The sequence below is a fragment of the Sus scrofa genome, chromosome 14 (assembly GCF_000003025.6).
Source record: "Sus scrofa isolate TJ Tabasco breed Duroc chromosome 14, Sscrofa11.1, whole genome shotgun sequence".
In the NCBI taxonomy this organism is placed as follows: Eukaryota; Metazoa; Chordata; class Mammalia; order Artiodactyla; family Suidae; genus Sus; species Sus scrofa.
The window spans coordinates 31662631-31903849 of NC_010456.5; the positions used below are offsets into that span (position 1 = coordinate 31662631).

General features: G+C 41.7%; 7 protein-coding genes and 1 long non-coding RNA gene across 18 annotated transcripts; 4 read left to right on the forward strand and 4 right to left on the reverse strand.

Moving 5' to 3' along the window:
- On the forward strand, nt 256-8883 carry LOC110256668. The gene is made up of 2 exons (XR_002338532.1): nt 256-3089; nt 8731-8883. It is a non-coding gene; the product is annotated as an uncharacterized LOC110256668 (long non-coding RNA).
- ATP2A2 (ATPase sarcoplasmic/endoplasmic reticulum Ca2+ transporting 2) lies at nt 12029-82351 on the forward strand. 4 transcript variants are annotated; one of them, XR_002338285.1, is made up of 21 exons: nt 12029-12773; nt 13474-13491; nt 13582-13664; nt 22395-22499; nt 30255-30393; nt 53366-53446; nt 55675-55760; nt 57043-57507; nt 64967-65055; nt 65337-65439; nt 66680-66811; nt 72070-72192; nt 72287-72505; nt 73198-73533; nt 74672-74892; nt 75301-75503; nt 76748-76833; nt 77096-77229; nt 77835-77952; nt 78035-79628; nt 81544-82351. XR_002338285.1 is itself a non-coding variant. In XM_021072075.1 (21 exons), the coding sequence occupies exons 1-21, from the start codon at nt 12656-12658 to the stop codon at nt 81555-81557; spliced, it is 2994 nt and encodes a 997-aa protein (XP_020927734.1). In that variant the 5' UTR covers nt 12029-12655; the 3' UTR covers nt 81558-82351.
- ANAPC7 (anaphase promoting complex subunit 7) lies at nt 82099-127120 on the reverse strand. 5 transcript variants are annotated; one of them, XM_021072834.1, is made up of 14 exons: nt 126914-127120; nt 121173-121359; nt 118068-118187; nt 113345-113456; nt 112915-113068; nt 111232-111374; nt 109401-109518; nt 107883-108079; nt 105119-105343; nt 103741-103891; nt 98244-101803; nt 88753-88863; nt 86076-86312; nt 82099-82635 (listed from the first exon to the last, which is right to left on the reverse strand). In XM_021072834.1, the coding sequence occupies exons 1-11, from the start codon at nt 127012-127014 to the stop codon at nt 101614-101616; spliced, it is 1698 nt and encodes a 565-aa protein (XP_020928493.1). In that variant the 5' UTR covers nt 127015-127120; the 3' UTR covers nt 82099-82635; nt 86076-86312; nt 88753-88863; nt 98244-101613. The 5 variants fall into 5 exon arrangements, with proteins under 5 accessions (XP_020928493.1, XP_013838314.1, XP_013838315.1 ...); XM_013982860.2 differs by lacking the exons at nt 82099-82635; nt 86076-86312; nt 88753-88863 and adding an exon at nt 126386-126523 and having other exon boundaries at nt 100943-101803; nt 126914-127113; XM_013982862.2 differs by lacking the exons at nt 82099-82635; nt 86076-86312; nt 88753-88863 and adding an exon at nt 121703-121754 and having other exon boundaries at nt 100944-101803; nt 126914-127101.
- Nucleotides 151752-160822, reverse strand: ARPC3 (actin related protein 2/3 complex subunit 3; the record flags this gene model as incomplete). Its single annotated transcript, NM_001185135.1, is given in 6 exon segments — nt 151752-151814; nt 152279-152373; nt 152872-152998; nt 154511-154579; nt 157142-157218; nt 160723-160822. Coding segments are annotated over 6 exon segments (531 nt in total), but the record flags the coding sequence as incomplete, so codon positions are not given.
- GPN3 (GPN-loop GTPase 3) lies at nt 174103-186929 on the reverse strand. Its single transcript, NM_001243708.1, has 8 exons — nt 186819-186929; nt 184410-184518; nt 179377-179544; nt 177587-177711; nt 176423-176538; nt 176175-176271; nt 175274-175402; nt 174103-174716 (listed from the first exon to the last, which is right to left on the reverse strand). The coding sequence occupies exons 1-8, from the start codon at nt 186864-186866 to the stop codon at nt 174654-174656; spliced, it is 855 nt and encodes a 284-aa protein (NP_001230637.1). The 5' UTR covers nt 186867-186929; the 3' UTR covers nt 174103-174653.
- FAM216A (family with sequence similarity 216 member A) lies at nt 187405-196957 on the forward strand. Its single transcript, NM_001244441.1, has 7 exons — nt 187405-187702; nt 189303-189343; nt 191108-191229; nt 192839-192968; nt 193048-193231; nt 193957-194039; nt 196583-196957. Exons 1-7 carry the CDS (start codon nt 187611-187613, stop codon nt 196699-196701), a joined length of 771 nt encoding a protein of 256 aa, NP_001231370.1. The 5' UTR covers nt 187405-187610; the 3' UTR covers nt 196702-196957.
- VPS29 (VPS29, retromer complex component) lies at nt 198031-206984 on the reverse strand. Of its 2 annotated transcripts, XM_003483427.3 has the most exons (5): nt 206882-206970; nt 204847-204858; nt 202005-202196; nt 199039-199274; nt 198031-198534 (listed from the first exon to the last, which is right to left on the reverse strand). In XM_003483427.3, exons 1-5 carry the CDS (start codon nt 206882-206884, stop codon nt 198417-198419), a joined length of 561 nt encoding a protein of 186 aa, XP_003483475.1. In that variant the 5' UTR covers nt 206885-206970; the 3' UTR covers nt 198031-198416. The 2 variants fall into 2 exon arrangements, with proteins under 2 accessions (XP_003483475.1, XP_003483474.1); XM_003483426.4 differs by lacking the exon at nt 204847-204858 and having other exon boundaries at nt 206882-206984.
- On the forward strand, nt 206940-240855 carry RAD9B (RAD9 checkpoint clamp component B). Of its 3 annotated transcripts, none has more exons than XM_013982863.2 (11): nt 206940-207055; nt 209593-209663; nt 211174-211323; nt 211519-211633; nt 219372-219471; nt 223158-223264; nt 230333-230439; nt 230522-230586; nt 231887-232009; nt 233325-233544; nt 240091-240855. In XM_013982863.2, exons 3-11 carry the CDS (start codon nt 211273-211275, stop codon nt 240190-240192), a joined length of 990 nt encoding a protein of 329 aa, XP_013838317.1. In that variant the 5' UTR covers nt 206940-207055; nt 209593-209663; nt 211174-211272; the 3' UTR covers nt 240193-240855. The 3 variants fall into 3 exon arrangements, with proteins under 3 accessions (XP_013838317.1, XP_005670698.1, XP_013838318.1); XM_005670641.3 differs by lacking the exon at nt 206940-207055 and adding an exon at nt 207062-207212 and having other exon boundaries at nt 240091-240854; XM_013982864.2 differs by lacking the exon at nt 206940-207055 and adding an exon at nt 207161-207205 and having other exon boundaries at nt 240091-240854.

Below are 241219 nucleotides of genomic sequence, written 5' to 3' on the forward strand. Positions count from 1 at the left end.
TCAAGAGCCTAAAATCTGGGCCTAATGCACTAAGCCCTTTCCTTTCTCTCCCCACCCCCTGCTCTCTCTCTCTCTTTTTTTTTTTTTTTTTTTTTTTTTGTCTTTTGTCTACTGTCTTTTTAGGGCCGCCCCCGCCCCCCCACCCCCATATGGAGCTTTCCCAGGTTAGGGGTTGAATCTGAGCTGTAGCCAGTGGGCTACACCACAGCCACAGCAGCATGGTATCTGAGCCATGTCTGCGACCTACACCACAGCTCACAGCAACACCAGATCCCTAACCCACTGAGAGAGGCCAGGGATAGAACCCTTATCCTTATGGTTCTTAGTCAGATTCGTTTCTGCTGAGCCACGACAGGAACTCCCCCTGCTCTTTTCTAATTGGCATTCAGATCTCTTTCAGTCCCAGTGCTTATGAGCCCCTGTTCTTAGGGGGTTGAGAGAGCTAGACCTAACTTTTCTGAGATTCCCACAGACTTCTGAAGTTTTTACTCTCAGTTTCAGTGGGCTCTGTGGGCACATCTTGCTTTATTTACTTTTTTGTATGCACACTGCTTTAGTTGGGCTATCATAATGCCTTTCCCCCATTATCTCTGGTGGGGAAGTGAGTAATCAAATTCTAGATTCTAAACTTCGGTGAGATAAAGTCAACAGCATGTGTGGCATTGAGATGGCACCCTGCAAAGGAAAATGACTCCTGGTGGCCCATATTGTTTTGGGGCTTGTTTGCGTTGCTGTGCAGTTGTAATGGAAAACGAATAAAAATAAAAATCCCGGGGCCCATTTTGGCCAGCGCTTGGGAATCTAATCCCACTGTCCTGGCGGAATTCCAACTCAGGTCACTGCATTCTGCTGGCAGAAGCCTCCTTGTGCAGTTTTCAGAGGATGTAACTTTCGGCTTTGCCTCTTTTTCTCAGCTCGCTGTGCAGTGAATTAATCAGCTGTCCCCTCCCCACCCTTCCCTGTATAGTTCCGCAAGGCTCAAAATGATCCCCTCCCTTTACCATAGTGACAGTGGGGCCTGATCTTAGACCAAGTAATTAACTTGATCTGGGGACCGGCCACAGAGATATTTGCTGCAGTTGAGATCTGTGTGCATGTGTCTTAGTCTTTGAGTGTAGTTATTCAGTCATTGGATCACAGACTCCTAGCAAGAAAAGGTTTTTCAGGAAGCATCTAGTTTCTTTCCAAAACTCTCTCTATTTATATTCCCTCTCATTGTTTTGTAACATTTTGTTATGCAAATTTAAAATGTGTCTTTATCTGAAGTACTTAGAGGTTTATCTTCCTTCCACACAGTTTATGCTTATGTTGCTTCTAATTGTTTTACAGATTTTTTTTTTTTACTGTGTTACTGTCTTTCTGATAAGAAATTGCTTTGCATGGTGTGAGGAATAGCTCCAATCTAATTCTTCTCCATACAAACAATCTTGTATTCCCAACACTGTTTATTGAACAGTGATTTCTAACTGTATGACTTCACTAAATGACTTAACCTCCCTGAGAATCAGCTTTCAGTGTCTGGAAAAATAGGGATGGATGATAATGATACCTACCAGACAGTCTTGCCCTAAGGCCGGAGTGAGAGAACACCTCGAATGCTTGGCAAGTATGTGTCTAATAAATGATGTCTTCTTTTTCGTCTCCTTTCCTTCCTTTTTATCTGCATCCCCCTATTTTTTCCTAGAATCTTTTTAATGTACCCCCCGTTGCTGAAATCAAGCCAGGCTGGACTGACCCAAAGTTTGTCAATCCTACACTTTCTGTTGGGAAGCTACTAAATAGAAAGGTTGGGGGATGTGAGGAGAGGTCGAAGGCACTTTTCTGGAAAAGACCCATCCTAACCACACGTGCACTTTGCTGTCAAGTCACCAGGCTGTTGGGGCAGCCCCTCTCTCCCTGGTCCCTCTTAAAGGCTGTTCTTCTGAGGCCTCAAAATGCCCCCCTCTCGCTGCTGCCATGTCAGATCTTTGGGAGAAATCTGGTTTTTGAAGACAAAGCTCTATGTGTGGGTTGTTTTATTTTGGGGGTGGGGTGAGGGTAGGAGTTGGCCATGGGTTTGCTGCATTCCAGGAAGAGGGAGGACTCTCCTCTCCTCTGATGAGTCATGGAAGAGAAACGTCTAATGTTTGCAAACATCTCCAGCCAAGCCTCTGCTTCCTTGTGCTCCACCCATCCCCCATCTAGGCAGATTGGACCCACCTGAGAAGTTTCAGGTTTGAAGCCTCAAGAAGAGGCCAGGGGTTGGGCCGCCTCTGAGGTGGAGAGCGCTAAGAGAAGGGGAGGCTGTTGCCTTGTACCTCTGGACTCCAGCGAGTGAGCCAGCGAGACGGGACCTTACAATGTGCGTATCTGCCTCCAAATCAGGGCATGATCTGGGTGGTGCAGGAGGACTAAGTGAACCAACAGGGCTGTCCCCAAGGCCTGCATGAGAGCACTCCCAATCAACCCCACGCCGCAGAAGGGTGGGAGATGGAGAGGAGCCGAGAGTGGGGGACGGGAGCAAAGGGGACCGCGGAGAAGAGACAAGGGCTGAGAATGGAAGGGAAGCCCTGCTCCTGAGAGCAGCCGGGAGCTCCTGCTTTCCGGGAAAGATGAAGGCTGAGCGTGCAGGAGCAGGGAGTGGTGGGGGTGAGCTGGGAGAGGACCGTTGCCTCAGCTTCGGCAGGCTGCTGGAGCCAGATGGGGCTCAGGATGCAGCCTCCCAGATGGAGCAATTGGCTCGTCAGACATGCTTCCCTCAGGAGACACAGTGTCCCCCTCCCTCCCCCTCTCCCCAATCAGGAGAGAATCACAAGGTGACGTGGGAGGGCAGCCAACCTCCTGGGATCTTTTGTCAACTATCAGGTAACTACAGCGGGATCACAATAGGAGACCCAAACATGCCTCTGCCACCAACACCCCCTTTTTTTTTCTATTGTGTGACATCAAGGGAGTGAGCTGGTCAGCTTGGGAACAAAGATCCAATTCTAGGAATTTGTCCACCGCAACCCTATCCGCTGCATTCACAGTCCCTGGATTTCTGCCCTACAGAAACTCTACCTGCTCACTGTGCTACCGCTACCGCTGGCACCCGGCAGGGAAGGGAGAATGTGAGTAGCTCCTCGTTTAAAATTAAAATCGCATTTAATCACCATTCCTTTTTCTACCAGGCTCAAGAGGCCGTGTCATCTCTGCATTTTGCTGTTTATGTTCTGAGCACCTTGGGGGTTAAGGAAGGAGGGCAGTGGAGGAGAACATTTGAAATCTTTCCACAAAAATCAAAGAACAAACCAACTGGAGGGAAAAATAGCTGCTATATTTAAACTACATTATCCCATCAGGGAGCTATGGTTTTGAAAACCATTCCACAGTACTTTGTTTGGCACTGCTGTATGGGTTACTTTTCTTTAATTTTTTTTTTTTAATGGTAACTTTTTCCCCCCAGAGCAGTAATAGCAGAGGAAGTGAAGGGCCTCCTTAATTAATTGGTAGATGTGTACTGAGCACCTGCCACATGGCCCACCCTGTGCTAAACACTGAGGACAGAAAGCAAGTAAGGAACACTTAAAGTCTTTCAAGCAAATGATTGTCACGCATTCATTCATTATTGTGCATGTATCCTAATTGCACATGATCTCTGTTCTCCTGGAGTTTATATTCAATGAACAAGTGCTAGTGACAGGTGCAATAAAAGAGCACCAATCATATCTGTGTTTGTGTCATTTGCTTTTCTTCCTGACCTAAATGCTGTTCTTCTCAGCTCTGATTATGCAAATGGATGGATATTATTCATGGCTCACTTCTCAGTGGGAGGGTAGCCCCACCCCAACCCCACCCCCCACCTGTCATTCTCACATGTGAGTCCAAGTCCCAGTCAAATGGCAAAGTCAGGTAGAGAGCTGGGTATAGGAGTCTGGACGCACAAATGTGTGTGTCATGGATATTTTGGTGGGGTTTAAACTAGCGTGCTTAATGCAAGATTGTAGATAAGGAAGAATGTTGAGTCTAAGTGCTAGGACACTCCACATTTCAAGTTGAGTGGCAGAGGGTGAGATATATGAAAAGAAGGCTGAAAAGGATCAGCCAGAGAAAAAGTAGGAGTTCCCTTGTGGTGCACCAGGTAAAGAATCCAGCATTGTCACTGCAGTGGCTTGGGTCACTGCTGTGGCTTGGGTTCGATCCCTGGGAACTTTTACATCCCATAGGCACAGCCAAAAAAGAAAAAAGGACGTAAACCTGAGTTACTGTAATAGAGTTGAATGATATATGAAGTGCTGTGTGGGACACAGAAGCATGGTGAGGATCCAAAATGGGGTGGGATTTAAGCCATCATCCTGAAGGATGATTAAGTGTTCACCAGCCATATCCAAGCAGCAGGAACAGCCTGAGCAAAGGTGCAGAGGAACAGATGATGGCTCACTGTGGCAGGAGCTTAGGATCTGAGGGGAGTTTGCCATGGATGAAACTGAAAACTGCAATGGAAGAGTCTAGGGCATCTCCAAACAAGGTTTCCAAAGCTCCAAGCTAGTTATTTTTGCTTTCTGCCAGTCTGTTAGATGTTTGATGTTTGTCTTTTCTTTTTTCTTTTTTTTTCTTTTTTTTTTTTTTTTTTTTGTCTTTTTGTCTTTTCTAGGGCTGCTCCTGCAGCATATGGAGGTTCCCAGGCTAGGGGTCCAATCGGAGCTGTAGCCACCGGCCTACGCCACAGCCACAGCAACACAGGATCCGAGCCACATCTGCAGCCTACACCACAGCTCATGGCAACACCAGATCCTTAACCCACTGAGCAAGGCCAGGGACCAAACCCGCAACCTCCTGGTTCCTAGTTGGATTCGTTAACCACTGCACCACGATGGGAACTCCAGATGTTTGTCTTTTCTAAGTGAAGTGGACATCTTTTATTTGGCTAACCAACATCCTTCTCTCTCCTTCTGATAACAGCAGCATGACTTTCATCGAGGGTATTGTTTTCCAGGGTATGGATTCTGGACTAGCAGCATCAACATCAGTCACCTGGGGACTTGTTAGAAATGCAAATCTTGGGCTCTATCCCAGACCTACTGAATGAGAATTATGGAGAAAGGGCCCAGAAGTTTGTGTTTTCACAATCCCTCCAGATGATGTTGATGCTCGCCTAAGTTTGAAAACCATTTGGTTTTGGGACCCACTTCTCCCCCACTCTTAGGCCATGTAGTTCAGGTAGAGCTGAAGACAGTTCCTGCTGTGAGGGCTGGACACGTGACCCAGAGAAAATATTAGCCCTCTCTTTCCACTGCAACTAAACTTGCTGGACTGTAAACTGAGATGCTGGGGGTCATGTCTGCTACCACCTGGAGAGATCCCACAGGCCAGTAAGAAAAAGCAAAGGAAAGCAGCAGAGTCAAGAGATGGAGAGAGAATCTCAGTTACTTTGTTTGAGTAACTGGATCAAGCTGTTCTGAATTTGAAGTCTAGTCCTCAACAAGCCCTTTTTTTCTAAGCATAAGCTTATCAGTTGTTTTTTTGATGCTTAGCCATCACAAGAATGCTTATGAATGGGAGAGAGGCACATTCTGGAAAAGACATTCTGTTAAGATTGGCAAATTCTCAAATGTTAAAGTTAGTTTGTGGGCATGTAGAAAAAGTGGTGGTCACTAGGCACTGACATGTGATCTGTAACACAAGCCATGCCAAACTGGACACATTTCTGTGAAAAGATCACTAGAATGTGGACTGTTATAGGCAATTTTCCTAGATCTTAGCAACACATTCCACAGAGCCCACTCATTAAGTTCTTATGGATCTGTAGAGAAATGTGGGTTGGATAACACTACAGTAGACTAACATCCCATAATCACCTGAAGAGATTTTTACTTTACATAACAAAGAATGTAAATAGTGCAGACAATTCTGCCCATCTTTCCACTCAATAAGCCTGTATTCCAGAGTCAGTAAGAGACAGCAGAAATGACTAAATTGGATGGCCTGAGTGCCCACTCAGTGTAAACACCTTACTGTGCCAGTTCTCAGTCTAGTACATAAAGACATTTTTTTAATATATCATGATCCTTAAGTCAAGCTGACTACATTAGATGTTCAACCAAAGGATCAATCTGTATAATACAGTGTTATGGGAGATAAGGAAACAGGAGAGTGCAATATAAGATTTTCCCTTGAAAAAATAAAAATCATTAAAACTGAAAAAAATTAAAAAAAAAAAAAAAGGATTTTCGCTTGCCTGACTTTGGAACCTGTAGTGAAGTTAATTTATAGCAGTTGAACAATAAAATCCACTTAATTGGTTTTTTGGTTTTTTGTTTTTGGTTTTTTGTTTTGTTTTGTTTTGTTTGTTTGTTTTTTGGTCTTTTTGCCTTTTCTAGGGCCGCTTCCCATGGCATATGGAGGTTCCCAGGCTAGGGGTCCAATTGGAGCTGCAGCCGCTGACCTACACCAGAGCCACAGCAACTCGGGATCCGAGCCGCGTCTGCAACCTACACCACAGCTCACAGCAACGCCAGATCCTTAACCCACTGAGCAAGGCCAGGGATTGAACCCGAAACCTCATGGTTCCTAGTCAGATTCGTTAACCACTGCGCCACGACGGGAACTCCTCAATTGGTTATTTCCTAATCTGGAATGAATGTCTAGAAATTCTGTGGGATAAAGACATAGAAGTCAGAAGTCATGCTCATCAAATTTGTGTGTAACCCAAGTTTGGACATATGGCTAAAACATCATTGAAGGTGAAGACTCCAGAAGACCCCAGGGGTCTTCTGCAAAGACAGCCCAAAGTGAACACGAGAACATCCCATTACAGTCAGACAGAGTTCAGTGCTTGGGTTAACAAGAATCAACAGTGCAAGCAGATGATGGGAAGAAAGTTCCCAGGCCAGGGGCTGAACCTGCACCACAGCAGTCACCCAAGCCACAGCAGTGACAATGCCAGATCTTTAACCCACTGTGCCACATGGGAACTCCAAAAATAGATGCTTATAGAGAGTTCCTGTCATGGCTCAGTGGTTAACGAATCCGACTAGGAACCATGATGTTGTGGGTTCAATCCCTGGCCTCCCTCAGTGGATTAAAGATCTGGCATTGCCGTGAGCTGTGGTGTAGGTCACAGACATGTCTCAGATCCCACACTGCTGTGGCTGTGGCATAGGCCGGTGGCTACAGCTCTGATTAGACCCCTAGCCTGGGAACCTCTATATGCCGTGGGGGTGTGGCCCTAGAAAAGACAAAAAAAAAAAAAAAAAAAAAAAAGCAAAAAACAAGAGATGCTTATAAAGCACAATAGATATCTTGACATACTGGAAGGAATCTCACACAGAGGAGGGGTTAAACGTAGAGTTCTTCCAGAAGGCTAAGCAAGAGCCAATGTATAGGAGGATTGTTAGTGGGAAGTGGATTCAGCCCAGAATGAGACTGCATTAATGACTGGAGCTGTCCAAATATGGAACAGACTGCCTTTCACAATCTCCACCACTTTACAGTAGGATTGTAGAGCGCTGGGAAGCTGGCATGCCATTCTTTTCTATGGGGCCTTTCCTAGCTACCTAGCTTTTTAAAACAGCCTGCCTACTACCAGATAATATCCTCCTTTATTCATTCCTTTGAGGTTCTTTGATCAAATCATCCATCTTTCTGAATCACAATTTCTCTTCTTTTTCCTCTCCCTGTGCTCAGTTGATTGAATATAGCTATAATCCTGGAGTTCCCCCCAGCTCAGAGGGTTAAGGATCCTGTGTTGTCACTGTTGTGGCTCCAGTTATAGCTGTGGCACAGGTGTGACCCCTGGCTTGGGAACTCCCACATGCTATGCTGTGGCCAAAAAATTTAAGAAGTTAAGAATTTTTTAAAATTGAAAAATGAATATAGCTACAATCCTTGGTGAGAAATACAGTTAGCCCTTAAACAACACAGGTGTTAGGATCACTTACCCTCCATGCAGTTGAAAATCTAAGTTGGCCCACACACATATTTCCTTCATATGTATGGTTCTAAATCTGAGGTTTCAACCAACCACAGATGAAGTAGTCCTCTGGTATGCACTGTAGGAAAAAAAAAGTCTGTGTATAAATGGGCAATTCAAACCTGTGTTGTTCAAGAATCAACTGTATTTCCAAAATCCATTCTTTATTTAACCTTGTTAACAAGAAGTATGCATAGTTCATAAAATAAGTTAAACATAAGTTTTTTTCTTTCTTTTTTCTTTTTAGGGCTGCACCTGTGGCATATGGAAGTTCCCAGGCTAGGGGTTGAAGCGGAGCCGTAGCCAACGGCCTACGCCACAGCCAGAGCAACACCAGATCTGAGCTGCATCTGCAACCTACACCACAGTTCACGGCAACACCAGATCCTTAACCCACTGAGCAAGGCCAGGGATCGAACCCGAGTCCTCATGGATACTAGGCAGATTCATTTCCACTGCACCACAACAGGACCCCTTGAGCATAAGTTTATTTCTATGTAAGAGTAACTAGATCTTTCTAACTTTGGTGCTGGGGGGTTGGGGGGGCAGTGCTGTGTTTGCTAAATCTTGGTGACCTATAAACAACAGGTTTCAGAGACACCAACAGGTTCAGAAACTGCGAGCATAATTGGTGTGTGTTATAGAAGGCGCCAATCCAGGCTGAAAAGTACACTGTTTCAATAGGGAGTAGGCAGTCTTCCACTTAAGATGATTTGACCAGAAATTTTTCGACTTTATGGTGGTGCAAAAAGCAATGACACATTCAGTAGAAACAATTATGAATTTTGATCTTTTCCCAGGCTATCAAGATGCAGTACCATCCACTCTTATGAGGCTGGGCAGTGGCAGCAGGCTGCAGTTCCCAATCAGCCTCGCTGATCACAAGGGTAAACATTGAAACACTTAAAACCATTTTGCTTTTCACTTTAAATAAATTACATGAGATAGTCAGTACTTTGTTATAAAAAAGGTTTGGTATAGATGATTTTTCCCAACTGTAAGCCAGTGTGCACCGAGCACATTTAAGGTAGGCTAGGCTAAGCTATGAAGCTCAGAGGGTTAAATGTATTAAATGTATTTTCAACTTATCAAGATGTAATCCCAGGAATTCCTGCTGTGTGCAGTGAATTGGCTGCATCTTGGGAATCACAGGTTTGATTTTCAGCCCAGCACAGTGGGTTAAGGATCCAGAGTTGTCACACCTGCGGCTTAGATGGAGATTGTGGCTTGGATCTGATCCCTGACCTGGGAACTCCATATGTGGTGGGGCAGCCAAAAAAGAAAAAAAAAAAAAAGATGTAACCCCATCTTGAGTTGAAGACCTCCAGTAAATAGAAGAATTACAAAGGACTGTCTGAGAGCGTGATGACAATGTGGTAATGCTACCAGTGTGAACTTACATATTGCTCATCTCTGAGAAGCCTAAAATCCTGCCTCATTCTGGTTTTGTTTTATTCATTCATTCATTCATTCATTTATTCATTTATTGCTTTTTAGGGCCATATCCACAGCATATGGCATATAAAAGTTCCCAGGCTAGGGGTCAAATGGGAGCTGCAGTTGCCGGCCTATACCACAGCTCACAGCAACGGTGGCTCCTTAGCCCACCAAGCAAGGCCAGGGATCGAACCCATGTCCTCATAGATGCTAGCTGTATTCATTTCCACTGTGCCACAACGGGAACTCCCTGGTTTGTTTTAAACCTAACTGTCACAGCATTCCCAGGAGGCAAGTAATGCAGAGGCCCTCCTGTTTATTTTACCAAATGGAAATCAATAAACTTGGAGTTCAGCAAAAATTTGCTGAGGCCCTTGCATGACCAGGCCCTTTTAAAGTCCCTTATAAATCAGGGATGGTAAGATTCTTTCATTCACTGAAACAGGAGGTGGAGTTCACACTGTGGTGCAGTGGGTTGAGAATCTGATTGCAATAGCTCAGGTCACTGTGGAGGTGTGACTGCAATGGGTTAAAGGGTTTTGTGTTGCTATAGCAGTGGTGTAGGTCGAAGCTTCAGCTAGAATTCAATCCCTGGCCCAGGAACTTCCATATGCCAAGGATGGCCATAAAACAAACAAACAACTGTAGGCATTCAGTAAATGATGAATGAATACCAGGAGCTTTCTGCATCCTGAAGATGGACAAGCTAGACAAGCTTCTGTTCTCATGGAGCTGACATCCTGGTATGGTGAGCCAAGCAGTAAACAGCTAAGCAAAAAATACAACCTCAGAGATCAATGCTTTGAAGAAAAAAATAATATGACAGCAAGGTTTGTTGGGGAGGATAACCCTTTAAGTAGTCAGTCAAGACATCTCTGAGGAGGTAACATATAAGCTGAGATCTGAATAAGATGGAAGTAGGAGCATGAAGATCTAGGGAAGAGCATTGAGTACAAGAGCCCAGATCAGAAAACTCTCAAGAAGATTATAATCATAGAAGTGCTTACAACCCCAGGCAGAGACGGAGCCATGGAACAGAGGTCCAAAGTAAAATGCTCAAGGTAATTTCTAGGCTGAGTAAGGTAACAATCCTTGCTGGGGTGAGGCATAAGAATTGGTCAGAATCAGAAGTGGTGAAGCGGTCTGAGTGGGAAAAGAACCACCAGCCCTCCATTACCACACCCCCACCATCCAGTCACATGTCCCTCCTGGAAGAGGCTCCTATTCTGTGACCTAACCAGTTTCCACCTTGCTTCTCTTTAGCGCATTGCCATACACTAGAATTTCTGTTTAGTGTAGGGTTTTGTTGGTCCTTTTCCAAGTATCAAAACTACATGCTAGCCTCCGCTCCTTGGAAATAATTAAATGAAATGAGGTGCCTGATTTTTCTTTCAGTGGGGTAATGCAAAGTGATTTGCATCTGTTAAAGGACTTTATCTTAAGTACTGAGACTGAGCCATCTGGGACAACTATGGTGATTTTTGCTCTGCTTTGGCTCCTGTGTATGGTACACCATGGCCAAACACAAAAGTGGACTAAATGCTTCATTCTGCGACACAGTCCCTTAAGAAAACTGCTCTTTGTGATGCGAATGTGTTCACCTTTTGTTCATGAAATCAAAGCAAAGGTCCCTTTCTATTAAGTAGTCTAACTTATTTATATTGGCAAAATTCCCTTTATTGTGCAGTTAGGTAGGTTTTCTATAGTCCTCAGGAGCAAATTATCTGTGGTTTAAGAACAGATTCTGGATTCAAGTGCCTTTTTCTCCTATCGGGAAAAGTGAAAGTCTAGAAGATAGCCTTCATCTTAAAAACCAAGCGAAGTGTCTTCTTGCACAACTCTCGCTATTTGTTACAGTAGCGTAATCTGTGACTTCTATGCGGACGTGTATCAAAGGCTGCGTGGGATATTAAAAATAAAACCCCCTTTTTTTCCTCCCCCCGCCCCCGCCAGTGTGGGATTCCCTCAGTCAGAGCACAGAACTCGCTGGGGAAGGGCTGGTATCTGCACGCGGTGAAGCTCTCGGTGGAGGTGGGGAGGTCGGGGTGGGTGGGGTGCGGTGTTCCTGAAGCAACAGATGAGGGATTTTGGCCGCGTGGGAAGTTAAATGCGGAATTCCTTCCCTTGGATCCTGAAAGGTGCTCTTGAGAGACAGATTAGGATGCAGAGTGCGGCCCAGGAGGCGGAGGGCAAGGGGGCGAGCCAAGGACACCTAACCTCAGCGCGCTTAGGGGAGCTCTGCGGAGATCGAGTTCCCAATTTCCTCCGTCTCGCCTTCGAATCACCCACCCTAACCCGAGGCCGACCCAGATGGGCAGGCAGTTTCTTCCGGTCAATGAGTGCAGGCAGCCCGCCGTGAGCCCTCCACCCTCCCGGGTTCTACGCCTGCCGATGGTTGAGTGGGGCGAGAATCGAGAACAGCCCCGCCAAAGAAGCGTTCCAGCCTCGGGCCTCCGCGGACCAGCGGGCCACAACGCGCCCTGCACAGGAGCTGCGCGCGCCGGCCCGGATCCGGGTTCCTGAGGGCGGTACGAAGGAGGGGGCGGGGCTTGAACGGCCGCGTGGGCGCCAGTCGCGCGGGAGGGAGGGAGCCGGAGGGAGGGGGCGGGGCCGCGCCGCCCGCGCCGCGCTGGGCCCTCTCGGCCAATGAGCGGCGTCCACATGCCGCGGCGGCGGCGAGAGGGGAGGCAGCGGCGGATAAATGCTATTAGAGCAGCCGCCGCGGAGCCGTCCCCGACGCCACCTCCTTCTCCTCCGCCGCAGTTTCCTCCGTTGCTGTCGGGGGTGCGGAGCTGAGTGGACAGGGCGAGCGCGCCGCGCACCACCCCGCAGGCTCGCCTCCCTCGCTCGGTTCGGCTCTCAGGAGTCAGCCGAGCGTCCCCTCCTCCGGCCCGGCCCGGGCGGGGCGGAGAACCACCTCAGGAGAACGGGGAGGGGGCTCGGGGGCTGCGGCCTGCGCTCCCGGCGGGCGGTTGAGGGTGAAGGAGGCCCTCCCTTCTGACGAGGGGAGGGAGGGTCGGAAGCCCCCCCTCGCCCCCCCCTACGGTCCAGCTGAGCCCGGGGCGGGCGCCGGCGAGGGCAGGGCTGCGAGAGGGGCGGTTGTCTGGGGGAGGGGGCGCGGGGTGATTCAGCGCCCGGCGAGGCGGAAGCGGCCGGAGGAGGAGAAGGAGAGGGACAGGCCAGTCCGCGCCTGGGCGCCCAGGGTGGCACGAGCCCGCGGCCCGAGTGCGAGGCGGAGGCGAGGAGGCCGCGGGGACTGGAGGCGAGGCCGGCCGGGCCCCCGCAGCCATGGAGAACGCGCACACAAAGACGGTGGAGGAGGTGCTGGGCCACTTCGGCGTCAACGAGAGCACGGGGCTGAGCCTGGAGCAGGTCAAGAAGCTCAAGGAGAGATGGGGCTCCAACGGTAGGTGCTTGGTGCACGGGCTGCAGGGTCCCCGCGCCGCTCGGCGCGGGCCCGAGAGCCAGGAAAGATGGCTGACCGGGCTCCACCTCGTGGGTCTCGGCTCCGCGCCCGCCGAGGGCTGCAGACGGCGGGTTGAGCCCGCGCCCCGGCCCCCTGGGAGAGAGGGGTTGCAGGCGGGGGACCGGGGTCGGGTCTGCGCCGCCTCGTGGCTCCAGCCCTTGACCTTCCCCGCACGCAGCTAGCTCGGCGGTTTCTCACCCGCAGCAGCTGGCCCCGGTGGAGAGAGGGATGAGTCTCCTGCAGCTGGGTTGAGCCCTGCGAGACATTTTCTTGTCCCCAGTCGGATTTATGAGGCGTTGTTATAGTTGGGAATGCCTCTGACTGTTCTTGTACTATCCAGAGTTACACATCTGGCAGAAGTGATGACAGAGCTGAAATGACTCCTTGTATCAGGAGCGCTGTTAGGTTGCAATATAATTTCACATTTTGGAGTAGATCAGTGCAACAAATATTGTACATTTTCTTAGGATACCGTTTTGGTACGGTTTCTATTAAAAGTGATTGAGTTCATATATGTAGTCATGTCTTTAAAAGGCAGTGATACTTTAGTAATTCTTTTTGTAATGTCAGAGTGCTAAAATGCTTTTTTTCCCCCCTCCCGTTCTTGACACGTTGCCTGGTGGATTTCTACATCCTGCAGAGTTACCGGCTGAAGAAGGTAAGTAATCTCAACGTGTTTCTCTCCCGCTGCCCTTCATGTGCTGATGTCAAAGATGACATTTATAACTAATATGATTGTTTCTAACAGGGAAAACCTTGCTGGAACTTGTGATTGAGCAGTTTGAAGACTTACTCGTTAGAATTTTATTGTTGGCAGCATGTATATCTTTTGTAAGTATAAAACATTTTCTTTCCAAAAAGTCAACAATAAACCATAGGTAAAAAAACCAAGAAGCAAATGTCTATTGAGTGAGAACATTATGTTTGGAAATTTAAGTTGTGTCTTCATGTTTTGTGTGGGGGGTTTGGGGTTTTTTTGTATGTTTGTTTCTTTTTAACATCAAGAAGTTCTTTATTGGGAGGTCTTTTCTGTTTTGGGTTCTTCCATTGTGTAAGATCATACTAAGATGATGCTGGCTCTTTGTAGTCTGTAAATAGAACTTACAAAAGGAATATTCCAGTTGCTCTCCCTTCCTGGTAATGGCAAGGTGACAGTTGTTTCTGACAGTGACAAGAATGATGACGGCAGTGATGGCACCACTGTTGACCAAATTTGGTCACTGACCTTTAGGGTAGTATATTTATCTAAATTGGACCCCTGTCTTGAATGAGTCCTAGGTTGAGAGAACAAGGTTCAGTACAGTTGGTTCTAGATCCTAAAAGAAAAAAAATCATTGTTTTTTCTTGTTCTGTATGTGCTTACCCGTTTGAGTCCTGTATGGTTGCTTAGAAACTGGTGAAATGCAAAGAACTGCAGCAGAAGAAAGGTGATGAGGGTTGGCAAGGATATTTCTAGGTTATTAACATTTTTTCATGTTGAATACTAATTTTCTATCTCACTTTTTTTCTTGGGCAGTGGATTTCAAAGTTTTCCTAAAAATGGTCATGAATAGGACACATACGTTCCTAATCCTCACAGCATGAGATGCCTTTTGTTCTTAAAGCACAGGGTTTCATTCTTGTAAAAACCAAGATAGGAAGTGAAATTCCCTCAGTGCAGTAATTTTTTTCAGGCTTTGCAAAATTGACACCGTTTTAAGATTCCTTTTTTGTATGTTTGTACACATATAAGCCTCAGGGATCTACCTCAGTCTTTGACTGCCATATATCCAACAGGGCTATTTTGAGAACTAAATATACAAAGCAGTGGGCAGGTGGAGGGAAAAAATTGGCAAGAGGTGAACGTTTTTGGAGTTGCTGTACTCAAATACTGCTGTGAGACTCTATAACATATCATGCCATGTTAGCCAAGTGATGTGTAGCCATTAATAATAATTAATTCCTCATATTTTCACTGGATAAAATTAAGAGACCATCATAGCAAACCATTTGGCATCCTGAATTAATCACTCTGTACCTTTTAAATGTGTTTTTTTCTGGATTAATTTTTTAAAAAACCCTGCAGTAAGTAGCTGCTGGCTTACCAATTAAGATAAAGGAGTAGAACTGTTTGGTCAGTTAGTTCTAATACATAGTATAAATATTTATGTTTAAACTGGCTAAATAATTCTCAAATAGTCTCAAGTTTGGTAGTTTTAATATTGGGGTACAGTAAGGTCATCAAGGACCTCTTAGAAGTTAATCACCTGCTGTATACAAGCCAGAGATAAAATAAATTTTTATGGAGTTATTCTGTGTGTGTAATTTAAGGCAGTGTTACAACATCAGTGGCATTATTTCCAGCAGACAAGCTATTGACTCTTTGGGTTGTATAGAAGCTCTTGAGTCAAGGCCAGTTTGAGTGATTTTATATTAATATTTTGAGATAATTACGTGATTTTTTTTTAAATTTTAAAGTAAGGAGCTTATAGTTTCTAGGCATTTTCAAGTGGGTTTTTAAATAAATGCTTTAATTTTGTTTTAAGGTAGGATGTTGGCTTTTTTAGCTTTATAGAGCTATATTTTGGAGTTGAAATTTGAGTTACCGTTTTGGTCACTATGCGGAGTTAACTGCTTAGGAAATGAAATATGTTACATTTTTATTTTGTGGGTTGCTAAATAGAAAAGTTTTAACTTTTATTGTTTAGGAAGTACACTTAATTTGCTTTGATTTATTTGATCAGGAAATTGTAGATATAAAACTTGTTTCTTTGATTTTCTTCATGTGGGGTTGGCACTATGGCTACATTGGACTTGACCTTTTCATTCCTCATTTCTTTATCTTTTAACAGAGCGCCAAGTCTTTTTTTATGGTAGTCGGTTTATTCCTATTCACTTAATAGGAAAAACGTGATAAAATAGGCATGTCCTTTTGGAGAATCAAATAGGCAGTTTTTATAATCTGTACACGAGGCACAAGAGGTTCTGCTCAAGTTAAGAAATACTAGGCTTTAGTGATTTATTTCAAATTCAAACAAGGTAGTAAACTGTTAACCATAGTTAATATTTTGCTGTGGCAGAAAGTAGGAAACAGCTTTAATGTTTTACACCTGTGACCTGTTGGGATGACGTTTAATTAACTTGTAATATTCACTGAAATAGGGTTGGGTTTTTTGTTCTTTTAAGGTCACTTGGATTGGAAGAAGTGAGCTAGATATTGCCATAGTTATTAAGTAATAGTAGAAATTCCTTAATTTGGTTTTCAGGACCTTCCTATCCTTTCACTTTGTCTTTCCTTGTTGGTCACCTTTGCCCTTCGTATAACACATCATGTGGTTGCTTAATTGGAATGCCTGTTCTTTTTTTTCTCTCTTCACTGCTTTGTTGGGTATTGAGCACCTCAGGTGCATGGCATGCATGCCCACTGGGAATACAGCATCAGTCAAAACAGACAACATCTCTTAACCTGGAGCTGATATTCTAGTGGAGACAAAAAAGTAAAATGTATAATAATCTGTTGGATTGGAGATAGTGCTCTGAGAAAAGTTAAGTGGAGAAGGAGGGTGGTGGTGGAATAGGGACAAATGGTGAAGGAGTACAGTTGTCAAATGGGACAGCCAGGAAAGGCATCTGAGGTGACATTTACTTGAAGAAAGTGAGCTCAAGGACCATATTTGTCTTATTTGTCTGAATCATGATCCTCTGTGGCAATGCAACTTGTGCGAGTTTCGCTACCCTCCACCCCCATTTCCCTACCTCAGCTATTCAGATTAACCCTAAAATACTAATAAAACTTTCCTAGACCAAGACACTTCTGAACTTTCGCTTACATTTGAATAATTTGTCTTTTCTTTCCACTGTACTCTTTGAACGGATTCTTAATTCCTTTTAGAGCCTAGGTTAGTGCTTTTGATATAACAAACATCTGGATGAGTTTGCGTCTGGCATTTTCGAAATACTGACAATCGTTTACTTTGGTTTTCTCAGATATTTTTGAGTATTTAATAATGTAGTGATTTTAAATTTTTCCTGTGTTTACTTTTAATTTATTTTAAAGGATAAAATGGGCAGTTAACTGGTTTATATAGAGCCTTTCTTTAAAATGTAATTTGGGGAGTTCCCATAGTGGCTCAGCAGAAATGAATCTGACTAGCAACCATGGAGGATGCGGGTTCAATCCCTGGACTTGCTCAGTGAGTAAAACGATCCGGCGTTGCTGCGAGCTCTGGTGTAGGTCACAGACGTGGCTTGGATCCTGCATTGCTGTGGTGTAGGCCAGCAGCTGTAGTGCCAGTTCAGCCCCCTAGCCCGGGAACTTCCATATGCCTTGGTTGCAGCCCTACAGAGCAAAAATATAATAATAATAAAATATAGTTTCGATGGTGAATGTGTATGGGGTTTTTTGGTTTGTTTTAAATTAAATTATATTCTCAAATCTGAAACACAAGCTTAGACATATGCTTTGTTTCTGGATCAGAAGAGAACGTATAGTCTAATTCATACTTTTCTTTTTTTAATAGCTGAAAGAATTTTTGTTTCTCAACCCAGAAAATTGCCATAACACTTACTGGTGGTATTTTTCTTGTGAAGTGTAATTTCTGCTTCCTCTTTTGAAAAAAATTTTTGATGTAAATTTTTTGTGTGTGTGTTTGAGTGCAAAGGCATTGCAAATTTTCTAAGGATACAAGGGGGGAATGCATACCTTATACATGTTTTAAGATCCTCGATCTTAAGAATGTACTTATGACCTCTCATATTCTTCTTATGGTCTTAAGAGCTCAGGACATTATCCTGACATGGAGATAACTGAGTCACGGTACCATGACTCTCTCCTAGTTTACACCAGAATAGGCCTTTTTACCTTGGATAAATTTTTTTTAATTCATTAAACTCAACTCCCTAGCATTTTTTGGCTGTACTGTCAGACGTTATCCTGATGTACAGAGATCAGTGTTAGGATAGGGTATCCTCTAATTATCATCTCTATCTGAAATAACCTAGCAAGTGGTTACTTTGAATAGGATTGACAAATTTGAAGTTTTGAACTTGCTGGATAATGTAAGCCCCAGAAGTACTGTTACTTTCTGTATTAACTATAAAGCAAAGAAAGAAAGAAACAATGTTTATGCCTAAAATTATACTGTAGTAGCCTTTCCTTCTACTTCTTTTTGAAATTGTTGAAGTTGGTTACCTTTTTGCTCTCTTAATGCTTAAGTTCGCATACTCCAGGTAGGGACTTAAACCTTAGACATTGTATGAGATTTTGTTTCATGCATTCATGCTTCAATTCAGTAAATGTATAGTGAGCATTAGTTAGGTACCAGATACTCTTCTAGGCCCCTGGGGATAGATTAGTAAACAAAAGGAAATACAAACAGATAATCCTTTATATTCAGCCTGCCCCCAATTTTTTTTAGAAACGTTCTTCCCTTCTTGTGTATTTTTTATAACTTCTAGTAAACCATAATTATGAACTGACTATAAATAAATGTTAATAAGACATAAAAAAAAAGAAGTTCCCCTCGTGGCGCAGTGGTTAACGAATATGACTAGGAACCATGAGGCTGTGGGTTCGATCCTTGGCCTTGCTCAGTGGGTTAACGATCCGGCGTTGCCATGAGCTGTGGTGTAGGTTGCAGATGCGGCTTGGATCTGGCGTTGCTTTGGCTGTGGTATAGGCCAGCAGCTACAGCTCCGATTTAGACCCCTAGCCTGGGAACCTCCATTATGCTGTGGGAGCAGTCCTAGAAAAAGGCCAAAAAAAAAAAACAAAAAAAAAAAAACCCAACATGTCACTCATCCAGTTTCCCTCATTTCTATTTACCCTTTCCCCATCTCATGGAGTCCTTTGAGGGGGGGTGCACCCACAGCATATGGAAGTTCCCAGGTTAGGGGTCAGATCAGTGCTGTAACTGCTGGCCACAGCCACAGCAACACCAGATATAAGCCATGTCTTCCACCTACACCACCACAACGCAGCTCATGGCAACAGCACCAGATCCTTAACCCACTGAGCGAGGCCAGGGATTGAACCTGCATCCTCATGGTTACTAGTCCGGTTCATTACCATTGTGCCACAACGGGAACTCGTGGAGTCTTTTGTTTGTCAGCATCATCTTCCCATTTACCCAAGAGAGGTTTTCTTTTCAGTAGGACAAAACCATGAAGGATTGTACAATGTGGTTTGAACATAATTCACTGGATTCGTTCTTAGCAGTAAGTGAAGTACAGTTGATCTTCAATTTGAGTTGTAGCATTTAATTCTTAAGGTTATTTGTGAGGTTTTGGGTTTTTTGTTTGTTTTTTATGGATGCACACACAGCACATGGACGTTCTCAGGCCAGGGACTGAATCCAAGCCACAGCTACAGCAGCGCTGGATCCTTTAACCCCCTGTGCCTTGCTGGGGATCAAACCTGAACCTCCACAGGGACCCGACCCACTGCAGTTGGATTCTTAACCAACTGCACCACAGCGGGAACTTGCATTTGTGGGTTTAAATATAGATAATTTTTGGAGTTCCCTAATGATCTCATGGTTAAGGATTTGGCCTTGTCACTGCTGTGGCTGGAGTTCTGTCCCAGGTCTGAGAACTTTTGTATGCTATGGGTGTGGCAAAAAAAAAAATTTGTTTTTATTTGTTTGTTTGTTTACTTTTTAGGGCTGCACCTGTGGCATGTGGAAGTTCCCAGGCTAGGGGTTGAGTTGGAGCTGCAGCTGCCAGCCTGCACCACAGCCACAGCAACATTGGATCTGAACTTTGCCCCCTACACCACAGCTTACAGCAATGTTGGGTCCTTAACCCACTGAGCGAGACCGGGAAGTGAACCCTCATCCTCATGGATACTAGTTGGGTTCATAATCCGATGATCCACAATGGGAATTCCAAGAAAAGGATTCTTCTTCTTTTTTTTTTTTTCCTGTCTTTTGTCTTTTGAGGGCCGCACCTGCAGCATATGGAGGTTCCCAGGCTAGGGGTCTAATCAGAGCTGTAGCTGCCCACCTACACCACAGCCATGCTAGATCCGAGCCATGTCTGCGACCTACGCCACAGCTCATGGAGGTGCTGGATCCTTAACCCACTGAGCGAGGCCAGGGATCGAACCCTCAACCTCATGGTTCCTAGTCAGATTTATTTCCATTGCACCATGATGGAAACTCCAGAAAAGGATTTTTTTTTTTTTTTTTTTTTTTTTTTTTTTTGGTCTTTCCTGGGGCCGCACTCGCAGCATATGTAGGTTCCCAGGCTAGGGGTTTAAGCAGAGGTGTAGCCGCCGACCTACACCACAGCCACAGCAACACCCAACCCTAGCCGCATCTTCCACCTACACCTCACAGCAACGCTGGATCCTTAACCTAATGAGCAAGGCCAGGGATCAAACCCACAACCTCATGGTTCCTAGTTGGATTCATTAACCCCTGTGCCACGATGGGAACTCCAGAAAAGGATGTTTTTTAAAGTAGTTAGAAAATTACTAGTTGTCAGTGTTTAATAGGTTCAGTTCTATCCTTCCAGGCTGAGAGATTTGTCCTCTAGTATCTCATCAAGCAGTAACTATACATTCAGTAATTCTACAGAACCTTCAAATAACTATGCATTCCTGTGTTTCTTACACATACACATTTTAAAATTCATATTGGAGGAGTTTTCCATTGTGACGAAGTGAGTTAAGAATCTGGTGTTGTGTGGTATAGGTCCCAGCTTTGGCTGAGATTTGATCCCTGTCCCTGAGAATTTGCTGCAAATGCAGCCAAAATAACAATAATGATAATAATGCAGTGGAAGAAAAGTCTACTACATTGTGCAGGTGAGGGTTATTGCATTATTGATGAATACCACTTGTGCAGATGAACCACACATTTCATGAAAAGTAGAGGTTTGCTTTGGTAATCCTGTCATGCTTGCCTTAGTCTTTTCCTTTGCTCTAGCTGGTAGGGGATATTGCTTTAAGTTTGTTCCTCAGGCTCAGCTGCCAAGAGGGAAATTCATACCCACTTTAACAAGGTGTGAAGCTTATCTTACAGTTGCTAATGCCTCACTGACCTTTTGAAAAGGTCTTAGTTATTCTTCAAGTTGAGCAATTTTTCTCCCCCAAGAGCTAATTAAGTTTCTTATTTCTGATATGCTCTCCTTGGCAAATATTTGGAAGGCTAGTGTCAAAGCAGCTGTGATCTTGCATCTATCAGTATTTATAACTTCCTAGAGAAGTTTTTATTCTGGCATTAGGCCTAGCCTTAACACCAGGAATGCCCTGTTGAAAGCTTTGAGCAACATTTATATTCATTCTGGTTTTCTGCCTGCCCTGGTTCATTAGCTGTTAGCAGTGATTGGCATCTATCAGGACCTAGTTCTTGTGTTTCCTGGTTTTTCTCCTGCTTAAATTGATCTTTCTTGTGTTGGTGGTATAGTCGTGAGCATACCTGCCCTCCAAGTTGATATTTCTTGTTAATTTATCATTATTCTCTTTTACTTCCAAAATTCAGGTTGGGCCTTGCCTTAATCATCTTTCTGGTTTGCTGTTTGTGTCAAAGCTCACTTTATAGTATTCTACTAAGTATAAAAGTAGTCAGATGGCTTCATTATTATTATAAATCATATCTGACAATATTAAAGAGTATCAAAAATGGTGCTTCCATTGTTTACTGAATAGATCTTTTAAAATATTTTATTGTGAAATATGCAAACATCCAAAGCAATGTTAAAAGGCAGAGGCACACACATCTTACCTCTCAGGTTGAATCCATTAGATATGTTTAACGTCTTTTCTGGATTGGCAGTTTCCCACAAAAATTGGTTGTTGAAATTTTAACCATTTATATGCCTCTTTTAACATGTTTTTTATTATTTTCAGATACACCGTGTTAAATTCTTTCTCACAATCTTAGGCTTGCTCAGTTATGAAGTACAGTGTGACTCTCAACTTGTAGCTTTTAAATCTGAAAGTTACAGTTGTGTGAGTTAGAAGTTAATTCTTTGTTCATTTTTCTTGGGACAGTGTTCTGGGCCCAGTTGTAACATTTTGGGGCTTTTATATCCTGAACTGTTGTATTGATACACTAGATGTCATAACCTTCAAGAGAGATTCCTGATCACAGAACAACCTTGCAGTAACACCACTGAAAATAAGTGGGACATTAACAGTTTATATATCTAATTTTGAGTCAATGGTCAAATTGTTTTTGCTATGAATTTATGCCATGTGAGCATTTATTTGATAGGAATGTTAATCAAATTAACAAAATTTGATTGCTTTTTACTTTAACAAAATCAGGAATGTTTTCTTTATACACATATAAAATGAATGGGGTTTAGTTCCCCAAAAGTACTTGTTTAGGATTTTAAAACAATTATTACATTAAAAAAGGCTCTTAAGGATATTATTAAGAAGTTTATAGTTTTGAGTCTTAAGAATTATTAGGAAAAAGATATGTGTTGTTTATGTCATTACATTTTGCTACCATTTGTTTCTAAGGATGGTAAGAAAAGAGATTTTTTTATCTTGTAATTGTTTCATGCCGGCCACTTTTGTTGTAAAAGCCTAAGAACATACCACAATTCTAATGTGTGCCATTTCTCTTACAGGTTTTGGCTTGGTTTGAAGAAGGCGAAGAAACAATTACAGCCTTTGTAGAACCCTTTGTAATTTTACTTATATTAGTAGCCAATGCAATTGTGGGTGTATGGCAGGTAAGAAAAGTTCCTTCAATGCTAAATTTTGATAATATGTAAGTATTTAAACTTTGTTAGTCTTTCTGTTATCTGTTTTTCCTGCTATGTTGACTAAAAATATCTGTGGAACTAGATGTGGTTTTTTTGCCTATTAGTTTATGTAGTGTCAGTTTTATCCCTCTCATGCATACATACTTTGCTGTTAAAATTGCTTATCCTTCATGGCAGCATGAAGTGGATGAGAGAAGCTACCTGGGTAAAATCAGAAAATTTGAGAACCAGTAGCTCCCATTGTGGCACAGCGGAAACGAATCCCACTAGGAAACATGAGGTTGTGAGTTCGATCCCTGGCCTCGCTCAAAGGGTTAAGGATTTGGTGTTGCTGTGGTGTAGGCCGGCGGCTGTAGCTCTGATTAGACCCCTAGCCTGGGAACTTCTTCCGTATGCCACAGGTGTGGCCCCAAAAAGACCAAAAAAAAAGAAAAAAGAAAATTTGAGAAGCATCATTTCTCTTTATGTTTCCTATGGAAGAACTTCACAAAGTCAGTATCGTTTTTATTGTCCATGAATTGTGTGGATGTGTGTGGATTTAGTTAAAAAATTAAGTCTTAAATTGTTTTACCTTCAAAGAATACTCTTGGTTGTTTTCCCTAAATTGCCCAGTGCCCAGACCTTTATTACTCACAGAATGGAAGCTAATTTTACTGCAGAAATACAACAGGATCATACCCCTGCCTCACATTCACATGATTGGTCTTCTGCAGATAGCTAGTTTGAGAATTTAGCTTTGCTAGGATTGTTCTATTGATTTGTTTGATGTTTGTTTTTGATATATTTTAACAGATTCAGTAATATGTCACATTCATTTTAAGTATTCATCTTTTAGGGTTTGATGGATATGTTCACTTCTTCTGGGACTAAAATCTCGTGCATCTGTCAGTCTTAGGGAAAACATCAACATACTTAGTCCTATTGGAATTGGAAACTTCTGATGTTATTAGTGAATGCGAAGGCCTTTATGTGGTGGGCTCATTTATGAGGATACCTACTTAGAAGAAAACTTTAATTGAACTGTATTCCTTACTTTGATTTTTTTAATTGCTTTTATTTAAGTAGAAATGATCTTTTTCTGAATAATTTAGGCAAAAGAAACAATACACAGCATTAGATTGTCCTTCTCAGTGTCCTATGCAGTTTTTAATTCGTTTATGTTAGTTACATGGTGCATGCTTTGTATACATTCCTATTTCATGTTTACAGTAATTTTCTTTTTTTTTTTTTAATTTTTTGTTCTCTTTATTTATTTATTTATTGTCTTTTTGCCTTTTCTAGGGCCACTCCCGTGGCATATGGAGATTCCCAGGCTCGGGGGTCTAATTGGAGCCATAGCCACCGGCCTACAACAGAGCCACAGCAACACGGGATCCGAGCCGTGTCTGCAACCTACACCACAGCTCACGGCAACGCCGGATCCTTAACCCACTGAACAAGGCCAGGGATCGAACCCACAGCCTCATGGTTCCTAGTCTAATTTGCTAACCACTGAGCCATGACGGGAACTCCTACAGTGATTTTCTAAAGCAGATGATATTACCATTTGACAGATGTGACATTGAGGTTCAGAGTGATGAATGTATCAAAGGACGTACAGGGAGTACATACATACACAGAGTATCTGGGATTTGCATCCAGGGCAGGCTGATCTGAATTCAGAAGTGAAATTTTAAAGCAGTTTTCACAAGACTTTTATGTTTGTCTTAGCTTGAAGAAAAGAATAACATTCTTATATCTTAATCCTGTTTACATAATATACAGAATGATATGATCAATACCAGAGGGTTCTTGCTTTCTGGAGGTAAGGAAACTTAAAAGTGTAAAGTGAGGAGTTAACGGGTCCGACTGGGAACCATGAGGTTTCAGGTTTGATCCCTGGCCTTGCTCAGTGGGTTGTGGTGTGGGTTGCAGACGCGGCTCGAATCTGGCGTTGTTGTGGCTCTGGTGTAGGCTAGTGGCTGCGGCTCAGATTGGACCCCTAGCCTGGGAACCTCCATGTGCCACGGGGGCAGCTCAAGAAAAGGCAAAAAGACACACACACAAAAAAGTGTAAAGTGATATTGGCGGCAGGGGGAAAGCTGACAAGCGATTGGGAGAACTATAGAGAAATGGTAGTTTTGTGGGTGGAGGCTGGGGAGGATATTCTAGAGAGGGGGTGGCATGAGCAGAAAGGTACAAAGTGTGTTTGAGGAATGACATTTTAGACCTATTTGGGTTTGAGTGAAGGAGGTAGGAGTTATAGCTTTTAGAACAAAGGAAACCTTAGAAGGTCTTCTAAGTAAGATGTACTTGTTTGTAGTAAGATACTTGTTTTTCCCCAAGCAGACTTTTTTGATGTAATCTATTTGAATCTATGATTATTTATCCCTTTTCACCCCTATACTGTAAATATTCCTTTTGATAGTTGGGGGGGTGCTTATTTTTGTTTCTCTCCTCTCTCGGCTGCACTCATGGCATCTGGAAGTATCTGGGCCACGAATTGAATCTGAGCTGCATCCTTGACTTATACCACAGCCTCGGCAATGCCAGATCCTTAACCCACTGCGCTGGGTTGGGGAACTTGAGGGGTGGGGTGGGGAGGGGCTTTTTAAAACTGATTTTAGTTGGCATCTTTGTCCTTGAGGTCTGAGATAATTTATCTTAATTTTATGCTTTTAATTTAAATGTACATTTGCCAATTTTTAGTAGAAGCAAAATGCAGTGCTCCGGGACATCATTTTTTTTTTTTTTTTTTTTTTGAAGTGTAGTTGATTTACAGTGTCGTGTTAATTTCTGCTGTATAGAAAAGTGATTCAGTTATACATATATATACTTCTTCATATTCTTTTCCATTATGGTTTATCGCAGGGTATTGAATATTGTTCTCTGTGCTATACAATAGGACCTTATTTGTATCCAGCCTATGTTTAATAGTTTACATCTGTTAATCCCAAACTCTCAATCCATCTCTCTCCCACCCCTCCCTCTTGGCAACCTCAAGTCTGTTCTCTGTGTCTAGGAGTCTGTTTCTGTTTTGTGGATAAATTCATTTGTACCATATTCTAAATCCCACATATAAGTGGTATCACATGGTATTTGTCTTTCTCTTTCTGACTTTATCTAGTATGATAATCTCTAGGTCCATCCATGTTGCTGCAAATGGCATTATTTTGTTCTTTATGGCTGAATGGTAGTCCACTGTATATATGTACTACATCTTTATCTGTTCATCTGTTATTGGACACTTAAGTTGCTTCCGTGTCTTGGCTGTTATAAATAGTGCTGCTATGAACATAGGGGTACATGTATATTTTTCTTTTTCGACAGTGATAAAATACATTTTTATTTACTTTGTGGAGTCAGGGAATTTTGGGGAAAAAAAAATTATTGCTAAAGTAGGTATCAGGCAGACAGGTGCTTTAGGGGTCGTTACCTTGGAGTTTATTTAAGAGAAAAGAGTCTTAATGTTTTCATGCCGTACATACTTGGTTCTTTAACAGTCGAGATGAATAGCAGAATTAAGGAATGCTGTACTTGTAATCCATACAAAACATCAACATTTTTGTTGTTGTTTTGGCTGAGCCCCTGGCATGCAGAAGTTCCCAGGCCAGGGATAACCTGCACCACATCAGTGACAATGCCAAGTCCTGAACTGCTGAGCCATCAGGGAACTCCAAAACACCAACAGTTTGGGTTGTACATAATTTAAAGAAAAGTCTTTAATTAGAACAGTTTTTGAAATACCCTAGTACCAGTACACAGAGGCATGCCTTAAGTGGTGCTAAGAATGCATTTTAGAAAAGAAAGGGAAAGGAGTTCCTGTCGTGGCGCAGTGGTTAACGAATCCGACTAGGAACCTTGAGGTTGCCGGTTCAATCCCTGCCCTTGCTCAGTGGGTTAACGTTCCGGCGTTGCCGTGAGCTATGGTGTAGGTTGCAGACCTGGCTCGGATCCAGCGTTGCTGTGGCTCTGGCGTAGGCTGGCAGCTACAGCTCCAATTGGACCCCTAGCCTGGGAACCTCCATATGCCGTGGGAGCGGCCCTAGAAAAGGCAAAAAGACAAAAAATAAATAAATAAGTAAATAAAGGGGAAAAAAATCACACTGCAACCGCTCAATTTCTTCAAAACCATTGAGCAAGAAAAGCAACGTTGAACCACATACAGATGTTACATAACTTCTATACAGTACCTTGACTTAAGTCAAAGAACAAAAGACTCTCCTTCTCTATTTTTGGTAAACTTAGATGACATTTCCCCCCCCGTGGACTTTTTTTTCTTTTTTTTGTCTTTTGTCCTTTTTAGGGCTGCACCAGCGGCATATGGAGGTTCCCAGGCTATGGGTCCAGAGCTGTTGCTGACAGCCTATGCCAGAACCACAGCAACACCAGATCCGAACCAAGTCTGCGACCTACACCACAGCTCACAGCAACGCCTGATCCCTAACTCACTGAGAGAGGCCAGGGATCGAACCTGCAACCTCATGGTTCCTCGTTGGATTCATTTCCGCTGCGCCACAATGGGAACTCCTTTTTTTTGTTGTGGTTTTTTGTTTTGTTTTTTGGGTTTAGGTTTGTTTTTGTTTTTGGAGTTGACTTTTAAAGAAGGCAAGTTTGGCACTTTTATACTCATGTCACCATTGTTAATATTTCTTGGAGTCTCAGCTGATCCAGCACAGGCTAGAGCGCCTGCTAAGCCAGTCTTAGATTTCTCCTGTTTAAAACACTTATCTGTGCTATTTCCGTAAATACTTGAATTAGATCTAAAATGCCAAGTTCACTTTCTGAAGAATCCACACAAAAGACAAAATATAATGTTGCGTATTGTGTATAAATCAGTTTGTTGTCAGATCCTCCTATTAATAGTCTTCCTTCGAGGAAATTACACCATATTCATCTCTCATTCCAAATGGAATGTCTCCCTGATGATTTCCTGTGTATCTTCACTGTAGGGCTGCTAGAACTTGGAGAGCCATGGCCTCCATCGTTGTTAAAGATGAGGATCACCGTGATTGTGGCTGAGCTAGGCCCACCGTGTGGGAGCTGAGGGCCTGGGCCGGGGCAGGCACACAAGCCTTCCTGCTATCTCCCTAGTGATCCCGCCCCGTACTGCCCACCCCCTTCCGCACACTGCATTTATTTTTTTTTTCCGAATTACAGTTTTGTCCAGATATATGCCCAGGAGTGGGATTGCTGGATCATATGGTAGCTCTAATTTTAGTTTTTTGAGGTTCTCCATGAGGGCTGCACCAATCTACATTCTCACCAAGAGTGTAGGAGGGTTCCCTTTTCTCCACACCCTCTCCAGCATTTGTTATTTGTAGACCTTTTTTCCTTTTTTTTTTTTGGCTCTGCAGCGTATGGAGTTTCTGGGCCAGGAGTCAGATCCAAGCCACAGTTGCCATCTATGCTGCAGCTGCAGAAACACTGGATCCTTAACCTGCTGTGACAGGCTGGGGATCAATCCCGCATCCTTGTGCTCCAGAGACACCACTGATCCCATTGCTCCATAACAGGAATGCCTGTACACTTTTTAATGATGACCATTCTGACTGGTGTAAGGTGGTACCTCATTGTAGTTTGGATTTGCATTTCTCTAATAATTAGCGATATTGAGCATCTTTTCATGTGCCTGTTGGCCGTCTGTAATAGGACATCTTCCTAACCTTGATCAGGCTAGGTAAACTAAATTGAAAGAAGGAGAAAAAGAATGGCCACAAGTCATAGATTTAGGGAGAAGAAATTCTTAGAAGAAAGTAGTTTCAAATTTGACTGAGTAGCAGCAATACTCAGAATTTGTACAATATCAGTAACATTTGAATTTAATCTGAAGGACATTTTTAGCAGTGACATTAATAGAGGTAGATATGCTGGTATTCCTGTTATTACAAGGCAATGAAGATATACTCATCCCCTTTTTTTTAGGGCTGCACCAGCAGCATATGGAAGTTCCCAGGCTAGGAGTCAAATTGGAGCTACAGTTGCCAGCCTTTGCCACAGCAATGACAGATCCGAGCCAAGTTTACAACCTATGCCGCACCTACGGCAACACTGCGTCGTTAACCCACTGGGTGACGCCAGGGATCAAATCCGCACCCTTGTGGATACTAGTCGGGTTTGTAAGTGCTGAGCCACAATGGGAACTCCGATATACTCCTTTTTTTTTTTTTTTTTTTTGTCTTTTTACCATTTCTTGGGCCGCTCCCATGGCATATGGAGGTTCCCAGACTAGGGGTCGAATCAGAGCTGTAGCCACCGGCCTACGCCAGAGCCACAGCAACACCAGATCCGAGCCAAGTCTGCAACCTACACCACAGCTCACAGCAACGCCAGATTCTTAACCCACTGAGCAAGGCCAGGGATCCAACCCGCAACCTCATGGTTCCTAGTCGGATTCATTAACCACTAAGCCACGACGGGAACTCCCCGATATACTCATTTTTGAAGCAGATCTGATGTGGAATTAAAATTATCTTTGTCGTGAATTTGTCATTTTTAAGGTTTCCTATTCTTTTTCTGGGATGCATACATAAAAAAGTGACACACATGCCATTAGTTTTCAGTTTTGTGTCATCTAAATGCTCTTTTAAGCAAGTTTAGGGACTTTTCACAACAGATCATACTATTTACAACAAGGGGAGAAATGAGATCACATAACATTAAGCAGAAATTTCATCCAAGATTAAATTAAATTTTTCCCTTATATTGAAGGAAAAAAGTATGAGAGAAATAATTATTTTCCTTGTTCATTAAGTAACCTCATCTGGGCATGTGCTTTGTAGACTTGCTTCTGACTCCTAATTGCTTATTTTTTAAAAGGAGAGAAGATGGGAGGGAGTACTGCTGTGGAACAGCATGTTAGGGATCGGGCGTTACTGTAGCTATAGCTCAGATTGATGCCTGGCTCAGGAATTTCTATATGTGGCAGCTGCGGCCAAAAAAAAGAGAGGAGATAAATTGAACACAAGCTTTTCCTTTTTTTCCCCTCCCCTCTAGAGGAACTTTCCCTCAGCTTTTTTTTCCTCCTCTAATATGACTCATTTAGATTCTACATCTTATTTTGAAATTAGGAAAGAAATTCTGTGTGACTAAGTCTTGACACATTCATATATGATATTATGGTAAAATGATATGTGGCTGGCAGTGTTTCCAGCTATTCCAGTCTTTTCCACTGGAGAGAGATTTAGAATTTTTTGAGACGTAACTTGATTTTCTTAATTCGTCACTCAAAGCATTTGCTATTTGCCAAAACAGACTAAGCAGTTACGTATAGCTTGTGACTTACAACCCTCGAGGGTAGGTACTGTTAGTGTCCTGGTTCTGTGTATAAACCTGTGTGTTGTGTAAGTTATTCATAGTCACATAGCTGTTGAGTGGAAAAGCCTGGGGGGAGACAGGATTGATTTAATGCTGTGAATGTATTTGGCTAAAGGTGAGGGCCATGTTGTATAGTGTGCTTAGGGACAGCAGGTTCTGTAACTACTTCTCTACACTGATTTTATCTCCTTACCCTTCTTAGGGTGCTTATTTTTTTCATTTTTAATACAGAATCATAAAGGTCTCTTGTTTACTGCCTTAAGATGTGAATCATTTACTACAAATGTCATTAATAAGAATCTCTTGTATCTTTTTTTTCCCTTAAAGTTTAGGTTAAGACTCTAAAAATTTGATTCCTAGGGCTGGAAATACTTGGCAGTGGCAGGCTGTGTTTACTACTTTTATCTTTTGTTTTCTTCTTTACAGGAAAGGAATGCAGAAAATGCCATCGAAGCCCTTAAGGAGTATGAGCCTGAAATGGGCAAAGTGTATCGACAGGACAGGAAGAGTGTACAACGAATTAAAGCTAAAGACATAGTTCCTGGTGATATTGTAGAAATTGCTGGTGAGTTGAGTTTGTCATTTTTGTTTTATTTTAGGTTGTATATCTGAATGTAGTCCTTTTCTCGAGGCTCATAATTGTTTTAAAAGTTAAGCTCTTATGAATCAATTGTATTAACAGATTAGTGCCATCCAAACAAATCAGGTTTTCTGTAAAATTATTTTTAAATATTTTGGCACCTCTCTTCATGTGGTTATGGTGTTTTTTTCTTTTTTTTAAACAAGGTGTTTTGAATTATTGTACTTACTGCTTTTACTATAGTAGTTGTAGAATATTAGTGCTAGTGAAATAATGAACTTAATCTGACAGTTGTAGTGAGCAGTTTGTTAGAATACTAATTAGTGGCTACTTCGTTTTTCCTGTTTTGACTGTTGGCACAAGTACTAAGTCTAACTTGCAACTGTGAAAGTAAGTTGATGGTTAAGGGTAATTTCATGACTAAAAGCTCTATTTAAAAATACTTATATGGCCTAGGGTTTCTACTTGGGCTTTACAAGTTAGGGAATCCACTGCAAGGCCAGAGCTCTACACAAACCTCGCAGAAGTCCATACCCTCCCTGCCAGTGTTTTCAGGCAGTCTAGAATGCCCCTGGAGCCAGTCAGAAAAGTCTAATCTTGTTGCTGGGGAATCATTACTTTGGGTTATTCAAATCATGGTTTTTCATACCCTCCTGAACTCAGAATACTTGTTTTCTTTTGAATTGTCTCATAGTAATACTTACCCTGACTTGTGGGGAAGGTGTGCTTTGTCTTTATTGTCTTACTCATTTTAATGAAGAGAACTCAGCTGCATCTCTTGACCTGTGCTGTGCAGTTTTGGCCTCCGAAAGTAAATTACCGTGTGATAGGTATTCTTTTATTCTTAATTTTTGTCATTGTTCTTCCAGAAGAGTAGTGTTGCCTGTATACCAACATACTGACTACTTAGGACTACAAAGTTTGTGCAAGTGACCTAAGAGCTTGCTTAGTAGTGTGAACAAAAGTAACAGAGACCAAAAGTAATAATAATAATAATGGGGGGAGGGGAAGAATAATGAGGGAAAGATTGTGAATTTATGAATAGGGGGGGGGGTCTTTTTAGGGCTGCCCCCGCGGCATGTGGAGGTTCCCAGGCTAGGGGTCCAATTGGAGCTGTAGTTGCCAGCCTACACCACGGAAACAGCAACACCAGATCCGAGCCACTTCTGCAACCTACACCATAGTTCAGGGCAATGCCAGATCCTTAACCCACTGAGCGAGGGCCCAGGGATTGAGCCCGAGTCCTCAGGGATGCTAGTCAGATTCATTTCCACTGAGCCATGACAGGAACTCCTTGAATGGTGGTTTTTAAGCAGGGTGCACATCAAAATCATCTGGGGGCACTTATGAGAAGTTTTTACCAGATTTCAAACCAAAATATTAACTCTGAATCTCCTTTAGCCATGGAATTATGGCCATGTATAATCTGAAAAGTGAACCTCAGATTTAGGTGTTAAACAACATGTTTTGGTAACTAAATGGATATGGGGGTGGGTAAGTAGGGTGTAGAATCAAAGATACTGACAGGATTTCTAGTTTAGCTGACTGGGTGGTGATGGATAGTTTGTCTTTGCACAAGTATTATGTGGTACATGCGGTTGCAGATCACCTAAATATTGCACTAGATTCTGTTTGTATGCTTCCATTTCTCCAGCTTGGAGTGGTAATATACATTCAGCCTCTCAAAGATGTTATAAGAATTGGTATGCTAGTTGGGCTATTTCAGTGTATTATATCTGTTTGAAAACTTAGAGAAATTACCCCCAAAGCATTTATCCTTGGTTTGCATCAGTAGATGGCAGTGGTTTACAGCATCAGAGGAAAAAATGTAAGCTTGACCCTCAAGGAATCCTCTTCCTCTTCCCTTTTGAAGAAGTGAAGCAAGACCAGCTTTTCTTCAGTGGAAGTGGTTTTGGTTTCTCTTTTCCTCTGGATTCTGTTTCTCTCTGGCCTTTCCCATCTCAGTAAATTTCTTTCCTTTTTTTTTTTTTTTTTTTAGGGTTTTGTTTTGTGTTGTTCTTAGTTTTTTAAAAAAAAATTTTTTCTTTTTAGGGCCACACCTTCAGCATATGGAGGTTCCCAAGCTGGGGTTGAACTGGAACTGTAGCTGCCAGCCTCCACCACAGCTCACAGCAACGTTGGATCCTTAACCCACTGAGCAAGGCCAGGGATCGAACCTTCATCCTCTTGGATACTAGTCACATTCGTTTCTACTGAGCCATGAGGGGAACTCCCCATCTCAGTAAATTTCTAACCCACCTAGTTAACAAGAGAATGCACACTTCTAACAGTGGCAAAGCTTTGGTTATAATCTGGACCTACCTGACTACTCTGGCCCAGTGTGAAATTCCGTTCCCTATATGTAGTGTTTTATATGTTTCATTTAAGAGTTGAGCAAAGACAGATATTGATTGATTCATAGCGTGTGTGACATAGAAGTAGTATCCCTTTCTTATTTTATTTGTGGATGTTACGGTAAAATATACGTAACATAAAGCTTACCATTTTAACCTTTGTGTGTGAAAGTCCCTAGGCCCTGCACCACAAGGGAACTCCCACTTTAGCCATGTTTAAGGTATAGTTCTGTGGCATTAAGTGCATTCACACCATTGTGCCGCTGTGTCTACAGAACTTTTTCATCTTCCCAAACTGAAACTTTTTCCACTGAACAGTAATTTTCCTTTACCTCCTACCTCTAGGTCCTGGCAACCACTGCCTTTCTTTTAATATTCAAAAAAACACATTAAAAGATGAGTTTAGGAGTTTCTACTGTGATTCAGTGAGTTAATGATCTGGCTTATCTCTGGCATTGCCAGTTGGATCCCTGGCCCAGCGCAGTGGGTTAAGGATCCAGCGTTACTACAGCTGTGGTGAAGGTCACAGATGTGTCTCGGATTTGATCCCTGGCTAAGGAACCGCCAAGTGCGGGTAAAAAGGAAAAAAAAAAATAAAAGAGAAGTTTAAATCCCTCACCTTAGATGAATATACTTAATACTCATAGTAAGTATTCTAAGCAGTACAAATAATATAAACCCATTCCACTGTCACCTATTTCTTTTCTTTCTTTCTTTCTTTTTTCTTCCTTTTTTAGGGCCACACCCACGGCACATGGAAGTTCCCAGGCTAGGGGTCGAATTCGGGCTACAGCTGCCAGCCTACACCACAGCCACAGGAATGCCAGATCCAAGCTATGTCTGTGACCTACACCATAGCTCATGGCAGCACCGGATCCCCTACGCACTGAGTGAGGCCAGGGATCAAACCCTCATCCTCATGGATGCTACTCAGATTGTTTCCGCTCCACCACAACGGGAACTCCCCACTTTCACCTATTTCTTCACCTTTGTGAGGTGTCTGACAGGTCCTGATAATTAACCGTTTTTTCCTCTGTTGCTTTCCCCACTGTATACTAGTTGCTAACATCATATGCAGTGCTTGGATGTTGGGTTCTTGAATACTACTCTTTCTTGAATATTCTGAGGGATGCTGAACAGAAGTGATATCTAGTTTTAGATAGATATGAAAATTTTTATTAAACGTTGTTGTCAATGAGCACCCTAAGGGTACAGCTGTGTCACATTGACTGCTGTAATCTTGCTGAGCATGTAGCAAGCTCTCAGTAATAAATGAAACTTACAGCTTCACAGAAGTGTGGAATAGGTTAGCAAATGTGAACCTGCTTATTGTGCAACTTGTGTGCAGAACAGATAATTTGAAATCTCTTTGTGAGTTCAGTAATAGCTAAGCTTTAAGCGTGTGCTAGATCCAGTGATAAGCTTGATAGTGCTTGGTTTTTAACCATCAGCCACTTTTTTTTTTTTCTTGCTTTTTAGGGCTACACCTGCAACATATGAAGGTTGCCAGGCTGGGGTCTCATCGGAGCTACAGCTGCCGGCCTACACCATAGCCACAGCAATGCAGGATCCGAGCCGCGTCTGCAGCCTACACCACAGCTCAGGGCAACGCTGGATCCTTAACCCACTGAGCGAGGCCAGGGATCAAACCCACAACCTCATGGTTCCTAATCAGATTCGTTTCTGCTGAGCCACCGCGGGAACTCCCCATCAGCCACTCTTTAGTTGTGTACTGTTACTCAAATTTTACAATTGAAACTCTCACATACTTCTTGTGGTTTGTTGCTTCTGTCTTCATCTGCAGTTAATTTGGTAGAGAATATACAGTATACTTAGTAAATGTACACATAAGTGTATTTGTCATATTTCAATTTGTTGGTGGCTCAGTTCACAATTTTTTAAAAGCAGCTACAATGAGATGTAATTCACATGCCATAACATTCTCTCCTTTAAAGTGTGTGATTAAGTGGTTTTTAATATAGTCAGAGTTGTGCAATGATTATCAACTAATTTCAGAACATCTTTATCCTCTAAAAAAAGAAACCATGTACCCATTAGTAATTACTTCCCCTGCCCTCCTTTTCCCAGTCCTTGGCAACCACAATTTATTTTTTTTTTTAGGGATTTGTCTGTTCTGGACATGGCATATAAACGGAATCAGTCATACAATATAAGAATAGCTGGCCTTTTGAGACTGGCTTCTTTCACTTAATGTATTGTTTTCAGTACTTATCTATGTTGTAGCATATGTCATACTTCATTCATGTGTATACTGTATTCTTCTTTATGGTACAATAATTCTCCATTGTTTAGATGTGCTACATTTTATTCATTCATCAGCTTGTGGATATTTGGGTTGTTTTCCTCTTGTACAATTTTCCTGTGAACGTAGGCTTTCACTCTCTTAGGTATATATACCTAGGCATGGAATTGTGGGACTTGTTATGACTCTATGTTTAACATTTTGAGTGACTTCCTGACTGTTTCCCAAAGTGATTGCAGCACTTTACATTTCCACTAGCAACGTATGTAGATTGTGCTTTCTTCACATCCTCATCATTTGTCTTTTTTAATTTTAGCCATGGGAGTTCCCACTGTTGTGCAGTGAGTTAATGATCCAGCTTGTCTGTGGTATTGCCAGCCTGCCGCAGTGGGTTGAGGATCTGGCGTTGCCGAGGCTGTGGCTCAGACTCGATCCTGGCCTGGGAACTTCCATATGCCTTGGTGCAGCTGAAAAAGGCGGGGGAGTCTTTTTCGCCATGAAGTAGTACCTCATTCAGACTTTAATTTATACTTACCTGATTTCCTGATGATGTTGAACATCTTTCCATGTGCGTATTTTCCACTAGTATGTCATCTTTGAGAAGTTCCTTTTTAAATCGGCTGATCATTTTAATTGGGTTGTAAGAGTTCTTTATGTGTCGTGGCTTTTCAGATAGGGTTTGCAAACATTTTTCCCCATTCTGTAGGTTTCTTTTTTACTTGATGGTGTCCTCTGTTGCATAAAAGTTTTAAATTTTGATTGTCCCATTTTTTTCTTTCTTTCATTGCTTATGCTTTTGGTGTCACATCTAAGAAGTTGTTACATAATTTAGTGTCACCAAAATTTTGTACATGGTGTGTGGGAGGGATCCAACTTCTTTTACATTTGGATATCAAGTTGTATCGACACCACTTAAGACTTCTTTATTGTCCTGGCACCTTTCTCAAAAATCGGGTGACTCCATTTTCTGCTACAGATTGACTGTTACTCCATTGATATGTATGTCTATCCATATGTCAGTACCACACAGTCTTGATTATGGTATCTTTGTAATAAGCGATTTTTTTGGTTTTGTTTTATTGTATATGGCCACACTTGCCATGGAAGTTCCCAGGCTAGTGGACGAATAAGTCTTGTACTACTTCTGTTAAGTTTATTCCTATGCATTTTATTTGTTTTTTGTTTGCTTTTGGGGCGAGTGGGAAGCTATTTGTAATTGAAATTGTCTTAATTTGATTTTCAGATTGTCTTATACCTTGCAATCTTATTAGACTCTTTTATCCTAATAGGTTTTCAGAGGTTCCTTAAGATTTTTCTCTACGTAAGACCATGTTGTTTGAAAACAAATATTTTTTATGTCTTTCCAGCCAGGGTGTTTTTTTTGTTTTGTTTTGTTTTTTCCTCCCTTGTCTAATTGCCCTGACTAGACTGTCCAGTAGAATGTAGAAAAGAAGTAACAGACATCCTTGTCTTATTGCTGATTGAAAGGGAAAGCCTTTAGTCTTTCACCATGAAATAGATGTTAGTTGTGGGTTTCATTGATTTCCTTTATCATGTTGAGGAAGCTTGGTCATAATTTTAATTTTTAGGGTTGTCAGTATACTCTTGTTTGGTTTGTTCTGATGTGGTTGTATATTTAGATCCAAATTAGAAATGGTAGTTTTGCTAGATTACTAGAACATTGCACTGGGAGGGCATTAAAAGTGAATTATATGGAACATTTGGGGAAAACATTGTCATTGCTTTACCTGGGCCAATTAAATAGGTATTTGTTTTATTAAGACTTTATTTTTATTTTATTTTATTTTTTTTATGGCCACCCCCAAGACATATGGAAGTTCCTGGACCAGGGATTGAATCTGAGCCACAGCTTTGACCTACCCTGCATTGCAGCAATGCCAGATCTTTTAACCCACTGTACCAGGCCAGGGATCAAACTCACGCCTCCGCAGCAACCTGAGCTGCTGCAGTTAGGTTCTTTTTTTTTTTTTTAATGATTTTTATTTTTTTCCGTTATAGCTGGTTTACAGTGTTCTGTCAATTTTCTACTGTTCAGCAAAGTGACCCAGTCACACATACACATATACATTGTTTTTCTCACATTTTCTTCCATCATGCATCATCATAAGTGACTAGATACAGTTCCCAGTGCTATACAGCAGGATCTCATTGCTTATCCATTACAAAGGCAATAGTTTGCATCTATTAACCCCAGATCCCACTCCCTTCCCCTCCCCCTTGGCAACCACAAGTTTGTTTTCCAAGTCCATGAGTTTCTTTTCTGTAGAAAAGTTTATTTGTACTGTATATTAGATTCCAGATATGAGTGATATCATATGGTATTTGTCTTTCTCTTTCTGACTTACTTTATTTAGTACAAGATCTAGTTCCATCCATGTTGCTGCAAATGGCATTATTTTTGTTCTTTTTTATGGCTGAGTAGTATTTCATTGTGTATATATACCACATCTTCTTAACCTAAGTGTCCACTGACAGATTATTGGATTATTTCCATCTCTTGACTATTGTGAATAGTGCTGCAGTGAACATATGGGTGCATGTGTCTTTTTCAGGGAAAGTTTTGTCTAGATATACACCCAAGAGTGGGATTGCTGGGTCATATGGTAGTTCTATATTTAGTTTTCCGAGGTACCTCCATACTGTTTTCCATAGTGGTGGTACCAATTTACATTTCCACCAATGGTGTAGGAGGGTTTCCCTTTCTCCACACCCTCTCCAGCATTTGTTATTTGTGGGCTTATTAATGGTGGCCATTCTGACTGGTGTGGGGTGGTATCTCATAGTAGTTTTGATTTGCATTTCTTTAGAAATCAGTGATGTTGGGTATTTTTTCATGTGCTTGTTGGCCATCTGTATATCTTCTTTAGAGAAATGTCTGTTCAGGTCTTTTGCCCATTTTTCGATTGGGTTGTTGGGTTTTTTTGCTGTTGAGTTGTGAAAGTTGTTTGTATATTTTAGAGATTAATCCCTTGTTGCATCGTTTGATGCAGTTTAGAGTCTTAACCCACTGTGCCGTGGCAGAGAACTTCTTTATTAAGATTTTTTTTTTTTTTTTCAATGAGAGTTGCAACATTTATTTCAGGTTCTCTCTCTTTTTTTTTTTTTTGTATTTTTTTTTCTTTTTTGCCACACAGGCAGTATGTGGGAATTCCTGGGCCAGGGATTGAACCTATGCCGCACAGCAGCAACGAGAGCCACAGTGGTGAGAACGCAGGAGCCTCAACCTGCTAGGCCATCAGAGAGAACTCCCTATTAAGACTTTTAAGACTATATATGTTGAAGCTTTTTTCCCCCCAGCTTTCTGAAACTTTTCATTAATATATTGGTTTTTTTATATGTTGAAGCTTTTTAACTGCTGCTTTTATTTAGATTAGTTATCTAGATAATGTAAATGCAATTTAGCATTTAGTTTAGCCCAGTAGTTCAGTTCCATGAAACTATAGAAATGAACTTCAGTTCTAAGTGTGGATCTAAATTATTTCTTGTCAAAGTCTATTCTCTACATGGCCTAAAGGGATAAATGGCATGAATTGTGCTCTTCGACATGGTAGCTTTTATACTGTTGTTTCAATTATGAAATTGAATATGAGAGGTTCTGATGAATTGAAAAACTGGAAATATTGTGAACAATTTTGAAGATGAAAGTAAGTATGCTGTTGATTTATTTGCAGAAAGAAAGAGAACCTTTTGTAGTCATTATTTGGATGTAAGAATTATCTTCTAATTTCAGATAATAAACTTTTTGCTAGTTTCTGGAAGACATCTGATAGGATAATTCTGCTGAACTTGCCAAAGACTGGACTGGGTGGCTTTTTGAGGGGAAGATATAGGGAATTATATTTTAGATGTTGCTATACTGGCTAATAACCTTTCCAAGGAGACATTGCATAAGCATGCATAGAAAATGACTTACAAGTATCTACAATATAGGCGATAAATTGATTTGGCAAGTGAAAGTATAGAGACAGTTACTCATATGTTCATCTTCTGAAGCCACAGTAATTTTATATTAATGCCAGGAAAATGTTTCTCTCGATGGTTGAAAACCAAAAGTAATATCAAGTATAATTTTGTAAGAAATGAACATCAGTGTTTTAAGCATTCTGAATGCTAAGGTGAATCAAGCTATAAAGTTCATAAAAGTCTTTAGAATTTGGGAGGTTTCATTCATTGTATACATGGAAGGGTATTATTGATTTCTCAAGGCCACTGTTTTCTGGATTGTTGAAAACAAACTTCATGTATCTTGGTAACGTAGAGTTGATGAATAGCACAAGGCCATAAATATCCTCAGATGACTTCTGTCTTGTAGTACACTCTGGGGTAAATCATTTTTTAAGATTATGTAAGTGATAGAAATGACACAGTCTCAACATAAAATGGAATTTGCTTTGTTTAAATTCTAAAGAAATTGATTTTATATTTCCTAAAGTGAAGAATAAATGTTCAGGAGTTCTTACTGTGACTCAGCGATAGTGAACCCAGCTAGTGCCCATGAGTATGTGGGTTCCATCCCTGGCCTCGCTCAGTGGGTTAAGGATCTGGTGTTGCCATGAGCTGTGGTGTAGGTCGAAGACTTGGCTCAGATCTGGCATTGCTATGGCTATGGTGTAGGCCAGCAGCTACAGCTCTGATTCGACCCCTAGCCTGGAAACTTCATATGCCTTAGGTGTGGCCCTAAAAAGACAAAATAAATAAATGTTCAGCAGTAGTGCCAGCAGTTTCAAGATTTATTTAATAAAAGATAATTCTTAAACTTGATTAACTACCTTTGGGAAGAAAAGTTTTACTTTTGATGATCATCTTGCAGTAATGAAATTTAGTAACATATGAAGTAGCGTTTCAAAGCTGTTGAAGAAAAGACAAAGTTGTAAAATAGAAAGATGACTAAGTCATGTAAGAAACTGTATTATCCTAATTCTGTATAACACTGGACAAAGTAAATTAACCTACAGAATCAAGTAATTGGAGTAGACTCTTAAGGCACTTTCTGGCTCTAAAAGATACGTGATTCAGATAACGTCATATCATGTGTATACCTGGGACCAGGTCGACTTCTTTTGCTCTCTTTTTTTTTCAAGATTGGAGCCGCCTCACTGCTCCAATCTTAAAAAAAACCGAATCCATACTTGTTGACATTCCTAACAAAAATATCAGAAAAGTCAGTTCTGTGCTGTAGAGCAGAGGGGTTGGCAAATTTTTGATCCAGAGCCACCTCGTAAATATTTTGGGTTTTGAGGGCCCAAAACAGTCTCTATAGGGGGAAAAAACTTTTTTTAATTTTTTTGTTGTTGGTTGGGAGTTTTTATTTTTTAATTTAATTAATCAATTATTTCTGTCCTTTGGCCACACCTGTGGCATGTGGAGTTCCCAGGCCAAGGATTGAACTGGAGCCACCAGGGGACCCTCCCCCCTTAATTTTTTTTTTTTTTTAATTAAACCTTTCAAAATGTAAAAATCATCCTTGACTCAAAGGCTGTTTTTAAATCAAACAAAAGTTTCCACCATGGCTCAGTGAAAATGAGTCTTGACTAAGATCCATGAGGATGCAGGTTTGATCCCTGTGAGCTGTGTGTAGGTCAAAGACAAGGCTCGATCTGGCATTGCTGTGACTGTGGTGTAGGCCAGCAGCTGCAGCCTTATTTCCCCTAGCCTGGAAAAAACCTCCATATGCCTTGGGTGTGGACCTAAAAAGATAAATAAATAAATAAAAATAAATAAAACAAAAACAGGGTTTCAGATTTGGCCAGCTATTTAGAGCTATTTCTCTAACTTCATGTGCCAGGGAATTTTGTTAAAGTATAGATTGTGAATCTTTAGATCTGGAGAGGGACCTCATTATTTTGTATTTCTACCAAGCTCCTAGGTGGACCACATTTTGTAAAGCAAAGCTCTGTTGCAGTAGTTAATTATTTCTAGATCATGGTCCCTTTAAGAACTAATGAACTCTATGGACTCTTTCCCCCAAAGACACATTCAGAATCCTGTGTGAAATTTCAGGGGGTTCTTTTGCCCTTCTTCCCAGAAATCCATGTCAAGATTTAAAGTTAGAGGCATACCTAGTTTTATTGTGCTTTGCAGATGCTGCATTTTCTACAAATTTAAGATTTGTGGCATTGAGCAAATCTCAATGATGACATTTTTCCAGCAGCATTTGCTCACTTTGTGTCACTGTGTCACGTTTTGGTAATTCTTGAAATATTTCCAACTTTTTATTGTTATTATTATTTGGCTGCACCCATGGCTTTTAGAGGTTCCCCAGCCAGCTACTGAACCTGTACCTCTGCAATGAAAACAGTGGATCCTTAGCCCCCATACCACAGGAACTCCTCATTGTTATTTTTATTATGGTAGTCTGTGATCAGTGGTCTTTGATATCACTGTTGCAGAAAGATTGACTCACTGAAGGCTCAGTTGATTGGCTTTTTTTTAAGCAATAAAGTCTTTTTAAATAAAGGTACATACTTTTTTTAGACAGTGCTATTGTACACTTAATAGATTACAGTGTAGTGTAAACATATCTTCTGTGTGACTTGCTTTTGTGGATTGTCTGGAAATGAGCCCACAATCTCTCTGAGGTGTAGCTGTATACCATATAATCCAGCACCTCCACTTCGGGGTGTATATTCATAGAAATGAAATCACTCTCCTGAAGAGATAACTACACTCTTGTGTTCATTAAGGCATTATTTACAATAGGCAAAACATGGTAAGAACCTAAGTATCCATCGGTGGATAAAGACAGACACAGTAATATTATTCATCCATAAAAATGAAGGAAATTCTGGAGTTATCCTAGAAGCTGTGCCCCAACAGGATCGGCAGCATCTCTGTAGCACCAGGATGCAGGTTCAGTTCCTGGCCCGGCACAGTGGGTTGCAGGATCTGGTGTTGCTGCAGCTTAGACATAGGTTGCAACTTAGGCTTGGATCCCTGGCTGGGGAACTCCATATGCCATGAGGTAGCCAAAATAGAAGAAAAAGAAGAAGGAAATTCTGCCATTGGCGATGACTGGATAGAACCTTCAGTGAAATAAGTCAGAGGAAGGCGAATACTGTAATCTCACATGTAAATCTTTACAAAAAGCAGACTTCTAGAAATAGCAGGTTGGTGGTTGCCAGGGGCAGGGAGTCGGGCAATTGGGTGAAGGTGGTCAGAAGGTACAAATTCCAGCTATGAGAAAAACGTGTTATGGGAATGTAAGATAAAACTGTGTTGTATATTCGAAAGTTGGTAAGAGGTGGTAGGTATTAACTATAGCAATTGTAGTTAACTGTAGGAAATTATAATAATTTCGCTATGTGTGTATCAGATGTTGTGAACCTTAAATTTATAGTGTTACAAGTTGGCTTATATCTCAAAATGTGAAAAACCAATTACAGTTAAACAGTATAATTAGTAAAATGTTATCTGGCTAAGCAATTTGCATAGTGTTGGGACATTGTAAGAGTAAGCAGTTTTCACCATTCTTAAAATGATAAAACATAGTTCAGAGAAGTAGAAGCAAAGATATGTAAATAAGGTGATAAGGTCTGTCTGCTTTTGCCTTTTCCCCCATGTAGAGAAGAATGGGAAAACAGGGCTGGTGAGAGGTGTAGATCTGAGCCATCCGTAACCAGATAGTAAAATCACTGTTTTACTTGTTCCTGTAAGTTAGATCTCTGTTTTGTAGAGACCTACGTTCTTAGTCCTAAGAACTTACATATATGCAGAATATCAAATAGTGTAAAACAGAAGTCATTGTGGATGTTTTAGAAGCAGAGAGACCTAGGGCCCTTTATTCAGCACTGAGAGTAACTAAGACATGAAGAACCCTGAGAAATGAAAACTCAGAAAGGTTTCCCCAATCAGATCATGATGGACCAGTTGATTTTGAAGCCTGACCTGAATTTCATGGGCTGGCATTTCCTAATTCCTGTAATCACCTCCACCTCCTCCCTTCTTCATGTGACCCAGTGGTAAGTCACAGTACCAGTAAGTGCCAACCTTTCTATCCTTATTGCTCTAAGATTTTGGGGAAATTTGGTAGAAGAAACCGCATGGTATAGGGAGCACATTTCCTAGGTGCGACACAAAACCACCAAGATCACCACGTTTAACTGATAAAAAATAAAACAACTTTTATTTTGAAGATAATAAAAGAATTTTGAAAAATAAAGTATTTGGTGTTAACAGTGCTCAGAAAAATATAAGTTTGAGTCTGTGGGGAATTGGCAAGGAGATAAATTTGATGGAAGTATAATATATTTGTAGGAAAATTCTTTCTATGAATCTTTACCGTAGAAGTAATCAAGTGCACAAAGGTGTTTACCGTGTGACATCATAATAGGAAAATTAGAAACAGCTAGATAGCCTTGAAAATGGTGACTGATTTAATTCGGTCTGTCTGCAGTATGGCTGTGAAACACCTGTGACCTTGAGCAAGTTAGCCTTCTGTGCTTCATTTTCCTCATGAATGAAGACAATCAATACCCTCCCTAGAATTGTGAAGATTAAGAATTAGTAATCAGGGGAGTTCCCATTGTGGCTCAGCAGGTTAAGGACCCAGCGTAGCATCCATAGAATATGGGTCCCTGACCTCAACTCAGTGGGTCAAGGATCTGGCGCTGCAAGCTGTGGTATAGGTTGTAGATACAGCTCGGATCTGGCATTGCTGTGGCTGTGGCATAGGCCAGCAGCTGCAACTCCAGTTCAACCCCTAGAGTGGCAATTTTCAGAGCCGCGGGTGCGGCCCTAAAAAGAAAAGAAAAGGTAATCAGGACTTCCTTGGTGGTTCAGTGGGTTAAGGATCCGGCGTTGTCATTGCAGCGGCTGCTGTGGTGCGGGTTCGATCCCTGTCCTGAGAACTTCTGCATACTGCAGGTACAGCCAAAAAACAAAAAAGAATGCAACAGATAAGTATATATTAATGCAAAAAGAGGTTTGTGGGTTTTTTGGTTTTTTTTTTCCTATTTCAATGAAGTTTTAGTAAGTGTGATTCATAGAGGTATAGATGATAAATACTGTTAACAACTCTGTTTGGATGAGGGGAGTGAGGGAAGGGTTTTCATCTTAAAAGCATGCTTTTCAAGAGTTCCCACCATGGCGCAGTGGTTAACGAATCTGACTATGAGGTTGCAGTCAATCCCTGCCCTTGCTCAGTGGGTTAACAATCCGGCGTTGCCATGAGCTGTGGTGTAGGTCGCAGACGCAGCTCGGATCCCACGTTGCTGTGACTCTGGCGTAGGCTGGCAGCTACGGCTCTGATTCGACCCCTACCTAGTCTTGGAACCTCCATATGCCGTGGGAGCGGCCCAAGAAATGGCAAAAAAAAAAAAAAAAAAAAAGAAGAACCAAAAAAAAAGCATGCTTTTCAGAAGTTCCCATCGTGGCACAGTGGTAACGAATCTGACTAGGAACCATGAGGTTGCAGGTTTGATCCCTGGCCTCGCTTAGTCGGTTAAGGATCTGTCGTTGCCGTGAGCTGTGGTTATAGATCGCAGACGCGGCTCGATCTGGCGTGGCTGTGGCGTAGGCCGGCAGCTATAGCTCTGATTAGACCCCTAGCCTGAGTATTTCCATATGCCATGGGTGGGGCCCTAAAAAGACAAAAAAAAATTTAAAGTATACTTTTCTTTTGTAATAAAGAGGAATTTATATCCGTGGGTATTCAAGCTGTTGTATACTCTAACCTTGCCTAGTGAGTAATGGGCTGCCTCTACAGCATCTAATGAGCTGGTTATCTTCCACCTCTAGTAACTGGAAACTTGCCTGCCTAGGAATAGCTATGCCAATTTTTTTTAGCTATTATATATTATGTCAGTTTTATTACAAAATTTTCCTTAGAAGGAGCTAAAATATAGTTGTTCTATATGTTAGGTTTTTTGCTTTGGAGGCACATAAATGTCTGATTCTTTTTTCCTATGATGGCCTGTTAGGTAGTTGAGAATAAATTCGTCTGCCTTTTAGAGCTGGGGGAGGAAGGTAACCAAAACTCCAGAAGCGTGTAACTTGTCCAGAAGTGTGTGGCAGTTCTTATTGGAACTAGGAGTCTGATGTTGTAAGTGTGTGGTGTATTCTAACATTTTTATTTCCAAGTTAGTCTTAGCTATTTCAGTTGCTCATGTAATTACTTCTGAACTCTTTACTATCTTGATGGCCTTCTTTGGTGCCCAGACTTGAATGCAGTTAATATAAATGGAGTCTGGCTGATATTCTAGACCTTTTCCGTCACCCTTTGGGGATCTTAATTGCCCTACCAGCTAAAATCTCTGAGTCTTTGTCACGCATTCTCTTTCCCCGCTGTATCTCTAATACTCTACTAGCATGCATGTGTTTCTGTTTTTAGTCTAAATGTAGAATTTAATCAGCAATCACTGTTAGACCTCATTAAGCTCAATCAGGTCTAAGATCTCTTTGCAGTTTTTTGTTTGTCTTTTGTCTTTTTAGGGCCGCACCTGCGCCATATGGAAGTTCTCAGGCTAGGAGTTGAATTGGAGCATATCTGTCGGCCACAGCAACACCAGATCTGAGCTGCATCCATGACCTACACTGCAGCTTTTGGCAGCGTCGGTTCTTTAACCTACTGAGAGAGGCCATGGATCAAACCCCCATCTTCATAGATACTAATCAGGTTCTTAACCCACTGAGCCACAACAGAAACTCCCAAGTCTACGATCCCTTTGGATCCTGCTTTTTTTCGTTGTTCCTAGCTTCGTGACATTCTAAAAACTTGATAATTATCTTTTCTGGTGATATTATAAGTTTCTGGTACTTGTTGGTTAAAGAAAATAATGTGAGGAGGTACTTCTTTCCTTTATTTGACACCACTCTGTACCTTTACAATACTAGGGCCTAGGAAATCAGTGGTGAGCTAAATGACTCTGCCTTTGTGGAGCTTTTGAGTCTAGTGAGGAGAACACATCAAATATGTAGCGTGATGTATGTTAGGAAAGGAAAGGACAGCTTCTGTTGGCACATTGTAAGGGATACCACCCTAATCTTGGAAGTTCAATGAAAACCTTGCTCTTTGTGTTAGAGGGTGTGAGGAATCAGAAAGGACTTTGAGAAACTGTGTTTGTGGTTGAAGCTTAGAGGGAGGGGAAAGTGATTAAAAAAAATAATAATAAAGCATCAGTTGGGTCATGGAGAGTGTTATAAACCATTGTTAGGATACTAAAATTTAAAGACTAGTAGGAAAGGAGTTCCCACTGGGGCTCAGCAGGTTAAGAATCTGACTAGTATCCATGAGGATGCAGGATGCAGGTTTGATCCCTAGCCTTGATCAATGGGTTAAGGATCTGGTGTTGCCATGAGCTGCTGTGTAAGTTGAAGACATGGCTCAGATCTGGTGTTGCCGTGGCTGGGTATAGGCAGGCAGCTGCAACTCCAATTTGACCCCTAGCCTGGGAACTTCCATATGCTGGGTGTGTGGCCCTAAAAAGACAAAAATAAGGAGTTCCCATCGCTCAGCGATTAACAAGTCTATTATCCATGAGGATGTAGGTTCGATTAAAAAAAAAAGACAAAAATAAATAAAGTCTAGTAGAAAGAAGCTGTTGAAAGATTTTAAAGAACATGACATTTGCATTTTTAAAAGATGAGCCTCAGTCATAGTTCATATTTTCAAAAAACCAGATTGGGGGAATTCCCTTGTGGTTCAGTGGGTTAAGGATCAGGCATTATAACTGCTGTGGCATGGGTTCGACCCCTGGCCCAGGAACTTCTGCATACCAGGGGCAGGACCAAAAAGAAAGAAAGGGAAAAAGATCAGACTGGGAACAAATGTAGTATATACTATGGCAATATGTAATGTTCCTTCCATGCTCACCCTGAGGCCTGGAAATAGTTTTAAGTAGGCAAGTAGGGCTTCTCAAGTGAAGAATTTCATTTCTTCATCCTGACTACAAAATTTATGACTCAAATTGGAAACAGTGAAAATGTTTGAGTCATAGTTAAATATTTAAATAATTTAGGTTAATTAATTCTATTACGGCCTGCTTTTCCTCAGAGACAGTAGTGGTATTTAGGAGGTAATTTTCTGCTCTTTTATGTAGTTTTCTCTTTTTGCTTTTTAGGGCCACACCTGTGGCCCTACATGTAACCAACTTTAAAAAGGCTTTTTTGGGGAGTTCCCATTGTGGCACAGCAGAAGCAAATCCAACAAGTAGTATCCATGAGAGTGCAGGTTTGATCCCTGACCTCACTCAGTGGGTTGGGGATCTCGTGTTGCTGTGAGCTGTGGGTAGGTCGCAGACACGGCTCGGATGCTGCATTGCTGTGGCTGTGGCATAGGCTGGCAGCTGCAGTTCCAATTTGACCCCTAGCCTGGGAATTTCCATATGCCTTGGGTGTGGCCCTAAAAAGCAAAAGTGTGGGGGGTAGGGGGTGCTTTTTTTGAGTAGTGCACATTTTAACATCAGTATTTTTGATGTAATGTTGTATAAAGAATATTAAAGTATCCTGCTTTATAAACACTCCTTTCTATGTTTTATGGTTTAAAAAAAAAAAAAGTTTGCCTTTGTTTGGTTTTAAAATGTGGCTAAGTAATAATTTCCTTTAAGTGACTTACTTGCATTCTTGGTAACCTGGCATAAAGTGTACATTGAGGAATTTGTTCGGAGTGGAAATTTGTATTGCAATAGCAGGTTTTAAAGAGCTACAGACTTGAGAAAAGAGCTGAATTTGAAAAAAGCGTCAAGTGTTAAATAAATAGTAGGTCACTTATAAAGTTTTTTCTTTTATTACACCACCTGAACTCAAGAAAATTTATGGAGGAAGAAATTGCAGAGCATCCCCTTGGCAAGAGTAAGATTTTTCCACTACCACTTGCCCTACGGGCATTTACATGCCCCATCAGGGAAATATCACTGAATGTGATTAGCAGAACGGGCTGCCTGTTCCTCAGGCCCAAAACCCTCTGTCTGAAATTCACGGAAGCCTACAGACAAAGGAAAATTATATCCTAGTTGAAAAGTATTCATTGAATCTTTGCTTTCATGGATCTTTTACTTCCTTGGAGAATCTGCTTCCAAATAGACTTAATCCTAAATTGACTCTTACAAACAAAATGCACAAAGCAGGGTCACAGAGTAAGTTAGAGGAAGTCTTTCTTTAACTGAAGTTCCTTAGACAAGACTCCTTTTACTTCTAGCTGTCTGAAATGAGGACATGAGTTGGATATTAGACGGTGTGAGCTTAAATAATGCTAAAATTGGGCAAGTTTTTAAGAGCAGTTTGTATTTATGCTATTTAGGTACTTTTCCATAAAGAGATCAGTTTTGGGTTTTTTGTTTTTTGTTTTCCTTTTTACAACTGCACCTGCCGCATATGGAAGTTCCTGAACTAGGGATGAAGTCAGAGCTGCAGCTGAGGCCTACACCACAGCCAGAGCAACACAGGATCCGAGTTTCATCTGTGACCTATGCTGCAGCTTGCAGCAACACTGGATCCTTAACCCACTGAGTGAGGCCAGGGATCAAGCTTGCATCTTCATAAACACTACGTCCTGTTTTAACCTGCTGAGCCACAGTGGGAACCCCAAGAGTTCAGTTTATAGTGTAAGTAAATGTAAAACTTTAAGGTAGTGTATTTCCCAAGTGTTGGGAGATACAGGATCTTCCCGGCCTAGAGATATGGCACACTTAGCAAATGAGAAACAACCCATATTCTAAACAGGCCCTTCATGGGATCTGTGCTTTTTGAAAAGAAAAATCTGTATTAAGTTTTTAGTGTGTTTGAAGAACTTTAAAATATGAATTCTGGAGTTCCTGTCGTGGCGCAGTGGTTAACGAATCCGACTAGGAACCATGAGGTTTCAGGTTTGGTCCCTGCCCTTGCTCAGTGGGTTAAGGATCCAGCGTTGCTGTGAGCTGTGGTGTAGGTTGCAGACGCGGCTCGGATCCCTCGTTGCTGTGGCTCTGGTGTAGGCCCGTGGCTACAGCTCCGATTCAACCCCTAGCCTGGGAACCTCCATATGCCGCAGGAGCGGCCCAAAGAAATAGCAAAAAGACAAAAAATTTTAAAAAAATAAAAAAATAAAATAAAATATGAATTCTTAGAGTTCCCTGATGGTGTAGTATTTAAGGATCTGGCATTGTCACTGCTGTGGCAAAGGTTTGATCCCTGGCCTAGGAACTTCTGCATGCTGTGGGCGTGCCCGCACCCCCCACCCCCTGCCCCCTGCCAAAAAAAAAGGATTCTTGGGGACTCCACCCCAGATGCACTGAACCAGACTCTTAAAAAGCGGGTCCTGAGATTCTGTAGTTTGAAAAAGGCCCTCAGTTCACCTTTTAATTCCTAAATATTTAATTGCCTCCCAATTAGAATGACTGTTACAGGATGGAAGAAAAGTTGAGAAAAACTTGTGGTTAACTTTTAAGAATTTTCCAGTCACTTGTTCCATGAGGATTTTACATTTGATTCATTCCTAAATATTTAACCACTAATTAAATGTATATAATACAATATTTGTACAGCAAAAAGACAGCCTTTATTATTTAAAATAAACTTTTAGGAGAAAAAATAGCTGGTTTCTTTGTAATGCCAGTATAAATATTACTTTTTGTTTTTTGGGTTTTTTTTTTTTTTTTGTCTTTTTAGGGCCACATCCACAGCAAATGGAGGTTCCCAGGCTAGGGGTCTAATCAGAGCCGTAGCTGCCAGCCTATGCTACAGCCACAGCGACTGCAGAATCCGAGCCAAGTCTGCAACCTGCACCACAGCTCACGGCAATGTCAGGTCCTTAACCCACTGAGTGAGGCCAGGGATCAAACCTGCGTCCTTTTTCTTTTCTTTTTAATTTTTGGCCAAAGCATGCAGAAGTTCCTAGGCCAGGGATGGAATCTGAACCGTAACAGTGACAATGCTGGATCCTTAATCCACTAAGCCACCAGGGAACTCCTATAAATATAGTTTTAAATGCTGTATATATAGTATCAATCCCATCTTAAACTAGTAGCTTATATGTTTACTGTGTACCAGGAAAGAATTTTTAATCTCAATATTTACTGCCTAAAAAAAAAAAAAAACCACATTTTTCATTCATTTCCAATCCTCTGAGCTTCACTGAAACACAGCAACGTATATAGCAGGATACTACTGTTGGATCCTTAGTTTTTTGGTTTTTCTATTTGTTTATTTTCAGGTCTTTCTGGGTTTTTTTTGGTTGGCGGGTGGGGGCGCATTGTGGCATGCAGTAGTTCCTTAGCCAGGGATATGACCCAGGCTCTAGCAGGAACACCACCAGATCCTCAGCTCAGCCACCAGAGAACTCCTGGATTCTAAATTTGAATATCAGACTTGCTAGCCTTAATTAAATTGTGGCCAGGTATATGAGAGTATGAGTCTAGGCTTATATATGAAATTGTTTAAAAAGAAGAAAGAGGAGTTCCCATCATGGCACAGGGGAAACGAATCTGATTAGGAGCCATGAGGTTGCAGATTCGATCCCTGGCCTTGCTTAGTGGGTTAAGGATCTGGCGTTGCTGTGAGCTGTTGTGTAGGTCACAGACGCAACTTGGATCCTGCATTGTTGTAGCTGTGGCATTTGACCCCTAGCCTGGGAACCTCTATATGCCATGGGTATGGTCCTAAAAAGCAAAATAAAAAAAGAAAGAGATTCAGTATAAAACGAAACGTTCTCCTTGTAGATTGCTGGTACGTATTGTTAAAGTGATGTGCATAGAGACTGTGGGGACCTCTGTACCATGTTACAAGTTTTCTGTTCCTTTAGTATCATGATAGAAATTGCCTCAGACATCAAAGGAACATTTTTAGATAATTTTTCCATTTAGGGTTCATATGCTCCTCATTGAACTTGTTTTTTTTTTTTTAATTTAATTTAATTTTTTTTTCTTTTTTTTTTTTTTTTTTTGTCTTTTTGTCTTTTCTAGGGCCGCTCCTGTGGCATATGGAGGTTCCCAGGCTGGGGTCTACACCAGAGCCACAGCAACGCCAGATCCGAGCCGCGTCTGCAACCTACACCACAGCTCACAGCAACGCCAGATCCTTAACCCACTGAGCAAGGCCAGGGACCGAACCCGCAGCCTCATGGTTCCTAGTCGGATTCGTTAACCACTGTGCCACGACGGGAACTCTGAACTTGTATTCTTTTCATGTTCAAGGTCATTTGGGATCAAGTTAATTATGAGAGCCAGAACTAATGTAGTAAAAGTTGTTTTTTTTTTGTTTTTTTTTTTGTTTTTTTAAGTTTTAAAATTTCATCTTGCTGCAGTATTTTATCTGTGAAGATCACTGAAGTTTAGGATATGGTTACTTTATTGCAGTGTGAACAGAATTATATTAAAATGAAAGGTTCTTTTTTCTTCACTCATGAATATTGCTGTTTGTTGCATAAGCATTTCCAGCAGGAATTTCACCTTAACTTAATGTGTCCCTGCAGTCAAATGCAAGGATGATCTTTGCCTCTTGAGATTATATATTGACAGTCTCTTTCTCTGCCACCTTGTGACCACATTTCCTGTGTAGATCATTAGTTTGTTGCATGAATTAGAGCTCAAATATCTGACCATTCCCTCCCTGAATTTAAAAGCTCTGAAATACAGAAAAATCAGAACCAAATTGAAGATTGAATTAATGAAATAAAGCTACTTCTTGAACAGTATGGCTGTTTTGCCAGTTTGTATATTACTAGTGATAGCGTTCCACTTCAGTATGGTAGGGTAAGTCTGGTAAATTATTTAAAATATCATATACAGTTCTAGGGGGCACCATGCTTATTTGTCCTAACTTTTAGCTGTCCCTTCATAAGACTTCTAAAGTCAGGGAAAGCTATTGTACACACTTATTTTTACTGTCCAGTTGCTTTGGTGCTGAAGTATACACAGTCAACAAACAGTATTTGAATACCTACAATATGCTGGGCATTTTTCTTAAGATGCATGTGAAACATTGGATTATCTGTTCCTGTGTCTGCATTGTGGCATTTACTTCAGACATATCAAGGAAAGGGGCTGAGATGTGGTCCCTTTAAGAGTTTTTAAAGGAACTCTTCGCCAGAAAAGAAGACTCACTTGTCCTAAAGATCTTCTAGAGGTTATGCAAGAAGTTTATTCATTTATCTGATCATTCACATTTCAAAGTACCAAAGGGTACAGGGTGAAAAGTCTCCTTCCACTCATGCCCTGCTCCCCAGCGTTACCAGTCACACCATCCCAGAGGATTTCCTCTTAGCAGTGGAATTCCATATCCATGATGCTTCACACTCATGTTTTTCCCACTTAATGGACAGTATATCTTAGAGAAAATTTTCACTTTAGTTGGAATAGAGTTGTCTCTTTTCTACTGCTAATAAAAAAACTAACCACATACTGTGAGCCTGTCTATAGTGGAATTTATACGGTGAAAAAATTGTGCTTTGCAATTTTGGTATGTATTGCCAGTTTTTCCTCTAGAGATTTTTTAAGTTTTTTTCTTCATACTCAGCAACATATATAGGGTGGTCAGAAAGTCTGGACACCTAGTTGAATACTAAGTGGTCCATTTCTGTTATATGATATGTTTAGTGACATGTTCAGTTTGCTCTTGTTAGCAGTGTACTAACAGAATTTTCATTAATGTTTGCTCATGCACTTGCCTCTAAGTGATTTGTGCCTCTGGTTTTTGTTGTGTTTTGTTTATTAAATACTAAAATACCCATATCTTATAGTCACCCTGTATAAGATGCCCTGGTTCTATACATGCTTTCAAACTTGATGCATTTTTCTTAATTCCTTTGTCAATTTGATAGTTTAAAAGTGATAATCTCCAGAGTTCTCCTATGACTCAGCAGGTTAAGGATCTGACGTTGTCACTGCTGTGACTTGAGTCACTGCTGTGGTGTAGGTTTGATCCCTGGTTTGACAATTTCTGTGTGCCATGGGTGTGGCTAAAAAAGTGATTTCTCTGTCTGGTTTTATCTTGCCTTTTCCACTATGAGATTAATTGAGCATCGTTTTAAAGAGGCATGTGTTTCCTATTGATAATTTAGCTTTCCCAGTGGAATAAATCATGGCTTGTACAATTCAGTCCCCCTCATCATGCTGTGTGTGTCTGTGTGTGTATGTGTAAATAGAATGTAAATAAAATATGTACTTAGAGCTGTTTGCCCAAGCATCATTATTCTCTTCCTTCTTTTGTAATTCAAGTCTCGTATCTATCCAGCAAAAGACTTTCTATGACCCTGAGGATAAGTTGATTATATTGCTTATTGTATATACTTATGCTGTATATAGGCTGTTTATTTTCTTTAGAAATTGTGTTTGATTTTGAGACAGGTTGATCCTTATGTATGCGGTTGCAAAAGTTGCTTATTTTGGCTGCCTTTTTTCTCCCCAATTAGTTGGTGACAAAGTTCCTGCTGATATAAGATTAACGTCCATCAAATCTACTACTCTAAGAGTTGACCAGTCAATTCTCACAGGTAAATTACTCTGTATTGGAAGGCTATTGTGTGAAGGCTTCTTCAGATTGCACCTAACAATTCAGTGGACTCCTGCCCCACTATCCCGTTACGGTATCCCATCTTCATCCTCTCTGAGATAGTATTTCTTAATGCTTTATTGGCATTTTGCTGATATATGGGGTAAAGCTATGATTTAAAAACAAAATAAAAACAAAATAGGAGTTCCCGTCATGGCGCAGTGGAAACGAATCCGACTAGGAACCATGAGGTTGTGGGTTCAATCCCTGACCTCGCTCAGTGGGTTAAGGATCTGGCGTGGCCATAAGCCTTGTAGGTCGCAGACCCAGCTCGGATCTGGCGCTGCTGTGACTCTGGTGTAGGCCGGCGGCTATAGCTCCGATTAGACCCCTCCCTCGCCTGGGAACCTCCACATGCTGCAGGGGCGGCCCCCAAAAGACAAAAGACAAAAAAATAAGTAAATAAATTTAAAAAAACAGAATTGGTGCTCATTTCAAAAGGCCTATTTGTCTTTTAATTTTATTAAAAGTTAGTTTTGATCTTAAAACACATTTTAAATTTTTTTTAAAAAGTTTACAAATTGCTTCATTAGCAGAGTTTATATTCTTAGGTTGAAGTAATGTTGTTGTCCATTTTGTGGAAAGTGAACTACCTACTTAGTGTTCTTTTTCTAGGCAGGAAAAATAGACTCCTGGAATGCTAATCTCACATCTGATACACTTTTCAATAATCAGATGTGCGATTAACAAAAGTTAGCACCCTCAAATGGTGCATGTTTACACCTAGAGTTTGCACACTCAGATTTGGGATTGTTTGGAATGTTTTCCCGTTTTTGTTTGATAAAGGCACGGTCTAGGGTGGAGGGTTCATATTAACTGGAAGTAAGGTGGTCAGAAGATTAATTTAAACAATGCTAACCTGAATTAAATAGAGAGTAAATGGAAAATTAAGATTATCAAGATTTATCTGATGATTAATTTTGAAAAGCAAATAATGCCACAGCGGTAGGCATGTGAGTAGCTTGAGCTCTGCAGTTTTTATTGTTTCTTTATGAATAGCTTACCTATTGAAATTCCTGTTAGCAGCAACGACCTGGAAGCTGATTAAGCCATGAGATGGCAGGGAAGGAATTGATCAGGTTGTGTGTACGAAATTTTCATATCATGTTAACAGAAATAATTACTGTTTTAAAACTTTCCATAGAGTTTCTTAAATGTTTTTTTTTTTTTTTTTTTTTTTTTTTGTTTAAAAATCACAGATTGAAGAACCAGATTCTTTAGTCAAATATTGAGAGTGAAATTTGCTGCTTGAAATTTAAGCTAACAGTTGGGACTATATATATTTCACATCACTCAACCTGATGTTAACCCTTGAACATCATGGGTGTGAACTGCACAGGTCCACTTATATGTGGATTTTTTTTTTTTTTTTCTTCAGTAGTAGATACTATAGTGCTGCCTATACCAGATGCAGAACTTCAAATACAGGGAAGTTGTGTATATGGAGGGCCAGCTAGCTATAAGTTCTATGCAAGTTTTTGACTATGTAGAAGGCTGGCTTCCCTAACTCCTGCAGTTGTTCAAGGATCAGCTGCATTTCTTAAGTGATGTTAAGTTGCAACCAAATTCATCAAGTCATTGTGAAAGTTCTAAGAAGTAGTCTTTTATACCATGTGATCTTTTTAGTGCAACTCCTTATTGCCGGTGTTTTTGTTTTGTTTTGTTGAAATAAGAATGATCTTATTAGTGTATGCAGATATTTTTAGACCAGTGTTTTCATTTCTCATCTTCAGCATTATTGAACAAAAAGAGGCTTTCCGATGGATGATTCTCAGTATTCATGTGGTGTATCTTGTTTGTTCATTAAAAGTAAATATACTTTCACCTTTTAAAGTATTGGAGTGTGTGTATATGTAAGTATACAACAGATCTACATTCACAATATTAGAGTATAAAATGATACCTGCAAATGAACTAAATTTGAACAGTTACTCAAGAAAATAAAGGTTACTTGACTAGGATTTTACTTCAAAATTAAATACCTTTATTTTGCCTTTTTCCCTCTGAAATTAGTTTTCTATTACTGAATTTTACTAGTTTCTGCCCTTTTGAATGAATTGGGCCTTTTTGTCCTTTTCGGTGAGTGGTGGTATGAGTGGATGAGGGTACTAAGGTTCTAGGTATAGACTGCACACATCTGAACAAACCTTCTCTATCCCAACTGCTTAGGTGAGTCTGTCTCTGTCATCAAGCACACCGACCCTGTCCCTGACCCACGGGCTGTCAACCAAGATAAGAAGAACATGCTCTTTTCTGTAAGTACTTGTCTCCAAATAAAAATACATTTGATAGTCTTCAGAGTTTTAAGTTCTACAGGTTTTTTTTTGTTTGTTTTTTTTCTTTTTCCACTTCATGGTCACCCTCAGCTGTCAGAAAAATTCAGTGATGTGTAATGGCGAAATGTGTGACCTAGATGTCTTTTTTTTTTTTTTGACCACATTCATGACATGCGGAAATTCCCATGTGGCAGTTGCAACCTGCACCACAACTGTGGCAACGCTGGATCCTTTAACCCACTGCCCCGATGGGAGATCAAACCCACATCTCCACAGTGACCCAAACTACTACAGTTGGATTCTTAACCCACTGTGCCACAGAGGGAACTCCCAAACATCTTTAAACTCTTGATCTATAAACACAGAATAGTAGATGTGTTTGGGAAAGGTTTGCTTCAAAAGGGATGTTTATAAAACGATGTGGATGATAGCTGTGTATAGTTCACAATGAAAAGGTATGTGTTTAGAGAGAAAGCAGATGTGGCAAATCATTAATAATTGGTGAGTCTGGGTGAAAAGTAAAACTCGTACCACTAAAGTTTTTCTGTTAAATTTTTTTGAAATAGAAGTTGGGAGATTTATGGTTTTGTTTGTTTAGAATTTAAAATGATATTTCAAGTAGTGGACTTTTGTGGGTTAGCATGGGAACCTAACCCCACCCACAGTAAGTAAAAAAGTACCATAGAGCTACAGTGAAAATAAGCCATATTCTTGCAACACTAGGAATTAATAAAATGGGGCAAGGAGGGAACCCTTACACTTGGTTATGTTGATCTTTGAATACAATGCTTGAGTGGAGGTTCTGAAAGGTAGCCCATGGTCTTGCTTGCCCTTCTTATGCGTGATAAAAGTAGGGGAGGTTAAGTTGTTGGATCCAGAGGCGGAGAATGCTTAGGGTTGAATGCTGTATGAAGTTTGGCAGGTTGGGTACACAGGGATTAGAGTACTACTCCAGCCCAAAGCTAGTCTGTAAGCCAAGCTCAGTGTTATGAATGGAAATTCCAGTGGGCCAGTGCAGACTGCTTTGAAATGAGTAGGTACCATTCTCATTTCACGCGGAGGCAGGGAGAGGTGTACCACACTTTGCTTGTCATCAAAGTTGGATGGCTGGTTGCCTGAATAGTAGCCACTGAAAGGCCTTTTGGAATGTGGTGAGAGAACCTGCACGTCTTCCTCAAAATCCACACAAATCTGAGTTTACCAGTCAATATTAAGTTGGGTATGTGTTAATCTTGTAACCAGTTCTCTGCTTCTGTCCTAGGGTACAAACATAGCAGCTGGCAAAGCCATGGGAGTGGTGGTGGCAACTGGAGTTAACACTGAAATTGGCAAGATCCGGGATGAAATGGTAGCAACGGAACAGGAGAGAACACCCCTCCAGCAGAAACTAGATGAGTTTGGGGAACAGCTTTCCAAAGTCATCTCCCTTATTTGCATTGCAGTCTGGATCATAAACATTGGGCACTTCAATGACCCGGTTCATGGAGGCTCCTGGATCAGAGGTGCTATTTATTACTTTAAAATTGCAGTGGCCCTGGCTGTAGCAGCCATTCCTGAAGGCCTGCCTGCTGTCATTACCACCTGCCTGGCTCTTGGAACTCGTAGAATGGCAAAGAAAAATGCCATTGTTCGAAGTCTCCCTTCTGTGGAAACCCTTGGTTGCACTTCCGTTATCTGCTCAGACAAGACTGGTACACTTACAACAAACCAGATGTCAGTCTGCAGGGTAAGTGGGAGTATGAGAATGTTTCCTGGTTATAGTTGTTAATTCATCCTTAAGAATATGCCCTCATGCCATCAAGACCTTTGACTTATTATTTTATTAAGGTTGGTGTACAATGTTGTGTTAGTTTTAGGTATACAGTTATACATAAATACACATTTTTTTCAGATTCTTTTCCATTATAGGTTTTACAAGATACTGAATATAGTTTCCTGTGCTATACAGTAGGTTCTTGTTATCTGTTTTTTATCTAGTATTGTGTATCTGTTAATCCCAAACTCCTGATTTATCCCTCTCCCCCCGGCTTGTTAACCATAAGTTTGTTTTTAAAATCTGTGAATCTATTTCTGTTCTGTAAATAACTTCACATGTATCATTTTAATAAGATTCCACATGTAAGTGATACCATATGATATTTGTCTTTCTCTGACTTATCTTACTTAGTGTTACAATCTCTGGGTCTATCCATGTTGTGGCACATGGCATTATTTCATTCTTTTTATGGCTGAGTAATATTCCATTGTGTATATTTACCACATCTCCTTTATCCATTCATCTGTCAAGGGATACTTAGGTTCCTTCCATGTCTTGACTACTATAAATAGTGCTGCTGTGAACACTGGGGTGCATGTATCTTTTTTTTTTTTTTATCATTAAATATTTTATATAGCATAATAAAAGGAATAAATTAACTGGTAAGAATAACAAAAATAATACACCCTCTGAAAATAAGTAAAATATAAAATGCATAAATTGGTTAAAAAACAGTGTAACTATATAAATATGTCCTCACAATTTGTTACATCTTATTGATTCTTCATTATAGGCATTATACCATTCTAGGTGATGTGATAAACAAGACATTATAGACCTTACATTGTTGGGGTGCATGTATCTTTACAAATTATAGTTTTCATCTTTTCTGGATATATGCCCAGGAGTGGGAGGGCTAGATCATAAAGCCTTTTATTTATAATTTAATACCTTTTATTTGCTTTAAATAAATTGTATGTTGTGTGTGTAGCCTGAGTCCAAGATAATTTCTTTTTTTTCTTTTTTTGCCACTTGGCAGCATATGGAGTTCCCAGGCCAGGGATCAAATCTCAGCCGCAGCTTTGACCTAAGCCGTGGCTGCAATGCCAGATCCTACTGTGCCGGGCTAGGGGTCGAATCTGCAACCCAGCTCTCCCAAGATGCCGCCAGTCCCCTTGCCCCACAGTGGTACTCCCCAAGATCATTTCTTATACTTCAGAGGAATTAATCATTTAATTTCTAAAACTATTTCATGAAATAAAAGTTATCTACATGGCCGACATAGAGAGTTTCTGTGTGATTCAGCAGGTTAAGGACCTGGCGTTGTCACAGCTGTGGTGTGGGTTAGATCCCTGTCCTATGCTGCGGGCACAGCCAAAAAATAAAATACATGGCTGATACATTTGTATTGAGGAAATGTCTAAGTAGTCTGTAAATGTGTTAGGTGACTGTGATTTCCTTTATTTCCTTGTTTCTGTATCTCTGAATGTATGTATGTTAACACAAACTTCAGAGGAGGAGTTTTATAAACCAGATAGTTAACCTGCCTACCTAAAATTCTAATTGATAATGAGAGCGCTGAATTAAGTTCTTTCTGTAATTCAAATTCCCTAAGTTTTATTTAAACAACTTTGGGGCGGGTGGTTGAGAAATACATGAGGCAAATTGAGGTGCAAACTTGCAGTTAAAAAACAGGTGTGGCACGGCTATGAAATGTACAGTGTGAGGAACATAGTTGGTAATAATGTGCTATGTTTGTATGCTGACAGATGACAACTACAGACTTAGGATCATTTTGAGATGTATAGAAATGTCGAATCACTAGCCGGTGCACTGGAAACCATTCTTCAAAAACAAACATTAGGATGAAGGAGTTCTCATCTCAAGGGAAAAAAAGTTTTTTATTTTGTATCTGTGTGAGATACCAGATGTTTATTGAACTTATTGTGTTAATCATTTCATGATGTTTGTCAGATCATTATATGCTGTACATTTTAAACGCAAACATTGCTGTATGTCAATTAGATCAATAAAATTGGAAGGGAAAAATTAAAAAGTGATACATACACATTAAAAAACTACTGCTACTAATTTGCGCAAATCAGAGTAATTCCCCAGAAGGTACTCAACTCATACAAATACTGAGTGGACACATACTAAAGATACTATTTGCCTCATTAACTCAATGGGAGATAATCAGTAATTTGGTAAAACTTGTTATAAGAGCATGTAAGGAAGTGCTTAATATTAGAATATAATTGATGTTAGATTACAAAAACTGGTTAATATCCTATAGGGCAATAAAATTAAGGTTACCTTTTCTAGAGGACAAAATCCACAACTGCATAAAACATGAGCCCTTAATAATAGCACAGTGAAACAATGTTAATTCTTTTTTGGAGTTCCGTTGTGGCTTAGCAGTAACGAACACAGCCAGTATCCATGAGGATACAGGTTTGATCCCTAGCCCTGCTCAGTGGGTTAAGGATTTGTGGCCGCCGTGAGCTGTGGTGTAGGTTGAAGACGTGGCTTGGATCCTGATTTGCTGTGGCTGTGGAAGTTCCCAGGCTAGACTGGCAGCTGTAACTCCAATTTGACCCCAGCCTGGGAACTTCCATATGCTGCAGGTGCAGCCCTAAAAAGACCAAAAAAAAAAAAATTTTTTTTTTTAATCTTATTTTCACTGTTAAATTTTTCTAGGCATTCTCGTTGTGGCTCAATGGGAAAAAAACCTTAGAGAGTGTCCATGAGGATGCAGGTTCAATCCCTGGCCTTGCTCAGTGGGTTAAGAATCCAGCGTTGCCACAAGTTATGGTGTAGGTTGCAGGTTCAGCTCAGATCTGGTATTTCTGTGGCTGTGACCTAGGCCAGCACTGCAGCTCCAATTCAACGCCTAGCACAGGAACTTCCATATGCTGCTGGTGCAGCTATGGAAGAAAAAGTTAAATGAAAAAATTTTTTAAGTTTTAAAAATAAATTTTACTAGGAGTTCCTGTCGTGGCGCAATAGTTAATGAATCCGACTAGGAACCATGAGGTTTCAGGTTCGATCCCTGGCCTTGCTTAGTGGGTTAAGGATCCAGCGTTGCCGTGAGCTGTGGTGTAGTTTGCAGATTCCGCTCGGATCCTGCGTTGCTGTGGCTCTGGCTACAGCTCAGATTCGACCCCTAGTCTGGGAATCTCCACATGCCGTGGGAGCGGCCCTAGAAAAGGCGAAAAGACAAAAAATAAATAAATTTTTCTAGAACACTCAGTCTTTGAATAGGCCTTTAAGTAACGCTTCTGAATGACATTGAAAGGGCATGCCATCATCTTCTTGGCTTTATCTCCAGGTTTTAGATAATGGTGTTGTGTTTTTGTTTTTAGCATTGGAAATTGTTTCTGTTTTAATACAGTTGAACCCTCTGAATCTTTATCGTGCCAAATTCAAATTCATATTAATTTTCAGATACACACACATCCCGTAACTCTTTGTGTAGTTGAAACCCAAATTTAGGATGAACAGACGGGTTTAAAGCAGATGGGGGTGTTCTCTCAAGCAGAGAGCATCTATCTTGTCTTGAGTTTCTTAAGTAGATGCAGGATGTAACTGAGCTATCCAAGTTCTCCTTACCTGGAACCAAAAAAGGTTGGATGAATCTGCTAAAAATTAGTTGTCAGCTAAAAGCTGATTGGAGAAGAGAAAGGGAATTTCCTGTTACCTGTTTGGTTTTCAAATTATGTAAACTTAGCCTGTAAGCTTCACTCTTCAGAAGACTCTTTATATCCATGAAAGTAAAGCAGTCTGTGAAATCGTAATCTTTAAGAAAAAAAAAAAAAAAAGTTACTTTCAAAGTTGTGGCAGCAAATCAAACTTCAGACTAAAACAGAGTCCATAACTAAATTTTTTTGTTCTTATATTTTCCCTTAAATGATTTGATTTAAAATGTTCTATTGAAGAAACAGCTTGCCTCTTTGTTCCGTTCTACTGTGGCAAGAGAAAGCTGATGCTAATCAGTATTCTACAGGAGGTTTCTTGCAGTGGATTGCATAACTGCCCTTGAATTAGGGATACTTTCATCATGCAGTGTCTAAATGGTTCACTTGCTCACAGTCTAAAATGCCCATGTGCATTCAGATTTAATTGGTGTGAGTTAGAATTCTGAATTTCTTAGAATACTTTGGAGTCTGATATAGACCCAAAGGGTTTCTGTTTTATAAACAGTATCATTAAAGCATGGTAAATAATAATAATAGTACCAACTTGCTTTGATAAGGCTTAGCGCAGTTAATTTGTTTCATGTATGACTATTTGAATCATGGTAATCCTGCTCAAACTTAGGCTTTGAGAAGTTGTGATAATGCCTGAGAGTCATATAACTTTTCATAGAAAGGTAAAGTTGAATAATCTAATAGGAAAGATTGGTCGATCTGGTTCTCTCTCTTCCGCTTAATAATTGTTTAACCTCAACACATCCGTTAACCTCTCCAGTTCTTTTGTTTCTCCTTCTGTAAAATGTCAAACGTCTTTGGAAAGGGCTCACTGCCAAGCGTCCTTTATTAGGTGTTGTATCTGTTAGAAAAAAAGATTGTAGGGGTTGTTGATTTTGCTGCATGTGACCTTGGACATGAATCTTTTCCTCATTTGACATACTGGTTATGTGTTTAAACTAGAACCTTTTTTCAGGAGTCATTGCAATTTTAAATCCCATTATATATTTTTATTTTAAAAAGAAACGTATTGTCTTAATACTTAGGTTCAGTTCCAAAGTTGATTTAGTTTTGAGTATACTTTTGAAATGAAGCTTTGGGACTTTAAAAGTATATGCTATATGATAAGCAAATCTTGTGAGTCAAAATACTGACTCCAATTTGACCCCCCTAGCCTGGGAGCTTCCATATGCTTCAGGTGTGGCCCTAAAAAGCGAAACAAAATAAAGATGAACAAATTTTCAAAAAAAAAAAGGAGTTCCCATTGTGGCGCAGTGGAAACAATCCAACTAGTATCCATGAGGTTTCGGGTTCGGTCCCTGGCCTTGGTCAGTGGGTTAAGGATCTGGCATTGCCATGAACTGTGGTATAGGTTGCAGATACAACTTGGATCTGGCAGCTGTAGCTACAATTGAACCCCTAGCCTGGGAACTTCCATATGCCGCACCAGTGGCCCTAAAAAAAAAGGATGAACGGATTTTCTTACCATGAGTCAGAGTGGTTTTAGTTTCTTTTTTCTTTAAGGGAAGGTTTACAGTTTAAATTTGTGAAGAAAACACAAACCTAAGTCTTGGTCTTCCAAGCTGGACTTCTGAATTATAATTGGAAAGCAGACCAAGGGGGAAAACACAGAAGCCTCATCTTTAAGAAACTAACTCCTGTCGCTTTATTATTCTGTAAAATTAAGAGTTCTTTCCCAAGCATGCTTCCATCTGTATTGTCTTGGTAACATCAGCTCATTCAGCTCTCTGCAAGCTCCTTACTGTATATGTGTAGTTGCACAGCTCCCTAGAAAGTAAGCTGTTCAACCATAATGAAAATAAATGAGAAAGGAGTAGAGAAGCAATGTGTCTTATTTTACTTTAGAAATGTTTATGCAGCTCTGAAATGTGAGTTTATTCTTCCCAGGCTTTTACTCTTAGCTTTAAGGCGGGAATACCTGTATCATGTTTTCAGCCAGACATTTGAAATTTGGAATACTGAGCATTCTAAAGAGTTGCTGCTGAGTCTTTGGAATTGGCTGACCCAGAGTCCTTGTAACTGGGGTTTCACGTGGGTTCTCTCTGTCTGGTGTCATTGCTCCTGCTTATTTGTTCAGCACCTCAGTGATACTGTTTCTCAGACTTGAGGTGGATGGGCAGGTGATCTTAATGGCGTCTAGTTGGACCAAGGGACAGTATTAGTCATGCTGAGCTTCAGTTAATAAGTTTTATTAAAATTGGGAGTTCCCTATTATATGATCCAGCAGTCCCACTCCTGGACATCTATCCGGAGAAAACCGTAAAGCTGCATGTGCCCCAAGGTTGATAACAGCACTGTTTACAATAGCCAGGATGTAGAAGCAGCCTAAATGTCCATCAGCAGAGGAATGAATAAAGATGTGGTACATATATACAGTGGAATGTTACTCAGCCATAAAAAAAGAATGAAGTAATGCCATTTGCAGCAACATGAATGGACCTAGAGATTATAATTCTAAGTCACATAGTGAAAGACAAATCATGTAATATCACTTATAAGTGGAATCTTTTTTTAAAAAGGATACAAATGAACTTATTTGCAGAATAAAAACAGACTCACAGACTTTGAAAACAAACTTATGGTTACCAAAGGATGGTTGGGGAGGGATGGACTGGGGGTTTGGGATTGGCATAGACACACTGTGGCATACATGGCTAATGGAGACCTGCTCTATAGCACAGGGAGTTCTGTCCAATAGTCTGTGGTCTATGTGGGAAAAGAATCTGAAAAAGAATGGATATGTGTACATTTATAACTAAATTACTTTCTCATACAGCAGAAATTATTACAACATTGTAAATCAACTACAATAAAACTTTAAATGGAAAAAGAAAATTGAAAGTTCCCTTGTGGCACAGCGTGTTAAGGATCTGGTGTTGTCACAGCTGTGGCACAGCTTTGATCCCTGGCCCAAGATGCTGCATGTGCAGCCAAAAGAAAGTTTGATTAAAATTGATATCTTGGGGGGGGGGTTAATAGATGCATACTTGCATGTGGAGTGGATAAGCAATGAGATCCTACTGTATAGCACAGGGAACTATTTCTAGTCACTTGTGATGGAACATGATGGAGGATAATGTGAGAAAAAGAATATATACACATACACACATATGACTGGGTCACTTTGCTGTACAGTAGAAATTGACAGAACATGGTAAATCAACTATAATGGAAAAAATAAAAATAATTTTTTAAAAGGGGGGGGAATGAGTTACCATTGTGGCTCAGCAGTAACCCAACTAGTATCTGTGAGGATCTGGGTTCGATCCCTGGCCTTACTCAGTGGGCTAGGGATCCAGCATTGCTGTGAGCTATGGCGTAGGTCACAGATGTGGCTTGGATCTGGTGTGGCTGTGGCTGTGGCGTAGGCTGGTAGCTGTAGCTCCGATTCAACCCCTAGCCTGGGAACTTCCATATGCTGGTGTGGGTGCAGCCCCAAAAAGACTAAACAAAAAAAGATATCTTGGGAGTTTCCTGGTGGCTCAGCAGATTAAGGATTTGGTGTTGTCACTGCTGTGTCTCTGGATACAGCTGTGGCATGGGTTTGATCCCTGGCCCAGGAACTTCCACATGCCATGGGCACAGCTGAAAAAAAAACAGATAATGATTTGCTATCTTAAATAAGAAAGGGTTTTTATCTTAGCAAAGGTTGTATTTTTTCCTAGCACTTTTTTAAAATACTTTTTAAACACTTAGGCCTTTTTTTTTTCTTCCTGTAGATGTTCATTCTGGACAAAGTTGAAGGTGATACTTGTTCCCTGAATGAGTTTACCATAACTGGATCAACATATGCTCCTATTGGAGAAGTGTGAGTAAACCCTTGTCTTTTCAAGTAGGATTTCTTCTTGTTCTTTATTGATACCCGTGGTGGAAGAATTTCACTAAGTCTTTCTGGTCTTTACTGATTGACACCTAATATAGATACATTCTGCTAGGCTACCATCTCCAGAATCAGATTTCTAAGAGCCATCACTCTTCTTTTGAATACTTGTCAGTATATTGTCCACAGTAGCCTATTAATATTGAATAATTAAATAAAAATCAATAGCAGTGACCACAGTGTGCTCTAAGAGTTTTTTCTGTTGACAGCCATAAAGATGATAAACCAGTAAAGTGTCATCAATATGATGGTCTTGTGGAATTGGCAACAATTTGTGCTCTCTGTAATGACTCTGCTTTGGATTACAATGAGGTAAGGCTCCTCATAAATGAGAAACTAGACCTGGCTGTTCCTGGTTCAAGGGTGTGGTGGGTGGAAGGAAAATCTAGCCTTCCTTCCTCCCTTTCTGAAAGTACAGGTTCCTGATTTTATTTCCCCTTCCCATTCAAGAGCCTATCTCTGTCAGCCAGGGTGACCTACCCAAAGAGAGCTGTGGGAGCCTTTCTTATATTCTCTGACTGAGTATTGCAGTTACTTAACTCAGAGTTGTGGTATATGTGATGTTCTCTTCTGTGTGTAGCCTGGTTGCTATAAACAAATAAAACCCAGGATACTTTTTCCTTACAGTATAGAGTATTGATCTTGCTTTTTAAGATGAGTAACATTATATCCTTGAGGACAGGCTGAGACTTAAAAGAGGGTTGTTATGATTATGATATAACAATAAAAAATTTAACCAATAGAAAACCTTTTTTCTCGCTTTTTTAATTATAAATGGATAAATCCTTTGGTTTTTATCAAAAAGCGAGTCAGTCTCCAAAAGAAGCAGCATGTAAATTTTAGAATGATAAATAATGACATGGAATTACAAATATGATTTGAGGAGTTCCCATCATGGCTCTGTGGTAATGAACCCAACTCGTATCCATGAGGACGCAGGTTCGATCCCTGGCCTCGCTCAGTGGGTTAAGGATCCAGCATTGCCATGAGCTGTGGTGTAGGTCACAGATGAGGCTGGGATGTGGTGTTGCTGTGCCTCTGGTGTAGGCCGGCAGCTACAGCTCTGATTCAACCCCTAGTCTGGGAACCTCCATATGCCTTGGGTGTGGTTCTTAAAAAAAAAAAAAATACTATTTGAAAGCTCTCTACATTTGAATTAACGCTGTGATTAATGGCTTCTTAATAGTTAAGGGAAATGAAAGACCTAATTATTAGAAAAAGATAAAATGTCCACCTGTGCTTTGAGGGGTTTGTTAGTTTGGCCACACCATGCAGCGGCTTGACATGGGATCTCAGTTTCTAGACCAGCGATTGAACCCTGGGCTGCAGCAGTGAAAGCGCTGAGTCCTGGCTGCTAGACCACCAGGGGACTCCCTTGAGTTTATTTAATTATTTGTTCCAAATAAGATCATGTGCTCCAGGAGTGGGATAAAAATGGCCCATAGAATAATGATGAAGGATGGATTGTCCCCTTGTAGAAAAAGTCTATTAAAGAAAATTTACTTGCTTTTATTTTCCTTCTTTTGTAATTCCTGTGCTTTAACTAATACAGGCAAAGGGTGTGTATGAAAAAGTTGGAGAAGCTACAGAGACTGCTCTCACTTGCCTGGTAGAGAAGATGAATGTCTTTGATACTGAGTTAAAGGGTCTTTCTAAAATAGAACGAGCAAATGCCTGCAACTCGGTCAGTATTTGAGCTTGGTGTTTTATTCCTGCTGGCCATCACTCATACCATTTATCCTTAGTCCATTCATTCTCTCACTGTCTTAGACAACTTACTACGTTACCTTAGCTCTTCAAACTTGCAGTGTCTCCTTTCCCATACTCTCAGATTAAATGACTGGCTGTTTGACCAAAAAAATAAAAGCAGTCAATCAACAGATAATTTCTATATGTAACCTTCCCCCCTGGTGCTGTGAAATGGACTTTTGCTCCTAGCAAAACCCAGCTGCCCCTTGTCTAGTGAGCCCCAACCCTCTCCTGCACTTATCAGTCTCCCTTCTGCTAGACCTTCATTAGAGATGTAATCGTATGTTTTTTATCTGAAACCTTTCTTTTGACTTTAGCCCCTGCTTCTTTTCCTTTGCAGTAGTAGAATTTCTCAGAAGAGCTATGTTTATATATTGTATTGTTTCACTCTTCCCATTTCCTTGAATCTACTCCAGTCAGGGTTTTGCCTTCTCTAGTCTATCAAGACCTCTTGTCAAAGTTGCCCATGACCTTGTGCTAAATGGTCCATTTGCTTATGCCTGTGGACCTACTAGTACATTTAAAGTATACAACGCAAAAGTTGATGGAAATAAAAGGAAAAATAGATGAATTCACAGTGTTGGAGAGTTTAATCTTAATTGATAGAACAAGCAGATGAAAAGATTAGAATATGGAAGAACACTATAAATATACTCAATCTGATCCTTATTTCTGTTATGCTACTTCTAATATGCTTTTCAAAAGCATATGTGACATTCCCTAGAATAGACCATATTTCTTGTCCATGAAGCAGGGCTCAACTAATTACAAAGGATTAAAATCATTCAGACTGTTGCCAACCACAATTGAATTAAACTAGAAATTGGTAACCGATCAATAAGCTTCTATCTGAAGAAAGTAGAAAACCAGCAAATTAAGTATAAGGGAAACAGTAAAGATCAGAAAGCTATTATTAATAATTTTATACCAATAAATTTGACAGCATTGGAAGAAATCAAATCCTTTCAGTATCATAGCTTTTTAAGCTGACACAAAAAATGGAATGATCCTGTGTCCATTAAATTAACTGAATCTATAATTAAAAATCTACACCCCCCCAAAAAAAAATTCTCCAGGTCCAATTCTGCCAACGCTTAAGAAACACCAGTTTTACACAGACGATGAGAAAGTAGAAAATGAAACCATTTGATGAAGCCAGCATAACCATGATAGCAAAACCTGACATGGATGTGGCAAGAAAAAGAAGTTACAAACTAACATTCTTCATAATATCGAACTAGGAATTCTCTGCACAACATTTAGCAGATTGAGTCAACAACATGAAAACTTTGATATGTTGCTTTGGAGCGGAATTACCACAGCTACAAGGCCGACTTACTCAGAAGTCAGTCACTGAGCTGACAGTAGTGGAGGGTGCAGGTGTGCTGTCAGTTGAGAGAACGCTCCACAGATGTGTGGCCCCTTAGCCAGTTTTCTCCCTCCTGTCAGAGCCCTGAAACCTGGCTTTTTCTTGGGGAGGCAGGTGGACTAGTCTGCTAAGGAGACCCAGGCCTGGAGGTTGACCAGATGACCAGAGTCTGCCAGCAGATGTTGCAGATTATTGTACTTAAGTCTAGTTGCACCAGGTGTGTGAGGCCACAGACTCTAGTGACAAGCTATTGCAGGACAGATCCAGCACGGCCCCAAGGAGGGTAGCAGCGCCTTGATAGCGACCTCATTCTGGCCGCTGAGGCTCAGGCCTAGTGTTTTGCTGACCAGATTGTCCTTTACTGTCATGGTGAGGCCAGCCAAATGGATCTAAGTGATAGCCTCCTAACCAGAATGGTGAGTGATTGCTTAGATGAGAAGCAGCATAAGGGAGTTCCGTCATGGAGAAGTAATGAACCAGACTGGTATCCTTGAGAATGCAGGTTCCATCCCTGGCCTTGGTCAGTGGGTTAAGGACCCAGCATTGCTGTGTTCTGTGGTGCAGGTCGAAGACATGGCTTGGGTCTGGCGTGGCTGTGGCTGTGGCATAGGACAGCAGCTACAGCGGATTCGACCCTTAGCCTGGAACCTCCATATGCCGTGGGAGCAGCCCTAAAAAGAAAGAAAAAAAAGAAGCAGCAACCTAAGCAGCCTGCAAACATTGTGTTTATAGTACGTGAAGCTCAGAGTGACAGGTGGTGACACATGGAAGGAAAGTAAAGAAGAGAAGAAGCATGAGGCTGAGAATCAAGCTAAGCAAACTCAGCAGTGGGAATTGCAAAAGCAGAGAAAATGAGTGAAGGGACTGCTCCTCCAAGCAGGGGCAGAGGAGGAAAGTCAGGCCCCTAAGGAGAAGGAAAGTCAGGCCCCAAAGTCTGTGCATTCCCGCCCCCGCACACTACCACCCTGGAAACTTGCCAGCCCCTCTGCACTGGGATGAATGCCATCTTCATTCAGAGTCATGGGATCCTACAGTGGATCTCAGACCTATTCCCACTACCTGCTGCCTCTCAGGCTTGGAGCTTAGATTTCTGCAGAGTTGGGTTCTGCTACACATAGTCTTTTAGTGTCAAACCTGTATGCCCCCTTCTCCAAATGGCTACCAGTACTTGAGGCTTCTCTCTGTAGCACTTCTTTGTTCCTTAAACAAGGTTTCCTGATAGAAAAGGAGAAATGGGAGGCAAAATCATAGCCTCTCCTAGTTAAACAAAAGCAAGGCTCATTTCTGCTGAATGGTCAGCTATCAATCATATGTTTACTTTTCATCCTTCCGGGGTATGGAGGGCAGATTAGGAGGCTGTGTGCTTTGTACCGCATGGTACAGGATCTTTCACCGCAGCCCAATTCATTTCCACAACTAGCCATCTCCTGGCCACGAGGGTCTTGGGCAGGCCCTGTGGCATCCTGCTCTGACTTGCATGGTTCCCATGAAACAGGTCCAGGCTTTTTGTTTCACTATAGTTGTTACTAAGCAGAGGGCCAGTCCTCACAAAGCCACATTGTCTGACAGCTCTATTATTAGTGTGACTAAATCCTCCAGAGTCAACCTGAAGATTCGTCTTCACAGAGACTGAGGTTAGAATTGTTTGGTTCTAGCCCCGTAACTGCTCAGTGAAGGGAAACGAGTAGTAACATAGAGCTTAAAAGTGGTACATTAATTATAATGCCCACTGCAAGTAAGGGCAAGACTACCCCCCCACCCCTTTTCAGAGTCTGCAGTCTAAGCATTCTCTTGCTTCATGGCTTCCTTTGTCATGTTTCTTTGCCACAACAGCTGAGCAAGGGAATCAGAAATGACTGTCCTTGTGCTCACTTACTGAAAATTCCCAATTGTGAACTTGTATCAACTCCCACCCCACCCCCACCCCCACCCCCACCCCCACCCCCCAAAGCAAGAACCTCTCATAGTTCAGAGAGGAATAGGGCAGGACCCACTTTTAAGGCCTGGTGGTTGTTTAGATAGGACTGTCGATCCTCACAGTCCTGATACCAGAAGAATTGGCTTTGTTCTTCTCTCCCCTTGGGGGTATCTGGTGCCAAGATCCACACCTTACTCAGAATTTTTAAGCATTCTTTCAGTCTCTCTAGAGCCATTGGTACAAATGCTTAATGGAAACTAAGTACTTAACTAATACGTCCTAAGTAAGACAGTCTAACAATGTAGAATTCATAGTGATTGTCCTTTTGCTGGCTGGGACAGTTCTGCCTTAGAGGATGGCTTCAATCCACCTGTAACTGCCTATGTTGGATGCTGACGTTCTTGGGGATTTCTGCAATTATTAAATATGTGTCTGAGTCGGGGGGTGGGCAGTGGATCAGTGTCAAATGCCATGTGATTTCATAAAGGCAGAAAACCGTAGGATCATTTTTATCAGTGCAGAAAAGGCATCTGATAAAATTTAAACTCAGTTCATGATAAAAACTAGCAAACTTATCTTCAAGTTGATGGTGTGTATACTTGCATACCTACTGGCAACAAAAGAATTTCTCCTCTCTGAGTTCCCATCATGGCTCAGTTGTTAATGAATCCGACTAGGCTGCGGGTTTGATCCCTTGCCTTGCTCAGTGGGTTAAGGATCTGGCATTGCCGTGAGCAGTGGTGTAGGTTGCAGACTCAGCTCGGATCTGGCATTGCTGTGGCTGTGGTGTAGGCCGGCGGCTACAGCTCCAATTAGACCCCTAGCCTGGAAACCTCTATATGCCGCAGGAGCGGCCCTAGAAAAGGCAAAAAGACAAACAAAAAATTTCTACTCAGCATTTCTTTCTGTTTATTGTTGTATTGGCAGCCCTAGTTCATGCAGTAAGGCCAGAAAAAGAAGTCAAAGATATAAAAATTGAAAAGGATAAAATATCTTTATTTTGTAGGTAACATGACTATATACATAGACAGTCCAATAGAATCTGAATCTAAAGGTTAATTCTCAGTCTTTCGTTTTCCCTGAGCTGTTAATTTATCCTTTCAATCTCCCTTCTTGAAAGAGTCCTTCACTTCACTGTCTCCCCCACCCCCACCCTGGGTCACCTCCCTGGCTGGGTCTTCCATATCCCACCAGAGGAGAGGAGGCGCCAGGGCTCAGTCCTCAGCCTCTTCTGTCTGCAGGTACTCCCTTGAACTCTTCTGGTCTCATGGCTTTAAATACTGTCAGTGTGCTAACATCTAATACAGTAGCCACTAGATGTCTAAAACGACTTAGGATATTTCAGTGGTGTTCCTTGCCCCCTTAAGCTAATTCTTAACACAACTGCCAGACCTTGAAACTCTCCATTGTCTTCCTGTTTCACTTGTTAAGGCCAGATGCCTAACAGTGATTTTCAAAATCCTACAACCTTCCCACCCCTTGCCTGCCATTACACCTCTCACCTCTTTCTGGCAAACTCTGTTCCAGCCTTGTTGGCCTGGAGGCTTCCTTGATCACGTCAGGTCACGTCAGCCTGCACTTGTCTTCCCTTTGCTTACGCTCACACATTCCTTCATGTTTTTGCTCAGATACTGCCTTTTTGTCAGTACTTTTGTGTAAAATTATAATCTTGACATAATTTTCTCTTCCCAGCCTTATTTAAAATTTTTTTCTGTCCATGGCATTTGTGATCTTTCATATTTTAGTGTCTTTCCCAAACTAGAGCATGAGAATTTGTCTGTTTTTGTTTGTAGTCCATTGCTCTATCCCCAGTGCCTGTCACATAGTAGGTACTTAAAGAATATTTAACAAGTCAGAAATTTACAGAAATTGTCCTTCGATAATGTTCCATATATGTTCTTTATAGGTCATTAAACAATTGATGAAAAAGGAATTTACTCTAGAGTTTTCACGTGATAGAAAATCAATGTCAGTTTATTGTACACCAAACAAACCAAGCCGGACATCGATGAGCAAAATGTTTGTGAAGGCAAGTACAGCAGATTGACGTTGAGGTGTTTTTAGCATGATTAGAATCCTTGGTGGGCCAATAAAATCGTTGCTCTAAATCTCTCCATTTCTAGGGTGCTCCCGAAGGTGTCATTGACAGGTGTACCCACATTCGAGTTGGAAGTACTAAAGTCCCCATGACTCCTGGCGTCAAACAGAAGATCATGTCTGTCATTCGGGAATGGGGCAGTGGCAGCGACACACTGCGATGCCTGGCTCTGGCCACTCATGACAACCCGATGAGAAGAGAAGAAATGAACCTTGAGGATTCTGCCAACTTTATTAAATACGAGGTTAGCTAATGAAAAGTTTCTTGACCCAGAGCCTGCCTGTTCATTGTGTTTAAACCGCACTCTTTCAGTGAAAGGTCAGATGAGTTGCTTTTGCCAAGAAGGGGGTGTGGTTATTTGTTTTTCTGCAGGCCAAATGCATCACCTTTATAGTTTAGGCTGCTGCTTCAAACATAGATAGGAATACAGACCTTTTACTTTCAAAGTAGAATCATCAAGGCTAAAAACCTGTTTTGCAACTCTCTTGTAAATTAAGGTGTTTTTAAAGTTGAGGTACTTTTAAAACGCTCATTAGTTACTAAAAGTCATATTATCCAAGTGGAGAGAGTCCATCTACTTTTCTGCTCATGGAATTCTTTTATATTAGGTTGTGACTTCTGAAGCCTTGAACAAGGAACAGACTTGAGTACAATGGGCCACTAAGTATGTTCTTTGTTCAGAAGTGTTCTCCTCAGTATATTTTTTTCCCCTCATTTCAGAATAATTAGCATTATGAAAGCTGAAGAATGATTTGGTAACAAGAATAGTGATTTTTTTTTTTTTATTTCTGATTTGTTGGAATTAACACTGTTCTGCATTGGATTTGTATCAGTAGTGTGAATTCTGTTGTAAGAAAATGCAGAACCTTTGCTCTCCACTCTAGGGAGAAAACCCGAAATTTCCTGTTTTGACATAAGGTGATTCTTTTGCTGTAGACCAATCTGACTTTCGTTGGCTGTGTGGGCATGCTGGACCCTCCAAGAATCGAAGTGGCCTCCTCTGTGAAGCTGTGCCGGCAGGCAGGCATCCGGGTCATTATGATCACAGGCGACAACAAGGGTACCGCTGTGGCCATCTGCCGTCGCATTGGCATCTTTGGGCAGGACGAGGATGTGACGTCAAAGGCTTTTACAGGTCGGGAGTTTGATGAGCTCAATCCTTCAGCCCAGAGAGAAGCCTGCCTGAATGCCCGCTGTTTCGCTCGAGTTGAACCTTCCCACAAGTCTAAAATTGTAGAATTTCTTCAGTCTTTTGATGAGATTACAGCTATGGTGAGTGAATTTAGTCATGTACAGGTAACAAACTGCACAGACAGCAGATTCTAATTCTGACCATGAAATATTTAATAATAGCTCCCACAAATAGGAAATTTAAAAAAAAAAAATTATTTTATGATTTCTATTTTTTCCATTATAGTTGATTTGGGGGTTTTGTTTTGTTTTTTTTCTCTCTTTTTTGGCCACACCAGTGGCTGCATAAGTTACCAGGCCAAGGATTGAACCCCCACCACAGCAGCGACCCAAGCTGCAGTGACAACATGAGATCCTTAACCCATAAGCCACAAGGGAACTCTGAAACTTAATTTTTGTCATGATCTGTGCTGTTTCTCTAGGATTCTGTTGATCAGTAGTTGGCATGCTTTATGTTGCATGCATGGAAGACTCTGGAGTGGTTTAAGATCTAGAAGTCATATGTTTCTGTTTCACTTTTCTAAAAACTGATTGAGGATGTAAGTAGTCTGCATTCTTTACCAATGTTGGGTGAATGAATTCAGATGCACTGGTGACACGTGTCTATCTTTAAGAGCTGCCTGTTGATGAAGTATTTACTGTATTCTTCCCCGCATGTACGATTTTCCACCTGGACCTGTTAACATTGTGTTATATTTGCTTTCTGATACTTATCTAGGAAACTCTATGCTATTTAAAACAAGGGGGTTTTTTTTTGTTTGTTTTCTGCTTTTTAGGGCCACACCCACATCATATGGATGTTCCCAGGCTAGGGGTCTAATCAGGGCTACAGCTGCCAGCCTGCACCACAGACAGAGCAGTGAGGGATCGAAGCCGCATCTGCGACCTACACCACAGCTCACAGCAGCACCATATCCTTGACCCACTGAGTCCAAGGATCAAACCCACATCCTCATGGATACTAGTTGGGTTTGTTACTGCTGAGCCACAACAGAAACTCCTTGTTCCACCTCCATTAAAGTGTCACCTGTGAGTTCATTTCACAGTTTTACATTACCCAGGTAAAATGTGTTTTGTGACAGCAAGTTATAAAAATGCAAACTCCCAGAGAATTTTGTCGCCCAGAGGCCCAGTAGCTCTGTTCGTTTTCCTGCTTCAGGATGGCCAAGCACGTCTCTGCAATGTGTGTGTGTAAACCAACAGTGGGTTTCCCTTTCAGACTGGGGACGGTGTGAATGATGCTCCTGCTCTGAAGAAGTCTGAGATCGGCATTGCCATGGGCTCTGGCACCGCGGTGGCTAAAACTGCCTCCGAGATGGTCCTGGCTGATGACAACTTCTCCACCATTGTGGCTGCTGTGGAGGAGGGACGGGCAATATACAACAACATGAAGCAGTTCATTCGCTACCTCATCTCGTCCAACGTGGGAGAAGTTGTCTGGTGGGTCCCTTTGACAGATCACTCTGTTCCTCGGCTTGTGATGACCAGTTTTCCAGTTTTGCTTTTAGTGCAGTGGGAGAGAGGGAGGGCCAGGCAAGACAAAGGCAGCCCTGGTGAAGGTAGAGGTGCTGCCGACATCAGCAGGACTGTTTGCACCAGCCCCGTGTGCAAAGGATGCCCTTTAACATAGAAACGAGTTTAAACTAACTATATAAGGAGACATACAGTTCTTGGTCTTCTGAAATTAACTTAATTCAGAATTGGGATAATAAATGTTTTATAATTGCCTAGAAAAAAGTTATTGCTGTCCATTGATTATTTTATGGGAGGAGGGGGTGGTGATGTTACTTAAATAGTGGCCAAAAATAATGTGAGGTTTTTTCCTTTTTTTTCCTTGGGTGGAAACAGTATTTTCCTGACAGCAGCCCTTGGATTTCCTGAGGCTTTAATTCCTGTCCAGCTGCTCTGGGTCAATCTGGTGACAGATGGCCTGCCTGCCACTGCACTGGGGTTCAATCCTCCTGATCTGGACATTATGAACAAACCACCCCGGAACCCAAAGGAACCACTGATCAGTGGGTGGCTCTTTTTCCGCTACCTGGCTATTGGCTGTGAGTACAGTTTTTATATTGCTAATTTTTATCAACAAAATTAAGTCCAAATTTGGTAAAGTCAACCCTTTAAGAGCTCATTTTCCGTCTAATCCCCATATTTGGGTAGCAGAATATGGAGGCTGCCCCCTTGCAGTTTAATGAGGTGTGTAGACCCAGTTGACAATATACATTATTATTTTAGCATCCTTGCTCTTCTTTGGGCCTCTAGGCAAAAGAAATACAGGCATGACTCAGGCCTTATATGACCAAGATGCTAAACGAAGGCCTCCTTTGCCTAAGTGAGAGAAGGGATCTGTGCACTCGTCAGCATGGCTGGGAAACACACAGAAGGAGCCCTGGCCACGGCTCAGTTCTCCTAGGTGTCATCCCACAGCCTCCTGGCCCAGGTGCTGCTTCTCTCCTCCTCCTCCTTGCATAGGTTAGGAAAGTGAGGCCCAGAGAGGTTGAATGACTCCCCTAGGGTCCCACAGGAAGCCTTTTTTTTTTTTTGGTCTTTTGTCTTTTCAGGGCTGCACCCATGACATATGGAGGTTCCCAGGCTAGGGGTCAAATCGGAACTACAGCTGCCGGCCTACACCACAGTCACAGCAACATGGGATCCTTAACCTACTGAGTAAGGCCAGGGATCGAACCCACAACCTCATGGTTGCTAGTCAGTTTCGTTAACCACTGACCCATGGTGGGAACTGTTTTGTTGTAATACAGTCACATGATTTAACATTCAAAGAGCACATTGTGGCATAAAGCAGGCAGGCTCTCAGCCAGTCATTTCCCCTCCCATGTTGTTTCTTATGTGCCCTTCCTGGGATACTCCAGCAAATAGATGTATCTCCTGTATTTATTTTCACAAGTGATGGCATGCTACACACGCCTGTATGCTGAGCCTTGTCTTTTTGTATTTCTCTTTGTTGGGTGATTTCACATACCTACAGCCTTAATGCATTGGCATGGCTAGTGTAACAGTCTCACCAATTTTAGTAGGTACTTTCTTTCCCTCACAAATTCTGGAAGAAAAGCCGCCTAGACCTTCTGTTCTACAGACACCCTCTCATTGTGGAAACCCTCAGTCTAGCAGCTTTGGCTGATTGATTGCAAGTGAGCAGGTGCCAGTGGCAGCAAGGCTGTTACTGTCAACAGACATGTTTTTGATCTCTGGCCTGGGGGTTGGCCCCAAGGCAGCTCCTGCAGGGATGCTGCAGGCTATAAACCCCAAGTGTGTCAATGTCATGATTTGTTTCCAGGTTACGTTGGTGCTGCTACTGTGGGTGCTGCTGCGTGGTGGTTCATTGCTGCCGATGGTGGTCCAAGAGTGACCTTCTACCAGCTGGTATGTGGCCACCTTTCTTTCTGTACTTGAGATGCAAAGCACTGTAGGCCTTCACAAACAGGGTTGTCCCTGAGCTTTCTGTAGTTTGGATGTTTATCAAATAATCTTAAGACTTGAATAATAAGCAGTTGCATCTAAGGTTATTCTGAAAGAGCAGGGCTTCTCTGGGTGAGATCTGGTGTGGGTCTGGTGTGGAATTGGTATGTGGACTTTGAAAATGGACTTGGCTGATAAAGAACTTGTGATTGGGCTTTTGTTGCAGAGTCATTTCCTACAGTGTAAAGAGGACAACCCAGACTTTGAGGGAGTGGATTGTGCAGTCTTTGAATCCCCTTACCCAATGACAATGGCGCTGTCTGTTCTAGTCACCATAGAGATGTGTAACGCCCTCAACAGGTCAGTGAATCTTCTCAGCCTACTGGGCAAGAGCCTGACAGCTGGAGCGCTAAGGGATTGTGTGTGGGTCATGGTGGATTGAGCATCACAGGAAAGCTCTGCCCTCCCCAGAGGAAGAACATGCAGCACCGGTTTTAAGAGCTTAAGTCATCATCACCTCCAGGAAGTAGTGGGAGTGCTTAGCCACGTGCCCGTGAGAGATAGCGAGGGCCAAGAATAGGGAGTTCAGCACCCGGTGAGCCAGTGCCCACAGGGAAGGAGCACATGCCCTTTAGCATCGAGACAAACAGTATCATCTAATTAAGCCAGAGACAAAAATGGAAGTTTCAAAATAGCCTAAGTGTCAAGGGCAATTGAGAGCAGCTTTGAGCCCACTGAAATGAGATCGCTGTGCTGAATGAAGCCTAGATTTAAAATTGGAAGTCTGTCCTATATCTGAGCATTCTTCCTCAACTTTCCCACTCAGAAACTCAAGTCAGTAGAATTAGGTCAGTGGGCAATGCCAAGTGAGCTGCACCTTATTGAAGTGTAGTTTCAGATGGTCTGTCAGTGATGCCGTGTGCCCTTTGGTGGACATGTTTCACCTTCCTCTGCTTGTTCTGCAGTTTGTCGGAAAACCAGTCCCTGCTAAGGATGCCACCTTGGGAGAACATTTGGCTCGTGGGCTCCATCTGCCTGTCCATGTCACTCCACTTCCTAATCCTCTATGTGGAACCCCTGCCAGTAAGTGGGGGGGACCCAGGCCTGGGGCGTGGCCGCCTGGCCGGCAAGTCTAGGGGCTTGACGAGGCTTCTTTGTGTTTCAGCTTATCTTCCAGATCACACCGCTGAATTTGACCCAGTGGCTGATGGTGCTGAAAATCTCCTTGCCTGTGATTCTAATGGATGAGACCCTCAAGTTTGTGGCCCGCAACTACCTGGAACCTGGTAAAGAGTGTGTGCAGCCTGCCACCAAATCCTGCTCGTTCTCGGCATGTACCGATGGGATTTCCTGGCCCTTTGTGCTGCTCATAATGCCGCTGGTGATCTGGGTCTATAGCACAGACACTAACTTTAGTGATATGTTCTGGTCTTGACTGACAGTTTTACATAAAGATGTTTAACTTAATCAATTAATTTTTTTATTGTTTAAAGCAACTGTCTATTTCTGCTGAATTTTCACATGAACATATTGGCTGGTAAAGGAGGTTTCATACTCTAGATTTTGTTTTGCTTTTTCTGACTCCAGTGGGGCAAGATTTTCCTTTTTTATACACATAATTAAAGTGTCCATTGACATGTACAGAGAACTAACACTATTTTATGCAAATATTTTTTTGTAGATGAAAAAGCATGTACAGTGTTCTGTTTAATACTCATCCTTGTATAAAAAAAAAAAGAGTTGAGCCAGCAGACATTGTCAGCAAATTAATTGGCAGCAGATTTTAGGAAATGAATGTGTGTGGTTTTTTCTAAGACTAAATAGCATGTATTGTGTCTTCTGCATGATCATCTGGATTTAATCTGAGATCACAGTCTAATTTTTATTCATAAGCCAATTTTTCTGCACTGAGCAGAGTACTGCTACCTCAGTCAGTATTTTTTGGTTTGCCACCCCCCCGTCACCCTTCTCAGCCCTTGTCACCTCCACCCCATCCTCCACCCCCGCCCTGCTCGGCTGCTTCTCCTGTAGGGTTTTGATGGTTCTGTTTACATCAGTCTTAACAAGAGGTATGCCTGTTCTCGCTTGTGCAGAAAACATTGTTCCAGATTCAATCAACTGGGTTCGTGTCCCCTCATGTAGTTTTTAAGGTTATTTATTTAAATGTCTAATGTATTTTATTGTAACAGACATTGTTTTGCCAACATTGCCTATTTCAGTGGCACTTCACAATCTAGTTTAAAAAGGAAAATAAACATTTTAAATGGACAGAGAAAAATAACTGTCTTGTTTTTAACTCTTATGTGGCTTAGTTTGAACTAATATGTCCAACTTTCTCTTAAGTTCTTAGCTCAGAAATTTTAGTTTTATTGTGCTTGAGGGGAAGAAGGATCCTGTTCTGCTGCATAGGGAGCTGTAGGGATTTTATTTTTAATGTATAGGCACCAGTTGTCATCTGTGATACATTTTATGCAAGTTTCTGCTGGCCTGTTTTTAAAGCCTATGTAGAGGACATAAGGGCAAGTGTGTGTGCGTGTGTGTGTGTGTGTGTGTGTTTTGTAAAATCTGTAAATAGCACATGACCAAATGAACATATTGTATAGAACTATTTTTATTTGAATGTGGCACTAACCACCACCATCATTACTATGATAAATGTTTGTGCATGTTCGAGATCAGTCTTACCAACAGTGTATAAGTCATTAACAGTCCTAACTGTGGTGTTTTCCTCCAATGCCTTCCAACATCCATCAACTAACGTGAGTATCCCCTGGAATTTGGATGCTTTAGCCTAAAGGTGACTGCCACTAAGTGACCTGGCTATACGAACACTAACGAATAAGCCCCTTGTGTCGGGCACCCTGAGAGCAGCAAGGGCACAACCTTGCTGGGTGAGCCACTATAGACACCACACACTGCATAGGACAGTGGCACAGCCAGGTGTCAGGCAAGGGCCTGGGGGAAGAGAAACTCCTGCTTTGGTCAGACGACAAGTGCCTTCACAAGTGCTGAGGTATGGAGTCACAAAAACTTGTCATGGTTCCCTTTAACTTTGTTAGCTTAAAGGACTCATTCCAGAATCTTGTTAGCTGGTTCATTAAAAAGCAAAAGGCAAGTGAAAGCAATTAACTGAACCAGGAAACTCAGGCCTCCATTCATTCCTCTTAAATAGGCTGCCTCTTTTCACCTTCTAGGTCATATCCTTTGTGGCTGAGACTTGTTTTTTCTCTCCAGGGTACATTTAAAGCACAGTTACTGGGCCATTGTTCTGCTCAGCCAGCAAACAACCAGCCTAGTAGTTAGGGAGCAAGAGGGCCCAGGCAGCTGCTTGTATTCAGGCTGGCAGCTCCTCCGTGAATGAAGCCCCGAGTGTTCACATGAAGGTTCTCGGGTTACCGGGCCAGCCAGAAATGCTGGGAGTCTGGGGCAAGGTTCCTGTTTAAGAGGATAGAAGAGGCACATGGAAACGGATTCTTAATGCAGAGTCCGGGCTTGGCTCACTGAGGCCTCTCAGAGGATGGGGGAGGCTGTTTTGCTTGGCAGAAAAATGTAGGGGTAGGTTTTGCCAGTGTTAGTTAGCATTATGAGGTATAGACAGAAACAGGTTGGGTAGATCAAATGCAAGGAGTGTCTGGGCTGCAAACCAAAACAGGACGTCTGAGCTTGTTGGGTGGAGTGCAGTTCAATCCCAGACTAACCAAATGTTCGACTTTTTCCTGACTCAGTTCTTTGATTTATTGGCTTTTACAAAGTTGAGTGGGACGGGCTGCTCGAGGAGCCATGCACAGCCCCAGGTGGCCCCGGGAGGTTGTTGCCTTGTGGTTTTTCAGCCTGTCCAGCCCACAGAGGCAGTTTGGATGCCCACTTCCCTCAACCCAGACAGCTGGGAGTGGGGAAGACGCAGTGCCGCCCTGAGCAGGATCCCTTTGTTCTGCTCCAGGCTTTGCCACAGAAAAACATGTCTGCACTGGCATCTCCTTAGCAGTTATGCTGCTCTGTCTTATCGGGAGTGGCGGGTGCCTGCAGGAAGGCACTGTCAGCCTCTCGACTTTTGTCTCCATCAGTAACTGGATGGAGTGGTGCCATGCTCAGACCTACCGGGGCAGACCTCAGGGATAGCCGAGACCACGAGCATTAGCTCAGTGTCTGCCGAGCCCACTGTGTCCGCACCACATTCAGTCAGAACCACCAGCCTGCGGTGAACAGTGAGGGTAATCTGCAGCCTTCTTTCCTGAAAGAGAATGGTGACAAACAGCTCCTCTTCTAGGATTGAGCAGGGCTGGGCCCCAGGGAAGGAACGGGAGGGCGCTGGAGGCTTGGCGCTGATTACTACGCTGCTCACTGCTTTGCCTTCCTTATCCTCTGCACTGCTCACCCAAAACTCTTCCTGCTCAGCTTCTGTTACACCTGAAAATGATTAAATTCCTGTGAGCCAGGGGTGACCTTTGCTCTGTGAGCTAGTCAGTATGGGGGTCTGTGTGGCCGAGCCAGTGCTTCAAGATGCTACCCTGCGTGGGCAGCAGCTCAGGGACAGTTAATCAGAAATGCTGGTCTTACTCTTAAAAAATCAAACTGAATATTCCTTTTCATCTGTCACTATTAATCTTAAATAGTTATTCTAACATTTCCTTCTTGTATTTCATAAAGGTGATTTCCTCTCTCTTTCCTTTTCAGCAATACTGGAGTAACCGCTTCCTAAACCATTTTGCAGAAATATAAGGGTGTTCGGTTGCGTGCATGTGCGTTTTTAGCAACACATCTACCAGCCCTCTGCATGATTGATGTTGGGGGTAAAAGAAAATTAGAAAAAAGTCCCCAATTCATTGTGTGTTACGTGGAGGAAACGTGTATTACCAGTGGGGTTTTTTAGCTTTTAAATCAAAATAATAATTACAAATGTACAATTTAGCTTAATGGATCAGAAATCCTCTCCAGAGAAGTTTGGTTTCTTTGCTGCAAGAAGAATGAGGTTCTGAAACCTTACCCAAGAACTTAGAAGCCATCAGCCAAGTATCCATGTTTCTCTGTGCAAAATGTCATAGCTTAAATAAATGTACAATATTCAATTGTAATGCATGCCTTCAAGTTGTAAGTAGCCAGATTTCTCTATGATGTCATTGAAACATGCTACTTTTTAATTGGCCCTGTACAGTTTGCTTATTTATAAATTTATTGAAAACACTACAGGTGTTGGTTAAAATGTAGGCTTCTAGCTCATAACTTCAGTTATTTTTTGAGTGTGCAAACAGCTATTTTGCACTGTATTAAATGTAACTTATTTAATGAAATCAAAAGCAGTAGACAGATGTTGGTGCAATACGAATATTGTGATGCATTTATATTAATAAAATGCTAAACGTCAATTTATCACAACGCATGTTTGACTTTAGACTGTAAATAGAGATCAGTTTATTTCTGTGCTGGTAAAAAGTATTGCACAGACATGGTTTCAGGTAAATAAATCTATTCTATGATAAGTTCACAGTGTGGTGTTGACTGTTCTCATGCGCAAGGGGCAGGTGATGTGCACTGAGGACCGCCAGCCCTGTACCTGAGGTTTCCCTTTGGTGGATAAAAGAAACAGGAAATTCCTGTTGACTTTCTGAGTAGGAGAGCAGCGAAGTAGGTTGCTTGTGTGATGTAAAATCTGTAAAATACTCCTGCCCTGGTTCCACTGTCTTCTCCTCCAGTATGAGAAAAGCTGAGTGTGTCATCAGAGATAATTAACACAAGAGTCACCACATCAGACAGGAGACGGGAAAGTGCCTAGGAGTGAACAAGAGGGAACAATGGTCAGACTGGGTCGATGGGAACACCTCGTTTTTAGGAAGGCTTAATAATTCAGGGGATGGAGTTCCCATTGTGGTGCAGTGGAAAAGAAACCGACTAGGAACCATGAGGTTGAAGGTTTGATCCCTGGCCTTACTCAGCAGATTAAGGATCCGGAATTGCCTTGAGCTGTGATGGAGGTCACAAATGTGGTTTGGATCCCACGTTACTGTGATTGGTGTAGGCCAGCAGCTGTAGCTTCCATTCAGCCCCGAGTCTGGGTGTCTCCATATGCTGCAGGTGTGGCCCTAAAAAGAAAAAAGAAAAAAAAAAAAAATTGGGAAATTGACATTTTATAAATGAGTGCTACATGAGTCGTACATTACTAAATCTAACAAAAATGAAGAAAACACAGGTAGCAAGGAAAGTATACCAAACTTCTCAGATATTAAGCTGTACTCATCAAATGCATTATCTGGGAAAGGTAGCATTTTAGCTTAGTAGGTAAAAGTTGGGTTATCCATTATGTCATTGATTATTCTGAAAAAAAGGGTTGTATCTCTCTACCCTTATGCCCAAATAAAAACGGATCAAGAGATTTAAAAAACCAAGCTGCAACCTCAAAAGAAAAATGGCTAAATCATATAAACGAACGAACGAGTGGCTTACAAACATGAGATGTTCAGCCCCACTAGCAAATTAAACTCAACAATGAGATGCCATTTCATACCTGTCTAGTGACCCAAAAATAGATTACCTAATACCAAGGATATGGAGAATGGGCCATCCTTATTACACTGCAGAGCAATCAGCATAATCTGGAAATTTATAGATCCTCTTAACATACAACCCAGCAAGCAAGTCCACTCTTAAATTTACTTTAGAGAATTCCTCACAAGTGCCGGAAGGGCCATACCAGGATGTTTATAAAAGAAAAGCATTGGAAACAACCCAAATGACCAACAGCAGCAGGAAAATGGATAAGTATTTTTGAGGCATGTTGAAATCACTGCAGCATTGAAAATGAATAAACCACAGGTATCAACAGATAAATCTCCATGAATAGTGCAACAAAGTGCAGTGTATATATCAAGCTTAAAATATGCAAAACAAATCCAAACTAGTATGTCTAGAGAGTGGATAAACAAGGTCCTACCTACTACACAGCACAGGGAACTATATTCAATATCCTATAATAAACCATAATGGAAAAGAATATCAAAGTATATAGGTGTGTGTAACTGAATCTTTGTTATACACCAGAACCTAACATTAAAAACCAACTATACATCAACAAAATCAAGTAACATAAGATGCTATGCATGTGACAAAATAGCATAACAAGACTATGTCATAGTTTTTAACCTGGCCCTTGGATCAGTGACTGTGCTAAGCCATGTGCACCAGCTTCCTTGAGAGATTCTAGCTCACAAAGTCAGTTAAACAGCCCCGTGGTGGTTTTATTCTCACTGCGAGCTCCTCACCTCTGTGGACTAGGTGCAAACAGATCAGTAATAAGTTCACGGACACCAGCCACAGGGATAGGAAGTGGTAAATTGGATAGTGGTTGGTTCCAAGAAGGAGGGGAGGCAGAGTTTCACTTCTGGAAGTAATGCCTGGGTGCCATGAATATAGGGGTTGATTATGCCTGTTTGCAAGTCTGAGATTTCTTTTAAAAAATATTGTTCCCATGGTAGCTCAGTGGTAACAAATCCAACTAGTAGCCAAGAGGATACTAGATTCAATCCCTGGCCTCGCTCAGTGGGTTAGGAATCTGGTGTTGCCATCAGCTGTGGTGTAGGTTGCAGGTGTGGCTTGGGTCCTACATCTCTGTGGCTGTGGTGTAGGCTACAATTCGACCCTAGATTAGGACCTTACGTATGCCGCAGGTGCAGCCCTAAAATAAATAAGCAAGCAAGCATAGGGAGTTCCCGTCATGGCTCAGTGGAAACAAATCTAGTATCCATGAGGATGCAGGTTCGATCCCTGGCCTCGCTCAGTGGGCTAAGGATCCAATGTTGCTGTGAGCTGTGGTGTAGATTGTAGATGCGGCTTGGATCTAGTGTAGCTGTGGCTGTGGCATACATAGGCTGGCAGCTGCAGCTCTGATTGGACCCCTAGCCTGGGAACCTCCATATGCTGTGGGCGTGGCCCTAAAAAGACAATTAATTAATTAAAGCATAGAAGTATCAGAAGAAAACATGAATGCTGAAAAGTCTTTCTAAGCATGACACAAAATCTCAGAAGAGGGATAAACTGACTACATAAAAATGTAAAATTGGATGGAGAGAATACACCTCTTTAGAAAAATAGATATGTTATGCATATGAAAAAGAGCAAATTCTCTTCATACATGATTAGCAAAGATCAAAGGTTGATGCTGATCTCCCCTTTGCAGCTGGCATTAGGAAACAGCTCATACTGATGGTGAAAATATAAATTGGCCTGATCACTGGAGGACAGTTTCACAATAAATATCTGAAATTTTTAAATATCCATACCCTCTGATCAAGAACTTTGGTGAAATCCTCTCACACTTTCACCAAAAAAAAAAATCTTTGTCTTTTGTCCTTTGAGGGTTGCACCACGGCATATGGAGGTTCCCAAGCTAGGGGGTCCAATCAGAGCTACAGCTGCCAGCCTATGCCAGAGCCACAGCAACGCCAGATCCTTACCCCACTGAGCGAGTCCAGAGATCAAACCTGCAATCTCATGGTTCCTAGTCAGATTTGTTTCCGCTGCACCACGACAGGAACTCCACGAAAAAAATCTTGCTGCACTGTTGTGAGCAAGATTGGATATAACCTGGATGCCCATCAATAAAACGAAGAACTTTCAGATGATGCAGCCTTCAGAAAATACAAGGTAGGTCTATGAACTGGCAAGGAATGAGGTCCAATATATATCGTCTGCCCTGTGAAATATTCTAGTGCAGGTCCATCCACGTTGTTGTAAATGGCAAGACATCATTCTTTTTTTTTTTTTTTTTTGGTCTTTTTGGTCTTTTTGCTATTTGTTTGGGCCGCTCCTACGGCATATGGAGGTTCCCAGGCTAAGGGTAGCATCGGAGCTGTAGCCCCCGGCCTACGCCAGAGCCACAGCAACACGGGATACGAGCCGCATCTGCGACCTACACCACAGCTCACGGCAACACCAGATCATTAACCCACAGAGCAAGGCCATGGACCCAACCCACGACCTTATGGTTCCTAGTCGGATTCGTTAACCACTGCGCCATGACGGGAACTCCAAGACATCATTCTTTTTGATGGCTGAGATGTATATATAGAGAGTGGGCTAGGGAGCCTGATGTGAGGCTTAGACTTAGACCCCTTTACCCCTTGGGGAGAACTTCTCCATTGAAATTATCTTCCCATTTGTAAATCACTGACCTGATGGTGTGGATCTGGACTATACTGTGTTTCCACACTACCTACCTGTATCACGGTTCCTGCTTGGTTATATCTTTAGTTGTAGAAGATCTTTCCTGCTGGTCTTCAGGTCATCCTCATCAATAGCTGCCGAGTAAATAGTGGTAATTTTGGTGTGCCCATGGGAGGAGATGAGCTCAGAGTCTTCCTATTCTACTATCTTAGTCATTCTCCAAATATATTTAAAAATCTTCGTAGAAGCACAAAGAACTACAAGACAATCCCAAATTTCCAGGCCGAAATCTAAGAGAAAGCAAGGGAGGTAATCAGAACACCCAAGGTCAACTTTTCTCCTAGTGGCACCTACTGTCCTATGAAAGCAGGAAGGGGTTTTGAGGGCTCTCAGTGAAAAAGACAAAGTCAAATCCAGGGCCCACCAAAAGTGGGAAGTTTCATAGGACATTAGCCTGTAACCCCTGAAGGACTTACAGCTCAGGGTACAAGCAAACTAGAAGTAAATCTGCCTTCCTTCCCCAAAACTCCAAGGACTGTAGGCAGCATTGTCTTGGTGCTGAGCAGAACCAGGAAAACATGGAGTTCCTATTATGGATCAGCAGAAATGAACCCAACTAGGAACCAGGAGGTTGCAGGTTCGATCCCTGGCCTTGCTCAGTGGGTTAAGGATCTGGCATTGCCATGAGCTGTGGTGTAGGTCACAGACATGGCTCAGATCTGGCGTTGGCTGGCAACTACAGCTCTGATTGGACCCCCACCTAGAAACCTCCATATGCTGTGGGTACGGCCCTAAAAAGACCAAAAAAAAAAAAAACCAAACACAAAAACAAACCAGGAAAACATGCTCACGCTAGAGAGCATGTAGACACTGACTCTACTGCTCTTGAGGCCCTGCAGCTCAAACTATATCCCCATGATGGCCTATGAAACCTCAAAGCATATGAATTTTAAAGTCACCAGCAGTATTCTTAAGCATGAAGAAGAAACAGATGTAAATCCTGTCTGGGAAAGTTACCTTCATGTTATGTCTTAGGAGAATCACGTAATTGTTTTTCAAAGCAGCACATAGTAGAAGATAACCAAGTATATAGGAAAACAAGATACCATGAGTGAGAGCCCACAGAAATAAACACCACAGACCCATTCAGACCTCACATATTGGAAGTATTAGATATAAAATACCCATGCTTACTTTGTTTAAAGAAAAATAGATGAAAATCTGCAGAAAACAGGAAATTATCAAAAGTGAACACAGCAAGAGTTCCTGCTGTGGCACAGTGGGTTAAGAATCCAACTACAGGAGTTCCCATTTGTGGCACAGTGGAAAAGAATCCAACTAGGAACCATGAGGTTGCAGGTTCAATCCCTGGCCTTGCTCAGTGGGTTAAGGATCTGGCATTGTCATGAGCTGTGATGTAGGTTGCAGATGCAGCTCAGATCCCATGTTGCTGTAGCTGTGGTGTAGGTTGGCAGCTATAGCTCTGATTTGACCCCTAGCCTGGGAACCTCCATATGCTGCAGGTATGGCTGTTTTTAAAAAGCAAAAAAAATAAAAGAATCTGACTGCAGCAGCTCGGATTGCTGTGGAGGCATGGGTTCAATTCCTGGCCTGGCATGCAGTGGGTTAAAGGATCCAGCACTGCGGCAGCTGCAGCATAAGTGGAGCTATGGTTCAGATTCGATCCCTGGCTTAAGAACTTCTGTATGCCGCAGGCGTGGCCATAAAAAAACAATAATAAAAGTAACACAGCAGAGGGAGTTTCCACTGAGGTTCAGCGGTAACTAACCCAACTAGTATCCATGAGGATGCAGGCTCAATTCCTGGCCTCGCTCAGTGGGTTAAGGACCTGGCATTGCCTCAAGTTACAGCACAGGTCAAAGATGTGGCTCAGATCCCACGCTGCTGTGGCTGTGAACTTCCACATGCCACAGGTGCAACTCTCAAAGGCAAAAAAAAAAAAAAGAACACGGCAGAGGAAAATTAAAGATAATCCTAGAAATGAAAAGTACAATCACCGGAGTTTCTGCTGTGGTACATTGGGCTAAGGATCCAGTGTTGTCTCTGCAGTGGCTTGGATTTGATCCCCGGCCCAGGAACTTCCATATGTCATGGGCGAAGCCAAAAAAAAATTTTTTTCAAGTACAATCAATCACCAAAATTGAAAACTTAATTGGAGTTCCCTTGTGGCTCAGTGGGTTAAGGATCCAGCATTGTCACTGTAGTGGCTCAGGTCACAGCTCTGGCGCAGGTTTGATCCCTGGCCCAGGAACTTCCACATGCCATGGACATAGCCAAAAACCCAAATCAAAACAAAAAACACTTCAATGGATGAATGGATGTGGCATCAGAGTGGACCTTGCAAAATAACAGCTGAAGTAGAAGCAGATGACAAGAAAACACCCAAAACGCAGAGAGGAAAAAAACTAGAAAACACAGAATAACGGTTAAAATACCTGGAAGATATACTGAGAAAGTTATCAAAGTAAAGTATACATTTTATCATAGTTTCATAAAACAACAGTATGAGAAGGATATTACTTGAAGAGGGAATGACTGAGAATTTTCTAGAATGGGTAAAGACAGTAGTCCACAGATGCAAGAATCCCAACAAATTCTACAGAGTGTAAATAAAATTAAGCCCAGCCCTAGACATAGTGAACTGCTGAAAACTAAAGACAGAGATAATCTTACAAGCATCAGAGGAAAAAACAAAAAAGCATTAATTACCTTTTTAGGTGTGACAGCCCACTGCTGACTTCACAACAGTCAGTAAAGGCCAGAAAATAGTGAGATGACAGCTTCATGGGCTAAAATTACCAGCAACCTAGAATTCTAAACCTGGAGAAAAGATACAGTAATTAAAGAATCAAAGTAAAATGAAGATATTTTCAAACAAAAACAGAGCTCTTCATCAGCAGACTCACACTGAGGGAAATTCTGGTGGGGGCAGGGGTAAGCAGTCTAAGTGACCTGCAGGCCTCTGTTGCTCAGGAGCAATATAATGTCACAGACTCCCTCCAGGTATAGATACACTGCTAAGTATGTTGTTGTTTCCTAGGACAACCACGAAATGACAGAAAAAGAGGCAAGACTAACAAATCAACATAAGGGGAAAAAATGAGAAACTAAAAAATTGTTTAAAAAATACAAAGGAGGAGTTCCCATTGTGGCTCTATGGTAACAAACCCAACTTATATCCACAAGGACGTGGGTTCGCTCCCTGGCCTCACTCAGTGGGCTGGGGGATCTGGCGTTGCCTTGAGCTGTGGTATAGGACACAGACATGGCTTTAATCCAGCATTGCTGTGGGTGTGGTGTAGGCCAGCAGTTGCAGCTCAGATTTGACCCCTAGCCTGGGAACTACCATATGTTGCAGGTACAGCCCTGAAAAGACAAAAAATACATATATTAATATATACACACCCACAAAGGATAACAGAAGATGATAGAGCCAACTCCAAATATAATCAATGATAGCATTATAAGAAAATATACTACCTATGTTATTCCTTTTGCTCTGATTCTAAAAGTGATTTCAGCATGACCCAGATTCCTATTTTGAAAAGCAATCTATGCATCTAATGTGATTCCTGCAGCAGGAAAAGACACAAACATGTCTAGCAGTCAGCTAGGAAGTGTTGGAAAAGCTAAAAGTGGCTGCTTCTTCATCAAAACTGGTAGAAATTATAAAATATATGTCTGGAAACTATTCAAAATCCTTTTACATCAGGACTATAAGTGTACAAAATAACATATCTCTTTGATATTTATACATATGCATAGTACATCTTGATATTTGTACATCTTATATATTAAGAAATATATTTCTTTGAAAATGGAAAGCTTACTTTTTAAATAAATACTGGAGTTCCCATTGTGGCTACAAGGGGTAAGAACCTGACTGGCATCCATGAGGATGTGGGTTCGATCCCTGGCCTCACTCATTGGGTTAGTATCCAGTGTTGCTGCCAAGTTTTTGCATAGGTCACAGAGGCAGCTTGGATCGGCGTTGCTGTGGCTGTGGTACAGGCCAGCAGCTGCAGCTCCTATTCCACCCCTAGCCTGGGAACTTCCATATGTCACAGATGCGGCCCTAAAAAGAAAAAATAAATAAATAAATAAATTCTGCTGATGAACCATGCAAGTACAAAAAGCAGGGTGGTCGTATATATACAAACTTACGCAATTTCAAATTATTTCTGAAAAAATACACAAGAAGCTACTAGCTATGGTTGCTTCTGAGGAGGGAATTAGAAGAAAGAGGATGAGGAAGCTCTCATCTTATGCCCTTTTGAAAATTGTGCATCTAACTTAAGAAAATATTTTAGATCATCAGATACTAACACTTTAATGGAAGTACAAAGAGCTAAGAAGAGCCAGAACACCGCTAAGAGTAAGATCAGGAGGGCCTTGCCCTTCCAAATATCAATGATTTTTATAAAGCTATAGTAATTAAAACCATGAGGTATAGGTGCTGGGATAGAAAAACTGACCCATGGTATGGAAAAGAGAGCTCAGAAACAGAGGTGCTCACCTATGAACACCTGATATACAACACAACTGGCATTATAGATCAGTGGAAAGGCAAGTAATTTTTCAATAACTGGTGGTTATGTATGTTTTAACATAAATTTTTAAAAAATCAGTAAAATTTGGATCCCTATCTAACACTGTACATATAGAAGATATTTTTGACCATGATAAGGAAAGACTTTATAAGAATTAGAAAGTATGACCATAAAGAAAAAGACTGGTAAATTCAAGTACACTGAAATTAATTAAATTTAATTAACTTAACCCTCTGATAATCAAAAAAGATACTATAAAGAGAATGAAAAGGCAAGCCACAAAGTGGAAGATATTTGCAACTCGTATTCTGAGTTATACCTACAATATATAAAGAACTTCTGTGAATTAGTAAGAAAAAATATTTAAAAAAGGAGCAAAGGAGTTCCCGTCGTGGTGCAGTGGTTAACGAATCCGACTAGGAACCATGAGGTTGCGGGTTTGGTCCCTGGCCTCGCTCAGTGGGTTAAGGATCCGGCGTTGCCGTGAGCTGTGGTGTAGGTTGCAGACACGGCTCGGATCCCGTGTTGCTGTGGCTCTGGCATAGGCCGGTGGCTCCAGCTCCGATTCGACCCCTAGCCTGGGAACCTCCATATGCCGTGGGAGCAGCCCAAGAAATAGCTAAAAAGACAAAAAAAAAAAAAAAAAAAAAAAAGAGCAAAAAAAGAGTTCACTGGTGGCTCAGCAGATTAAGGACCTGGCATTGTGGCTCAGGTCACTGCTGGAGTGCAGGTTTGATCCCTGACCCAGGAACTTCTCCATGCTGTGGGTGGCAAAAAAAAAGGAAAAAGAAAAATGAGCAGGAGTTCCTACTGTGGCACAACAGGATCAGCAGTGTCTCTGAAATGTTGGGAAGCAGGTTCAATACCTGTCCGGTGCAGTGGTTAAGGATCCAGTGTTGCTGCAGCATAGGTCGCAACTTTGGCTCAGATCTGATCCCTGGCCACACCCACGGCATTGATGTTCCCCACCCAGGGATGGAACCCACCACAGCAGTGACATGAGCAACTGCAGTGACAACGCTGGACCCTGAACCTGCTGCACCACAAAAGAACTCCAGTAATTCCTAAATACATGAAATAATGTTCTAACTTGCTATAAAACTAGAAACATGTGAATTAAAATCACCATCATCCAACATCCAGGAGAATATTAAGGTTTGATAATATCAAATGCCAGGAAGAATTAGGACAAAGGATTGTAGGTGTGCATGTAAATTTGTACAACTTCTTTGAAAAGTTTGACATCTGGTAAAACTGAACATGCACATATCCTACACTCATCAATCACGCCTCTGGGTACATATAACACTACACAAGTTTGTGCTTATGCACAGTAGAGGACGTACAAAAACATGTATAGCAGCATTGTCTTAAAAAAAACTAGAAACAACTGAAATGTCCATCAGTGGAAGAATTAATAAGATGGGAGTGTTAGATGTACACAGTGGAAATACAGCAGTGTGAAACGAATGCAGTATCCCACAAAATGTTTGACTGGTCCTCATCAAAATTGTCAAGGAAAGTCATCCAAAAAAAGGGGGGGTGGGGAGGAGTTCCTATTGTGGTTCAGTAGGTTAACCTGACTAGTATCCCTGAGGATACAGGTTTGTAGGATTCCTGGCCTCACTAAGTGGGTTAAGGATCCGGCGTTGCCATGAGCTGTGGTGTAGGTTGCAGAAGTGCCTCAGATCCTGTGTTGCTGTGGCTGTGGTGAAGGCCAACAGCTATAGCTCTGATTCAACTCCTAGCCTGGAAACTTCCATATTCCATGGGTGTGGCCCTAAAAAAAAATAATAATAATAAATAGGAATACTCTGAGAAACTTTCACAGCCAAGAGGAATCCAAGGAGACATGATGACTAAGTGAACATGTTATCTTGGATGGAATCCTGAAACCAAAAAAGAACATTAGGTAAAAACTAAAGGAAACTTGAATAAACCTTGGACTTTTGTTAATAATGTCAGTTTAATTAATTTTAATAAATGTACCACAATAATTTAAGATGTTAACATGGAAACTGTGTGCAGGGTATGAAGGAATTCTATATTGTTATCTACTCACTTTTTCTCTTTTTTACAGCTCTAGCTGAAGTATGTGGAAATTCTCGAGCTAGGGGTTGAATTGGAGCTGCAGCTGCAGGCCTACACTACAGCCACACCACAGCCACAACCAACACCAGATCCAAGACACATCTGTGATGTACGCAACAGCCTGTAGCAACACTGAATCCTTAACCCACTGAGCAAGGCCAGGGATTGAACCTGCATCCTCATGGACACTATGTTGGGTTCTTAACTGCTGAGCCACAATGGGAACTCCTACTCAATTTTTCTATAATCTAAAACAGTTTTAAGAATAATGTCAAAAATAAAGTTATGGCAATTTTAATACGGATCAATTTTTTTAAATTAATTTATTTGCTTTTTAGGGCTGCACCTGTGGCATATGGAGATTCCCAGACTAGGGGTCAAATCAGTGCTACACCTGCCGGCCTACACTATAGCCACAGCAACATCAGATCCTGGCTGTGTCTGCAACCTACACCACAGCTCATGGCAAGGCCAGATCCTTAACCCACTGAGTGACACTAGGGATGGAACCCACAACCTCATGGTTCCTAGTTGGATTCCTTTCCACTACATCACGACGGGAACTCCTGGATCAATTTTTTAAAACATTGTTAGGGGAGTTCCCGCTGTGGACCCCTAGCCTGGGAACCTCCATATGCCACAGGTGTGGCCCTAAAAAAGACAAAATAATAATAATGTTAGGTAAAGGTAACTTGGAAGAATATAGACTTGATTCTATTTACATAAGTTCAAGAACGGCAAATAAATGTGTTGTTTAGGATAAAAGCATTGTAAAAGTGAAAATAAAACAATGGAAAAACATTACAGGTGAGAAAAATGAGCTATTTACTCAAGGTTCACAGACCTTCCAGGGTCAGAAAATAAAGGAAGTAGGAAGTTTCCTTGTGGTGCCGCGGGGTAAGGATCCAATATTGACACAGCTGTGGCTCAGGTCACAACTGTAGTGCAGGTTCAAACCCTGGCCCAGGAACTTCCACATGCTGCAAGTATAGCCAACAAACAAAAAGGAAGAAAGGAAGTATAAAAACAAAATTCACAAGTGTTTACCTCTGGCAGTGGTAGTGGGAAAAGGCAGGCAGAAGGAAGGAGGGAATGGGATCACAGGGATCTTGTGGGATTGTGGAAATAAACATTTTATTTCTTGTCCTGGATATAGTGTACATACGTATTTCTACATGTTTCCATATACTTCCATATGCATGCTGTATTTTAAAAATTTGACATATTTTTTAATTTTTCTTTTTAGGGCCACACCCGTGGCATATGGAAGTTCCCAGGACAGGGGTTCAATCAGAGCTATAGCTGCTGGCCTATGCCACATCCACAGCAATGAGGGATCTGAGCCACGTGTGTGACCTACACCCACAGCTCACGGCAACTCCAGTTCCTTAACCCACTGAACAAGGCCAGGGGTTGAACGTGAATACTCATGGATACTAGTCAGATTCGTCTCCGCTGAGGACGGCAACTTCCTGACATTTTTATTAATTAATTATTGTCTTTTTGCCATTTCTTGGGCCACTCTCGCAGCATATGGAGGTTCCCAGGCTAGGGGTCGAATCGGAGCTGTAGCTGCCGGCCTATGCCAGAGCCACAGCAACACGGGATCCGAGCTGCATCTTCGACCTACACCACAGCTCACAGCAATGCTGGATACTTGACCCACTGAGCAAGGCCAGGGATGGAACCCGCAACCTCATGGTTTCTAGTCGGATTCATTAACCACTGTGCCATGACAGAAACTCCCTGATGTTATTATTTTTAGAAATAGAAGTAAAACATCTCTGGCCCTTGAGCAGGCTCTGGTCCTAATACAGTGGCACCACCATTCTCTGTGGGAGGTGGCTCCCTGGATCTAGTTAGGGTCTCCACACGGCCTTGTCTTCTGTTCCCCTGGCCTCCCCTAGGCTGACAGAAAGAAGCTGCCTTTCTGGTCAACGCATGGCTAGCTCAAGCAGATCCAGATGAGGACTGTGCACAGGTCATCTCTGTTGTCCCTTCCTTTCAAACACCGTCAAGCATCAGCAAAGCAGCAGTATGGGACTGGAGAGCAGCCAGGGCCTGTGGGGATCAGTTTGTTTTGGCCCATCAAGGATGGGGCTTCAGTCTGGGCACCACCCAGGCTTAAAGGCAAAGTTCTCTCATAGAACAGATCCCTGCTTGTTATCATTCCCACTCAAGTCCCAGACAAAATTCCCATTGCCCCAGGGGACTGACAAAGGGAGATGGGCCAGGGGGTCGAGTGGACTGAGGCCCTAAGTAGAATATGGTCCAAAAACTTTAAAATAATTTCCCTGAGTCACAAGTCCATGGAGAACTAGACTTGGCATTGAGAGGGGCTCAGAGCAAATCTGTTGATCCAGCACCAAAGAGAACACAGCCTATGGACCAGGGGGCAAGGCTGATGTCCACAGGAACACTGACCCCCCAAAAAACCAAGGTTCAGCTTTGGAGCCACTCCTCCCAACATGGCCCATCCCAAGGCTTGAATGCTGACAGCCCAGCCAAAGAGCCCCACACAAAGGATGACCCAGAGAGGGGTCCTGACTCCCTGAGTTATTTTCCAAAAGAACATGGAGTCACAGAGAGGCTAAGGGAGTTGGCAAGGGCCACACAGCCAGTCACAGGCCATTGACCTGAGGCTTCAACCTGGAGCCATCCTTTGAAAAGCTCAGCCCTTCTAGTGGGGAGGGCAGAACTCTGAGGAGACACTGCAAGAAGGATGGGGACTCAGGACGAAAGTAGACAAATAAACCGCATCAAGCACAGTCTCCCTCAGCCCTAGAGTAAAGATGCCACTACAGTCAAGGAAATACTCCAGCCCAGAGCCAGCAAGGGCTGTCCTATAAGGGGAAAGGGCCCCCAAATCCAAAGGCTTGAAAAGCACAGGTAGAGGCCTCAGCAGATCTCATGCAAGTCTACCACAAGCTCCCAAATCCACCAAAAGGAAGTGAGGTGGGTGTTCCAGAGATTGGGAAGCTCCTGGTTCATCCCTAACCTGAAGCCAGTGGCTGGATTCCCTGTGTGGACTAGGGCAGCTGGGGTACATTCAGAGGAAGGCTGTAGGGCTGGCCTGGGCTTAAAGACTTACTTCACAGAAAGAGGACGAGCTAGTCTGCCCCCTTAAAGGTCCAAAAAAGATCATTATAATTTACTCTGAAATCCCCCTCCTGAGAATTTACCCAAAGAAGGAAAAGGCTGTAAGCAAAAAGGAGGTCACCATAGGGTTGTTTATAAAGAAACAGACACTGGAAGATTTAAGTGGCCAGCAAGAATGCTGCCCTTGCCAGGCAGTCTGGCAGCCCTTAAATCCAGCAAGGCTGAGCACTGAGATGGAAAGCCAGGGGTGCTTAGAGTCCATTTTCTCCTTAACAGACTGCAGAGATCCTGGTTAAGAACATACAAAAGCTCTAGGGTGAGAAATCCTGGACAGATGGAAGACTGTTCGTCTATGAAATGGGGCTAGTTTCACTCATGCCTCCTGAATGTGAGGGTAGGATGTGATGACTTAGGCACACACCTTGTGGCCCAGTCCAGATGAGTGCTCAAGAAATAGCAGCTCAAGCAAATAAAAATGGAGTTTTTAATCACACCCAGGACCCACTAAAAAACAAAACTGACTGTTTTTGTGGTTGGCGAGGGTTCAGGAAACAAGCAAGATGGAAGTCTATTGTTGGAAAGCAATTTGACAGCATCCACCAAAGCCTTAAATGCACATTCTCCAAAAACAGAAATTTTACTACAAAGAACTTGACCTCTGCATGTCTTTGGAATATTATGCCAAAACATGGTTGTGACAGCACAGACTGTAATAATCATATACAAAGCTGGTCTACCAATAGCAGGTTACAGAAACTGTGCCATCCACAGAATGGGATTCTGTGGAACTGTTAAAAGGAGGAAAAGCACAATGACACCTCTGGCAGGAATTCCTGCATGAACAGCACAACTTAGTATAGCTTTCATTAGGTAAAAGCTCAAACTTTTTTTTAAATGATTTTTATTTTTTCCTTTATAGTTGGTTTACGCCAACTGTTTTCCTAAATGCAGTACAAGAAAACTTATTTGGAGGAATTCCTGATGCGGCATAACAGGATTAGCAGTGTCTTGGGAGCCCTGGGACACAGGTTTGATCCCCAGCCCAGCACAGTGGGTTAAGGATCCAGTGTTGTTGCAGCTGTGGCCTCGATGGCAATTGGCAGCTCAGATCTGATCCCTGACCCAGGAACTGCACATGCTTCAGGGCAGCCAAAAAGAAATTTATTTGGAGAGAAAAACTGGGGGTACAGTAGAGACTGGGGAGTAGAGATATCTTTTACTTTTCTCTCTGAATTTTTTTAACCATGTGTACGTTTATGTAACACAGACATATCAAACACATGTGTTAATGGCAGAATTACAAGCCACAAATTTTTGGGGATATATAGATATATTTTTAAATACATATTAAAAATATTTTCATAATATATATTCATATAATACATTGAAATATATTACATATATTCTATATTTAAATATATATTTTAAAATGTTGTATTTTCAATATATTTTTTCTTTTTTTTTTTTTTTTTTGCCATCCCAGTGGAGTTCTCGGCCAAGGATCAGATCTGAGCCACAGTTGTAACCTATGTCACAGATGCAGCAATGCCAGATCCTTTAACCCACTGCGGCAGACCAAGGGTCAAACATGTGTCCTGGTGCTACAGACTCCAGTGATCCCACTGTGCAACTCCTTAACTATTTTTAAGTACAGTTTGGTGGCATTAAGTATATTCACATTGTTGTAGAACCATCACCACCACCTATTTCAAGTTTTTTCAACATTCCAAATGTGTATTCATTAAACACAACCTCTTCACCCCCTCTCCCTCTGGGCCCTGGTAACCACCATTCTGCTTTGTCTCCATGAATTTGACTTTTCTAGTTATCTCATGTAAGTAGAATCATACAATATTTGTCCTTTAGTGATGGGCTTATTTTCACTTAGCTTAAGTATCATGTGGCAGGATTCCCTTCCTTTTTAAGGTTGAGTATTTTTCTGTGTATATGCGCATTGTTTATCCATCCACCCAACAATGAATAGATACTTGGGTTGTTTCTATGTGAATGGTGTTGCTCTGAACATGGCTGAGCAAATATGAGGTGGTGCTTCAAATCTTGGTAAATACCCACAAGTAGAACTGCTAGATCATACAGTAAATGTTTAAATTTTTGAAGAACTGCCAAAGTGTTTTCCACAGCAACTCTACCACCTTACATTCCCAACAGCAATGCATGAGGGTATTTTTAAACTCTTTTCTTCTAAAGGCTGCTAAGGAGACTGACTTGAGGGCTTCCAGCTTTTCTTGGTGTCACTGGTAACTTGTTTGTGAAACAAGTAACATGGTCTGTGAGTTCAATAACAGACATCTTGCACACACCCTGGCCCCAACTGGCAGAGGTCAGGGTGTAGCCAGGGCATGTCAGAGCATCTAGAGGATAGAAGCCTGTCCTCTGAGGCCCATGAGTAGGGAAGTGGGGGCTCCAGAGGGAAGTGGGAAACCTTAATAAGGCACTTACCTCAATGGGCCCTCCCAGTGCCAAGGATTCCTGTTGGGCCAGGTTGTGGTTGCTGTCCCCCGAGGCCAAGGTAAGATGCTTATTCAGTCAGGCCTCATCGCCTGTCATCAGCAGAGAATGCAGTTGCTGTTCAGCAGGTACTATGTGCAGTTTCAGGATCAGCAAGCTGCGGGCATGGGCTCCAGAGACCTGGTCGTGGGAGTTGCTCCCAAAACACAGGCAACTGCAGAGCAGGGACCCGAGACTCTCTAAAGTTAAGCCTGCAACTTCTGGGACTTTCAAACCCTTCTCCAAGGTTTCTCAACATGTAGCACAGGGAAAACCTGCATCAGAAGAGTAAACTGGGGTGGCATTAAAAATGTAGACTCCTGTGTCTAGGATCCAGACCTGGATTAAGGTTTGGGGTCCAGCCTAAAAATCTGTATCTTTGAGAAGCATATTCAAGCTACGGTTACAGATTTGGGCAAAAGTTGGCCTCATTCTCTGAGGAAGAATTCAGAGGCAGGATTGTGGCCTCCAAACCAAGATTGGCAAGGAAAACTCCTGACATCAGCCCCATAGGGACCACATCTACCAAGTCCCTGGCACAAAACAGTCCTTAGGACCCTGCCTCCCTGCTCAGCAGAGGGACTTCCACGAGAGAAGAACAAGGAAGTTTCAGAGTGATACCACCAGCCCCCAATTCCCCAGGTAAGGACTGGCGATGCAGCATCTCCATTAGCCTGATGATGGTGATGATGTTCACATTGGAACCATCTGAACTCCAGAGGATTTTTTCAGTCTTCAGTCCAGAGGTGGATGAAGGAGCCCAGAGAGTGGAGGTTACCTACACTGATCCAGAACTCTGATAGATTTAGCTGAGAATCCAACTCAGTCTGATTCCAAACCTATACTTCAAACAATCTGGAAGGAGGTGGGAGGATTGATAGGAATGAGTTAAAGCATCCCCATTTTTGTTGTGTGCAACTCCAGACAGCAAAGGCTATCTACGGTGACTGCAAGCATCTGGAAGGCCATCCCATATCAAGCTGCTTGGTCTCCTGGCAGGTGGCTCAGTGGGACAACCACAGAACTGGGTAGTCAGATTCTGTCCCTGCTTCCTAGAGCTTTTCACCCTGTTTTTGTCTTTTTGCCTTTTCTAGGGCCGCTTCCCACAGCATATGGAGGTTCCCAGGCTAGGGGTCTAATCAAGGAGCTGTAGCGACCAGCCTATGCCACAGCCACAGCAACGCGGGGTCCGAGCTGCGTCTTTGACCTACACCACAGCCCACAGCAATGCCGGATCCTTAACTCACTGAACGAGGCCAGGGATCGAACCCACAACCACATGGTTCCTAGTCGGGACTTGTTAACCACGAGGGGAACTCCCCCTCTCAGGTTTTTTGTTCATGAGAGCGGCAGGATAGTCTCAGCACCCTCCAAGTCAAACTCATCCAGTTCTCTGATGTGAACCACAAGTGTTTTCAATCCTGTTAGGTGCTCTAAAAAGTTTCAGTTGCCCTTCCAACCCAGTTGTCACACCAAGACTGTCAAGGTGGAAATGATGGAGCAGCAGGTGTGAGAGGCCTGAGGAATCCAGCACTGGGTGTTGCTGGGATGGACAGGACAGACTGACAGAAGGGATCCCAGCAGAGATGAAAGGAGAGGAATATGAGGATGCTGAACAAAGTTGATGCACAGGCCAGGGCTCCAAGGCACAGCCTGACCCTGGGAGAATCTCAGGTGATGAGCCTGACATGCAGAAACGAGGTCAGGAGGGTGGGGCAGGGCTTTCTTCCCAGAGAGATTTCAGCTTTTCTTTCAAAGCACTGATAATGGCTGTTCAGAGGCCAGCTGAGGAAGGACATGAGGCTGCATTCTGCAGTGAACACTAAAGACAACTGTGTCTTGGCTGGGGCATGACTCCAACTGCCTGCTGGGCTCTTTTAAAAAACTGCTCCATCAAACAATGCTGCCCAGACTTTAGTTCTCATACTGAAAGATACTTTAACTTTTTGCCCATTTTAAATTACAGTTACAAGATGTTTTAAACTCAACTACTGTACATTTCTAGGCTTTTACACTTTAAGACAGAACTTTTCATTTATATCAAATTCACATTTTTATCACCTTTGACTAATTTTGTTTTAATGAGAATTTGAGATCAGCTGTGCCACCGCCTCCGACCTTCACCTCCAGATTAGTCAAAAGCATCACATATTAAACAAGGTGGAGAGGATGGGTAAAGTCTCCCCACACCTGAGGCCAGATGATCCCCCCCATTGACCAGCACAACAGAATGCTGAAACCAAGACACCGACCTCAGCACCCCTGACAAAGACAAGGTGCAATGGTCTTAAATCTGGCCAAAGACTAGGGAATTTACCAATTAAAAATACAAATGGATGGAGCAGTTCCTTGGCTGTCTAGTGGTTAGGATTCATCATTTTCTCCGCTGCTGCACAGGTTCAATCCCTGGTCTGGGAACTAAATTCCCACATCAAACTACTGCATGCTGTGGCCAAAAAAAAAAAAAAAAAAAAAAGCAAAATAGATGAATCAACTCTGTATTACCTGAGGTTCCCATTCCTCCTGGCTCCCAACACTCTGGGAAAAAGGGAATCTATGGCAAATCATTCTAGGGTTGAATCGATACATTGTAAGTAAGAGATCAAAAAAAAAAATCTATAAAGGGCTTCCAATCTGATCAACCCAACACCATTACTGTACAAAAAAGTTTTATTAGTTAATCACCCCAGCTGCACCTCTGTTCATGCTCCAGGTCACACCTGTCTCTCATATCCAGCCCAGGTTCATAGGCAAGTTACCAGATTAGCAAATAGGAAAACTGTTCTGCAAAATAGCAATTGTCAGCTTAAGGCATTACTAACATTGCAGAAGGAAGCAAGGTTACTAGGGAAGTTTGGAAAACCCAGATTGGTGATTTCTGGGATAGCAAACCCTTTCTAAAAGGGCCAGCCCCTGCTGCTGTTGGGAGATGACACTCTTGCTCTGGGTGACCCATCCATAATGTCACAAAAAAAAAAAAACAAAAAAAAAAACACTGTCTATTCCTTGAGCTTCAGATTTAGAAATTAGTTCTATAAAAAGCACTCTGTCCAGAAGCTGACACGTCCATGGGCCTCTAAAGAGTGCTCACTCGTCCTCCCTGGCTGGAGCAGGGGAGGGTTGAGATATACGGAAGGTTGGTCAGGCTCGGTTTTTAAAAATAAAGTCACTACTAGAAATAGAGAGCAAAGGGCAGAGACCCCTGCTGCAATCACATGCTGAATCATTGTCCTCCCAGAGAGCAGGCTCCTACGGGTTCCTTCAGTCCATGGAAGTGCTCAGAGCAGGGCAGGCCAGTGTGGCCACGGAGCTGCTGCCTGCCTCACTGCATGCCGAACCACTGCTCCTGGTCAGCCCACTGGGCCGCCTCACTGTCGCTGCCCTCCAGGTCCCCTTCTTCCCCACTCCCTTCCATGTCGTCCACATCCTCCTCCTGAGTGGCATCCGTGGGACTCTCCTCCTTCTCCATCTTCTGCATCCCCTCTAGAGACTTCTGGTCATTGGGGTCCAAACTAGGGGACAACAAAACAAAGGAGAGGCCTGAATCTCTGCCTTGCTTCTGGCTGGCTGATGTGTCATCTCCCTGGCACGGCAGTGAAATGACCACTAACTCTAGCAGTTAGAGAAACTGCTAATGCCTGGCCTCTCCAAACAACTCTGGTTCCATTTGCAGGATTGAGGGAGTCCACCACTAGAAGTGAAAAAAGGTGTCTTGTCCCAAGTTTCAGAATTCTCAATTTGAGTTCTCTCCATGTATTTCTTAAACCTTTTCATACACTTATTACCCCTAGCACTCTGCCAGAGGAAGATACTAGATTAACACAAATGAAAAAGTAGCAAACAACCATTAACAGAAAAAGTTAAGTGTAATTTCTTAAGAGTATTGGGTTTTTAAGATACAAGGTTACAAAAAATACTTATTTTTTTCTGTGCATAAAATTGTTCCATGTTCTTATGATATAATTAAACGTATCAGCATCCCAGTAGTCAACCGACATCCTCGTGCTTACCACGGGACAGATTTGTCAACTCCTAGGTTAGACCCCAGGACCCAAAGTTACCCCGACCTGGGCACTTGACTTCAGCAGCCAAGAGTCTTTGTGCATGCCAAAGCCCCAAAAGTCCAGAGGTTCCAGCATATTTATTTACTTGGCTCCTAAGAAATCTGTTTTTTTTTTTTTTTTTTTTTTTTTAAGGGCCACACCTGTGGCATGCGGAGGTTCCCAGGCTAGGGGTCGTATCAGAGCTGCGGCTGCTGGCCTCTATATACCACAGCCACAGCAACTTAGGATCCTAGCCATGTCTGCAATATACACCGAATCCTTAACCCACTGAGTGAACCCGCATCCTCATGGATACTAGTCAGGTTCTTAACCCATGAGCCACAATGGGAACTCCTGTCCTCTTGGCCTTTGTGACCATCCACCAAGGCCACATGGTGTCCAATCTCTAGCAAATTCCACCTCTAATTAAAGTCTGGTATTTTATTTTCACATGTGCTTCTGGGCTTCCAAAAGGCAGGTGAAACCCATGCGGGAATCCTGCTCCTACTTAGTGTAGCTTGATTTGTAATATCCCTCTTCTCTGAAACCTTCTATACAGCTCTCACCCACACCCAGGGCTCCCCATCCTCTGCACTCCCACCTTGCCTTCTAAAGACTGCTATGAAAGCACTTTTAGCACATGGCATCAATCAGTCTGTGGAGACTGAAAGGTCCCGGAATCACAGCATCCCCAGTGGTTACTGAGATGCCAGTCTCATGAGTGGTGCTCAACTGCTGAACACGTAAATGAATGTGATTACAGTCGATTAAAGACAGGCCTCCACCATAACTTTATAGACACACAGACAACCCTCAAAGAAATCACTTCTGTATTAAGCAGTAAGAATACCACTATTTATTTAGTATTTACTATGTACCAGGCACAGTGCTTGCTAAGAGCTTTACATGGAATAATCATTTAATCCTTATTTAATACCTAATAAGGTAGATATAGACAAGGAAATTTGTTAGTAACTTGTCCAAGATAACAGATAGTAAAGGTAGTATTCTTCAGAGCTTAAGTTCTTAACTACTACAGTAGGTAGAAACATGGGAAAGTACTCACAATACTTTGATTTGAAAAAGCAGAATATAAAATATATACTACATATAACCCTATAAAAATATGTATATGCGTTGGCAAGGCCAGGAAGATGATCTACACAAATGAAAACAGATGTTATAGTGGTGTGGCTGGTTATGAGTGAAATAGTTCTTTAATGTTGTTAGTATACCTTAAGAAAAAATTTTCAGAAGTCATAAATTCACAAACAACTCTTCTACCATACTATTATTACTCTGTTTTCAACTGTGGATACAAAGTGTATTTGCAGAACTCCTGTTACATTGTTCCCTGCCTCCTCTACCCCTCATCAACCTTCCCCCCGGGGAGGCTAAGTGCCTACCTTAGTGCTATACTATACTGGTCCATTGCTTCCTGATACTCATTGACAGCTACAAGGAAATCTCCTAGGATCCGATGCAGGACACAGTCACTCTGATTAGCTAGTGCATTCCTCAACAAAGCAATTCCATCTTCATATTTCTGTTCTCTGCCTGAAAAGAAAAAGACCCTTATTTTCCTACTTACACAATGTTTCGAAATATATTCCCATTGCAAGTCATATATGTAAAACCACAACAGGAGTTCCCATTGTGGCTCAGTGGTTAACGAATCTGACTAGGAACCATGAGGTTGCAGGTTCAATCCCTGGCCTCCCTCAGTGTGTTAAGGATCTGGTGTTGTCGTGAGCTGTGGTGTAGGTCGCAGACGCGGCTCGGATCCCATGTTGCTATGGCTCTGGCATAGGCCAGTGGCTACAGCTCCGATTAGCCCCCTAGCCTGGGAACCTCCATATGCCGCAGGAGTGGCTCAAGAAAAGGCAAAAAGACAAAAAAAAAAAAAAAAAAAAAAAAAACCCACCACAACAATAATGAAATTCTGACATCAGATTGTGACAGATCTGAGATCCCTATTTATAGATGTCAAGAGAACAGTAGCGTGGCAGGGAGTGAGAATGAGCACATTTGAATACCTAATCCATTAGGAAATGTGCAGTTTGAGTTCTGATTTTTATTTATTTATTATTTATTTATTTAGTCAGTCTTTTTAGGGCTGTACCCACGGTATATAGAAGTTGCCACGCTAGGGGCTGAATAGAAGCTGTAGCTGCCAGCCTACACCACAGCCACAGCAAAGAGGGATCTGAGCTGCATCTGTGACCTACACACAGACTCACAACAATCCCGGATCCTTAACCCACTGATCAAGGCTGGGGAATGAAGCCAAGGCCTCATGGATATTACGTTCATTACCACTGTGCTATGACAGGAACTCCAGAGTTCTGATTTTTAAAAATTTATCCTTAACAAAGTTCAAAGAAAGAGTCAAAATGTATTTTATTAGCCAAACTAGCCCAAACTCAGTTCATCATAAATCAGGACTTAGAAAACCAAGGCTAAAAGGGAAATTATAAGGGAACCAAAATAGGTCAAAATAGTTCAAACTGGCTATGACCAGTTATATTTGGCCCAAATTAGTTGAGGACAAAGTGAGGTGAACAGGTACTAGCCAAAGTATAGCTGGTTTGAGCCACTCCACAAAAGTCAGTCCCTGCCAATTCAAGGTCTAAGCTAAATATAAACCAATGCACAGGGGCCCAGACCTACTGCAAAAGCAGTACCTGTTTGATCATCTGTAACCAGCTGGGACTAGGGAATCCCAACTGAAATCAGGTTTTACACAATTAATGAGTTACAGGGAAGTAAACAAGATACACTTACTAAGTAGTTCTGCTTTTTTCACCACAGCCTTAATGTAATCCGGTCTTTGGGTCAGGGCTTTATCTAATAAAGTTTTGGCTTTCTCCTGTGTCACTGGGTCTTCAAGACAAACGGTGGCTAAAAGGGTAAGGGTCTGTGCATTTGCTCCTAGAGTTTTGTAAACATTGTTAGCCATTACCATTGCTTCTCGAATACTGTTGGAGGCTAAGTAACATTCGATGAGACCTGAAAAAATATAACAGAAATTTCAACCACATTACCATTCCAAGACACGATTCCACCCTGACAGCCTTTCAAATTGCAAACTTTCATAGTTTCAAACAAAAAGCAGGCCAGGAGAAATCTCTAATGGTGAGATTAGACCAGAGGGTATGCTGATAGAAGAGCTAAGAAGTGCTCTTTCCCAGAGGACTTGATGGATGTGGAAAAAGCCTGCCGTGTAAAGGCACCTTCAGTTAGCGAAGGAAACAAACATGCATAAAATAAACCAAAGCATGTTGGCAGCACAGCTGAAAGAGTAATAAATGTGACACTACTCATTAATTGAAACTGTGTAAGATGAGGTTTCTAGCAAAACCCAAGGTTTTGCTGCCTCCTAACAAGCTGTTAATTTCCAGGTGAGCTCAGTCACTTTTAGCCCTACATTTAAGGGGGAGGGCTCCTTAAGTACCCAGGGAGCAACCTACAGAGAAAGGAAGACTTTTTGTGTTTCACTGGAAACATAAAAGTTATCTCAAAAGGCATTTGCTGAGAGCTTCCTTAAACTAGATGGAAAGGGCTTAATTAGACGGACCAAAATACACCAAGATCGGCAGCTCCTGCCTCTTTCCATAACCAAAGCAAGATGCTCCAAGGGGACACTTCAAGTAGAGGTCAACTCTCAACTCTTCATGCCAAGAAATGAAGAACAGAGGAAATACTTTCTGGGACAAAGTACTCACAGAAAAACAGCTTAAACTCCAAACTCACACAGTGGCAGATTTTTTTTTTCCTGGTCTGTTTTTTTAGGGCCACACCTGCAGCATACGGAGGTTCCTAGGCTAGGGGTCTAATGGGAGCTACAGCTGTGGCCTACGCCACAGCAACGCAGGATCCAAGCCGTGTCTGCGACCTACATCAGAGCTCACAGCAACGCTGGATCCTTAACCCACTGAGCGAGGCCAGAGATCGAACCCACAACCTCATCGGATTAGTTTCCACTGCACCACGATGGGAACTCCTCCCCGGCAGATTTTCTCTGCATATTCCTCCACCCTAGCGGCATTTATAATGTTTGTGCACACTCTATCATACACTACAGTTACTTAACAAGAAATTACCTCTTAAGGGCAACATGTTGGATTCGGAATATGGCTGTTTGCAACTTCTCACTGAATAGCTTTCCTTTCCTGCTAAAGCCACACTGGAAGTTCAAAGGGAAATGTTAAAACCATACTTCGCTAATCCAGAGCTCCCACCAGTAAAGGAAGCTCTGCTGGAGGCTGCAAGAAGCACCAGAGGACATAACCAAGTCTCCCTGATCCAAATCTCCAAACTGTAGCAAGAGTGAAAGCCTCACTGGCCAACGCCGGTACAACTTTAACCATCCTGTGTCCAAGCCCTCACCGTGGTAACAGGAGTTAATTAGCTGCATTCCCAGGCTCTTGTGAAATAAGCAGATAGGAGTTAGCGTGATAAAAGCAGCTGGAAGGTTATGGAAGCTACAGTTTTGGTATTAAGAATTTAATCTGAAACTAAAAGCTTGGTTTGCTGCAGTTTCTTTCTTCCTTTATTTGGCTGCACTCGTGGCATACACAAGTTCCCCGGCCAGGGATCAAACCTGTGCCACAGCAGCAACCTGATCCATAGCAGTGACACCTCTGAATCCTTAATTCACTGCACCACAAGGGAACTCTGCTGTAATTTCTTTAAGAACAAACCCACAAAAGGTCACAGTTCTCTGGTTATCTAAGCCAATTTTTTTTTTACTCCAACTTCCACATTTCTCAAACTTGAACTCATTTTCCTATTAAGAGCAAACCCTTCCTAGATTGCTATATTTTTCAATTCTTATAAAAATACACTTTGGAAGAATTGCATCTTTTGGGATCTATTTTAACGTCTGTGACTGAAGCTGGCACAGCTTTGAACTCCTAGGGTCAGTTGACATGAACTTAAAATAGTATATAACAAAACAAAGTTTGACTCTGATCATGCCCACCCTGAAGGTCCCATTGAATTGACCAGTTCCTACAACCAACACTGTCATATGTATATGAAGTTACCCTCTAAGTTATTTCTTTCTGACCCAAGGTAAGGCAACTATAAAAAAAGAATCTAAAGATATAACCAAACAATCTAGCACAGCGCCAGCACAGAGAGAGGCACATCAATAAGTGGGCCACATTTAAGAAACAAAATAGAACAAAAAAATCCCCATCCCAACTACACCCTCACCAAAAATCAGAAACAAAGAATGAGAAAAATGGTTTCTCAAACTACGGAACAAAAAGTACAGTTAAAGAGTCCTGAATAAATTTATAATGCCTAATGCAATGCCTCCCAAATGGCTCTGCACATTTGTATTACCCCAAACCCAAATATTGTGACAAACAGTAATGGAGTGACCTGGCATGAGGATTTTTAAAAGTTCCCCCCAGACAACAGACTCCAATGTACAGTGAAGTTTGGGAAATGCAGCCTAACAAAAACTTTCCACCTGAGTGCTGTCACCACACTTAGAGATTCCTATTATTTTTTTTTTAATCTATATTTTTTATCTTACCTTCATAACAATCTAAGCGACAAGGTGCAAGACGTATAGCCTCCCGAAAGTGGATTATTGCTTCTTGGACTCTGCCCATATTTCTAAGTGCTGCTCCCTTAAGTAGCAAAGCCTGAACACTATTACTATTCAGCTGAATCGCCTTGGCTCCTAAATAGAGGGCTCGGGAATAGCGCTTGCTATAGAAGCTATGACACCTGGAGGGGGAAAAAAAAAAAAAAGTTATGAGAAGACCATAAAGAAACTTCATCCAAAAGTAAAAGCAAAGGAAAATCAAAGAAAAGGCCTTACTACAAACCACTTACAACTTTAGCCTAAGATATCAGTGAAAAAAACCGAACAACAATAAAAAAATCTACTAAATATTTACTTTTAAGAGAGAAATCTTCTTTGGGGGGAGGAGGGGTGGTCTTTCTTTGTAGGGTTGGACCCACAGCATATGGAAGTTCCCAGGCTAGGGGTCGAATTGGAGCTGTAGCTGACAACTTACACCACAGCCCCAGCAACACCAGATCTTAGCAATGTCTGCAATCTATGCCACAGCTCACAGCAACGCCAGACCCTTAACCCACTGAGTGAGGCCAGGTATCAAACCCACATCCTTATGGATACTAGCCAAGTTTGTTACCGCTGAGCCACAACATGAACTCCAAGAGAGAAATCTTGATATGGAAGGGAAAAATTACAAAAAAGAATCTGTTGCTCTGGGTATGTTATGACGATATGACATCAGAGAATGAGAGACAGATGAGAAATATTCAGAGAATCTGTAAAGCCAGGTCAATTTCAAAGCAGCACAGCTCCTGGTCTGCTCACTGACAGCTTCCCACAAGCAGGTCCAGTGTTGAGCATAATGCATTCTCAGTTAACACCTATCCCATAAAGCAAGGGTATTATCCTCATTTTCCAAATGAGAAAATAGATCCAGAGAGGTAAATAATACAACCCAAGTCACAGACAGACCATGACTTGAAGCCAAGCCTAATTAACCCTTAAACCAGTGCCTTCAGAGTTCCCACCATGGCAAAGTGGGTTAAGAATCAAATTGCAGGGAGTTCCCATCAAGGCTCAGTGGTTAACGAACCCAACTAGTATCCATGAGGATTCAGGTTCGATCCCTGGCCTCGACCAGTGGGTTAGGATCTGGCATTGACATGAGCTGTGGTGTAGGTCGCAGATGTGGCTTGGATCCCAAGCTGCTGTGGCTATAGTGCAGGCCCACAGCCTCAGCTCTGATTTGACCCCTAGCCTGGGAACCTCCAAATGCCACAGGTGCAGCCCTCAAAAGACCAAAAAAAAAAAAAAAAAAAAAAACTGGACTGCAGTGACTCAAGTTGTTATGCAGCTATGGCATAGGTTCCTAGAGCAGGAACTTCCATATGCTATGGGTAGGGCCATAAAAAACAAAAAACAAAAAAAAAGCCCCCAATGCTTTCAACCTATATTCTGTTTAGGAGGGATCACAATTTCCTAAAGAATCTGAAAAAACTGGGGAGAAAAGGGAATGCATAAACATACCCAGAGACCACCCAAGGTTCTGCATGTTGATCAGAAATATTGAAAAGGCGGCAGCCAAGGTTCTCCACATCTTCCAGCCGCCCTTCTCGTGCCAGGAGGTAGCCATATACATCCATTCCTACAGAGAAAGAGGCTCTTGAAACAAAGCAGCAACGCCTTTTGTATGGAAGCAGCAACCATCATCAGAGCCCACACTGAGGCCCTAGCTCCTGCAGGGTCTGAGCCTTCTCCACCATCATAATCTCCTCCCACCAGCACTCCCTGTTTCCTACAGAATGACTATTAAAAAAAGACAAAACATATACAAAAGTGTAAAAAATAAAAAAGCAGCAAAGGAGTAAAAGGACTTACCTCACAATCTGAAAGCCTGTTATTTTCAGGAACTATTTATTTGTCCCTACATCCTGTGGCATGATAATACAACTACCCTAACTCATAACCAGTAAAGGCCCAAAAAAGGCATCAAAGTAAGTTCTCTCTTCTAAGAGGCATAGGCAGTCAGGAGTACACACTTACTATAGTCGTCTCAGAAAAAGCAAGCACGTAGCTTTTTCTGGAAATCTAGTTCCTTTAAAATCATCCTTCCTGCCCTTCCCCCACCTCTCCCTTTATTCTCACTCACATTCTATAAAAAGGGCCCTAAGCTCGCTGTTACCCACCTCTGATCATCATCCTTTACTATTCCTTCAGATTCCCATGTAACCACCTCTTAAACGAAGATTATTGCAACATTCCCTGATGGTCCCTGGACTCAAGTCTGAGCTTCCAACTCCACTTTGTCAACTATGGCCAGATTAGTATTTTTACTTTATTTTTCGTCTTTTTAGGGCCACTCCTGAGGCATATGGAAGTTCCCAGGCTAGTGGTTGAACTGGAGCCGTAGCCACCAGCCTACACCACAGCTCTTGGCAATGTCAGATCCTTAACACAACCGAGCACGGCCAGGGGTCAAACCCGCATCCTCATGGATACTAGTAGGGTTTGTTAACTGCTGAGCCACGACAGGAACTCCCCAGACTAGCATTTCTAAAGCACCATTTTCATCAAGGGCACAGGCAGTTTGGAAAAGAAATGTGAGACTGGGCAGGAGGGGACCTAGGGCAAAAAAATTCATCTTTCTGGATCTGCTTCCTCATCTACATGCTTGTGAAGGTTCCCCTCCCTGCTCTGTCATTTTTGTGGTTTATTGTCACAGTTTTTTTTTTTTTGATGGCCTTTTTTGGGCCTTTACAAGCCAACTTCAGCCTATCTACCCAACCTTATTTCCCACTACTACTTCTGCACACATACCCCCTTTGCTCACTGCCATCCACCCCAGAGCCATCCTCTGGAAGTCCCCATGGCTTATCCTTTTAGCAAATGTTCTTTTAAATCAATGATTTTTAATTTGATGTTCAGATCTAACTACTTCCTTTATTCATTCTACTGTATCCCTTCCTAATATCTGTCCACTTACTCCCTTTTAACTATCTTTAAGGACACAGTAAAGCTAAATTTCCTTAAAAGGATATGATGGTTCTGGGGATGCCATCCAAATTCTCAGTAGGCACATCATAAATTTATAAACCACATGGAGGGGCTCTGATCCCTTCCCCAAGAAAAAAGCCAAATAGTGATCTGTGGCAAGATGACACTTGATTGCAAGCAAAAACAACTGCCCAAAATGAAATTACCCAAGTGTTAGAGACATCTGTCAGGACCCCAAAAAAGGTAAAAAGCTACTCTAATACATTTTACAAAATATTTTTATGAAAAATGGTATCAGAAGATCACACTACATCTTCTCCCTATTTTCTGACTTGCACTTCCACCCTGCCCCAGAATTATTTACCTTTTATCAGATAAGGATCCAACATCTGTGCCTGTTCAAACTTGAGGACAGAGTTTTTGTTGTCTCCAGCTCTGAAGTACAGATCTGCTAAGCTTCCCAGGAGGTCCACGTTATCTCTCAATAAGGACTTTTTCTCTAGTGAACTTTAAGATATTAAACATTGAATGTTAAAATCTATTGTGAGGAGTACCCATCGTAGTGCAGTGGTTAACGAATCCGACTAGGAACCATGAGGTTTCGGGTTCGATCCCTGCCCTTGCTCAGTGGGTCAAGGTTCCAGCGTTGCCGTGAGCTGTGGTGTAGGTTGCAGACACAGCTCGGATCCTGTGTTGCTGTGGCTCTGGCGTAGGCTGGCAGCTACAGCTCCGATTCGACCCCTAGCCTGGGAACCTCCATATGCCGCAGGAGCGGCCCAAGAGATGGCAAAAAGTCAAAAAGACAAAAAAAAAATCCATTATGAATCCTCTTAATTGCTGAATCTGGGTGATGGGCATATGGGTACTATTTTGTGTAAGCATGAAATTTTTCATAGTAAAAAACCTTTTGTTTTTAAAGGGGCTCACCCTCAGCATATGGAAGTTCCCAGACTAGGGGTTAAATCAGAGCTTCAGCTGCCGGCCTTCACCACAGCAACACAGGATCCAAGCCACATCTGCGACCTACACCACAGCTCAGGGCAATGCTGCAACCCCAACCCACTAAGCAAGGTCAGGGATTGAACATGCATCCTCATGGATACTAGTCAGATTTGTTTCCGCTGAGCCACGATGGGAACTCTATGAAAAACTTTTAGTCTTTTTTTTTTTTATTTCTTTGGGCCGCTCCTGCGGCATATGGAGTTTCCCAGGCTAGGGGTCTAATCGGAGCTGTAGCCACCGGCCTACGCCAGAGCCACAGCAACTCGGGATCCAAGCCGCGTCTGCAACCTACACCACAGCTCACGGCAACACTGGATCGTTAACCCACTGAGCAAGGGCAGGGACCGAACCCGCAACCTCATGGTTCCTAGTCGGATTCGTTAACCACTGCGCCACAACGGGAACTCCTGAAAAACTTTTAAAACAAACATGTAACTAGATTTTCTTACTCTGAGCTTGTAACTTAAAATGTCATACAAGACAGGACAGTAAATACGCAGAAAGAAGCAGAAATCTCCTTCATTACCTAGAAAGAACTTTCTGGTTTCAGTTTTTCAGAGGACAACAAACACTATATGGTGTTAAATGTAATATTATTCAAAGTAATAGCTACTTATCACTCAACAAAATGATTCTGCATAACACAAACCCCACTCTCTCGTTCTTGACTTTACCTGACTAGAAAGAAAATCCCAGGCATGAAGCAACCCAGGTGAGACGCTACAAAAAACTATACTTCTGGGACAATCAAAAAGATGATTTTCCAGGTTCAAGTATGACACACTAAGTCTGTTTTGCAAGGCTTACTACTTTTGCAAGTACAGAGTTAACACAGTCCAAGTTTACATTTAGGAGGACTTCAGCAGAGACTACTAATATTACATTCGGGACCATTCAGTACATTAAGAGACTAAAAAACCTAGAGACAACTGGCTGTAAAACCAAAAAATAAGCATCTCATTTTTCTATTTTACTAATTTAGATATATCAGACCTCCATACAAGGAAGGGCCCCAAGTATACTGAATTAATTTTGTGGCTCTCACCAGATGGTATTAATCGCTCTTGAGTTGTCACCAGTGTGTACAAAAGCATAGGCTTTGATCCACACAGAAAGCCAATCCAAGTTAGGCACGGTCTGTATCACGTTCATCGTCATCGATGCTACCTCTGCACCTTTTACAGAAAGGGACAGCAAACCTAATCCAACAGAAAGTAGGAGAAAGAAGGTGAGGCAATAGCATCCTTCTTCTACAATGCAAGAAGCAATATGCTACCCTTTCCCCATTCTAAACAAGATACATATGGCAGAACTACAGTATATCTTGATCAGTGAAAAGAATACACAGCAACAGTAATCTACTGACTCTTTCTCTGGAGGTGAGGCATGGGCAACTTTTAAAAAATAAAGTTATTCTAATTTCAGTCAAGACTAAGAGTAGAGACTCCATGCAAATAGGCAGAAAATGACTGTACCTAGAATGGCATCAAGGGCTAATGGGCACTGCCTCAGTACTTCCTTATAGCTGGTGACTGAAGGGCGCTCCTGACCAGCCTTCTTGTACAGGTTTGCCAGCATCATGTTTATCTGTAATAAAAACAAGAGAGTAAGGTAAGTATATATTTAAATACAAAATCACACCATCAGTAAGTCCTGACTTTTATTATTAGCTATTTTACTTTTTAACTGGAAAATCTACCCAGAGCCCTGTGGAAATAAAGTCAACCTCATTCTTCAATCAAAGAGGAAATTACTATCTTTGCTTTCCTATGTCCATTTCTAAGAGGAAAGTCAAATTCCTCTCACTTACCCAACCAAAAGGTCCAGTAATATCTGGACCAAACATGCTGCCTCTGGAAATAGAAGTAACATTAATTTGGGAAATATTACAGAATTCTAATTACCTCGATTCTTTCTTGATCTTAAGACAAGATGAGCTACCCTAAAAAGTGCTCATTTACATATTTTATTATTTTTAAAGTTTACATATTCTAAATACAATTACTATCAGCCATAAGAAAGCGAGGAATTTTTTTTTGTTGTTTTGGCTTTTTGCCTTTTCTAGGGCCGCTCCTGCAGCATATGGAGGTTCCCAGGCTAGGGGTCTAATTGGAGCTGTAGCCGCCGGCCTACACCACAGCCACAGCAATGCTGGATCCGAGCTACATCTGCAACCTACACCACAGCTCATGGCAACGGATCCTCAACCCACTGAGCAAGGCCAGGGACCGAACCCGAAACCTCACGGTTCCTAGTCAGATTCATTAATCACTGCACCACAATGGGAACTCCAGAAAGCAAGGAATTCTTTACACGGCTAGTTAAAAAAGATCAAATGAATTTTCCCTAAAAAAGGAAAGGACAGACACTTGGCTTCTCTCCGACAATTAATTTGGCAGCTAGACTCTGGCCTTTCTAATGCTTAAAGCAATCTAACGCATCAAAGTGATGCTACAAAAATCAAACTCTTAACTGACCTCTAGAGGTGACAATGATCCAGAGATTAGCTACACTATTTAAATCCAGTGAACACATTTTTAGCACAAATTAAACAGGTAACTCAATAAAGCTCTAGTGAAATAACCCTTCCTAAAAGTACAACATGGAAAATTTGAGAAAACCTAAGAGTTCCAAAGAATGTAGACGTTATAGGGAAGGGATAAATGATCTTAATAATAGAAGAGAAAAACACAATATTCCAATTTAAAATAATAGATCTTAAATGCAGGAGTTCCCGTCGTGGTGCAGTGGTTAACGAATCCGACTAGGAACCATGAGGTTGCGGGTTCGGTCCCTGCCCTTGCTCAGTGGGTTAACGATCCGGTGTTGCCGTAAGCTGTGGTGTAGGTTGCAGACGTGGCTCGGATCCCGCGTTGATGTGGCTCTGGCATAGGCTGGTGGCTACGGCTCCAATTGGACCCCTAGCGTGGGAATCTCCATATGCCGCGGGAGCAGCCCAAGAAATAGCAAAAAGACAAAAAAATAGTAATAATTAAATGCAACACAACATCTGCCAGATCATTAACCTATGGAAGCAATCAATATTTAGGCACAAAAAAAGCCAATCCCCAATCTTTTCAATTATCTGTAGCTTGTTATGCCAGATATATTTATTCAAAAAAAAAAAAAAAAAAAAGACTCCAAAGAGGAGGAACATCTGTTCCAATTATGAACTGAAGTATATATAACAATCTAGTATGGCATTAATCCATAGTGATTGGAACAATAAAATAATGAAAATACTAGAAATAAAACTGTTATTTATTTGGCCTCAGATTTTCCATTTTTAAGAAAAGGTACTTAAAGGAAAACTCCAGTATTGGTATCAATATCTAAAAAGAACAAAATAATTAAAGATCCTTTCTTGACAGCTTGTTATTAATGATGACTGAGAGATCATCTGTCTCAACAAATATTAAAATGCCCTTTAAACTATCTGACACTTGGAAAGAGTTGAGTTTACCAGAATTACCTAGTAAGAAAGTCAATTCTTTTTCAAACAGATCCTTACTTGGAAACATCATCATAAAGCTGCATTCCACCAGTTTTAACCACAAGCAGTCATGATTTTCTAAAAACTGAGTGAGAAATTATTTGTTGATATGTTCCTGTTAAAATATTTTCCAAAATATAATAATCTCAGACTGGAATTTTCCTTTAAAATGTGAAGGAATGTGTGGTGGTGTTTACCATACATTAACAGACATTCATTTAGATGTATTTTGACTCACTTCCTTGTCTTTTACACAGACTGAGAAGCCAGTTAACTCCCTAACGAACAAGAAAGAAAAACTGTAAATATTATAGGTTTATGTTTGAGGTACATATCTTCTTTGCTCCTGGCTACAACAGGTCTGTAGAATGAAGGATATGTACTCCTAACAAATGTGGACTCCTCTGGTCCCTCCTAAAACGATGGCTATAAGTACCAAAGCACTGAATACCACAAAGCTCTGCCTCTTTGCCATTACTCATGTTCAAAAATCTCTCCACACTCCTTCAAGTCATCAAGGAAGAAATTATGGTGCATTTCCAATAAAATAAGGAATAGGGACCATTCAAAATTTTTAATCAAAATGGTATCTTCCAAAAGAAGTCACTCTTCATACAAACAAAAATATTATTCCTGGGGTAAGACTTTCATACCAGAACATAATTTAGTATGTAGTGCCCAATTTATTATGAAACAGGTTACTCTATAACATACGTACTAACGTTTTAGTAACAGCCACCAATATCAAATATACTAAGGAAATAGCTTAACTTTTAAAATTCAGGAAATAGGAGTGCCCCGTCTTGGTGTAGCAGAAACTAATCTGACTAGGAACCATGAGGTTGCAGGTTCAATCCCTGGCCTCACTCAGTGGGTTAAGGATCTGGTGTTGCCGTGAGCTGTGGTGTAGGTCACAGACGCGGCTCAGATCCCACGTTGTTGTGGCTGTGGCGCAGGCCAGCAACGACAGGTCCGATTAGACCCTTAGCCTGGGAACCTCCATATGCCACAAATGTGGCCCTAAAAAAACAAAAGACAAAAAATAAAATAAAAAATAAAATTCAGAAAATAAATTCTCAACGTGAGGAGACGCTTAAACATGTTCTCATCAAATTTGATGGGTTACCTTTATTTTTAAAAAATTTTGGCTATGCCCTCACCAAGTCCTTAACCACTAGGCCACAAAAGAACTCTTGATTGTTTACTTTCAAAATTCACCAACATCTGGGTGAAAAAACACTAGCTAAAGACATGAGGTCCTTACTGCTTATAAGTCCTTTCTTTTAAGGACAGGAAGATGTACATAGACATCATACATACAAAATTCCTATTGTTAAGCAACTCGTTGCACACAGAACAGTTTTTCAATAAAAATGAGGGAGGCAGGTTACATGTGAGTATGTGTAGAGTATTAAATACTGATGTGAATTCAATCCTAAGAGCAAAGACTTTCATTGCTTTTCTAAACTGGACTTCGAAAAACCTTGTAATCAAAGATGCCCAATATAGGGGTCTCAGCAGTAACAAACCTGACTAGTACCAAAGATGCCCAATATAGGGGTCTCAGCAGTAACAAACCTGACTAGTATCCATGAGGATGCGAGTTTGACACCTGGCCTTGCTCAGTGGGTTAAGGATCCGGCACTGCTGCAACCTGCAGCATAGGTCACAGATGGCATAGGCCAACAGCCACAGCTCCAATTGGACCTCTAGCCTGGGAACTTCCATATGCCACAGACCTAAAAAGACCAAAAAAAAAAAAAAAAAAAAAAGAGATGCCCAATATAATACTCCTTACAGAATAGTACTTTAAAGTTTGTGTTTTGTCTTTTTGCCTTTTCTAGGGCCGCTCCTGTGGCACATGGAGGTTCCCAGACTAGGGGTCCAATCAGAGCTGTAGCCACCAGCCTACACCAGAGCTACAGCAACAAGGGATCCGAGCCGCATCTGCGACTTACACCACAGCTGATGGCGACGCCAGACCCTTGACCCACTGAGCAAGGCCAGGGATCAAACCCGCAACCTCATGGTTCCCAGTCGGATTCGTCAACCACTGAGCCACGACGGGAACTCCTAGAACAGTACTTTAAGAAAAGTATTCTCACATACATGAACTTAATTTGTACCAGAGAAAGTATCAGTATCTTCATTTTATAAGTAAGGGAAAAAAAGGAAAGCCAGTCTGGTAACTTGCCCAGCTTTTATGCCCTAAACTCAGACAAGATACCAGATCAGTTAAAGGCATTCTATACACTACAATATGTTGCCAAATCAAATACAATACCATCCCTCACACAAATAAGTACAACAGGATCTTGTAGTCTTAGTTCTGAAAATGAACAGATTAATACACATTAATCAAATGGGTATAGCTAAAGAATGCACAAAATGAGGTCCTAAGAAAGTATTATTGGTAACTAGAAATAACACTGCAAATCATATTTCCTACAATAAGATACACTGAAGAATAAACACTTATAGTATTCTCCAGCTACCATTTCCATCAGCTGAATTTTCATGGTCTTGTAAGAAAGTCACTCTTCTATCTCTCTGAACAGGGAGAACAGAATAACCAAGTGAGAACTAGAAATGAGGATAAAAATGTTCAGATGGACTTCTTAATGCACAGAGAAAACATGGAGGAAGAGGGCTGGAAGAACTCCAGAGAAGAGAAAAATGTGTAACAAACTGTTAATTCAACTTACTTTTGGAGTTCTCTGTCTTGAAGGGATCCCATCAAGTATTGCAATGGCATCTTTATCTTGTTTTAGCATTGTATAACATTCAGCCATTTTGTATTTTACCTCAATTTCAGATGGAAGACACTAAGAGGAAATGAAACATTTCTTCAAAATATCACTTCAACAGCATGGCAATTCTTCAAACGTTAAACAGTTACCACAGGACCCAGCAACTCTGCTTCCATGTATATAGCCAAGAGACCAGAAAATATATGTCCACAAAAAACCTGCACACTAATGTTCACAGCAGCATTAACTGACAAAGAGTGGAAACAACCCAAATGCCCATTAATTGTTAAAATATGGCCTATCCATACAATGGAATATTACTTTGCAATAAAAAGGAATAAAGAACTGGTTCTTTATTCTGTGCTGTAACATGGATCAACCTTGAAAATATGCTAAATAAAAGAAATTGGCCACAAAAGGCCACATACTGTAAAATTCCATTCATATGAAGTGTCCAGGATAGATAAATCTACAGAGGCAGAAAGGTCAGTGATTCCCAGGGCCTGGGAAGATAATGAGCACAAGGTTTTTAAAGAGTAATAACAAAGTTCTGGAATTAAAACAGTGGTAATGGTTGTACAATTTTGTGAATATACTAAAATTCACTGAATTGTAAATTTTATGTTGTGAACTGCATCTCAATTTTTTAAAAAATTCCTTGAAGAATATATTTAATTTACAAGACAGGTTTAGCATGGTGCTTGGGGTACTGAATGCTCAAGCATTTAACTACTTCTAAGATTAATCCTATGTGGATAATACACATGACTTCCATTCAATGTCAGAAAACAGAGGAGCTCCTGGAGTTCCCATCGTGGAGCAGTGGTTAACGAATCCGACTAGGAACCATGAGGTTTCGGATTCGATCCCTGGCCTCACTCAGTGGGTTAAAGATCTGGCATTGCTGTGATCTGTGGTGTAGGTCGCAGACGCTGCTTGGATCCCAAGTTGCTGAGGCTGTGGCGTGGGCTGGCAGCTACAGCTGCCATTAGGCCCCTAGTCTGGGTACCTCCATATGCCGTGGGCGCAGCCCTAGAAAAGCCGAAAAAAAGAAAACAGAGGAGTTCCTGTCCTGGCTCAGTGGAAACAAATCTTTGACTAGCATACATGGGGACACAAGTTCGATCCCCAGCCTCAATCAGTCGGTTAACGATCTGGCATTGCTGTGAGCTGTGCTATAGGTCGCTGACGTGGCTAGGATCTGGTGTTACTGAGGCTGTGGTGTAGGCCAGTGGCTACAGTTCCAATTCGATCCCTAGCCTGGGAATCTCATATGCCATAGGTGTGGCCCTAAAAAGAACCACGACAGACAAACTGGCAAATGGCTCTTCAATAACAAAAATGAAGGTTCTACTTAAAGAGAAATAAAACAAGATAAAGATCTAAGGGCTTAAAAAAGACAAAAAAACAAAAACAAACAAAAAAAACCCGAGTTCCTATTGCGGCTCACTGGGTTAAGAACTCAACTAGTATCCATGAGGATGCAGGATCTCCGGCCTCACTCAGTGGGTTAAGGATCTGGTATTGCCGCAAGCTGCTGTGTGTAGGTTGCGGCTGAAGCGCCAATTCAACCCTAGCCTGGGAACTTCCACATACCAGATGCAGGCCTAAAAAGGGGAAAAAAAAAAAAAAAAAAAAAAAAAAAACCATTAATTTTTATCTTTTTTAATGTGAAAAAATATAGAACATGACTTATAATTTCACTCTCAGTTCATTCTACTGACATTCCTCTTAAATATAAGTTGCACGTATAATTTTTTTTTTTTTTTGGTCTTTTGTCTTTTTAGGGCCACACCTGCGGCATATGAAGGTTCCCAGGTTAGGGGTCGAATTGGAGCTGTTGCTGCTGGCCTGTACCACAGCCTACACCACAGCCACAGCAACACGGGATCTGAGCCTCGTCTGTGACCTACAGCACAGCTCACGGCAACACCAGATTCTTAACTCACTGAGTGAGGTCAGGGATCAAACCTGCAACCTTACGGTTCCTAGTCAGATTCTTTTCCGCTGAACTATGACAGGAACTCCAAGTTGCATGTATAATTTAAAGACAGGTTCAAATAGAAAAGTAAAAATTTCCCTCTCCCTAAAGATTCTATTTAATTTATTTCCTTCATACACACACACAAAATTTTTCATGTCTATTACCCATACAGATTTTAGGCATATACCAGGACGTACCTATAATCTATCCCCTTTAAACAAAAAGAGTATTGGAGTTCCCATCGTGGCTCAGTGGTTAACAAACCCGACTAGCATCCATGAGGATGCAGATTCAATCCCCAGCCTTGTTCAGTGGGCTAAGGATCCGGTGTTGCCGTGAGCTGTGGCATAGGTCACAGATATGGCATGGATCTCAAGTTGCTATGGCTGTGATGTAGGCTGGCATCTACATCTCCAATTTGATCCCTAGCCTGGGAATATCCATATACCACTGCTGGGGCCCTAAAAAGATTTAAAAAAAAAAAAAAAGTGTACTTGCCGTAAAATTATAAAAAACTTTAGATTTTGAGCTGTTTGTATAAAAGGGATGAACAATGCATGACTTGGGGTAGAGCCCAGATAATCCATGTTTAATTCTATTTTTAGATTCACAGTGAATTTTGCTTTTAGTACTTAATGCACAGTTGGACGCATTCTTGCATCTAAGCGGTTTTTCATCACTGTTTCTCCAGTACATTCCTCTTTAAAATTATTATTATTATTTGTCTTTTCTAGGGCCACACCCGCGGTATACAGAGGTTCCCAGGCGAAGGGTCCAATCGGAGCTGTAGCTGCCAGCCTACACCAGAGCCACAGCAACATAGGATCGGAGCTGTGTCTGCAACCTACACCACAGCTCATGGCAATGCCAGATCCTTAACCTATTGGGTCAGGCTAGGGCTCGAACCCACAATCTCATGGTTCCCAGTCGGATTCATTAACCACTGAGCCACAACAGGAACTCCTAAAATTACTTCTTATTTTACATCTTCTACATCTAATTATCAGTCTTTTAAATTCCTTCAGGCTCTCTTGCTTTCAAAACAAAAAAGCAAAAACTCATCTATCTCCAATTACCTGACTTTGAGGAGTAGATGCAGAATTTCCAGTTGAAGGTCTTACTTTCGAAGTTTTGCTTAGGGCTTTCTTCTGCTGTAAAGCCATGGTATATTTACTCACGGCATTCCGATATTCCTTATCATGAAAGAGAGAATCTGCATGATACACCAAAAGCTGATACTTCTGAGATGGGGAGAATAACTCACTAGAAAACAAAGAAAGTATACCCCCTACGTGGGTTATTTTGAAACGTTATAAAGAACACCCTCTTTAGTGTCTACATAAGCTTAATACAAGCCCTGTGTAATGAGAGTTTACAAAAAATTCAATATGCCTTTACTGCTAGACCCTAAAAAAAGACGCTAATTGTACTCCATGCTAATATGGTCAACACATGCTGGAAATTGCCTTAAATTATTCTTTTTTTTCTTATGTTTCCCTTACTCCAAAAGAAATACCTTTAAATCAAATTCAGTAATACAGAGATACACAAAGAGAAATGCAATACAGTTGACCATTAAACGGCCTAGGTTTGAACTACAAATTACCTTCATATAATTTTTTCAGTAGTTCATCCTTGGTTGAATCTGTGGCACGGAACTGCAGATACGGAGGAAATGCAAATACAGAGGACCACTGGATTTTTGACTGCAGGGCACGTTAGTACCCCTACCTGCCCCTAAAAGTTGTTCAAGAGTAAACTGTACATCTTTTCCTCCCCTTCTTTAACCCAAGCTCTCTTAACTTATAAGTGTGATATGTAGCCATACTCTCATATTAACATCAATTTTTAGGTTAATATAAACAAAGGAAAATAATCATGATTTAACTAATATCACCAAACATTACCAAAGAAGGGTTAAAAAACCTAGAAAAGAGAAACTTACCATTCTGAATACTTTTTAGCTAAGTGCTAAACAAAAAGAGATTTGATGGGAACTGAAAACTTCAAATACTGAAGAAAATGGGAATCCTAAAATACTGAAGTAAGGGAAGAGACTAAGATAAGCCGAAATGGAGAATGGGACAGAATTAAAGGATTAACCTTATTTGATTAAAGTTGGTTTGTTTTTACATAAAAAAGTAAACTTTACTAGCATCAGATGTATTTGAACTTCCTTAAGTCTAAGGGGTTTAAGGACAATGTAAAGGAACCAATACATTTCAGAACTTTTTCTTTGACCTTGAATAATATTCCCAAGTGTTAGAACTGGCCACTGTTCTTTTTTTTTTGTCTTTTTAGGGCCACACCCATGACATATGGAACAAATCAGAGCTGTAGCCACTGGCCTATGCCACAGACACAGCCCCCATCTGAGCAGCATCTGTGACCTACAGCACAACTCCCAGCAACACCGGATTGTTAACCCACTGAGCAAGGACAGGGATCGAATCTGCGTCCTCATGGATGCTAGTCAGACTTGTTTCCACTGAGTCAAGACAAGATCTCCCGTGGCCACTGTTCTGAATGGGAAACTTGTATTTTTAACCCCCTCTCCCAGTCAGCGTTTATATGTATTTCTCTGACGGAAAACCTACAGCCACTTAAGATGAAAGGACAGTCAGAGTCAAAGAATTCTACAAATGGTTAATTTCTCAACAAATGACAGACACTCAAAAACGGGTACCATAAATTAGTAGCTGCCAAAGGCGGGGTGACGTGGGAGTGGGGAATGACTACTAATAGATTTGGGGTTTCTTTTTGGGGTAATGCAAATGCTTTAGAATAGATAATGGTGACAGCTGTACAACTCTTGAATATACTTAAAATCAGAAATGGGAGTTCTCTTATGGCATAGTAGATTAAGGATCTGGCATTGTCAGTACAGAGGCCTGGGTCACTGCTGTGGCATGGGTTTGATCCCTGGCCTGGGAACTTCCACATGCCACAGGCATGGCCAAAACAAACAACAAAAAAAGCCCACAGAAATGTATTCTTTAAATAAAATAGTGAGTCTGATGGCATGTAAATTTTACCTTAATAAGAAATTTTTTTGGAGTTCTCATTGCAGCACACGGGAAATGAATCCAACTAGTATCCATGCAGGTTCAATCCCTGGCCTTGCTCAGTGGGTTGGGGACCCAGTGTTGCCATGAGCCCGTGGTGTAGGTCACAGACACAGCTGAGATCCCGAGTTGCTATGGCTGTGCTGTAGGCCAGGAGTTGTAGCTCTGATTTGACCCCTAGCTTGGGAACCTCCACATGCCATGGGTATGGCCCAAATAGACGAAAAGAAAAAGAGGGGCAGTTCCCCTTGTAGCTCAGAGGAAACAAATCCGACTAGGAACCATGAGGTTGAGGGTTCGATCCCTGGCCTTGATCAGTGGGTTAAGGATCTGGCATTGCTCTGAGCTGTGGTGTAGGTCACAGACGTGGCTCGGATCTGGCGTTGCTGTAACTGTGATGCAGGCCAGCAGCTGTAGCTCTGATTAGACCCCTAGTCTGGGAATGTCCATATGCTGTGGGTGCGGCCCTAAACAGCAAAAAGAAAAGAGGGAGTTCCTTTGTGACACAGTGGGTTAAGGATCTGGCGTTGTGTGTGCAGTGGCTCAGGTTTAATCCCTGGCCCAGGAACTTCTACATGCCACTGGCACCACCAAAAAAAAGATTTGAAAGAAAATAGTTGATTTGATAGAAATACTACAGAGAAAGCATTCAGATATTTATATAACATACATGCCTACTTATAAATGCATAGGTTATCTCTGAAATGATACATGAAAAAGTGCTAAGTTGTTACCTCTGAAGAAGGAAAATGATGGAGTGAGATTCAAGACTCAAGGTCAGACACTTATCTGCATACCCCTTAATACTGTTTGATTTTTTTTTTTTTTTTTTTGTCTTTTGTCTTTTTTTTGGTTGTTGTTGTTGTTATTGTTGCCATCTCTTGGGCCGCTCCAGCGGCATATGGAGGTTCCCAGGCTAGGGGTCGAATCGGAGCTGTAGCCACCGGCCTACGCCAGAGCCACAGCAACGCGGGATCCGAGCCGCGTCTGCAACCTACACCACAGCTCACGGCAACACTGGATCGTTAACCCACTGAGCAAGGGCAGGGATTGAACCCGAAGCCTCATGGTTCCTAGTCGGATTCGTTAACCACTGCGCCACGACGGGAACTCCGATTTTTTTTTTTTTCTCTCAGTCTCGAAAACTACAGATGGACCTTGTTTTTAATGGTGTGTGCTGGCAACAAAGAAATTTTCAAATATAAATGAAAACTCTAAAAATTTATATACCTCTTGAAGCTAGGAAGTAAACTGCCAGTTTAACTTAATGGGCTAAGTCTAATCAGAGGATCAAACTCCTTCCAACTATCTTGTAACATCTTTGAGAACCCAAAACAATGACTAACTGGTGCATAAATTCCAAATGGTAGACACTATGCTTTGACAAATCACCCAGAACTAGGTGAAAGCCTCCAGAATAAACAAAGAAGGCTAACAGAGACCAGTGCTCCACACTGTCTGTACTAAGTAGACAGTGGTAAAATGATGGGTCTCACATAGTGAGGTCCAAAAGCACATTAATGAAAATGAAATAGGTAGCAATAGTGGCAACACACTTTTAAGTGGCTCAGACAGCATCTAGAGCAAGGCCAAAGGTAAATGGGTCCATCCTGAGTAGAAGATTATAATGTCATTTAAACGCAGTAGACTGCGGTGGGTCAGAATGGAGACTTCCAAGTCAGGAGGACCAAAATCCAGACATTGTGGCTCCTCCTCTTATTAAATGTGTGAACTTGAACATGGTATTTTACCTTCCTGAGGTTGTATGCCCTTCCTCAGCACATTCAATGATAAACATCTGAGTGCTTGCTGCACAAAAGCACTGTGCTCACTTCATTAGATGTTAAAGAGTGACACAAAAGGAGTTCCCTGTTGGCCTAGCTGGTTAAAGGATCCAGTGTTGTCACAGCTGTGGGTGCATGTTTGATCCCTGGCCTGGGAACTTCCACACGCTGCAGGTGAGGTCAAAAACAAAACAGGAGTTCCCATTGTGGCTCAGTGGTTAATGAATCCGACTAAGAACCATGAGGTTGCGGGTTCGATCCCTGGCCTCTCTCAGTGGGTTCAGGATTTGGCATTGCTGTGAGCTGTGGTATAGGTTGCAGACGCAGCTCAGATCTGGCATTGCTGTGGCTGTGGCGTAGGCCAGTGGCTGAGCTCCGATTAGACCCCTGGCCTGGGAACCTCCATATGCCATGAGTGCAGCCTTAGAAAAAGACAAAAAGACAAAAAACAAACAAAACAAAACAAAAAACCAGTAACACAAAAAAGTGATGCAGACTATAGATCTTAAATGTTCTTATCACAGAGTTTCCTCATGGCACAGCAGGTCAAGGATGCGGTGTTGTCACTGCGGCAGCTAGTGTCACTGCTGTGGTGCAGGTTCAATCTTTGTCCCAGTAACCTGACATGCCATGGGCGCTGCCAAAAAAACAGAGTTCTCATCCCAAGAAAAAAATATTCAGAGTTCCCATTGTGGTCCAGCAGGTTAAGAACCTGACTAATGTCCATGAGGATGTGGGTTCTATCCTTGGCCTTGCTCAGTGGGTTATGTATCCTGCGTTGCTGTGGCTGTGGTGTAGGCTGGCAGCTGCAGCTCTCATTCTACCCCTAGCCTGGGAATTTCCCTATGCCACAGGTGCAGCCCTAAAAAAGCAAAATAAGATAAAAATCTGTAACTATGTGCAGTAATAGATACACTAAACACACAAATATCCAATCATTATGTTCCACATGAGACTAATATGTCAATTACACCTCAGTTTGGGGGAAAAAAAAGACGCAAAATGTTAAACAGAGCAAAGGAATAAAATAGTGAGAATAAGGGACAATTCTAATGGCCAGAGAAGAGTTCTCTAAGAGATGTATCTGAACTGAAACCTACATGAGGAGGCAGCTCTGAGGTAAGGATTCCAAGCAGAACAGGAAATGCAAAAGTCCTGAGTTGAGAACCAGCTTGGTCTGTTCAAGTAACAGAAAGAATAGACAGGGAAGCTGAAGTACAGAGGGCAGAGTAGGTGAGATAGAGCAGGAGAGCTATATATTTGACCTCCTAGGCCGTGGGAAGGAATGTTAATTTAAGCACTTTGGAGAAATTTAAGCAGAGGAACGATATGCACTCAAAGCTGGAAACAGCCCTGTGCTGTACCTGTAATAAAACTCTAAAAATGGCAGCTTTGCAAACAGAAAGAGGCACTGCTTAAAAAGGCGCCACTCCCACTTACCAAGAAAGTCTCCCATTTTCGGGGGCGATTAAGAGAACCTTGCTGATATACCCAAAAGGAAAGATCAATCTCAGATGTGGGACGAAAGTCTAAAACTAGAACTGGGCTTCTTTGAGCCTTGGCGAGCGAAGAAATGTCCTTCGAAAAGGGGTAGGGAAGGGAGGAGTTAGCCCAACGATGTGACAGGCGCAATGCCCGGCGACAGGTGCCTCAGAAAACCTCTGCTCCTAACTTTCGGGGAACGCTCGCCAGGGTCGTCCTCAGAGCCTCCGCCTCCCATATCTAGAAAGCGCCGCTCGCCGAATCCCCCACAGGGAGCTCATCCCAGTGCCTGGTCTACCGCTGGGACCTAGTAAACTCAACTAGCGTTCCTAAGTCGGCTCTGCCCAGCGAGACCCTCGCTGACCCCGGAACGTCAGCTGAAGCCCGCAGCCGCTTCTTCCCGCCAGTCTCCGGACCCCTCAGCCCCCGCTCCCAAACCCGCACCGCTTTCTCCTCAGCCCCAGGCCGCTCCCCGCCTCAACTCACGGGTTGTTATTACTCATTGTGAGTAACAAGCTGCTAAGGAGCCGCACATTGGAGTGCAGCCCCGCGGCCGCCATGTCTCGCACGTGGTCTATCACATTCATTCCGCCCAGCCAGGCCGCGGGGAGCGGCGGCACCAGCGCTTAAAGCCGGTAGACGCTCCTTAGAGAAGACTCCAAAATGGCGGCCCCGCCGGGGTCCATCGGATCCAAACGAGGCACCGCCCCCAAGATAATAGGCAGCTACTGAAATGCCTGAAAAAAAGCAAACAAACAAACCTCAATTCCTTCCCCGCCATGCCTCGTGTGAAGCGGTACAATTTGGTTTTTGGGGTTTTTGTTTTTAGTAAGAGTTACACCAGCCTTCTGAACTGCAGTCTTTATTGAGGGTTTACAGTTGGCTGCAGACAAAAGACACCTCAGAATGTATACATGCTCAATTGAAATGCGTCTGAGAGGAATTTGTGTTTCATAAATTAATAAAAAGTGTTTAACATCATAAAAGTTATTTGTAGGTGGGGGAGGAATTCCTAACAGCTGGAATTAAATATTTCAATCAGGCGCCAGGGGCAGCACTGGCTGCCACAGGAGCTCTAGGCAAAAAGTGCCACGCCCCCCCTCAGGTGTTATGGGCACCTGCAGGCGGCTTTACTTTTTTGATTGAAGTATAATTGATTTATAATTTCCGTTAATTTCTTCTGTACGGCAAAGTGATTCAGTTGTACTTACATACATTCTTTTGATTCAGTTGTACTTACATACATTCTTTTTCATATTTTCCATTATGGTTTATCACAGGATATTGACTGCAGTTCCCCGTGCTCTGCAGTTCCCTGTGCTTGTTAATCTATCCTACATATAAGAGTTTGCATCTGCTAACCCCAAACCTCCAATACTTCCCTCCCTCACTCCCCTCCCCCTTGGCAACCACAAGTCTGTTGTCTATGTCTGAGTCTGTTTCATATATATGTTCATTTGTGTTGTATTTTAGATTCCACATATAAGTGATATCACATGATGTTGACTTTCTTCTTCTGACTGACTTTTCCTTAATAATCGCTAGGTCCATCATGTTGCTGCAAATGGCATTATTTCATTATTTTTTATGGTTGGGTAGTAGTCCGTTTTATGTATGTATACATACCATATCTTCTTTATCCATTCATCTGTTGATGGACATTTAGATTGTTTCCATCCATGTCTTGTGAATAGTGCTGCTATGAACATAGTGGTAATTGTATCTTTTTGCACTGTAGTTTTATCTGGATATATGCCCAAGAGTGGGATTGCTGGATCATAAGGCAATTCTATTGTTAGTTTTTTGACGAATCTCCATACTTCATTTTCCATAGTGGCTGCACCTATTTACACTCCCACCAACAGTGTAGAAGAGTTCCTTTTTCTCCAGCATTTGTCGCAGCATATGGAGTATCCCAGGCCAGGGATTGAATCTAAGCCTCCATAGCAACCTGAGCCATTGCAGTTAGAGTCTTTTGTTTGTTTGTTTAACGTTTTTTGGCTGAACCCAAGGTAAGTGAAAGTTCCTGGGCCAAGGACAGAATCCAAGCCACATCAGCAGCCTGTGCCACAGCTGCAGCAATGCCGGATCCTTAACCCACTGCCTGGGGCTAAGGATTAAACCCGAAACACCACAGAGACAAGCCAGATCATTAACCCACTGCACCACAGCAGGATATCCTGCAGTGAGATTGTTAACCCATTGCACCATAGTGAGAACTCCCATAGACCTTTTTTTTTTCTTTTTTTGGCCACCCCTCAGCATATGTAGTTCCCAGGCCAGGGATCAGATCTGAGCCACAGCTGCAACCTAAACTGAAGTTGCAGCAATGCCAGATTCCTAACCCACTGTGCTGGGCTGGGGATCGAACCTGCATCTCAGTGCTCCCAAGACACTGATGACCCCATTGTGGCCACAGTGGGAACTCCTCTTATAGACTTTTTAATGATGGCCATTATGAGTTTTGATTTGCATTCTCTAATAATTAGCAATGGTGAGCATTTTTTCATGTGCCTATTGGCCATCTGTATATCGTCTTTGCCGAAATGTTTATTTAGGTCTTCTGCCCATGTTTCAATTGGGTTGTTTGGTTTTTTGTTATTGAGCTGTATAAGCTATTTGTATATTTCAGGGATTAAGTCCTTGTTGGTCACATCATTTGCAAATATTTTCTCCCGGTTCATTGATTGTGTTTTGGCTTGTTTATGGTGTCTTTTGCTGTTTATTTCTGCTTTTATTTCTTTTGTCTTGGGAGACTGACCTAAGAAAACATTAGTATGACACATGCCAGAGAATGTTTTGCCTGTATTCTCTTCTAGAAGTTTTATGGTGTCGTGTCTTATATTTAAGTCTTTAAGCCATTTTGAGTTTATTTTTATGTTTGGTGTGAGGGTGTGTTCTAACTTCATTGATTTACATGTGTCTGTCCAACTTTCCCAACACCACTTGCTAAAGAGACTCTTCCTCACTGTATATTCTTGCCTTCTTTGTCAAAGACTAATTGACCATAGTTGTGTGGATTTACTTCTGGGCTCTCTATTCTGTTCCATTGATCCATATGTCTGTTTTTGTGACAATACTATGTCTGTTTTTTGATTACTATAGCTTTGTAGTATTGTCTGACATCTTAGGAAGGCTATGCCTCCCACTGTGTTTATTTTTCCCTCAGGACTGCTTTGGCAATTCTGGGTCTTATGTAGTTCCATATAAATTTTAGGATTGTTGAGTTCCTGTCATGGCACAGCAGAAACAATCTGACTAGGAACCATGAGGTTGTGGGTTTAATCCTTGGCCTCTCTCAGTGGGTTAAGCATCCAGTGTTGCTGTGAGCTGTGGTGTGGGTCACAAACATGGCTCGGATCTGGCGTTGCTGTGGCATAGGCTGGTGGCAACAGCTCCAGTTCACCTGGGAACCTCTATATGCCTCGGATGTGGCCCTAAAACGACAAAAAAAAATTTTTTTTAGGATTGTTTGTTCCAGTTCTATGAAAAATGTCATGGGTAACTTGATAGGGACTGCATTCAATCTGTAGATTGCTTTGGGTAGTATGGCCATTTTAACAATAATAATTCTTCCAATCTAAGAGCATGGGATATCTTTCTATTGCTTTGAATCACCTTCAATTTCCTTTATTAATGTTTTGTAGTTCTCAGCGTGTAAGTCTTTCACCTCCTTGGTGAGATTTATTCCTAAGTATTTTATTTTGTTTTTGGATGTGATTTTAAAAGGGGGTGTTTGTTTACATTCCCTTTCTAATATTTCATTGTTAGTGTAAAGGAAATTCAAATTGGCTCAGATCTGGCATTGCTGTGGCTGTGGCATAGGCCAGCAGCTATGGCTCCAATTGGACCCCTAGCCTGAGGACTTCCATATGCTGCTGATGCGACCCTAAAAAGACCAAAAAAAACAAAAAAAAAAAACCAAAAAAACAAAACCAACAAACCAACAAAAAACGAAAAAAGAAATGTAGTTGATTTCTGTATATTATTCTTATATCCTGCTACCTTGATGAATTTGTTTTTCAGTTCTAGTAGTTTTGAGTCTTTAGGGTTTTCTCTATATAGTATATCAGTATATATAATGACAATTTTACCTCTTCCCTGCCAATTAGAATATTCTTTATTCCTTTTCTTTGCCTGATTGCTATGACTAGAACTTCCAATACTATGTTGAATAGAAGTGGTGAGAGTGGGCATCCTTGTCTTTTTCCAGATTTTAGCAGGAATGCTTTCACCTTTTCACCGTTGAGAATTATATTGGCTGTAGTTTTATCATAAATAGCTTTTATTGGAGTTCTCTTGGGGTGCAGTGGGTTAAGAATCTGGCATTGTCATTGCAATGGCTTGGGTCATTGCTGTGTTGTGGGCTTGATCCTTAGCCCTGGAACTTCCACATGCCAGGTATAGCCAAAATAAATAAATATCTTTTTTTTTTTTTTTTTGTCTTTTTGCCATTTCTTGGGCCGCTCCCGTGGCATATGGAGGTTCCCAGGCTAGGGGTCGAATCGGAGCTGTTTCCTGTATGCTCAGGCTTCATTCTTTGGATAGACCATTTGTGTGCAAAAGGGCTTTTTTTTTTTTTTTTTTTTTTTTTTTGGCTGCACTCACGGCATACAGAAGTTCTTGGGCCAGGGATTGAACCTGAACCACAGCAGTAACAATGCTGAATCCTTAACTGCTAGGCCACCAAGGAACTTCAAAATTTTCTTTTGAAATGTAAGAAATAACATGTTTAGGAGACCCTGTTGTGGCTCAGTGGTAACAAACCTGAATCCATGAGGATTCCAGTTCAATCTCTGGCCTCAATCGGTGGGTTAAAGACCCGGCATTGCCGTGAGCTGTGGTGTAAGTCTCAGATGTGGCTCAGATCTTGTGTTGCATAGACTAGCAGCTGTAGCTCTGATTCAACCCCTAGCCTGGGAACTTCTATTATATACCAGCCATTAAAAAAAAAAAATAACGTGCTTACATCCCGATGGGAATGAAAGAGACTATATCACTGGCTGAATGGTAGGAGAAACATTGATAATTTCTATAAAGAAATAGTGCTGGAGTTCCTGGCGTGGCTCAGTGGTTAACAAATCCGACTAGGAACCATGAGGTTGCGGGTTCGATCCCTGGCCTTGCTCAGTGGGTTAAGGATCCGGCGTTGCCGTGAGCTGTGGTGTAGGTTGCAGATGCGGCTCGGATCCTGAGTTGCTGTGGCTGTGGTGTAGGCTCGCAGCTACAGCTCTGATTCAACCCCTAGCCTGGGAACCTCCATATGCCGTGGGAGCAGCCCAGGAAATGCAAAAAGACAAAAAAAAAAAAAAAAAAAAAAAAAAAAGAAAAAAGAAATAGTGCTAAAACACATCTGTAGAGCTGAAAAACCCACACAGAGAATACATGAAGCAAGATATTTACAAAGAAATAGACAAAGGAGAATCCACCTCTTCTGGGTTCTTTTTTTTTTTTTTTTTTTTTTTGGTCTTTTTGCCATTTCTTGGGCCGCTCCCGCGGCATATGGAGGTTCCCAGGCTAGGGGTCTAATTGGAGCTGTAGCTGCCAGCCTACGCCAGAGCCACAGCAACGCGGGATCCGAGCCGCGTCTGCAACCTATACCACAGCTCACGGCAACGCTGGATCGTTAACCCACTGAGCAAGGGCAGGGATCGAACCTGCAACCTCATGGTTCCTAGTCGGATTCGTTAACCACTGTGCCACGACAGGAACTCCTGGGTTCTTTTTGTATAATCCTCTTTAAAATAAATTACTCCAGGCATTCCCGCCATGGTGCAGTGGGTTAAGAATCTGACTGCAGCAGCTCGGGGTCATGTGGTTCAATCCCAGGCCTGGCACAGTGTGTTAAAGAATCCGTCATTGGTAGCAGCTATGGTTCAGATTCAATCCCTGGCTCAGGAACTTCCATATGCCATGGGTGTGGCCATAAAATGAAAAGAAAAAAAAAAGACAAAAAGAAATAAATTACTCCGAAGTCAGATGGGTTCCATGGATATATGTAAGTCAGATTATACTGATTTTTTTTTCTTTTTTTGGCCCCGTGACATATGGAGTTCCCAGGCCAGGGATCAGATCTGAGCTGCAGTTGAGACCTCTGCTCCAGCTGCAGCAACACCGGATCCTTTAATTAATTAATTTATTTATTTATTTATTGTCTTTATAGGGCCACACCCTTGGCATATGGAGGTTCCCAGGCTAGGGGTCTAATCAGAGCTGTAGCTGCCGGCCTACACCAGAGCCATAGCAATGCCAGATACGAGCAGAGTCTTCAAACTACACCACACCTTACAGCAATGCCAGATCCTTAACCCACTGAGTGGATCGAACCCGCAACCTCATGGTTCCTAGTCTGATTAATTTCCACTGCGCCACAATGGGAACTCCAACACTGGATCCTTTAACCCACTGTGCTGGGTCAGAGTTTGAACCTTTGTCCTGGCGCGTACAGAGACACTGACGATCCTGTTGTACCATAGCAGGAAGATCATACTGCTTTTCATATTATACAGGGATACATAATATTAAACTAACATAGGACACACAAGAGATATATCCAAGGGTACAAGGCCGCCTCTTTCTCATGGAATCATCATCTTTTAAAATGATATTTTTTTGGCCATGTCCACAGCATGTGGATGGTCCAGGGCCAGGGATTGAATCCATGCCATAGCAGTAACCCTGGCCATTGCAGTGACCATGCTGGATCCTTAACCCACTGTGCCACAAGGGAACTCCTGGAAGGGACTTTTTAGACACACAGCCGGCCATGATCCTTTAGATACACAACAGATGCAGAATGATGTGGATTCTGTGGAGTATTGAATTGGATACATTAGAGGAACAATTTATAAATGTTCTGCTCTGCTTAAGTACATTTCTAAATGTCCAACATCCTCCTAAGAATGAAAATCTTTCCCAGCTGCTTCATTTTTCTTAGATCTGTCTTTTGTACAAGGGGAAAAACATAACACTTGTAAATTGCTCTAAGGGAAACATTACTTAATATCCCTTAAGTGTCTCCTGGCAGTGATAGCTTTCCTTTCAGAGGAAAAGTAACTTCAGGACAAAGAATTTGCCTGGATAACTGGAGGGAATAAATGTGACCATCTTTCCATATGATTTTCCCTCTTTTCATTGAAAATGGCTGTCAAGGTGTTCCCACTGTGGCTCAGTGGGTTAAGGACCAGATGTTGTCTCTGAGAATGCAGGTTTGGTTCCTGGACTCACTCAGTGGATGTAGGATCTGGCATTGCCACAAGCTGCCACATAAGTTGCAGATGCTTCTTGGATCGCACCTTACTGTGGTGTATGCCAGCAGCTGTAGCTCTGTTTCAAGCCCTGGCCTGGGAACTTCCATATGCCACAGGTGCAGCCATAAAAAGAAAAAAAAAATGGCTGGCAGGACAATATATTCTGGAGTTCTGAGATGTCCATATTGGGTTTTTTTAAATCCTTTTTCTTTTCTTTTTTTTTTTTTTTTTTCTTTTTAGGGCTGCACCCATGGCATGTGGAAGTTCCCGGGCTAGGGGTCAAACCCGAGCTACAGCCACTGGCCGAAGCTGCAGCCACAGCAATGTGGGATTCTAGATGAGTCTGTGACCTACACCACAGCTCATGGCAATGCTAGATCCCTGACCCACTGAGCAAGGTCAGGGATCAAACTCGAATCCTCATGGATACTAATCGGCTTCGTTTCCGCTGTGCCACAACAGGAATTCCTGGCTTTTTGTTTATGAGAGCGTCAGACAAGTAAAGATACAGCCGCTAACACATTCACACACAAATGAAGAACCGAGAAGGCTTGCCAAGTCAGAGTTCAAATCCCGTAAAATAATGTTTTCTGGAGATTTAAAAACATTAACAACCTCCTCCAAGAAATTCCTCTCTATGACTCCCATGCCTTATTTATTTATTTATTTATCTTTCTGTCTTTTTCAGGGCCGCACCTGTGGCATATGGAGGTTCCCTGGGCCAGGTATGGAATCCAAGCCACAGTTGTGAGCCACACCCTGGTCTCTCCCCTATTGCTCTACCCTGCAATACATCTGGTGCACTGTAATTAACTAAATCTCATAAAAGTTCTGACTTTATCCTGTCACCCCTCTGCTTGAAAATGTAAATGGAAGAGAAGCTGCAGCTCCAATTCAACCCCTAGCCTAGAACTTCCATATGCTATGGATACAACTACAAAAAGAAAGAAGAAAAAAAAACTCAGTGAACATTACTAGGTATTTATTATGTGAGAAACACTCTGTCATGGCCCTCAAAAACCTTCGTTCATTATATATATATAATGAACACACACACAACTATATATATATGTTATATATATATATATATATATATCATATATGTATAGTTTTTTTTTTCCTTTTTTTTTTTTTGGCCACCCTATGGCATACAGAGTTCTCCAGGCTAGGGATCAGATCCAAGCCACAGCTGCAACCTACACTGCTGTAGCAATGCCTGATCCTTAAGCCACTGTGCCAGCTGAGGATGGAAACTGTCTGTGCCACTGTGCCAGCTGAGGATCCAACCTCAGCTGCAAAGACGCTGCTGATCCCATTGTGCCACAGTGGGAACTCCATTCAATATATATTTGAGGGCCCACTGTATGCACCTTATGGTTTCGGGCACTGGGGCTACAAGAATGATAAGCAAGGCCCAAGACCATGTTAAGAAAAATTTAAACAGCAATATAAGACAGACAGATAATGAATGGTTCGGGAAGAAGTCTTCGAGGAACTTGTGATAAAATGGCAAATGAGTGATTTTTTTAAAAAGTTCTGTAAGAAATAAGAACTCAAACAGATGCTTGTACCCCGATGTTCACTGCAACATCATTTACAATGGCCAAAAGGTAGAAACAAACCGTGAGCAGATGAATGGATACACAAACATCGTATATTCATACAGTGGATTATTATTCAGCCACAAAAAGAATGTTACATGGATGAACACCCAAAACATGATGCTAAGAATCCAGGCACAAAACGACAAATTTTATATGATTTCCCCCTCATGTGAAATATATACAATAAGCAAATCCAGAGAGAAAAGGTAGATTAGAGTTTACCAGGGGCTAGGGAAATGGGAAATGAGGAGTTACTGTTTAGTGGGTACAGAGTTTCTGTTTGGGGGTGATAAAAAAAAGTTTGGAAATAGTGGTGGTGGTTGCATGCCATTATGAATGTAATTAATGCCACTGAACTGTACAGTTAAAATGGTTAAAATGAAAATAATCATATGCTATAAACCATTAAATTGTATACTACAGGGAGTTCCCACTGTGGCTCAGCGGTAACAAACCTGACTAGTATCCAGGAGGATATGGTTTCAATCCCTGTCCTTGCTCGGTGGGTTAAGGATCCGGCACTGCTGTGAGCTCTGATGTAGGTCATAGATGTGGCTTGGATGCTGCTGCTTCTGTGGCATGGGCTGGCAGCTGCAGCTCTGATTCAACCCCTAACCTGGGATTGAATGTAGCAGGTGCGGCCCTAAAAAAGGGAAATATATTGTATATTATAAGTGGGTGATTTATATGATATGTGAATCAGATCTCAAGAAGAATGCTTTAAAAAAGTTCTTGAGAGTTTAGCACAGAAACTATGGGATGGCTTGGGGAAAAGTAATGATTAAGCAGGCAAACAGTTCTCAGAATGGGGTAAAAGCAGAGTGGCACCTATGTGAGGAGAATCTTGTCATGTCCCTTGTCATACCAGTAGAATAAAGTTTAAGGTTCTGAGCCCAACCCTGGCTCTCAAAAATATACGCCATTCATTATTTCCTGTTAGGGCAGCTTTGTCCCCATCATAGTCTTTGCTCTAGTGTTTCCTGCACACCAGGCCTGATCATGTCAGGTAGCTGGCCAATATGCTTCTAACTAATTTAGCCTACCTGATTCATCCTTTTTTTTTTTTTTTTTTTTGGTCTTTTTTCTTTTTAGGGCTACCCCCATGGCATATGGAAGCTCCCAGGCTAGGGATCGAATGGGAGCTACAGCTGCTGGCCTATGCCACAGCCACAGGAGCACAGGAACACAGGATCTGAGCCAAGTCTACAACCTACATCACAGTTCACTGCAACACAGGATCCTTAACCCACTGAGGGAGGCCAGGGATCGAACCTGGATCCTCATGGATGCTAGTCGGGTTTGTTACTGCTGAGCCACAGTGGAAACTCCTCCTTGTTCCTATCTTGATACATACATTTCTCAGCAGATGGCTAAGGTCCTGGAAGGCACCGTTCCCCTTTACACTTCTTGTGCATCTTTTAAATAGCTAGCATGAACGAAGCAATCTCCCACTTTTGTTGCCTGAATGCATTACTAAAAGCTGCAATGTAGACAAGTGACCATCTTATAATGGCTGAGAGGGCCAGCCCTGGGTTCAGAAAGAGTTAGGTTTCATTGTCATTTCTGTCAACTTACAGAAATTTGAGTTTGGGGAAGCTATTTAATTCGTGTAGGCATCGGCTTCTTCATCTGGAGAGGGGGATAGTGCTTCTATCTGCCACAGAGGTCCTTGAAAGGGTTAAATAAGATTTAAAAATGCAAAGCATTGAGCACACTGCCAGATCACCTGCAAACTGGGGCTGCAGTGTTAAAGCAAAGTGGAAAATTGTGATTGATGATTTATCTCAGAAATCAACACAGAACAGATGTGGTCCTAAAATTATACTCTCCTAATGGAATGGTCTTCCAAACTTCTCTAAACAAAACTAAGGGAGAAACAAACCAAATGGTTTTTGGTATAATAGTATTACATCCCTTTTTCAACACAGCTCCAAGCTTTTTATTAAGGCCTTCAATACTAATAATTTCGGAGGAAAGGAAAATGTAAAATAAAATAATTCTCATAAATCTTGTTCAAGCATTTCCATGTACTGTAATCTTTCTAAATATGTGACAGTAATTGGTGGCATATTAAAATTATAAATGTAAACAGGATGCTTTTTTTTTTTGGTCCATGCCCACAGCATGTGCAAGTTCTCGATCCTGAGCTGCAGCAGCGACCCAAGGAAATGCCAGATCCTTAACCCACTGCACCACAAAGGAACTCCTAAACAGAATGCTCAAGAAAAAGGACCAGGCAACTGTTGTCCTCAGCCTCTTTTTGGCAAATACATATATTTCTAATACTTGATTTTCTATCCATCTGCTCTTAAAAAGATTTCCCCCTGGTCACTAAGGTAGCACATGTCTTACTGAATTATACCTTATATGACTTAGAATGTACAAGCTTGTAATTGCCCCAGCAGCAAAATAATCACTATTAACTCTATGGTATATGTACTCCATAGATTTTTTTTTCCTGATGTACCTATAATTAAATAAATAAGGATGGAATCATACTATAATGCTGATCTCAACTTATTGTTCCACTCAATTATGTATCCTAAGGCATCTTTCCATGGCAGAAGAGATAGAGCCCCTTATTTTTAAGGGCTGCATGTTCCATTTTACAGATGCACTATTATTACTTATTTAACTAATTCTCTATTGAAAGGTATCTGAATTATTTCCAGTTGTATGTGTGTGTGTTTCAGCATTCAACAATACTTCAAGTTGAGTTGCTGAATCAAAAAGAATGAACATTTAAAATAGCGCACACAGACTTTCACCTGCACTCGGTCCCAGGGCAAAGCAATGTCTCCATAGGAACCTGGGTCATACCTGACTGAAGTTCTTGGAGGACCTCCTGGGAAAACAGGGGTTGAGTGTGGCTTGTCCTTGGGGAAGGACATTGGAAGTAAAGCTCCCGGGACTACTCAGCAGCCTGACTTTCTCTGGAGGTGGCCATTTTGGGAAAATCTGGCCCCACCCATCAGCGCTGAGAAGCCCCAGGGCAAACACAACAATCCAGGTGGGATCACAGCCCCACCCCTCAGTAAACAGGCTGCCTAAAGACCCCGAAGGCACACAGCCCCCTCCAATCTCACCCAGAGACAAAGCCCCACCCATCGGAGGGACAGGAATCAGTTTCACCTCCCAGTGGGCAGGCATCAGTCCCTCCTATCAGGAAGCCTACAGCAAGCACTCCCCACCTCCCACCCCCATCCAACTTCAGCCACAAGGGGGGCAGACGCCAGAGCAAGAGAGGCTACAGCTGTATTATCTGTAAAAAGGTCACCACACCAAAAACTTATCAAAATGAAAAGACAGAGGACTAAAACTCAGATGAGGGAGAGAGAAAACCCCCCAGAAAATCGGCTAAGTGATCAGGAGAGTCTCAGCCTCCAGGAAAAAGACTTTAGACTGTTGATGCTGAAGAAGATGCAAGACATTGGAAATAAACTGGAGGCAAAGATGGATAACTTTCAGGAAACCCTGAGCAAAGTGATACAAGGTATAAAACTTCAACAAGAAGAGAGGCAAAATACAATCACTGAAATAAAAAATTCACTGGAAGCAGCCAAGAGCAGAATACAGGGGGCAGAAGGACGAATAAACGAGGTGCAGGACCGATTAGTGGAAATCACGGATGCGAACAGAAAAGAGAAAAAAGATTGAAAACAAATGAAGAGAGTCTCAGAGACCTCTGGGACAATGTTAAACACACCAACATCTGTATTATGGGGTGCCAGAAGGAGAAGAGAGAGAGAAGGAGACAGAAAAGATATTCAACGAGATAATAGCCAAAAACTTCCCTAACAGGGGAAAGGAACCACTCACTCAAATCCAGGAAGTGCAATGGGTATCATATAAAATAAACCCAAGGAGGAACGCCCCAAGACACATACCAATCAAACTGACCAAAATTAAAGACAAAGAGAAAACATTGAAAGCATCTAGGGAAAAGAAACAAATAACATACAAGGGAACTCCAATAAGGGTACTGGCAGATTTTTCAGCAGAAACTCTGCAGGCCAGAGGGCGTGGCATGATACACTTAACGTGATGAAAGGAAAAAACCTCCAACCAAGATCGCTTTACCCAGCAAGGCTCTCATTCAGATTTGAAGGAGAAATCAAAAGATTCACACATAAGCAAAGGCTAAGAGAATTCAGCAACACTAAACCAGCTTTACAACAAACACTAGAGGAACTTCTCTAGCTAGAAAAGACCAGACAGCAACAGGAAACAAAAATACCACAAATGACAAGGCTCACCAGTAAAGGCATATATACAGTAAAGATGTGAAATCATCCACACGCAATTATGCCACCAAAATCAGAAATCGTGAGAAGAGGAGGGTACAAGTGCAGGACACTGGAGATGCGCTTGCAGTTAAGAGACCAACAACTTAAAGCCATCTTGTGTGTCTATATAGACTCTTATATCAAAACTGCAGAATAACTGCAAACCAAAAATCTACAATCGATACACACACAAAGAAGAAAAATCATCTCAAATACAACACTAAAGAGAGTCATCAAACCACAAGAGGCGAGAACGAGAGAAGAAGGGAAGAAAAAAGAGCAACAAAAACAAATCCAAAGCAATTAATAAAATGGCAATAAGAACATACGGATCAATAATGACCGTAAATGTTAAAGGACTAAACGCCCCAACCAAAAGACATAGACTGGCTGAATGGACACAAAAGCAAGACCCACATGTATGCTGTCCTCAAGAGACCCACTTCACTTCTGGGGACACATACAAATTGAAAGTGAGAGGATGGAAGAAAATAGTCCATGCAAACGGGAATCAAAAGAAAGCTGGAGTAGCAATACTCATATCAGACAAAATAGACTTTAAAATGAACAATATCAAAAGGGACAAGGAAGGTCACTACCTAGCGATCAAAGGATCAATCCAAGAAGAAGATACAACAACATTAAATATCTACGCACCCAACATAGGTTCACCACAATATATCAGGCAACTGCTAACAACCTTAAAAGGACAAATCGACAATGACACAATCATAGTGGGGGACGTTAACACCCCACTTACAGCAATGGACAGATCATCCAGACAGAAAATCAATAAGGAAACACAGGCCCTGAATGAAGCATTAGACCTGATGGACTTAATAGGTATTCATAGGACATTCCATCCCAAAGCAACAGAATACACATTCTTCTCAAGTGCACGTGGAACATTCTCTAAAATTGATCACATTCTGGGCTACAAATCAAACCTCAGTAACTTTAAGAAAACTGAAATCGGAGTTCCCGTCGTGGCGCAGTGGTTAACGAATCCGACTAGGAACCATGAGCTTGCGGGTTCGGTCCCTGCCCTTGCTCAGTGGGTTAACAATCCGGCATTGCTGTGAGCTGTGGTGTAGGTTGCAGACGCGGCTCGGATCCAGCGTTGCTGTGGCTCCGGCGTAGGCCGGTGGCTACAGCTCCGTTTCAACCCCTAGCCTGGGAACCTCCATATGCCGCGGGAGCGGCCCAAGAAATACCAAAAAAAAAAAAAAGAAAAGAAAAAGAAAAAAAAAGAAAACTGAAATCCTATCAGCATCTTTTCCAACCACAACGCTGTATGACTGGAAATCAACAACAAGAAGAAAACTGCAAAAAACACAAACACGTGGAGACTAAACAACATGCTACTAAACAACCAATGGATCACTGAAGAAATCACAGAGGAAATTTAAAAATACCTAGAAGCAAAGGACAACAAAGATACGACACTCCAAAACCTATGGGATGCAGCAAAAGCCATTCTAAGAGGAAAGTTGATAGCAATACAAGCCCACCTCAGGAAACAAGAAAAAGCTCAAATAAACAAGCTAACTTTACATCTAAAGCAGCTCGAGTGAGAAGAACAGGTAAGACCTAAAGTTAGCTGAAGCAAGGAAATCATAAAGATCAGAGCAGAAATCAAGGAAATAGAAAAACCATAGAAAAGATCAAGGAAACGAAAAGCTGGTTCTTTGAAAAGATCAACAAAATTGAGAAATCCTTAGCCAGACTTATCAAGAAAAAAAAGAGAGAGGACTCAAATCAGTGACATTTGGAATGAAAAAGGAGAAGTAGCAACGGACATCACAGAAATACAAAGGATCATAAGAGACTACTATATGCAACTATATGCCAATAAAACGGAAATCCTAGAAGAAATGGACAAATTCTTAGAAAAGTACCATCTTCCAAGACTAAACCAAGATGAAACAGAAAAGATGAACGGACCAATCACAAGTACTGAAGTTGAAACTGTGATTTAAAAACTGCCAACAAACAAAAGTCCAGGACCAGATGGCTTCACAGGCAAATTCTATCAAACATTTAGAGAAGAGCTACCACCTATCCTTCTGAAACTATTCCAAAAAATTGCAGAGGAAGGAACACTCCCAAACTCACTCTATGAGGCCACCATCACTCTGATACCAAAACCAGACAAAGATACCACAAAAAAAGAAAACTACAGGCCAATTTCACTGATGAACACAGATGCAAAAATCCTCAACAAAATGCTAGTAAAGCACATCCAACAGCACATTAAAAGGATTGCACATCATGACCAAGTGGGATTTATCCCAGGGATGCAAGTGTTCTTCAATATCCGCAAATCCGTCAGTGTGATGCAGCACATTAACAAATGAAGGGTAAAAGCCATATGATCCTCTCAATAGACGCAGAAAAAGCCTTTGACAAAATCCAACACCCACTTCTTTTTTTTTTTTTTTTGGTCTTTTTGTCTTTGTTGTTGTTGTTGTTGTTGCTATTTCTTGGGCCGCTCCCTCGGCATATGGAGGTTCCCAGGCTAGGGGTCAAATCGGAGCTGTAGCTACCGGCCTACGCCAGAGCCACAGCAACGCAGAATCCGAGCCGCGTCTGCGACCTACACCACAGCTCACGGCAACGCCGGATTGTTACCCCACTGAGCAAGGGCAGGGACCGAACCCGCAACCTCACGGTTCCTAGTCGGATTTGTTAACCACTGCGCCACAACAGGAACTCCCCAACACCCACTTCTGATTAAAAAAAAACCTTCAGAAGGTGGGCATAGATGGTACCTACCTCAACATAATAAAGGCCACATATGACAAACCCACAGCGAACATCATTCTCAATGGTGAAAAGCTGAAAGAATTCCCGCTGAGAGCAGGAAGAAGACAAGGATGTTCGCTCTTGCCACTACTATTCAACATAGTTTTGGAAGTCCTAGCCACAGCAATCAGAGACATAAAAGAGATAAAAGGAATCCAAGTTGGAAAGGAAGAAATAAAACTCTCACTATTTGCAGATGGCATGATACTGTACCTAGAGAATCCTAAAAGACTCTACCAGAAAACGGTTAGAGCTCATCCAGGAATTTGGCAAAGTTGCAGGATACAAAATTAATACACAGAAATCAACGGCATTTCTATATACTAACAATGAAAGATTGGAAAGAGAAATTAGGGAAGCAATTCTGTTTACCACTGCATCCAAAAGAGTAAAATCCCTAGGAGTAAACTTACCTAAAGAGACAAAAGAGCTGTACTCTGAAAACTATGAGACACTGATGAAGGAAATCAAAGATGAAACAAAGAGATGGAAAGACATACCATGCTCTTGGATTGGAAGCGTCAAGATTATCAAAATGACTGTACTACCCAAGGCAATCTACAGATTCAATGCAATCCCTATCAAATTACCAAGGACATTTTTCACAGAACTCGAACAAAATATTTTAAAGTTTGTTTGGGGAGTTCCTGTTGTGGCGCAGTGGTTAACGAATCTGACTAGGAACCATGAGGTTGCAGGTTCGATCCCTGGCCTTGCTCAGTGGGTTAACGATCCAGCGTTGCCGTGAGCTGTGGTGTAGGTTGCAGACGCAGCTCGGAATCTGCGTTGCTGTGGCTCTGGCGTAGGCTGGCAGCTACAGCTCCGATTTGACCCCTAGCCTGGGAACCTCCATATGCTGCAGGAGCAGCCCAAGAAATGGCAAAAAAGACAAAAAAAATTTTTTTTAAATAATAAATAAATAAAGTTTGTTTGGAAGCACAAAAGATCCAGAATAGCCAAAGACATCCTGAAAAAGAAAAACGGAGCTGGAGGAATCAGGCTCCCAGACTTCAGACTATACTACAAAGCAACAATCATCAAAACCACATGGTACTGGCACAAAGACAGAAATATAGGTCAGTGGAACAGGATAGAAAGCCCAGAATTAAACCCACGCACCTACAGCCAACTAATCTTTGACAAAGGAGGCAAGAATACACAATGGAGAAAAGAGAAAAGATAGCCTGTTCAATAAGTGGTGCTGGGAAAACTGGACAGCCACATGGAAAAGAATGAAATTAGAACACTCCCTAACACCATACATAAAATTAACTCCAAATGGATTAAAGACCTAGATATAAGACCAGACACTATGAAGTTCTTAGAGGAAAACATAGGCCAAACACTCTCTGACATAAACAACAGCAACATCTTCCCAGATCCACCTCTTAGAGTAATGACGGTAAAAACAAAAATGAACAAATGGAACCTAATTAAACTTAGAAGTTTCTGCATAGCAAAGGAAGCCCTAAACAAAACAAAAAGACAACCCAAAGAATGGGAGAAAATCTTTGCCAATGAATCGACTGATAAGGGATTCATCTCCAAAATTTATAAACACCTTCTACAGCTCAATACCAAAAAGACAACAACCCCATCAAAAAATGGGCAGAAGATCTAAACAGACAATTCTCCAAAGAAGACATACAGATGGCCAAAAAACACATGAAAAGATGTTCAACTTCACTCATTATTAGAGAAATGCAAACCAAAACCACTCTGAGGTACCACCTTACACTAGCCAGCATGGCCATCATCAAAAAGTCTACAAACAATAAGTGCTGGAGAGGGTGTGGAGAATAAGCAACCCTAGTACACTGTTGGTGGGAATGTAAATTGGTGCAACCACTGTGGAAAACAGTATGGGGATTCCTCAGAAAACTAAAAATAGAACTAACATTTGATCCAACAATCCTACTCCTGGGCATCTATCCAGAGAAAACCATGCCTTGAAAAGACACATGTACTCCACTTGCAGCACTATTTGCAATAGCCAAGACATGAAAACAACCTAAATGCCCATCGACAGAGGACTGGATCAAGAAGATATGGTTTATATACACAGTGGAATATTACTAAGCCATTAAAAGGGATGAAATAGTGGCATTTTTGGCAACATGGATGGACCTAGAAATTATCATGCTAAGTGAAGTCAGTCATACAATGAGACACCAACATCAAATGCTTTCACTGACATGTGGAATCTGAAAAAAGGACACAATGAACTTCTTTGCAGAACAGATATTGAGTCACAGACTTTGAAAAACTTATGGTTTCCAAAGGAGACAGTTTAGGGGGTAGGGGCATGCACTGGGGTTGTGGGATGGAAATCCTATAAAATTGGATTGTGATAATCATTGTACAACTATGATGTAATAAATTCATTGAGTAATAAAAGTAAATAAACAAATAAAAATCTGATACAGGGGAGTTCCCGTCATGGGTCAGTGGTTAACAAACCTGACAAGGATCCATGACAATGTGTTTTCCATCTCTGGCCTCGCTCAGTGGGTTAAGTATCTGGTGTTGCCCTGAGCTGTGGTGTAGGTTACAGATGAGGCTTGGATCCTGTATTGCTATGGCTATAGTGTAAGTCAGCAGCTACAGTCCCAATTTGACCCCTAGTCTGGGAACCTCCATATGCAGCTGGCGTGGCCCATAAAGGCAAAAATAAATAAATAAAGCTTTAAAAAGTGTGATGCTATTTTAAAATTACAAAAAAAGAGAAAAATCTATTACTAAATTGCCTTCCATAAAAAGTTGTATCTTGTAATAATCCTCCCTTAATGTTGTTATTACATTTTGATTAAAGCTGGGTTTCTTTGGCTTTTTAGGGCTGCACCCTTGGCATATGGATGTTCCCAGGCTAGGGGTTGAATTGGAGCTACAGTTGAAGGCCTACGCCACAGGCACAGCAATGGTCAGATCTGAGCCCCATCTGTGACCTACACCACAGCTCACAGCAACACTGGATCCCAGACAGACCCACTGAGCAAGGCTAGGGATCGAGCCCTCAACCTCATGGATACTAGTCAGATTTGTTTGTGCTGCGCCACAAGGGGAACTCCCTAAAGCTGTGTTTTCAAACCCCTTATTCCTAATCCTTTGTAAACTGCTATCTCTGATACATTAAGAAACAAAACACGGGAGTTCCCGTCGTGGCGCAGTGGTTAAGGAATCCGACTAGGAACCATGAGGTTGCGGGTTCGGTCCCTGCCCTTGCTCAGTGGGTTAACAATCTGGCGTTGCCGTGAGCTGTGGTGTAGGTTGCAGACGGCTCGGATCCCGCGTTGCTGTGGCTCTGGCGTAGGCCGGTGGCTACAGCTCCGATTCAACCCCTAGCCTGGGAACCTCCATATGCCGTGGGAGCGGCCCAAGAAATAGCAACAACAACAGCAAAAAAGACAAAAGACAAAAAAAAAAAAAAAAAAAAAAAAAAAAAAGAAACAAAACACTTAATCATTGTACAGCACCAATGGGAAAAGATTTAGAAGGCAGATTTTTTTTAAATTAATTAATTAATTAATTTTGTCTTTTTTTTTTTTTTTTTTTGGTATTTCTTGGGCCGCTCCCGCGGCATATGGAGGTTCCCAGGCTAGGGGTCTAATTGGAGCTGTAGCCACTGGCCTACGCCAGAGCCACAGCAATGCTGGATCCGAGCCGCGTCTGCAACCTACACCACAGCTCACGGCAACGCCGAATTGTTAACCCACTGAGCAAGGGCAGGGACCGAACCCGCAACCTCATGGTTCCTAGTCGGATTCGTTAAACACTGCGCCACGGCGGGAACTCCAGAAGGCAGATTTTTAATTCTTATTGTCTGTGCTCCCCCTGCTGGCTCTCATCTGCTAGTGGCAATGCCAGATCCTTAACGCACTGATAGAGGGCAGGGATGGAAACTGCATCCTCATGGGGCCTATGTGGGGTCCTTAACCCGCTGATCCACAAGGGGAAATCCAAAGCTCCAGTTTTAATACAATTTTAAATTTAGTTCTGCTCCTATATAGCATTCCTTTTGTCCTTAATAGCACAACACAATCAGGGCAGCAATATACTCGGTTAAAACTTTCCTCTTTCCAGACTCCCTTGTAGCGAGAGGCCGAAAAGACCTAAGTGGGAGTCTGGGCAGGGTTTCTGGAAAGGGAAGGGAAGGTGGCACTCAGCTGGTATGCTCCTTTGGCCCTCATGGTCTCCCCTCTTCTTTCAGCCAAGCCCAGAGATGCAGGAGCATCTCTGTGAGGGTGACTATGAGGATGAGAGTAACATGCAAAAGAGGGTTGAGCAGGAACAGGGCTCGCCTGGGCCCCCGATGACACCCTTAGATGGCTGCCACATTCTGAGACTGCTTACACATTAAAAAAATTAAAAAAACCCAAGGCACTGCAAATTGGATTTTCTAAGCTTGAGGCCACAAACAATTTCAACATAGATACCAAAACAACAGCCTCTTAAAAATAAAAGCCAGATACACAAAGGTACAATAGAGGAGGCAGTGCAATAACTTTATGTCCAAAGGACTAGAGGCACTTCCTGAAATATCCTCTATATAACCAGAACATACCAGGAAATGCATGGTCCCATAAGTTTTTGGAAGAACTCACATTTTCAGTCAGCCTACAAATGAAAACCTCTCAAATGCTAAAAACTGGCCAAATAAAAAAATGAATGTCAGGAGTTCCCGTCGTAGTAGTTGGTGAATCCGACTGGGAACCATGAGGTTTCGGGTTCGATCCTTGGCCTTGCTCAGTGGGTTAGGGATCCGGCATTGCCGTGATCTGTGGTGTGGGTGGCAGACACGGCTCGGATCTGGCGTTGCTGTGGCTCTGGCATAGGCCGGTGGCTGTAGCTCCAATTCGACCCCTAGCCTGGGAACCTCCATGTGCCGCAGGAAGTGGCCCTAGAAAAGGCAAAAAAAAAAAAAAAAGGAATAAAAGAATGTCACATAAGGATAAACAATAGAATCTAAAAATAAACCCATATATTTATAGTCAGCTGATTTTTGACAGGGGAACCAATACAATTCAAAGAGGAAAGAATAGTCTTTTCATTTTTCTCATCTTTTTATTTTATTTTATTTTTTTTGTCTTTTTTTTTTTTTTTTTTTTTGTCTTTTCTAGGTCCTCACCTGCGGCATATGGAAGTTCCCAGGCTAGGGGTCCAATCGGAGCTGTAGCTGCCAGCCTACACCACAGCTACAGCAACTCAGGGTCCGAGCTGCATCTGCGGCCTACACCACAGCTCACAGCAACTCCAGATCCTTAACCCACTGAGTGAGGCCAGGGATCGAACCCTCAACCTCATGGTTCCTAGTCAGATTTGTTAACCACTGAGCCACGATGGGAACTCCAAGAATAGTCTTTTCAATAAATGGTACTAGTACCAATGGATAGCCATATGCAAAAGAAAAAAGCTAGACCCCTACTTCACTTTACATACAAAAGTTAATTCAAAATGGATCAAGAACCTAAATGAAGAATTAAAAGTATAAAATGCTTAGGAAACAAAGGTGTAAACTGATACTTGGATAGGTAATGGTTTTTCTAATACACCACCAAAAGCGTAAGCAACCAAAGAAAAAAAAAATGAATGAAATTTAACTAAAATTAACTATCTCCATGCTTCCAAAGACACAATCAAGTTAAAACAGTAAGTTCTGCTGTGGCGCCATGGGTTAAGGACTTGGCTTTGCTGCAGCTGTGGCACAGATCACAACTGCGGTGTGGGTTTGATCCCTCACCTGGGAATTTCTACATAATGAGGGTGTGGCTGGGGAAAAAAAAAAGAAATTAAAAAAAAAAAGTTAAAACCAAACCAAACCAAATGTACGGAGAGTTCCCTGGTGGTCTAGTGGTTAGAATTCAGTGTTTTCACAGCTGTGGACTGAGTTTGATCCCTGGTCTGGGAACTACGATCCCACATCAAGCGGCTGCACGCCGTGGCCAAAAAAAACTAAAAAACAAAAATCAACAGAAGAGGAAATTTCTGTAAATCACATATCTGATAAGGGTCCAATATTAAGAGTATATATAAAGAACTTACAATTCAATCACAAAAAAACAAATCAAGTAAATAATGAGTAAAGGATTTGAATAGACTGTTGTAAAAAAAAGACACAAATGGTCAATATCCACATGAAAAGATGTTCAACATCATTAGCATTAGGGAAATACAAATCAAAACCACAATGGGATACTTCACACCTGCTAGAATAGCTATAAACAAGTGTTGGTGAGGATGTGTGGAAATTAGAACCTTCATACATTGCTAGAGTGAATGTAAAATGGTACAGCTGGTGCAGCCTCCATGGAAAAAAGAATTTGGCAATTTTTCAGAAAGCTAAATATAGTTATCATATGATTCAGTAATTCCACTTCTAGGTATATAACCAAAGGAAATGGAAACATATGTCCATACAAAAATTTGTACAGGAATGTTCTTGGCACTACTTACTGTTTGTAATACCCAAAAAGTGGAAGCTGATAACCGGATAAACAAAATCCTGTCTATCCATACAGTGGAACACTACTGAGCCATTAAAGGGAATGATGCATTGATACAGAATACAACATAGATTGGGGAGTTCCTGGCGTGGCTCAGGGTTAACGAACCCGACTAGTATCCACGAGGATGTGGGTTTGATCCTTGGGCTCTCTCAGTGGGTAAGGACCCAGAGTTGCCACGAGCTCTGGTGTCGATCGCAAACATGGCTCAGATCCCGAGTTGCTGTGGCTGTGGTGTAGCCCAGCAGCTACAGCTCTGATTAGACCCCCAGCCTGGGAACCTCCATATGCCCCGAGTGTGGCCCTAAAAAAAACAAAAGACCAAAAAACAAAAAAAAATAGAATACAATATAGATCAACCTTAAAAGACTATGCTAAGATCATCAACAGGGGGAAAGGATGGGAAAGATATGGTGCATATGTGCAGTGGAGCGGGATGGATATCACGTGATGTCACTTGTATATGGAATCTAATTAAAAAAATGATACAAATGAACTTATTGACAAAACAGATTCATAGATTCCAAAATCAATCTTAGGGTTACCAAAGCGGAAACGTGGGGAGGAGGGATGAATTAGGAATTTCGGATTAACATATACACATTACTACATATAAAGTAGATAACTAACAAGGACCTATTGTACAACACAGAGAACTCTACTTGATATTCTGTAATAACCTTTAGGGGAAAAGAATCTGATTCACTTTGCTGTACAACTAAAACTAACACAACATTATAAAATCAACTATATTCCAAAAAAATTATAAGAAAAAAAGAATCATCAGGATCTTGGTAAAGAATTAAAAAAAAAAAAAAAAAGATTATGCTAGGAGTTCCCATCATGGCACAGTGGAAACAAATCCAACTAGGAACCATGAAGTTGCGGGTTCGATCCCTGGCCTTGCTCAGTGGGTCAAGGATCCGGTGTTGCCGAGAGTTGTGGTGCAGGTCACAGACGCAGCTGGGATCCGTTGTTGCTGTGACTATGGTACAGGCCAGCAGCTATAGCTCTGATTCAACCCCTTGCCTGGGAACCTCCATATACCTCAGGTGTGGCCCTAAAAAGGAAAAAAAAAAAAAAAAAAAGATTATGCTAAGAAGCCAGACACGAAAGGATAAATATTGTTTGAGTCCACTTATCTGACGTGACCGGAAAAGATAAATTCAGAAACTGAAAGCAGGGAGTTCCCTGTTGGCTCAGTGGGTTAAGGATCCAGTGTCATCATTGCTGTGGCTCAGATTTGATCCTTGGTTCTGGAACTTCTGCATGTAGCAAGCACAGCCAAAACACAAAACAAGAGTTCCTGCTGTGTGTGCAGCAGCTCAGTGGTGTCTTGAGATTGATGGGATGCAGATTCGATCCATGGCCCGGCACTATTGGTTAAGGATCAGGAGTTGCTGCAGCTGCGGCTTAGGTCAAAACTGTGGTTCAGATCTGATCCCTGGCCTGGGAACTCCATATGCTTCCGGGTGGCCAAAAAAGGAAAAACAAAACTGAAGGCAGATTAGAGGTTACCAGGAATTGGGGGTTTCAGGCACGAACCAGGATCAGTGTTTCTGTTTGGAGTTAACAAAATTTTTGGAAATGATAGGGGTGAGAGTAACAAAACAATGTGAATGTAATTAATTCCAGTGAATTGTGTGCTTTAAAGTAGTTAACATAGGAGTTCCCATTGTGGCTCAGCAGTAACAAACCCAACTAGTATCCATGAGGATGTGGGTTTGATCCCTGGCCTCACTCAGTGGGTTAAGGATCTGGCGTTGCAGTGAGCTGTGTTGTAGGTTGCAGATGCAGCTCAGATCTGGCATTGCTGTAGTGGTGTAGGCCAGCAGCTATAGCTTCGATTCAACCTCTAGCCAGGGAACTTTCATAGGCCACTGGAATGGCCCTAAAGACAAAAAAAGAAAAAAAAAAAAAAAAAAAGAGTTAAAACACAGTAAATGTATGTATTTTACCACAATAAAAAAAGAAAAAGGAAGGAGGCATTGATACATGTTATAACATGGATGAATTGCAAAAACATTAGGTTGAGTGAAAAAACATATAGGAAAGATTGTTTTTTATGATCCCATTTATGTGAAATATCCAGAACAGACAAATCCATAGAGATAGAAGGCAGATGAGTGGAAGAAAGGGTTGGAAGGAAATGACCACTAAGGAATAAAGGAACACCTTTTTGGGGTGGCAAAAATATTCTGAAACTAGTGGTGAGGTTTACAGAACTTTGTGCATATTATTACAACCACTAAACTGTACCCTTTATTTAAAAAAATTTTTTTTTGGCTTTTTGTCTTTTCTAGGGTCATACCCACGGCATATGGAGGTTCCCAAGATAGGGGTCGAATTGGAGCTGCAGTTGCCGGCCTACACCACAGTCACAGCCACGTAGGATCTGAGCTGTATGTGACCTACACCACAGCTCACTCCAACGCCAGATCCTTAACCCACTGAGAGAGGCCAGGGATCGAACCCGCAACCTCATGTTTCCTAATTGGATTCGTTAACCACTTCGCCATGACGGGAACTCCTAAACTGTACACTTTAAAAATTACTGCTGAGCCACAACAGGAACTCCACTGTCTCAAAAATTTTTAAAGCCTGTCTGATATAAGCAAAGCAATGAAGTTTTTCTGACATGAAGTGTTAGAAATTTCTTTATTATTAAGCACCAGCTTAATACTGCAGAAAATTTCAAATCACTCAACAACCCACTCTTCTCCAGCCCCCCACCCCAAATTCTTGATAAAGAGCTCTTCAAGACATGCTCTCTTCTCTTCTCTGTATAAAACTTTACGAAATGAAGGCAAAGAACTGTGTACATCTTGCTGAAAAATGCTGCCCACAGCTGTGGAGACAGTGTCTGCCCAAGGCTCCTTTTACTGTCCGGGTCCTGAAAGACTCTTGTTCATGAATTGTCTCTTCACAAAGCAAGTCCACCACTAACAAGAGGGGACAAAGCAGAATGAACAGTGGTGGTCAAATAACAATGCAAGTTCAAGATCGGAATATGAATGTACTTAGCGACAAAACATAGTACTGGTCTGGCAGTCCTTATATAAACTTTTCGAGAGCACATGTAAAATTTTCTTTCTTTTTTTTTTGGAGTGACTCACAGGTCACTCAAAATTATGACAACAAAATAAACTTAATACATTCAAGCTATCTCACATAACAAACCTGTTTTATGGGTTTACAATGCCCCAATGTGAGAACATATAACAACAATTTTTTACTGCATGCAATTTACTATTAAGTGTGATTCAATGAACTCCTCCTATGTACAAGGCACTTACTCAAAGTTAAGCAACACTGCAATGTGAAAACTAAAGACTTAGTGTGTTTAACAGTGGCCACAGGGTAAAAGGTGATTCATCAACTAAATCAGTAAAGAAAAGAGACTTACCTTGCTGGGTTTATCATTCTGAGGGTCAAAAACTTTTTCACAAAGTCTCAGTCCAGTCTCTTGCCTCAGCTGTTGTAAATAGGCCCTCATCACTTCTAAAGTCAAGAGCAGGTGGAAATATAAAAAATAATGTATTTGAGAAAGCATTGCAAATGTGCTGGCTGTTAATGTGGACAATAACCTTGGCAATACATTTCTATATACTCAAATATGGTAAGAACTAGAAACATCAGTTCAAATGGTTTTATAATTGTATGTATTTTGGTCCGATAGATTCTCTACGCATCATACTTGTAAAGTTTTTTTTCTTTTACGGCAGCCCCCAAGGCCAGATATTGAATCTGAGCTGGAGCAACCTATGCCAGAGCTGCAGTAATACTGGATCCTTAACCCACTGTACTACAGTGGGAACGCCTAGATTTCATACTTAATGCCAAGGTTCTTTGGTGAGAGTGATTAGTAAGATAATATATGTGCTAATGACAACTCTCAATCTGTACACCAACCAAGGCAAGAAAAGGAGGGGGGCGGGTGGTAAAGGTCCAGTGGAGAAACTCTTGTGCCATTTAGGGAGGTCAAAAGGTTGTTCTTACCATCTTCCTGTTTGTTTGCAGGTTTGGCATAAATTGCATTAAGTGGAAAACCAGGCTCTCCAGGAATGGGAAAATTAGTGATCCCCAATGTATACATTTCCTTCTCGCCTTGGCTTTTAGAATTGCACTAAAAAAAACAAAAACAAAAACCAAGTTTATATACACAACAGGGGAAAAGACAGTAATACTCACTGTAGGTTTTTTTAGTCTAAGTATCTATGTCTGGGGTTCTGTTTTTAGAGCGTTTTTGCAATTTGGTGAAGCCTGTGGCCCCCTTCTCACACTAATGTTTTATTTTATGTTATGTTAATAACATAAAATAGAACTATAAAAGAAACCAATTACAGTGAAATACAATAGCTACAATATTAAAAAGTTTACTAACATGGTCATACAATGTGCTTCTTTTTATTAATGCACTAAGTAACAAGACCCAGCAGTGGGCCTAACAACTAAATTCTAAAGTAGTAATGAATGTAAACAAAGTTTCAAAATATCAATTCTACATGTAATACGAAAATGCTGCAGAAAGTCCAAGTATAGCTAATATTACTATGGGTTGCTGCCTACATTAATGAATAAAGGAAATGCTAAATTTCAGTTGGAGGTTTGTGAAAGAAAGAGGTATTCTTTTCCCCACTCAAGATCCTGAACCCTTGAATTCTATCCTTGGACCCCAGGCTAAGAACCCTTGAGCCAAGGGCTTAAAAATGGTATTCATTCTTTTCTTTCTTTCCTTCCTTCCTCCCTCCATCCCTCTTTGTCTGTTTGTCTTTGTTTTTTTGTCTTTTCAGGGCTGCACCCATGGCAGATGGAGGTTCCCAGGCTACGGGTCGAATGGGAGCTGTAGCTGCTGGGCTACACCACAGGCACAGCAACGCCGGAGCCAAGCTGCATCTGCAACCTACACCACAGCTCATGGCAACGCCGGATCGAGCGTCCTCATGGATGCTAGTCAGATTCATTTCCATTGAGCCACAACAGGAACTCCTCTTTCTTTTTTTCTTTCTGCTTTTTAGGCCCACACCCACAGCATATGAAGGTTCCCAGGAGAGGGGTCGGATCAGAGTTGTAGCTGCCAGCCTACACTACAGCTCATGGCAACGCCGGATCCCTGAACAACTGAGCGAGGCCAGGGATTGAACTCGAATCCTACGGATACTAGTCGGATTCATTTCCACTCTGCTACAACCAGAACCCCTCTTTCTTCCTTCTTTTCCTTCCTCCCTCCCTTCCTTCTTTCCTGCTTCCTCCTTCCCTCCCTCCTACCCTCTTTCTCTCTCTCTTCTTTCTTTTTTCTTTGGCTACACCTTTGGCAAGTGGAAGTTCCTGGGCCAGGGATTGAACATGCACTGCAGTGACAATGCCAAATCCTTAACCACTAGGCCACCAGGGAACTCCTAAAGGGAATTTTTTGGTCAGGATCTCTGTCTTGGAAAAATATACACAAAGCCTTAAAACCCCACTATCTTATCTTTTTCTTAGTCATCCACACTGTAAGTCTAAAGATCTACAGATTTTCCTCTCAAGGTCCACGTTTAAGTCAGAAGAAATATTTTCTACTTGTCATTAAAGTCTCATTAAGTCTAAATACCCATTAATATGTTTTTCCGACAGACGATCATCCAAGTTGAATTACCTTTTGGAGTTTCTTTAGACACTCAGAAATGTAGAGAGTTATATATATCAAGGTCCTATCAGCTTCATTCTATGGGAGGAAAATAAAACTTAAAAACAGTCCTGATTAAAATGTATGAGCAATAAATGAATTGAATATTTGCCTTTTTCTTTCTTTTTTTTTTTTTTGTCTTTTTTTCTAGGGCCACTCCCGCAGCAGATGGTGGTTCCCAGGCTAGGGGTCTAATCAGAGCTGTAGCTGCTGGCCTATGCCAGAGCTACAGCAACGCCAGATCCGAGCCGCGTCTGTGACCCACACCACAGCTCACGGCAACGCTGGATCCTTAACCCACTGAGCAAGGCCAGGGATCGAACCCGCATGGTTCCTAGTTGGATTCGTTAACCACTGAACCACGAAGGGAACTCCAGTCTTTGTCTTGATTTACCAACTGAAAAATGCAAAAGCATAGTTACCACAGCTTCAACAATTCCCATTCTCAAATGCAATCTTAAAGCCCTCTTTCTGTCCGCTCCTGCAGACACTGCAGTGGCACCCTGAGCTGTGTGGCTGCTCCTGTTTCCCTCAGCTCCAACAGCTCCTCTGTCTGTGTAGGAAGGAGAGTTAACATAGCCACGTGGAAAACCTGAGGCGAACCACACAGCTGGCTCATTTCTAAAAATTCCTTCACTTCAGGATCACTGCTGAGAACAGAAACATTCATGACTCTAAAGGAGGAAGCAATGATTTCACAAGTGACTTGTTCCTGAAGAGCTCCATATGCCCAACCCTTGACCCAACCCAAAGGAAAATGCTGTGAAGACAAATGGATGTTAAATGTGGCATGTACTTCGGGTCAAATTTTATACAGATTTATAGTTTTAAAGGAATAAATGACATATCTCCCTATTTTTAAGATCATACGTTATTTCATCAAGAATGAAATGTGGCAGAATTATAACTATAAACACAACACTTAAGACCATGCACTAGATATAGAAACATCCATAGCATCACAGAATGTTTATTTAAAAATTTTTTTTCTACCCATATAATTAAAAAAAATCTTTTTACATGATCAATTTTTATTTTTTTATAATGATTTTTATTTTTTCCATTGTAGCTGGTTTACAGTATTCTGTCAATTTTCTACTGTATAGCAAGGTGACCCAGTTACACATACATGTATATATTCTTTCTTCTCACATTCTCATGTTCCATCGTAAGTGACTAGACAGAGTTCCTAAGTGACTAGATATAGTTCCACAGAATGTTTAGACTACAGTTTATAGACTGAGAATCTACAAATAAAGCGTTTACACCGTTTGATTCCAAGAGATCAAAGTTTGGCAAGGAGTTGAAGTTCCATATTCTAGAACACTATCAAGAAGATTTATTGGGAGTTCCCGTCGTGGCGCAGTGGTTAACGAATCCGACTAGGAACCATGAGGTTGCGGGTTCAGTCCCTGCCCTTGCTCAGTGGGTTAACGATCCGGCGTTGCCGTGAGCTGTGGTGTAGGTTGCAGACGCGGCTCGGATCCAGCGTTGCTGTGGCTCTGGCGTAGGCCGGTGGCTACAGCTCCGATTCAACCCCTAGCCTGGGAACCTCCATATGCCGCGGGAGTGGCCCAAGAAATAGCAACAACAACAACAACAAAAGACAAAAAGACAAAAAAAAAAAAAAAAAAGAAGAAGATTTATTGACATTCCTTGTAACTTGCTCATAGCAGAAGCTCAGAGAACTTCCCTTTTCCATTTCCCCCATTCCTCTTCTGCCACCTCCCTTCTGCCTTTCCTGCCAGCTCACAAAAACTAAGAGCAGAAGGGAAGAAAGGGTGATTGAGGGAAGAGCCCAAACCACTGAAGTTTCTTTATTTCTCTACCTTAGGTCCAGGACACAGTAGTATATATATATTAAAAAAAACCAAACCACAGCATGTAGAATTTTTGGGTTTTGGACTGGCACACAGTAGGCACTTTATTATTGTTGACTAAATATAAAGCATCTAGATCATAGGTTGGCGAATTTCCTCTGTTTAGGACCAAACAGTTAAGTATTTTATTCTTTGTGGGCCACAGTCTTTGTCACAATTACTCTAATCAGCTGTTGTGGTCTGAAAGCAGCCACAGATGATATATAAATAAATGTGTATTGCTATGTTCCAATAAAACTTTATTTACAAAAAGGAGGACCAGATTTGGCTTTGCCAACCCATGGTGTAGACTGGAGGAAAAACGAGGAACTAATATTCATAAAGAATGAGACACTGGATTTTTATCTTTATCTTTTTTTTTTTTCCATTTTTTTGCTTTTTAGGGGCCACACCCACAACATATGGAGGTTCCCAGGCTAGGGGTCAAACCGGAGCTACAGCCACCAGCCTATGCCACAGCAACGCAGGATCTAAGCCATGTCTGCAACCTACACCATAGCTCAAGGCAACACTGGATGCTCAACCCACTGAGTTAAGGCCAGGAATCAGACCCACAACCTTGTGGTTCCTAGTCAGACTGGTTTCCTCTGCACCACGATGGGAATTCCTGGATTTTTATATTCATGCAATCTCATTTCATTTATTCCTCAGATCAATCTTGACTGCCAGGTAGATATTATCCCCATCAAAAATCTAAAATAGCAAGAGTTCTGTAATTTACCTTAATTTCATAGTTTTTGAAGAAGACATTGGCCTTGAAGTAATAGATAGCTTCATCCACAATATCTGTATCTTTTGCTAAGCAAGACACAAGGGGAGGAAGGCAGAGAACATTAGCCAAATGTAAAAGGTAACATCTAAAAAAGCTTTAAGGAAAAAAATATCCAAGCTTAATGGTCAAGGGTTTTGAATTGAATAAAATGAGGCTACTGAAATATAAAGTCTTTAGAAATAATTTCTAGAGAAATAAGTACATGATTTATTCTTATGGCTTTATTATTTTTATAAAAATGACATATGTTCACTAGAGAAATTAATACAGAGAAAAAACTTAATTGTCACATCAATCTCATTGCCCAGAAATAACTACTATCAACACTGGGTAAGTATCACTCCAGACATCTCTCAATGCATTTATAAAAACAGAGTGAGGAGTTCCTGCTGTGGCACAGTGGGTTAAGAATCCAATTGCAGTGGCTTGGGTCACTATGGAGGTGAGGATTTGATCCCCAGCCTAGCACAGTAGGTTAAAGGATCTGGTGTTGCCAAAGCTGTGGCTTGGATTCTATCCCTGGCTCGGGAACTTCCAAATGTCAAGGGTGTGGCCATTAAAAAAAAAAACAAAAACAAAAAACAGTGAGACACAGTCTAACTTTATTTATTTATTTTTTTGTCTTTTCTAGGGCCGCTCCCACGGCATATGGAGGTTCCCAGGCTAGGGGTCTAATCAGAGCTGTAGCTACCAGCCTATGCCATAGGCACAGCCACCCAGGATCCGAGCCGCGTCTGCAATCTACACCACAGCTCACGGCAATGCCAGTTCCTTTACCCACTGAGCAAGGCCCACAACCTCATGGTTCCTAGTCGGATTCGTTAACCACTGCGCCACGACAGGAACTCTGACAGTCTAACTTTAATAAAATACTCTTCTTTTGTTTGTTTGTTTTGTTTGCTTGGCAGTGCCTGCAGCATGTGGAAGTTCCCAGGCCAGGGATTGAACCCACACCACAGCAGTGACCTGAGCCATAGCAATGACAATGTCAGATCCTTAACCCACTGAGCCACCAGGGAATTCCATAAAATGCTTTAAAAAAAGGTATTCAATATAACTTTATTTGCATTTACATGACCCAGTTTTCAGGAAAAAAACTCTCAACCATCATTTAGGAACACACTGGGATTCACAGACACATCTTTCTTTTTATGAAAATTGTGACTTTAAATACATTTGTACAAGCTGCTCAGGATGGCTAGAGACTGAAAAAAGCCAAAAGTACTGTTGTGACAAAGACAGGTCTCATTACATAATTTCTCTGGCCTTTTTTGGGTTTTCTTTTTCTTTTTTTTTTTAAAGGTCAAAATCCCAGGGTCTTGATATCCAGCAGCTGGTTTCAGCAATGCAGAAATGGTTATTACATTTCTGGCCTGACTGCTATCCCTCTCACCCAGCTGAGATGCAAAGCAATTCTGAAGCTCTGGTACTCTGTAAACCAGTTGTCTTTATCTCTGCTCATTCCCCTGCTGAAGAATTTCCCCACAATTACAACTCTAGACTTGTGTTCCCTGTAATCTACTGTCTTATCTGCAAAAACAAATTTCCTCAGATGATGATTCAACAGTGCTTACAAAAACCAACTAGTTCTAAATGTCACTTTGTGAGGGTGGAGGAAAAGACTAGACTATGGGATTCAGAACCCAGAAGAGCGTTTCTTCTCTGGCATATGAACGAGTATTCCAAAGTATCTGTTGGATGTAAATAATGTGATTAATGCTAACAGTTAGTTAGCCTGTAGCACAGGCTTGTACTTGTCCATTATTCCAATTCAGTTCTAATCCCGCTTCCTGGGAAAGAGTAACAGGCCAATCCTCATCTATAGAAACCATAAAATTCTGTTTTCTTGGCATCCCATTCTGCCTCAAGGGCCCAAGAATTGTAAAGGTGGTAATTAGATTTATTCCATCCTTGATCAATTGCATCTTCTGATATATTCTATGGCTTTTTAATTTTGTTTTCTTTTTTTGGCTGCTCTATGACATACAGAGTTCCTGGGCCAGGGAATCAGATCCAAGCCACTGTTGTGACCTATGCCATGGCTTTGGCAATGCCGGATCTTAACCCAATGTGCCAGACCAGTGATCGAACCTGTGTCCTGGCACTGCAGAGATGCTGCCGATCCTCTTGCACCACAGCTGTAATTCCTACTCTAGGGTATTTCAACAATCTGAAAAGAGAGCTGGGCCAACATTGCACTATAATTCTTTTACATTATTTTTCCTCCTTTTGGTCTGTTTTTTTCCATCTCAGAATCAAGTAAAGACTGTGGTGACTCATCAAATTTATTAAGTTTACTGAGCTTTCAACTGGTGTTGAAAACAAAATTAAATTAAGAAGTCAAGTCAAATAGTCTGGCAGAGGAATTGAAATGGGTCAGGACAAGGTCGGTAACCCAGACCACACTCTTAGAAACCATGAATGGAACTCAGCACAGACCTTTTCTGGGAGCAGGGAAACCGTGTCTAATATAACACAAATTACATTGTTGGCAGAACACCTCAGAATGTGTCAGAAGAGTTTCAGTATCTGAAAAGAATGGAGCTCTCTGAACAGTAAAAAATGGTTCCCCCCCCAAAAAAAAGAGTACCAAGAAAGAAAGCAAAGATATCAAATTCAGAAAAAGAGAAGAAATGAAGAATAGCTGAAGGAAGCAGATGTAGATAAGGAAGAGATTAAAATATGTTTTGTGTTTTTCCAGCTTGATGACAAAGAAAGAATGAGAAAATGGCGTTTAACAGAAGTAGCAGCATTAGACTAGTTCATAAGAATTGATAGGGATGATAGAAAGAGTAGTGAGGAGTTCCCGTCATGGCTCAGTGGAAAGAAATCTCACTGGCATCCATGAGGATGCAGGTTCAATCCCTGGCCTCGCTCAGGTTAAGGGTCTGGCGTTGTCATGAACTGTGGTGTAGGTCGCAGACACGGCTTGGATCTGGCATTGCTGTGGCTGTAGCGTAGGCCAGCAGCTACAGCTCCAATTCAACCCCTGCCTGGGAACCACCATGTGCCACAGATATGCGCCCTAAAAAGAAAAAAAAAAAAAAAAAAAAAAAAAAAACCCACAAAAAAACAAAAAACAACAAAAAAAAGAGTGGTGGGAATTAAGTACATTTTCTCTTTACTCTCAACAAAATATTCTGCAGAAATTGGCAACAATATTACAGTTTCTTACTGAATACAACATATACCCATGAACTTTTAATGTATTTATTTATTTATTTATTTATTTATTTATTTATTTATTTTTAGGCGCACACCTGTGGCCCTAGGGGGTCTAATCAGAGCTGCAGATGCTGGCCAGGGATTGAACCTGCATCCTCATGGATCCTAGTTGGGTTCATTACCACTGATCCAGAAGGGAATTCCCATATACCCATGATCTTAAAAGGTCTAGAGCACAATATCCACAAGCAAATAGAAAATACAAGAGAAACCTTAGACATAATTTCCCTGATTTGATAACGTCATAGGGTTAGTAGGTATTTCATACCAAAATCTGAAAATAATGGTAAAGGGTTTTGACTTACTTTCTCTAGGGGCAGGTCCTTTGAACTGACTCCTGATAGGCAGCAATGCCATGTTTCCAATGAGTTTGGTGTCGGGGTCCATGAGGGAAGAGTGATAAGCCTATAGTGACAAGCCAGGTGAGAATACAAAAGGAGAAAGAGAGCAAATGTTAGTGGGGCTGTCAAGTACACTTCCCCAAGGGGTAAAAAAAAGAGTAATCCACCCCAGATTAACTGGCTCATGAAAACTGACTATTAAATTTTGAGGAATTTTGAAATTATCACAAATTTGTAAATTAACCATACTTCAATAAAAATAAAAAAATTTTTTAAATTTTGAGGAATTTTGAGAAAATGTGAGGCAATCTGGTTGTTGAAAACAGCCATTGCAGGAGTTCCCGTCATGGCGCAGTGGTTAACGAATCCGACTAGGAACCATGAGGTTGAGGGTTCGATCCCTGCCCTTGCTCAGTGGGTCAAGGTTCCCGCGTTGCCGTGAGCTGTGGTGTAGGTCACAGACACGGCTCGGATCCTGCGTTGCTGTGGCTCTGGCGTAGGCTGGCAGCTACAGCTCCGATTCGACCTCTAGCCCGGGAACCTCCATATGCCACAGGAGCGGCCCAAGAAATGGCAAAAAGACCAAAAAAAAAAAAAAAAAAAGAAAAAAGAAAACAGCCATTGCTAAATTTAATTATATAGATTTGCAATTAAATACATCACATTAAAAACAAGGGTGATGAGTCTCACAATTCATTGCTTCCTATTTTATTTTACTTTTTAGGGCTGCATCCACAGCCAATGGAAGTTCCCAGGCTAGGGGTCGAATTGGAGCTGTAGTCACCGGCCTATACCACAGACACAGCAACGTGGGATCCGAGTCATGTCTGTGACCTACACTGCAGCTCATGACAATGCTAGATCCTTAACCCACTGAACAAGGCCAAGGATAGAACCTGCATCCTCATGAATACTAGTCAGGTTTGTTACTGCTGAACCACAATGGGAACTTCCATTAGTTCCTATTTTAAAAAATTATTTTATTGTTGTCATGAGGTTATTTACATCTTCTGAATCGTTATGGTGGAAACACTATGGTATGAGGCATCTCTTTCAACTCCATGTTCAGTGACATCACAATAGAAACTGGTAGAGTACTTACAGATTCCTAGTTCTGCTTTTTACAAGATGTCTGGGCTGAGGACAGCAGTGACAACGCTGGATCCTCAACCTGCTGAGCCAGTAGGGAACTCCCAGATGTCTAGTTTTTTGAGACATTTACTCATTCATTCACCAAACGATTACTAAGCACCTTCATGCTGATATAATGGCATGCAAGATCAGAAAGGGCTCTGTCTTTGAAGAACTTCCAGGCAAATGGAGAAGACCATTACATAAGTGATCACAGAGGAAGTTCAGGGTGCTCTATGTGCACACGGATTTAGAGTTCTGGCTTAAAATCTGGCTTTATCGGAGTTCCCGTCGTGGCTCAGTGGTTAACGAATCATGAGGTTGCGGGTTCGGTCCCTGCCCTTGCTCAGTGGGTTAACGATCTGGTGTTGCCGTGAGCTGTGGTGTAGGTTGCAGATGCGATTGGACCCCTAGCCTGGGAACCTCCATATGCCTCGGGAGCGGCCCAAGAAATAGCAAAAAGACCAAAAAAAAAAAAAAAAAAAATCTGGCTTTATCAAGATTTACTAGTGTGCAATTTGAGGCTAGTTACTGAACTTCTCTGAGCCTCAGATTCCTCTTCTGCGAAATGAGAAAACAATAATATATCTACTTCACAGTCACTGTGAAAATTAAATGGGATAATTCATATAAAGTGTGTAGCTCAGGGCCTGCCTGGCACACATAAGGAGTCAAATGGGAGTTTGGAATTCATAAAATGTGTAACTGTCTTGTTACCCATCTATTTCCTTCATAGCATTTGTCACTACCTGAAATAATCTCCCTTATTTTATTTACATTTATATGCTTATTGTCCTTCTCCCCATTAAAATGCATGCTCCTTAAGAATAGGGATTTGTTGCAGTGGTTAACGAATCCGACTAGGAACCATGAGGCTGAGGGTTCGATCCCTGCCGTTGCTCAGTGGGTTAACGATCCAGCGTTGCCGTGAGCTATGGTGTAGGTTGCAGACCCGGCTCGGATCCAGCGTTGCTGTGGCTCTGGCGTAGGCTGGCAGCTACAGCTCCAATTAGACCCCTAGCCTGGGAACCTCCATATGCCGCGGGAGCGGCCCAAGAAATGGCAAAAAGACAAAAAATAAAAATAAAAAAAAATAGGGATTTGTTGGAAGTTCCCATTATGGCTCAGCAGTAACGCGCCCGGCTAGTATCCATGAGGATGTGGATTTGATCCCTGCCCATGAGGTGTGGTGTAGGTTACAGACATGGCTCGGATCTGGAGTTGCTGTGGCTGTGGTACACGCCAGCAGCTGTAGCTTGGATTCAACCCCTAGCCTGGTAACTTCCATATGCCCTAAAACAAAGACAAAAAAAAAAAAAAAGAATAGGGATTTGTTGGCCTTATTCACTGTGGTACAGTGCTTGGTATGCAGCAGGTGCTCACTAACGTTTGTTGTATGAATAATAACCTTTTTCCTCATCTGCAAAATGGAGACCATGATGGTGATAAATCTACCCCACAGATGGGCTTAAAATTACGAAATTTAAGAGCAATCAAACCATCAATTTTTACTCCTACTCTGATGCACATGAAACCAAAAAACAGAAACGTCTGGAAACCAGGCGTAGACCTTCCAACTGCTCTGAGGGCCCTAAACCCAGTGGCTCAGGGGTGGCCGCCACTGGAGGGCGACTGGGGAGGAATCCAGGAAGTGGGGTCTGACAGATGACAAGCAGCGGAAGGGAACCGCCCCCAGGGCGGAGGAGGAAGTGGGCCTGCAGGGAAAAAAAGGAGAAGCCGGCATCTAGATCTGAGATATGAAAAATAAAAAGGTCAGCCTTTGGCTCCGTTTACTCTGTAAGGCTTTGGGAACCCTGCTGGAGCTGAGGGGTGCAGAAAGGGCAAGAAAAGGGGTCGAGATTGGAGAGAGCAGAAGGGCTGAGGCAGTCTCCCCAATACGCCCTGAGGCGCTGGCCCACTCTGCTGCGCCCCAGTGCCCCACGGCCAGCCGACACTCCCGCGGAGCCCAGATCCTACAAGGGCCAGCCCCCTCCTCCCTCCTCTAGCTTTCTCAGGCCCCTGCTTTCTCTCCGCGCCCTTCGGCCCGCTTTTCTCAGCGCACACACTATTTCTCGCCACTTTCCCAAATCCCCGCCACCTCCGACACCCCCAGCTCGGCCCCTTTACCGGCATCTTGGAGTCGCCCGGTTTTCAACCCAGACGAGGAGGATCGGGTTGGAGGGCTGTGCTTCCGGTCTGGTGGCCCGGGCGGGATAGTCGGAAGTGAGCCGGAAGGGGAGGGCCAGAGCAGGAGACCGCGCTTCCGGCCTTACCGACTGCGGCAAGGTGCTCCGACTGCGCGGATCCGAAGGGGCGCCAGGGGGCGCTCGAGCCCTAGGTAGGGGCTCTGAGTGTCGCGCATGCGTGAGCTTCGTGCGAAATGGAGATGGATTTGGGGGTCATGGAATCCTAGTGATCAATCACCAAATTTGTTTTTCCTTAAAGATCATCTTTTCAGTGAAGCATTCCTTGGGTCACACTATTTTAAATTCAGTCCCATGCCACTCCTCTTTCCTTTTTTCCCCCATAGTTCTTATGATTCTTTTAAAATTTTTAAATTTTTTGCCACACCCAGGCCAGGGGTTAAAACTCCAGCCACAGGAGTTGCTGTCGTGGCTCAGTGGTTAACGAATCCAACTAGGAACCAGGAGGTTGAGGGTTCGATCCCTGCCCTCGCTCAGTGGGTTAAGGATCCAGGCAGGCATTGCTGTGAGCTGAGGTATAGGTGGCAGACATGGCTGGGATCCCACATTGCTGTGGCTCTGGCATAGGCCAGAAACTACAGCTCCGATTAGACCCTTAGGCTGGGAACCTCTATAGCTGCAGGTGTGGCCCTAGAAAAGACAGAAAAACAAAAACACCTGCAGCCACAGCAGTGACCTGAGTTGCTGCAATGACAAGGTAGTGTCCTTAACCTGCTGTGCCCAAGGGAACTCCTCAATCCATTGATTCAAAAAAAGGGAGAAAGTACACTCTTGTGTGCTTACTGCAAATCTCTGTGTAATAGTTGAGAAAATGGACTATGGGTTTGAATCCCAGCTTCAACATTTGTTGGCTGTGTAACTGGGAGAGTTAACCTCTCTGTGCCTCAGTTTCCTCACTTGAAAATGGAGGTTCAATTTCAAGTGGAAATTGGCATATGGAAGTTCCCAGGCTAGGGGTTGAATCTGGGCTGCAGCTGCTGGCCTGCACCAAAGCCACAGCGACATAGGATCTGAGTTGTGTCTGCGACCTATATCATAGCCTATGGCAACGCCGGATCCTTAACCTACTGAGCAAGAGTAGGGATCGAACCCAAGTCCTCATGGATACTAGTTGGGTTCATTAACCACTGAGCCACAACGGGAATCCCAGGATTTTTTTAAAGTTATTTTAACCCATTACTAGAAAAGAAAGCATCTCACGTGAAAAGCCAAGTTCATTGTTGCTTCCGGCCACTTCTTCTGGCAGTCTCTCAGACTGGATTACTTTGTCCTATGTTCCCACAACTGATTTCTCATTCAAATCTCTGGCGAAACTGCACCTTTCAGGAGGAGACTTCTTTGACAAGCCCCATAGTCACTCTCCATTTCATTAACTTTCTTTTCTACAATTTTTTTTGGGGGGGGGGCTTTTTAGGGCCACACTTGCTGCATATGGAGGTTCCCAGGCTAGGCGTCTGATCAGAGCTACAGCTGCCAGCCTATGCCACAGCCACACCAGCTCCGAGCTGCGTCTTCGACCTACACCACAGCAATGCCAGATCCTTAACCCACTGAACAAGTCTAGGGATCGAACCTACAACCTCATGGTTCCTAGTCAGATTATTTTCTGCTGTGCCATAATGGAAACTCCCTTTTCTACACTTTATCAGAAATTTCCTTGTTGGAGTTCCCATTGTGGCACAGTGGAAACGAATCTGACTAGGAACCATGAGTTTCAGGTTCAATCCCTGGCCTCGATGGGTGGGTTAAGGACCTGGCATTGCCATGAGCTGTGGTGTGGGTTGCAGACTTGGCTCAGATCCTGTGTTGCTGTGTCTGTGGTGTAGGCTGGCAGCTGTAGCTTCGATTCGACCCCTAGCCTGGGAACTTCCATATTCCACATGTGCAACCCTAAAAAGACATTTAAAAAAAATTAACCTGGGTTGTGGATTTTCTGTAAAGACAATCTGCATCAGCAGGAAGATTCAGCACTGATGGAGCCTGGGCCTGTCACGAGGATTAAATTGAAGATTATAATATGGGAAAAGGATCTGAAATATGGGAAAAGGATATAGAAGGGAATGGATATATGTATAACTGATTTACTTTGCTGTACACTTGAAATAAACACAACGTCATAAGTCAATTAAACTTTGTAAGTTCCATTAAAATTTTTTTTAAAAGAGAGACTGTGTAGGAGTTCCCGTCATGGCGCAGTGGTTAATGAATCTGACTAGGAACCATGAGGTTGCGTGTTTGATCCCTGGCCTTGCTCAGTGGGTTAAGGATCTGGCGTTGCCGAGAGCTGTGGTGTAGGTCGCAGACGCGGCTCAGATCCCCTGTTGCTGTGGCTCTGGCAGAGGCCAGTGGCTACAGCTCCAATTCGACCCCTAGCCTGGGAACCTCCATATGCTGAGGGAGCAGCCCTAGAAAAGGCGAAAAGACAAAAAAAAAAAAAAAAAAAAAAAGCATCTCATTAGCACTCTGCCTGGCAGAACTCAGTGACTAACCATTCCTCAGGGCTATCCCAAATGAACTTAGAAATACTGAAAATAAACAGTTCAGGATCTCACCCGCCATGGTGCAATGGGTTAAGAATCTGGCACTGCCAGAGCCATGGCATAGGTTGGCAGCTGTGGCTCATATTCAATCCCTGGCTGGGGAACTTCCATGTGCTGTGGGAGCAGCCATTAAAAAAGAAAACAAAAATCAAAAACCAATTCAATGTGGCAAGAAGTTAAAAAGAGAAAATTGTTTTTATATTTTTGTGTGCATTTGTTATTCAAGGAATGTATATATTTTTAAGAGCTCAGAGACTACAAATCACAATTTTAAAAATTATTTTTATTTTTTAAACTACTCAATGAATTTATTACATTTATAGCTGTACAATGATCACCACAATCCAATTTTATAGGATTTCCATCCCACAACCCCAGCACATTCCCCCACCTCCCAAACCATCTCCTTTGGAAACCATAAGTTTTTCAAAGTCTGTGACTCAGTATCTGTTCTGCAAAGAAGTTCATTGTGTCCTTTTTTCAGATTCCACATGTCAGTGAAAGCATTTGATGTTGGTGTCTCATTGTATGACTGACTTCACTTAGCATGATAATTTCCAGGTCCATCCATGTTGCCAAAAATGCCACTATTTCGTCCCTTTTAATGGCTTAGTAATATTCCACTGTGCATATATACCACATCTTCTTGATCCAGTCCTCTGTCGATGGGCATTTAGGTTGTTTTCATGTCTTGGCTATTGCAAATAGAGCTGCAAGGGAACATTGGAGTACATGTGTCTCTGCAGGTAATGCTTCTCTCTGGATAGATGCCCAGGAGTAGGATTGTTGGATCAAATGTTAGTTCTATTTTTAGTTTTCTGAGGAATCCCCATACTGTTCTCCACAGTGGTTGCACCAGGTTACAATCCCACCAACAGTGTACTAGGGTTGCTTTTTCTCCACACACTCTCCAGCACTTATTGTTTGTAGATGATGGCCATGCAGGCTGGTGTAAGGTGGTACCTCAGAGTGGTTTTGGTTTGCATTTCTCTAATAATGAGTGAAGTTGAACATCTTTTCATGTGTTTTTTGGCCATCTGTATGTCTTCTTTGGAGAATTGTCTGTTTAGATCTTCTGCCCATTTTTTGATGGGGTTGTTTTTTGTTTGTTTTGTTTTGTTTTGTTTTGGTATTGAGCTGTAGAAGGTGTTTATAAATTTTGGAGATGAATCCCTTATCAGTCGATTCATTGGCAAAGATTTTCTCCCATTCTTTGGGTTGTCTTTTTGTTTTGTTTAGGGCTTCCTTTGCTGTGCAGAAACTTCTAAGTTTAATTAGGTTCCATTTGTTCATTTTTGTTTTTACCGTCATTACTCTAAGAGGTGGATCTGGGAAGATGTTGCTGTCGTTTATGTCAGAGAGTGTTTGGCCTATGTTTTCCTCTAAGAACTTCATAGTGTCTGGTCTTATATCTAGGTCTTTAATCCATTTGGAGCTTAATTTTATGTATGGTGTTAGGGAGTGTTCTAATTTCATTCTTTTCCATGTGGCTGTCCAGTTTTCCCAGCACCACTTATTGAACAGGCTATCTTTTCTCTTTTCTCCATTGTGTATTCTTGCCTCCTTTGTCAAAGATTAGTTGGCTGTAGGTGCGTGGGTTTAATTCTGGGCTTTCTATCCTGTTCCACTGACCTATATTTCTGTCTTTGTGCCAGTACCATGTGGTTTTGATGATTGTTGCTTTGTAGTATAGTCTGAAGTCTGGGAGCCTGATTCCTCCAGCTCCGTTTTTCTTTTTCAGGATGTCTTTGGCTATTCTGGGTCTTTTGCACTTCCAAACAAACTTTAAAATATTTTGTTCGAGTTCTGTGAAAAATATCCTTGGTAATTTGATAGGGATTGCATTGAATCTGTAGATTGCCTTGGGTAGTACAGTCATTTTGATAATCTTGACGCTTCCAATCCAAGAGCATGGTATGTCTTTCCATCTCTTTGTTTCATCTTTGATTTCCTTCATCAGTGTCTCATAGTTTTCAGAGTACAGCTCTTTTGTCTCTTTAGGTAAGTTTACTCCTAGGGATTTTACTCTTTTGGATGCAGTGGTAAACAGAATTGCTTCCCTAATTTCTCTTTCCAATCTTTCATTGTTAGTATATAGAAATGCCATTGATTTCTGTGTATTAATTTTGTATCCTGCAACTTTGCCAAATTCCTGGATGAGCTCTAACCGTTTCTGGTAGAGTCTTTTAGGATTCTCTAGGTACAGTATCATGCCATCTGCAAATAGTGAGAGTTTTATTTCTTCCTTTCCAACTTGGATTCCTTTTATCTCTTTTATGTCTCTGATTGCTGTGGCTAGGACTTCCAAAACTATGTTGAATAGTAGTGGCAAGAGCGAACATCCTTGTCTTCTTCCTGCTCTCAGCGGGAATTCTTTCAGCTTTTCACCATTGAGAATGATGTTCGCTGTGGGTTTGTCATATGTGGCCTTTATTATGTTGAGGTAGGTACCATCTATGCCCACCTTCTGAAGGTTTTTTTTTTAATCAGAAATGGGTGTTGGATTTTGTCAAAGGCCTTTTCTGCATCTATTGAGAGGATCATATGGCTTTTACCCTTCATTTGTTAATGTGCTGCATCACACTGACGGATTTGCGGATATTGAAGAACACTTGCATCCCTGGGATAAATCCCACTTGGTCATGATGTGCAATCCTTTTAATGTGTTGTTGGATGTGGTTTGCTAGTATTTTGATGAGGATTTTTGCATCTGTGTTCTTCATGAAATTGGCCTGTAGTTTTCTTTTTTTGTGGTATCTTTGTCTGGTTTTGGTATCAGAGTGATGGTGGCCTCATAGAGTGAGTTTGGAGTGTTCCTTCCTCTGCAATTTTTTGGAATAGTTTCAGAAGGATAGGTGGTAGCTCTTCTCTAAATGTTTGATAGAATTTGCCTGTGAAGCCATCTGGTCCTGGACTTTTGTTTGTTGGCAGTTTTTAAATCACAGTTTCAACTTCAGTACTTGTGATTGGTCCGTTCGTCTTTTCTGTTTCATCTTGATTTAGTCTTGGAAGATGGTACTTTTCTAAGAATTTGTCCATTTCTTCTAGAATTTCCGTTTTATTGGCATATAGTTGCATATAGTAGTCTCTTATGATCCTTTGTATTTCTGTGATGTCCGTTGCTACTTCTCCTTTTTCATTCCAAATGTCACTGATTTGAGTCCTCTCTCTTTTTTTCTTGATAAGTCTGGCTAAGGATTTCTCAATTTTGTTGATCTTTTCAAAGAACCAGCTTTTCGTTTCCTTGATCTTTTCTATGGTTTTTCTATTTCCTTGATTTCTGCTCTGATCTTTATGATTTCCTTGCTTCAGCTAACTTTAGGTCTTACCTGTTCTTCTCACTCGAGCTGCTTTAGATGTAAAGTTAGCTTGTTTATTTGAGCTTTTTCTTGTTTCCTGAGGTGGGCTTGTATTGCTATCAACTTTCCTCTTAGAATGGCTTTTGCTGCATCCCATAGGTTTTGGAGTGTCGTATCTTTGTTGTCCTTTGCTTCTAGGTATTTTTAAATTTCCTCTGTGATTTCTTCAGTGATCCATTGGTTGTTTAGTAGCATGTTGTTTAGTCTCCACGTGTTTGTGTTTTTTGCAGTTTTCTTCTTGTTGTTGATTTCCAGTCATACAGCGTTGTGGTTGGAAAAGATGCTGATAGGATTTCAGTTTTCTTTTTTTTTCTTTTTCTTTTCTTTTTTTTTTTTTTGGTATTTCTTGGGCCGCTCCCGCGGCATATGGAGGTTCCCAGGCTAGGGGTTGAAACGGAGCTGTAGCCACCGGCCTACGCCGGAGCCACAGCAACGCTGGATCCGAGCCGCGTCTGCAACCTACACCACAGCTCACAGCAATGCCGGATTGTTAACCCACTGAGCAAGGGCAGGGACCGAACCCGCAACCTCATGGTTCCTAGTCGGATTCGTTAACCACTGCGCCACGACGGGAACTCCGATTTCAGTTTTCTTAAAGTTACTGAGGTTTGATTTGTAGCCCAGAATGTGATCAATTTTAGAGAATGTTCCACGTGCACTTGAGAAGAATGTGTATTCTGTTGCTTTGGGATGGAATGTCCTATGAATACCTATTAAGTCCATCAGGTCTAATGCTTCATTCAGGGCCTGTGTTTCCTTATTGATTTTCTGTCTGGATGATCTGTCCATTGCTGTAAGTGGGGTGTTAACGTCCCCCACTATGATTGTGTCATTGTCGATTTGTCCTTTTAAGGTTGTTAGCAGTTGCCTGATATATTGTGGTGAACCTATGTTGGGTGCGTAGATATTTAATGTTGTTGTATCTTCTTCTTGGATTGATCCTTTGATCGCTAGGTAGTGACCTTCCTTGTCCCTTTTGATATTGTTCATTTTAAAGTCTATTTTGTCTGATATGAGTATTGCTACTCCAGCTTTCTTTTGATTCCCGTTTGCATGGACTATTTTCTTCCATCCTCTCACTTTCAATTTGTATGTGTCCCCAGAAGTGAAGTGGGTCTCTTGAGGACAGCATACATGTGGGTCTTGCTTTTGTGTCCATTCAGCCAGTCTATGTCTTTTGGTTGGGGCGTTTAGTCCTTTAACATTTACGGTCATTATTGATCCGTATGTTCTTATTGCCATTTTATTAATTGCTTTGGATTTGTTTTTGTTGCTCTTTTTTCTTCCCTTCTTCTCTCGTTCTCGCCTCTTGTGGTTTGATGACTCTCTTTAGTGTTGTATTTGAGATGATTTTTCTTCTTTGTGTGTGTATCGATTGTAGATTTTTGGTTTGCAGTTATTCTGCAGTTTTGATATAAGAGTCTATATAGACACACAAGATGGCTTTAAGTTGTTGGTCTCTTAACTGCAAGCGCATCTCCAGTGTCCTGCACTTGTACCCTCCTCTTCTCACGATTTCTGATTTTGGTGGCATAATTGCGTGTGGATGATTTCACATCTTTACTGTATATATGCCTTTACTGGTGAGCCTTGTCATTTGTGGTATTTTTGTTTCCTGTTGCTGTCTGGTCTTTTCTAGCTAGAGAAGTTCCTCTAGTGTTTGTTGTAAAGCTGGTTTAGTGTTGCTGAATTCTCTTAGCCTTTGCTTATGTGTGAATCTTTTGATTTCTCCTTCAAATCTGAATGAGAGCCTTGCTGGGTAAAGCGATCTTGGTTGGAGGTTTTTTCCTTTCATCACGTTAAGTGTATCATGCCACGCCCTCTGGCCTGCAGAGTTTCTGCTGAAAAATCTGCCAGTACCCTTATTGGAGTTCCCTTGTATGTTATTTGTTTCTTTTCCCTAGATGCTTTCAATGTTTTCTCTTTGTCTTTAATTTTGGTCAGTTTGATTGGTATGTGTCTTGGGGCGTTCCTCCTTGGGTTTATTTTATATGATACCCATTGCACTTCCTGGATTTGAGTGAGTGGTTCCTTTCCCCTGTTAGGGAAGTTTTTGGCTATTATCTCGTTGAATATCTTTTCTGTCTCCTTCTCTCTCTCTTCTCCTTCTGGCACCCCATAATACAGATGTTGGTGTGTTTAACATTGTCCCAGAGGTCTCTGAGACTCTCTTCATTTGTTTTCAATCTTTTTTCTCTTTTCTGTTCGCATCCGTGATTTCCACTAATCGGTCCTGCACCTCGTTTATTCGTCCTTCTGCCCCCTGTATTCTGCTCTTGGCTGCTTCCAGTGAATTTTTTATTTCAGTGATTGTATTTTGCCTCTCTTCTTGTTGAAGTTTTATACCTTGTATCACTTTGCTCAGGGTTTCCTGAAAGTTATCCATCTTTGCCTCCAGTTTATTTCCAATGTCTTGCATCTTCTTCAGCATCAACAGTCTAAAGTCTTTTTCCTGGAGGCTGAGACTCTCCTGATCACTTAGCCGATTTTCTGGGGGGTTTTCTCTCTCCCTCATCTGAGTTTTAGTCCTCTGTCTTTTCATTTTGATAAGTTTTTGGTGTGGTGACCTTTTTACAGATAATACAGCTGTAGCCTCTCTTGCTCTGGCGTCTGCCCCCCTTGTGGCTGAAGTTGGATGGGGGTGGGAGGTGGGGAGTGCTTGCTGTAGGCTTCCTGATAGGAGGGACTGATGCCTGCCCACTGGGAGGTGAAACTGATTCCTGTCCCTCCGATGGGTGGGGCTTTGTCTCTGGGTGAGATTGGAGGGGGCTGTGTGCCTTCGGGGTCTTTAGGCAGCCTGTTTACTGAGGGGTGGGGCTGTGATCCCACCTGGATTGTTGTGTTTGCCCTGGGGCTTCTCAGCGCTGATGGGTGGGGCCAGATTTTCCCAAAATGGCCACCTCCAGAGAAAGTCAGGCTGCTGAGTAGTCCCGGGAGCTTTACTTCCAATGTCCTTCCCCAAGGACAAGCCACACTCAACCCCTGTTTTCCCAGGAGGTCCTCCAAGAACTTCAGTCAGGTATGACCCAGGTTCCTATGGAGACATTGCTTTGCCCTGGGACCGAGTGCAGGTGAAAGTCTGTGTGCACTATTTAAGAATGGGGTCTGCATTTCCCCTAGTCCCATGGAGCTGCTGTGCACAATCCCCACTGGCCTTCAATGCCAGATACTCCAGGATCTCTTTCTCACAGTGCCAGATCCCCACATGTGGGAGTTTGATGTGGGACTCAGAACTCCCACTCCTGTAGTTGAGTCTCTGTGAACCAGTTACTTTCCAGTCTTTGGGCCTCCCACTTGGAAGGTATGTGGTTGCTTATATTGCATAATCGCCCCTCCTACCTCTTGATGTGGCCTCCTCTGTCTTCTTGAGGAGAATTTTTTTTTCAAGTTTCCGGTCCATTTGGTTGAAGATTGCTCAGCATTTGGTTATAACTTTTGTTGTTTTTATGTGAGAAGTTGAGCTCCAGTCCTCCTATTCCACCATCTTAATCCAATCCCAAATCGCAATTTTTTTTTTTGTCTTTCCTAGGGCCGTACCCGCAGCTTATGGAGGTTCCCAGCCTACGGGTCTAATCGGAGCGTAGCTATCAGCCTAGGCCAGAACCACAGCAACTCAGGATCCGAGCTGCATCTGTGACCCACACCACAGCTCATGGCAACACCAAATTCTTAACCCACTGAGTAAGGTCAGGAATCGAACCCACAACCTTATTGTTCCTAGTCAGATTCGTTAACCACTACACCATGATGGGAATTCCCAAATCACAATTTTTTTTAAAGTTATTACCTTCACTTTGGTACCTGGGGAAATTTGTGCTGGGAGTTCCCATCGTGGTGCAGGGGAAACAAATTCAACTTGGAACCATGAGGTTGTGGGTTCAATCCCTGGCCTTGTTCAGCAAGTTAAGGATCAAGCGTTGCCATGAGCTGTCACGACGCGGCTCCAATCTGATATTGCTCTGGCTGTGGCATAGGCCGGCAGCTGTAGCTCCAATTCAACTCCTAGCCTGGGAAGCTCCATATGCCGCAGGTGTGGTCCTGAAGAAAAAAAAAAAATTTGTACTATTTCAAATTCTGACTGAAAAACAAGAGTGAAATGAAAGATCAATGTTATTTTTCTGTTTCTTTTATTTATATACATATATATTAAAACACAGTCACTCTTCATTTTTTAATTGTACAAATAGTATATTTTCAATGTAGGAAAACTGGAAGGTACAGATAAGCAATGGTCTTATCTATATCCTTCCAGACTTATTTTGTTTAGACACACATATATATATTTTGTTACAATAATTCCTCCCCTCCCAAAAAACTTCAAAATTAACAAAAATCAAACAGTAAAACTAAGTAAGCAGATTGGACTTAATTGCACCACAGATGCTAATTTATGTTATACACAATCTATGTACATTCATTTCAATTTTGACTTTTGAAATCTAAATTGATGCTGTTAAAAATAATACTAAAAGAGACCACTTTAAACAACAGCTATTTTGGCATAGCTAAGAACTTGATTCATGCATGCTACTGTTTGCTGTAAAGAGCCAAGTATTATTTTTTTTCATTAAAATAAGTAGCTTTCTTATATTCCATCTTCCACGAGAAGGTTCTGCCTTCTATAAGCTCCTCACATATTCAGTTATATTAAAATAAACTCTTCATTCATTCTGGTGTTCTTGAAAATATTCATCAAACATTGACGATGACTCATCTTCATGTTCCTGACACAAAGGAAACACAAGGTAGAAAATACACTCATTTCCCATTGGTCAGCCCTAGTTTTGTGTTTACATATCTTTCAGGTAATACCCTATAAGGAGCTAATGCCCAGCACCAGCTCCAGGTACTGCACACAGATAATCGTTAATAGTAACAAAAGGTTTGTTTCCAGATAAATTACAGACTTATACCTCATAACGAGTAACCTTTTACTTGAGTTTATACCTACACCAATCTCAGCTAGTGCGATAAGGCCCCATTCACATATGTGAGGACAGCCCAAGTCTAGTCGAATTTCACCTCTGCTTTGCATATACCCCTCAAGCTCTGGGTACAAAGACCTTAATTCAACAATATATATTGCCTCAAGAAAAGGCAGAGTGGAACTGATACTGCTTATTGGGCACAGGTGTCAATTTCAAAGATCACCCAGAATAGCCCAGGTTACCCCACCATTAAGACAAAAATTAACTTGAGTTGCTGGGATTATGCAGGTGGCGAGTGAGTGCTGGAAAACATTTTTACCAAAATGCAATAAACACCCCAAACAAGAAATTACCTTTGGTTCTTTAAATTCTAAGTCTTCTCCATACTGAATGGCAAAATCAATATGCTGTAATACGATGTTCATGCTTTCTTCATCTGACTGATCGTAAGGCAAAAATCGAACCATGCTATAGTCGTCAATCTACAAGTTGGGCATTCCAGAAAGGGTCATTCTGAAGTTGTAAAACATACTTAATTTTCAAATTATATTCGAGTTTTATAACCATTTATACTTCTGATTAAAACCATTTGTGGAGTTCCCGGCATGGCACAATGGAAACAAATCCGTCTAGGAACTGTGAGCTTGTGGGTTTGATCCTTGGCCTTGCTCAGTGGGTTAAGCATCCAGCATTGCCATGAGCTGTGGTGTAGGTTGCAGACTTGGCTCAGATCCTGCGTTGCTGTGGCTGTGGTGTAGGCTGGCAGCTGTAGCTCCAATTCGACCCCTAGCCTGGGAACTTCCATGTACCGCTGGTGCGGCCCTAAAAAAAGCAACCCCCGCCCCCAAAAATATTTGTGTGTGGTTGTATGTATTTATGGCAAGGAGAAGAGACAGAAAGAGACAAAACAAAAACAAATCAATACGGATTTTCCTGACCTATGACCAACTAGAAAATCTGTTATTACTTAGACAAGTGTTTCATAGGCATTTATCTGGAAATTTCAAAAGGGCAAAGACAGTTCTAAACTCCCAAAAAAGCTTGGAATAACAGACATGTCAGTTAATTTATTGGCTACTGCCAGTAACTGCTTGTAAATTAAACTTCTGACTAGGCAGCCCACAGACCCCTGCCCTCCTCTCTTTGCAAAGAAATAGGGTTGGACTGTGCTTTCCATAATGGTGGCCACTGACTGGATATCAATAAACACCTGACCAGGTCATTAAATAAAACCCAACAACTTAAATAGCTTACCAGTCCACATATAGCGTTGGTCAATTTTTTGAATTTTTTACTTCTTAACTCACTTGTAGAGTCATCTAATAAAGAATACATGTCTGGATCTAGAAATCTTTAAAGGAGGAAGAAGACTGATGAATAAAAGGAAGAATAAATAAATCAGGAAACTAGATTTATAGACTGACAGAACTTCACGTCTAAATGCAGCTTAGAAGGTTCATTGCCACAACTGAGATGAGACGATACGGAAGTAGTGAACTCACTTCTCAATTTCCTTTTTAGCTTTCTTACTCAGCAGGTCCATTTTTGTCATGATGTTAACTTGAGGAATTTCTAGAGAGATCATAGCACTCAGGGCTGCCAAGATGCCAGAAATAAACTAAAGGAGGAAACAGAAAAGGGAAGATGAACAAACTGTTGCCAACAAACTTCCCTGGTCTCTGCCTAAAAGATAGGCTCCTGCTCCTTTCTGAACAAAACTGGCCTGAGCACAAGAAAAGCTAATGTTGGAGTTCCTGTTGTGGCTCAGTGGTTAACGAATCCGACTAGGAACTATGAGGTTGCAGGTTCGATCCCTGGCCTCGCTCAGTGGGTTAAGGATCTGGCATTGCCATGAGCTGTGGTGTAGGTTGCAGCTCGGATCCCGCATTGCTGTGACTCTGGCATAGGCTGGTGGCTACGGCTCAGATTAGACCCCTAGCCTGGGAACCTCCATATGCCGCCAGAAGCGGTCCTAAAAACAGAAAGAAAAAAAGAAAAGAAAAGCTAATGTCTGAAGAAAAGACATTTCACTAATCAGATGGCTGACCCTTGGTTTTCTAGAGTGAGGATAGGAGGGAAAAGGGGGATTTAATCCACAGTGATCACAAACCTCAATTTAAGTGATTTCTTTAATCTTTCCCATCAAATATTCCTTAGGGGCTACTCATGAAGAATAAAGCTTGTTTTATTTATTTATTTTTTTGCTTTTTTAGGGCTGCACCCACAGCATATGGAGGTTCCCAAGCTAGGGGCTGAATTGGAGCTATAGCTGCTGGCCTATGCATGCCACAGCAACCCCAGCTCCTTAACCCACTGAGTGGGGCCAGGTATCAAACCTGAGTCCTAATGGATACTAGTTGGGCTTGAACTCCCTAAAGCTTGTTTTAGATAGTTCATAAACCAGAGAAAAGATCCTCAGAAAAATACTTATACGCAGATATGCATCTACCTCATTTTTCTAGGTAAGTAGTTACCCCAAATCTGTAAGCTATCATAATTTACCCATTTGACTTAAAAATACATTATTAAAATAATTCAATAACAGCACAGACTAAATAACCCTGGAGTATTATTTGTGAAATATCCAGAATCACATCACTTAAAGGAGACTGCCAATGGCTTGTACTCACACGACTGAAACATTGACAAGAGATTTAGCTTCAAACCTTAAATGACTCCACCATGAATTGAGAATCAACAAGAAAAACTCCACAGACTCGAAACTCCCACTGTTCTAGCTGCTGGACCAGCTGTTTCATCACAGGCAGGTGAGTGTACAATTCAATTTGACCTAGAGAAAGAACGCTATGAGACTATTACAATCAGAAAATATGTTAAATTACCAAGTTACAGGGCACACTTTCCCATGACAGCTAAGGAAAAAACAACAAAACAAAGGAAGTCAACCTCGGATGGCAATATATTCGATTTTTAAGGGGTCTCACAGGCTCTTGAAACAATCCCAACACAAGAATCCCAAGGAACTGACTTAGTTTTACATAGAAAATGAGAATCTTCATACTTTTCCTTTTGTTATTCAAAAGCGAGTGCTACAGAGGCGTATGTAGAGGTTTTTTTTTGTTTGTTTTGTTTTTTGTTTTGTCTCTATGGTTGCACCTGTGGCTTATGGAAGTTCGCAGACTAGAGGTTGAATAGGAGCTACAGCTGCCAACCTACGCCACAGCCAGAGCAACTTGGGATCTGAGACGCGTCTTTAACCTACACAACAGCTCACAGTAATGCCAGATCCTTTAACCCATCGCTTATGGATACCACTTATGGATACCAGTCGGGTTCATCACTGCTGAGCCACAACGGGAACTCCCAAAAGTGTGTGTAGTTTGAGAATATTCATCAAGTTGCATACTTACGAGGTCTGCACTTTTCTGTGGGCGTGTGCATGTTCAACTAAAAGCAAGGGGAAAAGGAGTTCCTCTGTGGCACAGTGGACTAAGGACGCAGCATTGTCAGTGGCTTGGGTAGCTGCTGTGGCTCAGGTTTCATCCTTGACCTAGGAACTCCTGCATGCCCAGAAGTGCGGCCCAAACAAACAAACAAACAAGGGGGGGAAGTGAGAGCCAAAAATGATCAAAACTAAGTTAGGCTCAGAGTTCCCAGTGTTGCTCAGTGGAAATGAACCCTACTGGTATCCACGAAGATGTGGGTTTGATTCCTGGCCTTGTTCAGTGGGTTAAGGATCTGGCATTCTCATGAGCTGTGGTGTAGCTGGCAGACGAGGCTCGGATCTGGTGTGGCTGTGGTATAGGCCAGCAGCTCCAGCTCCAATTTGACCCCTAGCCTCAGAACTTCCATATGCCTCAGGTGTGGCCCTAAAAAAATCAAAACTAAAACAAAAACTAGGTTGGGCTCAAGTCTAAAATTCACAATCTGGCTTAGGAAGTCCTATGTGATTATGTATCACCTACCAGTCTCACCTCCCGATATTCTCTTTTGTTTACTGTACTCCAGCCACACAGGCCTTTTTGGTGCCTCAAACCCACCTCATTGCTTCCTGCTTCAAGGCCTTCAGCTCGCCACGCCCTCTGCCTGGAGCAGGGGACCTCTTGCCTTCCCCTCTGGCCTGGCTTACAGGCTACCTGATCAGAAGCCTCCCAGACTCCCTGCTGAGTAATGGTCTGTGCTATTCCTGGAGGGCACCTGTCACAAATGTGTATTAAATCATCATTTGGGTGATTTTTGTTTATACTGCCTAGCACTCTTACCCACCTGCGAGCTCCATGAGGGCAGAGATCATGGCTACTTTGCACTCCAGGTTATTCCCAGTGTACAAAATAAGCACTCGGCAAGCTCAACGAATGAATTAGAGCCAACAAATAATCGAGCCATACCTCACTGCTGCAGAGTTTGGTGCTACGCATGATCACTCCACTTTCTCCACTGAGGACAGGACGAATATGACTTCAAGGAAAATGCCACATGCAAACTGCTGACTTACCTGGACAGTCAAAAAGGATGTAGTCATCCTCTACATGGCCAAGGCAATTCTCTAGCCAGTCAAAATTATTGGCAAAGTACTCCATGCAAAATACCAATCCTCCATTGGGACCGAACTGCAGAGTATTGTCCTCCATCACGTCATCCACCTCAATCAGTTCCCGGATGTCTGGAAAGGACAGGCAGGGCACAGGATACAAGAAAAGTGTCCATCTGAAAACTGTTATCCTCACTAGTGACAATTAACAATTATATAAATCTGTACATGCAGGAGTATCGGCAAATTAAATAAATTTTTGTATAGCCAGACAATGGAATCCTATGCGGCCATACAAAGCAGAAGCCCTTCAACCACTGATGTGATATACTCTCCCAGGTGCACTGCTAAGTGAAAAGTGTAAGGTGCAGCACTCTGTGTAAGAACGCCATCATTTGTGTTTTTTTTAAAAAAAAAAAAAGCAAAAATTCACTATATATACACAAATATACATACTTTATTTTCTATGTCTAGATTATGGAAAGATACACCAGAAACTAGCAACACTGGCTGCCTCTGGGGAGGGTAGCCACCTGCCAAGACACGGAGCTGGGAGGAAGATGTTTTCCTGCATATTTACTCTTCTATACCTTTTGTAATTTGAACAATGTGAATATACACTACCTCTTCTTAAACAAGTAAAAGAAAACTAAACCAGGAAAACCAATTACCAGTTCTTAACATTATGACCCTAGGGAAGCTACTTAATCTCCCTGTGCCTCACTTTTCTGATTTATAAGAGGAGGGTCAAATCATGTACCCTGGCATAGAAAGATGAGGACTACATGAGATAAGGTAGCTAAATCACCTATAGCAGGAGCTTAAACATTCTGGTATATGCACAGTTCTCTTCTATTACAGATTTTTGGAAATCAGTATTTTTGTGCTCAAACCTATGATCCCGGTTCACAGAGAACTGTGTTTCACCAAGAGCCACAATGATATTGATAATGTCTTCCTAAACACTGTCCCAAGGATAAACATCTGCTCCAAGTTGGGTCAATAAAATTGTCCTTCTAAAAGGGTGATTCAAGGACATGAGTCAGTACAACACTTGGATCAGAGAATGATGTGAACTTCAGGGAGGGGGGACCTTGTTGAGTGCTATGTGCATCCTGAAGCAGAGAAGGCTGGTCTGTAAGACAGAGAAAAAGAGACATAAAGCCAGTCTTGGTTCTTGCTAGTTTTTATGTTTTGGTTCTGGTCTCTCATATCATAAAGCCTTGCTCCTTGTTCGTGGGTTTTGTGGAAAGTTCCCTGATTCCTTCTAATAAGTCCTCCTTTTACATAAACTAGCTTAAGTGCTTTCTGTGGGGAGCAACCAAACCATCTCAAAGCAATGCAATGCTTTTTCTCAAGGATGAGGACTGTTTTGTACTTTTCTCTCTTTTCAACCTGCCTCCCTCACTCCATCTGCACCCACTTCCAGCCACTCTCAGTGGATGACTGCACGTGATATTCACAAAAACCAGAAGTTAACAAAAGAGCATTTCCCACATCCCCACCACCAATATTATTAGATGGTGCCTTCCACCCTGGCCTCCCTTCAGCTACAATGGCCCTGCCCCCTACTCTGAGCAAAGGCAAAGGCAAAACAAAACCCTCCCCTTTCTTGCTCTTGCCATCACCCCTGCAGTCATCCCCCCCACTCTCAGGCAGCTTCAGTTACTTTCTTTCTACTGGATCATTCTGTTTAGTATACAATTCTGTTTCAGTTACCATCTTTGACTTTAAAACAAAATCTCCCTTTACCCTTACATACCTTTCCAATTATCATTCCAATTATCACTTCTCTGCTTCTTTCACAGCAAGTCATCTCCACCCAGTGCCTACACGGCATCACCTCCAGTTCATTCTTCAAACCACCCCAAGCTGGCCTCCAACCCACTGAAATCACAGTCAAAATTGCTAACACCTCCGTGTCAAATCTCACAGTCACTCCTCTGTCCTCATCTTATACAACTTCCCAGATGCACTGGACACAACCAGCCAGGGGCTCTTTCTTGAAATGGTCTCTCCTTTTCGCTTCTTTGATGTTACATTCTCCTCCTTCATCACTGACGCCACCTTCTCTACCATATCCCTGAAGATGAAATGACTTCAAGGCTTGGTCTGGGGTCCTTTTCTCTAATCACATTCCCTCCCAATGGGACCTCATTCAGTCCTGCAGCTTTATGTTCTATCAATATACTGATGACACTCAAATTTATACGTCTAGGCCAGACCTTGTTCTGAATGCCAGACGTTTATATCTTAATGCCTCCCCACCACCTTCTTCCTTTTATGGCCACACCTGAGCCAGATGGAAGTTCCTAGGCTAGGGGATGAACTGGAGCTGTTGCTGATGGCCTATGCCACAGCCACAGCAACACCAGATCCTTGAACCACTGAGTGAGGCCAGGAATCAAACCCACATCCTCAGAGACAATGTCCAGTTCTTAATCTCTGAGCCACAATAGGAACTCCCCAAATGCCTCCTTGATATCACCTCTTGGATATCGACTGTCACAACTCCAACTTAATAAGTGCAAAGAGAATTGCCTCAAATCTAAACCAACTTGTCTTCCTCCTTGGTAAACAATACCACACACTCAACACAACACTCAAGTCAGAAACTTCAGAGTGATCCTTGATTCCTCCTTGTCTTACACCCTTCTGGTTCAATCTCACAGAAAATGATGCTAATTCTACTTGCGAAACATACCGAATCTGTCCGTTCCTATATAGCTCCACCATGACCACCTTAGTCCAAGCCCTAGACTACTATAGTAGCCTCACTGCTGGTCCTTGCTTCTACACTTGACCCTCGAGTCCATTTTTCATTTGAGACCTAGAGTTTTGTTTCATTTTATTCTATTCTTTTCTTTTTTTAGGGCTGCACCCATGGTATATGGAAATTCCCAGGCTAGGGGTTGAATCGGAGCCATAGCTGCCAGCCTACACCACAGCCATAGCAACACAGGATCTAAGCCACATCTGCGACCCACATCACAGCTCATGGCAATGCGGGATCCTTAACCTACTGAGTGAGGCTAGGGATCTAACCCACAACCTCATGGTTCCTAGTTGGATTTGTTTCCACTGCGCCACAATAGGAACTCCTAGAGTTATTTTATTTTAGGGCTGAGCCTGCAGCATATGGAAGTTACCAGGTTAGGGGTCGAACTGGAGCTGCAGCTGCAGGCCTACACCACAGCCACAGCAATGCGGGATCCAAGCTGCATCTGCAACCTACGCTACAGCTCATAGCAATGCCAGATCCTTTAACCAATTGAGGGAGGCCAAGGATAAAGTCCATATCCTCATGCAGAGTTATTTTAAAAAACATAAATCAGGAGTTCCCTTCGTGGCTCAGTGGTAATGAACCCAACTAGTATCCATGAGGACACAGGTTCCATTCCTGGCCTTGCTCAGTGGGTTAAGGATCTAGCATTGCCATGAGGTGTGGTATAGGTCTCAGACCTGACTCAGATCCCAAGTTGCTGTGGCTGTGGCTAGCAGCGGTAGCTTCGATTCAACCCCTAGGCTGGGAATTTCCATATGCCAGAGGTATGGTCCTAAAAAGACAACCCCCCTACCTCCCAAAATCAGATGTCAATACTCTCCCCTGCTTAAACCCTCTAATGGCATTCCACTATTGACAAGTGCTGTAAATTGAGTATTTGTGTCCCTCTAAAATTCATAGGTTGAATACCTAATGCCCATGGTGATGATATTAGCAGTTGGGGCACTGGGGAGGTTAATGGGATTAGTGTTCTTATAGGACAGGTCTCAAAGAGATTCCTCATCCCCTTACATCATGTGAGAACCCAGTGAGAAGTCAGCAATCTGCAACTGGGAAGAGGGCCTTCCTCAGAAGCTGGCCATGCTGGCAGCCCCCTGATCTTGGACTTCCAGATGCCAAAACTGTGAGAAATCCATTTCTGTTGTTTATAAGCCACGCAGTCTGTGGTATTTTGTTACAGCAGCCCGAACAAAGCAACAGGATACAAAGCAGGATAACACCCATATTTCTCACAACCTACTAGCTCCTACCCATCTCTTTCCTTCATTCCTTAGGCCCTAGCTCATCTTTCTTTCTCTGGAACACAGCAAACCCTTTCCCATCTCTAGGCTATATACTGACCTTGATGTCCCTTCATCTTGGAAAGCCTTTCACCAGCTTGGTGAGCACCTTACCATCTTCAGGTCTAGGCCCAGAGAGTCCCTCCACAGAGATGTTGTCCCTGACTACATTACATAAAGCAACATTCCCTGATTATGCCTTTTTGTGTGCAGTCCTTCTCACAATCTGTAACGCATTTATCATTTTGCTTATCTCCTTTGCTAAAGGGCTCACAAAAGCAGGGATGGCATCCTTCTTGCCCCTGCTACAACCCTGGTATCCCACATATAGTAGGTGTTCAATACACATTTGAATGAATAAATTAAGACTTTAAAAAAAAACAAATAGGAGTTCCCTTCGTGGTTCAGCAGAAACAAACCCAACTAGGAACCATGAGGTTGTGGGTTCAATCCCTGGCCTCGCTCAGTGGGTTAAGGATCTGGTGTTGCTGTGGCTGTGGTGTAGGCTGGCAGCTATAGCTCCTACTGGACCACTAGCCTGGGAACCTCCATATGCCATGAGTGTGGCCCTAAAAAGCAAAAAAAAAAAAAAAAACCCGAACACTTAGGTTGCTCATTTATCATATGATCAGCAGTAAGACAGATTTACCACAGGAAGACCAGACATAAATGCGACAGAAGGGAAGGGTGGTGAGGGAGGAGTCTACTCGCTTCTAATTCTTACACTGGAGACTAAGAAAGGATGCTGTCACACACAGCAACATGAGCTGATGTCACCAAATGACATTCAGCCTTGTGCTGTTCACCATGAAACCAGGGGATCAGACTGTAATAATTAACTTTTAGCTTCTGTGCTGAGCAGCCAGCACTCAAAGGCTCCTGACTACCCTATTTTTCCTGAAAGGAGAGGGAAGGCTCTGCTCAGGACTCACCAGCCATCACGGAATAGCTGAAGTGTTCTGCTGCAGGATCTAGGTTCACAACTTGGACAGACCGATTGAGGGCTTCACAGTGCTGGACCATGGTGGCACAGTAGGTGCTCTGTAATGTCACAAAGCATGAGGGGTTAGAGCAACAGGCAGTGTAGCACTTACCCGCTACACCACCAGGAGGACTCTCCACACTCTTTGGGCAGTGTCCACCAAGGCCAAAACTATTCATCAACCAAGGAGCTGACTAAAAACAGGAAAAGGCCCCGGTCTGCAAATCAGGACACCTGACTGTGATGCAGATCCAGACCTGGCTTGGACTCTTGAGTACTTCTGGGAAGTTGCTTCTCCATTCTATCTCTCGATTTTTTTTTTCTTTTTTGTCATCACTAAGGCTCCTTACTGCTCTAATGTGCAACAAGCTGAATTTAAAGGGACGATTTCTGATTACACAGTGCAGTACCTAACACACAGTGTCTCCACTAGGACTGGTACGGTCCAAACAAAGCATTAGGTAGGGTGGTCAAGGACAATGACTCTGAGAAGGGAATATTTGAGCTGAGGAGTAGCATAGTGCTTGCCAAGGCAGAGGAAGAACATTCCAAGAGGAGACCATCAGGCCAATAAATAGCCTGGAGGTGGGCTATCAGTTGACAATTTTTGGCTTAAAGAATTCTTTATCCTTCAAGTTATATGTTAAAATTTCTGGAGTTCCTGTCGTGGTGCAGTGGTTAATGAATCTGACTAGGAACCATGAGGTTGTGGGTTCGATCCCTGCCCTTGCTCAGTGGGTCAACGTTCCGGCGTTGCCGTGAGCTGTGGTGTAGGTTGCAGACGCGGCTCGGATCCCGAGTTGCTGTGGCTCTGGCGTAGGCTGGTGTCAACAGCTCTGATTAGATTTCTAGGCTACTTGTCTGTCTCTCCCATCCTCTCGAAGGCAGGGATGTGTCTCATTCAGTTTTATAAGCCCAGAGACTACAACAGTACCTAGTACATAACATATGCTAGATAACTACTTCTGACATAATGTGTTTGAATAAACACCACAAGGGCAGTTTTTTGGGTGTATGTTTTAGTCACTACACAATCCCCAGGGGCCAGAACAGTGCTTGGCACAAAGAACATGCCCATTGAGCATTTCTTTCTTCTTTCCTTTCTTCTTCTTCTTTTTACAGCCACACCTAGAGCATATGGAAATTCCCAGGATAGGAGTGGAATTGAAGCTGCCGTTCCAGCCTGTACCACAGCCACAGCAACACCAGATCTGAGCCGCATGTGACCCACTCCGCAACTTGAACCTGCATCCTCACGGACACTGTGTCGGGTTCTTAACCTGCTGAGCCACTACAGGAACTCCTGTTTGTCAATTTAAAAACTGAAGTCATATGACACCTCCACATACTCCAGTGTTTCTCACCCTCTTGTAATTTGATCAATATTTTCACAATTTCTACCATATTTGAATAACCCCAATAGGATTCCCTTAACAGTCATTTACAAGAAAAAACTATCTTTAACCAGAAAATCAGTTACACTTATCATAACGTGAAGGTAATGACAGAATTAAATACAACTTTAAAACTCTTTCAAGGAGTTCCGTTGTGCAGGTTTGATCCCTGACCTTACTCAGTGGGTTAAGAATTTGGTGTTGCCGTGTGCTGTGATGTAGGTCGCAGATGCGGCTCACATTCTGTGTTGCTGTAGCTGTGGCTGTGGCTCTGATTCGACCCCTTGCCCGGGAACCTCCACATGCCGTGGGTGTGGCCCTAAAAAGACAAAAAAAAAAAAAAAAAAAAAAAAAAAAGGAAAAGAAAAAAGTGTTGAAGATGTACTAGCAACAAACTGATGATTTCACCTCAAAGCAAACTAACAAACAACCGAAAATCAAATTTCTCAATGTATGATTCAATCAATGTTCATTAATGCCAGGCCCATGTTTCTCCTAAAGTTGCCTCAAATACCAGAAGTCCACATCTCAAGCTCTGAGAAACAGTAATTAGCGAGACCCCGCCTAAGCTTTCTGGGTTAACGACAGGTACAGATTCTGCGGTTAGTCAAAATAGATTCAAATTCCCGCCGTCACTTACTAGCTGTGCGATCTTGGGCAAAAACTTAACCTTTCTGTATCTCATTTTCCTTGCCTGCAAAACGGGAATAATACACTTATCTTACACGGTTGTGGAAATGTTTTTTAGCACAGGACCTGGGGCTTAAGTATGCAATAAAGATTAGCAAATATCATTAACCCCCTTTCAAAACAACAACAAAAAGGAAACCGAAGCCCAGGCTACATAAGCGAGATGCCCAGGGTCTCAGGGCCCCCAACACACACAGCCATCAGTTCCTCCCTCTGGACCCAACCTTCCTTCCTTCCTTCCACGAACCTCGACTTTTCTCCCGCCAAATCCTCACCTTTCCGCTGCCAGCGGGGCCCATGACCAGCTGCGCATAGCGAGGCATGCTGGCTTCCCCGATTCCTGGCGCCGCCACTCACACAAAGTCTGAACACCACACTCCCTTCAGCCTTCGCGCGACGCCCCCTGAGTTCCGGGCACAAGACGTACAAACCAATCGCAATTCGAATTCTTCTTGCGCCTTCTGTTTTGCCACACCTCTGATTACGGAGCGTCCCGAAGGCCAAATCCCGCGTGAAACGCGTTCTGCGAAATGCCCGGGGAGGTTTTGCGCATGCGCAGAAGTATTTGGCGGACCTCCGGTTTAGAAACTGGCGAAGTCTGGTTACCTTGGTGATAACGGACAACTGATAACCCTCTGCATCCCTAAGCCGGGTGCTTTGGTCCTGGGTTTGCGTATTTATGTTTGACCTATATGGTGACCCTGAAGATCTGCAAATTTGCAGAGGGTCTGGAATACTAAGGTTGGAGGGCAACTTTCATTTTAGAGGGAAGGTACATTTCCTTTCCGTGACGCATCCCTTCCACAGAAAGATGCAAACGTACAAACGCGCAGTCAACTGAAGAATACCCGCCCCTCCCCCAACTTAACTCTAGGATCGTGGATCTGCCCTCCCCGCTCTCCCGAAGCTATTCGGGCACTGTCCGGATTGCATCGGAGGGGGCTAGAATCTGGCGTCCGCCTCTTCATCCCCAATATTGCCGGGTCTGACGCACGCGTGCCGACAGGGGAGGGGAAAGGGGAAAGCTTCTCCTGCACGCAGCTCGCGGGCCGGGCACCTGGGAGGAGATGCCTGGCCAGGGTCCAGTGTCTGACTGGACGGAGTGCAGTGCTTCCGCAGAGCCTTCCGCAGTGGCCAGGACCGAGGGTGCCTGCGGCGGGTGAGGTTGCCGGGCCCTGAGGGGTTTGGGAGGACGGCGACCAGCCCCTGCTCGTGATCCCCATGTAGAGGAGGGGGTGGGAACTGGTTGCTCTGAAGGACTGGTCCCCAGTGTCCTGAAGTGGGAGGAAAGGAGAACCTTTGCTATGGCCGAGATGGGAAATATGGAAGCCTACGCACAGTTTAGGGGAAGGGCTTCTGAGGGAAGCTTAGGAGGAGGGTTGGTGCAGTGACTGTCTAAACACAGTGACTGCGGCAATCGCCTGGGTGCCTCTCTGCCCCGAGGGGGCGCTACGAAATCTGCTGGAAAATTGGCCGTCTGGCCGTAGTATTTCTACAGAAAGGAGTTGGCTGGGGGCACCATGGGAATAGAGGCTCAAACGAGCGCTTCCAAATCAATAAATCTCTTACCTGTGTGTGACATTAGCCACCTTTATGTTAAACTGGGATTCATAATCTGCGACAGATGACTATGAATATTAGAGGCGCCTTGATTTTGACATTTTGTTTACTCAGTAACTCCTTTCTTCATAAATCCATTTCATTTCGAGGAGGTTTTTACTATTATTTCCTGGATGCTGAAGACAATTAGCTGCTGAAGTTACTTCCTCATCCCTTGCATCCATTATTCCCTAAAAGTGAGAGCTGCCCGGTATTCCTCTCAAGCCCACAGTCATGGCTCCTGTTGCACCCCATGGCTGTCTTAATATACTTGGTGGATTGACGAATTTTAAAGATGGGATAGGGTCATGTGTTTCTTTTCTATTTTTCACAGTGCTTGGTGAAAGTTTTCTTTTTTAAATTTTTTTATTATACTTGATTTACAATGTTCTGTCAATTTCTGCTGTACAGCAAAGTGACCCATATATATATATATATATATATTCTTTTTCTCAAGGTAAAGTGGTGAAGTTCTGGATCCTAGTATATCAGGGGATCAATGAACTCTTGGTCACTGAATAAGTTGCAGGAAGAGGAAAGGGAGAGTGTTTTGTCTTAATTTGAGAATAGAAAAAATGAACTTGTACAAAATTAGAAACATTGCAGACCATCCTATCACTTCCAGTACACCTTAAATTACATACAACAAATAACAAGATAGTCCTTTCCACACCCGAATTACTTCATTAAAAGTAAAGAATATCATGGGAGTGCCCGTCCTGGTGCAGTGGTTAACGAATCTGACTAGGAACCATGAGGTTGACTCGGCTCAGATCCTGAGTTGCTGTGGCTGTAACGTAGGCCGGTGGCTACAGCTCCAATTGGACCCCTAGCCTGGGAACCTCCATATGCCACGGGAGTGGCTCAAGAAAAGGCAAAAAGACAAAAAAAAAAAAAAAAAAAAGTAAGGCCAAATCTGGCTTAAAGTAAATCCTTTATAGTATTGTGAAAATCTCAGATAACCCACTTTGAAAAAGCCTGGAGTCATTAGGATATAACCAGAATTAGAAGAAAAAAATTGCAAGACATTATTTTTGATGAAAAAATGAAAACTAAAAAGCATATGCAGTACTGTCCTTTTTTCATTTAAAATACTTTATTTAATGCTTATAAAGCCATCAGGTATTGCATATTATTTACATTCTTTTTTTAAAAAACAGATCAGCTGGATATTCTTACTACCAGAATTCCAAAGGAACTGGTGAGTAGAGCACACAAATTAATACCTATCTGGCATAGGCTGGCAGCTGCAGCTCCAATTTGACCCCTAGCCTGGGAACTTCCATATGCCGAAGGTGCCCCCCTAAATATACATACATATATATATGTATTTTTTTTTTCACAGAATAATCCAGCAGGTTGTTTCCTATTAAGATATCTCACATTAAGAGAGTACTTTAAGGAATTCTCATTGTGGCTCAGTGGCTCTGAATCCAACTGGTATCCATAAGGACTCGAGTTCAATCCCTGGCCTCACTCAGTGGGTTAAGGATCCAATGTTGCCATGAGCTCTGGTATAGATTGCAGATGCGGCCCGGATCCTGCATTGCTGTGGCTGTGGCGGAGGCCAGCAGCTACAGCTGCGATTTGACCCCTAGCCTGGGAACTTCCATATGTCAAAGGTGTGGCCCTAAAAAGAAAAAAAAAAAAGTGTACTTCAAAATACCAGTGAATCTGAAAAGAATTGTTTATAACAGATTGAAGGAAAAATTCTAAATTGTACAACTTCAAACAACATAAAATATTTCTCAGTGCTACTATTTTCCTCTCACTTGAAATAATGGCTAGAACTGCTGGAGGTAAGAGGTTAAGATAGGCCCCCAAAGACCATCTAATTATTTTTTTGTGGGGGGGAGCAATTTCAATTCAATGATATATAAACTTGAATTCACTTTACTTTTCCTTGGAAAATTTATATTCCTTACAGTTACCTAGGAAACATACACCTATATGTATATTACTGTTTATTTCATATGCATATGTTTGTTTTAAAATGGAATTGCTGAGGGAGTTCTAGTTGTGGCTCAGCGGGTTAGAAACCCAACCAGTATCCATAAGGATGTGGGTTTGATCCCTAGCCTCACTCAGTGGATTAAGGATCTGGAGCTCCCATGAGCTGTGGTGTAGGATGAAGATGGGGATCAGATCCTGAGTAGTTGTGGCTGTGGCTGTGGCTGTGGCCAGTACCTGCAGCTCTGATTCAACCCCTGGGCTGGGAACTTTCATAGGCTGCAAGTGCAGCCCTAAAAAACAAAAATAAATAAATAAAATGGATTTGCTGAATCATATGGCAATTCTCTTTGATTTTTTGAGGAACCGCCAAACTGTTTCCACAGCCACTGCCCTGTTTTACATTCCCACCAGCAATTCACAGGGGTCCAGTTTCTCCACATTCTAGCTAACACTTGTTTTCTGTTTTTGGCCACACCCGCAGCAGGCAGAAATTCCCAGGTCAGGGATCAGACCTGAACCACACACTGACAATGCTGGATCCTTAACCCACTGAGCCACCAGGGAACTCCCAAGGTTTTTCATTTTAACACTGCCCATTAAAGATATAAAATGTATGTTATTCTGTCTTGTGTCTAACATGGAGTAGAATTTTAACACTACATACTGAAGTCAAATGAATGACAAAATATTTTTGGAAATCCTGCATGTTTATTCCTATTTAGTATGGTTTGACATACAAAAAAACTAAAGAAGTTACTGTTAACAGTTTGCACCTCAGCTGAGTTCAAAATATTGTAGTCCATATGTAATGATTATATATTATATATAGTAAATATTGATAAATGTCTTAGATTTTTGTGTACTCTAAAACTGAATGGCATACAAAGTCTCTTTAACAGTCGACCCATACTACTATTCCAGGATAATCACTGATGCATATAAATAGACAGATATGAATAATTGTTAAACTGATCTTTGGTCATGAAAGACATAATAATGTCCTTGCTTATAGATCAAATCAAAGATGGACACAAAGTGAACTCACCCAGAACCAAGCTGCAAGAGTTATGGAAAACGCCTCACATTCAAACAATTCACATTCCGAAATCAATGATGGAGACATCCTTTCGAAAGGTATGCTAACTAATACCAATACTTTATTTAAATACCAGTAGTCTCTGTGTTCAGAGCTCAACTTTTTATTATTATTATTATTTTTTTTTTCTTTTTGTCTTTTAGGGCTGCACCAGCAGCATATGGAGGTTCCCAGGCTAGGGGTTGAATTGGAGCTGTAACTGCTGGCCTACGCCACAGGCACAACAACGAGGGATCTGAGCCGCATCTACGACCTACACCACAGCTCACGGCAACACCAGATCCTTAACCCACTGAGCGAGGCCAGGGATTGAACCTGTGTCCTCATGGATGCCAGTCGGGTTCGTTAACCACTGAGCCACGACGGGAACTCCAGAGAGCTGAACTTTTAATTGAAGATAAGCTTTTTAGAGGCAAGGCACTGCAGAAGACAAGGTACAGTCAGCATACTGTATGAGGTTTATAAATACCTCTTGGGTAAACTCATGAATGAATGCAAGGATTTTATCATTAAAGATTCCCTAGCATAAGAGTTCTTTCAGGGCTTTATGATACTTCAGATCTAATTACCTTTACTCTGGAAGCTCAATGCTCCAAGCACAAAGATGTTTGAGGAAGTTCCACTCCAGAGACAGATATTCAACCTCGTAAAGATTTTGCTCAAGGACTATAAAATTAAAAGCAAATAAGTAAAGGAAATGACAATAAACGTTTCATAACGTTGACCTATATTACCTACCCATTAAAGATCACAGCTGCCAGAAGTAACCTTTCTACAGCAGTGTAAATTAGGGTTACTAAAGATTTGTTACTAAAGATTTGTTACTAAAGTTTTTCTGACCAACATTTTGAATTTGTTCTGGTTTTATTACATGTTTGGTTCAGTAAGTCTTGTGTTTGTGTATACACATGCATGTACAGTGGAGTCTTGCATTTTAGGTGAGCGTTAACTTTTTTTTTTGTTTGCTTTTTAGGGCTGCACCCTCAGCATATGGAAGTTCCTGGGATAGGGGTCAAATCAGAGCTGTAGCAGTCAGCCTACACCACACACAGCAACACCAGATGTGAGCCGCATCTGTGACCTACACCACAGCTCACGGCAACACCAGATCCTTAACCCACTGAATGAGACCAGGGATCGAACCTGCATCCTCATCGATACCAATCGGATTCGTTTCTGCTGAGCCACGATGGGAACTCTGAGAGTTAACTTCTAAAATCAAGTACAGTGAAAGTCTTTCTGGTGCTAGAACAGACTATTTCCTTAGTTAAGACTAAACTAGTTGGTGCTTTTAGTTACTACTTTTGAGGTAATACCTTAAACATCATATTCAGAGGGCAAGATCCCCACACTCAGTGAGAGGCATGTGGGAACTCACTGACAGCAAGTTCACACTTTCCTTATTCTTCTAGGGCAGTGGTTCTCCAGTCACATTGGGTACTTGAATCACTTGAGTGGAAATGACAAGCCGAGTTACTTATACTATTTAAATGGACATTTCTTTCCCTTTTTGGCCAAATTAATAAGCTGAATTTGCCTAAGTAAAATATACACCTGGCGCAATTCTGAACGTTCTCCTTTCAGAGATGAAATATTGCCAGCCCTCTGTTCTCCAATGCAGCCTATAAATCTTGCTTTGTCTTTTAGCATTCAGACCTCACCTTAGGCCAGAAGCGTTACCTGTGCAGCATTGCTAAGATCTATAATGCAAACTACCTGAGGACGTTAATGAAGAGGCAGTACCTGCATGTGATCCAGCGCAGCTCACAAAAGCCAGGCAGGTGCCCCTCCAGGTAGTTTCTTACTAGTTCTAACAGGAAACAAGAGTCTTCTAACAGAGGTGATTTTTGTGACAGGTGTCCTCACTCATCACAGAAGCCACCTCGGTTCTCGTTACTCACAGAAGCAGCATTACCCCTGCACCACATGGCGACACCAACTGGAGAGAGAAAACTCGGGGCCTTCTAACATGGCAGCTGCATCTGCACCTGAGATGATCATACAGCATTCCCTTTGGCGACCAGTGAGAAACAAAGAAGGGTCTGTTTCCTAGTGTTTAAGAGAAAAATTTGTACCCCCAGTTTAATTTGAAGGATAGCTAAATGATATTAAATCTTGTGTCCTTACTATGTTTACTTCATTAAATATGGACAAAAAGCACAAAAGAATGCTATCTCGTGGTCTCTTTAAAGGTGAAGTAAAGAGATGTGCTATTGCTTTTAGAATTCTGTGGAATTGTAAAAATTTTGACCAGCCAGAGATATGGAAGATTGCCCTTTTCAGTTATTCCCATTCAAATTCTAAATAATACAAACACTTCCAAAAGGAGAAGCCTATGATTACTTCTGCACAGGGGAATACTATAAAGAAAAAAGGGAATGCATGGCTGTGGCTGTGGTGTAGGCCGGCAGCTGTAGCTCCGATTCGACCCCTAGCCTGGGAACCTCCATATGCCGTGGGTGCGGCCCTAAAAAGACAAAGAAAAAAAAAAAAAAAGCAGTACTTAAAAAAAAAAAAACTATAAAAAAAAAAAGAAAAGAAAAAAGGGAAAAGGAAAAAAGAGATTAAGATGCCTGCTTATTCAACCTGCACTACAATTGCTAGCTTTGCATTTCAGGGTTAGTAAGTCACAGGAGAATTCAGGGACTGAAAGAGTCTCTTTGGTGATGCCAGCAGCTAAATAAAAAGAATGTGTATGGTCTTTCACATGCATCAGGCAGCTGTTCACTTTGTTGGTTCCAATTAATGTTTCTCTTTTTTTATAGTTTAAAAACTGGATATGCATCAAAAACAAGATGTAAGTCACTGAAGATTTTTAGAAAACCAGGCAGACTGTTCATCCAATCAGGTAAATGTGGAATTTTTAAAAGTGCATTTTTATTCTTCTTTTATTTTTTAGGGCCGAACCTGCAGCATATGGAGGTTCCCAGGCTAGGGGTCGAATTGGAGCCACAGCTACCGGCCTACACCACAACCACAGCAACTCGGGATCTGAGCAGCATCTGCAAGCTACACCACAGCTCACAGCAATGATGGATCCTTAACCCACTGAGCGAGGCCACATCCTCATGGATATTAGTTGGGTTTGTAATCCATTGAGCCACGACGGGAACTCCTAAAACATGCATTTTTTAAGATGTTATGCTTAAAAAATATTAAACCCGATATAGTTCCATTTCTATTACAGAAGGCATTTAACAAATTTAAAATGTGATTTGCTTATATTACTCCAAACAAAACCAACCATGGCAGTTCCCACTGTGGCTCAGCAGTAATGAACAAGACCAGTAACCATGAGGACACAGGTTCCATACCTGGCCTTGCTCAGTGGGTTAAGTAATTCAGCATTGCTGTGAGCTGCGTTGTAGTCTGCAGGCATGGTTGGGATCTGGCATTGCTGTAGCTATGGTGTAGTCTGGCAGCTGCGGCTCTAGTATGCCAGGGGTGCAGGCCCCTCCCCCCAAAAAAGACTTAAAGTCGCTTTCTGCTTTCATTTAAAAGAACACATATGGAGGTTCCCAGGCTAGGGGGTGAATTGGAACACCAGATGTGAGCTGTGTCTGTGACCTACACCACAGCTCATGGCAACGCCAGATCCTTAACCCACTGAGCAAGGACAGGTATCAAACTTGTGTCTTCATGGATGCTAGTCAGATTCATTTCTGCTGAGCCACGATGGGAACCCCTATTTCTAATTCTAAATATAGATATTTGTAATACCAGGGCCAGAGATTTAGAAGAGAGAATGAAATCTGTCAGAACCCTGGGCCACAAACATGACTTTTTCAAGCCATAGCACTTCTTTTTTTTTTGGTCTTTTTTCCTTTTTCTAGGGCTGCTCCCGAGGCATATGAAGGTTCCCAGGCTAGGGGTCTAATCGGAGCTGGAGCTGCCAGCCTAGGCGAGAGTCACAGGAACACAGGATCCGAGCCGCGTCTGCGACCTACACCACAGCTCACGGCAACGCTGGATCCTTAACCCACTGAGCGAGGCCAGGGATCGAACCTGCAACCTCATGGTTCCTAGTCAGATTCATTAACCACTATGCCATGACAGGAACTCCCAAGCACTTCTTTTATTTGACAGTTACAAAGTTGGACAGCCTCTTTTGTATAGCATAAAATAGTTAACAAAGGGTTATACTTACACCATTTTGTTTAATATTCAACAAACCAGTGGAAGCAAACCAAACAGTTGTTAACTTTACAGAGAAACTCAGAGAAATCCGTACCTGGGAAGGATCAGCATAAAGGATCCTTCTACCAGAAATATAGACTATCACAAAATTAAAAAGACAAAGGAGGAAGAAAGACTGGATGCTCAGAAATATTCCTCAGAATTGATAAAGTAGAAAGGATTAAGTGGAAGTTAGGCTTTCTGAGCTCATGTCCCACTGCTTTGTGACAGCACCAGCCAGCTCTGCTGTAAATACCTTACTTATTACCATGCCTATTGAAGAAAGGAGGGAAGTGGCAAGTATGGATCCAAAAAGAGCAATTGAAGGAAACTACAGGTAGAGAGTAAAGAGTCCCTGTGGGTCCCAAGAGAAGAAACAAGGAGCTTAAGGAAAATGGAGAATGCTGAATCTATAACTTCTCCCAGCCAAAAGATTTTGAAAAGTAATGGGAAAATAGGACTCAGTAACAAGTAATCTGCTGTACAATAACTTAGGTATTTTAATTTAAAAAGAGATTTGGGGGAGTTCCCTTCCTAGTGCAGTGGTTAACAAACCTGACTAGGATTCACAAGGATGCAGGTTTGATCTCTGGCCTTGCTCAGTGGGATAAGGATGCAGCATTGCCATGAGCTGTGGTGTAGGTCACAGATGTGGCTTGGATCCCACATTGCTGTGTCTGTGGTGTAGGCCAGCAGCTGTAACTCTGATTAGACCCTTAGTCTGGGAATCTCCAAATGCCACAGGTTTGGCCCTAAAAAACAAAACAAAAACAGAAAAAGGGAGATTTGCGGGAGTTCCCATTGTGACTCAGCAGTACTGACCCCGACTAGTATCCATGAGGATGTGAGTTCAATTCCTGGCCTCACTCAGTGGGTTAAGGATCTGGCGTTGACTTGAGCTTCGATATAGATTGAAGATGTAGCTTGGATTCCGAGTTGCTGTGGTTGTGATATAGGCTGGCAGTTGCAGCGCCAAATTGGACCCCTAGCCTGGGAACTTCCATGTGCTACGGGTTCAGCCCTAAAAAGAAAAGAGATTGGGGGAAAGAAGAGAAAATAAAACTTTGAAAATTGCAGGAAATTTGTTTTTGCTAAAGGCTTATTAATTAATAAGTAAGATCATTTTATAGGTTGTTCTTACATACAAATGTCAATTTTCAGGATGAAATACAATTTTATATCCAAAACAATCATCATATATTATTTTTCTTTCAGTTTCTACAAATGATTCTGAATCATACATGAATGAAGAAAAAAAAGAAGACGATTTACTAAACAGATGTATGCAATCAATGTCAATTGAAGAACAGGGAGAACATCTGATGCTAACTTGACAGTTCTGTCTTGTGTACTGATGATGTGCCAAAGGTGGGGGAAGGGATTGTGAATTGCGTCCTCCCTCTACATTTAGGATAGTATTGTTGTTCACCATTGTCATTAAGTAATTTTGGTTTGTTCAGAAGCTTTTATCACAATGTAATTTGTCTGATGTAGTTCCACGTTCCAATGGTATTTGTGTAACATATGCTTATGTAGTAATATATGCTTGTATTTCAAGCTAGATATAATTAAAATTCTTGTCACCTAAAACTGAATTATTTTTCCTTAAAGCTGACAAATACATTGTATAATTCTTTTTCTGTTTATACTAAGTCCTAAAATAGCAACATTAGAATATTCTACAAGTATCTTCTTGAGGAAAAGTCTGAAATACCTTAACATAGAATAGCATTATGGTAGAGATAACACCCTGGCTTGCAGAGAGGGGGCTTAATAAATATTAGCTTTTTGAATACAACTTAAAATGGCAATGTCAATTTACTCTATTTTATGAAAATTGCCACACAAACATTTTCACTCTTAAACCAGATTAACTTGGGAGTTGTACTAATGAAAGGATTTTTCACATTACATATTCACTCTAGTATGCTTGCCTTGTAAATGTTAGTGTTAAAATATTGGCTGTATTTCCTGTGTTGTACAATGTATCCCTGTAGCTTATTTATTTTACACCTGATACTTTGTACATCTTGATTCCCTACCCCTATTTTGCCTTTTCCCCCTTCACTCTCTTCACTGGTAATACTGATCTGTTCTTCATATCTGTGAATCCGTTTCTTTTTTGTTCGCTAGTTTGTTTTTTAGAGTCTACAAATAAGTGATATCATATAGTATTTGTCTTATCTGACTTATTTCACTTAGCATAGTTCTCTCCAAGACCATCTATTTTGTTGCAAATGGCAAAATTTCATTCTTTCTATTGTGTAATATTCCACTGTATATATGTATCATATCTCCTTTATCCATTCACCTGTTCATGGACCCTTAGGTTGCTTCCATGTCTTCACAACTGTAAACAATGCTGCTGTGAACACTGGGACACATGCATCTTTTCGAATTAGTTAAGCACAGTGTTTGAAAAAATAATTTGTTGTTAAAACTTAAAAGGGCATTTAAAAGCAATAGTCTGAAGCATCACTGATGATTTAAAATGGCAATATGTTATATTATTTAGAAAATAAAACCTCAGTCCAACATTATGGCCCAGAATGTTGTAAGAAATGAGAGCTCTGAAAGGTCATCTACCTCGTCACTGTAACTCCTGTCCATAGTTTCATTTGGTCTCTCATTTTTAAAAATTAAAACACAGTTTATCAAGAGAGTATAAATGAAAGGTAACTGTTTATTACTGGAGAAGAGAAAAATGTATACAAGAAAGTCTAGATTCTTTCTCCTCATGCACTACTTTGGTAATAAAGTTCCAAATATCAACTATGAGGATATTTACAAGGATAAATTCTTCTTAACATGTGACCATACTGTGTGGTGGGCATTTTTTCATAGAAATCATATACTTAAACTAAATATAATCTTATAGTTTACAAGAAGCTTAGAACACTGTATTAACAGAAGACGATATTATATTTTACTGCAAAATATTATAAAAGTGATACAATTTTGTGGCTCTTAAATGTTTAATTACTTGAGTTGAACAGGGGAATGAAAAAAAGAAAAGCCCAACAGAAAAATCATCAAGACAGGCCTGGCTTTAAGATTTTTTGTATTCAATTCGTTCTACTTTCACATCATCTCCAATTAGCTGATACACATAAGTGACAACTGTAGAAGCCTGGATATCCATCAACACAAATGAAGGAATAATGTTTCTGGAAGAAAATATAAATAATGTCAGTGTTTTGTCCTAAAAAGCAGCACTATAAATTTCAGTTTAGGATGACAATTTGGATTCAAGAAGAAATCTGGTTGTTAGACATATTAAAAAGAACAGGGGGAGTTCCTGTCATGGTTCAGCAGTTAACAAACCCGACTAGGACCTGTGAGGACACAGGTTTGATCCCTGGCCCTGCTCAGTGGGTTAAGGATCTGGCGTTGCCATGAGCTATGGTGTAGGTTGCAGACGTGGCTCAGCTCTAGCACAGCTGTGGGCTGTGGCGTAGGCCGGCAGCTATAGTTCCAAGTCAACCCCTAGCCTGGGAACTTCCATAAGCGGCAGGTGTGGCCCTAAAAAGCAAAAAAAAAAAAAAAAAAAAGAGGAATAATCACCAATACAAGGTTGTCAAAAGGCTTTTAAATGATCACTTTTCTCTTTTATGCAATGTCACATATTCGATTATTAATTTTATAAAACCCCCATATTCCATACTACTCACGTTTCCAAGGCATTATATGCTCCAGTGGCGGAACCTGGATTAATGTAGAATTTATTTTCATGCTCAAATGCTTCAAATTTGTGTGTGTGTCCCGAAATAAGAATGTCCACATCAAACTGCCTCTGCAATAGGGCTAAGCTGGCCATATCTCCCCATGGAATAACTTGATGTCCATGGATCAAACCAATTTTGAACTGCCCAACGGTCACAACTTTCTGTTCTGGATAATTAAGATTCTAAAATATGAAACAGACATAAGAAAAAAAATGCTTTAGAGATCCTGATGTTTAAAAAACAAGTTTCTTAAATATTCAATCTCATACAGGTGTTTTGATACAGGGCTCCACAACCAACATATTTATTAAATATTTGATTTCTTCTCAGTCTATAAGGCTCCAACTGTGCTCAAAACATAACTTATTTCAGGAGTTCCTGTCATGGCGCAGTGGTTAACGAATCCGACTAGGAACCATGAGGTTTCGGGTCTGATCCCTGGCCTTGCTCAGTGGGTTAAGGATCCGGCGTTGCTGTGAGCTGTGGTGTAGGTTGCAGACGAGCTTGGATCCCACATTGCTGTGGCTCTGGCGTAGGCCGGCGGCTATAGCTCTGATTAGACCCCTAGCCCGGGAACCTCCATATGCTGCCAGAAGCAGCCCTAGAAAAGGCAAAAAAACAAAAACAAAAACTTACTTCAGGTAAATTGCAATTTACCATGCAATCCCTTCATTGTGCTTATTTTTTATAGAATATGAGTTCTTTTGGGCTTACTACAGAGGAAATTATGCCCCCAAATTTGTTTCCTCTAAAAATCCTAGGAACATGACCTGTAAGCTAGGATTTAATAGTTATATAGATGCTATAAGTAATAATGATAGTTAATATTTATGTAGCACTTAGTTATCAACCAAACACTATTCGAAGAGGTTTGTAAATATCAATCGATGTCATACTTATGATCTTAAGAGGTAGGTTCTATTATGACCCCCATTTTATGGATGAGGACACTGAGGCACAGAGGTAACAATAGCTTGCTTAAGGTCATAAGTTATTAAGTGTTTGAGCCAAGATCCAAACCCTGCTAGTACAGCTCCAGGGTCTGTGAATGTAGCATATTAGAAGACAAAAAAAAAAAATTTTTTTTTCTTTTTTTGCTTTTTAGGGCCATATGCAAGACATATGGAGGTTCCCAGGCTAGGGGTTGAATTGGAGCTACAGCTGCTGGCCTACAGTCACAGCAATTCAGGATCCAAGCCATGCCTACGATCTATACCAGAGCTCACGGAAACGCCGGATCCCTGACCCACTGCGCAAGGCCAGGGATCGAACCCACATCCTCATGGATACTAGTTGGATTTGTTTCTACTGTGCCACAATGGGAACTCCAAAGCAAAAAATTTTAATTCTTGCTATTGAAACCAACTTTAGCATATCATAAACAGAACTCCTAATACATTTTTTTAACAAACCAAACCTATATGCTAATTACTGACAAGATTATGCCCCTTCTCTTCTCAGCCCCGCCACCCTGTCTTTCACATTCATGCCATCTCTAGTTTATTCAAACTTATTATTAACACTTAAAAAAAAAGACACAATGCTGCCATTCTGTTTGGCATAAAGGAATCCCATTAAAGAACATCAATGAAGTTACATAATTTATGAAAAAGCTTATATTCCCAAAAATACAAACAAAAATTTTCATACTAAAATCAGATAAAGTTAAATCATACAATGTTAGCACTGGCAGCTGTCTTAAAAATCATCTTTTCCAAGCATATTTACATAGTAGGGAACTCAGAGAAACGACATAGTTTGCCTAAATATTAATTAATGGGTAAAGCTGGAACTCCAGACTCCTTATTTTTTCTTTCTTTCTTTTCTTTCTTTTTTTCTTTGTCTTTCTGCTATTTTCTTGGGCCGCTCCCACGGCATATGGAGGTTCCCAGGCTAAGGGTCCAATTGAAGCTGTAGCCGCCGGCCACACAGGAGCCACAGCAATGCCAGATCTGAGCCGAATCTGTGACCTACACCACAGCTCACGGCAATGCCGGATCCTTAACCCACTGAGTGAGGCCAGGGATGGAACCCGCAATCTCATGGTTCCCAGTCGGATTCGTTAACCACTGAGCCAGGACAGGGACTCCTATTTTTTTCTTTAAAGTTAGGTTCAATTGTGGTATAATTAACATAGAGGAAAATTATTCTTTTTGGTGTACAATTCAAGGAGTTTTGTTTGACAAATGCACAGCTGTGTAAGCACTGCCACAATTAAGATATAGAACAGTTCTATCCCCTCCTCAAAGCTCCTCTGCCTCTGTATAGTTAACCCTTGAGACAGGGAGCCATGGCAGAGTTTCAACAGAGAAGTGATGTGACCTCACTTCACCTAAAAAGAATCACTCTCATTGCTACTTGGGGAACAAACTGTGGAGGGAGCAATGACAGAATTGGAAGGTGGAACACGATACAGTGATATACAGTAGCAGAGGTGGTGGTGGTAAGTTCCTAACAAAAACTTTATAAACTAAATGATAGTACTACAAAAATGAGTGACAAAAACCACTTTTACCACGTTACAATTTCGTTAGAACAAGTATATGTTTATTAAGTAGTCTAAAATAGTGATTTTTCAAACAGTAAGGGAGAGGTATATGTAGTGATTTTATATTGAAAAAGTGGGGGGAAAAAAAAAAAAGAACTGTTGAGAAACTGTTCTAAAAGACAAAGCTCAGGAGATCCCTTGCAGTACAGCAGGTTAAGGATCCAGTGTTGTCATAACAACACCTCAGGTGGCTGCTGTGGCATGGGTTTGATGCCTGGCCCAGGAATTTCCACATGCCGCAGACATGGCCAAAAAAAGAGTTTATATATATCTCAAGAAAAAGAAATAGCTAATACATAGTCAACACAACAGTAACAAAAAAGGAAAAAGGAACTACTTGGGAAGGGAAAGGGAAGTACATCACCTCATCGAAGTCTCCTCTCACAATATGAACATCACCAGCCAGAGTCTTGAGATAGTCATAACTCTCTTTGGTGCAAAGGTTTCCAGTGCAGAGAATGTGCTGAATCTTCCCTGGCACCAGCAGTTTTTTGAATTTAGCTGGTAAACTGTTGCATCGGTGTGGGATGTGCAGGTCTCCTAATACCAACACCAACTTTAAAGTGTCAAGGTGAGAAAAGATTTAAAGTTAAACATGATGTCAAAACAGGACAACCCCTCTTTTAAATTAAACTAATCAAGAGATTCCAGAATCCAAAAGAGCTGAAGTTATACACACAGTTCCTATCACGACCATTTGAATAAACACATATGATTCTAAATCATTTAGTTTATTTTGTCATAAATATCCAATTCTATTTACTAAGAAAAAAATCAAACTTTCTAAAATGATTCATTTAGAGACCTATAAATCACACTCAGTAAAATATTGAAAAATGAAAAATATACTACAGGGCCCTATGGAATTTGATGTGGTCATTCATATTTCTGCAGTTGTAATATAAAACATCACATACTGACTCCAAGAATGTTAATTAAAAAAATGTTAAAATTATAATGATAGAGAAAAAAAGTTAATTCTGTAATTTACTATATTGACAACTATTTGGAGAACAGTAGCCAAAACTTATAATATGCTAATTAAAATATTAACTATACATTACCAGAAGAATAAGAACAGTCTAAATTTCAAAGAGTTTCAATAGGGGAAACACATGCTTTTGAATTATAAGCTTTGTTATCTTCTCTTTCTTTCATCATTAAACTCCTGTCATATTTTTGTCTAGATTAAATTACCTATGTATCCTCTCAAACTTAAAATAACAAATCACTATCTTTCATGTGCATTAGAGCATTAAAAAAAAGAGAGATCAGCTAAATAAGTGAAGAATTCAGCAGGAGGTAGTTTAGAGTTGGAACACAGTCTCAGATGATAAAAACAAATTTTGCATTTAAATATAAGGGAATTAAAAACCCTCAATCCTGCAAATTTTTAATTTTAAAATTTCAAGATTTGACATATATACATCATTTAACAGAATACTGTCCAAAAAATCATTTGAAAATAGTATCTGGGAGTTCCCGCTATGGAGCACTGGAATCAGGAATCAGCGGCATCTCTGCAGTGCTAGGACACAGGTCTGATGCCCAACCCAGCACAGTGGGTTAAAGGATCTGGCATTGCTGCAGCTGTGGTGTAGGTCGCAACTGCAGCTCAGATCTGAATGCTGGCCCAGGAATTATATATGCCTTGGGGCGGACAGCCAAACAAACAAACAAAAAAAATAGTATCTGTCCCCCAAAGGACAACAGAATCAATCTCTATGTTGACTGGTGTAAGCACCTTTATTCTGTGACAGGATATTTTCCCACACAGACATCCCATCCATAAATGCGCATGCTCTTTAACTGATTCTAAAGAAAGCATGACTATTCTTTAACATTAACAAAGAAAAAACCAAATATGTAAAAGAGGATGAAAAGAAAATAGTTTGGCCATCACAGACTTTGTAAATTGAAATTAAACAAAACCAAAATGTGTAATATTAAAATTACTACTAAAATAAGCTTGATTCATCTTGCATCAACTATCAAAATGACTACGGAGGAAAGGAAATGCTATCAGGACGTAAAGTAACTGAAGTAACACAAGGTTACAAAGCTAGTGCACTTTAAATGAAATTATTAAATAAGCTTCTTTATAAAGAGTAGTTTCGGCTGGTATTTGCTCATGACTTATATTAATTATTTCAATCCAGATCTTAGTGGACAAAACATCTATAAAACTAAAAGCCACCATGTAGTTTCCACTCTCATTGGTAATCAATACAAAAGTACCTGGAGATAGAACAATCTTCATCTTTAGAGGGGGATCCCTTCAGATATGGATTGAAGAACATAGTTAATGTGGGAAGCTGGCATTTGAGAAAAAGGTAAAAAATAGATTTCTATATTAAAAAAGAACCTCAAATTCATAAAAGGGAATATGTCTATAACAGGTTGAAAATGCCTAGGACTAATAATGAATGAGCTGTTCAATATGAATGTGGAAGATCATTAATTAGTAAGACGTGATATTTTATAATGACCACTAATCTAAATTCTATAATGTACTGTGGATTATGCCCAAGTGAACCCAGGCTATTAGCAGTCCAAAGGTATAACTACGAATGGCCGCACAGGAATTACTTCAAATTAGTAAGGATTCTTTTTTTTTTTTTTTTTTTGTCTTTTTGCCTTTTCTAGGGCCACTCCTGTGGCACATTGAAGTTCCCAGGTCAGGGGTCTAATCGGAGCTGTAGCTGCTGGCCTACACCAGAGCCACAGCAACACAGGACCCGAGCTGCGTCTGCAACCTACACCACAGCTCACGGCAACGATGGATCCTTAACCCACTGAGTGAAGCGAGAGATCAAACCTGCAACCTCATGGTTCCTAGTCGGACTTGTTAACCACTGAGCCATGATGGGAACTCCGAAATTAGTAAGGATTCTCATTAGGACTCTGGTTTCCTGCAGGTTATAAAGTTACAGGAGGAAGAGTATCACGTAACAAATGTCATACTTTGAGCAGTGTCTTTGCCCAAATTCCACACTTTGACAGTTCAGGTTAGACACAGGTTATATAGTCTTTTAAGACAGCAAAAGATCCTGAAATGGTAGATTTGTTAAATTCAAATTAAGAACCAACCTAATCAAAGCATAGAAATTTGGTTACTTCCTATTTGATAGACTGTAAAAGGGTGAAATCCCAGTAATCAGCTACCCAACCACCATTGTTAGTAGGAGCTAAGAGAAGAAACTTACTCTGTGCCCAGCCTTAGTGGAATGAAGAAGTTGATTGCAGACAGGGGAATGAAAAAAAAATGGGTGAAACATGACCAATGTTAAAAGAAAGCAACGAAAAGAAACCAAAAAAGAAAAAAAAAAAAAACTCATATCAAATGAATATGCAAACAATTGTTAATGATTTCTGGGTGTTATGAAAGAAAATGTTAAAAATCAGCTTTGCTCAAAATAATACCAAAAGAACCATTTGCTGTACTATTAAATATGAAACACACACACACACACATACACTTAAAACCTTTTCTACTTTTTCCTAATCTCATTCTGAACTTTGACTCCTATCCCTTTTGCTTCCTGTTCTGTTTAGAATTTTATAAAACAATTTGGAAAATTCACCAGCAATAGTGTAAATAAAAGCTAACATTTTCTGGATTCTGTAGGCCTAATCATTCTTCAAGTAAATTGATCTAAATTCTCTTATGTTCAAAAAGCTGGAAAATTATACTGCAGGTCATTATTTTGTATAGAATTATGAATAACACAGCACTATGAATACATTATTAAGTGATGATGTACTAGGTGGTAAAAGCAGACACCTTCCTCCAGCTAAAATTGGACTTTTCCCACAGCTGAATTTGCTGCCCAAAGACTCTGGATAGTACTGAGTATTGAACATTTCTAATCTCCTTTGCCAAATAAAGTGCTTTTAATCATAAAAGAATTGACTAACGCTAAATTCTGCCCAGTTCTATTTCACATGAAACGTGATGTTCCAGGACAACTACCCTGAAAATCTGTTCGTCTTTCAAAAAAAACTTCAGAAACACGAATATGTAAATCATGTCAAGAAATTTCGTCTTCTCTCAGGAACAACTGCTTCAAAATTACTGTAAACTAGACTACTCTAATTTGGAGTCTGTTTGGAAGCAAAAATCAAAAGTGGGATTAAAGTCTTTAACATATATAAATCTTTGGTTGTGATGTCTAAAAGCCTCAGCCACGTTAAAGGCTGTTTGTCGTGGAATCATAATCTTAAAAATGCAATGGATGTTCATTAGAAAGAGAAGTCCTTTTTAATCAACACAAATACCACGATCATTACAACGCCTTTTGAAATTGTTCTTAAATTTTCAGGGAGGTTAAGGGCACTTTGAAAGTCTGATAGCAGCTATTAGCCCTCTCCAACAGATGTTTCTGAGTAGGGGTAGCGATCTATTGGGGATGAGGACGTGACGGGCTGGCCTTGGAGCAGGCTGGGGGAATGGATGGATGGATGGATGAATGAGGTAAAGCTTCTCAAACTTCTCTGTGCAGCTAACAATGGGCCTTTAACCACAAAAACGTATGTACTTACAAAATTCCCCAAACCATTTCAAGGAATTCGAAAACCATTAAGGAATCCTCCTCTTAATTTAGGGTCACAACATTCTAAGAAAACAAGTAGTCCCAGCAACTCTAAAAGCCAAATCCAGTTCTTTGAGGGCACACTGTCACATTTCAATGGCAGGTGCAAGTTTTTTCAGGGGCGAAGGAGGTAATTTTTATTCCTTTTCCCTGGAAGCCAAACTAAAATGGACATGGCATTCTGCTCGCTTCTTCCCGTTTTATATCCGCGAAGCCAGCCTTCGCCACATGGGGGTGGTAACCGGTACACGCCAATCCGCGGGAGGTGCTTTTTGCGGGAAAGGAGCAAGGAAACGTCTGGAAACGGAAGGGGTAATCCGCGCTCCTTTCTCGGGGACGCTCAGGCACAGGCCCAAAGGCCTCTCCCGGCTCCCGCGTGTGAGTCTCGTGACAGAGTAGCAGCTGAGGGGGGCCCTTTTCCCCCTTGGACGTCCTCCGGCCCCTAGGGCTAGGGTGCGAGGCCAGGGCTGGCCGCACCCAGAGGTGGCCGCTCTCCCTCCTCCTTTGACTTTCCCCAGGCCCGGCCCCGGACGCGCCCGCCATGGCCTCCCGGATCGCCCAAGCCCTCGCCCACAGACTCCGAGCGGTCCTAACGACGCAGCGCCCCAACCGAGAGCCAGCCCCCGGTCGCGCCAGCTGCCATCCTCACCATCCTGTCACTGGGCTCCGCTCAGTCACCACAACCGCCGCCGCCCTCTCTTCCTCGGACTCCTCAGGGACCCGCCCACCTCGCTCACAACCAATGAAAAAAGAGGTCGGCAAGAGACTGCCCTACGGAGGCTCGCACAGGCCCTTCCCCACCGTAAAGCGAAGTTGTTCTTAGGTAAATACTGGAGCGAGGGCGAGATCGCGAAGTTTCGGAAAGCGCGCGGTCAACATACGGGCACCTGGGGCCCTCGAGCTGAGGCGCACAGTGCGTCCTGACTCTTCAGAGCGTGCAGACATGCTGAAGTGTGGGCTGAGCGGCAGTCAGGTGAAAGGTGGGAAGGCCTTTCTTGCCTTCCTGTGTAGAAAAGAGCCTGTGGTCATGGGGATGTTTACACCATCGTTTCATTTCTTATCCTTGGACTTTATGCCTAAGGGCTGAGGACACGAGGCCTGGCCACAGCCAGCACGCATCCTCCCAGGGTCCCGTTAGCTTCTGAGGGAAGACTGTAGGCCCATCCGCTTTTATTTATGCATAATATTTATAGCCATAGGTATCCTTGAAGTGAAGTTGTGGTCATCAGGACAGATATTGGAATGGCAAGCCTCAAACTCGAGATGATAAGGACTTTGTGGGAAGTTGGGAAAAATAATGCTTGGGCAGTTAAAATATTTTAGTGCCACGACGAAAGCATAAACCTGATTTCTACTCCAGATTCTACTTTTTTTTTTTGGTCTTTTTAGGGCCGCACGTGCAACATATGGAAGCTCCCAGGATAGGTGTCAAATGGGAGCTCCAGCTGCCGTCCTACACCACAGCCATAGGAACCCTGGATCCTTAACCCACTGAGCGAGGCCAGGAATTGAACCTAGGTCCTCATGGATACTAGTCAGATTTGTTTTCGCTGAGCCAGGATGGGAACTCCTATGATTTTTTTAATGTATGACCTGGAACAAGCCACTGAATCATCTCAGTGCACAGTTTCCTCATCTGTAAAATAAGAAATAACAGCATCTTCTTTATAAGTTTGCTGTAGGAATGAAATGCATGTAAAAAACTCAGTAATAAATGGGAATGTACAGGAACTATTGTTTATTATAGATGGTACTTTAAACAAGTTACTCTAGAAGGTCTCTAGGAAAGTAATGGTCTCCTACAGATAGTAACCTGAAAATGATCATTGAAAGGCATCTTGTACTGTGGCTGACTTCATCTGTGTTGAGGACATCTATGGAACCATATTAATTAATGGGAGAGGGAAGCACAAGCCTTCCACTGTTGCATGTTCTTAGAGTTCTAGAAAGTTCCCTATTGCAGTGTGTATCTCAGTTCTCAATAAGTAATTATTTGTATGGTGTTTAGTTTTGTTTTTCCTCCTGGACTATAAGAACTAAGAAGGCAGAAACTACCTGTCTTGTTTATTGCTATATGCCCATTGCCATGGTTGCATACTTGGAGCATACTGGGTGCTCAGTAAATATTCACTGAGTGAAAAAAAGGTCTTCATTAGGCAGCTGCAGGAATAAGTGGTGAATGTAAAGTGATGAAAGGGACAAACGCCTTTTTTTTTTTTTTTTTTTTTTTTTAATGGTCATCCTGTTTTTCTCAGTTTGAGGCCTGTATCCTTGACTAAGACCTTTCTGATTCTTAAGCATTATAATCTGATTTTATGTTCTGGAAGTATTTGTCCTTTTTTCTACTTTTTCATGGATTGATATGGCCATCTGTTTTTATTGCAGCAATGTATCCTATATCTGTTTGCCACATTTTTTAATTTATTTATAATTTATAAGAATACTAACAGTGTTATACCTGATTAGACCAATATTTCATCCCACCCTAGGTTCTCTTTCTGACAGGACCTCTTTAACTATGTTTGGTGGGAAGATCTGGAATTTTCCATGCTCAGACATCAGAAATATGTCTTAAATGCCTCTAATTTATCTCTCATGGCCTGTTTTGACTTGGCCAAATACCCGTGAAGTTAGTAAAACCCTCCAAACCATCTTCTTTGTGCTATATTTTCACACTTTTGGGGAGTATAAGTTTATTTAAATCAAGTTTAAAACTACATTAGTATGGGAGTTCCCATCGTGGCGCAGGGGTTAACAAATCCGACTAGGAACCATGAGGTTGCAGGTTCGATCCCTGCCCTTGCTCAGTGGGTTAAGGATCTGGCGTTGCCGTGAGCTGTGGTGTAGGTCGCAGATGTGGCTCAGATCCAGCGTTGCTATGGCTCTGGCGTAGGCTGGCAGCTCCAGCTCCGATTCGACCCCTAGATTGGCTCTCCAAAGTAGTTCCCATAGTAGTTCCATGCAACACTGCAAGCATACAGATATGAAGGGTTTTGTTGTATTTTATAATTTCACACATAATTCTCCAAGTTTATTGAGCATTTTCTGTCTGGCATTTTGCCAAGGATATTCTAAGGTATTCCTTTTCTTTTCTTTTTTTTTTTTTTTCCTGCACCTGCGGCATGTGAAAGTTCCTGGGCACCAGACTGAACCACCGCCATAGCAGCGACAACACTGGATCCTAAACCTACTGTGACACCAGGGAACTCTACATTTCTTAAAGCAATTTGTAGCATTAGTCTATAAAACACTGTTATTTATGAATTTATCTTGAGTCCTGTGAATGCTGAAGTAGGTCTATGACTTGTTTTTATTGTTCGAGAGGAAGAATGTAAATAGCACCTTTCTTTTTCTCCACAGTGTTTGGGAAAGCAATCCAAGCCCTCTCACGAATTAGTGATGAGCTGTGGCTAGACCCCTCTGAAAAAGGTGTAAGTAAAAAAGAGCTAATAGACATCTATTAAGGGCAAAAGAAGATGTTTAAAGACCCCAGTCCAGATTGAATATTAACAAGGATATCCAGAAATTGTCATACCTTTCACTGTTCACCTTTATTTTACATATCTGAATATATTTGGAACATGGTAAACTTGTAAATCAACTATAATAAAATTTTTTTAAAAAAGAACATGGTAAACTTAAAAATTATACAGATAGACACAATGGATTTAAACCAGAAGTCACAAACTCATGGTCAAGAGGCTAGATATGGCTTACAGAAGTGTTTTGTGGGACTTGCCACCGTGTCGTGTTTTTTTTGTTGTTGTTGTTTGTTTTTTGTCTTTTTAGGGCCACACCCAGGACACATGGAGGTTCCCAGGCTAGGGGGGTCTAATGGGAGCCAGATCCCCACTGAGATCCTCACTGAGTGAGGCCAGGGATTGAACCCGCAACCCCAAGGTTCCTAGTCAGATTCGTTTCCGTTGAGCCATGATGGGAACTCCTTGTTTTTTTTTTGTTTTTTTTTGTTTTTTTTTTGTCTTTTGGCTATTTCTTGGGCCGCTCCTGCAGCATATGGAAATTCCCAGGCTAGGGGTCGAATCGGAGCTGTAGCCACCGGCCTACGCCAGAGCCACAGCAACGCGGGATCCGAGCCAGCCGCGTCTGCAACCTACACCACAGCTCACGGCAACGCCGGATTGTTAACCCACTGAGCAAGGGCAGGGACCGAACCCGCAAGCTCATGGTTCCTAGTCGGATTCGTTAACCACTGCGCCACGGCGGGAACTCCTTGTTTTGTTTTTAATTGAAATAAATTTCTAACTTTTAGTTATTGGGAGAGTCCACATAAAAATCTGAATTTCTTGCTTCTCATGAAAACTCAGAAGTTCTGACAGCTTTCAGCCTGCATTTCCAAGTGAAAATAGTTGGCTAATGGTTTCTCCCCTTAGACAAGGCAACATACTGCCATTTTGCTGCAACCTTTTTACTCCTCCCGCCTTTTTTTGGCCACACCCTTGGCATGTGGAAGCTCTGGGGCCAGGAATGGAACCTGCACCAAAGCAGCAACCTGAGCCACAGCAGTGACTGCTGGATCTTTAACACACTGAGCCACCAGAGTATTCCTTTTTTTCTCCCTTTTATATTTCCTTTTGCCACTTTGTGCTTTGAAGTTAAGGCCCCTGTAGGCATTTACATTTTTACAGTTACCTTTTTGTTACCAGAAACAACACAATGAAACAAAAATACATGTAATCTCTATATGTATTCAATATAGATATGTACACATGTGTATACATAAACAAATTCAATACACACTGTTTAATTCAGTCCATATTATATAAATATAATTCAAATGTATAATGCAGTCCATATAATGCAATTAATATCCCATTGCTTTATTTGAACATATTTCAATGCAGTGTTAAACATAATAGATTTTTTTGAATTAACTATTTGAAGAAGATTTTTTGCTAAGTAGCTACTATTTTATTTTTCCAGCTTGCTTTAAGATCTGTGAATTCTTGTCGGTCAGCATATGGATGTGTCCTCTTCTCTCCTGTGTTTTTTCAACATTATCAGTGGTCAGCTTCAGTGAAAATGAATGATAGTGACAAAATATCAAATTTAAATTGCAAATTAGGAATGAAGGTAAATGTAGGTGGGCCTACTTTTCTCTTATACAGTAGAAGTATTTTTTATATAGGAAATATTTGTTATATAACACCTATACTTCGTTTAAGTGGCATGCAGGACAAGTCTGTTCATTTGTGAATATACATATTCTTGTTTGTGTTAATCTAATCAATTATATTAATTATATGCTCTTCTATATTTGTGTAACAGTCAATTCTGCCCATCTTTAGATGTCTGAATTCCCTTGAAAGAAATGTAGAGAAGTGCAAAATATTCACCAGATCTGATAAGTGCAAAGTAGTTATTCAGTTCTTCTGCAGACATGGTAAGTATAATTAGGACTAATTTAGAGTATTATGCATTTTTTGTTAATACTTTTTATGTTTAGAATACTCAAACTGCACATCAACACTTCCCATCGTATTATTGGTTAGAATTTGTAGGAGTTCCCATTGTGGCTCAGTGGAAACGAATCTGATTAGGAACCATGAGGTTGAGGGTTCAATCCATGGCCTTTCTCAGTGGGTTCAGGATCTGGTGTTGCCATGAGCTGTGGTGTAGGTTATAGATGCGGCTCAGATCTGACATTGCAGTGGCTGTGGCGTAGGCGGGTGGCTACAGCTCCAATAGATCCCTAGCCTGGGAACCTCCATATGCCTCAGGTGTGGCCCTAAAAAACAAAAAGAGAGAAAAAAAAAGCATTTGTGTAGTTTTGTGGTGAGGCAGTTGTATTATCTTACTTGTCTCTGTAGAAGTAGTGTGAGTGGTTGATATTAATTATTTCCTTTTTTGGCCTGTTAATGATACAAACTTTGCCTGAATATAGACTGATATATTTATTTATTTATTATTATTTTGCTTTTTAGGGCCACACCTGCAGCATATGGAGGTTCTCAGGCTAAGGGTCTAATTGGAGCTAGAGCTGCTGGCCTATGTTATGGCCATAGCAACTCAGGATCCAAGCTGTTTCTGCGACCTACATCACAGCTCACAGCAGTGCTGGATCCTTAACCCACTGAGTGAGGCCAGGGATCAAACCCCCAACCTCATGGTTCTAGTTGGATTCTTTTCCACTGTGCCACGATGGGAACTCCCAGACTGATTTTTTTTTTTTTTTTTTTTTTTTTTTGTCTTTTTGCCATTTCTTTGGGCCGCTCCCACAGCATATGGAGGTTCCCAGGCTAGGGGTCGAATCAGAGCTGTAGCCGCCGGCCTATGCCACAGCCACAGCAACGCGGGATCCAAGCTGCGTCTGCAACCTACACCACAGCTCACGGCAACACTGGATCGTTAACCCACTGAGAGAGGCCAGGGACCGAACCCACAACCTCATGGTTCCTAGTCGGATTCGTTCACCACTGTGCCACAACGGGAACTCCCCCAGACTGATTTTTTAAAATGTCCATCTGAATTCAAAAGATTGTTCTGAAACTAACTGGCTACTTGTTGACATTTTGTACAAGTGCCTTGGTAACAGTGTTCCTTGGTAAAAACAGAAAAGAATAATGCCTACCTGGATTGAAAGTGCTCAAGAAGGCAAATAGTATTTTCTTTAGGGCTGAAAGAGGCATGGTAAATGGCCCAAGGACACAGAACTAGCAGGTCACAGAGCCTGGATTTGAGTCCAACCCCACAGTAGTAGAAGCCAAAACCTTCACTCATTCTCTCTGCTACACCAAGTTGTAAAAGTGACTTTCTGCCTCCAGCCTTGCATGGTAGATATTCAAATGTTGCAGTCATATAATATTTTACATGATTAAATATGTATAGCATGGTGGTTAAGACCGTGATCTCTGGAGATCACAAGGTCTGGGATAGAATCCTGCTCTGCCCCTTCCTTGCTGAGACATTGGGAAAATTATTTTATATCTTTGTGCCTCACTTTCCCAATATGTAAAATGGGGACAATGATAGTACTAGGATCATAGGTTTTTTTGTTTGTTTGTTTTCCTTTTTTTTGGCTGAACCAGCGACATGTGGAAGTTGCCGGACCAGAGGTCAAACCTGTGCCACGGCAGCATCCCAGGCCGCTGCAGTGACAGCACTGGATCCTTAACTACTAGGCCACCAGGGAATTCCTGGGGTTTTTGTGAAGATTCAATGAGTTATAAGAAGTTAAGTTCTAAAGTGATTAAAAGAATTCCTGGCTTATTCTCTGTAAGAGTTAGTACTAGTTATATTATTAATGATTGCTACTATTTTATTTGAAGTTACCAGGTAGGATTGTATGTTTTTAAGATTCTTGTACTTGTGATATTGGTCCAGATTTTTTGTAGTAGAATGGTCTTCTGGAAGGTTATATTAGTGTTACTATTTATCTTATATTTCTTAATTTTGTTTTACATTTAATATTTTAATTTAAACTCATATTTACATTATGTTCCTTAATTTCCCCCTGTAAAATATCAATTATTATAACATTATTTTTTTCCTTCTTCGAACTTCACATGTAGTAGCAGAATCATGTAAAGAGCACAATTAAAAGCACAGCAAGGGAGTTCCCGTCGTGGCTCAGTGGTTAACGAATCCGACTAGGAACCATGAGGTTGCGGGTTCGGTCCCTGCCCTTGCTCAGTGGGTTAACGATCCGGCGTTGCCGTGAGCTGTGATGTAGGTTGCAGATGCGGCTCGGATCCTGCGTTGCTGTGGCTCTGGTGTAGGCCAGTGGCTACAGCTCCGATTCGACCCCTAGCCTGGGAACCTCCATATGCCATGGGAGCGGCCCAAAGAAATAGCAAAAAGACAAAAAAAAAAAAAAGCACAGCATCCAGCATTGTCACTGCTGTGGGTCTGGTTACTGCTTTGACATGGATTTGATCCCTGTCCCAGAAACTTCTGCATGCTTCAAGCGAGGCCATTTAAAAAAAAAAAAAAGCATAGCAGCAGGGGAGGGAGGATAGAGGAATAAATTAGGAGTTTGGGATTGAAATATATACACTACTATCTATAAAATATGTAACCAACAAGGAACTACTATATAGCTCAAGGAACTATCCTTAATATCTAGGTTATTATCTATAATGGAAAATAATCTAAAAAAGAATGTATATACAAGGAGTTCCCACAGTGGCGCAGTGGATTAGGTCACTGCTGAGGCATGGGTTTGATCTCTTGTCCAGCACAATAGGTTAAGGATCTGACATTGCCACAGCTGTAGCATAGGTCGCAGCTGTGGTTCAGATTTGATTCCTCGCTAGGGACCTTCCATATCCCATGGCTGAAGCAAAAAAAAAAAAAGTAAAATGAATAAATAAATTAAGGAGTTCCCATCGTGGCTCATCAATAATGAACCTGACTGGTACCCATGAGGATGCAGGTTGGATCACTGGCCTTGCTCAGTGGGTTAAGGATCCGGTGTTGCTGTGAGCTGTGGTGTGGGTCACAGATGCAGCTTGGATCCTGAGTTACTGTGCCATAGGCCGGTAACTGTAGCTCTGATTCAACCGCTAGCCTGGGAACTTCCATATGCCACATATGTGGCACTAAATAGACAAATAAATAAAAATAAAATAGAAAAGAATATATATAACTGAATCACTTTACTGTACACTTGAAACTAACAACATTGTAAGTCAACTATATTTCAATAAAAATTTTTTAAAAAAGCACAGCGAGCTTTGGCATCGTGCAGATAAGGACGTGGCTTCTCCTATACTTATTAGCTTTGTGACAGTACATAACCACTCTGAACCTTCATTTTCTTGTCTGTGAAATGGGGATAATCCTACCTACCCTCAGATTCCCGGGTTGTTGTGAGGACAAAGTGAGATCACATGTGTAAAGCACATAGCATGGTGCCTGACACAAAAGGTGAACTAAATTGTAACTACTGTTATTACAATTATCCTCATCCTTTATTTCCAGTTAGATTTCAAACAGCCAGTTTTTCCACTTAAGTATGTCTCAAGTGGCTTGTTTACAGTAATATCCAATATACATTTGTGATTGGTTGATTTTTTTAATAGCTTTTGTAGGGAAGTTGTTGTGTTAGAATGCTCTAAGTTACAAGTAACAGAAAAAAAAAAAAATCCAACTCAAACTGCCTTAAACAATAAGGAGGGATATTGGCTCATGTAAAGGAAAAGTTCAAAATGAGGTCATAGGCGTGGTTTGATCCAGACTGCAGCAGCTGCTTCTCTTCCTTCTGTTTCAAATTCTCTCAGCTCTCCTGTCCTCCATGTGATTTATACTAAGGCCAGCTTCTTTTATAAACTTTTAATAATATGGTGACTTCCAGCAGCAGCAGCTTGGGCTGCCATGCTTGCTCTTTCACATCCAGGGGGAGAGCCTTACCTCATATATGCATTGAACAAAAGTGCTTGACTTTGCTCTGACTGGACAAACCTAAACTAATCCTAGGGGGCTAGGGGAATTCCATTCTCTAACTGCCCTGGCTTCTTGCCATATCTGGACCAAATTCAATTGTGGGGCGGTGGGGGGGGGCAGATAAGATTACATCAATTGATTTATAGCAACAAGGGCCCACAAGTGATGCTGAAAGTGAAATCAGCCCCACCCAGACCTCATGGCTACTACACAACCAGGAAGGATGGCTCAGGAAGGAAAGGGGAAGTAGGGGGTGCATGCTGCTACAGTCATTGGGATAAATAGTTATACTTTCCAAAACTTTAGAAGCTCAGAAAATTATGTTTGCAATTTTATATTAATAATCTGGTGGAGAAACATTGTTCAAATGTAATTGAGAAAAATCACCTGGGTTGGTGTTCCTGCTGTGGCGCAATGGGATCATCGGCCTCTTGGGAGTGATGGGACACAGGTTCAATCCCTGACCCAGCACAGTGGGTTAAAGATCCATCATTGCTGCAGCTGCGGCTTAGGTTGCAACCATGGCTCAGATCTGATCCCTGGCCCAAGGAACACCATATGCAGTGGGGCGGCCAAAAATGAAAAAAAAAAAAGAAAAACAAAAAACACCTGGGCAGAGATATCCACTAAACTGCTGCAAATATACATTTGAAACTCGGGAAGAAATTTAGGACAATGAAGTAAATTTGGCTCTCTTCACTGATGGAAAACAATTGAAAAAACATGACCTACTAAAAAAGGATTAACTTCTCAGAGTCTAATCATAAATGGTTTCTGGAACAGTGATTTCTTAAATTATTTAGCATCTGCTATTAGAAAAAAAAAGATGTTTTATATCCTCAAGAACCAAGATTCATCCGAAATATTTACTGCCTAGCAATTATTCTATCAATTCTCTGTATTTGCATTTGCACTGGCCCCACAGTGGCTGAAAATGAATCAGTGAGTTGTCCCTGAAGAACATGCTCTGATCCAAAGCACACATGCTAATGCATTCTGTCCTGCTCAAGGACAGGTTCCCAACAGAGAGGGACTTCCATCAGATGGATGCCCTGGCTATTTATTGAGTGAACAGAAGTCTGATTTATACATTATATTAATGACATATGTCAAGAGGACAGGATTGCTGGAGTTCCCGTCGTGGCTCCCGTCGTGAATCCAGCTAGGACCCATGAGGTTTCAGATTTGATCCCTGGCTTCGCTCAGTGGGTTAAGGATCTGGCGTTGAGGTGAGCTGTGGTGTAGGCCGGTGGCTACAGCTCCAATTAGACTCCTAGCCTGGGAACCTCCATGTGCCACGGTACGGCCCTAGAAAAGACAAAAAAAAAAAAAAAGGACAGGATTCCTACTTCAAGGTTTTGAGGTTTTGTAAAAAGGCATTCTGCAGATGTGCTAATGACTTTAAACTCTCAAAACAGTGAATTTAAAGGCATTGAGAAACATTTGAATAACATAATTTGAGTAACTGATCTAAGAAAACATTTGTACAGTTTATATCAGAGAATGTTTGGCCTACAGTAAGCATTCTCTTTACTTAATCTGTTTTTTGTTTTTGTTGTTGTTTGGCCACACCTGCAGCATGTGGAAGTTCCCAGGACTGGGATCAAATCTCTGTCACAGCAGCAACCTGGTGCTGCAGTGACAACACCAGATCCTTAACCTATTGTGCCACAGGGGGCCTCCCTACTTCCTATTTTCTTATTGTTTGTCTCCCCTCACTAGAATGTAAGCTCTGTGAGGTTGGAGATTTTTGTCTGATTTGTTCTTCGCTAGTCCACAGCTCCAAAAGTAGTCCCTGTATGGTAGGTTACAGAAAAATACTTATAAATTATTTGCAGGCCCTCCCTTTGAAAGCTGAAGTACTTCCCCAACTCTCAGCTGGACTTGGACTTGCTTTGATATCAATAGAATGCATTAGAAGTGATATTATGTGGGTTCCAAGCCTAGGCCTCCAGAGACCTGTCAGTAGTTCCTGTTGTAGCTCAGCAGGTTAAGAACCCGACTAGTATCCATGAGGATGAGGGTTCGATCCCTGGCCTCTTTCAGTAGGTTAAGGATCCAGTGTTGCTGCAGGCTGCAGCATAGGTACAGATGTGGCTCGGATCCAGTGTTGCTATGGCTGTGGCATAGGCTGGCAACTGTAGCTCCAGTTTGACCCCTATCCCAGGAACTTCCATATGCCCCAAGTATGTCCCTAAAAAGCAGGAAAAAAAAAGAAAAGTATGTCAGCTTCTACTCTTAAACTAAGAATGTTTCCATCGGCCTGAAAATAAGCACAGCAAAGTGTAGACTCCTGGAAGATTGCAGACCAGGTGGTGAAAGGCCCCAGCCATCCTGCTGTTCCGGTTGTCCCAACTTTGAGGCCCCAGATGTGAAAGTGAGGCCATTCAAAATGATCCAGCCACAGTTAAGCCAGCCTTCACCAGAGGAGCCACTCAATCGTGAGAAATAACAAATGTTTGTTATTTTGAACCACTAAATTTTTGATGTGGTTTGTTATCCAGCAAAAGCCAGCTGATCAGCCTTGTACACAGCAAGTGCTCAGTAAATATTTATGAAAATAATAAATGTTGCTGTTTTTATTAATTCAGTTAAAAATAAGTTGAGAAATATTTATAGTGAATCCTTTTGCTTCTCATGGTAACATTATTATGCTGTAGAAAGTTATAGCCTACCTGAATTTTATTTCATGGGCTTTATGTTCAAACTTAGATTCAGAGGAGTTCCCGTTGTGGCTCAGAGGGTTATGAACCCAACTAGTATCCATGAGATTGTGGGTTTGATCCCTGGCCTCGATCAGTGGGTTAAGGATCCAGCGTTGCCTTGAGCTGTGGTGTAGGTCACAGATGTGGCTCAGACCCAAGTTGCTGTGGCTGTGGCATAGGCCAGCAGCTGCAGTTCCAATTCCACCCCTAGCCTGGGAACTTCCATATGCCAGAGGTGTGGCCCTAAAAAGCAAAACAAAGCAAAATACAACTTAGATTCATAAAATTTAAAAAAGAGAGAGAGGATTTCCTTTGTAGCGCGCAGCAGGTTAAGGATTTAGCATTGTCATTGCAGCAGCTCAGGTCACTGCTGTGGCACAGGTTCAACATGCCACCAATATGGCTAAAAAAAAAGAGAAAAAACAAACTTAGATTCAAAATCTAGCCATACTTGTTAAAACAGCATAGCACAGCACTTAACAGAGCTCTAGAACTATAGCTTCATCTTTTGATATTAAGTACCTACTCCACAGGGATATTGTGAGGATCAGAGGTACTGCATGTGCAATGTGTGCTGCAGTTTCTACTGCAGGACATTGGGCCATAGCTGTTGTTGCTACACACTCCTCTCTTCCTCCTCTCAGAGGAAAAGAACCCAATGATCAGGTTTTACTTTCAGAGGTTCCATCCAGAAATATCAGTCTTGGATGAAAAATACTGAAGGAGAATCATACATATATGATCTGCAGTGGGTATTTACTGTTTTACACGCAATATAAGAAATTCCCTGAAAAGAAGTGGGAGCTCTGCTACCTGATTGGTCAGAGGGTGTGACATGTTACATGGTGTCCACTAGGGAGCGATAAATACATTCATTAAGGAATAGTGCTTCTGGTAAGCTATGTGTACCTGCCAACTATTGAATATTACTTTAATTTTACTATTTTTATATGGCTGTGAAATTTAAAGCCTTTTAAACATCTGTTAATTTTGCACTTGAAATTATTAATGTATTTCCTTATTATTTTTAAGGTATTAAAAGAATTCATAATGTGTGTTTTCAAGAAAGTCAGCCTTTGCAAGTTATTTTTGAAAAGAACATGTGTACTAATATGCTAGTGATTCAACCAAGGTAATGAGCTCTCTTTTGCTTATTTTTATTCTTCTGAATATAGTCTGGTCACAGAGTAAAGAATTAATGCTCTAGAACTTTAAACTCAGTCATATGTATGTGTGTGTGTATTTCTAACATTAAATATATATATATAAGATACATGAATATATATATATAAGACATATGAATATATATATAAATATATATATATTTAACCTAACAATGGACTTACAGAAATCACCTTACAGGATCAAGAGGAAGCCTTAAGAAAGATAATAGTAAATAATGACTAATGGTAGAAATTATACTTTAGTGGTCAAGAAAGTTCTAGAAATACCCCATCAGTGGCTTTTTACATTAAGTCATTAAGAGAAAAATATATGAGCTAATAATATTTTGAATTAATATACTGCCTTCTCTCTGAGTCTTAACACACATAGCCCAAGGATATTTTAACATTTTTTATGTGAAGTGATTTTTATCCCTATTTCTGTTTTTTTTTTTCCTAGAGAAGGAGTGAAACATATTTGTCAGTGAAAGGTACTCGATTTTTCAGTTAAGCTGTAGCATTAAACATTTAACAGTAATTACTTTGTGAGCCAAAAGATCTTTTATCCTTATTGTTTTTTAAATTACGAGAAAGTATGTGTGTTCCTTGCAATATACGTAAAATTTGCGGAAGAGTGCAAAAATGAAAAATGAAAGTCTTTCTCATCTACTTGCTGTGTATATCCTACTTGACAGAGTAACACCTCATAACAAGTTGGTATATATCCTTCTGCATTTTCTGTTTATAGCCAGTCTCTCTATAACTTTCTCTCTCTCTGTAGCTATGGATATCTTTTTTTTTTCTTTCTCCCTCTCTCTCAAATTTATATCACATACTAGACACATACATACTTTTTAAAAAGAAAATGTCCTACTACTATTCTTGTCTGGCAATTTGCTTTTTTAGTTTCTGTGTCCATCTTATTCTTTTTAATGATTATATAATTTTTCATTGTGTGACTGAAATGTAATTTAGTTACCCATCACCCTATTAGTAGAAAAGTTGGTAGTTTCCAGCTTTTTGCCCTCACAAACAATGCTGTTAGTAGTGCATAGGATAGTGTATTAGTTCCTGTTTCTGTGGAGTAAATTGTCCCATAGCTTAAAGCTTTAGAAATAACCAGACATTTATTACTTCAAAATAATAAGTGTGGCTTAGCTGGGTGCTTTTAGCCCAAGGTTTCTCATGAGGTTGAAGTTAAGCCATCATCCAGGGCTGTGGTCTCATCTGAAGACTGAACTTGGGGAAATTCACTCTCAGGCTCACTGATCTGGCTGTTGGAAGGCCTCAGAAGGTCAGCTTCCAAGCTCTCTCCCATGGCTGCTTGTAGCCCTCATTTCCTTACCATGTAGGCCTCTCTGTAGGCTACCTCATTTGTCCTCACAACATAGCAACTGGTAATCTGGGCCAGGGGTTGGGGGTAGCGAGAGAGAGAGAGAGAGAGAGAGAGAGAGAGAGAGAGAGAGAGAGAGAGAGAGAGAGGGGGAAGGGGCAGTATCCTATTATGGAAGCCATAGTCTTTTTTAAAACTAATCTCAGAATTGACATTTCATCACTTTTTCTTTATTAAATGAGAATCTGTAAGTGCAGACCATACTCTAGGGGCAGGGGATTATATAAGGGTATGAATACCAGGCAGTGGGGATCATTAGGGGCCATTTTATAGGCTGCCTAACACGGAGTTCTAAAAATGAAATTGCTGGGTCAAAGGCTTATACAAATTTTAAATTTGCAGAGTTCCCGTTGTGGCGCAGTGGTTAATAAATCCGACTAGGAACCATGAGGTTGCAGGTTCGGTCCCTGCCCTTGCTCAGTGGGTTAAGGATCTGGCGTTGCCGTGAGCTGTGGTGTAGGTTGCAGACGCAGCTCGGATCTTGCGTTGCTATGGCTCTGGCGTAGGCCGGTGGCTCCAGCTCCGATTCGACCCCTAGCCTGGGAACCTCCATATGCCGCGGGAGCGGCCCAAGAAATAGCTAAAAAGACAAAAAAAAAAAAAAAAAATTTAAATTTGCGTGTGGACTCACTACCAAATTGCTATCTGAAAAGTTTGTACCAATTTACATTCCCACCAAAAGTGTAGGAGAATCCTTCCAGGTAAAGGATATGATTTGCCAAACTGATAGGCAGAAAATGGCATTATTGGTTATTCTTTATCGGGTTTATTTTATTACCAGAGAGTATAAGCATCTTTTTTTTTTTTTTTTTTTTTTTTTTTTTTTTGGTGTTTTTAGGGCTGCACCCAAGGCATTTGGAGGTTCTTAGGCTAGGGGTCGAATTGGAGCTGTAGCTGCTGGCCTACACCACCGCTCACAGCAATGTGAGATCCTTAACCCACTGAACGAAGCCAGGGATCGAACCCACGTCCTCATGGATACTAGTTAGGATCATTAACCACTGAGCCACGATGTAGACTCCAAGCATCTTTTCATATATTTATTAGCAATTTGTATTTTTATTCCTTTTTGAATTGCACATTCCTGTTGTCATTTTTTATCAGGTTATTTGGTAACTTATACAACACCTCTCTCTTAACACTGGAAAAGTTCCCAGATTAATTTGGTAGGTGTTCCTGACATTTTGGCACCAAGAAACATTGTTAATCTAACGTCTAGCATCAGGTTAACACCAACATTACATAAATTCTAAGAATCTCATTTAAGAATCTAACCATATCTCAATCTCAAAAATGGGCCAGAGCTTATAATGCTATAAAGAAAAGATAAATAACCTAACTAAAAAATAGGCAAAGGATTTAAATGGACGTTTTCCCAAAAAACATATACAAATGGCCAACAAGCCCATGAAAAGAAGATCAACATCATTATTAGTCTTTAGGGAAATGCAAATCAAGCAACTTTAAATCTGTGAATTTTATGGAATGTGAATTTTGTCTCAATAAATGTGTTTATTAAAAGGGAGCCCAGGGAGCTCCTGCTGTGATGCAACAGGATTGGCAGCGTCTTGGGAGCTGCTGGGATGTGGGTTTGTTCCCTGATCCGGCACAGTGGGTTAGGGATTCAGTGTTGCTGCAGCTGCGGCCTAGGTCAAGACTGTGGCTCGGGTCTGATCCTTGGCCCAGGAGCTCCATGTGCTGAGGGGCAGCCAAAAATGGAAAAAGAAAAAAAAAAAAAAAAAAAAGTCCAGGATGAAAGGGCATTTGGGATGTCAAGACAACCTTGAAAGAAATAGGTAGTAATCTAGGACAAGTGACAAAGGTAAAGAGAATATGGCAGCAGGCTGCTTGTAACCCTCTACCCCTCAACTATGTCTCCAGCATAGTTTACTTCAGTTCTCTTTGAACAGCTCCATTTTCTACTATCTCCCTTTCTACTATGATCCCAGGTCATTTTTTTAAAAATGTAAAAAATATAAAATTAAAGACATTTTATTCTAGAGTTTGGTTTATCCTGAAGTTTTTACATGTTTTATGTAGAACATATTTTCTGTGCTCTTGGCTTTCAGTGATGTTATAATTTTAAGACATACTAAGAATATAGTAGCTCATGTAGAGGAAAAAAGATTGGTCCTTTGGGTAGGTTTTTTAAAATTCAGGACAATTAACCTATTTATTTCCAGATTAAAAGTTTGGGTCCCACTTAATAAGATTTATTTCTGTTTGTTCTTCAAATAATATATTGTTCATTGCATTTTATAGAGTGCTAGCTGAGGCAATTGTTCTTTTTACATCGAGTCAAGAGGAAGTTACTCTTGCTGTTACTCCACTGAATGTTTGCATTAAGAGTTCTAATGAGGAATCAATGGGTAAGAATTATAATTGTCACAGTGCTTTGATGAAATATTACTTCCTGGCTTTCTTGATTACTACATGGCTATACAGCAAATATTAGTGGCATAATATTTATTCTTGTTTAAAAGGCAGTAAAATGTAAAAAGATCATTAAATTTTTTAAAGAGTCCCAAGAAATGTATCATAATCAGTAATTAAAATACTTGGCTTTGGAGTTCCCATCGTGGCGCAGTGGTTAACAAATCTGACTAGGAACCATGAGGTTGCAGGTTTGATCCCTGGCTTTGCTCAGTGGGTTAAGGATCCGGTGTTGCCATGAGTTGTGGTGTAGGTTGCAAACGCGGCTTGGATCCCGTGTTGCTGTGGCTCTGGCGTAGGCCAACGGCTGCAGCTTTGATTTGACCCCTAGCCTGGGAACCTCCGTATGCCGCAGGAGTGGCCCTAGAAAAGGCAAAAAGACAAAAAATAAAATAAAATAAAATACTTGGCTTTGAAATTCAGGGTTTTTTAAAAAAAATAATAGAATGGGGAGTTCCCTCATGGCATAGCAGGTTAAGGATCTGGGATTGTCATTGCAGTGGTGTGGGTTTGATCTCTGGCCTGGGAACTTCTGCATGCTGTGAGCGTGGCCAAAACAAAAACGAAACAAACAAACAAAAAATAGAATAGTTACTGAGAAGGATATATTTTCAGTTAAAATTTCAAGGCTATTTCTCACCCTTTATCATCCTTTGTTTTTAGCATAAAGAAAGATTAAGAGGCCAGCAATCCAATTGAGATGATCTTTGACCACTTAAAAAGGAAAAGTAACTTTGAATTCGAAATTTAAGGTTTTCCACTTGGCAAATACATAGGGAAGAAAATGTGAATACTTCTTAAGTCAGCTCTTCCCAGAGTTATCCAGGTGGATTGGAGAAACTAAGGTATAATTAAATCAGGATTTTTAATTTTAAAGAAATTTACTGGAGTATTTTCGGCACAAGTTGTTCGAGACTCTTTGGCCTTGGATAATTTTTTGTGTGTATGGTAGTAGTAAAGAAAGAATACAAAAGGAGTTCCCTTGTGGTGCAGCTGGTTAAGGGCCCAGCATCATCACTGCAGGGGCTCTGGTTGCTGTTGTGGCAGTTTTGATCCCTGGCCTGGGAACTTTCATGTATCATGGGCATGGCCACAAAAAAGAAAGGAAGAGAGAGGGAGGAAGGAAGGAAAGAAGGAAGGAAGAAAAGGGAAAGAAAGAAAGACACAAAGGAAGAAACATTATTTTAAAATGAACTTAAAGTGAACAACCGGTAAAACCAGGACTTAAATTGGGTCAGATGACTTTGTAGTGTTCAGTTTGTAAATGGTTTACATTTCTGAATCCATTTGGGCTTCGTAACAACTCTGTGACGTAGGTACTTCTGGTACTATTATTATCCCCATTTTCCATAGGAAGAATATGAAACAGAGAAACTAAGTGACTTGCCTGCTGTCACACAGTTAATAAGTGGTGGATTATGGTCTGAGTACAGACTTTCAGGCTCCAGAGCTCAGGCTCATTACTACTGTGATTTTACTGCTTCTCTCAAGCCTTATCTAGCATTCTTTTTTGGCACTCAAGAGAGCATTATCTGGAAAATATGTGCTTGGCTAGTGAAAGCATCTGTTTTATATTTGTAATGTCATCTCTGAATAAGAATGGCCACTTAGTGACCAGGAGACACTGTCCCTTGTGAGCAGCTAATGAGTAGTTTTAGTTATGGTTGACTGGGGACTCAATTGTTTAATTTTATTACTGAACTTACTCTCCGGCAGACACTGGGCGTGACATGAGCCTTCTTGATTGAGATGAAGATATATGTAAGCTATTGTTTGGTCCCATTTCTCCTTTGTTCTTATATAATTCATATTCATTGAAGAAAATCAAAAACCCAAAAAGCACTAATAAAAGTCGCATGAAATCCCACTATCTAGAGACAAGCACTTTTTATTTTTTTGTCCTTTTAGGTCTGCACCTGTGGCATATGAAAGTTCCCATGCTAGAAGTTGAATAAGAGCTGCAGCTGCTGGCCTATGCTACAGCCATATATCAATGTGGGATCCAAGCTGAGTCTGTGACCTACACCAGAGCTCACAGCAATGCCAGATCCTTAACCCGCTGATCAAGGCCAAGGATTGAACCCACATCCTCATGGATACTAGTCGGGTTTGTTACCACTGAGCCATGACAAGAACTCTGAGACAAGCACTTTTAACAGTTTGGTATATCTCTTTCTATGCTTCAGGTCTGACAACAGGAGATTCGTTTAGTGAAATATTATGAAGTTATTAAAAGGAGTCACGTGTGTGTGTGTGTGTGCGTGTGTGTGTGTGTGTGTGTGTGTGTACATTTCTTTCTGGGTATGTATATCAAAGATGTTTATTGAAGCTAATTTTATAATGGAAGACACAAAATAGCAACAAAAAATAATTAGGAAAATGTTCCTATCAACATGGAAAAATAGATATATCATTGACTAGATTATAAAATGGTATGCATAGCATGATAATATATATTTTTTCTTTTTAGGGATGCACTTGTGGCATGTGGATGTTCCCAGACTAGGGGTCCAATAGGAACTGCAGGGCCCAGCCTATACCACAGCCACAGAAATGCCAGATCCAAGCCACATCTGCAACCCAAAGGGCAGCTTGTGGCAACACCAGATCCTTCAACCCTTGAGCAAGGCCAGGGATCGAACCTGCATCCTTATGAATACTAGTTGGATTCTTAACCCGCTGCACTACAACAGAGGTAATGATAATATTTTCATAATAATAATGATAATATAATTATTATTATCATTATTATCATAATGATGATGTTATCAATGATAAAGAATGATGATATTTTCATTAAAGAAGATGCACCTAAGGAGTTCCTGTTGTGGCACAGTGGGTTAAGAATCCAACTGTAGCATCTTAGGTCGCCGGGGAGGCAAGGGGTTCCATCCCCAGCCAGGTGCAGTAGGTTAAAGCCTGATGTTGCTGCAGCTGTGATGTAGGTCTCAGCTGTGGCTTGGATTCAATCCCTGGCCCAGGGAACTTCCATGTATCATGGGTGTGGCCATAAAATATTGAAATAAATTAAATTAAAAATGCACATAAAAGTTTAATAAAATATTAGGAAACAAAATTCAACACCTCTTTTGGATTATAGCCATCCTAGTGAAGTGTTTTATTGTAGCCTTGATTTTCACTTCCCTAGTAACTAATTGTAATAGGGGTGAGGCAGGCGTGTAGCCAGTTAGCCCCAGGCTATTATCACAAGGTGGTTATCTCGAGGCCCTTAGCACATGACCATTAGAGCAGGACTGTTAGAGGTCAAACTCCACCAGCAGTCAGTCTCGCAGTGGTCCTCTTGGCAGAGAGAGTGGAGTGAGAAGTAGATTGTGGCCTTCTCCCTGGGTCATTCAGGCCCTTTGGCTTCTGGCTGGCAGGTGAGCTAGGGGCCCAGAGAAAGCTGAGGGCAGTGTGCTGCAGAGGTCCAGAGCCCTTGCTGTGGCTGCCCAGTGGCTAGGCCCAGGTCCCATCTCTGCAACCTAGTAGCAGCAGCAGTTTCCCTGGGTTGAGGTCTGTGGGGCCTGGCCACCATTTTATGTGCATGGCCTGAGGAGACTGAGGGCCAGCTGGGTCCCTGGCGCCTTGCTCCCTCAGTGATGGTAGCTGAGCAGGGTCTGGTGACCTGGCATGGAAGGTGCTGCTCCCTGAGACCTGCCTCTTCAGCCAGGCCTGGGCACTGGGGGGAGGACCCACACTGGGTGTGGACGAATGCTCCCGGGCAGGGTAACTGGCCATGCAGGGACTCCCTTCCTTTGGCCAGGGCCTAGACCTCAGGGGGTGAAAGGTGACGCTTGGGAGCTTGAACAAGTAAAATGGGGGGTAATGATGTTTGCTTTGCTTATGGGACTTATTAAGTGTTAAAAGCCACAAGGAGGCATGGAGACAGAATCTAATGCCTCTCCTTCCCTTTCTTGTATCATTAGATTAAAAAATTGGAGGACAGAGAATAACATTTGTTTTGATGGAGGTTTACAGAAACATCATGACCCTACCTCTGTGTGGACAGCTGTAAGAACAAAGGATCCAACACCAGAAAGTTTGCAACAACTAACCACACCCCTCCCTCACCTTTTCTATAAAAGTGCTTTCCTATAAAAGACTTCAGGGACTTTGGGTTTTTTTCTTTTTACTTTTTTGGCTGCCCCACAGCATATGGAGTTCCTGGGCCCAGGATCAGATCTGAGCCACAGGTGCAACCACACCACAGCTGTGGTGGCAATACCAGATCCTGGCAGGAATGGAACCTGCATTGGGACAATGCAGAGATGCTGACGATCCTGTTGCACCACAGCAGAAACTCAAGTTTGGGTTTTTTAAGGCATGAACCACCTGACTCCTTGAATGGCCCTGCAATAAACCTTTCCCAGTTCTAAACTCTGATGTTTTGGTATTGTTTGGCCTAACTGTGTGTGGGGCACAGAGACTTGCTGTTTGGTAACAAAATGATTTTTTTTTTCTTTTTAGGGCCACACCTGCAGCAAATGAAAGTTAGGCTAGGGGTTGAATCAGAGCCACAGCCTCATGGTTGCTAGTTGGATTCAATAACCACGGAGCCACGACGGGAACTCCTCTTTGGTTATTTTGGAACGTATATGTGAAGTTCCACACATAAGGGTTCATTATGACAGTAGCTGTTGAGAAAAATCCAAGTCCAATAGTCACAGAGTGGAAACCACCCAAAAGTCATCAACTTGTAAGTGGATTTATAAAGTTGGTATAAACATACAACTAAGTATTATTCAGCAATTAAATGAACAAAGTACTGATAATTGCCACAACATGGATAAGCCCTGAAAATATTATACTCAGTAAAAGAAACCAGACACAAAAGGCTATATGTTATATGATTCCACTTATATGAAATATACAGAATAGGTAAATCCATAGAGACAGAAAGTAGATTAGTGGTTTCCAGGGGCTGAGAGGAGGGAAAGGGAAGTGGTTGGTAATGACTGTGGGGTTTCTTTTTGAGGTGATCAGAATTTTATGGAATTAGATAATGGTGATGGTTGAACCACCTTATGAACATACTAAACAACACTGAATTGTACATTTTAAAATAGTGAATATAGTATGTGAATTATATCTTAGTTAAAAACTTTTAAAATTTAATTTTTAAGCCATGTTTTATAATTTAGTGTGATATGTCTATATTATTTGTTAATACCTTTTATTTTCCTTTTTCATTTTAGGGTCAGATCTGTGGCATATGGAAGTTCCAAGCTAGGGGTTGAATCAGAGCTGCAGCAGGCGGACTATGTCACAGCCACAGCAACAAGGACCCCAGCTATGTCTGTGGCCTACACCACAACTCATGGCAACGCTGGATCCTTAACCCATTGAATGAGGCCAGGGATTGAACCTGAATCCTCAGGGATACTAGTCCGGTTCTTATCCCATTGAGCCACAACAGGAACTCCTGTTAATACCTTTTTTACTAATATTTTTTGAAACAAAATGAGACATAGTGAAACAAAATATAATAACTTTGTAAAATAACAAATTTATATATATGAACTTCATATGTACTATATTCATAAATAGTAGTTCCCTTTAGAATAAACTAGTTTTTAGGAGTTTCTGTTGTGGGTCAGTGGTTAACAAACCTGACCAGTATCCATGAGGATGTGGATTCGATCCCTGGCCTTGCTCAGTGAGTTAAGGATTGCTGTGAGCTGTGGTGTAGGTTGCAGATACAGCTCAGATCCTGCATCGATGTGGCTCTGGCGTAGGCTGGCAGCTACAGCTCTGATTCGACCCCTAGCCTGGGAACATCCATATGCTTCGGGTGTGGTCCTTAAAAGACAAAAAACAAACAAACAAAAAGAATAGTTTTTATAGTATTCTGGTTATTTAAGTGCTTATAAAAAACCACTCCAAAACATAATGGCTTAAAATAATTTATTCTTGGAGTTCCCATCATGGCTCAGTGGTTAATGAATCCGACTAGGAACCATGGGGTTGCGGGTTGGATCCCTAGCCCCGCTTCACTGGGTTAAGGATCCAGCATTGCCGTGAACTGTGGTGTAGGTTGCAAATACGGCTCGGATCCCGCATGGCTGTGGCTCTGGCGTAGGCTGGCAGCTACAGCTCTGATTCGACCCCTAGCCTGGGAATATCCATATGCCGAGGGTACAGCCCTAAAAGACAAAAAGACAAAAAAAAAAAAAAATTATTCTTATCTTTCATGGTTCTTTGGGTCATCAGGGCTCAGCTGGGCAGTTCTCACTTGGGATCTCTAATGGAATTGCAGTTAGTGGCTGGGTCTGGAATCATCTGAAGACATTTAAGAGAGTGCACAGACACGGCTGGTAATTGATGTTGGGAGCTCAGCTGTGTTGGTGACCAGACTGCCTGCACACACGTGGGCTTAACTTGGACTTCATATAGCATGAACTCAGGCAGTGTTCTAAGAGTGAGTGTCGTAGGACAGAAGACAAAGGAAGTGGAGGCTTCCAGTCTCTTAAGACTTAGGCCCAGAAGTTTCCGTTGTGGCGCAGTGGTTAATGAAGCTGACTAGGAACCATGAGGTTGTGGGTTTGATCCCTGGCCTCAATCAGTGGGTCAAGGGTCTGGCGTTGCCATGAACTGTGGTGTAGGTTGCAGAAGCAGCTCGGATCTGGTGTTGCTGTGGCTCTGGTGTAGGCCGGTGGCTATAGCTCCGATTAGACCCCTGACCTGGGAAACTCCATGTGCCGTGGGAGCAGCCCTAGAAAAGGCAAAAAGACAAAAAAAAAAAAAAAAAAAAAAAAAAAAAGCCTTAGGCTCAGAAACCAGCACCAGGTCATTCTACCATATCCTATTGGTGGGAGCAGTCAGAGAAAATACTCACCCAGATTCAAGGGAAGGAGACATAAACATAGAACCTGCCTCTCAGTGAAGGAATGTCCAAAAATTTGTGGCTCTTTTTTAACCTACCATTTATGGTTATATTTCATATTAAAATTTAACAATTATCTATGAACTAATTCTATTCCTTACTTTCCTATAATGTTGAACAGATTTGACCAGTTCTGTATACAGTGAGATGTTTGTCGGCCCCGAAGAGTTTGACTTCTTTCAAGTTGGAGTCGACACTGAAATAACATTTTGCTTTAAAGAATTGAAGGTAAACCAAAATTCGTGTCCAATTACAATGATCACTGGCTATTTTTAATAAAGATTTCACATTTTTTTTCTTTTCCTTTTAGGGGATACTGACATTTTCAGAAGCTACACGTGCTCCTATATCCATTCATTTTGACTTTCCTGGGAAGTAGGTCCTTGGGAAATTTCTGAGTTTCTTATTCTTTTGTTATATATTAATATTATAACCTGTTGGACCAGTTTGAAATTAATTCACACCTCAGGAATTTCTTCACTTTACTGGCAACACTTATCAAACTAAAATTTTGAAAGATATCATAACCTGGCTTTTATTTTTTTTAATTTTTCTTTGTTTTTTTTTTTGAGGTGGGGGAAGTTGGCCGTACCTGCAGTTTGTTGAAGTTGCCAGGACAAGGATGGGATCCAAGGCCACAGCAGCAACGGGCCGCTGCAGTGGCAATGCCAGATAGTTAACCCACTGCACCTCAAGGGAATACCCTGGCGTTTTTTGTTTGTTTGGTTTTGGGGTTTTTTGGGTAACTTGATTGAGAAAGCTATGTTATTCTGCAGAGTGAAAACATTTATAAACTTGACATCCTGCTAAGTTGCCTAATTAGAAAATGATACCTGGCTTGGAGTTCCCGTCGTGGTGCGGTGGTTAACGAATCTGACTAGGAACCATGAGGTTGTGGGTTCAGTCCCTGGCCTTGCTCAGTGGGTTAACGATCCGGCATTGCCGTGAGCTGTGGTGTAGGTCACAGACGCAGTTTGGATCCCACGTTGCTGTGGCTCTGGCGTAGGCCGGTAGCTATAGCTCCGATTAGACCCCTGGCCTGGGAATCTCCATATGCCGTGAAAGCAGCCCTAGAAAAGGCAAAAAAAAAGACAAAAAAAGACAAAAAAAAAAAAAAAGAAAAGAAAATACTTGGCTCAAACAAGTTAAATCTCTATGAAACTGGTATTTTATATATTTCAGAACTTAAATTTCAAAGAGATTGGGTTAGGATAGATGTGTTTTATAAAATTGGATGTTATAATTTCTAAGGGTCCTTTTAGCTCTTAGACCTGCCTTAATTTCCGAAAAGACAAACAGGACTTCTACTTTTACTGTTGCTTTTTACTCCCAAATTAAGTATCATTTTCTAATGTTTTCTCAACATCCATCAGAAAATGAGTGTGGGAGTTCCCATTGTGGCTCAGGGGTTAACGAATCTGACTAGCGGGTTTGATCCCTGGCCTTGCTCAGTGGGTTAAGGATCTGGCGTTGCCATGAGCTGTGGTGTAGGTTGCAGACACAGCTCAGATCCCGAGTTGCTGTGGCTCTGGTGTAGGCCGGCGGCTACAGCTCTGATTAGACTCCTGGCCTGGGAACCTCCATATGCTGCGGGAGCGGCCCAAGAAATGGAAAAAGACCAAAAAAAAAAAAAAAAAAAATGTGTGTGATGTTTGCTTTGACTTTGCCATTTTAGACCCATGGCTTTAAGTATTGACGACATGTTATTGGAAGCCAACTTTATTTTGGCTACATTAGCTGATGAGCCAAGTAGAACATCTTCTCCACAATCATTGTGTCTTTCACAAAAACGAAAAAGGTAAGGCTATGTTTTAGCATCTTTATTGGTTGGGATAAAGTCATTGCAATCTTATTCTGAAATAATTCAATGGTATTCATGTAGGAAACAACTGAGGATGAAAACATTAGAAAATCAGAAATTTTAACTGAATCAGGAAGAGCTCCAGTGAGACCTAACTATAACATAGAAATATCTTCCCATCTTTCACTGGATATTTGCTTTTTGTCTTATCAGAATTTAATGGGTCTGTCTTGTTTATCTTTGTCATGACTCGAAACTCTTTTCCATTTTCAGTAGTTGTTTTTTAGGAGTGATAGTGTTAAGGTTCACAGGAAAGTCTGTACTTGCTACCCTGAACTCTTTCTTAGATGTACGGAGAGCCATTATTTTTCTTGCTTTCTTTATTCCCTTTTGTCTCTTAATAAATTTTTATTTTTGGTGGAGTGTGCTTCATTGTAAAAGTAACATAAAGTTATTATGGCAAATTTGGAAAAGGCAGAAAAGTACAAAGAATAAAAGACACCACAATTTTACCACCTAGAGATAGCCACTGTTAACATTGACTCATTGTATTTTCTTTCAAACTTTTTATTTTTTATTTTTTTGTCTTTTGTCTTTTTAGGGCTGTGCCTGTGGCATGTGTAGGTTCCCAGGCTAGGGGTCTAATCAGAGCTACAGCTGCCAGTCTATGCCAGAGCTACAGCAATGCAGGATCTGATCCGCGACTTCGACCTTCACCACAGCTCATGGCAATGCCAGATCGTTAACCCACTGATTGAGGCCAGGGGTTGAACCTGCAACCTCATGGTTCCTAGTCAGATTCATTTCCACTGAGCCACGACAGGAACTCCTCAAACTTTTAAATTTGTGTATATTTGTATTTTAAAACAAGATCAGATCATATAGCACATGTAGTTTTGTATCCTCTGTTTTCTCACAAACTATATTGTCATGTTTGAAGATTGCTAATAATGACTTGGAAACATGATTTTTAATGACTGTATACAATTTTTTCATATAGATGTATATTTGACTTTTTTCTAACTTCACCGTACTACCATATCACAAGATTGTCTCATGCATACTCGGTTGCTTTACTGAGAAATCTGAATCTGTCAAGAGAATTTCTGAATAATCATATATGTAACTCTTTTTCTCATATGTAAATCTTAACTTTTAGCAATTAGTTCAATGTTATTTCAATATATTCTCTAAACTAGTGTTATCATTGTCACCCTATATTGCTCCCTTAGTTATATAAAAATAATATATGTCTAAGTAAATAATTCATTTATTTAATCTCTATTAATATTTCAAATCTGATACATTCAAGTTCAAAGGCTGATGAAAATGTAACCAGCAAGGCCCCAGAGTATATTTCAAGACAAGCAGTACCCAAAAGGCTTTATTCTAATGAGACTCCTTCAAACATCCCTGCATTGGAAAACTGTGGAAGCCCTTTAGCAAAAAGAATGCACGGAGACATTAGTGAAGTACCAGAAAGCAGTGTCAGCGACACGGAGGAAATGCCAGGCTCTCCATATCTCAGGAAGGTAAAATGTTGAGACCCGACAGTGTCTTAGTAAAGAATGCTCATTATCCGTCTCCCTTTGCAAACTCCCTGCCCCAGCCCACCCCTGACGTCCTGGAAATTAAATTTTCTTATTTTTTGATAGGGGAGCAGTGAAGCCAGTCTGAGATGGAGAAAAGGCTGATTCATAGAATGTCAATATAAAATAGGGAGTTCCTGTCGTGGCTCAGTGGTTAACGAATCCAACTAGGAGCCATGAGGTTGTGGGTTTGATCCCTGCTCTTGCTCAGTGGGTTAAGGATCCGGCGTTGCCATGAGCTGTGGTGTAGGTTGCAGACATGGCTTGGATCTGGCATTGCTGTGGCTGTGGCATAGGCCGGCAGCTCCAGCTCCGGTTAGCCCCCTATCCTGGGAACCTCCATAGTCGCGGGAGCGGCCCAAGAAATGGCAAAAAGACAAAAAAAGAACATCAATATAAAATAGTTAAATTGCTCATTGGTTAATTCTTTTTCTGGCCACCCTGTGGCATATGGAGTTCCCTAGCCAGGGATCAGATCCAAGGCAGCAGCACTGGATCCTTTAATCCACTGTGCCAGGTTGGGGATTGAACCTGTGTGCTGGCGCTGCAGAGATGCCACTGATCCTGTTGCACCACAGTGGGAACTCCTCTCATTGCATAATTTTTTTTTTTTTTTGTCTTTTTGCCATTTCTTGGGCCGCTCCCGTGGCATATGGAGGTTCCCAGGCTAGGGGTCGAATCGGAGCTGTAGCCGCCAGCTTACGCCAGAGCCACAGCAACATGGGATCCGAGCTGCGTCTGCAACCTACACCACAGCTCACGGCAACGCCGGATCGTTAACTCACTGAGCAAGGCCAGGGATCGAACCCGCAACCTCATGGTTCCTAGTCGGATTCATTAACCACTGCGCCACGACGGGAACTCCCTCATTGCATAATTTTTAACAAAATATATTCAAGGAGAGGTTGGAGTCACTTAGAATGCTTATTTTTGAAAACAAATAATGTGCTAAAGTCATATAATTTGTTTTCTAAAATTAGTGTCCTAATTTTATTTTTCAAGTTTGGTTGGGAAATCCTTTATTCATGATAGAACAAATGTAAATTTAATCACAGCAAATACCACAAATTCCTTCATAGTGGAATCCCAGTTAATAACATTATTATATTACAACATTTTACTAGATGGATGATAAACTTCACAACATACTATAGCATTAAACCTTATAAAGTCTGTTGAATTGAAGATGAATGTAATGGTATAAGCAGACTATCAAATGATAGTCTCTGTTTTTCATTTTTGCATTAATATTTTATTCAGTCTTTTTTTGATGTTGCTATTATTACTGGTTTGGAAATACAAGTTTCTTAGAATTAGAAATTTGAAAGGAGAAATATACTTCTAAAAGTCAATCCTTATGCTTCATAGACTTTTAGGGTAATATAATTGGATGGTAAACTCTACTTCTTATTCAGTGATGATACGATGTTTATTGAATACCTATTACCTACCTGGCACCTAACGGCAATTTTCTCTTCTTGTGAATTTCTGTCTTTTCATTATATAAAAGCATTTTCCACATCTTGTTTTTCGGTCACACATGTTGTTCTTATGTTTTCACAGGCACACATTTTCTTGCTGCTTCCCCTCCCTGAAATTCACTAAGATTGCCAATTTCCTCACTAGAGAAAGTAACATTTAGAACTATAATCTCCCTACCATTATAGCACTCTTCTTCAAATTTCCTATCTTATCACTTAAATTCTAAAAAGAAAGTTCTGTTTTTAAAGGGAATTATTTGCCTTTAACTCCTGCAAAGGTGAAATTATTTAGATCCTTATCATCTTCTACCTGAATTACACTGAGCCTTCCAGTTGACCTCCATTCTCTTCTGCTCTGGTACTTCTCCACAGTGACCTAGTAGATTTGTTCAAACCTTATATCAACAATGTAGTACAGGGCTCTAGAGTTGGACTCTCTGCCTTGACACTTCTTAGCTATGTAACTTGGACAAGTTAATTGTCTTTGCCTCACTTTTCCTTCTGATAATATGGTTATAATAATAATGCTACCTATTAAATTGTTGTGAAAATTCATTGAGCTAATAGTACATGGAACTGCATGGTCAGTGCTCATTAAATGTTAGTTATATATCCCTCTTCTGCTTTTAAATCTCTTGGATCATTGGGCTTCTCTCATAGGATTTCACCCCAAATCTTTGGAATGGCATTCAGGGACTTTCCCAAGGGCATTTAATATAATCTTCTCAAGGCCTCCTCCCTTCCTTCTGAGGTTCAGTTCTAGCCCTTCAGGGTATGGTTTTAAAATTGAGTAGAGGTAGTATCACTTTATAGATTTTGTCTGTTTTTTTCCTGGCTGTTCCTGAATGTGTGTTTTCTTACTTGAACTTTATTTTATTTTTCCGTCTTTTTTCTTCTTAGGACCACACCAGCGGCATATAGAGGTTCCCAGGCTAGGGGTCTAATTGGAGCTTAGCCTCTGGCCTACACCACAGCCACAGCAATGCCAGATCCAAGCCGCATCTGCAGCCTACACCACAGCTCACGGCAACGCTGGATCCTTTAACCCACTGAGCAAGGCCAGGGATTGAACCCGCAACCTCATGGTTCCTAGTCAGATTTGTTAACCACTGAGTCACGACGGGAACTCCTTACTTGAACTTTAATATCAACTTACCTATCTCCATAAAAAGTGTTTTGGTATTTTTTTTGTTGGGATTTTCTTAATTTTCTGTTAACTTGGGGAAAAGTGATGTCTTTATGATGTTGAGTCATTCTGTCCAAAAACAGGCAATGTATTTCCACTTGTTTATCCACTTGTTCAGGTCTACTTTTTTGTGGTTTTTTTTTTTTTTTTTTTTTTTTTGGTTTTTTTAGGGCTGCACCCACTGCATATAGAGGTTCCCAGGCTAGGGTTAGAAACTGGCCTAGGGAGTTCCCGTCGTGGCGCAGTGGTTAACGAATCCGACTAGGAACCATGAAGTTGCGGGTTCGGTCCCTGCCCTTGCTGAGTGGGTTAACGATCCGGCATTGCCGTGAGCTGTGGTTAGGTTGCAGACTCGGCTCGGATCCCGCATTGCTGTGGCTCTGGCGTAGGCCGGTGGCTGCAGCTCCAATTCAACCCCTAGCCTGGGAACCTCCATGTGCCGTGGGAGCGGCCCAAGAAATAGCAAAAACAGACCAAAAAAAAAAAAAAAAAAAAAGAAATTGGCCTATGCTACAGCCACAGCAACCAAGATCTAAGCTGTGTCTCTGACCTACACCACAGCTCAAAGCAACACCAGATCCTTAACTCACTGAAGCATCCTCATGGATTCTAGTCAGATTTGTTTCCGCTGAGCCACGACGGGAACTCCTACTTTTGTGTCTTTAAGGAGTGTTTTAAAATGTTTCTCATGTAGGTTTTACATATTTATTATTAAGTTTATTCCTAAGTAATTTTTTATGTTGCTATTATAAATGGAGTTTTCTCAGCCATTATGTTTTCTGTCTAGTGTTTGTATATATTAAAGCTATTGTTTTCCATGTTAATTTTATGTTCTACTACTTTGCTGAATTGTTTTATTGTTTCCATTAGTTTTATCATAGATTCTCCCCAGTGTTCTAGAGATATTGTTATTTTTATAGAGAGATGGTTTCATTTCTTCTTTAATGCTTCCAACTGATCTCTTTTGTTCAGTTGCATTAGCACATAACCTGTAGTACAACACTGACTAGCAGTGGACAGAGTAGGCATGCTTGCTTAACTCTTAGTGGAAATGTTTGGCAGATACTTAAGAAAAAAATTTTTTAGGAGGTCCCATCGTGGCGCAGCGGAAACAAATCCGACTAGGAACCATGAGGTTGCAGGTTTGATCCCTGGCCTCACTCAGTGGGTTAAGGATCTGGCGTTACCTTGAGCTGTGGTATAGGTCACAGACGAGGCTTGGATCTGGTGTGGCTGAGGCATAGGCCGGCAGCTGTAGCTCCCATTAGACCACTAGTCTGGGAACCTCTGTATGCTTTTTAGGTGCAGCCCTAAAAAGACAAAAGACAAAACAAATTTTTTTAAATTATAGTTGATTTACAATGTTCTGTCAGTTTCTGCTATGCAGCAAAGTGACCCAGTTACACATATACATACATTCTTTCCCTGACATCCTCCATTGTGTTCCATCACAAGTGACTAGATACAGTTCCTTGTGCTACACAGCAGGATCACACTGCTCTTGCATCTACCAACCCCAAACTCCCAGTCCATCTATCTCCCTCTCCTTCCCCCTCAGCAACCACAAGTCTGTTCTCTATGTCCATGAGTTTGTTTCTTTTCTGTAGATAGGTTCATTTGTACCATATATTAGATTCCAAATATAAGTGATAACGTGTGGTGTTTGGTCTTTCCCTGACTTAATTCACTCAATATGAGAATCTCTAGGTCTGTCCATTGCTGCCAATGGCATTATTTTGTTCTTTTTTATGGCTGAGTAGTATTCCACTGTGTATATGTACATCTTCTTAATCCATTCATCTGTCAACGGACATTTAGGTTGTTTACATGTCTTGGCTATTGTGAATAGCTATTTGAATAGTTCACTGCAGAGTGAACATACCGGTGCATGTGTCTTTTTCAATGGAAATTTTGTCCAGATAGATGCCTAGGATTGGAAGATACTTTTGTTCCGCTTTTGCTCATACTATTGCTCCTCCAGCCTATGGTGATAGTATTTCTTTTTCCACTGTTCAAACCCCTACCCATCTTTCAAAGCCCAGCTCAAATGATACTGCTCTTTTTGAAGTCTCATTCTACTCAAAAAAAGCATTTTGTTCATCTAACTCATTATTACTGTCACCTAATAATTTAATAAACATGCTTGTTACTTCACTAGGTAGATTGTGAGTTCAAGGGCAGGCCTGAGTCTTACTTGTCTCTGTATTCCTAGTGCATAGCCAGTGGTTGGCAAACTGTTAGGAAGGTTGAGTGGATATGTGGCATGTACAAAAGCCCCTGTGATGGAGGGAGTGTGGTGGTTTTAAAGAACTGGAGGATGACCAGTGTGGCTAGAGGGCATACAGCCCCAGAGAAACAATGGCACAGGGTGAATGAAACTAGAGCAACTGGTGAGTGCCAGCTCATGCTGGATGTAAACAGCCATAAAAAGTACTGCGGCATTTAAAGTATTTGAAGGGTTTTAACAAGGAGGGCTGCCAAAGTTGAATTTTTTAAAGATAATTTTAGCTGCAATTACTGTGTGAAGAATGGGGTGCAGTGAGGCAAGAATGGAAGCCCAGTTGTAGCGTGTGAGAGAGTGATTTAGTAGAGATGGGGAGAAGTGGCCAAAGTAGACAGCTATTTGAGGTAAAAGTAGCAGGACTTTGTGATGGATTGTTTATGGGACTTAAGGGAAAAGGAGGTATCAAGGTTTGGAGAAACAGGTTCAGTGCTCCCTAAGGAGCATTGAGTTTTGGATATGTTAAGTTGCAGAAATCAAGTGAGCAGTAGGATATATGAAGTTCAAACCCTACCTTTGAGACTCCCTGGCTATACATGATAAATTCAACTAGGAGTGTGAATCAAAGTTCTTAGGGAGAGGGTTCGGAGGAGAGGACTGCCATCACTGAAAGCAGTGGTTCTTAACCAGGGCCAGAGGAAACTGAGCAATGTCTGGACACACTTTGGATGTCACAGTTCAGGAAGGAGGGTGCTGCTGGCATCTAGTGGATAGAAGCCAGGGATACTGCTCAACATCTTTGCATGAGCAGGACAGCCCCTCAACAAAGAAGCATCAGGCCTCAAGTGTTGGTAGTGCTGAGGCTGAGAAACTGAAGGGAAGAGTAGAAGAGGGCAAGCCGGCTGAAAAATCTAAGAAAAACCAGGAGAATGTGGAATGAGGAAGATACAAGAAGAAAGTGTCAGAGTGAATATCAAGTGGGATGGAGACTGAAAATGGTCATTGGCTTAATAAGGATTTGGCAATTTCTGGTGACCATTTTAAGAAGAGTTTCTGTGAAGTGAGAATCAGGAGCTTTTTTAGATAGGATGGAAGAAGAGAATAAGAAAATGGAGAAAGCACGTGTAAAGCAAGTGTAGACAGCTCTGCAACAGTCACGGATGGAGGAATGGGATGAGGCTATCTATTTTAACGACACTTGATTATTTTAAAATGCTGATATTCCTATCCAGCAGAAGAGAGGCATGGGAGCTGCTGGGAGGCAGACAGAGGGAAGGGTAGTCTGTATCAGGGGGAATGGTTTCTGTTGCAGCCAGAGGGGAGACAATCACTGAGTCAAGGATGGCCTGCACAGTCCCGCACAGCCCTGTTAGTTTCAGTGACTTAGACGGGGTAGTCAGAGCAGATCACTGATCCCAAACTGTGTGCCTTTGGAGTCTAGGGAAGGTTTGTTTTAGGATGTGTTGGGCCTCTCATGAAGGTTCTGGGTGTTTGATCAACCATCACTATCAAAGTGAGGGAAACCACACTGGCTGAGTTTCTTGATGAGCATTACCTTTTGCTTTGAATAAAGCAGTAGAGTTACTTTTTTTCCCTTCCAGTTTTCTTGCATGTTCTTTGGAGCAGTTTCTTCTGACCAACAAGAACATTTCAACCACCCTTTTGACAGTCTAGCAACAGCAAGTGACAGTGAAGAGGAATGAATAATGGCAGTTTCTCAACATTCTAATACTTGATGGCGGAGTTAGCCCCCTGCCCCTTTACTTGCTCTCTTGTACCTCAAACACATTTTCACACCTAGTCTGTGAAGCTGTTGTTTTGGACTTCCTTGAAATGGATGGGCTACTGGTTTTCTACACATCATCGTGTACAACAACCATATCTAGAAAGAGTTCCTTGTCAAGTAAATATAATTTGCTTTAAATCCATTATGGTACTTGGGAGGCAGAAGAGTTCTGTGTTCAGGGAAAAAGCTCTTTAAAATTCTTTAATTGAGTGCATGTTCACACTAGGGCTTTTAGCATTTTCTTTGCCAGTTTTATAAAGTTATTTAAACTTTAACAGCCATTTCGTGTGCATCAATATGGCTCACAGAGTTTTGTGACTACTATCAGGCACCTTTTGTATTTGATTGCAAACATCTGAGTTTTGGTACTTTCAGACATAGTAAAAAGTTATGCATTCTTTTCTCATGTAATGTCATGACTTTGTCCATTCCTTGTTAAATTTCATTAAGGTTTTAAGTAAAATAACCCCTGGAAAAGAAAGATTAAGAATAAAAATGTAGAGCTACCTCTTTCATTTTGGAGTCTTTTTATGTATTGTGAAACATTATTTTATAGCCTTAAATTGTCCTGATTTTCAGACGTCATTTTTAGATTTTGTGTGTGATGCAGAGAATTTAATGGAAGTGATGCCAAAAAATTATTTCTGTATTATGTGACATGGAACAGTGGCCTCCACTGCCAAGAGCCTGGGTTTGAAGTGAACGAAGTGGCAGATGAATGTCTCTGTTCCTTGCCTCTTTAAGAATTAGTTTCTTACCTGCACAGACTAAAATATCTGGCACAAAACCACTGTTATGTAATATCTTCTGAAGTATGCCTCTCCCTCGCCCAAACCTGTTTAGTCAATTATAACCTGACAAACTAGACTTTTCTAAAATCTTATTGTTTTCTGCGAAACTATCAAATCACAATGAAATGTTAACTGGCAAGCAATTGTGCTTTA

Excerpts from the sequence above, each read along its gene's own strand:
- ATP2A2 (XM_021072075.1), top strand. The coding sequence starts at position 12,656 with ATGGAGAACGCGCACACAAAGACGGTGGAGGAGGTGCTGGGCCACTTC. Across the intron at positions 66,812-72,069 it reads GAGCAAATGCCTGCAACTCG|GTCATTAAACAATTGATGAA; the intron begins GTCAGTATTTGA and ends TGTTCTTTATAG. Across the intron at positions 74,893-75,300 it reads AACGTGGGAGAAGTTGTCTG|TATTTTCCTGACAGCAGCCC; the intron begins GTGGGTCCCTTT and ends GGGTGGAAACAG.
- ANAPC7 (XM_021072834.1), bottom strand. The coding sequence starts at position 127,014 with ATGAATGTGATAGACCACGTGCGAGACATGGCGGCCGCGGGGCTGCAC. Across the intron at positions 109,519-111,231 it reads GGATCCTTATCTGATAAAAG|GAATGGATGTATATGGCTAC; the intron begins GTAAATAATTCT and ends CTTTCTCTGTAG. Across the intron at positions 101,804-103,740 it reads CAGTATAGTATAGCACTAAG|TTTGGACCCCAATGACCAGA; the intron begins GTAGGCACTTAG and ends GTTGTCCCCTAG.
- GPN3 (NM_001243708.1), bottom strand. The coding sequence starts at position 186,866 with ATGCCTCGCTATGCGCAGCTGGTCATGGGCCCCGCTGGCAGCGGAAAG. Across the intron at positions 179,545-184,409 it reads CAGCTATTCCGTGATGGCTG|ACATCCGGGAACTGATTGAG; the intron begins GTGAGTCCTGAG and ends TGTCCTTTCCAG. Across the intron at positions 177,712-179,376 it reads CATCCTTTTTGACTGTCCAG|GTCAAATTGAATTGTACACT; the intron begins GTAAGTCAGCAG and ends TTCTTTCTCTAG.
- FAM216A (NM_001244441.1), top strand. The coding sequence starts at position 187,611 with ATGCCTGGCCAGGGTCCAGTGTCTGACTGGACGGAGTGCAGTGCTTCC. Across the intron at positions 191,230-192,838 it reads TGGAGACATCCTTTCGAAAG|CATTCAGACCTCACCTTAGG; the intron begins GTATGCTAACTA and ends TTTGTCTTTTAG. Across the intron at positions 192,969-193,047 it reads GCGCAGCTCACAAAAGCCAG|GTGTCCTCACTCATCACAGA; the intron begins GCAGGTGCCCCT and ends TTTTTGTGACAG.
- VPS29 (XM_003483427.3), bottom strand. Across the intron at positions 199,275-202,004 it reads TGAGAGGAGACTTCGATGAG|AATCTTAATTATCCAGAACA; the intron begins GTGATGTACTTC and ends TTCATATTTTAG. Across the intron at positions 198,535-199,038 it reads GCATATAATGCCTTGGAAAC|AAACATTATTCCTTCATTTG; the intron begins GTGAGTAGTATG and ends ATTTTCTTCCAG.
- RAD9B (XM_005670641.3), top strand. The coding sequence starts at position 207,176 with ATGCTGAAGTGTGGGCTGAGCGGCAGTCAGGTGAAAG. Across the intron at positions 209,664-211,173 it reads TAGACCCCTCTGAAAAAGGT|CTTGCTTTAAGATCTGTGAA; the intron begins GTAAGTAAAAAA and ends TTATTTTTCCAG. Across the intron at positions 211,324-211,518 it reads ATTGCAAATTAGGAATGAAG|TCAATTCTGCCCATCTTTAG; the intron begins GTAAATGTAGGT and ends TTTGTGTAACAG.